The sequence below is a fragment of the Falco cherrug genome, chromosome 2 (assembly GCF_023634085.1).
Source record: "Falco cherrug isolate bFalChe1 chromosome 2, bFalChe1.pri, whole genome shotgun sequence".
Classification (NCBI taxonomy): Eukaryota; Metazoa; Chordata; class Aves; order Falconiformes; family Falconidae; genus Falco; species Falco cherrug.
In genome coordinates, this window is record NC_073698.1 from 16,272,932 (window position 1) to 16,561,289 (window position 288,358).

A 288,358-nucleotide genomic window follows, 5' to 3' on the forward strand; every position below is an offset into this window, starting at 1 on the left:
TAATTAGAAAAAAGAATTGTAAACTCTCCCAAGTATTAAAAGATACCACAAGAAACAGTATTTGATTCCCCTGTTCGGTTTCCCTCTTCAGTTCTGATCATATTCATGTTTATTTACACAGAAGCAGGGATAAGGTCAAGATAGCTCAGATCACAGACCATTTATGTAAGCAGAATCTGGGCATTTAATGGCAGTGAAGAAGAAAATGGCTGGGGAGGAACAATAATACACAAAGACTGTGATTTTCCCAAAGTAGAGCTAGACTTCACCTGTGAAGAGCTGTGCTCTTGACATAGTGTGGTCACCTGCTATCATCTGGGGAATAATTTAACTAGAGGTCAGGTGACAGAGATGAGGATTTGGAATGCTAATAGTTAAATAAATTAATTTTCTCCCTCATCATTTTGGAATGAACTGGAACACCTTCAAAAACCTAACCAGAGTGGGCAAGATCCTGCCTGGATCAAATGCAGTAAGCAAGCTTCAGCTTGCGTGGTTGTGGGGCAATGAACCAAACATGGTACAGGAACCAAGTGCCCCTCCTGTTGTTCAGAAATATTTGAAGTTTTGAGGGTTTGCTCTGGAAAAGAAAAATAAGCTGGGAAATGTAAGGAGCTTTCTCAGCCTAGATCTGGTAACAAGCAAAGAACTGGGCAGGTATGAACAGACTGTTGGCAGTCAGCTAGGTGGGTGGAATTCAGATCCTTTAACTCCAGGTGTCCAAAGCATCTTGTTTCAGGTTATCTTAGTTTCTTTTGGAGTCACTGTAGAGATAGAGATGGAAGACCATTCCAAAGACTACAAATTGCTCCATGGATGTACTTGCATTCTTCCACTGACTATAAAGGAGCTCAGACAACCAGCTTTGACTAGACATCCAATTCAAGATTCATTAAATTAGCCAAGTCCTGTCTTTAGTAACACAAAGCACGCCAGAAGCTTGCCAGTCAAAGAGGTACCAAAATTTGTCATCAAAATACAAATATGGGCAGAATGGGCTTTTTTGGTTGTATGTTGTTTGTAGAAATGATTCCACCCATAGTTACACAGAGACATACCCCAGGGTGAGCCAGGCAGGTAAACAGAAATGTAGTTTGCAAAGTACTGGGAGTGTCCTGTACTTAACCCTGACTAGTCTAAATTGATTCTGTAGGAGATATAACAGGGAAAAAAAAGCAACCCTGAATGTGAGGTAGATCTTGGACTCAACACAGAGAACAATATTAGGCCAGGATGTGCAGTATGCCTGAAGATGAAATGTGGTGTATTCATTCACAGAAAGGTTCCATTTAAAAACCGTACTTTAAGACATGCATTAGCCTCGCCCAGGCAGAACTGTTCAAGCTTGCAAGCCACACACCACTCAAACTCTTCTCAATTGCCTTCATGCTTGCACTCTTCTCACAATGCCAGTTGCTAGGACTTCTGTGCTGGGGCATGCTGCAGAGTCCTCAGGTGTGCCCTTCAGTGAATTGTCCTGCTTTGAATCACAAAAGCTTTCACAAGCCCTAAGCAGGAGAGGTCTCAAAGCACTCAAAGACACAAATGTTTTTTTCACCACTGTTTCCATCACAACCGACAGCACATCCAGGTAGCAGCAGCAAGTCAAAGCACATACCAGTAGCAGAATTTAATTCGGAGTTTATAATGAAGTGAGCAGAGTGTTGACAGCAACTCACCATCCTCAAATTTTGCAGTGTATCCAGCTACATGTAACCTGCCATTTTCATGTATGAGGTGCCTGGCTGAAGTTATGATGATTGTGGATTCCCCTGTGCTCACCAGAAGGTCGGGGTCACAGAGCAGTGGGGCTACACCAGGCTTGCAGCTATCATCGGGACCTCCAGGATTCCTGTGTGATAGTGGATGCGGAACAGGCTTTTGCTTTGAACGTCAGCTTGTAGTGAGACAGGTCTAACAGCTCAGAAGCAGGTTTCCACAGCCACCTGGAAGCTGATAAGTCCGGACTCCTACAAGCTGGCTGATGCTCAAAATTAGTGAGTCAATGCTGTCTTGAGTGGGAATGGTAAAGCCATTTTGCTCATAGTTTACTAGAGCTGGTGGAAATTGCTGATTTCTAGAAAAGGAGATCTGAAAAACAGATCCTAAATATAAAACCTGTTTTCACATGAGCAACTTTTCCACAAGGGCCCACAGTATACCTTTTTCACATCACATCACAGAAGAGTCTATACATTTGTTTCTCCATTTTAAATTGTGAGCTTCTGATACCTCCTTTATAAAACTCTAAGCTCTATGGATGAAATATGCTAGCTAAGATCCAGGCATGATTATTCTCACTGTTATTCTTTAATCACCCAAGAGGTTTGCTGAAATTACTCTGTAGATTACTTTTGAATGTTTTTGACTTAATTTTCCTGTGTGCACATGTGAATAGGCAGGTGCTAGATGTTGACTACAATATTTGTATGATCACAATTAGCAATTATTGTGCATTATTTGATTCATCCCCCCCTTGAATGTAGAAATCAAAAGCTGAGTGATGAGCACTGGCTGCCATGATCCCAGATGTGGGAAGAGTAAGTGTAGCAAAGATTTACTTAGAAGTCCAACATCTAATTAAATGAGGGTCTGGAGAGAGGAAGAATAAAACAGCTATTGGGGATGAAAATAAAGACAGGGTTTTACAAGTTTGCCCATACTTCAAGGAATAGCTCTAGTTAAAAACATAAAAGGGGTGCTTTGGCTTACAAGTATATGGAATGCTTGTTCAACATAGAGGCATTAAATCTGCAAAAATTAAGCAAATATTCTGGCAGCTTTATCAAGTGTTTTGCTTCCTTTAAAAATGCGTGCTCAGGATTGTACTCAGTTCAGAGACAGGTTTTCAGGCTTTACCAAACGCACAAAATGCAGTAGCTATATTACTTGATTGATGGAGCTGCCATCACTGCCATCACTTCCCCTGGGAGGCTTTTCACAGTCCGGTAGACCTCACTACAAAGAAAATCACACTAAAGCATCAAGTTGAGATTCAGTCTGTTTTCCCCCTTTTTTTCTCTTCGTACCCCTCCAAATTAATGCAAAGTATTCTTACAATTATCAGCACTGTTGCTCTTGCACTTCTGAGACTTAGTTGTCTTTTTCTTGACTTTTGAGCCTTTTGGGTTAAATTAATTTCTAGTGTATTTCCTTTGACAGAATCAATTGGGACCTTAGCTGCTGCAGTGACCACTTATTACTGACAGCCATGAAAACCCTCTACCTTCAGTACAACTTGCTGACTCCTCTGTGTAATGCAAGGAGGTATACAGGCATATAAGGTGGGAATTTTCAGAGACAACGAGTTAAACATGATATGTGTAATAGGAGAGGACTCCTCAGGAATCCCTGCCATTTAAAAGTAGTAGATACCCAGCTGCACTTGACATTCCTAGTCAATGCATCCTCTTTGGCTGCAGGAGTTTGATGCAGTCAACATTTTACCATAAAGGACCTCAAAGGCTATTGCCAATGTGGCTGATAGATGAGGTCTGTACTCTCTCTCCTTTCCCATCCTCTCTGCTGGGGCATACTTGAATAATCTACACCTTGCTTTTTGCCTGTGCTCCCATATTTCCTTCCAGAGAGAAGGAAAGCAGAGGTACATTCCTACTATGATATTGCCTCAAGTTGCTGAGATCTTGGATTGAACCTGCTCCAAGGGATTTACTTGGCTGCATTTTGTGAGGGCAGGAAGGGCACTGGCAATGTTTAGCCTCAAATAGGGTCAGCAACAGGCAATTGAGCCTGTGATGTGAACTCTGAGCAGCTCAGCAGGGACACATCACTGGTGGGTTGGAACAACTGCACAGGCATGTCCATAAGCACCTGATGGGTGTTGCTGTCTGTTTAGGCTCTAGGCTACTGTAAATTAGGCTTTTAAAGTTAGTTAGTAGCTGGGAGGAGGACTTGAGGACTGAAATAGTGCTTAGGCAGTCCAATATGTCTCCAGAGAGACCTGAAACCTGTCTGCCATGGTACGAGTGTGTGGTTTCCCAGAACTGAGCCAAAATTTTCTAGAGCAAAAAGAAATCTGTATCATTTGAGGAAGAAGGAAGATTTACATTGATGCAAGAAGTTGAAATGACCTCTTTTTTTTTTTTTCTTTTCTTTTTTTAAAGCACTGGAAGACAGTAGCTAAGTAGGTCTTACAAAGAACTTTGTTGGTGGTGTGAAGGTTGCACGAATCTACATGTTACAGGTTTATTCTTGGACCTGAGGGGGGTTTTGTAGCAAAGCAGCACTGTCTGTGGTCTGTGGTGATTCCTGGCTGCTGTAGAACCAGTGGGAAAATGCCAGTGACCCCAGTGGGCGAGCAGCCTCAAATATGGGAACCAGTGAGTGGGATCAGGTCTACTGGTTGTCCTCTCTGCTGATGAATCTCTGGCAGTGCTGAGTTACAGGTACTTTGGAAGAATATGCAAAGTGTAAAATACTCAATTCCTAGGGCAGTGTCTAGTACCCAAGATATTGTCATTGCTTTTTGTCCTTTACCATGGTTTTAGATTCTTTATATATATATATATATATATATGTGCTTATTTCATTACATGGATTTTTACATGGATTCTTCAGATATAGAAAAGCCATGTCCTCAGCCTTGGAGACAAAACAATTTTACATTTCAGTCTCTTTTTCACTGGGATTCAGGTGATACATTGTGCTCTCTTTGTAGGGGAATACATTTTTTCATGATTGAAACTACCATATGCCTTCTGAGCTAAAGTTTTTTGCCTTCCAAACCCCAATGACTCGTCACCAAAACTCACAGGATACGCAGAGTGCTATGAAGTTTGCTTCTTTCCATTTAGCATTTAGCATGTGAGTTGGAATGGGAAATACAAAGGATGTGGAGACCCAAGCCAGCCTGGCATGGGTGCTGAAATACATGTCAAGTGCATCAGTGCATGCTGACCTGCATCAGGTTTTGCACAGGTCCTGGGAAGTAACGCAGCCTTGGTCCCAGTCACTACCTCCCTCCTAGGGGAATTCAGTGCATGCTTGTGAAACGCCACCAAAGGGATGTCGCTGCCTGGGAGGGTGTGAGAACACAGCGATGGACACAGCTGTTTTCCTCATTCCATGCACAGAATGTTTGCCTTTCTTGTTTACAGCCCAATAAATTGTTTTGTAGTTGGGCCTTTGTTCTGGGCACAGTTCAGCCTTGAGCTGGGTTTGCTTGTTTGTTTCTGTTCCTGCTTCATTTCCTCTGCCTGCCTCCCAGCATGACTAACACTGTCTGTGCTGCTTCCCTTGTCTCCACAGCTTCCCCTCCGTGCTCTGCCATTGACGTGGGCCACTGTCCTGCTGCAGAGCCACCTGCTCAGCATGGAGCAGCATGAGAAAGTGTACCAGCAGCAACTGAAGGGTGAGCGCTTCCTAAGATCACAGAAAGGTGGATTGGAAAAGGGTTGGAAAAGACCCTTAAGACCATCAAGTCCAATATTAACCTACCACTGCCAAATCCACCACTAAGTCACATCCCTGAGCACCACATCTACTTGTCTTTTAAATACCCCCAGGGACGGTGACTCAACCACTCCCCTGGTTAACAGACCTTTATTTTTAGTTAAGCAAATGAAAACTTTACTAGGCTTTCCTTTTTTCTCTTTCACACTTCTATGAGCAAAGCAAGATGCATGTGTGATGAAGAGAAAGAGATCTTGTTAACTGTGTTGCCTGATGTTATGGTTTAACCCCAGCTAGCAACCAAGCCCCACACAGCTGCTCTCTCTCTGTCACACACACCCACAGACACAGACACACACACACACCAGTGGGATGGGGAAGAGAATCAGAAGGGTAAAAGTGTTTCAACTTGTGGGCTGAAATAAAGATGGTTTAATAAGTAAAACAAAAGCCGAACACACAAGCAAAAGAAAACAAGGCATTAATTCACCACCTCCCACGGGCAGGCAGGTGCTCAGCCATCCCCAGGGCAGCAGGGCTCCATCACGGGTAACGGTGACTTGGGAAGATAAAATGCCATCACTCCAAACATCCCCCCTTCCTCCTTCTTCCCCCAGCTTTTGTTGTTGGGCGTGACATCATATAGTATGGAATATTCCCTCCATCAGTCAGCATCAGCTGTCCCAGACATGTCACCTCCCAGCTCCTTGTGCCCCCCCAGCCCACTCGCTGGCGGGATGATGTGAGAGGCAGAAAAGGCCTTGGCTCTGTGCAAGCACTGCTCAGCAATAATGAATATATCCCTGTGTTATCAACACTGTTTCCAGCACAAATCCAAAACATAACCCCATACTGTAAAGAAAATTAACTATCCCAGTCAAAACCAGAACACCTGAGTTAATTTCTGATGGATTAGTATGAGTCTGGGAGATGTAAAGTGGCAGCTGTCTTTATTGGGTCATTCATATTTCTTTGAACCAGATATGTGTTTTTCTTCCTTCACTTCTGGGCCAAGCTTTTTGCTCTACTATAATTGATATGATACATCTTCTTAAATGACAGGTCACTTTGTCATTCCAAGCCCCTTAAGCCTCCTGGTAGCCTGGCTGAGCTCACAGACCTCTGCCACAGCGCTCCAGACTCTGCAGCACCTTTGCTGCCTCTGCAGCTGCTGGCAGTCCCTGAACTTAACTTCTGGTCCATGAGTTTTCACGACTTCTCAGAGAGCGGGGACTCCCCCCTTAGCACAGGAGTGGCTCCATGGAGTAATGGATATCCAATCCACTGCAAGTATGGACCTTCTGAGCTGACTGGCTTGAGCAAAAAAGGTTGAACTATTTCCCTTGTTTACTACTGCTTGTATTTCATGTCTTTTGCAAGTTAAAGTGAAAATGAACTTGAAGCAAATTCCACTGCAGTCAGTGAATGGATTCTTGCCAATTTCAGTGGATGCTGGAGGGTGATCCTGAAACCTACAACTCCTCAAGGTATTCACCTTGACCAGCTTTGCACCTCAAGTTATCCCACTGACTTCAGGCAAGTATTTAAAAGCTTTGCTGAATCCATTCTGGGTTCACAGAGGCCATGCTTCAAAGCTTGTGTGGCAGCGGAGTGATGACAGCTCAAAACGCAGGCAAGCAATGAAAAAAGCAAGATTTGTTCCTTAAAAAGAACGAGTCAACAGAATCAAAATAAATCAATATAAATTTGAGAGTGGATTTAAGGCAAATTTTGCCAAGCCTAGTGCATGTTCTGACATGTACAGTTTTTGCCAAAAGAGAACACTTTACCTCTGTTTTGCTTATTGCTCTGATACAAATTAAAATGCTGATAGCAGTATTTTTCACTCTGGGCTGTTCCCTGTATCCTCACAAGGGTGGACAACGTAGGGCTGGTGGAGTGAGCGTTTTCAGGGCCTGGGATGCAAGCTGGGACTCAGAGGACCTGCATCATTTTACAGCTTCATTATGGACATCCTAAGTGGCCTGTGTCAGCTACTGCATCACATTTCCTCATTTATAAAATATGGATAACAGTGCCTCACTGTTTTAAAGAATGCCGTCAAGTTACAGTCTTTTAATGATTATGAGACACCATAGGCATGATAGTTATTGAAAGTACATACATAGATGCATGTAACCTGTTGGAAGACTCAGATTGAGAATTGGTCTTGACAAAAATATATGGGGATAACCTAAATACAGAGAATGGTTTTCTACTGAATTAGACTGTAACAAATCTGATATCACATACATTACCTCGGCACACAGATGCATCTGTGGTGTACAACCTTTGTAGGAAATCACTCTGAATGTACACATCTTCATGACAAACAAGGGAAAGTAGTGCAGGATACTCTCCCTGAACCATCTCAGTCACTACTCATTGGTGCAAAGTGAGCAAGTCAGCATTTCCCCAGACCGACGGCTTTCTGGGAGGCTGAAGCTAGGCCAGGTCGTGGGCAGGGCTGGCAGGTGCAGGCTGCTGCCCGGGACGGCTTTCGGATGGCACCCGTCACAGCATGCTCCTGCTGCGCCCCAGCTCTGGGAACCCCTGTGCAGCTATGTCTTGCGTGCAGGATGGTGGGAGGAGGACAGAAGTAATGTTGGCATGCTGGGGATGGGGGAGACACAGAAGGGGGGCATGAAAAGGCCGGCATGTGTGTGGGTCTGGACTGACTGTATCTACTAGCAATACATATTATGTGGAACAGAATCATGAAATAATGTTTTCAACTATGTTAAGTGGTTAAAGTCTACTATTTATTTAAATAAAAGAGGGATCAAACTCTCTGGCTGTCTTTATGCTACTGAATGAAATGGGCCAGGGACTGCTCTTTGACCACAGGACATAGGACATGGCGTGGTTCATCTCCGCATAGCTAAACTCTCTCCCCTGTCAGAACAGGGTGGCCTCATCCATCCATCCATCCATCCATCCATCCATCCATCCATCCATCCATCCATCCATCCATCCACCCATTGAGAAACACTTCCTGGCACTTACCACCTCCAAAATGTGCCTGAACATTGCCAGGCAGGGGACTAGCAGGTCTGAGCCAAAACTGTTCCAGGGAACATGCTTGTGATCAAATCCTGGCTGGCTGCAGAGCAGGGCTTAGGCCTGTGCCTCTTTTTTTTTTTTCACCAGAAGAGATATATTGGGTAGGTAATTGGTAGGAGTGGTTGCTCCATTCTGTGTTTGTAGCATGCTTCATATAGAAAGGTTGTGGTCACCACATAACTAGTGACAAATCTTCATATCAGTGTAAAATAATAAGCAAGGAGAAAGATGGCAGGTGCTTGCCCCCTCCATGGTGTTGTTATCTTTACAAACATATTAACTGTCTGAGATGCAAGATGGATGAAATTCAGTCCTATGGTAACAACCAGAGTATAAAAAAATTGTGATGTAAAGGTCCTGCAGTTCCCATTTTTATGCAGCTAAACCCAGAAATTTCATGAAATGGTAGGAGTGATTCCCACTTTTCTATGAGATATACACGTGCTTTATTTCTAGCCTAAGTATCAGGGCACTAAAAGATGACATTTTGTGGAACCAAAGGTATTTCATATCATTTACAGCAAGTTTTATAGCTCCCTCTGAGTCTGGCTTTATTGTACTTGTGATGAGGACACATGACATTAATACCAGAAGGATGTGAAGGCCAGTCGAAATAAATTTTAAACATCCTTAAACTTTCATAACATAAATATCTGCAGCTTCGTTGGCATGTGCAAAATTCATGAAATGACACTGTACTAGATGACGTGGTGTATTTTGCAGCCATGTTAGTTAGCCAGGAATCATGTTTCCACTGCATAGACATGATGTAAAACAAACTCTGACCCAGACACCTTCCAGTTAAGCCAAGATTGTGTAGCCTGCTGACCATATACAATGGATGTCTGATTACCTATTTTACTCCTGTACAGGCCTGTTAAAATGTTCTAGCATGGAGGCACAGGTGCTTAAATAGATACTAGAATGCAAATGAAAAGGCTGGGTAACAATTACTTTTGTTTTAAACAATGAGGGCACTGTACTGTAGAGCTCTTTATGTATCCTTCAACAACACAGAAAAGGAACATTTATCCTTATTGATTTAAAATCAACTGCAACTTTAAATTTAAAAATAATATTAAAATTTAAGTATACTTAAAAGCAATGGCTGTTACCCTTCCTGCCCCAACCCTCATATCTTGCTTCTATGAAGTGTGGTTGCCAATTGCAAATTGTATAGTGCATTGCGAGTTCCTAGTACTGGAACATTGCATTGCCCAAGTGTTTTATTCAGTGTCAAACAACATGATAATAATTTACTTAAATTCATGTACATCCAGTAGTTTAATGAGACTATGGTTTAATTTATTCTCTGATTAAATTAAGAAAACTGAGGCGGGAAAAGGAAAAGGGCAGAGGACGTGAGATCTGAACGTAAATGTAACAGCTCCAGTGATGATTTGGGGCTGGAAAGAAAGCACACATCCCCCATTCCATACTCTTTCACAAAGGTAAGTGTAAAGGTTTACCTAAGTGTAAATGTATGTGGTTTATCTAAAAAAGGTAACATCTGGACAATTTATCCTATGGACAACACAAAGTGAGGAAAAATTCTGGCTTGCTCTAACGGTCTTGTTCAGGAAAAGGTAGTTTTTGAGGTCACAAAGAGAACATAAAAAACCTAAATACTTGGAATTAATTAAGAGAAAAGGATAAGAAAATATATAAAAATAACCCCATGTGGATCCCAAGACAATCAAGATAACTGTTCAGCCTTTCCTGGAGAAGAGGAGGAAGAGACATCTCTGCTCCCAGCCCTCCTCCATGCAAAGCTCCCAGGATGCTGACACCCCCAGATAGTGGCTGTCAGTGTTCACACCCAGAACAGCACTGGCAGGGAGAGCATAACACCAAGGAAAAGGAAGACACACTAAGAAGGTTTTTCTGTATAAAATCTTGAACAGATATTGAGGGTTTTCTGTGTTAATTTGGGTTGTTAGCGTACAGTGGTGTTATTAAGCTAATACATGGGATTATTAGCCTGTTAAAACATTAACTCTACTAACTATGTAATTCTTGTCTTCACATGTAAGGTGTTCTCTCCTTTCTGCCCATAGTGAAGTTCTGAACATAGCAGAAGGTAAGAGGATCATCTTCCCATAAGCTGTGTGGAGTAATTTCAGAAATGTTAAGAAAGGTGAAAGAAAAATATGATAGTGACAGGAAAAATTCAAGGCACAGGGCAGAACAGAGGAGATAGCGCTTAATAACTGAGGGTCTTCTTGGAGCTTGTAATAGTTCTTTGCCTAAATATTACAACAGTCTAACTTTGTGTAATTATAGAAACTGCCAGGATCAAAGCATAGGGTAAAAGAACTTCCAATGAAAAAAAAAAAAAAAAAAAAAAAAAAAAGAAACAACCCCCCAAAAAAGAAAAAGAACAAGTGAAGTATGTGAAAGTAATGTTCCTTTTTTATGCCTGAGCTATGGACATTTCATTAGCTAAACAAACTCCGAAGACCAAGTGTTTTTTACAGTCATACTGCCTTACCAAATTGTGATTTCTCGTCTCTGACTTAGATCTAAGTCTTGGACCCGTAACTGTTCAGAATTATTCTTTACATTATAAATAATGTATCTTAGTTTCTAAAAATAGCCTAGCTGTACTGCAAAGCAACTGAAGTTCCTCAGACCATAGGGAGCCTATCACTTTTTATATGACCAATTCACACATTGTAATCATTCTTCTTTGCAAAGCTAAGATGCGTTTAATTTCTCTCTGGTAGCATTATGTACTATGATATGAGCTCTGGAGCACAGCATTTAAGTTTAAATAAAAAGCTTTCCTTACTGGATCATTGCAGTAAAGCTTTTTCTGTAACTAAATTATGATTCTGCTAGCAGCTCCCTGTTGTATTTTATTATTACAAAAAGAATAGCTTCCTATTAAAATGAGCTTAATATAAAGATATGGTGTACTTAGGAGTTCAGTTACATCAGAATGGATTCACTTTTGCCAACTTGTTCTCAGTTAGTTTGGCTTTTTAGAGGGCTCATGCACAGGTGAAGTTTACAGTCAACTAGGTACTTTGTATCAGTCCTGTAGGTAGAAATGCCATATCACAGGAAACGTACTTCCTCTGGAGTAGCATTTTTCCAAAGAAACCCACTTAAACTCGAGAATACATTTTAGGAAATTACTTTCTTCAGATAAGTATTTTCAAATATAGAATTTTTTTTTCTTTCAATCAAGATTTCAGTAAGTAAAAATGGGGTAAGTCTTCAAAAACGCCTAAACCTCATAAAACTTCCAGTGAAGTAATTGATCCACTGTAAATGTGTGGCCTTAGGCAAATCATGTAATGCTTTTTGTGTTAGGTTATGTGGTAAGAAGCTTGTCCCCATGCACTGAGGAACAACTAGGATCAGTGTGGGGGACTTGACTTACACCCCCATTGGATGCTCTCGGGCTATTGAAGGATAGCAACCAGCCCCCCAGAGTCTCATACCCCACCATGAAGGACGCTGAGGCACAAGGATGGGGAGACCCCCAATGACCCCATCACAGACACAACCCCCAGCTCACCCCCATGGGCCAGAGGACAGCCATCATGAGCCAGCAGGGGAGGGTCCCCATCACCCCACAGACTGACAGGTGGTCACTGCCAGCAGTATGGGGACCACTGTGGGAGGGCAGGGGAAGGGTGTTTCAAGATTGCACAGGACTTATCATGGGATGTTCCAGGGAGGATGTGGAAAGGGAGGATGAAGGTGTTTTGGGGAGGGGAGAGATGGAACACAACAGGAGAAAGGGGCAAAAAGGGTCGGTGATGTGCAAGCGGGGGCTGGTCAGTGCACCTGCCTGGCCATGCCCTGGGTGTGACCAGCGCAGTCTGTCCTGGCCTCTCACTAAACCCCATTTGTAGCCATTTTCCCGGGTGAGGGGCTCTGTCCTGTGTGCAGGGTTATGTGAGGGGGGGACCAGGGCCTGGAGACCCGTGTGTCCATGGTGCCAGAGACTGGAGAGACTGGAGGAACCAGAGGCTCCAGACTAACTGCCTGAGAGACTGTGGGATCGGGGGGTCCTCTGAGACCCACCTGCACATGCGTGTGTGTGTGTATGGTTCCTCACCAAAGAGACATTGTACCAACAACTGAAGCAGGGTTGCAGCCCTGGGGGCTAGGATGTCCAGGTGCCAGCAGATGGGGAGACTGGGATCCAGGGGAAGCTACTGGGCAGATTGATTGTCTGAGCCCAGCTGCTGGAGGGATCCAGCTTGCATGATTGTGTTGTGTCTTTTGGAGTGCTGTGTTTTTTAACTGTGCTGATCTGTGTGGCGAGGTAGGTATATGTGTGCTTTGTGCATGTGTGCCTTCTACAAATACTGGTTTAGCCTCACTGCTGGCTGGACCTGGGGATATGGAGATGTGGTAGATGTGTCTCTGTTGGGCTGCAGGATTTAGCAACCCCCCTAACATCACGTGTGGCTTCACCTGCCTGTAAATGCTAATAACAAGGCAGCACTCTGCTCCCCTCACATAAAATCAAAGTTTAAATTGAAGAAGTTGTCCTTAAACATTTTTTTACTGAGACAAGAAATCTGGTATTCAGTGGACTCAAACTGGTGTATGGTCTGAGTTGAGATGTGAGGCCCAGCAGCTTAGGTGAATAAGGAAATGCCTGGTTTCCATGCGTGGGAGCACAGAGCCATTCCCAGTGAAGTCACTGGGAACCCCACATAGATAAGGTGCATCTGCAGGAGGTTGTGCTAGCAGTCCTCACCCTGATTTGACTCTAGTCTTTAGTATACAAATCAAAAACCCAAGTCATGGTAATTTCCTTATCTGTGTTTTCTGCTTTTGTTTCCTGAGTCAGTGCAAATAATTGTCTTGAGAATGACAGTAATTGCTAGAAAACAAAGCTGAAATCCTAGAGGGTGACACTCGGGTCAAACCCTTTATGCAGCTTTGACATTTATCAAAGGTTTTTTTCTATCCTGTACCTTAGATGTACAGATGTGACAATTTCCTCTGCACCAGACAATAGTGAATGATTCCTGGAACTGAGAACAACAGACTTGCACAATGACCAATTTTCAGTTTCCTTTTTCCTCGAGAGAAGAGGGTCATTTTATATTTCATATTTCTACTTATGTCATGCTGCCTGAATGGCAACAGCATTAATGACATGCAAGATGGATAGCTGTGACAGATTGCTTCAGTGACAGAGAATATGAACAATCTACACAGAGAGAAATAACAAGCAGAGCAGGAACCAGCAGACAGCTGGGTTGCACCTCTGTAGGAAACCTTTGTCCAGCACCAAACAGAAGCTCAAGAAGGTCATTTTATAGACATAGTTTATGCGTTGTTTGGTGCTTGTTCAAAGACCCACCATATCTTTTCCAGTGAGGCCGGATTGCAGGAAAAGCTAGCAAGCAGTTACATGTGAGATCTGGTCCATGGATACTGGTTTAATTTAGTAACTGGTGTCTAATGGGCAGTGGAAATTCAGTGATGTGAGAATAAATATTAAAAATAAAGGTCAAATGGTTTCCTGTTTCTCTGGGTCTCACGGTGCTGTGGGTATAATGCCCTATATTCACATTCCTCAGATTTCCAGTAGAACACAATGATAATTTCTGCCCCCTACAGTAAGAAAATCCTGATCATACAACATCTCTTTGACATTCCATATTCACAATTATTGCTCTGTATCTCTCCTGAGCACTATTTTTCAAATTTGTAACAATATCCTTAGACATGATGTCTGATTATTCTGTTGTGGTTTACCTCGTTTAATTACAAAGCCTGGAGGAAACCCATGTCTTGAAACCTTTGTTCTTCAGTCTAAACTATGAACTAAAGCAGGCTGAAGGGGCTGACTGATATATTCTCCTGAAGACAAATGCAGCAAGGGCCAAGCAGTAATACGTTCAGCTTATTGGTAAGTAGAATATTGCACCTGGGAGAGGCACTTCAGCTTTCTGTGCAGCACAGGAAAAATGGGACTGTCTTTCCTGCCTCAGGAAGAAGCCACATGTTGCTTAGACAAAAAAAGAAATACAAAAGGTGTGGGGGGTGCAGGTCTTTTATGCATTTGGTGACTTTATCGTATCATATAGTGATGCAATACTGCAGTACTCAGACAGTTATGTGCATAGAGGCAAGGAAATGCTCGGGAGCCAAGTATCCTCATGTAGTCATTACACCTTATAAGATAGACCTTAACATTTACAAGTTAGAGTAATTTATTACCGCCCTGCCGATTTTTGCTGCAATGTCCTTAAGAATGAATGCTTTGTTGCAAAGTACAGTCCAGCTGCAACCCTTGCCCTGACTTCCCAAGATATGCACATCCCATAGGACTGGCTCACCAAAGCTTTCTCTGCTCTGGCAGCATGATGTCTGTTTTCTCTCCTTGCATCAGCTACTCATCAAGTTTCAGAACAATATACAGATTACAGCATCTAAAGTATGGGCCTTGGGCATTTGCACTCACACAGAATTGTGTTACGTGATAAAGGTTTGGGTTCAAAATGTCACTCAAAAAATGTGATAGGATATGTCACTCTCAGGGTCTTTGGGCACTTTTTTTTCCCCTCTTCTTTTTCAAAGGGGAATGTGAACTGAATTTCAGCAGTTTCTTTCGTCATGATGAATGCTCATATCTACCAGATGTTTGAGAGTTTAGAAGGTTAGAATGTGTTAGCAAAAGTGACCCAAGGTTAATCTCCTGATCCTCATCCTGCAGCAGAGTAATGGGCACTAACTGCGCTGAGCACTGCTGACTGCTGCAACTTGCGCGGGTCTGTGTGCGTGTCTGCAGTTTTTTATGCCCGCGTGTGCAGTTTGGCCAGGGCATGGTGATTTGTTAATTCTGCAGCTTTGTTAATTTGGGGAGTTTCCATGATGATCTCAGTATTTCAGACTAGGAGGGCTCTCCTTTGTGGCCCCCAGCCAGCCCATCCAGCCACTGCCGCGCTGCCCCCAGCCCCATGGCTTGGCCACCTGCTCCCAGCAGCCAGGGCAGTGCGCACTGCTGGCACAGATGAGGCCTCTGCTGATGAGCTTGCACTGGCACAACCAAACTCACGGCTGGTTAAAAGAAGGGCAAGCTGAGCAAATGCAAATTGTGACATTCTTGGGTTTTGCTCAACTTTTATGGAGAGGCAGGGGCTGCTTCACACAAGTGGCTGACAGGGACGAAGCTTATGTAGTCAGAAAATCTTAGCCCATGGTACTGACATTATCGTGATGGGCACGATCAGATTCATTACTAGATGATGGTATATGACCCTTACAGACAGACAATTAAACAGTGACAGTGATTTAGTGTCTTGGTGTCCAGATGCACAGTGCTCATTGAAATCGATACTTGTTAATACCTGAGCACCTCTGAAGATCTGGGCCAATGTACTCTAATGCTTCATCAGCTCAGCAAGTGGAGCTTTCCCCCTGAAAAACAAGGACAGAGTCACCCACTGAGTGTCTAATAACGCCTCATTATGCCTGCTGATTTTACATAAAAGGTGCTCAGACCATCTGCAGGTGGACAGCAGCACAAATCTTGCAGGAGCTGCATAGAAAATGTAGTATTGGTTTTCAGCGTGTTGGATGCTGCTGTTTTACATAGACACTGCTTTTGTTTCTCCTTATTACAGCGGTGATAAACGGTCAGGGTTATCAGCAAGTCCTCCTCGAAGGTGTGACTTGCATCTGTATTTAAAAATCTCTGTTTTCAGTCCTACCCTGAAGTTATCTATCAGCATAAATTTTAATCATTGTTATCTCGAGAGGAAAAGCTATACTCCAATTAATGGCTCAAATAATTGTGCTCAGTATGCAATTTGGCTGACAGTCACAGCTTTTGTTAACTATATGATCGCAGTTGTGGCTTGTACTGGAAAATCATGTTATTACCATTCCAAGATAATCAACATTTCCTCTGCAAATTCATAGTCTGAGCAGGGCAGACTCACATACACCAGTGTAACTCTGTGTAACATACTGCATTGCAGCAAGACAGCTAATAACTGCAGCAAAGCACATTAGCTGTCAAGCAATACACTATGCTGTGGAGAATAGACTGATACTGTGTCATATTTTGTAATCTTGCATACCTTGGGGGATTTTTTAAGAGCTGAGGCATATTTCTAACAAGGATGCTGATATAATGAGCAGTCAAACACATTTCTTCCATTCTGGTTATTTGTAAAATATTATCACTCTGCTGTTTGTAGATGTTGGTGAGACAAATCTCTATCTGTTAGAGTGCAGTGTTTGTCTGATGGCACATCCCATAGGGGACAGAGAATAATGTCACAAGCCTGTTGTAGTAACTATAGCTTGGTTTAAAACAAACACCAGCAGCAAGAGTTACAATACAGCCACAATATTTTGGGACCATAATACCTTTTCTGTGAGGATATTTTCAGTCACACAAACCAGAATCAGGCATTTTTTCCAAGTGAATTTCAGAAGAAGCTTGGCATTTAAGTATCAGTTGTACCTTTGGAATAAACAGCAATTTCACTGGATAGTTGTCATCGTTGCAATGGTTGTCACTGTTTTGCCTCATAATGGAGGATGCAAGCAGGATAGAAAGTATCAGAGCTAGATCTAGTCCTATGAATAAAAAACCTGAAGGCTGCTCTACACTTTCCTGTGTCTTTGCAGGTGATTCAGGAACTCCCTGTTAACTTGGCTTCACTTGAGCTGTCCTGGACTTTCCTAGGGGCCAGTGCATAATGAGGGGGCGGCAGGAAGAAAAGTGAAGTCTGATGGATGCTCAAGCACCTGTGCAGACCTATGCACAGTAATCACAGTGCGCAGCACTCTCCAGACTCTGAGTTGATCTGCACCTGCGCCTTTTGCTTTACACCATTTCCTTACCCAGCAATGTGTGCCAGTCCCAAGAAGTGGAGGTTTTCCCTCCCTAGGACTAATATGTTGGTGTCGGCCAAAAAAGTCCTTAGCCTGTCCTTAAAAACCTGTCCTGAACAACTGTCCTTCCACTTTCTATACACAAGCATCCAAATCATCTAGGAATGCGCTGCCAGATAAAATGAAAGGCTGAACATTGCTTGACTATATAGCTGTACATGTGCTTGGTATTACTTGGGAGAAAAGTCAGCTAGTTTTCTATATAACTGCATGGAGGAAAATGTTCAAAATACCTTCAGAAATATTAATAGAAGATGCCATTTTTTTAATGGGAAGTGAATCAGGTTGCAGATTTTTGCAGATTTGATTTTATTATGATGGATAGATAAAATAGCTTTTAGAATTCACACTGAAACTTAGAAACTGCTTTTAAAGAGCTCACATAAACTACGCAGTGATACAAGGGAAGAGAATGAGAAAATTTTAGCAGGAACAGTGAGGCCAAGGATTAGTGGATTCACAAGGACATAGATAATAAAACCTCCCTCATTTATTGTACACAAGAATAACTAACTAAGAAAACCAAGAAAGGAGAGCATCTTGTTGTATTATATATACCAATATATTGTTACATTATATATACCAATTATGTGTGTGTATATATATTCAGTGGAAGTGTAGGAAAGAGACAATATCTGCCTGGTGGGCTTCTGAATTTACTGCTGACTCAAGAGGTTATTATCACGGCTGTAAATTTAACCTGACTATAGCTTTTAAACTTTTACCATGAAACAAATGAAACATCATGCATAGAAAGTTTTATCTCTTTAAAAGTGGTCTATATGAATGGAAAATGTTAATATTTAACAAAACAAAGAACAACCACAAACCACAAAGGCTTTATTTTACCATTTAATGACCTTGAAGGGGTTTAGCTCAAATTCTCCCCAAGTTTACCTCTTGTCAGAAATAAACATGGTAAACTCCAGGTTCAAAGACAACTTTTTGAGAAAAATTAGGAGTATATGATAATCATTTGCCCAAGTTCATAACCTTAAATACAGCATGTTTTTTTTCCAAGAAAGGATTATTTTTGTTTCAGGAATTCAGATTTGACTTTGCATTCATAACTTCTATGAACATAATAATATTTTTTATTAAGGTGTTTCCTTAAATTTATTATTTTTTTCAAGCAGATTTTAGGTTATGGGTCATTTGCATGTGGTTCTTTTCTTCAGCTGTGTGACACTTACAAGCCAACATGATACTTGCTGCATAATGCATGACACAAGCCTTATGAGGAACAGCTGAAGGAACTGGGGTTGTTTAATCTGGGTAGGAGGAGACTCCGGGGGGGATCTTACTGGTCTCTACAACTACCTGAAAGGGGGCTGTAGGGAGGTGGGGTCTATCTCTGTTCCCAGATAACAAGTGACAGGACAAGAAGAAAAGGCCTCAAGTTGCTCCAGGGAAAGTTTAGATTGGATATTATCACTGAAAGGGTGATGAAGCATCGGAACGGGCTGCCTAGGAAGGTGGTGGAATCACCATTCCTGGCGGTGTTTAAAAAAAGGCATAGATGTGGTGCTTAGGGACATGGTTTATTGGTGGCCTTAGCAGCGCTGGGTTAAGACTTGGACTCAATGATCCCAGAGGTCTTTTCCACCCAAAATGTTTCTATGATTGGTTTGCTACTGAAGAAGACAGAAGTTGAAATTAATTCTATGCAAAAAAGACGTGCAAATTATTTATACCTGCCATGAATAAATTGAGCATGATTTCCCCAGTGGTATATCTCAAAGCATGATCAAGGAAAAGTTTAAACTTGCTTTTTATTCTACTGCTGCTATTTGCTTTTTTCCCATGGGCTTCTGTATCATCTACGAATATCTTGTCTCTAATTCTTTCATTTTGTTAACATGTCAACATGTTAGTCTAAATATATTCTGCTCCATGTTCAGGAAGTTAATCTTCAGGATCCTAATTGCTGACCAGTTCAAAACCTACTGTAAAGTATATTTGTGAGGAAATACTAACATAGCTAAAAAATCTGGAGGTGAACAAACTACTCTTTGTTTAATATTACTGATTTCCTGCAGGGTTGAGCTGTAGAGATCTGTACTCCTTATTTTAGCCTCATAGTGAGCTGTTTGGGTCTTGGTTTTGTTTTTTGCGTTGTTGGTTTTTTTTTGTTTTGCGTTTGTTTGGGTTTTTTTTTCTTTTAATTAATTTTAGGATTTTGGTTTGGAGAGTAAACAATATAGCTTACTTAGGAAACACCACTTTCCCACCAGTAGCCTTGAACATTTTTTCACCAAGCAAACTAACAAATGAAAAATACTGAGATGTTACCTCCCTTCAAAGCAATTTGGACAAAGAAATGTCATTAAAGAAACATTTTCTGCAGAGGATGACAGGTTTCTGGTCTGGCTAGTTGCTATCAGAGCTTTTTTTACTGTTTGGGGGTCAGTTTGGGCTCAGGCTCAACCAGCTAATGTCTATGTGCAGCATGAAATATCATCCAGGTCTGAGAATAGCCTGGCTCCACCTTCCCTATACCTCACATCAGGTAACTGTAGAGAGCAATAAGGTCCCCTGCTCTCCAATCTCCTCTCCAGGCTGAAGTCACGCTCACTCTTCCTCTCCTTATATAACAGATACTCCAAGCTGTAAAACAGCTTTGTGGCCATTTGCTGGACTCACTCTGTTATGTCCATGTCTCTTTTACTAAGGAAAACCCTTGTAACAGTAATCCTTAATATCACAGCAGTATTCCCTTCCCTTCCCTTCCCTTCCCTTCCCTTCCCTTCCCTTCCCTTCCCTTCCCTTCCCTTCCCTTCCCTTCCCTTCCCTTCCCTTCCCTTCCCTTCCCTTCCCTTCCCTTCCCTTCCCTTCCCTTCCCTTCCCTTCCCTTCCCTTCCCTTCCCTTCCCTTCCCTTCCCTTCCCCATAGACTGAGGCCACTTGTGATCTTTGGGAACTGAAATCAGCTGAGAACTTTTATTTTTTGTATTTCCCCTCACTTTCAAGAGTTGCACTCTGCAAAGCTTAGTCGAAAAAATTACACCAATGGGTCACACCTAAACACTGGCTGAAGAAGTGAAGGATTTGTGTGTTCAGCATCAATTGATCTCTGCTGTCATTGGCCTGAACAGTAAGATTTTCAGCAAATTCCAAATAATTAGCATCACTGTTTTAAAAAAAAAAAAAAAAAAAAAAAAAAAAGCTCGTAAATATTTTTGGAAATGTTTCTGGCTTTTACTCTTTTGGCCATAGAGAAAGTAAGTATGGTTTTGATTCACTTGGCCATTCTTGTGAATTATTAATTTATTGTATTCTTGTTTACACAGGGCCTTGACAAAGTTCACTTTCTACCTGCTCTGGTTTGAAACTGATGCTGAATAGTCATCCCACAACAGAAACAATGTATGTGCCCTAACTGCTTCTCTAAGTTGCTTTTCTGGGTGCAGGTATAACAAAGCGTCCACAGATTAATTTGTTCCATGCTCAGTAAAAGAGTGTTAATCATGATGAACTAATGTGATTTTAATGGGAATGTCATAAGTACCCCTATGCAAATTTTATTTTAATGTAGCAATTAATTATACAGCGATTTCACAAAATGGAATAGCTTGCAGTACAACATTACAGCTGGTGCACCAAAATATTGCAGACCTGTGCTATTGACGGGATCTGCCTACGTAAACCTTGGAAGTAGAGTGGGGGCCCGGCAGCTGGGAGGAGGAATGTACAGACCAAACTTGATTCTTTACTCCTGTTGTCTACATGGACATTTATCCAACTGAAGGAATCAAAAGCAAGTAATTAGAGTATGACTGGTCAATATTTGTGGTGGGGAAACCTAGTTTATAAATCATTCAAGACAAAAATTCCTATTTCACACAAGGAAAAGGACCTCTGCCTCTGCTGACCAGCATGATTTCTTCACACTCACTTATCTCTACTTGCACCTTTTCCCCATTACTTGTAGTATTTCCAAAAGGCACAGATAGAAGAATACATTTACCAAAAAATTTAGAAATCCCCCCTGTAGTACTAATGAACAATTGGCTGTCTTTCCAGACAGCTAGGACAGGAACGAGGGTACCCCTTAGTACCTGCATGAACAGCAGAGAAATATGTGTTTGGAGAGGTGTTTGAGGCTGATAGGCTCATCTGCACACTGCTACTGACACACCTCTGCTGAGGTGGTCTGCTCGCACCTCCCAAACACGTGGGACATCAGCTGTAGCACTGCACTGGCCTTCAAAGAGAAGAGAGAGAGGGCAGAGGGGTCTTAACTCTTTACAACTACTGTTAAACACAGGCGATTGTCCTACACTTGTGCCAAAGTCTCCTTTGTCAAGGTGGAAGGGAAAGGCTGGTGTTCAAGTCACTGGACACGAGCACAAGCAGCAGTCGGGCTCCCGCCTGGACAACTTCTGTCCTGTCAGTAGGAATCTGAGTTGCCTTCTTGCAGGATCCCCACAGTTCTGCTAGTGCTGTGGCTCTTGTTGTGAACTTGGAGAACGTTCTGGGAAGGGAAGGGAAGGGAAGGGAAGGGAAGGGAAGGGAAGGGAAGGGAAGGGAAGGGAAGGGAAGGGAAGGGAAGGGAAGGGAAGGGAAGGGAAGGGAAGGGAAGGGAAGGGAAGGGAAGGGAAGGGAAGGGAAGGGAAGGGAAGGGAAGGGAAGGGAAGGGAAGGGAAGGGAAGGGAAGGGAAGGGAAAGGAGGAGAGACTCAAGAACTCAGGATTAAACCCCCAAAGCCTAAGGAGAAGGAAAGGAAAAAAGCTCCCCTTTTTTCTGGTCAGCAATATGATTGATAAGTACTCTTCCAAAGCAGACCTCTTCTGACAAGATTTTGAAGGGCCAAAGGTGCTGCTGTGCTGCCCAGGATCAGTTGCCGGCTTAAACATATCTTTTCTGGATAGAAGACTCTTCAGCCATCGAGATTGTCCTCGTGAACTTTTAATAGTTCTGCAGCATCCTTTTGGGGCTGTAGGAACCTTAGCTGCATCCGGCAGTCTAGATATGGTTGAAACAGTTTTATTCAAAGGTATAATGTGTTTTGTGTTGCTTTTCAAGTAATTCTGAACATTTTCTTTTTATCTGCTTTTCTGAAGTGCAGGTTCCCACTTACTTACGTATGTTAGGACAAACTCAACAGAATTTGAGGTCTCAGGACAGACACACTACCTTGGTCTCTACTAGCTAGAATTTCCTACACGCTGAAAGTTCATGCTCACATTTTGCTGTTGTTTAGCAAGGAAGTAACATGGGAATAAATAATGAAAACAAACTCACTGCTCATCTGAGTGAGACAGAGTCTTCTAATGAGTTCAAGATGGGTAACACTGTAGATGCAGTGATGCGCAAACCTACCAGTAATAAGTCAAAGATCAGTTCTCAGCCTGGCTAGCTGGAAGCTTCACTTCTGCTCCATTGGTATGAAGGGCTTTTTGGTGCAGATGTATTCATTCAGAAGTTGGCGTTCTCCATTATCCAAGCAAGGGTTGTAATGGTTTGATTGTACTTAATGAAGGATAGGTAGTGTGAGTGATCTGCATATTTCTAGCATCTAATATGTTTGATCAGTCTAGTACATAATTTCATCACTAGTTCACAAAATGTTTATTTCTAGTTTCTGAAAAGGACAAGCTCTTATGACTTTGGATATCCATAAGTAACAGGCTTACCTTAAGGGCAGGCCTTTTTCTCTCACTGTAACTTGTCTCAGCCATGCAGAGCACTGTGGAGAGGGAGAGGAAGGGTATAACAAATATGTCTTCTCTACCACTGATGTCTGATAGAGCCACTGACTTTTTTGCATATTCCCATCCTTCCTGAATACAGATCATCATACCTAAAGTATTAGATTCAGTAACACAAACTGACAGCTGTCTTACTTGGAAATGAGATTGACAGCAGAAATATATTCAGAAGATACCCAGAAGAGACTCCTTTGTAAAGGGTTGGGACTTTGAAGAAGGATATAAAAAATCCTCTCCAATTACTTCACCGGTGTGTGCAGTGTATAGAAAAGGAAATCTGTGCTTGTGATAAACTTCAATAAGTCAGAATGATGGTTTATAGGTAGGTTGCAAACAAACAGGACTGATGTGGGCTTGTGTAAAAACATGGGGTGATATTTCTCCAAGGTGGGTAAGAGTCCTTTGAACTCTAAGACTTTTCTGGCAGGAAAACAAATTGGTATAAGTCAGTCATAACTAAAAATAGGCCAGAATTTAGAAGACATTTTTCTGAACATCTGAAGACTGAAGCTTTGGTAGAGCTTTCCAAAGTTCCTCCACCTAGGGAGAGAGAGCCAACTCTGTTTAAGGTAGTTTGTCAAAGATAATAAGAAGACACTTATAACTTGGCTGAATGTAACAGCAAGAAACTGCACTGAGTGATTTAGGAAGGCTTTTTTTGGTTTATATCCTTACAGACATAATCTTAGTAAGTGCCTTTGGGGCAAGATTTGGCAGCCTATGTGGAAAGATTATGAGGGAATCACTCTTTCATCCAGTCTATTTTACCTTGTTTCTGCCATTTCATTTCCCCTTCTCATCCAAAGTGATACCTGTGATCAGGTTTTGTTGTTCTTGTTTTCAATCAGGATGAACATAGGCATTAAACACCTGAGATAATCCCACAGCTGTTAGCATTTGGATTTTTTTTTTCTTCAGGAAAGCCTTACAGCTATTGAATTGGAATCAAAAATGCATTTGGAAGTCAAACAGGTTCCTGACTGATGCACTAAACGAGACTCCCTTCCCCCAGAGCAACAAGAACTGCATGCCACCCATATAAAACTTGAGCCTTCACTTGTGGCTGTTCCCTGCATAATGTTTTCAGAGCAAATTCACTCTGCAGCATAGATCTCGACTACACATTTATTCCAATTGTTAGATGCATTGTCAGAAGGATAATAGGAATAGTGGGGATGGGGAAGATTTATCTGGCTCGGAAAATCACATTGTGTTCAGACTCCCTGTAGAACTTTTATTGACTGCTGCCAGCAGAGATTAGCACAATGCAAAACTGTTAAATACGCAACCCAGCATTTCCCACTATTTAAATGGTTCAAATAATTAGCAGTTCTCAGCCTCTCCATTTACATCTTTTTTTTCCAGCTGGCAGACTAATTTTTAAAAATACATCTACATGGATTTGTGTGCTACTTTAACACTTTTGAATTCAAAGGCTTCTACTGGGCTATTGATCACTTTGGATAAGCATCTTACCCAGTGCAACATCTTCAGGAGACTACTAAAGGTATTAAGTTAGAGCCTCTTCAGAAAATTACAAAAGCCATGTTTCACATGTAAATTAATTTATTAATTTATATTAATTCACATAACTGCTGCATCTACAGCAGTTTACATTGTGTGGTAGAATGAATACAATACATCACTTTCCAGTCCTCTTCCAATATAATTTCTTTCCACTGACAACAGAGAGACCCTGAAGATATTTAGTCTTACCTTGACTTCAGCCCAGAAAAAGTATATAGAAAGGTCTCAATGTTTGCTATCAGGTATGAGAGACAATGTACCCCCTCAGATCGTCTGGTTTGCAGCACAGGATGGAAAGCAGGTGAAGGAAAGATGGGGCTAAATTTCCAAACTCTATTACAGTAGTCACATTATCAGCTTTATATCAGGCTCAAAGGGTTATGCTTCAGGACAGGGATGTTACTGGACTAAACTGCTTCTGTGTGTTCTTGTGTGTTTCATTATGTTGTGTATAAGTAGTCCTTCCTCTGCTTTGGTTTGTACAGTGCAACGTAAGATTTTTCTTCTGCTATCTTCTTCCTGTCTGGCTGAATGATACTCTAGTTTCACAGTAGAATAGCTCAGAATTTTAAAGATATGTGGGAAACGTGGTGGTGGAGAGGAAGGATGTGGTATGTTTACACTGTCTACCTAAGGGCAAGAATTGCTTCAGTGTGGGACCATGAGTTAAAAAAAAAAAAAAAAAAAAAAAAAGAGAGAGAGAGTGAAAGAAAGAGGGAGAGAAAGAAATGAGACTAAATAATTCTTAAAAAAAGGAAATACAACTGGGCCTCCTCTGAAAGCCCATCCATCAGCCAATTCAACTTATTTTCCTCCTTTGCATAAGCCCACTTTCCCCAAAAGCATCAGTGTTAGGAGCAAAGAGAACAGCACATACTTTGGCTGCACCATGCAAAGACTTCAAATCCAGCACTAAGTGCACTGGTAATTCATTATTAGCTTTGATTTATGTATTGCACCCTGCCAGACTCTTTTGACTCAGATACTTCAGTTGAGAGAATTGCCCCCATGAGCTTGAGGGGACCACTTTGCTTAATCTGTTTTGAAACTGCAGGTGACTCCAGGGCGTAAAACAGCAGACATTAATTGGTAGCTGTAAACACCACACAGCTGAAGTCTAACCCTGTAAAAGTTGCTGCCTTCAAATCCTCTGACCTTGGTATCATTGTATGCTCCCAGGCAAAAGGTCTTTACACTGGTAGCTGTGGAAAATCAATCTCAATTCCCTAAAGATGGGAGTGCTGTCACTAAAGGTCACTGAAAGTTAGCAGCTGTTTTTTACTGCTGCAGTTTCAAAGAGAAGTTTTAAAAAGCAAACACTGGTTTGGTGATTGTACGCAGCCACAAGTGTTTGTGTTGCTGTTTAAAATGTGATGTTTAATTTTTGGTATCCCCATCTGAGGAGATCTCTTCTCTTTGTACACTGCTGTCTTTACCTTTCCTAACTTTTTAATGTATTTTGGCTGTCATTCATAGTAGTGCATTCTGTGGTTTCTCATTCCAGAGTCCAGGCAATGAAACTGAGCAGGCCCGATGCTCACATTATTTTGGTCCAATAAAATACTCTGTAAAGATTTAGTCAAACCAAAGATACGAGTTCATGAAAATATCTTCTTTTATTGAATTGAACCAAATCAGACTCAGAAACAGAACAGCCTGGGAAGAAAAAAAAAGGATAAATAAGCACAACTGACAACTAGGTAGTGCATATGTGTACCAGCGTATCTGCATTTGTGCTTCCTGCTGGGTATAATAAGCAGTGATTGAGTTACATCTTCATGTCTTTCTTGATCTCTGGATGACTCATATTTTAGAAAAATAAATAAAAAAACTCACCACCCACAACCAAAGGAAGAAAAAAGGGCACAGGTGTTTAAACACGGAATTAATTATGAAAAATTCCAGCAGTGCCTACATTTTAGCTAAATCCCTATATTTCCTCTGTTTCTTTGGCAACTCTCAAATCTTTTTTCCCTCTGGAATGTGGGCATACTACCAGCTATTTCTTTAATTCATTATGAATTTGAGGTTTTCATAATAAATATTTTCTTTATGTCTTAACTGTTGCAACTCCAGTCTTAACAGTCAAAACTGCTGAAGCATACTGTCAACACAATATCCTGAAAATAAAGATCTATGCTTGTCTTCTGGTTTTCTTTGGCTGTTTAATTTCTCTTTCAAATTCTGAGTTGTACACCAGCAAATTATAGCCCTGCTCAGATAATACTCTCTTCCTTTTCCTCCCAAATCTGTAGTATTACAATTATTAATTTGGGTGACTGATATTTATAATCACTGATTTCAGTCTTCAATGCACAGATTACAGGGTTAAAGGAAAATAGTGGTTAAAATGTAGTAGTGCTCTCCAGGATATTCATAAATCCTTTTTAGTCTGTGTTCGATGACAAACACCTCAAGGAAATGTCATAAGACCCTGCAAATAGTTTTAAATGAGATATTACAGTTTTATGCTGTAATAAGCATTAGCAAATTATTGGTAGCATTAAATGTTTGTCACAACTGAAACACTTAAACAAAAATGTTTGACCAAAATTTTATTCTAGCCATTCTGGCACTGTGCTTTCTCAGATCTACAATAAATTATTTGACTAACAGGGTGGGATGCAGTCTTCTAAATATAGGTTTCAAGCTGTCCCCCCTGTAGGGCCTGGGACTCTGCAGGCCCCATTTCACATCTGCTGGTCCCAGCTGGGTGTCTCGGATACCACAGAGCATGTGAGAAATGTGGGCCTGAACACCAGTGTTCAGGCAACTGAACTCTACTCATTATGTTTTACGGATCAGTTGATCTGTCCTAGGGGAGGGAAGGTAGAAAAAGAGGGAAAGGGTACAAATCATTTACCATTTTTATAACTGATCAGTTTTTAAAAGGTTTTGAAATTACTTAACGATCTCCTGAAAATTAAGTCCTCAGTCATTCCTATTTTTCCTATGTACCAGGACTACATGGAAGTCTTAGAGACTCACTTAAATGGTTGGGAGGAATTTCTGGAGTCTTCTGGTCTAACCTTTTGCTCAAAGTAGGACTGTTGCTGACACTATATGATGGCTGCATGGCTTTACTGAGCTGAGTCTAGAAAGCCTCCAAGGATGGAGATCTGACCGCATTTGTGGGCAGCCTGTGCCAGGGCCACACTGCCGTAATAGTGAAACAGATTTTCCTCATCTCCAGGCAGAATGTCTCAAGCCAGGAACTGTGACTGTTGCTCCTTGTTATACCATCTGTGTTACCAAGAAGAGTTTTGCTCTGCTGCTTCTATAAGTCTCCTTCAAGCAGCAGCTGACAACCATTAGATTCTCCCTCAGTCTCCTCTTCACCAGACTAAACAAGGCCATTTTCCTCAGTCTCTCCCTACAGGCCATGAGCTCTAGGTCTCTCACCATCTTGGTAGTCCTCCACTGGACTTTCTCCAGTTTCTCAACGTTTTTCTTGAGCTGGGGGTGCTAAAACTGGACACAGGATTCCTGGTGTTGCCTCATCAGTGGTAAATATGGGGGGACACCACCTTCTCTTCTGCTGATGACAGTCACCCTAAGGTATCTCAGGATGCAGTTTGTGCTATTTGCTCTGAGAGCACATAGTTGGGTGACGTTCACCCTGGTGCCAATAGTAACTCTCTGTCCTTTTAGGTACAGCTGCTATCCAGCCAGTCATTTCTCAGCTTGTACTGGTGGATGGGGTTAGAGATTTGCATTTCCCATTTCTGAACTCCACGTGATTTCTGCTGACCCAGTTCTCAGCTTGTCAGGGTCCTTCTGGACTGAGATTAATGCACTTACACAGTCCCTTACTTTTTTCCACCTCCTATTCAGTATCATTCACAGATTTGCTAAGGTTTTACTTTTTCTCTGCATACAGGTCAATGATGAAGACACTAAACAAGACTGCCTTAGTACTGACCTCTGGGTTAGGTGCCATGTTTACAGTCTTACAGAGAATTCACTGCCATATCTGGTTTACATTATTTCCTTTTCAATAATTTGTTCACTTGTATCAGATTACATAAGCACTGCGTACTTTTAACCTCAACAGGCCTCTTAAAAACAAAATAAAGGCAGTTTAGGCATAAGTTCTGGGAATATATGCTTTCCACAGAAAAATGTTCACAGATGGGTAAACTCAGTAACTTTGAAAGAATAGAAAAAAGAATAATTTAAATATAGACTTGTGCTAATTTTTTGCGATTAAATGTTATATTATTTATTAAATTTATGGCTTGTACAGTCTCCAGATAATGCACTAATTTCTAAAGTCACATACTTGGTGTAGGTGTTTAAGGCAAAAGCGGTATTTTACTAGTAAATTCAGCAAAGGAAGACACGAACAGAGAAATATACTTCCAGTCACACACCCCTTTCTCCAGCAGGTATTTCATCCCACCTTAGTGGCACCTTTGACTCTTACAGTAGGATTCATCTCATCTGTTGTTAGAGGTCTACAGTGCATATACTAAGAATCCTGCTAAAACTGATGTAGGGAAATAGGCGTTTTTGAGGCATAAATCTTCTGAGTAAATGTAGAAATCCACTTCTGTTTGCTTGTTTCTCTCCTTTGGTTATGTATGGGACATTCTTATAATTGATATGATTATGGATGCTTATGTCACAGACATCTACACCTGATCAACTGAATCTCACCCTTGTTGACTACAGAGGGATCCTGTGGTTTACACAGATTCTGAACTTCCATGCCTAAATTTAATTTGAATAAATATGTTCCTTCTTTGTGCTCTGCAATGGAATGCAGAAATGGAAACTGTCCTTTACTGATTTCCTTGACTGCAGATCAAGGTGCATCCGTTGCTATCAAACTTCTCATCTAATGCTCTGTAGCGATTTAGAAGATCCATCTTTGCTGTACTCATCTCTGTTTTTCATTTTGGCCATTGTAAGAATGAGAGTGCCTGCAAACATCAGAGCTATCCCTCCTCCTGTACAGCCCTGATGAGAGGACACCTCAGGAGATTATCAAAATGCAACCTAGAAATACATGCAGTGCTGTTATACAAAATATAAAATAGAGAGCTAATAGCAGCTGAAACTGCAGGTGACAAAAAGAACTCTTTGATAGACTCAGAAAGGAAAGGAGTCAGGAGGAATCTTTAGAGGGATGGCAAAACTCAATAAAATGCAGCATCCATATAGAAAATTAAATGAACTTGGCTTCTACTCATCTGGGCAAGGCTGACTCCATCACAGTAAATAAGTCACATAGCTGTCATTTTAGTATTAGAACATAAGCACAGTATTTTAATTTCTTATAATGCTACAGAACTGAATAGAGAGCCTAAATCACTGATATTAACAGGATTTACCTAGATACCTACTGATATTGCATCAAATACACCATATGGGAAGAATAATGGGGTGCATATAAAAACAATACAGTGCAATACCATTAACAGCATTATCTAACTACAGCTTCTTACTTTTTTCACAGGGAGTATGAGCAGAAAAGATATTTCCTATTACTTGGGATCTCCTAACCTGAAAACTTCCCTTCCGCTTGACATAGAATTTCTTTTGCAATCCCCAGCATTGTTCTTGAGTGGAAGAGCCCTGAGACACTCCTGAGAGCACTCAGAGGCCTTTCTGGGCTATGGAACTGTCACTTTGAACTTCAGTGGGAAAACAGGATCCTTCCCAAGGCAATGCCAGACGCTAGCTAGAAATCAAAATTTGCTTGAAATACAACTATTTTCTGCTATTTCATATTCTGTTTGTTACAGAGAATCCCAAGTCTGGGAGTTGGACACTTGCCCGATTGATCTCAATGGGGATTTGTGCAGTGAGAAAAAGATCATTTATGTAATGTTGTATACGATAAAGTTTCTTAATGAAATCACATCAATAAAACGCACCCCCTCCTGTGTGCAGTAAATTCCTGTAGGTTCTATGGAGGGCTCTGGCACGAGTTGTTCAGATAGTATTTCTTCTTTGGCAAGCTTTTCAGAGTCCTGCCTCAAAATCCAAAGTGGTAATGTATGCTTTTGGCAACTAATAAGGTGGTTAAGGTTTCTACCTCTTTTAAAGACTGTGGGAAACTCACAGCATATTTCTTCTGACTGCAGAGCTTTAAGAATCATTTGCTGACTGCAGCACAGCATTAGTCAAAGAAAATTTATTGAGATATTGGCACTATTTACAGAGCAGCCAGCAGGGGTGGCAGGTAACATTTAATTACATATTCAAATGCCTATGTGTTTTGCTATGAACACTCAAACAATAAAAATTATCACATCTTATTAATAACACTAATGCCCAGTCTGGCAATTGTTCCTCATGGTAGGTGGTATTGCTCGGATCACAAAGCTGTAATCAAAAGGGTATTAAGGCCAGACTGATCATTTTCTGAACACTTACTTTTTTCAGCTTGCTGGATTTTTACAGTTGTTCAAAATCGTCTCACTTTGTGCCATTTCACTTCCATGAATTTGAATAATTTCATGCAGTTGCAGCTCTTTTCTGAGGCATTGATTTTTTTTTTGTGTCCCTCTAATTTTCTTCCCTCCTTCCCTCCCTCCTTCCTTCTGTAAACAGTAAACAATAACCTTCAGCTTAGTTAGCTAAAACAATTGATTATTAAAATAAAAAAAAAAGTGATAAAGATTTTACTTCCAAATGCAAGAATATAAAACTGAACACGCATAGCACTCTGCTGTCAGGGAACAGAGTGGTACTGTATTCCCTCAGCCAGCTTTTCCTACCAGTTCAAAGAGCTGATTGTGATTTGTTTTCTTTTTGGTTAATTTTCATCCAGATACTTCCAGAATCTAGCTCACAGCATGACTGTGGAAGTGTTAACAACAGTGGAGGTGAAGCAGAAGAAACTAATGTCCACTAGAGTGATATCAAAGATACCGGAACTTAGCATTTTGGATGGAGCACAGACTGTCTTGAGTCAAAGTGACAACATTACCAAACCTCATTACCTTCAAGAAATTAAATTATACACAAGCTTTGCTGAATTTCAGTTATAAACAAGTCTATTTGAGATTCAGAGACTGAAGCTGTAGCCTCTAGATATGCTCAGCTCTGTGAAACCAAACCAGAATGAACAGCACCCAAATTAACCTCTTTTCTATTTTATGATGAATTTTCTTCTCATCTTCCAGCTTTTGGACTCTTCTAACCCTGCAGCACTTCTCTTTTACTTTAAAGCTATATCTTAAATCCAAAATCTTTTTAACTGCAGAACCCTGATGCTTTACATATTCTGTATATTAAAAGCATGTTGCTATTTTTATCTAATTGTGGAACAGTTCTTGCAAGTGGGCTTTCTGGCTAATGTTGTTTACCATCTCAAAATTTGCACAGGTAATATTTTTAAGCTCACCTATGATACTTACGTATAATTAAAAAAAAAGTTTAAAGAAATAAACCATAGCACAAACTGTTTTTAGGGTTTAGAAATTGTCTCTGTTTACTGGATCAAAACAAAATTAATCCAGTTTCTCTACAGTTTGAAAGCAGCACTAAATTCAATGCTATCTTCTCTATCACGCTGCCAGTGCTGCTAAGAAATACAGCACTAGAAATAAGTTGCCACAGTAACTCTTTAATTCCCGCAAGGCTTCTAGCATTTGTTTCTCTGCAATCTAGAATTTCTTTAGCACAGTAAGAAGCACAGAGGAGATTTTTGAGAAGGCAAAACAATAATTTATAACATGCTACTTGACTCATTCCTCAACTAATAAGATCAGTTCTACCCTCTGTGATACCTGAATGTCATGGGGAGTCATTTATCACAGCTTTGGTCTTTCAGGCTTACTGCACCGTGGATTCCCTCAACCTAAAATATCTTCTCAAATTCAAATCACCTATCCTCTCCATGCTATCCCACTGAATTATTTTTTGGGGGGTTGTAGTGATGCATCACACACTCCAGTGGGCCCAACATTAAGTAAATAAAGATATTAGGAGTCTACAGGAATTTAGATTTTCAAAGGTGATTTTCAATATCCACTTTATCTTTTAATGTGACTGGGAATTTGTAATCAGCTAGACTAGATAGCTTCCAGATAAACAAATACATAAATAAATATATGCTTAAAATTTTCTGAAACCAGCATCAGAACTTCTATGTCACATAAAAAAACCAAAAAACAACAAACTTTGTGAGTGCTAGCTTTCTGTCGTTACACTGCAATACCTACAGCTTCCCTGAGTGCTCTGAAGTTTAGCCTTTTTCAGCAGTTTTTATTGGTCTTATTGGCACCCATTGCTCATGAGTGAGCATTGGCCAAGGCCAATGAGTTTTGACCGAGCAAGGTCACTGCAGGGACAGTAGGTGTGATCAGGGCTTGAAGTCCCTTGCTGTACACAGGTTGGAAATGAATCCGTTTAAAATTCAGCTGGTTTTCTTAGACAAATGATTTGGGGTAAGATCTTATCTTCAACCTCTTAGGAAAACCTCTACAGAATATAAATATTTGTGGGGAGGGTATCACAACGGTTTCTAAGTTTCATTATTTTTCCAACTAATATCACACATCAGGAAAGCTGGGAAAACTGAAACACTGATTTGTATTCATTTTTGGATACAGGTACTTAGAATGCTTTTCTAGCTCGTGATGATATCACATTGATGTATATAAATAAATACTCAGCACAAGCTAAAAACTTCGGTTTAGGTGAAGCATGGCTGTTCTGAATTGCACAGAGAGGTTTGCCCTGTCATTTAATCAAAATATCTTTCTTGTATTCAAGTTCTAATGTAAAATAATCAGCAGGACTACAACAGAAAGAATAACTGTTTCTTTGTGGACCAGAATCAGTTAACTTTTGAATCCAATGGGGTAAAAAAAATTATGGAGATGGGAGTGAAATGAAATCATGCTTCTGAACGCTGCCTGATATGGAAGGACCTGAAAAAGTGGAGCAAAACAGTTGTGCTGGATTAGAAATAACAGTTAGAAATATCAAGCTGTGAGTTGAGTGTGTACCCAAACTAAGCTTGGGAGTTGAGATTTTGCTATAGAATGATCTCTAGAAACAATTGTGATGATCCATGCTACAAATGACATGATATATGACATTGCATGCCTGAAAATAATTAATACTCTACAAGCATGATAAATCCATCTGCCGTCCATTCCGAAGGAAAGATGAGCTGGTATAGTTTTCTCTGCATCACTCCATCCATTTCAGCTAAATTCCAAACAATGTTGGGTAGGTTTCCCAGCCACTTGTATATTCTCTTGTAATAATTTTTTTACGGGAGCTTAGTCTTCCTGTTATTAGTTGGAATGTACTTTGTAACTACCCATTGCTTCAGCTTGTCCTAACAGTTTGGAATTCATAGACAGGAAGTTTACATTTTCTGCATTTTTCATTACTTTTTGTTATATTGCATCCTCCCATTCAGTCATCACTGGGAAGTGAACAAAGTATTGTTTGCCAATAGACAGGGGAGAGGGCTTTGCAGTGATCTATCATTTATTTTTGGTTTCACCAGATTTTAGCATGAGGCCACGGGTGATGTAATCATCGTAGTCAATATAGGTGAAAAATGCAGTCTTGGAATAGGCAGTGTGAATAAATAGCATTGTATCTCTCATTTTCTTCAATGAGGAAAATTATTTATGTGCAATGCAATAGTGTGCTTGTGCTTAAATTTACCTTACCATTTACAAAGCATTGTAGTATATCTGCATTCTGGTCTTATAAATGCTATATCCACAACATATTTAACATATATATCTGTATTTAACATCAGATTTCAGTTCAAACCTGTGTAACTATAGCATGTTAAACCACTGTGTTAGAAGGAAGAGGTGGTTAAACTTTACATAATCAAGTAGGAACAGTAAATCTAGATGACCTTTCTCCAAACCCCAGGGAGTGGTGTGTTTTGTTACTGGTGACTCCTCAGTCTAATTATTCAACTTTCCGACTACAAATATATCTACTGGCACCAGCCTTCAATCTTCAACAAAAGCAATATTTAAACTATCCCTTCTGTATTACCTTGTATGAGCTGCTCTTTCTGTGTACCACCAGTCCCTACTCCTTGTGGTACTACTTGCTAATTAGCTGTATGTATTAGGAACTGAACCTGGAATGGCTCAGCCATGGCACTTGCACTGAACTGGGCTGTTGGATGATCTTGCCAAAGGATCGCTTGTTCATCTCTGTTATCCTTTCTTGACCTAGTTTAGATGCTTATGTGTCAGGGAAGATGCCCTGCATGGCCTTGTGTCCCTCCTGTATCTCTTGGGGGATATAAGCTGGGCCAGAGATGTGCACGTAGTCAAAGGAATCCCCTGTTTTATCAGGCATCTCAACATCGTAGGTTTCCAGGCCAAAAACACCACTTAATTTTCCAATGTTAATAACCGATAAGTAAGGCACAATTACAATATCGAACTGAAGTTAAGATTTTTGAGGCCTGAGTAACCTTCTTGCTGCTTTTAGAGGAAAAAAGGTTCATATTAGTAATTCATCCTTTGTGTGTCTTTTCCCATTCTATGAAGTGAAGGCTGATGTTGTATATATCAGATAACTGTTCTGCATAGGTTGTGGCCCTATGAACCCAACACTAGTTATCACATGAGGTGAAAATGATAGTACTAGAAAGTTTTCAAGGAGTTACAGCTCAAGGTATTGCTCCCTGCAAGTGAAATGAGGTAAGGAGGATGTTCAGGCTTTCTTGCAGTTTACCATTTCCCTAAGATCTTCAGGCTTTGCTAGTATCTTGAGACAGTAAGACTTCTGGGTTCTCCTAACAGATGTCTGAGATCAACAGCAATGCCTAATTCAAAGACCTTGGCAGAGGTATGTGTAACATTTCCTCTTGCCTTATGCACTGAATTTCTCTATCAAAGGCACATTTCTTTGATGTCTTGTAGATTTAAATACCCCAAAGACAAAGTGTGGCTATTAGCAATCTTTCAAGACTTGTGCAGGAGAAGCAAAACTGCAGAATTCATAAAAAAGAAATTCAGCTGAAGAGTTTCAGTGAACTGTAACTAACAACCTTCATTAACCACTCAGCGCTAGTGCACTGAGCAGGCTTCTCAGAATTTCCTGTGTGAGCAATGGAAGCCTGGAGGAGGAAGACTGGAGAAAAATGAGAGGGTCTTTGCCTAGTACTTACATTAAAAGCCTTCAGTGATTTTCAAAGAAAGACAGAAAATTTAGCTGTAATGTAAGGATAATATTTCTCCTTGCCTGCTGATGAATTTTATCTCTATGGCGTAGGATTTAAACTTTTTTCCTTTGCTTTTTAACTTGGAGTTAAGTAAAAGTTTATATACATGTATATGAAAAAATATATATGTATAATTTTATTTTTATATATGCACACATGACTGTATTTATACACACACATATATCAGCAAGATGCATTTGATCAGAGGATTGTTCCATTTTGGATTAAATGGAGGAGAAGCAACTGCTTGGTACTAAATGCAGGTAAAGAAATTAGCCAGAAAACTTTTAGAGACTAGAAAAAAATCCCACAACTTCGATGTGATATATTATACACTATTGTATGGCAAATTTCTCAGTTATTCAGTACTGTAACAGGTGCTCTGCACTGAGGAATGTTCATAAAGTCCTTGGCAGTTTTCAAGGACTACCCAGATAATTTGGTTTTCCTGGAGTGTTCGGTCTCCATGAGTTTTCTCCAAGCAAAAGGCCTTAGCATGGCCTTTTTAAATTCCTAGCATTTATTTATAGACAACTTTTTGCCTTTTATGCTGCACCCACATAATCATATAGCTTACACAGGTTTTACAGAGAGCAAATAACAATATTGTGTGTCAAGTCCTCGCTTTGATAAGCTAATGAAATGCCAGGATGCTGCTTTGGTCAAACCAGTTGCAGAATGTCTACTTGTATGTCACTGAGGGCCAGTGTCACTGGATATCAGACACTGTAATTTAGAGTGTCATAATGCAGTGGAAAAACCAGGAGGTGTCAATGAGTGTTACAATTCACTTAGCAGATGCCTCGCAAACATAATAGGTGGGTTACCAATTTGCCAACTTTTAGCCACTGTTGATTATTCAGTAGGGTCCCACATAAATATACAACATTGTATTTTGGAGTCTGACAACAAATTGTTGTCTTTAAACACATGCCAGGAGCAAGAGAATTCCCTCAGCACATATACAAATAATTATAAACATTTTATTCTTTTTTTAAATGCAAACATTTGCATGTCCATCTGCGCTCTGCTTTATGCAAGGAGTACTCTTTGGTCTCTGTTTTTCAGTAAGCACTGTTATGGAGGGCAAAGAACAGCAGTTAAGTATTTGATGAACGTTGCACAGCTTGTTAAAATGCTTGTCAGACAAAAGAACTTACAAACTCAGATAAAAAGCACTTGATGCTGGCCAGAGCTCAGTGCAATCAGCTAGTGATACTAAAATGCAAGGACTACTTTTCATTTGCTTCTTGAATTACCTTTATGTAAAAGGACTTTTTAAGGGATATTTCCATTTTGATGATTAAAATTTCTGACCTAGCCTGCATTGTTCAATCCTGAAGATTTCAGGTATGCAGTAGCTGCATTTCTCAGTAAAACTAATTTGCTTACCTTTCTTGTGAGGATCTTAATTTGGACCCAAGTGTCTTCATTTTAATTGAAAAAAACAATTAGTCTTCTTCATGGAAGCCTACATGGGTTATCTTCATATAATAATCAGTTGTGTAATTGGTGTTCAGATACAATTTAACTGGGAAAACTGCAGCATTTTGCCTATGAGGGGTTATTTGAACACTGAACCTGCAGCTTCCTATAAAGCAATCGATTCCTTGAGGGCACACAAATCCTTGCCTGACCTTTTGGAATAAATTAGCAATGGAATCCAAGGGTTGGTATTTTGATATAAAGGTTGCAATGAATGCCATCTGTCAGGTATCAGAACAGTTTAATGAAGGCCTCTTTTACATCAGGTGCTCTCTGAGTTCAGGAGGATGCTCTGGGGGCTGTACTGCAGCCCAGTCTGTATATGCCAGTAAAACTGGACAATTTTCCTTCCTGTGACTTAATGATAAAATCTATCTGGAAGCTGCAAAATACTGCAGTCTCCAATCTTTTCACCATGTATGAAAGATTTCCCTCTGATGGCTTGCCGAATGGTATTAGAAGCAGCTGCATCTGGTGGCCTGATGGAGGTGCAGCTGCGGCAGCTCCATGTGCCCACATCCAGCCAGCAGCAGGGCCAAGCATGTGTTCCATAGAAGACACTCATGTGCAGGTGGGACACACACGCATGTGCAGGTGGGTCTCAGAGGACCCCCTGATCCCACAGTCTCTCAGGCAGTTAGTCTGGAGCCTCTGGTTCCTCCAGTCTCTTCAGTCTCTGGCACCATGGACACACGGGTCTCCAGGCCCTGGTCCCCCCCTCACATAACCCTGCACACAGGACAGAGCCCCTCACCCGGGAAAATGGCTACAAATGGGGTTTAGTGAGAGGCCAGGACAGACTGCGTTGGTCACACCCAGGGCATGGCCAGGCAGGTGCACTGACCAGCCCCCGCTTGCACATCACCGACCCTTTTTGCCCCTTTCTCCTGTTGTGTTCCATCTCTCCCCTCCCCAAAACACCTTCATCCTCCCTTTCCACATCCTCCCTGGAACATCCCATGATAAGTCCTGTGCAATCTTGAAACACCCTGCCCCTGCCCTCCCACAGTGGCCCCCATACTGCTGGCAGTGACCACCTGTCAGTCTGTGGGGTGATGGGGACCCTCCCCTGCTGGCTCATGATGGCTGTCCTCTGGCCCATGGGCTGAGGCTCCCCAGGGCAGCCCAGGGTTGAGTGGGCTGGGGGCTCCACTGGTCTGATGAGGTGACTGGGGGTCCCTCCTGTGCCGGTGTTCCCCTCTGCTCCTTCTTGTTGGAGCACGATTTTAGTCATGTAAACCAACAATTTGTGTCTGTGTTATCAATGAACAAGACATTTACTATGCTTTGGGGGGGGGAATCCTCTTGTAGGGACATTAGGTCCTTCTCCCCACACCACCTAAGATACATGGCTCTGTATGGTCCTTTAAGTATCATACCTCTGATACTGTTGGGTAAGCATGGGGCTAGAAGCTCAAAATCCTGCCTGCCTTGGCAGGCAGAAGGGCATGGTCACCAAGGACTGGAGAGTCTTCCTTGAGCCACAGCACTCAGTGGATGTCTAAGACTTTGTAAGGCTTTTCTCTGTCTCTTTTTTCCACACAGATTGTCAAAACAAACTAATGCCTCCCCCTTGGTCTACACAAAGTCTAGTAATACGATGGAGTCTCAGCACTTGGAGAAATTAAAAATCTGGAAATTAAAAAACTGGACCTGGCTGAGCAACCTGCTATATCAGACCCTGATTTGAGTAGAGGGCTGGACAAGACCATCTCCAGAGGTCCCTTCTCACCTCAGCCAGTCTGTGACTCTTCAATGCATGATAGTTTGTAGTTGTTTGGGTTTTTTTGGGGGGGTGGGGCGGGAATCCTCTTTCTTTGTGTGCTAGGTGTAAGTGGAAATACCGTATTACCAAACCAAAAGGATTTGTTTATTCTTTGCTTGGTAACAGGCTATGGTTATGGCAGTGGGTAGAAAGATCCGAAAGAATTTTATTGATACAAAATGTGGTTGTCTGGACCACCTTCACCTTGGAGAGGGTAAACAGATTTCAGAGCGCGATTATCTCAGTGCACCTGCTACTTGAGATGATACTCTCCAAACTCAAACACAGAACAAAAAGGGTAAGATGTCTGCTCTTATTACTTATCTAATAAAATGCAATTAATAAAGGTTACGGGTTTTTTCTTATGTCATCACCCTTTATATCAAAATATTTGAAAGGTATGCAGTTCTTTTTATCCTGTTCTCTTCATACTAGTTCTGAAACTGATATTCTTCCAACTGAAGCAAAATCCTTTGTCAGCTTGAAATTGGAGCATCTAATACAGTAACTGTTATTACATAACTAGGTCCATTTTTATTAAGGCATGTCTGTGCTACAGCAACTTTCTTTTCTAAAACAATTCAGTTTTGAAATATCATTTTCTCTACCGATAAAAGAATTTCAGTCCAAATCTTACGTCAAATCAGTTTTAGAAGATAGTCTAAAACCTAGAATACTTCCTTCCTACTATTCATGGCAGAATATTTGCTAGTTTGGAAATCCCATTTCTTGAAGAAGTCTTTGAAAAGAAATGAAAAATTGAATTTGCACTTTAAACACAAGGCAGTTTTTCAAGGCCTATCAATGAATGGCCAAATAAATTATGAATGTTATGTATTTCAGCATATTTGACCAAGACTACCAATAAACAAAGTTAAAGTTCCTTGAATGAGGAACCAGAATACTAATTGCTGCATTTTCATTAGCTGCTGCATTGGAGTCCCTAGGAGAATAAGTAAAAATTGGACATCTGTTGAATTTGCATTACAGCAGTGTGACTGGGCAATGCACTCCAGAGAAGACAAAGGGAAATTTAAAATGAATTTGCAAGGAAGTATTTTTAGAGTTGTTGCAGATCTTAAAATCAGCTAGAAAAAGGTTCTGCGATCTTCAAAAATGGGAAGAAGAATGTTTAAAAATACATTATTTATAGAAAAAGGTGAGTTCCTGAACGACCTCAGGAGTCATATACTTTTTCAGCTGAAGAGACACAGAGCTACTTTTCATGTTACAGATTTAAAAAAGCTTTCAGTCATGTTAGCACAAAGACAAACTGATAATGTTAGCTAGCCAGCTGTTATATAGGTACATAGCAGTGCCAGATGGGAGGGGCTTTATGCTATCCTTGAACACTTAACAATTGCTAAGCTGCTCTCTACAGTGTATTCAATGCGTTTCCGAAAGGCAAAAGATGTCTCCTCCACCCATTAAATACGTCCTTGCTCACTGTAAAGAAGAGAACTGCTTCCTTTGTTAGGAGGTGTCTCTTCTGCCTCTGTATTTTTTTAGGGGAAAAAAAAAAGAAAAAGAAAAAAGAAATATGAATTCTTTCTCTGAGTAACAAGGACCAAACCCAAGGGGACAAATATGCTCATTTGAACAGCTGACTGTTAGGCACCGTACAGAACAAGGTGCTCATGCATGAGGACAGGCTGCAAAGCCGGGTCCCTGGACTGCACACTATCTATTTTTCCCTTATCAGACAGGGATGTCTAGTGAGTGAAGAATTAATTTGGCATAAATTTCATGTCCTTATTCAGTCCAAGATCCAGTGAAGGCCTAAGGCAGCTTTAGCTTAACACAAAAACCTTAAATTGAAAGTTAGTTATCACAGCTATGAAACTTATGTTCCAGATGGAACACAGTAAAATTTGCTTCTGCCAAAGCTGGGGGAAATGCCTGAACTCACAAAGGTAGATTAAATTTCCCCATCCTGAGAGGTGCTTTAGGTTCCTCCAGCTGCCCTGTGCACAGTAATAGGATGCTTAACTCTGCCCTGGTTCAGGTGAGATGCAGAGCTTCAGCAGGAGCTTGCCTTACCAGTAAGGAGCAGCTTCAGTGAGGACGTCTCTGCTGGAGTCAAGCCAAGACCGTGGGGGCTGAGACCAGCCCAAAGTCTGGGGGAGTGCCCTAATCTGGCTACCAGAAATGCTGGGCTGCTGCCACACTGCTGCTACTTCACAAGGAAGCCGTCAGCTCTTCCAGGTCGGGGGTTCAAACCGAATATCCCAAAACTGCACTTTGGTACTTCCCTGATGCTCGTGGGAATGACTGCTGAAACTCACAAGGACACCTAGCATGGATGGTGCCGGGCTATGGAAGTGTCTTCCAGCAAATCACAGGTTTTAGTTCATCTGAATTCTGAATAATCACTCAGAGTATCTTCTTTCAAAAGCAGTATTTATTTTTTCATCAAGATAAGACACATTACATACTGCATAAAGTAAACAATACTGCTAGGAAAGCTGCATTTAACTGAAATAACAAAAACAAATATATATATATATATATATATATATATAGATTGCACTTGAGAAAGTAGGCTCTATCCCAGAAGAATACAGTAAATAAAAAGTTAGAGAGTGGTTTGAAATTAGGAATCTTTCTGAATTTCCTTTGAAAATATATTTATTTTGAGGGGTTCCAATTCCACCAATAACAATGAACCAGATTAGTTCTTTTAACAGCTTTGCTTTTTAAGTTAAAACAGTATGTAAACAACATAACAATTATTACATAGACAAAAGAAAAAATAAAGGTATGGGAAAACATCTCTGCAATTTCTGCTAATAAATGAAAAGTTTTGCTTGTATTTGTTTTCACCAAGGTCATTGTGGGTTGGGGCTCAAGGTTTTGGGAGTTCTTCTTGGTTCACATGTACATTGTCATCCCCACACCACAAATAAAGCCCATCCTTGACTATCCTGCACTGGTCAGCAGCATGCTGTCCGTATGGCAGACAGCAGCATGAAGCTGTGAATGGTTCCATTCATTACTAGGTGTCCCAGGAGTAATACTTTAAATTTTCTGATAAGTTTAGCCTATATTTACAAAAGTAAACCCAATATTAAGCAAGAGGATAATCCCTATTATACCAATGTCTTTTTACTTTACAGCTGATTTTTTCTGCTGGACCCTGACATCCACTGCTGCCTGTATCTAATTCAGTTAGCTAAAGCATTAACAGTTCAGTCTTTAAAATGAGTATTCGTACCACCTACCTTTATGTATCTCGCTTAGATGTCCAAATTAATTTCTGATCTTTCTACACAGTCAGAAGAAAGAAAAGCTCCCACACTGGGTGATTTCAACCTGGGGGCTAAGGTACACTTTGGAAGAGCCTCTTTCTCTCAATTGCCTGCAGCAATAACTCAGGCTCCCTGAAAAGGCTGGATCCCCCAAATTAGGAGGCGTAAATACCCCTCCCAACACATGGCTGTTGGGATGGAGAGTAGGCAAGCAGGCAGAGGTGCGTGGGAGACGACAGGTGCTGTGGGTGCCTGGTGCATATTTTCACTTTAGGGGTGGGAATTAAAAGGACCACTCAAAGCACAAAGCCGTATGAAACTGGTGTTTCCTACAACCAATGCTAACTATGAGGCCAAAGGGCTTAGGCATGATTCAGATATAATTCAGTTAGGAGTATACATTCAAGTGCACTGTCTCAAAACTAATCAGTACTGCCAAGGTTTCACATGCAAATTTCTTCCAAAATTAGCTAAAAATTATAGAAGGGCTGGGTCAATCTTGTTATTAAGACAGAGAAAGAATGAAATCTTCTTTAAACAGTCCTGAACTACAAAATTAATCCGGCAATCTTTGGTTCCAGTGCTGTTCTTTTAATGTGAATCGCTTTGAAAAATGATGAATCACTTCCCAGGTCAGCATTCAGGAGCTTTTTTAAACAGACATCTGGGAGTCAGAGAGGAAAAATTAATATAAATAATAAAACCCCCACACTTCTTGAATCTTAAAGGTTATAATACAGGAAAGAAAGTAACACAACATTTCTAAAGGAAGTTTCAGTAAAGTTTTGCTAAAATTACAAAGGAGCACTTATAAAATACTTGAGCTGATAAAAAGGGTAAGTCAGAACATTAGGGCGCTTTTGTAACAAAATCATAGATTGCTAAAGCATACTGGCTTGAAGTGTCTCAATTTTATATTGTAGCACATGCCTGTTTCCACTAATTGTAACACTGCTGTCAAACTACTTCACTCTTCCAGAGACAGAAACACAAGAGGCAACATAAGATGATGAAGCCTATGCCTGCTATTAAATATAAAACCTCAGCCATTAAATGTGCTGCCCCATTCCCTCTGTTACATTCATGATCAAAAATCCAATTCTTTGCCAGATTTAAATCTGCCTGTATTTTACGCTTTTGGAGCAGCATTTAAAAACCTTTAAAGCTAGTTTGGAGGTTTTTTTTTTCCCTTTTCCAGATAGAGCACTTTCATAATATTTTAAAAGGCATATGAAGCTATGCTGTAGCTTTTAAAGTGCTTATTTTATTATGAGGTGTTGTTTAATAATATTCTTCTGGAAGTTAATAAATGATGCACATTTTCCATGACAAACAGACATTGCTTAATGAGTTAATATGCCTCAGCAAAATGCAATGAAAAAGAAATTCACTGTCAACAGTTTAACCATCGCAATACACAGAGCTGAAATGAGACAACTAACCTCAGATAACTAAGATTAATGCATACATGACAAAGTTATAATAATCCATATTTAAAACAAACAAACAAACAAACCCCAAACCAAACAACGATAATTAAATCTCAAGCACAGTTTTGTTTCCCAGTAACAAAACTGCAAAACAAATCAATATTTTCAACAAACAAGTGCCCTATCTCCATTGCCTGTGTGGGGAAACATGGAATTCCTCGAACTGCAGCAAGAAGGATACAGGGGAGGGTTGTCTCTCCCTTTTAGTGTAGAGGGGGCTCCTCCCAGGCAATTGTGGGCAGCTCTGGGTAAGGGGCCAAGTATCCAGTCCAGGTAGGTAGAGACCAGAATCAGCTCCAGCCCACAGGAATTTACGAGGGGACCTGGCAGGAGCCCCTCTTGCAGAAACGCCTGGGTGATGGCTCCTGTGGAGTCACCATGGCAAAAGTACCAGCCTCAGCACTCCACTACTGCCAGCAGTGTTCCGGCTTAGGCAAAGCATCTATTAATTTCAGCACATGATTTGTTCCAGTACAAACAGTGAGATTTGGATTTACTGATGTCTTATTTCATGTTGCGATGGATTTTCCTCATCATATCTCACTCTGTTGGGCCAGAATGCTGGAAAGTTCCCTCTCAAAGCGGGGCAAACCATTTTACACTCATATGAGCTCAAATTCTCTCTTCATTTATACCCACAAACCCTTACTGACCATCAGGAGAGCTAAGCAGGTAGAAATGGCAGCAGAATTTGAGAGTTGAGACTGGTGAGTAAGAAACAGAAACACAACACTATTTCACTGCCAGCTACCGCAACTGGTGTTTAATTTCAGTGGCATTGTGTGTCTAAGGACTGTAAGTGAGCTTTGAAAATCGCAGCCCTCAGAATCTAGCTACAGATAACCATAATCCTATATTCTTGGATGCTGATATATAAATCTATGATATACTTGTTTAGCTGCCATGGCACTAATCAGCATAGCTATGTTGAAACACAGCAATCATTTTTGCTAATTGCAAAGGCAGGCTAGTAGCAAAGTTCAAATGATTAGCGAGTAAAGGTCCTCAGAGCAATCCTGCTTAAAAGTAGAAGTCCAGTAAGCTGCAATTAGTGTGTCTTGTTTTTTTTCATTTTTAAATCTATTTTTTATCGGGGTGGTCTTGAACTGCAGATACAATCACAACGCTCATGGTGATCCAGCTGTATATCTACTAAAGCCATGTTGTTCCTGGTTCTGCCTTTTCTTCTGGGATGCCCAGCCTCGGGGACAAATTTCAGCACCTGGGAGGATCAAGAGAAACGTTTCTGATTAGAAAACACTGTTTGAGTTTTGAGGATGAGAGTGTTGGGGCCCTGAAGGCACAAACCAGCTCTTAATGGCCCTGACCAGCATTAATTTGGACACATTTTTGGTTTACTTCCAGCTTTTTCTTACCACTCTGTGACATCCTGCTGTACTGTTTATCCTGGAGCTTTGACAGATTGGATTATTTCCTACATCAGGTATCTTTATATCGTGCAGTTCCCTAACCATGTCCAGAGTTGCTCCTTCGCATATGAATTATCAAGCATGTTTCCTTTGGCTCGTCTTTGCAGTCTCATACATATCTGAATTGCTCTGCGCCTTCTCTCATCTGTATAGTATTTCTGCTCTAAAGAACAAGGAACATTTTTTTATGCAATTTGAAATTTCTGAAGCACATATCATTAGCATTGGTCCAAAAATGAAATGCCTGTGGGAAGCTGAAGATGAATGAAGCTTGTGCAAAATATGTGCCAGATTGCATCGAATTGCTCTGTAATCTGACTTCTGTTGGCTTATCTTAAAAATCTCTGCCTCAATTTAAATAATTTCTTAAGAATTTGCTGTGAATAATGTGAAACAACCAACCAACCAAAATACTTCCTAGGGAAGTACACATCATGTAAGAGCATTCTAAAAAACATTTATCTAGGCAAGATAGCCCTGATAACTTAAAAAAGAGGGTTGTAGGTTATAAAGAAGATGGAAAAGAGACAACGAACACAAGCTGCAACTAAATAAATCCTGTATGGTTATATAGAAGAGAATACTGAGAGTGTTTAAATGCTGGAGCAGGTTGCCCAGACAGGTTTCAAAAGCCTTGAAGACAGGACACAGCTCTAAGCAACCTCATCTAACTTCAAAATTCCTCCTGCTTTGAATGGGAAATTGGGCTAGATGCCCCCCAGAGCTGCCTTCCAACCCGTATTCTTATATGAATCTCATTCCCTGAAAATGGTCTTGTGGATATGTGGAAAACAGCTATAATGTTGCATCGTATCTAATCTGCGATAGTGTAAATATGTAAATCATGGACTGGAAAAAGCTGAGGAGCCTGGTGGTTTGCAGGGGCATGCTTTGCCAGCCCAGTGGTGTAGACTGAGTTGCTGTGTAAGAGCTCATAACCCCACTCCACATAGTGGTGCAGGTTAAGGGGAGGAACTCCTCTTTTCTTTCATTAATTTGCTGTTGATGGGCCTGCAGTAGTTTAACAAAAGAGCTATTACTTTCCAGCTTCTGCCCTGAAGCTCAAATACTAGTTTGGGTTAGGTTCAACAAATGAGTTAAGACTAAGAACACTTTAATTCTTCTACAGCATTTTTCTTCCCAAATCTCACAGCACATTGCACAGGAAGATATGCCTCATTGTCAGACTTGTATAGATGGAGAATCTGAAACTGATTTGCTCAAGGCTTTGCAGCACATTAGTAGAAAAAATGCCAGTGGCTTTATATGGTCCTTTCCCTTTTGAAATCACTTATTGACTGATGGGGAGCAGGACACGGAGAAAGCAAGGCTGCGGCTCCACAGCTGGTGGCAGACAGGTGGGGTGGCTCTGCTCTGTGTGGTCTCAAGCACTTGAGTCCAGAAAACAGGTACTGCTAAGGTACTAGAGCTAACATATTCCACCTCTTGGCCAGTTGTTGGGACTCACTCTAGCTTGCCAAGTAACTGCTAATCAGCTAGATTTGTCTTGCTTGTTCAAAAGATGGAGAGAAATCTGTCCTGTCTAAGACCAGCCAAAACCACTCAAGTGGGATGTAAACATCTTCAGCCTCTCAACCACAGAAACACCCACACTTCTGCCCTGAATAGCAGGCTCCCTAACTAAAAGATCATACTGTTGTTCAATTAATAATCCTCTTTTTTTTTTTTTTTACAAAGTACTTCCTGTACTTCCATGTTGTAACACCATACAAGAATTGAGATGGTCTCAGGAAGGAGAGGGAATAAGGGGCTGCATACCAGATCAACAAAATATTAGCAATTTTAACAGAATTAGAAAGTCCCCAAAAGTAAGTGTGAATGACTCACCAAAGGTTAACCATGGATGCTGTACAAGGCAGGTGGGGAAGGGCAGGCAGCTGAGCAGCCTTCAGGATGAGACCATTTATTCTCTCCCATTAATGCCTGGACATTATGAAGGCCATGGGATGTAACAAAAGTGATAAACACTGAACACAGTCTCTTATTTTGTCCTCCCTTTTGTGTTAAAATTTGTTTAACCTATGTAATACTGAGAGGAAGGACTGTGCCTAAGAAAGGTACAGACATGCTGCTTTAATGTGTTGGGAAGATATAATTACTTTTCCCTGTCAGAAATGCAGAGACATGCAATTTATTTTTTTTTTAGAGCAAGAAAATGATAATGGATTTCAATTGATTTCAAACATTGACCGCCTCAATATTGATGAACCCTAGGACAATTCATTGTACTACACTGTCATCCAAAACACAGAGGAACTGAACCCAGTCAGGTTGCTGCAGTTATTATAGAGCTGAAAATAGACCACATCTTCAAAGGAAACATACTTTTAAAATCAAGTACAGCTGCTGACACTTGAAGCCATAACAAAATTCTTTATTTAATGAAGCCTTTCATCAAAATATGACAAATTCAGATGATTGGCACTTTGCAAGATCATGGGTAGGTACCTTTGCTTTCTTCATTAGAAAGCAAATGAAGGTATGCAATGGGATGACAGCAAAGATGTGGGCTGGATACAAGCTGGTAGACCTCCCAAGAGCTTGGGGATTTTCCGTGTGTTTTACACTAAGAAACATGAGCACAGTATATGGCTTTGCTGATAAGACTGGAAAAATGAATTGGCAGACACTTCCCCAGACAGGACAGGAAAGAAAGCAGTGTTTGAACACAGCTGAAATTATAGAATCATAGAATCGGTTGGAAAAGACCTTTAAGATCACCGAGTCTAACTCTCAACCCAGCACCGACAAGCCCACCAATAAACCCTGTCTCTACACACCACATCTACACATCTTTTAAATACCTCCAGGGACGGTGACTCCACCACCTCCCTGGGCAGCCTGTTCCAGTGCTTGACAACCCTTTTGGTGAAGAAATTTTTCCTAATATCCAGTCTAAACCCCTGGTGCAACTTGAGTCCATTTCCTCTTGTCCTATTGCTTGTTATCTGAGAAAAGGGCCTGACCCCCACCTGCCTACAACCTCTTTTCAGGTAGTTGTAGAGAGCAATAAGGCCCCCCTGAGCCGCCTCCTCTCCAGGCTAAACAACCCCAGTTCCCTCAGCTGCTCCTCACAGGACTTGTGCCCCAGCCCCTTCCCCAGCCCCGCTGCCCTTCCCTGGACACGCTCCAGCCCCTCGACGTCCCTCCTGCAGCGAGGGGCCCAACACTGAACCCAGGGTTCGAGGTGCGGCCTCACCAGTGCCCGGTACAGGGGGCGGTCACTGCCCTGGCCCTGCTGGCCACACTGTTTCTGACACCAGCCAGGACGCTGCTGGCCCCTTGGCCACCTGGGCACACTGGGGGCTCATGCCCAGCCGGCTGTCAGCCAGCACCCCCAGGCCCTTTCCCACCGGGCAGTTCCCAGCCCCCTGCCCCAGCCTGTAGTGCTGCCTGGGGCTGGTGTGACCCACGGGCAGGGCCCGGCACTGAGCCTGGTTGAACCTCACACCACTGGCCTCGGCCCATCGGCCCAGCCCGCCCAGATCCCTCTGCAGGGCTGCTTTAATAGCCGATCACAGAACTGATATTTAAAGCTTTCTATATTCATCTAATATTTTTAGTTTCAGCTAAATACAAGGGAATTGAAAAGAATGAAGAAGTAAGGCCATTTCTAGTGATCAAGTAGTTGAAAGAAAACCCTTTATTCTCAAAATAGCTGCTCTTTATTCATTTACATGATCTGGTCCTTAAAGGTGAGAAAGTACTGAACTAACAAAAAGCGTTCGAAAAATTATGTTCAGGACACTTTACTGCTTTTTTTTTGATGGGATCAGTAGCTGTAAGAAAATATGGATGAGTCAGGTCTGAAATACTCAATAGGTTTGTTTTGTGTGGGCAAAAAAGAATAACCTTGCCATTTCAAATTAAAGAACCAATGTCTGTCATTACTAATAAAAATGTGGGCCTTATCTGTTCAGATCATTGGCTCACAAAGAGTATATAACTACATCCGTATCTCCTTCATCAAACATTGAGTGAATTATGGTCATAGAAATATTAAAGCAATTAAAAAAAATCAAGACAGAGGACTTGGTTTCTGAGCTGGAATTGGTGTTTATAGGTAACACAAAAAGGGGTATCAGGACTTTGCAGCATTTCTTGTGCAGACAGCTCCATAGGAGCACACCAATACACTAGATGGCATTTTACTTTGTAGATATGCCTGGGCATCTGAGAGGTTTCAAGCTGAGGTGACTGTGGCCACTGCATAGTTTTCCTTGGGGGCAGAGGTGAAAGAAACATAAAGAAAATGCTTACACGCATTTCCCTGCCAGGAATCTTGCTTATTGACCGTGCACTGAATTTGGATGACTGTTTCTAAAGGACTCTTTAAATGAGAGAGCAAAGCCACCACAAAAACTGGTATCTGGAAGCTGAAGCCAGAAAAATTCAAACTGGAATTAGGGCACATTTGTTTTAAGCCAGGCTGACTCATGGGCTGGACAGCCTTCCAAGGAACTGTGGAGTTTCCAGCCTGTTTGAGGACATCAGAAAATGGCTGTCTTTCCAGAAGCTATGTGGTACAAGTTTGGGTTTGCTTTGGAAGCAGCTGGGTGCTCTCCAGTGGCCTATGGCACACAGGTCAGAGCTAACAGCCCAATGGCCCCTCTAATCCCAGCAGATCTGTAAGAGCACTTCATGATCAGGGGCTGAGGAAAGCAGAGTGGTGATGACTGCTGGGGAAAGGACCCAGCCGGAGATAACGTGTCCACCCTGACCCATACTTGGCATTTCTACAGTAGAAGCAGCAACAAAGAGGTGACTCCAGAGAACGATTCACCCCAAACACCCACCTCTGGTGGGACTAACTCTGATAAATAGGTAAGGAGCCCAAAGGATGGACTCACAGCTTTAGATGTGTAGAGCAAGTGAACCACTCCCTCCAGCATTTGCTGATGGTCCTAGCCATGTATCATTTACCTTTGAAGCCAGGCAACATTTAGTCATGTCAGTTCACGATGGCTGATTCCTGTTTTAATACCAAGCAGAGCAGTAGGAAATGCACTCAACACTTCTTAATAGTAATAGTAATAATAGTAATAGTATTAGTAATAGTAATAGTAATAATAATAATAATAATCTTAAAAGGCATATCTAGTTGCTCATGGCTATTTTTTACTTATTATATTTTATTTTATTTATTAGGAAGAACAGTAATGTTCTTTGTTAAATTCTTGACCAACAGTTTAAACACCAATAGAAGTCTGAAGCCTCACTCAAAAACTGGCTCTTTTTTGTTCTGATTAGCTTAAGAAGACCACAGATAATGACATGACTATGGCTTATCAAGTATCTGGTTAGCTTCATATTCCAGTGGCAGAGGATGGAGAGCAACTCTGGATGCTATTTTATATAGTGAAATTTGTACTTTGCAGAATTTATTTTAAAATCCTGCTATGCAGCATTATCTAATCTCCTTCTGCTCATCTAAAAATACCATCATTCTAGCATGCAAACCAAATTATATTTGTCTGAGATTCATGAAAGAGGAAGCATAAAAAGTGCAAAACATTCAACACAGATCCAAGCTGTGATACAGATGAAAAATCTTACTCTGCAATTTTTGAAAGTTATTTAATCCAAAGGTCACACACAGTTTAGCTGGGCCCTGAGTATAAGAAACCAAGCATTATGGGAATTTGGTACGTAATTTAGCACAAGGACCTTTATTCTAGTAGGAACATAGCCTAAAATAACAACACAGATCCAAAGCTCTATTCTTTCTTACCAAAGATAATTATAGGATACCAGGAACAAGTAAAAGGAGTTCATTTGCTGATCAGTGGTAGCATTTAAACTAAGGGATTATTAAATGTAGATGGGATTATTGATTCTATTTTTTTTTTCATTTGTATGAATAAGAAACACCTAGTTTTAACACAGCAAACATGGGAAAAAATTTAACTGGCTTAAATTCAGGTATCTGAAACAGTTGCTAAAGCTATGATGTTTTTGACATATGTGACATCAACAAGACCCTCACTTGGTGATCTTGTCATGCATTATTGGCTCCAGCTATTGCTTTTTCACTGACCAGATACAAGTGTTCCCCTTCCCAAATTGCTTCTCTGCTCAGACATGTATCACAGGATGTCTCACTTTCTTAACTTCCAGATGTCATTCCAAGAACTTTCATTTTCATCTAGTAAAAAATTAACCTTTTTCTCTCACTGCAGTTCTGTGCCCTCTCTGCACATCCTGTGACCTAGCAGTCATTTCTGACTCATTCTGTTTCCTTGTATTTGTATCCCAAATAAATCCCATTGCTGCTTCTTGTATAATATTTCTATGCATTAACTCTTTTGTCAGGTTAATTCTGTGCCTTTATTACCGTAACAACCTTTTACCTCCTTTATGCATGTACTATCAACTCCAGGACAATCAACCGTCAGACCATATTCCTTGCACACTGGTCTGATGATGACAGCTCTTTTTAATCCCTTAGCAAATTTCCTTTGTTATATCAGCAGCATTTGTACAATTTTTGTCCAGTTGTCTTATGTTTCCCTGTGTAAAGACATGGTGACAATTACCTACTCTTTCAAGTGCCTCCTTAAGTTTTGCTTCTAATTTCTCTGAAAAAATAAGCAAGAAAAAATAATAAAAAAGCCCTCACAACAACAAATTGTATTAGTTACATTTCTCAACTCCATTTCAACACCTCTGTTTTGTAAAGTGCCATGTCACCTCTTTATTTTCTCCCCTGTTCTTTTCTCCCTAATAATATTCCCTACTGTCTTGTTTTCCCTTTACAATGTTGGGTCCAGTTAAAGCTGTTTCTGTGCCCCAGTAATTTGTATGAAGACTTAGTATTGTGTAGGTGGTTTGAGGTGCCTGCTGCCTCTCTCAGGGCAGCAAGAGATTATGAAGTAGCCACATTAGCACTAATCTAAACCTTGTTGTTGAAAATTAATTGCATGTATGTCCTGTGAAGGCACCAGACAATCTCCAGTCTATATGAAACTTGAATGGAGGTATAATGCTTCAAAAAGGGGGTGGGAGTTGGCGAAAAGAATCATCATATACACAGTGAAAAATGCATCAGACTTTACAGGAGAGACAAGTAAGTGGGTAAAAGATACAATCAGCTTTCACCACTTGGCTTTTTTTCTTTACATGCCTTTTAGCTGTGTTGCTCAGCACTGTGTAGAGGTTTATACACTCTGACAAATTCTGGTTGCTACCTTAAGAGCATTTATTCCTCATGGAAACTCATTTCACATCTCATCAGTTACAGCAATGAGACGGGGAAACCGATTTCTTGTTTCTCTGAGGCATGTGCATGCTGGGCAGATCACACAGCCACAGCCCAAGCTGAACTGGGTCCTGGCCTGAGATCCCCCACAACTCCTCTGGGCTGGGTGATCTCCAGATTTAAAGCCCCCACTCCTTAAAGTGCAGCTCCAGACATTTCCAAAGAAATGCACTGCAATGGAAAACATGCTTTCATTTCAGCTGCCCTATAGCAAGTCAGCAGCAGATGTGAGCATTTGATTAAGGTGTGCTGCACCCATTTCCACATACTGCTTTTTCTTTCCCTTGCACAGAGCCTTGTGACATAACTCAGTATCACTTATGGTAGACTGTGCCTGAGAGATGTTTTGAGACACTGCCAGCTCTTAGACTAGTTTGCAGGGTTTGTGACACTATGTGTGGTAAGTCATGAGTATTTGTCCATGAGCTCTGGTTTCCAGCAAACCCAGAAGCCATGGAAAACCACAGAGCATCACAAGACTCCTGCAAAAAAAAAAAACAAAAAAACCACAAAACAACCCACCCATAAAACTATCTGTTTACTCAAGTCATGAACCCGTTTACTTCTGGAAACTGCTGAGTATTTTGGTAAAGTTATGGCAGATTTCCAGGTTATAAAAAAGACCCGAGATCTCATTATTAGCATTTCCCAGAAATGCTAATAAAGAAAAATATACCCCTTACTGTGGCATTCTTATTTTCTCATTTTCCCTGCTGTTATATTACTTCTTAAAATTGGACATGATAGGAAAGAGCTGTACAGTGTGCCCAGGGAACTGGAGCAGCACTCATAGCTTGGGGAAATTAAAGGCTACACGTGATATCTATTAGCCCTGCGATACTCGGAGGGAGCACTCAGTGATGGGTACAGTGTGAGGCTTTGAATAGGAACTAAAGGGGAACTAAAAAATGTTAAGAGCATAAGGAGACGATAACCTTGAAGCTTCTCTGGACTAGAAGACTCTCTCTCAACAAACACTGGGCATTAGTGTCCCCACAGCTGCCGTCACAGAGCTACTCCGGCACTGCAAGGCACTGACTACAAAGCAAAAAGGGAACCTGTCGCTCCTGGAAAATTTGCCCACCTTTCTCACCCAGAAATACTGGGTAGCTCAGAAATGCCAGACAACTTTTAAGTGATTTCAAATCGCATTTTTACTGTTGAAAACAACCATATCTACGTGCAGGACAAATTGTTCTGGCGGGTCCGGGAGCTCAGCAGATGAACCTCCATGACAGCGGTCAGCAAAATCAGCCCAGCAAGAGAAGCAGTCTGGGGTCTGCAGGATTCAGTTTCAGCTGCTACAAATACCTTCTTTGCTCCACTACCTTATACTTCCATCTGGTGCCTTTTGCAAGTAAATCAAAGTAATTGAGACTTGTGTTTGAATCTGGCCTACATTCTTCTGCAGCAGAAGGCAGAGTTTTTTAACTATACTGACAGCACTGCAGATTTCATAAAGTGTGAAGCCCTCTCCTTAGTTATGCAAATAAAGCTTTTTTGTTTAAGGTTAGTGGGTTTCAAATTGGCTTCAAAAAAAGTAAACCAGCTCCACGGTTGTAAAACTGTCATGTTGAGAGGTGTGTCCTCAGTGCCTTTACTGCCAGGCATTTAAATAATATTAGAGATAAGTGTCGAAGGGGAATAAAGAATAAAACTGATTAGCTGTGCGTGGCTAATAATAATAAGAATGTGGAAAATATTTTGGAGTAAAATTAATGGACATATCTTTATTATGTCATACATAAATTTATCTGCATGACTTCCACTCATGTTAATGGGAGCCACTTGGTTAAATTTCTGCTCCGTGAGCTGCTAATTCGTCCCTAAGGGATTAAGTTTAAATTTAGACTTACAAAAGCCATTTAATGTTAAAGCTGAAACACTGTCTTGAATTCATATGGTTTTCAGAGAACAAAGGAGTAGTGAAATAAATTAGCAGTGATGTATTAGTGTGAATATTGAATTTCCTAAATTTCGTGATTAAATCGGGGCAGTCATAAGTCGTGAGTGACATCCTGGTTCTGGCCATTACCTGCTTAGCGTAGTATTCTGGTGTCCCAGCACCAGATGCTCCCAAACATCTCATAAAAGTAAGTGCTTGATAACATGTTTATATTCAGCAATTTTTTTTCTAGCTACTGTCAGTATTTGGCTTAAGCTCTGAAGCAGATGTGACCCAGCATTCTTCAGTTTATATGTTACTTTGTGGTCTCCCAGAATCCTTCTGAATTATGCACCACTCATATTTAAGGGTTTAAATTCTATACAGATTTGCTGTGCAAAAAAAAAAAAAAAATCCTTTTTGTAATTTTAAATTAGTTCACTTTCAATCTCTCTCTTGTTCTTTTCTTAAATAAAAGGTTATTTAGGAAGACCAAATTTTCCTGTAGGTACTATTCACTATTTTCTGTCTTTCACTGTGTCCTCTCTTATTCCCAGTTTTTTTTCCTAAATGAAATTATCCAAAACTTTTGAGCAACTTTCCTTAGAAATGCTTTTTGTATCTTCTCCTGTATCACTCTTGATGTATGTTTTCTGCTTCTATATATATTTTCTATCCCTGCCTGTATCCTTCTAAGCACCAACAGTCAAAACCAGTATAAGTACCCTGCCAATTTATTCAGGCCATAATATTTGCTGTTATTACCTGTTCACCTCTATTCCTGCAGAAGACTGTCACTTACCTTTTTCCTATCACCACTGCATTAAACAACTGTTTTCCTGTAGCTCTTCACAGTGATTCAATATGCAACCTTTAGTCCAACTTCCACCACTCATTTCTCCCTCCTCTCCTCACACACCCAGTGCTTTATGAATAAATAGTTGAGACTACTCATCCCAATTGACTGCTGCTTTTCTAAAATGCATTTGTAAGTAGTTACGTAGGCCTCCCGAAATCCCTCACAGCCCTCTCTGCTGTTAAAAGTATGTTATCTCCTGTGCTAGCTGTCATTTTTGCGACTTCTCTGTTCACCTCCCTTCAGATTGATCATACATGAAATAACACTTAATCCGTGTGCTGGGGGCACCCACAGATAGCCACTTCCTATGCAGAAAATTGCTCATCTCTTCCACCTCTTTGCTTTTTATCTCTTAACCAGCTTCTAATCCATGCCTGATCTTGTCTGGTTGACTGTTTGCTCTCTGAAGGAGGTGTCAGGTCTTTTAGCATTCTTGTACGATGCTGTGGTGCTGTATAAATATTTATTCATACATGAGGCATTCTGAGTTCATTTTATCAGCTCATAGTCATCTAAGTGTTTTATACCTATTAATTTTTTTCCAATTAACTTTTCTACCACTGAGATAAAGCTTTCCGCTCTGTAATTACCAGGGTCATCCCCTGCATCTTGTTTAAAATTAGATAAAATATTAACTATTATCTAGTCCTAGCTGATGTGGAGTATGCTGTACTTGGTGAGAAAAAATCTCTTACCTTGGATAAGAGTAACCACACTGTTCACAGCCAGGCAAAGGTCTGACCTTCAACGGCCTTCTGCTATTGCAGCCCTAGCCAAGTTAATGCCTTTATGGCATGAGTCCACATCACATCCACATTTAAAGTCCATAAAGTTAATTTTCACTTGAGACTTAAGCCAAGTGGTAAACCAGGCTCTTATGATCCTGATATGTGTCAGGTACTAAGTCAGCACGGCACACAGCTACCTACTTTCAGACAATTGAAAGCAAGTAATGCCAAGTAACCTTCCTAGATATGTTCACTTTAGTGAACGATTTCCATGTGTGGTTCTGAAAATACTGATTTGGAGGAAAGAATATAAAATGCTCTTTCCTTGGTTTTTTCCTTCTTTAAATGTGTTCTGAATGGATTAAAAATAAATATAATGGATTTTGTTCTTATGCAAAAATTTTGCCTTCCTAAACAAGTGCCGAGTGGGAAAAAAGCTAAGGCCAAAAGACTCAGCTGCTTCCTACAGGTAATAAATCTAGAAGGGGAGAGACTTTACAAGTGACTTAATTGTCATTTTCAAGAATGGTCATAAGTTTAAAAGATATAGCACAAAAGAAGAGGAAGTACAGTCAGATATCTCAAGGAACACATGTCTCTGTGTTACTAAAAAAACGTATTTCCAGTGGTGTATACTTTCATGTTATATCAGTCCTTCACTGGGCAAAATTCAGTTCAATCTAAGCCTCATTCTTGCAACAATGTTCTCTAGGATGCTGTGGTAGCATCCACATAGACAGAAAATAACAAGCAAAACTTATCTCCAAGTTCTTCTAAATTAATTTACCCACAAATACCTGTTAACACCCCTTTCTAACACACATATAACCTCCTTCCACTCTGCTCATTCACCACTTCTAAATGCAAATAATTGGGCAATGCTGTGGCATTAAAGTGTTAATATTAAATTTATTTAAAATCAGGTCTTCCTGCAGGATGACTGCATGGGTGTGTGTCTCTCCATGGCTTACTGCAGTGCAAGCTATGAAGGCTTCTCCTTGAACCAAGCTGGTACCTAGCATAGACAGCAAAAGCAATGCCATTATCTAAGTCTAGGCTCCACTCTAAGGCTACCCGAACCTGTCTGGAAGCCTAAGCAGATCCTTCACCTCAAGAAGAGTCGTGGCAACAGCAGGCATTCACTTAAAACACTCTGGTCTCTCTCAAATGATAGTATCTTTGCCTATGACATTTCACTGCGGTCAATGATTTTTGCCCATTGATTTTTGCCCTGCAGATGGAACATGATAATATAACATGATATTGATAATATCACATGATAAAGCATAATGATAATGATATAGCATGATCCATATAACATGATAATCAACATAAGCAGCACACATGGCTGTGAGAAAAGCCGTCAGAATCCACGTAAGGAATAAATACCCAAAACAGTACCAAAGAAAAGAAAGAGTGAAAATACCTCATGATATTTTTTCACTGTTTTTCCTGACATGCATGTGCAGGATTTCCAGTTTGAAGTCCCACAGCCACAGTTTCCTCCACAGCGCTGGACAAGGAGGCAGCGGGGGAAGAAAACTACATTTGTCAGCTTCAGTTCCTCCCTTAAATTGACAGAGTAGTTTCTTGGAGTGCAGCTGTAACGTTTCACATCATCATTCAACCTGTCCAGGTCAACTGCAATGCAAAAGAAGTTTCATTAGTAAGGTCTGAGTGGGGCATTTCTCTGGTTTATACTACTCCCCAGGCAGTCAATAACACGAAGTGATGTGATACTGGTTGGAAAATATGTGAAGCATAGAAGTGATTTCTGAACAGATAAACGTAAACCTGCCAATTTTCAATCATTACCGGTGGCCATCCTGGCTCTCATCCTGCTCCCACTGACTCCCACTGTAGAGCTCACACTGACTATAAACATGAAAGGAAAGCTTGCCGTAAAATATTGGCCTGAAAGCTGAAGACTGGTTACTTTATTTGCTTTGTCACTGATATGTTGGACCCTTGGGTAAGAGATTCCACCTCTGCTGCTCTCTTTCTTCCTCTGCTTATACCTGGCTTAGATGATGAGCTCTTTTTTGTTATTATGGGCATAACTCCTTTTGCCTAACTGCAGGCATACAAAAGGCAAACCCTTTAAACAAGGCTCTTCCTGCGGGTCAGTCGAGAAACATCTTTGGAGAGTGAATCATCCCTTCCTCACAAGGGCATTTCAAGGCAGGTGGCATGACTTGCTTTCTCAAGCTGCCTGTCTGTATTGCTTATGGATAGAGTCTAGAAAACTCTATTTTAGATAGATAAATCAATCTAAGCAATATTAATTTCAGCTGGTAAATGCTACTATAATAGGCATACAAATAAATACAATTTAAACTAAGAAGATCGATTGAATGCCAGTAGTTGGTTGATGTTTAAATGCCTGGTATCTCTGTGAGGTATAACATGTAAGCATGTAGTAAAGCCAACCATAAAAATAACTTACAGACTATCAACTGTGAGTTTAAGTGCTGTTTCTAGATTTATCTTGTTAAAAGCTAAAAAAACCCCAAAACAACCCTTCCATAAATGCATTTTCCACAATTGTAATACAGATAAAAGTAGCAAATTTGATGAGTTTTATTTTGATAGAAGTTTTCTGATTTCTTTTCCCCTCCTTTTCTGCTTTCTTCTTTTCCTTAGGATTCTGTCCACCAGCTATGTGTTTAAAAGCTCAATAATTCATTCAGGACTGGAGGACATGTGAACTTGTGTTGAGTTCCCACCCCAACAGTATTTGCTAACAGAAACATCAATAGGAAAACAGAAACGGCTCAGATGAGAACTGAGATAACAGCGTAGTGTTTATGAACATAATCAGATTTTCATGGGCGTGTTGGATAGCTCAAACATCTCTGGTCCTGAGTGTTCCTATGCTTGTACTTTATTATAAACATGTGAAAATCTCCAACAGAGACACTTCATACCTTCTGTGACTCAGTCCTTGTCAACATGACAAAGTAGATTGTGGAAAAAGCTGTGATTTGTAAATATCATGCACCTTCACATTCTGGCCTGGAGATATTCACAAAGCAGATATGCAAGAGGCAAGGGTACATAAATGTCACCAGTGCTATTATAGAAAATCATAGCAGCTTCACTTTTCTGGCAAGGTGTTATCTCAGTCAATGGGAATTTAGCAGATAAATTGTGATTTTATAGCAATTGTGATACATCTCACCATGAAGACTCAGTGGTTCTCTCCAGAGAGCTAGCATGTCTCCACAAGAGGTATAGATCATCCTCCTGATAGAAGCACAAAATCAATGGGACTGCTGGTATATATATTCATGCACTGGGAGGAAAATACACTCTGGATGTCCACAGACAGGACTTAGAAGTCCAGAGAGTATCGATTTCTTTGTTTTAACAGATGATATTTTCTTCCCTGCTGTCATCCTCCAAAGCCACCCCTTCTCATTGCAGGCTCTCAGACTAATTCTTCTCACAGGGAAGTGTTTCCCACTCCTCTGAATGTTCTCATCAGGACCTTTTCCATCAGCTATCCTTACCATAGAGCAAAGAACTTTCTGGCTACTATTTATTTCAGCTGGTTGATGCAAAGTAAAAATTAACCAAAAGAAGAAGGCAGAAAATATTCTGTCTTCATGATTAATGAGATTTCTTGAGGGGAAAGCCTGGATCATCCACACTCTGGCACTGCGACAAACCAGGGGAATGTATACTGATATAAGCAGGCTCCTATCAGGACAGGCTGGATGCGGAATAGGATGGCATTTGCTGATGGTGCATCTCTAGACAGAGTTAGAAGAAAATGCTCAAAAGCTTAATTCAGCCTTAATTCCGCTGAGGCAGCACAGGAAATGAGGCTTCCAGTAACAAACTGGTCATTAAAGAGGGCCTGGATCCAGGTCACATGAACTGACATCTGCGTCCAGGAGAAGATGTCTGGGGGACTGAACAAAATTTGCTCTATCACAGATGAAATTTCCCCTCAGGCTCAACAGTCCTCCTTCCTGCATTGAGCTGATACCTATTATCACTGCTTCCTTATCAACACAGGAATGAGTCTTTGTAACAAGACTGGCAGAGAGGGAAAGCACCAGTATTTAAAGGACCAGAGTGGGGGGGCTTTCCTGCAGAGAGCGTATTATATCCATCAGAGTTACACATATTAGCTTCAGTACTTAAGCTGCTCAATTTAAATGGCAAGGGGTGACCTGGATGAGGGCTTTCACTGGAGGGAAGGCTTTGCTCACTAGCCTTCAAAAGCCTAGTTTTAATGACTTTCAGAAGTATTTGCAGGGTCTTTTAGGCTGTAGCTGAGTCAGTACTGTCAAGAGCTGTTGACTTGCTTGAAGCATAGGAAGGAATAACCAGATTTTAGAATATATTTTTTTTTCTGTGCACTACGAAGGAATCAGCTGTTTTCAGGGAGGGCTCAAAACTTTCTTTGGATGCATTCTTCAAGAATTCTAAAATTAACCAGTAGCAAAATACATTTTATTTAGTGTATTTTCCTATGATGAACTACATTTGAAAAACCTATGGGAAACTTCCCAATAGAAAATTGCATGAATAGTCCTTTGTGTCATACTCAAGGCATTCTGATCCTCACATTAGCAGTTTTTGGGACCCCAAATCCCAGACTTAACAACAAAGATGTGAATTCTTTTCACTTCTCCACATCTCAAGTATCAGAGTCCAGGTTGAAATGGACAAATACAGTAGCAGAAAAGCCTTACTTTAGTGATGTTGAAATCATGAAAATAACTATCTTCAAGCAGATAAGGAAAGACTAAATAAAGGGTTTAAGAGATACACAAGTCATCCCCCATGAAAGTTCATTTGGAGGTAAACACCAACACTCTTCCTGCTCTACAGAAGTCCCGTGCTTGGTGGGATAAGGTGAGTATGCAATGTCTTCTGTGAACAGCATATACTGTACTCTGGTAGCATCACACGAACACCCAAGGACAGTTCCCATTGCCTAATTAGCTTTTGACCATGGTTTGCAGCCCCCTAACAAAAGAACACATTTTGCTCTGAACAGCTCGCTCTGCTGAAACCTTCGATATGTATTTTTCCCTGTCTTGGGATTGTTTTACTGTCTGGAGCCAGTCCATTTCCTCATCCATATAACAATGAGATTTTACAGTACAGTCAGTTTCATGCATCACTTCACTGCTGTGACTAAAATGAGACCGAGCCTTGGTGTGATTGGTGTGAAATCCTGCTGCTTTACTTATCAAGGACTGAAACCACTGGAGTCCTTAATTTAAAACGAGAACTAAAAGGTTCTGTGGGCTGGATGCAAATAACTTCGAAGTATTATTACAGAATGTCTGCATCAGAGATTCAATTTAAAGGCAAGGCAGACATAAAAAGATGCACTTGAGCTGTTAGCTGGATACTTGGGGTACAGTGTTTGCCCCTCCTCCCTCTCAAATCCTATGCTTAAATCCATCCTCATTTTACATAGCACTATGGCATGTGCTTACCTTGAAACATTGATCTTAATCTGAGGTAAGCACTGAAATCAGGGACTGCAGCTAATACTGTGTTTTATTCAGAAGGGACCGCCTTAAAGATTGGAGAGAAAACCTTTTGCTGCTGGTCACTGATGAATTTTAAAAAGACAGGTGGTCTGTTAGGGTTTCTTTAACACTTTTATCTGTTCCAAATTCATACATGTGCCTAACATTGTCATATCTGAATATTTTACAACTTTTTTCATGCTTCTGTTACAGACAGGTGGCAGCCACCTTGCCATGGAATTCCTATACCGCATGTCAAGACCTACAAGGGAGGCAAGATGGATTCAGGCAGGTGCAGGTCAGTCAGCCTAACCTCAGCCCATGGTAAAATTAAGAGGTAAATCCTCCTGGAAGCAAAGTCCAGGCACATGAGAGACAAGAGGGTGACTGGGAACAGCCAGAATAGATTCACCAAGGACAAATCACGATGGACCAACCTGAGAGTCTGCTGTGATGAGACAACTTGTCTTGTTAAATGAGATGAAAGCAGCAGACACATCTGCTGATGTTTGAGAGTGATCCATAGCATCCTTGCAGCCAAGCTGCTGATATATAATGGGATAGGACTTCAAATTTGATAGGTAACTGGGAGGTCGAAGAGGCTTGAGCAAAACGGTTGGCAACTCCAAGTACAACTGGTGGCTGGTTACTAGCTGTGTTCCCCAGGGAGTAACACTGGAGTCAGTACTGCTAAAAGGTCTTCACTAGTGATCTGAACAATGGAATAATGTGAACACTCAGCAAGTTTGCCAGTGACATCACATTGGGGAAATCTGTCCACATGCTGCAGGGCTGCGTTTCAGAATGACTTCAGCAGGTTGGGGAAATGTGCTGGCAAGAACCTCATAAGGTTCACTCATGATAAATGAAAATTCCTGTGTCTGACATGGAATAACTCTATGCATCAGTCCAGACTAGGGACAAACTGTGGCACACATCTGGCATACTGTGTCCAGTTTTGAGCCCCCTCCAGCAGAAGAGAAGGATGAACAACATAGGAGTTCAGTGAAGCGTGACCATGATGCTTAAGGTGCTGGTCCAAAACAGCCACAAGCAAGGCTGAGGGAACCAGGCTTCTTTAGTCTGGCAAAAAAGACTAAAGAGGGTTTTAATAATAATCTCCAGCTTTCTAAAAGAGGCTACAGGAAGGATGGAGCCAGTCTCTTCCTGGATGTGCACAACAAGAACAGAAGGGGCAAAATCACAAGTTGCAGCAAGGGACATTTTATTGAGCTCTAAAAAAATTAATCACCATGAGGGTGGTCAAACACTGTGAGAAGTGATCCAAAAGCTTGTGGAATCGCTCCAGTTGGAAATATTCAAAATTTAACTACAGAAGGCCCTAAGTAACCTGATTTGACTTTGAGGTTAGTTCTGCACTGTGCAGAGGTTTGGATGAGATGATCCACAGAGCACTTTTGTAAACAAAATTATGCTATTAATCTATGATTAATACTAAACTGCCACAATGCCTATATGTCTGCTCTCCTTCCTGAAAGGTTGTTCACAGCACTATCCATATGGCCAGAAAAGGTTTAAAATACTGATTGTGGTCTACGAAGGCAACATGGATGTGTGGAACCAGATTTCAGCGTGACACTCAGCACCAGACTATGTTGACAACACGTCATACAGGTCATGTTAAGAATCATCTTGTGTGTACACAGACTATAAGGCTTAGATCTGTAAAGATGTTAAAATGCTCCACTAACATAAAGCCAGGGCTGTGTCAGGCAGAAGTACTGTACAAGAAGTCAAAGACATTCTGAGTAGTGCTGTAGCTGACTGAAGCTATGGTATGGTTGAAATTGAGCTGGAAAATGCAGTCCCATACATATGATGAAGTCACATCTTCCACTGGTTAAATCATCTAAATGCACTGACAGTGATGAAATTATTCTTTTCCATACTGAATGTTGACCAAACCCTGTGGCTTTCAGTCTGCAACACATATGGCTGACAGTTTTCACTGTTCCACTGCACACGTTTAGGGATACCACAATAAACATTTTATTACATATACCTTGAAAACTTTGGGATCTGTCCAAGTGTTTCTCGTGGGAGCTGGGGGGAAGATGCTGCACTACAGAATCACAATGACAAAATGAACCTCCTCAACAGAGCAACTATTATTTTAGAGGAATGGAGATCAGAATTTCAATGGGATTGTAACTGTCCGCCTGAAACAAAGTTCACAATATATAGACCTATTATACACTGGCAAAGCAATTATCAGCTGTAGTATGGGTCAAGTACCAAAAGCAGGCCAAACTATCAGTGTCGTAAATAGACATAGCTTCATTGAAATCAATGACATTGAACAGCTTATTCCAGTGATAAACAATATGCTGCAAGTTTCGCAAGCATTCTAAAAACTGGTTTAATAAGAAAAGCTTTCACTGCAGTGACTGACAGTCACGTCATGTAAAGCATGAGAGAAAATCTCATTTGTCAAGAAGGGGAAGAGTAGGGATGAAGATCTGAATTAGACTGAAATGAATGAATGTTTGTAGTTTGCATGCAACAGACAATGTGGCTCTCAACTTTAGAAGGATGGAAGAAATCTCCTGGTTTTTAGGTAGGGAATACTTTAAATTAGCAGCTAATTGAGAAGGTTTTCCATCTACTTGGAATATTCACATCTGCCGTGAATGAGCGGGCATTCAGCATTTGTGATGACTGCACTCCCTGGCTGATGCACTGAAACTTGCTGGCAGCCATCCCAGAATCTTTCAAGGAAGAGTACATGGATGTTTGCAGTAATTTATTGGCCACTGTTTGCAACCCCCTGAGAAATTACATTCCTGAGTTAAAATTTTAACTTCTCGCTAGACCATTGTAAGTAGTGACAATTAAAAACTATTGTTAAGGACTTGGAGAAACCTGCCTGATATTGGGAACCTGTTTGGCAATGGACAGCAGAAACAGCCCATGAAGACTTGTGGTCTCATCTTGCTACTCCCCTTCTAGAGAGCAGTGCGGCTATGCCAGCAATGTTTATTTATTTAACTTGTAAAGCTGTCATTGCAGACAGATGTTACTGCAAGAATGTTCCACCTGATTAATTTCCTCTGATAGCCAAAGGCTTCTTGCATACTATTTCCAAAAATGAAAATGAGCTCAGAGGCATATGTAGTCTTGTTAGTTACCAGAGTGTGTCTATCTACATGTGTTCCTGCTTCCTAGGTTTATTTGGGGGGGAGGGGGGCGACCCCAAACCAAATCAAACCCCAACCGCCCCCCCCCAAACAAACATTCTTCTAAAAATGACCCCTTTCTCTATGTACTATCCCATAAACATCTGGATCTACTTCTATGATGAGAAACTGAACTTTCTCTTTCTCCTTTCTTTCTCCATTTGTACACAAGCCATTTCACAAGCAGAGGTCTTTCTGAAATTATAAAGCCTTCTTCAATGGCATGTAAAACTTCAGAGTGAACAACAACAGATAAATGCAAACAATCATGTGGGAAAAGTTAAATAATGCTTAATTGATGGTTGGAACTGTTTACAACAGTATCTCTGAGCACTTCTAATATTATCAAACAGGTACACTGATGCTTTCAAAAATTTAAACTATAGGATGAAAAGATTTCCTTCAAACACATCTGAATGCTTCTTACGACGCTCTAACAGAATCGAAACCTATTTGTTTGGAAGTTTAACACAATTGTAGTGTATGGCTGTTTTCTTTTTTGTATCTACTTGTATTCTTGCTTTAATTCAGTATTAAATACTTTAATTCAGTATTAAATAAACCAATAGCTAGTGATATCCTTTTAGAGATGCTTTATATTCGTAATAGCCAAATTACTGTGACACTGAGGTCAGGTACAACATATTACAGTAATGCAAAAGGAATTATTTTAAAGGGTACACTTTATTTGGCATGACCTGCTTTTTTCCTAAGTCTAGGATGAGCTTAAGGCTGAATATTCATACTTTCAGAGTTTCTAAAATGTAGCAATGGCTAGTAAACCTTTCTGAGTATGTTTAAAACTGCTGCAAAGGTTATTTGAAACATCTACTTGTCATAATTTCACACAGGAGGTGTATACTGTAGTTTATAGCTTATACAAGGCCTCTCATTTAAGAATTTTGAAACTGTGAATGTGTGTCTTCCCCTTTCTTTTCTGTCCATTTCTGCCAGTCTGGGTTTCACTGTGATTCCATAGTTAACTTTGACTACAGTGGTTAGCAGCAAACCTCACTGAACATATGCAGAATTAAATTTCAAACTTCATGTGGTTATTGCTGAGACATACTTGATACCAATATCTCAGTTCAATAGTGGAAATAGAATGAAATGCATTTAACTCAACAGAGTTGCATCAGTGTTGCACAGGTGTGAGATCAGATTTTGTAGATGGAATGGAGTTATCATACATATAGATTTAATCAGCACACTCTTCATCTTTAAGGTTCTTGCAGGAGGTATGTAGGGAGGAACTGATCTGTGTATGTGTATATCAATGTGTACAAACACATGATGGGAGGGAGTAAAGAAAAGAGTAAGCCTTTGAAAAGACAGGAAGTACTGGATTCAAATTGTAACATAGGATAACTTATTTAAATGTAACACCCCCGCCCCCCCCCCCCAACAAAACCAAACACATCAACTTTATTTTGGGTTGTTTTTTTTTGTTTTTTTTGTTTTTTTTTTTTCCAGAAAGTGGTCAGACACAGGTTGTCCAGAGAGACTATGTAGTCCCCATCCTTGGAGATACTTGAAACCTGACTAGACATGGTCCTGAGCAATCTGCTACTGGTGACCTTGCCTTGAGCAGGGGGGCTGGACTAGATAAACTGCTGATGTGCCTTCCCATTTCATCTATTCTGTGATTCTGTGAATTTCAGTTATGCTAAAATACTGTACTTCCTGTTTTCTTGACCCTGATTCTTTGTAGATTATTGATTGAAAAATCAAGAAAACATACCATTTAAATATAATTTATCACAGATCAGTGTTGTCAGAATTGGTATTCAGCAATGCCGCCTCTTAAGCTCGATTTTGTGGCAAAATTTGGTATGAGCAGAGAGTTGGATATGAGTGAAATCATTACTGATTCATTTATACCATTTATATGTCATGTTCTGAAAATGCTGTGAAAGATAGGCAGAGATTACATCAAATTGTTCTTATCTGCCTCAGGGCTGTTCTAACTAAGGAGAAAAAATAAAACCCAAGCTGGAAGCAGAAACAGATAGATATCTGTAATAAATGATGATATAATCTACTGCTCTTTTTGCTGCAAGGTTATCCCAGTGCCTATAAACATTCCTCAGAGATCTACAGTGTCTCTGTTTAAAAGCTTCCAAGCATTTCTAATTTAAGGACTTGTTAAAGCTATTCCCTACTCCTGACATCATGCAAGAACAAGCCTTTAATCTTGTCTGAAGTTTATAACTAAATAAAAATTCTTAACTGAATTTTTTTAAGGATTTGATTGTGGTAAGGTACTTCTGTCCAGAGTGTTGCTAACAGTCAGGGAATTTGCCTTTTAGTTTGAAGACAAAAGACATAACTGCTATAAAACTTTTCTTATCCCTGTAATCAAAACACCACCGACAAAAAAAACTATTAAAATAAATCAAGTGTTAAAATAATAACTGGAGAACTCTATGGTTTTTACAGTGTTTTGTTATGCAAGAAGCTGAATTACTTTTATACTAAATGGAGAAACCTTTGCACATTGGAATTTTCTGAGCACTGGTAGACCAGACTGATACCTACAGCCTACATGATCAGCATGAACAGAGCAGCAAATTTTATATATACGTGGTCATTTAAATATATAGGGTACTAGGCCAAATACAAACTGAGAATCTGGAGAGCAGAACCAGTATAGGATCCCAGTTTCTAATCAGCTTCTCTTAAAATCAAAACAGACCCTTTCTTTCTTTTGTATACATGTCTATTGATGCCAAACCCAGCCTGGGAATAAGGGACACACAGATCATGTTTCACAGACCCCTAAATGAGATCAAACTGATCTCAGATGTGAAGTAGTGGCAATTAGGTGATGTTTTTCACAAAACATGGGCTGTTCTAAAATTTCTAACATGCCAAAAGGGAACAACATAAAGGGGTTCAGTTTTCAGTGAATGGGTGCTGAGGCTTTACCGCAGATTCCTTTGAAATGCTGAGCCCAAAACCAGAGACAGCCAACATCTCTTGGAAAGTATATGCCAAAATGGCTGTGCATCTACTAATACATTGCACAAAGGTCAACAGCCATGAGACAGCCCACATCCCTACCATTTATCTCTCACCCTACAAGACAAGGTGCCCACATGCAGACTACCCACCCGCAACGGCAGCTGGCCTCTGCAACTCCTGGTTCACGCCCAGCAATGACCTGGGAGAATGACACTTGGCCTAGGCGAAAACTAAGCAGAGACCAGACGGACAATTTAGCAATATGGTGACTGAATTTCAGGGCCTGGGAACACCCTTTGACACTGTTTTCCCTCATACAGGTGCAGCCTATATATCCCTGTTAAGGTCAAAGCCTCATCATTTAATAGCAAGTAGGTTACGGACATAGAATTACAATCTTCTCTCCCTGCTTAGCACATGCTTAACGTAGGGGGGGTGAGATTTGAGATGCAAATAAGTGCTAGACTGCACAGAATCAGAACTGTGATTTGGGCATTATAATTTTAAAGTTATAAAGAAGAATGCATATGAATACATATAATTGGAAAAGGAAGACTGTTAACAAGAGAACTCAAAATATTTCACTCCAGATCTTCTGTGAAAACTACAGCAACTATCATCCTGGAGAACCCTAACAGACAGAACCCCCTAAATCCGCACTTACACATAAAGGCAATTTCAACAGGCCCTTCAGTGCATGGTTACCCCAGAGCATGACTGTCTCTTCTAAATAGTGTTTCTTTATCATTTATCATTATGAGTTTATACTGCTAGCTTAACATCTCTTTGCTTTACCATTTGGTGGATGATTTGAACTAACAGAAGGAAACAAAAAACACAACCCAGAAATGTGTGCTTTGCTCAATTACAGACAAAGATGTTAAACCATAATAATGTTTCCCGCCAACATAATGAAAAACTGTGAGTTGTTCACATCCTAAAAAAAATCAGCTGCACATACAGGTGTCTGCACCAGATGCTTCCCTAAGCACAATGTGATAAAAGTGATTATTCCTCACTCAACAGAGAACAATCCCTAAGCAGGGTATTTAAAGGAGGATGATATTGCAGGTAATTAGGAGCCCCATGCTTTACACATAAAGCAATGTTTAAGAGGGTGAAGCTGAGAACCATCTGTCCTTTACACATGGGCCTATGTTTTATTTGTGAATTCATCTTAATGATGGGCAGTTTTCAGTCTGATTTTGCAGGCAAGATCCTACTCAGTCAGAAAATGATTAAGCATTAAATGACTTAGCCCTGGTTTTAATAGGTGGTACTTTGCCCACTGACTCCAGCAGGAATATGGGCACCAGAATCTAATAGCTGACCACTGGACATTCCTATGAGGAGTGAAGAAATATCCTACTCTTGCCCCAAAGTATGTACACAGTGTTTTTTCCTACCTTTGGACTTCCTGTCATGGTAGCTCCTGCCCCGATAATGGTGGCCACTGTCTGTGTACAAATTCTCAAGATCTTCTTGCCAGGAGTCGGGGTTAAAGTGTTTGAGCAGATCTTCCACCGTGTCAAATGCAGCAATGGTCTGATCCAGTGCTTCTGCCGTGAGCGTAGGGTCAGTCACTGATGGAGAGGGATAGGATACCCCCTAAGAGTGACATACATCTCAGTGTACTTGGAACAAATTACAGCACCACTTAAAACAATTGAAAGCAGTTACTGAGAAACTTGGCTCATTATTGACTGAAACAGTTGCCTTGGGCCATCTTTTGAAGTCCTTAGCTGGTCCAGGCTTTGTTATACCTGTGTTTTCTTTTTGCAAGAAGAAGACACCAAGGAATTCCTAAGGAAATCCCAGAGGAGACACAGGGAGTGGAAGCACTGCCACTGCTGGACTGTCAACATGCACACCCACCCCTAAAAGGGGATGATGGTTTGCACATCTACAAATACGTAACGGAAATGTCTTTTGAAACCACTGTGATGGCCATGACCACAGAATGGAGGTGCCCTGTAGTGCTGGGGTGGTGCCTGTGGTGCCTTCACTGCTCTGCCAGCTCTGTTGGCAAATCCGTAATAGGCAGTTCAGAAACCACAGCAGAGAAAGACAAAGGCAACAAGTCCATCAGACTGTCTTTCTTTCCCTGGTCAAGCTGGACAACAAATTTGGCTTGCTTAAAGACTTGAAAAGATGGCTCTTTATTCCCAAGAATACCAACACCAGTGAATGCCAATTCTCCCACCCTTTTATCAAAAATAACAAGTTACTAAGCAAATGACGTAACATGGGATATTTGAAACTCAGCAATGTAACAATGAATATTTGGATTACCAACACAGTGATATCCTCACAATTATATCATAATAGCAAATGGAATACTATTTTGCACCAAAATAGCCAAGTACCATTCTCTGAGCATATTTGGTTCCCACTGAACTTGCAGCACAACTTTCTTTTGACAGATTGCAGCAATTTAATTTTTACTGGAAAGGATGTTAAACATTTTTAATAATAATTATTTAAAATCACAATATTCACTACCCTGTATCACTTTTTCTCTCGTCTGAGGACAAAGCCAAACAGTATGTATAAAGTATGTGCAAGAAAACCAGGTTTGTTACTTTCTGAAGGACTACAATCAAAATACCTGATTTTGTCCAACAAGAAGCTTAATACAGCACAAGAGTTGTTTGGATTTTGGTCTTGTAAATTAAAACACTGTGGAAAAACCCCTAGAAACCCTATTCTCTCATGAAAACCCAGCTCTGAAGTAATGTAGCAGAAATATGCCATTTAAAATTAATGGCTCCCCTAATAATTTTTTTTGCCTCATCTCCCATGTAAGTGCATATATTAAACTATTAATTTTTGTGATTAACTTCACTCAGTTGGGTAGCAATGAAAAGGTCAACTAATTTGAGTAAAGTTACTCACTTGTTTGCAGGATTGTGTCCTTCAGTGCTTACTAAATAGTTTTGAAGTATACATGTCTTTTAAATAAAACATTTGTCTTTACCAGTAAGTTATATCACAAAAGTTACAGTCCTTGATATTTTACTGCATATATTTACTGAAAGTATGGAGAATCCAAATCATTTAAAACAAGAAAAAGAAATAGAAAACATTCCAATAGCGAGGTCAAGAAAGCCTAGCTGTGCTTTACTACTTATCACCAACAGCACAAGAAGTTTCAGAGGGCCCACTTGTGACTGCAATGCCTCTACAATGCAGTGCGAAATAAGACACAGTGCAGATGGCTGTAAAAATTCATGACCCACTAAAAGGAAAGGCACACATCAAACCGCCTCTTCTGACTTCTAAGTGGCTTGGAATAGAGACCATCAGAGAAACAGGAGCCCTAGGAATTGAAAAGCTCACACCAGCAAAGTGAACACAGTGTTGTTATCTACAACAATGCTGCAGGAGAGACTGCACTGTGGGCGGGCATCACGCAGTGTGCTAATGCAGTCTTTGAGGTTACAAAAGAAAAATGCACCCATATGCTATTTGCCTACTGAGGAGAGCTCAGTGCAGCTCATGGCTCATCTGTGACTGCAGCCCAACAGGGAAACGTCAGTCCCTGACTGCCTCTCAAAAGTAAGGGAGATGGTCCAAGGATGCTGAAGAAACAGCAGCATAAAAATCAGGCCATACGTGTGTGGCTTAGAGGATGCAAGAGGTTTTTTTCACGTGCTCAACTGTGCATTTCATTACAGATCTGCAGGTCAGGCTGTGAATTTGCAGGGCAGCAGGGATTCCCCATTTCTTTTCATATAAAAGCTCCTACTCAAGAGATTTGTGCAACCTCATTCGCACACAGAATAAAGCTTAACTTTTTCTCAGTGACAGCCAATTCAAGAGGAATTATTTCAACAGCTCAGATAACCTACTGGCAGCGACATCATGTGACAGGCCCAAAAGCAACTTCAAAGCTGCCAACCCAACAGCCTCCCCTTTGTCCTGCCAAGAACGAGGCGCTAGCTTTAGAAGAGCTTGTGCTGTCATAATCTGGCTTCTGAGATCACATCCAAAGAGAGGGCAAGAGGAAGAGTGAAAAGCAAGAAGTAATGAAGACCAAAGATTTTCCACATTAAGTACCTCTTCTACATTTCTTAGAAGCACTCGATGCGTTTTTAATTTCATGGGACACAAAGCTATCGGGTTTTGTCAGTGCTCTTACCCTTAATTTCTGTTCCCTCATTCTTTTCTATTTTAAACCTGTATTGTGAAGTTGACGGGCAGTTCAATGTACATCACAGTTGTTTGTCATAACATTACTTTACAAATAATGGAAGCTAACCCAATAAGGAGTCAGTTTGTTTCCTTTTTTTCTGGGTTTGCTGTGTTGGTTTAAAGGCAGAGGTACTAATTTTAGCTTTCTGAGAAAAAAAAAAAAACCAAAACAAACCCCAACAAAATATAACTCTGTGATATGACCTCAGACAAGGAAGAAAGAATTTGCGCACTCTCAAATTTTCATTCTGAGAGCTGTAATGTATCCAGATCCTAAAATGAGTCTTTGTGTTGCCTGTGTGTTTGAGAGGCAAAACTTAGTTCTGCCATGCTGAGTATCAGCAGAATACTGTGTCATGTCAGCAATGGACAGGTCTGAGTTTGTTCTTCTGTCCCTCAGGATCACAGCAGAGTTCCTGAACCTTTCTCTCCTGAAGAACTTGGATGTCTTCCAGCGTTTTCCTTGGTGTCTTTGGGAAAAATTAATCAACCTCTCTACTTACTTTCCTTAAGGATAAGAAAGGGCTAGTGGGTGCAACGCGTGCCCAGTGGAAGAAGGTATATTTTATTACATTGGGCATGGCATGGGAAAACTAGTGAAACCAGGGTTCTGCTTCTGGTTTAGCTGTAAGTTTCCATGTGACCTTGGGCATCAGCTTGCTACCTATGATATTTGCACTGAACTTCCCTACCCATAACATATTAACAACAACTTTTCTGAAACAAAGAGATGTGAAAGATAAATACACTTTTTTTTTTTTTTTCCCAATATGGAAAGAATACTGGATTATTGTTTGGCATATCGTGTGTTTTATGATGTTAAGGAGAATAACTAACATGGCATTTACCATATACTTCATCTTATTTTCATAGTTTCCTGATGAGGGAGCCCCAGGCTTACATTTTCAAACGTCCGCCTACCATGTTGTTATAACAAAATATTCTATCACATAGGTGTTTTTTTCCAACCCCATATTAGAATGAAAAATGAGTTTATGTCTTTCAGTAAAACAGTGTTTTAGCATCTCCTGCTTGGCACATCCAGCAGATCTGAGCCCTGCTGACATTACTACTCAGAAATTTCAGCACAATTAGTTCATGGCTATCAATGCATCATATCATGAAGGGCAAGTGTCATTTGCAAACTCAAGGGTAAACATGAGTGAAATTGGCTTAACCTCTTCTAATTTTGGCAATACAGAATTTTCTCTCTACTCACTGCCTGGCTTGGACAATAGTCAGGAGAATTTACCCATATTTTATTTACTCTTCCTCCACTGGCACGTCCTGGAAGCTACTGTAACAAAGGCGCTACCACTAAGCCCCCTTTGATGAATGCTCCAAACACTGGTCTCAAGTCTGCTTTAAGCACTTATCCTCATCTCATGTATTTTAAAAGGAGATTACAAGAGCTGTGACATGGTGCTGACCAGCCAACAGAGCACACAGAAGAGGAATGCCCATGATACAAAGTCTGATACTACATTGCTGTTACACAGAATTTAACTTTACTTGGGAAATTAAAGAGGGGGCATATTTTTGGCTGTGACACAAACATAATGAAGAGATAAATAAAATTTTATACTGGATTACTTGTTTTCTTCCCCCCCCTCCCCCCGCCCCCAAGTTGCATTTCAGTGCTGAATATGGAGACTTCAGATACAATATTTTACTAAAAACACTTAAGAACCCTCAGTATTGACAATGAAAAGTTAGATCCATTTTCCTGCCAGCCTGTTTTAAGTGTAGTCTTCTATTTAGGCCAAGACATTTTACAATTGAATATTTTAAGGAGTTTATATCTTGTTTTTTCATTTTGGCACGATGAGTTTGAAAGCAAGAAATGCTTCCCAATGGCTGTCTCATATGGTTACAACAGCTGATGGCCTATTCTGAATCTTTTCTTAAAAACATACTGGTTGACTCCAGTATGAGTTGGATAAACATTTATTGCATCCTCTGCCAAAGATGAATACATGGCTCCTCTGTGTGGGTGCCATCTTAGTGAGTTGGATTCAAGCCATCCTATCAATCCATCCATGGGCAAAATAGTAACAAATTACTTACTGAGACAGAGCTTGTGACTGACTCCCAGTTGGTTTCTGAGGCTGCATGCTGGAAATCATCCTAAGGGGAAAAACCCACAGGGAAAATCACCATTAAGGCAATGTCCTAAATTAACTGCAGAACCTAAAAAGTGTCTCAGCCCTCAACATCTGTCACCTTTTCCAGCCCTCTTTAATGCAAAAGGCCCTTGCCATGTGTCATTCCTAAGTAATGCTGCTTCCATTCAGTCTCCTCACTTTTCATTGTCTATAAAGTAGTTCCTTGTGAGCTTGTTACAGCAAGAATAGGTATTATTATTATCAGTAGGAGTACTACTAGTAGTAATATGATAAATATATGCTGCTTTGCATAGCAGGACCTAATCTGGTCAAGGCTGTTACATTTATCTTCCAACATATATATTAAACACCACCTTTGTATGTCTACCATCAGAGCATTAATGCTGTTCCCCAAACTGATACATTCTGGAATGAATATGGACATGCTAATACCCTGGTAATACTTAGCTAAGGTGACAAGTAGGGTAATCTAATATATTTGAAATGTAGTCCTAACACAACTATACTGCTTTTGGTGCTTGGGCTGAACAGAACTTGCTCATCTGTGCTGAGCGCTGACAGGCACTATGCCCTTTTCAACAAAAAAACAGGCACAGTATATTCAGATTAGAAGTGTAATCACACAAAACCTCTGGGCATTTATGATCACTTTGAGCACAGGGATGGGTTTCATCTCATCTACCTTTGGACACCTCAAAAGCAAACATCTAAGGTAGTCACCCTTGTTTCCATTTACAGTCAACTAAAACTAGCATTTTTAGGGTGCAAATCATCGGATCTATTTTAGAAGCTTAGTTTGGGATGACACTGCATGTTAAAAATGTTGGGGTTTTTTTCTCTGCATTGTCTATAAAGGGAGCCTGGCAGGACTAGCTTAGATACAAATACCAAAATTGTAGATATTGACATGTGGTCATCCGAGTCCCAATCCACTTGTCTGACCAGTGATGAGCAATCATTACTTAAATAATGAAGAAGCCACTTCTTTAGACTTTTGGCAGTTTTACTCATTTCCAGCTGGAATAATTAAACCATGAAAAATGGAAAAAGGGAAGCATTACAGAACGGTTATTAAACACACACATGCAGTGAATAGCTAATGATCAGCACAAATAGGTAGGTAAGGAAAGTGGACTGAAGTGAAAGCATACCAAGATGTTCATTTCTAATAACAGAATTTATAATGAAAGGATTTAAAGAAGACGGATCAATGCCTGGGATCACCATTTTACACTGACTCAGTATCTGCTATGCATCTTTTAAGTTGGAAACTGAAAAGGAAAATGGAAGGGTAGGTGCTCAGCTGCTGTGTTCTTGACTCAGTGCTGCATTGGACTACGCACATGTGCCTATATTCAATTATTTCTTAGGAACAGAAAAGAGAAAAATTGGACATAAAATCTGCTAATTCATCAATAAAATTCTCTTTCAGACAAGAAGGAACACAGCTGTTTTCAGATCCACACTCAACATACATAGTATTTTAATGTTTTTCATTTGCTATAGAAAAATACTGAAATGTCTCAGAAGTCAAAAGATTTTTGATTCAATATTGTTACTGTTTCTTGTCCCTTAAAATGTTCCCTTCTCTCAAATCTGAGGCAGCAAAACTAGTACTTCAGTACTTTAGTAAAAGGTAAGAAACCCCATCATGCTATAGGGTCACTAAGTGACTACTGAAGCTGCAGGGCTATTAATATGTTACTAATTAAAGTGGTCATTTGGTCATTTTCTTCTAGGAATGCAGAAGCAAAACATTATTGGTGGTGAAATTTTTAATGCTTTTTTTTTTTTTTTTTGCAAACAGTAAAGAGATCTGCAAATGCTATGATCAGGTCATAAATAATTCAGGAGCAATGGGCTACCTTGGCCACATTCTCTACATATTTGGTTGCCTAGTTCTTGACAAGCCATGGTTTAAAGTACATAAAAATGGATTTTAAAGGCTCATGGATCCTCTGGTAATGGTTGCCAGTTGCAAAACTTGGAAATCATTTCCTCTCTGTCATTAGCTTCCATTTAGCACTTCCAGAAAAAAAGTGCCATTGAGTTTTGAGGCATTATTTTAAAACAGGAACAATCTGCCTCATTGAATGTCTGGATAAGACCACAGACAAGGAATAATTTTTTTGTTTGAAGTGACGGTCCCCTTGTGTTATCTAATTGTAGATACCAAAACTGTTTCTTTAGTCGATGATTCTTTGAGATGGTTGATGCCAGGAAACCCCTCCAAAACCCTGAGATAGACATGCATACCACCTGCTTCTTGGATCTCAAACCTGATGACTACACATTTTGACTCTGTGATTATATTTCATCTGCATAAACTATTCACAACTATATGGCTTTGTTCCACCATCACTCAAGACAGCTGTAGTCATTCTTGGCTTCTTGGAGCTTTCAACCTCTACAGTTTGGAGATTATTATTATCTATGGCTTCTGCTTGCAGCTATTTCAAGTAATAATATCGAAGTGGTTCTCATCACTACAAAATCCTCTACTCCTTCCTCACCATTGTCCCTAGGAGAACATGAAGGACAAATCTATTTTAAATGCTATCTATCCAATTCATACTACCTTGTTTATGTGAATTTGCATACGATCACTTGCCTATTGTTTTCTTCATTACTTAAAATGACATTAGAACCTTTAGTTAAAACATTTGAAAAATTTCATCTTTTTTAACTGAATACTGGAAAAACAGGGTGGTAATAACTTGGCTACGTCACCCTGACAACAGTGCTTTTATTTTCGTATATGTGTCATGGTAACATAACAACATTACATGAGACTTCAGCAAAGCAGTGCATTAACTGTTCCACAAGCTGCAAAAATACAGGCAAAACAACAGGGTAACCAATCACCTTCTGATAGCAGTTACTTTTATTGAAGAAAAAATGACTTCCATACCTCAACTTCGAAAATTACACCTCAGCAAGACAAATCCTGAGTCAGTCCTTTGAGTTAAATACGTATGGACATTGACATATTGTTCCTGGCTCTGTTACAGACAAAGATAAGCTACTATTTCCTTCACAGACTGACTCTGTCTACAGCCTGTGTCCCGCCACTGATCTCCAGCAAGTGAAAAGGAGTCACAGGGAATACTCTTTGTTTCACCTAGGGCTTTCACAAGTGGAGATCTGGAGGCAAATCACTGCTGTCAAGGGTACATGAGACTGCAGAGCCCGATAGCACTGGTTGCTGAGGAAGATGGCTTGCAGCTTGAGGGACAATGACCTGCAGCAGCACAGGCTCTGCTGGGCTCAAGCCACAGGGTTTGGCAGAGTCAGTAGGAACAGGGAGGCATCAGGAAGCCACCAGGGATGAGGCTGGGAAGCTCACTAGTTTGAGAAGCATGTTGTCCGTGACTCACTTTGCTGTACCACAAATATGGCAAAACACGAGTCCTCTTGGCCATGCTGAATTACTGCCTGGTCTTCAAATTAAAAGCAAGAAGCAGTTTCTAACATTTCTCTGACTCTTTAATTTTTTACATACTTTGCCACTGTAGGCCAGCCTTTTGTCACCTCGGTGCTTGACATTGATGAGGCATGATGCCTGGGATAGGCAACGACTGCCACAGGATGGGCGCAACCCACTGCCAGCTCTCTCCAGTGAAAAGAAACAGCTCCATACCTCTATAAACTCCTCTCTAAACTGTCTCCTAATCCACAGGTCTCTGGGTTGATTGGATTAGGTAAAAGATTGTTTGCTGCCAGAACAACTATAAACTATGGCTAATAAAAGCTGAGGTGATGCTTTCAGCTTCAGGGAGGAAGTGGGAAAAGTTCACAGGTTCAGAAGAGCCCAGACAGCATCCTAGACTGATATTTAGGACCTACCGGTTTAATAAAGTCTCCTGAAGGAGAAACCTTCTCTACTGGGAATTTGTCATGCCAGTAGAAACTAAGTGAGTGGGGAAAGGTAAAAATGCAGGCATGTTCCTCCGGCAAGTAACATGAGAAAGAAAGAAACAAAAGGAAAAATTAACACAGAACAGCTGAATGTGTGGGGCTTTGTCTGCAGTCACCTCATCTGTGGTATTTAGAGACCACAGTGTAAACTATGAAGCCGTTTCTAGAAACTTGCAGAACAGGGCTAAGGGATTTACTGAGGCACAAAGCAGATTCTGCAAAACCAAATCAGAGGTTAAATGAGGCATGTCCAAAGAGGTGCAGCACAGAAACAAAAAGAAGTCAGGATCTCTCGTTGGAACGTAAGAATTAGGGACTAGGACAGTGGAAGATCTCTAAGGGAAACCTAGGATAAATCACAACTTGAAGAAAAAGAGATGACATCATCCTAATATTTACATTAATAAAGGGTAATTCAATGGTAGTTATTTTTGAAGAACAGTCAACATGCATCTATTGCATGCTTATCTGTTTGCAGACAGGTAGCTGATAAGCAGATAAACTTCTACCTAGTAATAAAACTAAAATAATCTCAAAATAAGGTCTTTCCTTTTTTCCCTGTCAACAAGCAATAGCACCAATATTGTCTCTGATCATTGAATTTATAGCTATTGCCTTTTATATACAAAATGACAGGTATTTCAAGCAAATAAACCCCAAATTCAGAACACACTGTGTAACAGCAACAGCATTAGGTAAGAGGCAAAAGAAAAGTCACAGCTCCATTAAAAAAAATACTGTGATAAATGAGTACTCAGGTTTGTATACTTCCACTGATTAACTGTAATTTCTCATGTAGCATTTTAGTTACACTCCAATTTATATTCCTAAAGATGAAAAAAAGCACAGTGATCTTTTTCATTTTAACATACTTTTAATATATCAGATTGCTAGGTTTCATTCTCATAAGAGAATGATAATTATTACTACTTCTAAGGATGCTGTAAGATACCTATTTTTGTACAGCAGGCTACTCACCAGGGAGTCAGTGGCTACATTCTTCTTACCTACAGTAATGGCCGAACCACTGATCTCTTCAGTTCTGGTGACCAGGCTTTAAAATAAAAGACGATGAATTTGGAAAGCATGCAACAATGATTATTTGTAATCTGGAATTCATGCCTTGCAATGAAACACTAAATGGAGGCCAGTGTTTCAAGAAGGTTAGAGGTCATTTAACCTTGACTCTCCAGATAATAACCTGTAGTCAGCTGCAGAAGGCCATTACCAATGTCAACGAGCTCTTTTATCTAGCATTTAATAAAACCAGGTGGCTGTAAACTGAAGGTAGTAATATTCAAACTGGAAGTACAAGCAAATTTTACCACTGATGGCAACTATTTCTGGAACAGATAGGAAATGGAAAAATAACTTTAATCATATTGAATTTTCTTTTCTCTATTTTTGGTGTAGTCCCATAAAGGCAGGACATCCATGACACCACTATTTTAAAGTCAGTAACAAAAGGCCAGACAGCCACCAAAGCGTCTGATCCCAAATGTGACAGTATGATGCTTGCCCTTTAAAAAAAGATTTTAATTGAATTTCTGAAGCCCAGTTGCCACTACATATCAGTAGCTACAACCTTATCAGTTATGACTAAGTTAACAGTAGTGCAAAATGACATATAAAATCACTCTTGATTTGTTCTGACACATTTACTACCTATAACTGAGTGGGAAGCACAAAATACTTAAAATTTCAAAAGTTTAAGGCTATAATAATGATTTAGGTTAACTGCAGTTTGATATGTCGACTTAGGAAAAGCTGAAGTAAAACTGAAGCAGAAAAATATATTTAATATGAGCTGTGTTTGGTCAATATTTCTCTTCATCCTTCACCTACTTCTGGAATTAGGCATTGCTGGGTGCATATTATAAGATTGCCCAAGACTGACATTTAAAGGATCTCTCTACAAGGTCAGAGAACACTTGCTCAAAAGAGACAACAGCTATGCCTCTGAAAAATCAGATGTCACCTAACAGTACACTGCCCATGAGCACCCCATCTAATGCATATACCCACAAGATGGTGCACAACTTCACGCCGTGCTGTGCAAATTGTTCATTACCTTTAATTTTTCTATTTATCACAGAGGCCTGAACTTATATCTCCACGTACAAAGGATTTCAGTTGCTAATAGCTACTCTGGTGCATATCACAGTTAAGCAAAGGTAAATAAAATACAAGTAAACTAGCATTCATTGCAAATACTCTGCAATCCCTCCTTTGCCATTTTCACCTGAATGGCAAATTTTACTTCTCTGATTAAACACTGGGACACAAAACTTGGAAGGCTCTTCCAAGTCGTTACTTCCAAAACCCTCAGACTGGTTGGCTGTTTCCAAGCTAAATTTATCTTTATTGCACTTATGTAATTGCCAGCTTTGTCCTTTTCTTCCTCTCCTGAGTTTGCTTCCTGCAGTACTTCTGAGGAGATGTTATATCTCCTCTCAGCATCCGTTTTATTATGCTAAGCAAGCCAAGCTGTCTTGGCCTTCAGTAAGAAGTGTCCTCTTTTCCCCCCGACTGTCCTGTAGCGGTTCCCTGAACACAGTCCAAAAAAGATGCGATTGTTCTGTACTGTGCGGAACAAAACTGTACAAAGTATTCCAGAAAAGATGCAACTACAGCCTTGTTGGTCCTATGCCTAGGTACACCCAGAAATTTTCTTCTCCCCTCTTTCCTAACCAGTGAGATGCCATTCAACAGCAAATGTTTTTGTTACTAATCTCTACGTAAGTGACCTCTTTGCTCTTTTTGGGCTGTTGGATTTCACTGCAAATCAATTCTGGTGCTCAAGGTCACCCACTTCTCATCTCCGATAATCCAATTTTACCATTCATGCCCAATGCACTTCAGCTCTGTGTGTGCTGGAAAAGCCATTAAAATGCCACCCTGAAACGTTCTGCTCTGGTCCCTAAAAAATCCTGAAAATAAAACTGATCATAAGACTGACCCTTTAGAAACTCCCATTAACAAGCTCTCCCTGGCTGAATACTCCTTCTTGCATTAGAGCACACTGTCACCCCTTCGACTGCCTTGTGGTTCTTTTATTAATTGCCATATTCTCCAGTGTAAGTGATTGTTTCCTGCATGGCACTGGGTGAGATGCTCCTCTGAAATCCAATTAGATTTGCTATACAGCATTTCCTACCTCTCCAGACTATCCTCCAGTCTCACATAAGCTCCTTGGATAAAGAGCCATGGAGTTTTTTTCTAGTTTCCTCTATCTCTATCTTTAACCACCTTCTCTGCTGACAAATGCCCCGTGAGCTTTCCAGGTCAGACTAATGAGCGTGCAGTTGCCCCAGCCGATCTCCTGCCATTGGGGTTACAGACTGTCACTGCATTCGCCATTTCCATGTGAGCGCTGGCTCATCTTATTGCTATCCAGGGACGTAAGCCAGGGGCATTAAGCTATGACCGCAGCTGCCCCCTGCTCCCTTTTTATTATTATTGTATAGAAATGGAGATTTGCTTTCAGCTGTGACTCTTCATGTCTCATGGGCTGCAGTGCCCATCTCTTGGCAGTGACAGTGGAGGGTGCTGAAGGCAATTGGGCTCCTTGTCCCCCTTGTTTCAGTGTCTAAGCACACCTGGGCCATGGTACCAGCCCATTTCACAGAGCTTGCTGGTCCCCCTGTGATGCCCCATGCTGGCTCTGCCAGGGCAATGGGGAGGGGACATCAAGAAGGATCCTGGTCAGTGCAGTGCTGCATATCAGAATGGTGATGGGGAACTGCCAGGTAGAAAGGAGCTTGGGAGGAATTACCCCAGCAGCAAAAATCTCGCTCCCAGGCCACAGTCCAGTGCCTTTGAGAGGACTTTGGTGAACTTCTGCCATGGTGACTGACAGGTTTTTGGAAGCAGCATCTCTGGTAATAGGTGAATCTGCCCTGAGCAAAACAGAGAAAGCTGACATGACACTTGCCCAGCAGTGTCCAGGTGGGCCAAAAAGTCCTTCAGAGTTAACAGAAGGCAGTGACAGCTGGTTATTTCAGGTCCTCCTTCTTGGTGTGACTTATACCAAATGGGAATGTACTGAGAGGCCCCAGTACTAGGGGTAGAAGGAAAAATATTAATGAAGTAAAACTTCCCAGGAGCTCGCTGTTAATTTTCTGTCTTCTTTCCACTTGGGTTTCTACCTGTGTTTTATAGATTTAACCACACTCTATAAGTGGAAAATAATCATTAACAAATACAGCCTAATTTCATTTATTATTCCAAGTTTTCCATTGTTCTACTAGGAGGTTCTGCTAAGTGCTCTGACAGGAATGCTCACATTTTCAGATATGATTTGGGAGAAACCTGGGAGGAATAATAATAGTAATAATTATGAAAAACTCTAATGGAGCTAAGCAAATTTAATTTCAAAGCTGAGGACACAATGTAGAAAGGTACTGGTAAGCGACATTAGCTGTCCTAGCAGCAATCCTAGCCTATTGATTTTTTGTGAAGGATCCATTTGTTTTTGAGCTCTCTCCCAGAGGATGCCATTTAATTCTGCAGTAAGCATGCAGCAGGAGCATGTGTTACGTTTCACAGATAATGCAAAGCAAAACAATTTGTTCACCCTCCTGCTCTGACTCGAAGGCATTGCATTTTCTAGGACAACAAAAAAGGAGTGCTATAGAAACTTTCTAAGATGATGACAATATTAACAAAAATAGCAAGAATACATAATCTCCGAAGAATAGAAGAATCACTTTCTTCTAGCTTTTCCAGATTTTTCATGGGATCAAAAGCAGCTGATTTATTGCATACAGCATGGGATACTGCTTATTGGGAATTTTTTTTGAGTTTCATCAAACAGCTTGAGTAAAAAAAAACACAACCCATTCAGACTGGACTTTCAGCTCTGATCTATTCCTAAAAAATGCCACTGCTGTTAAAGCTAAATACAAGTACCTTAGAAACAGTCACCCTTCTCATTTCTTTTACGTATTCAATGACCTTAAAGGTCTTTTCCAGCCTAAATGACTCTATGAGTCTATGATTATTCTGAAAAATACCAATTATAAGGAACACTATGAATGAAGTCTAGAGAAAAAGAAAACATCTTACATTTGCCACATTTTTGCAAACAATCTGACTAAACCATGTTATCAGTTTTGGGATCGGCTTACCAAAAGCCAGCCTGGTAAATCATTCTAAACACCAAACTGAGACCATGATCTCAGGACCATGAACGTGTGTACTGGGTCAGAACAGTGTGTGAACATATTTTATTTAAATTCGGACTAAATACAAGAATGATGGTTGTAGAATTATAATAGGCTAAATATTTTTCAAGTAATGAAAATCAAGAGGAACAGTTTATTTCACTTTTATACTAATGACCTGGAAAATGTCACAGCAGTTGAAGCTGAAAAAAAATAATTTAAAGTTGGGAAAAAAAAAAAAAAAAGAAGTTGTAAACACCATTTAATACAAAGAAATATGCTGGAACTACCAGCGGTCAGAAGCAGAGGCAGGAAAGAAAAATAAGTTTTCATTCAGAAGAATGTAAATGGAGAAAAAGGTACAAGCTATAAAGTCTTTGATGGCACACATGGACTTAGAAAGGAACTTGTGCCGAGAGCCCGGGCTGAGCAAAGAAGAAAAACATGCAACTAAACTGCAATGTGACATTGTGGCACAGCATGCAGGGTACTTATGCCTGCAGAGATCTCCCAGGGTGGGGGAAGTTTCTCTCCCCATGCCAAGGAGATACCACACCACAAATCACCACCTCCAAGGGGGCCACAAGCAGAGGTGGGGCTTCTCCTCACTGGTGCAGGTGTGTGAACATTTTCATGTCTTCACCACCTTCCCACAGATGCAGGCCAGTGTTGGGCTCAGAAAAGAGCATGTGTGTCTGTGGGTGCAAGTGGCTTCCCTGAAAACTGAAGAGAGGTGTTCTCCAGACAAAAGGCACAGTCACTTAGTTTCAACCTACTTGGGTGTGATGCCAGTATCAATAAAAATTGATCCAGCATCTATGAAGACACCAAGGTGGCACCAAATCCATGCCATGCTGGCCTTGCAGTACCTGTCTGAGCAGGCAGGTTTTTATGCTGTCCACCTCCGTCAACAACACAGGCTTATGGGGAGAAAACACCAGGAGAGCGCTCTTGCACCCTCTGACAGAAAGCCTTTGCTCTGTGGTTCAAAAACTCTGAGTCTTTCCTGAACACCAGACAGCATTTTTCACGTTCCAAATGTAGTCTGTTGAGTTTTTCCTGCCGGTTTTAATACAGTGCTCCTGGACACCCTGTCCGCCTTTGTTCAGGATTCCAAACCCTCCTGGACAGCCACTGCACCACCAGAAGACCAGCAGCCATGCAACCCCCAAGATTTCAGCTGCTGGTATTCCACGTGTTTTCTCTGCTTTTAATCTGTTTCTTAATACACCTGGAAAATTTACCTGAACCAGCACTGAGCAAGCAATGCCAGCACACAAAGTTGCTGCTAAGGTGGGGGAGCAAAGTGTTTACTTTCACATATTTCTGATGGAGACAAATTACATATATAGGAAGCACAGTGTCCTATTTTCTGCTGCCTTATATTATCTGCCCTGACTGCTCTTTTTTTTTATTTTTCCCTTCAGAGCTTAGTAATACCATTTTTTCTGTACAAACTCATGCATATGCAGAAACGGGGTGGAAAGCCTGAATAAAAATATGACTGATATATCCAGGCTCTTCACTAACCATGAGCATAAGGTAAGTACGTAAGACCTTGCGTTCATCATGCCTGCCTAGAGGACAGGCAGCTCAGAGCTAATATGGACATGTAGTACAATGCACATTTTGAAATAAGGATCTCGTTTCCAGTCAGGTGCAAAAGTTTCACCTCATCTGTAAGAACAGAAATTGCTTTCTGTTTAGTTTAGGTGGCCATACCTACACATAATTCCCAATTTCTGTCCACTTCTAGTGAAAGTAAAGTTTTCAGCAGCCCATTTCCATCACCAGTAGCCCCTTCAGCACGCAACAAAACCCATAAAAAGCAGTCAGACTACCTGTCCTCATAGTGTCCAGGTTCTTCCAAGACTTTTTTTGTTTCAAATTTATAGGCCAGACCTTGTTGTGAGATTATTTTTTGTGGCCTAAAGGTAGTTGTTTAACCCTGCCTTACAGCAGTTGAAAAACTAACCTCATTCTTTCTAGGCCATTTTCCAAAGTTTAAGGGTTTGTCTGTTCTTTTCATATTTTTTTTTTCTAAAATGTAAGATTCTCTTTTAAAATTACCCATCATTCTGCAAACATTGAATGCCAGGGCTCACAGATGCCCTTAACTCTGTCACTCATGGCGCTGTCAAGCTGTGACGAGAAAATGAAAGACAAGACCAGCCTCCACTTAAGAACTTTTGGGCTACATCTATAGTAGTAAATAAAAAAAGGTAGCTATTGATTAGAAATTACTTATGTCCTCAGACATACCTACTACCCTGCAAAACAGAGTGGCCACAACAAACTGCATATTGGAAACAGCCTGAGGCCTGTGCTGGCCCCAAACGAGCCAGGCTAAAAATGTGGGAGTGCAAACAACCTTGTGCCTATGCTTTGGGTCACATCTAGCTTGTTTAATAGTCTAATAGTCTGAAAACTGAGATACACAGACTTCTTTATTAGAGAGTCTGATTCTGTGAAGGCTTGTGTTTATGCTTCGTTATATGACTGATGGTTGGACAACAAGAGTGCCTAGAATCAAGAATGTGTAATGAGACAACATGGTGCCTGATGTTCCCAGTCTGAGGGAAATTTTCATTACAGAGTATTTTTTACCACAAATATTGTTTAAAATAAAGCATTTTTAGATGTGCCAGGATTAGAAGTATTATTAAATAAAAAGGCTTCTACAGCTTATGAAAAGAAGGGGACCTGGAAAATAAGTTTTGTCTGCCACAAAACACAAATCTGTACAATTAAAACATTTCTCCAAACAAAAACTATTAAAGTGAAAAAAAAAAACCCACCTTGTTATCAAGGGTCACAGAAAAACTGGATGTTATTTGATTCTGCTGAAAATCATCTGACAGCAAGATACACAAATTCCACAATCTAAAAATTATTTTTAGCTTCCAGTGCTGCAGATGAGTTGCAAAATCTGACCCTATGTAGTTAAAAGCTCAGACCTTCTCTAATTAAGCACTGACTGGTCATCAAACTGACAACTGAGGAAAACAGAACTGCATTTTTCTTGGTAATGCAAGAGATCGGAAATGTGATAGAACTTTTTTTTGGCATGGCATGTACGTTCAAAAGCAGTTCAGCATGGCGAGAAATGTGTGGGTTGAAAACCAGAAAGGGGGTTGTAGGCAAAGGATTGTGTTAACAATGCAGGCACTGGGTTTGAGGAGGTGTTCAGTTCAGTAGCACAAAGCTCAGCACCAGGCAGGGGCTTATTTTATGTAACAGTATCGTTTAGCCAAATATTTTCTGGTAAGATTTATCCTATCAAGTCTAAAGTGACAAGAACCCTGCAACTAATACAAGATGTGTGTGTGAATATGCATGTGTAAGGGAAAAAGAGAAACACTCTGCGATGTATCTGCCATCTGTGTTGTTATGAAGGCATGCATGGCCTTTATCGAGTGCTCAAAGAAAAACAGATATAGATATATGTATAGAAAATATAGATCAGATTTATACAGCATTGTGACTTTCTTTAGAGATGTGATATATAGCATGACGGTTATTAAAGCTAGAAGCGATGTGCTGAGTGCCAACCTGTAAGCACACCAGCTTCTCCAGCGCGGGGGAAGGACTTTCTCTGATGATCTGTGCCTGGAACTGCAGAGTCAGAATAAGCCTAAGAATTGTTAAAAGTAAGTGCAGAGACACTAAGAGCTTCAGTTATGATGTTCCTCCTAAGGAGAAGGAGATGGATGAGGATAGCTACCAGCCTTTTCCCACGCACCAAACCAAGTGACTTCGCATGGTCTGAAGATGATTTTTCCTGTTTCACCTTCCAGGCTTGGAATCTGGGATTGCTGTTCTCCATTTTGTAATCATACAACTTCTTAAACTAGAGAGGACCTCAGGTAAGTCTGGCAGGCCCAGAAAAAACAAGCATCCAAATAAATGAGCATAGCAGACAACCCTCTTGTTCATCAGTCTCAGCAAGGCCATGCATCTCGCCCTGCTGGCACCATGTCCCAGACTGCAGGAAGAAACAACACAGCGTGCCTCTGTAGTGTGTTTTAGAAGTCAATCCTGTGACATCTTACAAAGGCTTATGGTGCCTGTCTTTGAGGTGGGAAGACCTGAGACTGCGAGAAATTGTCAGGGCAAGTAGTGGTGAAGCCTGCCTCATTGCCGCAGCTGTGAGGCCAGCACCCTCCCTGAGGCTATGATGCCGGATCCAAACCTGCAGGCAACGCAATCGGGCACAGCTGTCTTCGCTGAGGACATGGAAAAAATCACAAACACTATGGCAACCCAGCAAGGGGAAAGTTCACCCTGGAAAAATGCAACCTAATATGTTCCTAAATGACATGCGGAGCAGAAGGAGGAACCTAGGAAACCTGGGAGCTCAAAGACGGACTGAGCTGACAGAGGAAAACACATCAAAAGACACATTTCCAGTGTTAGGGCAGCCAAGCTGGCCACTGCCATATAGACCTGCCTAAGCAGGGTACTGTGGCAGGTGACATGCCACCCATAACACAGCCTTAGTGATGCTTGAACCCCCAGATTCAGCTCCCATCACTACCACAGTGTCACTGTAAAAAGCTGGAAAAATCTGGGGGACTTTTCAAAAGAACATTAAAAACTCTGAGGGGATTGGATAGCCTGAATTTTTGTGAAAGATTAAAAGCCAAGTACAGGCATCCTTGCTTGACTAAGCAATGACTAAGCAATAAGCAAAGAAGTGTGAAAACTCTGCAAATATCTGTAGGAGATAGACACCCATGACACAAAGAACAGACTTCATCATAAATTAGGAAGGAATATAATTGCAGGCAATGGTATGGCATTAAAAAAAGGAAAATTTAAACTGATTATCAAAGAAAAAATGTCTTTGCAACAGTGATTTATTAGTCTATGGTTTAATCTCCCATGAGGTATGTTCCTATGTTTGTTATATATAAAAATTATGCTAGATGAACAACCGATGAATTTTAAATACAGAAAAATCTTGCCCTTAGAGAAAAATGGGCTGAATGACCTCACGTCTTTAAATTATGAGATTCTAGGTATCGCTGCATTACACGTTACTGCACACACACACCCCCTAACCCTACAACCCCTCCAAATTTAGACTCAGAAATCTTAAAACAATCAGTATCATTTGACCCAGGGCTCTAAGTATTTTCCAGCAGTTACAGCTGTTGCAACAAATAAGGCAAAGATTTGTTCTGTAAGCAAGTAAACACACATTATACACAACACATTGTTTCCCCTGGCTTGCCAGGAACGACAAAACCACACTGAAGAGTGCTAAGGCTGAAAGAGACCCTGCAACCCAAACTTAGGCTAGGACAGTGCAAGATCAGGACTGTGCTGCCAGGCTGTGTAAGATACTGTTGACACATTGTCGAAAAAATAGTATTGGTGGAATACAAAACACGAAGTTGAGCCTAGGAGCCCAGCGCTCCACAAAAATGTGAAGACATGCAATTCTTGTTTTGATTCAGAGGACAACTTGCAACCAACACTTGCTGTGATGGGTTTTCACAAGTTCCTCAGTGCAGGCTGGAGGTCTAGCATGCTTCAATTCACCAGCCACTTCCTCTGGAAAGCTGTCAGAAGAAAATCCTGAAAGCAGACTGGTTTCCTACTCTTCTCCAACACAGTTGGCACACACTAAAGTTAAGCTGCACCTTCAGCTTTTGCAGAAAATCTAGAGCAGAGGCTGCTCAACAGGCACAGAACCTGGGAAGAACCAGCCGTTTCCTCTTCCCTTGTGGACAGGGTGGTGGGAGGGACCAGCCTTGCCACAGTGCAGCACCAGGTGTTAACACCTCTTTGCAGCAATGTAGTACAGCCTTAGTGCCTAATTAACTGTTTTATGGATACATGTTATCTCTGTTGTCCTTACAAACTGTCATCCTTAACTACATTTCCATAAAACACCCTCCAGAGTTACCAAGCCAAAATAGAAGGTAGGTTCTTCATACATTATCATCATTTCACATGCTAACATTCTTCAGCTGTTGCTGAAGTGGAATTAAAGGACAGAGTATGGATTTACAAAGACAGCATTATGTCCTCAAGTCAACAATCTAAACTAGTCCCACTTTTCAACCAAACAGCTAATGTGATGGACAAGTTAATGAGTGCTGTTCAAAAAGTTTGACAGTGTAAATTCACCTTATGTTCATACACACTGATGTGTGGTTTAGGGTAAACTAAGGCGAGAATGGTTGGATTTAACCTTCCTTTTTAGTGTAAACACAGAGAGGTCCACACATCTACCAGCAGTACTGACGGGGTGTTTGTGGCATGTCCACTTCACTACTGTATTTCCCATTTGTCTTTCTGCTGCCCTCTTAACGGTCAACTCTAAGCAGACAAATGAGCTACAAGGTCTCCATGTCTTCTAACAGGAGCTGTACTAAGGCTGCCACTGGTCTGTCCCTACTGCAGTGTCGAGATACCATGTCTGGGCTATTGATATTTTCTATTGGTTACACATGGGAAGCAATGTCAGGGAACAGGATGGCCATTGCTCTCTCCCAGGTTAGGCTCATTATGGCACAGAAAATGTACCCTTTCCTTTCATGCATTACAATTTTCAGTGCTGGAACCACCCTAACTTTCTCCTACCTTTATATATTTGATGTTAACTAAGAATATTGCTTTATGGGTAACCTGAAAAAGCTGTCCAACATACATGGTAAGTAGCATTAGTGATTTTAAGACTGGCAAACTCTAAAAAAGCTGGAAATAATGAATCCTTTTTAAAACAAACTGATTTGCCTAGGGTAGTTTTAATACAAAAATATCTTTAATATTCTCCATCAATTTTTTAACTACCACTCATTCACAAGACTTCCAGACTGTTAGGAATCATTGATTTATTTCTCTAATTATCAATGGTTACTTAAGATTTTTACAGCAAGTTTGGGGATGGCTTTCATTTCCTACTTGTCTAATAGCACAGTTTTGCCAGTGGCCAATAATTCATGAACTCTGGCTCACTGGAAGTCTACTTGTAGTGTACTCTGTATTTTATTTAACGAAAAACAGAGAAAAGATTAGCTTTCATATAGAATTCTTTTATGTATCCAGCTATGTTAGCACTAGAAACTGGTTATGAACTGGGAAGCAGCATGGGCATTCAAGATAAAGGGACAAACAACTCACCATGAGTCCTCACACATGCCCTTACTTAGCCAAGTACAGTGGCAAGATCGTGGCCAGTTGCTATCAGAATGGGGTCCTCTTCATTCATTTAACTAGAAAACCAAGTCAGTATTCTGTCAGTATTACATGCTTCCCAAACCCAGCAATATTTCTGTGGCCCTTATCCACTATTCTTACTCGCAAGGTAGCTGTTTGATCTCATTACTAATACAGTTGCACGCTTCTTGGAATCTGCATCTTCCAGTTTGTTTCTGATGTGTTTTGCAAGAAATCATGTTGATGCTGAATAAGGCTTTTGAGCTTCTACAAGGAGAAAATTACGATTTTCTTTTCTTTTTTTTTTTTTTGTCTAACATGGGTAACCCTCTTGTACTGCACACAATGGTCTTTTTTATTATTATTATTTTTTTCTTTGTATTTCTAACTTACCTTGGAAAAGTAGGAATTTCCTGTGGGTCATTGACATCCTCAGGAACTCTTAAAACAGGTAAGTACAGGAAATGCAGTCCTTCAAAATCTAAAACTGTCCTACATGAACAATGCCTCTAAGTTTTTGTTAGAGTCAACTATTTGGGACAGGATACTAGATTTGAAAATAACAAATGAAAATGACACTTGTGTTTGTATAATCCTTTGAAGACATAAAGTGCTACATTTTCTTGTCCTTGGCCACCACCAGGAGTCTGGTGAATTCTCAGAGACTGCGTAACACACTACTGGATTAAAGATGTAGCATTTTCAAAAGGAACTGGACATCAACAGGATTGCTGTTACGTTAAGACAGATTGATGACAATGTCCTGTGAAGGAGCCACACTTTAACTAAGCTGTCAACAAATCAGGGACAGAGGAGAGCAAATAGCCACTTCTCCACCATGCTGTTCAAACAGCAAACCTGCCAGGCACACATGCTTGCAGCTGGGAAAACATAGACACTAAAGTCTATTTTCCTTTTTGATTAAAACAATTGTTCTATCAGTTGAAGTCTGACAGCTTCCAGCAGCTTCTGTGTGCTTACTGGGTCCCACTGCTTCTGGTTTTGGTAGCTCCCTTGCCAGAAGGTCTGTATTTCCCTGGCCATAACTCAATTTCTTACCCACGTCCCTCGCTGAATCTTTTCACTTTTTTGAAACATCCCCAAACCCAGTCCTATTCTCCTCAAGCTCACAGTCAGAGATTTTACCAAAAGAGGCTCATGTAGTGAAATGGCCCTACTTTTGCTCCGCTTTCTACCCGATCCACACCTGCCTTCCCTCCTCTCCTAAATGCAGTCTTTCCTATGTCAAGTCCACTGCCTGTTTAAAACCTCCAATTCATATGCCTCCTTTCCTTCCTAACCATGCCGCCACAACTCCACTTGTTTCCACAAATCCCTTCTTCTCTTCATTGCCTTGTTAAAAATGTTTCCTTAATTGGCATTCAACCTTCTTCAGTCCAACTGAAACTGTTTTCATGTTACTATGAACATGAAATGTTGACACATGGACATCTGATATATAGAGAGGGAAGGCTTCTTCCTCACCTTTCGTGATGTGTTTGCTAAATTTGATATTGTCAGTCACAACCTCTCTGTCCTTCGGCTTTTTTATTTTTCCTTTCAGCTTTCAAGAATCTTTGCTTGTTGGGGACTTCTGCCTCTCTGACCATTTTGTTTTGGCATTTCTGCTGCCTTCTGCCTTCTCTCTCTCTGCGGACTTGCCTCTTCCCCTGTGTGTGCTTGCCTCACCCACAATTACTTTTATTACTGAACTTGGACTAAACTATCCCCTCTGGTCTTCGCTGCTGCCATGTTTCATTGCCATAGCTGGGTGATCCTATAACAGTCCTTCCCTCTAGTACTTGTAGCATCCTCTGATGCCAAGCTGGTAGGTGATTCCTCTTCTCCCTGAAACCTACTTTTTTTTACCATTCTCTTATCAGTGTCACCTCTGACTTACAAACGGCTTTAGAAATTAGGTCACAAGACAGGGAGAATCCTAATGAAACTTAAAATTCAGTCACATAGGAGAAGGATTTGGACTAATCTTTGTGCCTAAGACAACAAGAGTAAACGTGGAAGGGGCATCAGACCTTCAGAAGAGACCTTCAGAAGAGAAGGATCACAGTCTAGTGAAAACTGGGAGGAGATGTAGTCTGGGACAACTGACTGCAGAGTGTTGGGCCAGGTCAGGTCATAGCTTTCGCTGCAGCCCCCAGGCTCCCTCTCACTCATACGTGGCATTCAGCTGGTGGGTCTCAGACCTGAAAACCTGCAAGCTTTTCCACCTGAGGAGATGAGATGGGCAAGACTTAGGAGTTAGGTGGTATATGTTTGGGATTTTGTAAGGTGTGATAGGACACTGGAAGGAGAAATAGCTCTTGGTTAGATGCAAATGTTGGAAAGAATCTTTTGGTTAGGAACTTCGGCTACCCCTGAGGCAGCCAATGCTGCCTGTGAAACTGCTTGTTCCAGACGTGCCTTCTCAACCCAAGTATGCCATTTCCTTATCACCAACCTATCTGACACCCAGTTTTGCTTCTTTTGTATCCTTCACCATCTTTTCCTCTGCTCTGAGTTCTGGGACAACTGCGATGTCCCTGCCTACCGTACTGCTTGGCTTGTCTACCACGCCACCTTCCTTTCTTCATCAAACCCTACTGAAGGACAGGTTAGATCCTGCGAGATGAATCAAGCAGCAGACTGAGGCTTGCTGGATTCTCAGGAACCTTCATTAAATGGAAAGCATTCCTCCTCCCCATATAAAATTACTCTGAGATGCTCCATGTCTCAAGATACAATGAGGCACAATCTCTCTTTCTAACATGCTGTCATTTTATGTTGCTTTTTAGAACATTCCAAACACCTTCCAAAGTAAAAAAAAAAAAAAAAAAATTAAAAAAATTGTGCACAGATAATCTCTTAAATCCTCTGTTTATGTAAAGTTGGGAAGGAATGTTAAAGATCTTGAGCAATTTTTATCTAATTAGAAAGGACTTAATAACTTCTCTCCTGAAAGATGAGCCTCTGGCTGATAATTTTATGAGGATTGTATGCCTTGAGCAAACCCACAGAAAATAGTTTTCTGCCGGAATTTAAGAAAATAGAAGTTTCATTGTTATGAGTTTTGCACATGGGTTGTATTTATAAAAAATCTTTGCTGTCTAGCATAGACAGGCAATCAAAACTGAAATCAGAGGAAAAGTGAAAGAAGAACAACTGATAAAGCTTCCATGTCTAAATTCTTGCTTCTTCATTGTGAGATCTATTTCATGTACAACAACTTTACTAACCAAGACATCCCCCCACCCCACCCCGATTCCTCTCCTTTTGTACCCCCAGCAACTTACTGGGATTCCATCTGTGGATTATCTAAAACCAGAGAAGGTATTCATGCATCATTATCATGCCTGTTGTCACATGTGATATATTATATGGGTTTTCAGGCAGAATATTTTGTCTTGAAGACAGAAATGAAATGTCTATTCTGTAAAAGAAGTGACAAGCTAAAAGAGAAGCACAGCAGCAAAGACTCATCCAGCTTCCAGGCTGGATTCAGGTCTGTGGCTAATGATAAAGAATTAATCATTTTCTGTGGTATTTATGAATTTGTATTCATGCTGATGGCTGTATCAATTTCCGATCATGTTCACTCTTACAAGGGAGTTTATTTCTTGACTTATTTAAAAATCCTGCAGCCTGGTGCTGCAGTACTTGTGCAAACAAAACTGGCAAAATACAGGGAGCCTGTCGCGTAATTCAGAGTGACTGTGAGTACAAGGATCGGGATCAGGCTCTTATTCTGCCCATTTTCATTTTCCAATTGTGCTTTGAATTTCTTGTGTTTTCTTGTGAGCTTAATAGGCAAATATCAAGGAGTTTAAGTTATTTCAGTATTTGAACCAACTTTGACTGGTCAATACTTTTTGCATGGGAAAGTAATTTAATTTTATTAGACTGACTGTGATGTCTTACCCCACTTTGTGACCAATGTTCTGTTTTTGATCATAAGAGTGGTAGCGTATAGCCTGGTTGTTTAGCAGAAAGCTAATTCTCTATAGAATTTCCACATGATTGATCAAAACCCAAAGTTCCTCCCACTCCATTCCATTAATTTCTTTATGGCTCCTTCACTCAAAAAAATGTCATTTCAAACAAGCAAAAATTACTCATGATCTAACACACTGATACGCATAGTGGCACATAAGTTTATCCTGGGACAAATGCACTTATGTTGTCCTTTTTAGCACCGCATGTCCACCATTGTTGGTTTGCAACTCCCAAATAAGCTAAGATTGCTCTTAATGCCATGTGATGTTTCCTAGTCACGCACTGTATTAGAAAGAAATGAAAGGTAAAAGCACATATATATGTGTATACATGTAAAAAGATTTATATTTTTTAAAGCTTACATCCTTGTATAAATGCATGTTTGCACATATACATACATGTATGTTCCTAGCTTTTTTGTAGCCCTTTTTTCCACTAATGACTTTAGTCAAAGTTCCAAAATAAGGATTTCATTTAGGATTAACGGAACAATTAGTAAGGCAATAACAATTTACTGTTCTAATTGTATAACAGGTATGTGCCTTTTCTAATAAACTTAAAATAATGTTTTTAATGAGTAAATGGAATCCAACACTTTCTAGTTGTCTCATTAAAATGAAACTAGATGCAGGGTTGGGAATTTTAATTCAAAACATTCACCTTTATTGCTGGAACATGTTCCTGAATGAGTTCCTAGATTATTTTAGTAAATGTCCATGCTAATGTACTTGTAAAACATGGGGTCCAATCTTGTTAACATTCCCTTCCAGAATTAGGACATTGGAAGAATTTCACTTCAGAAGAAAAAAGATTGTATAAAATGACATCAGTCAAGCGAAGATTATTTCCATATGTAACAGTGTAACTTCATTTGCACTCCTACATCTCAAAATAATGGATGCAGTATTTTCAGTAATTATAAATACTTACTTGCTACACGCAAGATCCCTCGGTTGTGGTAATTGCACTGCAAGCGGTGGTGGAATAAAATTTTACATTTGTGGCAATGTGGAATATTCACATCACCTACTTTCAAGTGTGCAACCCAGGGGGCCTTTCTCATGACAGTGCCTACCTCCCTTCCAGCAACGGTGTAAGTAACCTAAGATTACTCATCTTCCTCTGTGTCACATTTCTATAGTGTTTGTTGTGAAACGCTGTGTCCTTAGAGTAAGAAATTATGTAACATGTGAGAAAAAAAGACTGGAACACCTCAGTGCTTTCTATACTGCAAATTAATGTTTCTAAGGCAACTCAATCAAGAAAAAAAAAATGTTTGAGAAATAAGCACTTTAAGTGATAATGGCAGGGAGGAATTTCAAACAAATTTGCAGTTAAGTGAGGCTCATGCCTAATAGTTGTCCAGGGCTTGCTCCAGACCATTTTTGTTCCAGGTCTGTGAAGCTTGAAGGAAAAGACAATTTTTAAAGAGGTTCAAGGGAGATATTTCTCTGTGTGGATACCCAGGCTAAGCCAACAAACTGCACAGCTACAACTGGGGGCTTTGAATGTGAAGTGTCTGTAGACACGAGCCACCGGCTGCACGTACTAACGTACTTCTGCACTGTTACAGACAGCACAGTGTAGGAATGAGTTTTTCCAGCCATGTTAGGACACTTTTGACTCTTACTCAACTTGGGATAAGCAGTGGGGTACACTCAACACATAAGCTCCTCGAGTCTGGTCCACCCTGGAGCTCCCAACCCAGGGAGTCCTACGGCTTCATGGGCAAAGAGTGGATCAGGGACAGGCAACAGGCAGCACATTGGATCTACCCCTTTCTCCAAACCACCCTCATGGCTCTGCCTCCAGTGTTACTAGTCCTTCAGACCCACAGAGGGGAGGGCAGAGGCCAAGGGGCCAAGAGGCAGAAGACACGGAGAGAAGGAAGAAGAAGGTGGAGGAAAGCCAGCCTTGGCAAGCAAAAGATAAATGCTGTATTTAGATGGTCTGACTTTATTTTATAGATTTGCTCCCTGGCCCATTGTCCCTTATCTTATATTGGGACAGTTAATTACTCCCATCCATCCATATGGCTTTCAACCTCATCCTGCTAAAGATCACCCTTGTGGCTTTTTCAGTCTAATTTTCCAGAGCCACTTTGAATTCTAATCCCACCGTCCTGAGTGACTGAGTCCCTTCATTTGACATGGGTTGCTTACTTTGCCTTGTTTTACAAGGGCAAATGTGACTTTCGTGGATACAAGTCTAATTTATATCTTCTCTAGCAAAATAAACCCTTTTTGTTTCTCTAAATGGTACTGAAATGTGAAGTTAATGCAAAAACACAAGTACATGAAAATAATGAAGTATGTTTCTGATAAGCTTTGCGAAGTCTCATTTGTGCCTCATGCAGAGTGCTGAACTAAGTAAAAACTTGATCTGCATCAAATGAAGTGATCTTAACTGACTTCCTTGAAGATTCATAAATAAGAAGGCCAGAGAGCAAGGCTGTTTGGCTGCATGTGTAACGGGGAGAAATTCATGCAGCCATCCTGGCACCACGCTCAGGAGATGCAGCTGATCAATAAACTTAAGCAAACTCTCCAAACTGCTTGTTTCAATTTTCTCTGCAAAATTATCAGTCTTATATACAAAAAAAACCCCACTGCCATGCAGATTTGAACTCCACATATAAGAAAAAACAAGGGACTTAAAAGATTTGCACATATCTTGTGCACCACTTTCCAATAAAGTCCCCAAAATAGCCTTGTACTGGACAAGGTTACAAAGCAAAGAAAAAAATCAATGTAAAGGTCTTTCTTTTCATCTGATACAAAATACCATATGTTTTTGCATGCTTCATTAATGCTCCCTGGTTTGCCACCTAGAAACGCACAATGAGTTCAACCTTCAGGGGTCAGCAGTGCTCAGCATATCTATGAACTGAGCTCTAAGTGACTGTGGGGACTGTCGAATAAGGGCAGACTGCTGAATATTAATCCTGCAGTTTTAGGTTGGATGGTTTAGAATCTGAAGACCGGCTAACTACGTATCATCCTCCATCTCACAAATGCCACTAATCACCTGTACAGTTCTCTTCTCTCAGAAATAAAACAGCACTCCATTCAGAGGCTGTACCGGGAGAGTATTCTTTTGAATAGATTTGTTAGACACTAAAATTCTCTGTTTACTCGTAGTTTTGAAGTTAGATAAATACAGTAGTCCTTTTTGAGCTTCTAGTGCAGAGTCTCCTGTGTCTTATGAGTGATAACATTCATTTTTGGAAAGTCTAATACTATCAGACTAGCTGTATGTGGTCTGGAATAAAGCTTGCTAAATGCAGCAGAGTTTTTGTGGCTGCACTGAAACACAAGCAGTGTAAAGAGAGACTGCTTCACTGTCTCATTTTTATGCCCAGTGGTCTCATAGACTGTTCTGCCTACATTTTAGTTTTAGTAGATTACCTTCAAATCAGAGTAAATTATAACTCAGGATTTACTCACAGTGCAATGCCTTACTCCACTAGAAGCCTAGCAATTTAAATGCAAGGGAGCACAGTCTTTATAGCTTTAGAGTTGCCTTGACAATGTGCTGTTTATGGACTCTTTTTAGCATACATAGGCATATAAGCATGCAAAGCCGAGAGGTTGAAGTGTAATGACTCAAACAGTGGATGTCTCCTGTTATAGCATTAACGTTATTCGTATTCCAGGCTTTCTTATTCTTGTTAAATAACAGTGGATTGAATAAAAAGGGAATAAGAATTGTGACGGATATAAAAACATAATTATGACAGTATAATAAATTAATGCTTACCATTTCCTGAGTGTTTGCAAAGTCTGCCTCTTTCGAGCTACACTGCACCAAAAGCATTATAATATTAATCAGGACAATACAAAGGAATAGATATTTTTATCAAAATCTACTTAGAGCAATGAGCATCCCTGCTCCCTAAAGACAAAACCAAAATAAAAAAAGAGGAGGTTTTCATCTCATTGAAACAGTACATGATACACTGCTAATGCCACTGCATATACAAAGATGCATGTTTATACGCGGTTGAAAATACAGCCTGAGCCTTAGCATACTGTCTTGCACGTAGAATTTTATTGCATGTAGAACAAACTACTCTGCATCTAACTCAGAATCACAGCCATAAACCCCTAAGGTATTTTTATTTGACCTCAAATGAACATAAAAAAGGAGTTCACAGAGCAGCCATTTTTTTGCTCTTTGTGCTGCATCTGTCAAGGCACTGGCAGTGCAGCCTCAGTGTAGAAAGTGATAGTGCTTCTGAAACATGTTATTAGTGTAAATCTTGGCCAGGACTTGACTTTATTTTATATTTAATGACAGGATGCCAAAAATACTTTGTTTTAATGTAGTTGTTGGAATGAAAATACTTCCAGTCAATTAGTGTTTTGATCCAATGCAGTTAGCTACGCCATTCAGCTTCAAGTACTGATGCTCTTTTACACTACAGTCTGTCTCTCACCCATGATACAGATAAGTGACTTACCACCAGGGAGTAACAAATCTTGAATCCAGGTTTAGCCACAAAGTAGTCATCAGATTTGAAGGTAATTTTTATCTGATTTGTTCTTGATGTTATCCTTGGAGGTACTTCCTTGTGTCCACACCACCGTCCTCGTATAACTGTACTGGTCTCTGATACATCTTCCACTTCCACAAAGTCATACCTGAGAACCAGTTTGAAGGATTAGTTTTGATAACTCTGGTTTCAGAAGATGCTTGCAAACAGACAGGAGCACAGCTGGAAACACAAAGACAACTGTCCCCTGTTTTCTACTGCAAAACATCAGACTAAATATTGCAAATGGTGGACATGCTCACGTAGCACAAAATACGCTAAGCTGCAAGTTACTGCCTGAGTGCTCAAATGGCTGATTTTTGGGCTTCTGGAACATGACAGACAGTATTTGCCACCGCGTTAAAATATTAATGAGAGGCACTTGCATGTGTTTAGTACACAGTAAGCACAGGCATTACATTTCATGTGGTGGATAAATAATTTAGAGATCTGATATAATATTATTTAAGGCAGGCTGCCCAAGCTGAGCAGCTGCAAGCACTTGTGCACTTTCTGGTGGGCCCCCAACTCCCTGCAGCAGCAGCCCCCGGCTCCTGCCTGCCATGCCTGTTGGAGGGCTGGATACAGGCTGCTGCCATGACAGGAGCAAAGGAAGGTGCTGGAAGGACACAGGGCAGTGCATGCTGCTGAAAGGTGCTTTTTAGGACCTTCTTTGTAGGTGTCACGGTGCCTCTGCTAGCTGGTTTGGAAAGACTCATTTCAAGCTTTCAAGCAGAAAAGGGCAGGCTGGCACTCTGTGTGCTGCAGCAGGGAGTCCTCTGCTGTTTGTGTGGGTGCCGTCACCAGGGGAAAAACAACAGCACATCTTCCCCTCTGCAAGGTCACACCTTGGCCAGGCACCCGTGCCACAGTCGTGGTACCCTGAGCCTAAAGAGGGCTCTGCCAGGAGCAGCAGGCACTGAACCCCAGGCATGAGGGGACACAATGAGAGCACTCACTGCCGCAGCCTGTGTATTTGCTTGCTTGGGTCATATATCGAGTTCAGTTATTGAGCTGAAGAATAAGGAGGGCAGAGAATGAAGTCATGGTCTCACAATGTCTATGAGAAAACCAGTTCTTCGATATCTGTGGAGCCAGAATTAGGCCCCACACATTGTGGCCAGTGAGGGAGAGGTGAAGACAAGAGGGGCAGGTTAAGTGCAGGCAGCGAGAGATGAGGAGAGCTGCCATCTTTATGGTAAAGTTAAGCCTTAAAACTTTGGAGGTCTTTACCAGGAAAGTTTTTTATTATCAAAGCGCATGCTCCCTCCAAAAATGGAGTTTAAGACTGTTAACCAGTTCTTACCAGCAATGTGTTTGTTGCTCCCTACCCCTGGGTCTGTGAGCCAAGCACCCATCTCCCTGCCCAGTTGTGGGAGCTGAATAGCTCTGTAAATAACAGTCCTGCTTTTCTTTTTCTGCTGAGATCCCATGTAAAAAAAATACCCGCAAGTACTATGCGGCTTGAGAACATCAGCACTGCTGCTTTTATAGTCACCCACCTCAAATTGCAGAGAACAGAAAATAACAGACTCGCCATAACAAAATCACTTAAATCTGCCCAAGCTCTGCTGAAACATATGTTTTTTGTAGCATGACAAAGTTTAGTTTCAGACAGAGGTAAACTTTGTGTCAAGCTCCCTCCACTGTCCTCTGCTCCCCCTCCCTCATGGTGATGGACATGGTACCCGGGCAGCGCTCTGCATTGCCGGCCTGAGCATCCACCACTACCCACGGCCAGCACAGCAGCCAGAGAATGCTTATTCTAACTTGAGGGGTTACAGAGTTTTCAGCACAGGATCATAGACTCATTTAGGTTGGGAAAGACCTTTAAGGTCACTGAGTCCATAAGATAACTTTGTAGGCTTTGGTGAAAATTGTCCTGACTGACCTCCCCACTCTTTGAGGCCAGGAGCCAGACTAGCTGCTAGCAAAAATGGGGAAAATCCATGGGCTTTCAGGGTTTATTTATATTTTCAATAGCAAAGGATTTGCTGCAATAGTCACAGAAGTAGGTGCAATCTCAGTTGTTTCGCTGCATCTAAGAAGCCTCAGAGGCTGGGTAATTTAATTGCTTTTCAGAATCATCTCTTATCAAGTGCCTGTGGAAATGCTAAGAGCACTTCTAGAAAATTCCGTAAAACCTTGAATATTTCTCCTCCTCCTAAAACAGCTCTGCTAAAGTGTAACTTTTCATTCCTCAGCCTGAATGCATTTCAATCAGTTCAGTCTTAATAGTATGCAAATTACAATAATTAGCATTAATGAAAAACTGAAAGCAAACACTAGGAAGTTTCTGTAAAAAAATAGTTTAAGGTGAAAAGCAAGTACAAAAGGAAGGTAAGGTGCAGAGGTCCTGAATTACTTGTCCAATATGCACAGCATTCAAGCACATGTTCAGCTCTCAGCATTAATTTAAATTAAAACGTGCCTGTCTGTCTCTCTAAAGGAGCACTGCAGGGATTGTCAGGGACTGGAGTTGTAGAAAGGACCTAGTTTTGAAAAACATAGTGAGCATTAGCAAAAAATCTAACCATGAACATAGTACTTAACAGGCTTAAAGCCATCACAAGCTGTCTGCCTGAGAAACTCCTCACTCTGGAAGTAGTACTATGCAAATACAGGTCTTCCAGGAACACCAGGGAAAGCTTTATTGCAATAAACGATGTGATATTTTTCCAGCTTCTATAGACACTTCTCTCCGCATCCTAAATTAGCTGCTCTGGGAGAAGCAGGCAGACTGTCTTCCAAGAGGGTCCCCAAACCCATAGCGCCACTAACAGCTTGACTTCCCCTCACCATGCCACAGTCTTTAATGGCCCTTGACAGAGAATACTTCATCTTTTTTTCCACAGTAAATTAGACTTCTGTTTCAAAGTTGCAATGCTTTAAGGTCAGCCACAGTTTATCCACTATGTAAATATTAACAGGCCGCTTCTGTATGCATTAGGCTCTCAATCTGGGAAAGCGTTTGCGGTGCTAGGAGGTAACTGTCCTTACCGACTGCTGCTGCTGCTGATCTTGGACCAACAGTACCAGAGCAGAGCAGCAGCTGCCAAGACCATCAAGGCACGGGGAAGGAGAGCCAGTTTCTGCCTGCACTCTTTTATTACTAAATGGAAAACAAACCTGCAGAAATGGTTCTCCCTATTGGTAACTTAGAAAATTAACAAAGCAAAACAAGAAAAAAAGAAAAAATCCACCCTGTGAAACGGCACAGAGCTGCCAAACCCTATAAATGCAAATTGATTGACAAAGAAGATAAGATAAGCAGAGGCTGGGTGTGCAGAAATCCTAACAACCCAGTTCTCTGCATAGATAAAGTGTAAGTAATAACATGATCAGGCAGACAGCTGGTAGCTGAGACTTGCGCGTTTTATGTAAGTAGTATCACAGAGGAATCCTGAGCCTGCTCTCTCCCACAGAACAGATAGCTGAATCAAAGAAATATAAACCAAAAACTCCATGGATTTGCACCGTTTTAGTGAGTGCTGGCAAGATTCACCCCTTTGCTCTGCTAATGCAAAGCAGTTTATCCATCTGGGTTAATCAACCAGATCAACTGAGATTATGGTCACTTTTGCTTAAAAAGGGAAATCAAAGCAACCGGGATATAGTAGAGTATACTTTATTAGATATATCAGTATGCAGTGTACACTGATGTTTGTGGACCTATATTTGAAGGTTTTAAAAGAAACTGTACCAGTGAGGAGTAACAATAAAGAGAAACAAATAAATTGAAGAACATAGTTCTACTTTTCAATGTATTTTTATCTGTCCCTCACACTCCAATATAAACACATACCTACTCACTCACACCTCCCAGAGCCTTCTACCTACTGTAAAAGAGGGCTTTTGCCTGGCTGAAACATGACAGAGGGAGCAGAGGACAGAATTCTTTTAAAGCAGTACCTGCCTTGTTAGGTAGCTGGATTTGAGCATACAAGTGCCTTATGCTTAAAATGTTATAGAAATACTAAAACCTGCCAAAAATGCTCCAAGTCCAGGACAGCTCAGCTTATTTATAAGTTCAAAGACAAGTTTGGGTTGGAAGGGACCCCTGGAGGTCTGTTTTCCAAGCAGAGCTATCCTAGACCCAGTCAGAGACACCCAAGCTTCGGTTCGCAGTCTCAGGCCAGCGGCCACATCCTTGAGCTCAAAGGTGGCACTACGGAGCCCTTTGCAAGCTTTCACTAACCACTCACCTGCAGATATCATTTTCAGGCTCCTCCAGGCCAAACTGATTATCAAAAGCCAGCTGGATCCTGGTGTTCTCCGGCGAGTGGAGCCGCCACGTCAGCAGGAGGTTCCTGGGGTAACTGCTGGGGAAGCGAGGACTGTGGATGCAGCCGTTCCCTGCCACGCTGATGGTCTCTTCTTTTCGGTACAAGTCTGTGAGGTGATTGCTCTCTGTTAGTAGTCACAACTTGTAGAAATTAGTATGTTGTTCCAGTTACAGGAAGGCAAAAAACACAACAGTTTATAACACAGAACAAATAATTTGCATTTAAAGTCTAAAAAAAGTTGGGTCTAGGAAAAGTTAATATTGAATAGGAAGTACAGTGTATTTCCTCTTAATTCAACCCCCCATAAACACTAAGAACAACAGTTCGCAACCACATAGACTCTTTATTTTATGATAAATATATTATTACTTTTACATTGATATCAATTATATAATTTAATTCTCGCCATTTTGGTTTTAAAACAGATTTTAAACTTCAACAAAAGCTGCAAGCTTGAGAACAATGAAGTGAGACGGAGCAATGTAAAAAGGTAAACAGCCCTGCTTCCCAAATCTGGTGCTCTGGGGAGAAATGACCTCGGGACAAAAGCAGCACTAAGAGGCTGCAGGAAAGTGCATACAAGTGAGTCTGTTTATTGTGCTTAAGTGTTTCCTCCCAGAAGCATGTGTTAGGCCACATTTTGATTTTATTTATATGGTGTGAATCATTTGCTGTCAATGGATCATTAACACAAATAGCTGCTCCATGCTTACACCAATGTAACTGAAGTCAGAAACTGTCCCACCAACCCCCTTATTGAGTAACTTCCAGACAAACAGCCAAGCCTCTACTTAATTAAAATTCCACAACTTCTGCCTGAGCAAATAACTCAATTGTTCCTGAAGTTTACTTATACTGAGGTAAAGCCTCAGCTGCTGTAAATCCCTGACTCCAAGGACAACAGGAACTGTGGCAAGACCCAGCTCTTTAAAAGTCAAAACATCTTCCCAGTTGCACCATGCACTGGCATTGTCCAGCTGTAACTGACACTGGAATTTGGCTCCCAGCATCAAAGAATTGCAAACAACTAATTTGTTTGTGCATTGACAACTTCAGTGTGGTGAAATATGGAGGATTAGAAGGCTCTAATTCAATACGTAGATCACGGCAGGATTCAGTTCCCAGTTAGGACTCAGATCTGAACCTCCACCTGTAAGACAACTATCTGTGTTCCCCAAATAGTGCATGGGGATCTAGGACTCTGTTCAGTTACTCACAGAGAGATTTCTAACGCCATTTAAGACATAGCATGGTTTCCTGCCTGGCCTCCATGAGGACAGGGAGGTCCAGCAGCATACCCAGGAGCTCCCAGCAGAAGTCCCCGTGGAAGCTGTGCTGTCTCATGGAGCCATCTCTGTGCATAGGCGAGCTGAGCACCTTCTCAGCACAGCCGGTGGGAGCTACACGTGAACAGGTCCTGAGGCAGTCACCCAACTGCACTGGCCGAATTTCTGCTTACTGCAGGAACTTGGACACTTGCTTTCAGGCCAACACCTAAACACCAGCATCTAAATCTTAAACTGAACAACACCCCCGGTACTCTGCTGAATGTCAGGCCAACCTCCAGTTCCACTATAAGCAACAGAAATATAAAACTGCCTTCTGAATTTGGCTGCTGAGGAAGAGCAAATGGGGGGAGGAAATTTCTCTCACCAAGCGACTCTATGAATGTTGGAAATACAAAACCAAAGTAAGCAACCAGCCACAGCCATCTGTCACACGCAGTAATAAAATTTTTCTCTCTTAAAATAAAATCTAATGTTTGACTGAAGCTTTCCAAGCTCCTTATAAAAAGAAATATATTTGTTTCATAAATGCTTATGGAAAACGGGAACCAAGAGAAATGGTACAAACTTCATGGTAAGTACATCTATTTTTCAGGTTGCTTTTCACTGGTTCCTGGCTTCTTGCGTACAGCTGTAAGGAAAGCGTAGTTGTGTGTCAACAGCTCATTGTACCCTTCTGGCAGGGTAATAATTCTAGCTTCCAAACAACCTGAAACTTGGAAGATAAAGATAGCTCCAAAGATCTAATTGTGACATCTTTCTAAAATGCTTTCATTCAAAATGAAATGTTCTCACACCCTGAGCCACCCTTTCTAAGCAAACATAGCCCTGACTCCATAGCTCACCAAGGGCAGAACTAGCCAGTTTTGTTTTGTTATATTTTGTTTTGCTATGTTTTGACAAAACAATTTGCATTAGGAAGTGACAATTCAGTGAAAATACAAGCCACCCACCTATCAGTTTTGCTGCAATTTTCATCAGGAACATCTACACTCAGGTCTCTTTTCTATTTTATTTTATTTTCCCCATAAATAAATAAATAAATAAATAATAAGTAAGTAAATAAATAAATAAACCTCGGGTTTTTTCCCTTAATCTGGAACAAAACAAAATGTCCTGCCAGCACTCCTGAGTTTGTACTGAAATGCTGAGGACTTTTGGACCCTGAGAACACCCAGCAAACCCACGAGGACACGATATTTCACAGCACTTTGTCCAAAATGCCCAAGAAAAGGGATAAAAATAAACCAGTTTCTGATGAAAGCAAATTCTGAATTTTTGAATGAAAGAACCATTCCCTAAGTCAGAACAAAATTTCCCACAGTAAAACATGGCAGAACTCATCCCATATCTAAGAGTACTTTGCTCTTTCTTGGACAGCAAACTGTCACCCATCATTTCCCCACCATCAGCACGCATTTCACTGTGTGGTTCAGTGTGGTTCGTGCCTCTAAGTGAAAGGTTCCCTTTTCCCAGCCAGTCCCAGTACAAGCTTTATTCTGGAGTTGTCAGCTGCTGAGATTAGAGCGCTAGGGACAGTACCTTTTAAATGTACTCATATGTATACCCCCAAACAAAAATTCTGTGCACTTAACTCAGCACACCAGATAAGAAAGTATGTTACCAGCATTCTTGTACCCCAAGAAGACAGGCTCTGTCACAGCTTTCCATTCAATTTAGATTTGGAATCCCACAGACCGAGATGCTCTGCCAGCAAGTCACTCACAGCTGACCAAGATCAGTGCTGAAATGTAATGGCTAGTGCAGCTCTGCAGCACCCAAGTTGAACAGGTAAGTGGAGAAATAAAGCTACACATGTTAAAAAGCTTAAAAAGCGAAGCACAGTGTCTTGTGATGTATATCATGGTAAATGCAGTAATTATAAAGTCCTTATGGAGGAAAGACTGGAGAGAGAATGCTCAGTATAGTAAAACAGAGGATATAAAAATATTAAAACATGAAGATATGCCTTTTCCACACATGAAAAAAGTATGTTTGTCACAAACGGCCATAAATACTGTTCCTGTAACTCACATGGGATGAAATGAAAAGCCACTCAGAGCCTTCACCTGATGCTGGAGTAGGCTCTTCAGGAGCTCTAAAACAGCTTGATTCCCTCTTACCTCTCTCCCAGCGCACTGAATTACAACCTGAAGCGGTGTAGTCAGGACTGGAACCAAAAGCATTGGAGTTTTCTAAAGGGATTTTCAGTGGGATTTTTCAGAGTTAACTGGTTTAGACAGACACAGGAACACAGTCAACACAAACCCAGTCTGAGAAACAGCTTGAGGAGATGTGAGCAACTCCTGTGCTTCTTGTAGCAACTGAGATGTGAGACTAAAATGACGAACCCTTTCCAAGCAAACAAACATTGTGTCCATCAGATACACTGGGGGAACTCGTGGAAACCAGATGCTGGCCATGGGGAAAATCAGCAAAAAAAGACACTTGAGAAAAGATGGAGGCAAAGGAAAAGGCAGTGCCTCTTTCAAGGCACCGAACTGTTCCATGTTGCGATGCAATACAAGGCAGTATTACACAGTGTCCTGAATGTCACATACTAACTGTATTCCATAATGTTTTATGGGAGCAAATAAAAGACGACAGTGGGTAATACACTGCCTGTCACATTTACTAAAAAGCATATAAAATCATTTCACAATGAATAAAAGTAGGTGTTAAGTCATAAGGCAAAAAGGCCATTTAAGCAATACATAGAAGGAGGATATTCTAGATGGCAGGAGCTACAAAGACATCCTTGCACTGGGGGAGGGAAACGATCTCATAAGGAAGATGAGTGGGAAGGAGGCTGGGAGACATCCTTTGCAGTAAGGCAATTCCCTGCAGAGAGTCTGAACTGACTGGGAAGCAGCTTGCTCTATATTTTATTCATCTGAACTAATCTCTCTTTTCTTTTCCGCTTAATTCTTTCCCAACCACTAATTTTAAACACAATCGTACACATGATAGTCCAGCTGTCCAAGTTAGAGGAGCTCCCATCTAAGTGGTCAAAGCAGCTGCATTTTCAGAAGTGCTTGCCTCCCTGCACGGAGGGCAGCTGGGTGTCAAACTGGGAACTGGAAACTTCAGCTCAATATTCAGAAAACTGTGCTTGTCTCCTGACTTTCTCCACCATGGATGCCCAGCAAAACCAATGTTTCTCCTTCCCAGTTAGAGCCTGTTCTCCCAATTCATGCTGCATGAGCAGCAACATTCAGAAACACGGATTTCATCCTGCATTTGCTCTGGATGCCTGCATTTACTTGCAAACTTGAGCAGTGTATCAACACACTCTTGTTAAAGCTACTCCCACTCATGACCTACTAAGAAAGAAGTTTGCCTTTATTATCAGCATTCAACAGACAATGAATTCCTTCACTAAAATAAAATTTTAAAACAAAACAAAAGGTAATTACTGCTTGCTAATAGCTAATCTGACACCTGTTCTTGGCTATCGATTGAGCAAAGACAGTCTCAAAGTGAAAATTCCTGCAGAAAGAAGAATTCAGAGAATGACCCTGTCTAAGGATCTAACCAATAATATGGAAAATTTAGTTTCACTTATTCTAAGTTTTCTGGAATTTTATCCTCGCTTCCTAAGGTGTTGTCCAGTGTGCAAGTTTGCTTTCGTCTTTCTTCCACTTGTACAAGTGGTTGGCCAACCTCAACAACTTTGATACAGTGGTGGACACTGAAAAGCTACCATACGTTGACATATTTTATGACAAGAAATATACCCTCTTAAATCCCATGGACCATAACCTGATGAGGTCATCCTCTGCTACAGCTGAAGAGAGAGCTGTTGAAAACCATGTCAAGTTCATTTTACCACTCATGAAACTATTTGTTACTTCAGGGAAGGTCCTCATGAGTTTGCATGTGGGAGTTTTCCAGATATAACCCTCCTCCCCCACTGCTGCTCTTTGAAACAAATACAGTGGTCAATGGTTTGCCACCAGTTTTTAAACAAATGAGATAACCTTCAGGGAGAATAATAGCTCTTCATTTCCCTCAGTTGAAAATTAGCCTGATCTAACTAGCTGAATCCACAGAGTGAGGAGCAAAGAACAGTAAAACATCTTTGAATCCAGGCCACAAATCAGTTCATCTCAGGGACAGGCATGCCAAGCAAGCTGTATTTATGGCTGCCTGCTCAGATATTTATCAGCTTTTTTTTATTTCTCCACCCTCCTGCAGTAAGGGGAAACTTTTATTTGTTATCCATAAGGTTCTGTGTAAATCAGAGGAAAAGATGACAGAGTTCACGGTTGAAATAGCATATTCCATACCTGGTCACAACTTGTTGGGAAGATGTAAAACTGTGAGGTCATTTACCTTGTCAAAAATGAGGTGGTTTTTTTTTTTTTAGTGAACATAAACAGTAAAATGAATCCTAGTCAGTGAACACATTATCATATTTCTGCTCTCTAATGAAGAAAATAATACTATGTGGTAGTACATGTCTTAGACATCTCTGTTCTTTTAAGGATAGGAACCTAACACACCTAGGTCAGCTCTGCTCCCACCACGATTCACCAGGTGTTCTCCAAGAAGGCAGACCAAGGGACGGAAAGGGTTGGGATCACCAGCAATGAAACAGGAATAGCACAGCCCTGGTCAGGCTAAAAATTGTAAATTGTCTCTTGTGAAGGCACTAAGCCGAGAAAACAGTCATTCTGCTACAAGGATGCATATGTAAGAGTGTATCGGGCCAGTGGATCCAGTCCAAAGCATTACTTCAGGTTGATTTCAGCTTTATACAACTTCAGCAGTCCCGCTTCTTTCAAGGAGACTACAAACTAAATTATAGTTAAGCTCATACTTAAGGACTTTGCTGGATCAAGACCCAAATAAGAGAGCAGCATTTTAAACGCCACCCTATGTGTTACTTGTCACCCAGCCACCAAGCAATTAAGAAGTGGACATAAATCCCACTGGAATTGACAAACAACTCTCTGTTTAGTTGGCTTGCCACTGAACTTCAAAGGAGTATCTCTAGGTGCTTGCTCACCTTCTCCTTCTCTGATCTACAGGCCTTTTCTTTTTATATAGGAGCAGGAAAGATACTTCAGGCATCATCAGAGTTCAAATCCAAAGCATGACCCATTCTGTCAGTGAGACAATATCAAAAGATGTGTGTATGTTTAGTCAAACTGAGACCTCACATGCACTCACTCAGCTCCTCCTGAGTCTCTGAGCCATGTGGAGATCTTTGCTAGAAGAATATTTTTTATATCTGTATCGGATATACGAAAGCAAAGCAAAACTGAATACCAGTACAGAAAGTATTATAGTATGAAAAAAACCCAGCCATCTAAAATTCAGTTGAGAGCCACCATCCATTTTATAACAGAACGGTTAATAGTCTGCCTGTGCTTCTGTGAAGAGCAACTCCACAAGTCTTGCATTACATAGTCAATATATGGTGGAACAGGACCTCAACAAAGACCACTCATTAAGTGGGCAATTGATAAGGAAGTCCAGGCTTATAATTCATAGAGACAGGCTGTTACAATGCTTCTCACTATAATAACCATTATTTTATTTGTATTTACTATTATTTGAGCTGTGGAACAGTTACCATCATAACTGCATTTTGAATGTGGTACTAAAGAACAAGTCCCAAAATGAAGAACAGGATGGACTGCATTTTGGTGGGATGAAAGCTATCACCTTTGTCCCCTTTGGTGGATACTTGCTCAGACTTCCACAGATGAATATTGAGAAAAAAAAAATCCTTTATTTTTAAGGTAGTATCAAACTCTATGATGATTGTTTTGTTATTTGCCTTCTTGACAGACATTTTGTTCTATATGAAAGAACATGCTGAATGTCTTATATTAAAGCAGAAGTGTCTATAGATAAGCAACATATGTTAGGCCAACATATAAAACACTTTGTTAACTGCTAGTTGTTTCATGGGTGGTAGTGTTGCAATGCATCTCTCTGTTGGACTCTTAAACTAACACCAAACTGAGTGTATTTTTCTCTTGGGATTCCATAATTAAGTATGAAAAAGGGAAGTCTGCATATCAACAATGTGTAGCTGTAATGCTGTGGAGTAAGACTAACGCAAATAACCCCGTGATCAGAATGAAAAGACATAAAACCTTGAGAAACCCTGAGAAAATAATAAAGAGGGAAATGACTCTCCTGGTGCTGCAAAGAGCTTAAGGAAAACCTGGTAATTGAAGCAGACATTTGCAGTGAGCACCAGCACCTCAAGAAGAGGGTGGGTACATATCAAACTTGTGTAGTGCCTCGGACAAGATGGTGCCAATGATAAACACAATCGGTACTAAACATGAATATCAACACCAGACTTTGGCTCATATTGTTTTGCAAAGAATTAGTGCATCGTGGACTTAGGCACTCCCAATTTTCCTGTTTGGGCAGTGGCTTCAAGTAAGCAGACCTTTGTGGGAAGTTGCCTTCAAACCCTCCTGGTACAATGAAAATATATTCATTTTTATTTTCCCCTTCATTATTTTTCATGTTTTTATGACCAAGCATGGACTTCTTGCCTCAGAAGTCTGGCATGGCTCAAGTCTTAAAAGATAATTTCTTTTAAGATACTGTTTTAGAAACTGTTTCAGTCAAGCACTCCTAAGACTAACAAGATGTGGAATTTCCTTAAAGAAAGAAAACTGTTGATAAAAGGAGAAAGAAAATCCAGTCAAAGGGGGAAAGGCTTCTCATGTTAAATATACTGTAGCAAATAGACAAGCAATTACTGAGTGGAAGATCGTACATTAGGCAGTAAAAAGAGAAGCTGTTTCAAAAGACAAATCAAGACAATTTTCTTTTGTAGCGTGGGTTTCCTTACCCTCTATGTCAGTACTGAATATCTGAAATCTCTGGAAAGGAGTGAAAGGTCGCTTCTTATAATGGAGAGTCTGGCAATAGTATTCAAGCAGACATCATTTCCTTGGACTGAGTTTGCCATGGGCATGCTTTTAGTCTCCTAGGGTCTGTATATCAACTGACTGCGCAAAGATAAAAGCTTGTGGGGATACTTCAGTGCCTTTAAGGAAGGTGTGTTAAAGATCCAAGTACCTTAACGTTACCTAAGTCTTTTTTTTTTTTTTTTTTTTTAAAGTCAGATGTCACTGTATTAAAATTTGATCGATCATAGCAACTTTCCTTTTTCTGTAGTAGCCTAACAGCTAAATCCCTTCCAAGGAAATAGGAGCCTGTGCTGTGATTCTTCTATTTGCTTGAAAGAATTCAGACCACTTCTGTCTCCCCTCAAGGGATGGATGGGTTCTGGATGCTGCTTCAAAGATGGGTTGTCCATTTTCCAAGAAATGGTTATAGGCAAAATGCAGAAGCAGTTCCTGGAGCAGAGACCAGAACCCAAGACTTAGCCACAAAGTAAAGATCCCGAGGCTTTTCTGCTTTCTACTCCAAGGCACACTGCCCTGGGTTTCTGACAGTTTAGACCAGATCACACAACAGCTCCCTTTTTGTCCTCATGCCTCAGTTTTCTTCTGCTCAAAACCACAGCACTGGGGCAAAGAGGGTAATAGACACGGAGGTCTTTTCCCAGCGTGGAGACAGAGCACAAACAGGGACACAGGGATGGCTTTCCATCATTTAGATAAAACCCCCCAGTCTGGAAAGCGATTTAAGTCATACATACTGGAATTACTGAGTACTTTAAGTGCAGAGGACCTTTCCTGTAAATGCTTAGGATTTTCTCTGGAGGTTTGGCATCAGAACACTGCAGAACTGTCATGTGAATAGATACTGCAATTTAACAAAGTTTCCAGGCACATTCATAAAATTCTTGGCTGTGGTCTTCTTTTATTGTTATGATCTTGCACCAAAGGATCATCTAGAGATTTCCTTAGTCCTGCTCGTTCACTGCCAATATATAGGGACCAGTGGCTGGGATGATGATGATGGTGTACATCCAGCACAGCCCACAAGCTCAGGAGCTGCTGTGCCTCATGCAGTAACAATCTCTCACACCAGCACAGCCGCATCCTGATCACTGTAAGCTGAAACCAAAATTGGAAATGGAGTTGGCTCCAAAGGCTTGATTTACACATCCCAGCTTCCCAAGTCCTTTCTGGAAGAACAGCTGTTTGGCTAATTACCAAGAGGAAGTGATTGGAAACATTCTTTCTAGGCTGTGTGGGGGTGTTTGACAAAAAAAGAACAGCCTAAGAAGTTGTGGAGCTAAGCCAACATTCAGGCTCAACTTGTACTGCTGTCCCATGCTGTCCCTGCTGCAGCTGTCCCACCTGCACTCAGACCCAGCAGCACGGGGCTTCATGTGCGACTGGCTGGTTGCAGCTCTGCAGGGAGGGTAAGGATGTCAAGTAATGAGAATCACATAATTTTTAGTTCTGATTGAGGAATTTGCCAGCCATTTAGGGATACTTACTGCATGAGTCGAGCCATCTAGTGCAAAATGTTGTCCTCTTACTGTTTTCTCATTGTAGTGCCCGACACTAGAGGAGCAATGTAAAGTGTAATGTAATGCAATTAAAAAAAAAAAAAAGTAAAAAAACCCTAACAGTGTAAAGACATACACAGGTAAAGGTAATTCTGAGGTCAGAAGACAACTGTGGTCCAGTTCTCTGTTTAACAGTGGATGTTTCCTTGGTTTTGCTCCCTGTCTACGTGAACCTGACATGTTCATCACCAGTTTTGTGGTGGTTGGAGATGTGTGTTGTGCACTATGGCAAAGTGAGAGATAACTTCTTCTCTGAAAAGTTTACAGTTTACAAGATAAAGGATAGAAGAACTAGAAATTCCAGAGGAACATTATTTATATTGTTCAGCAAAGCAGTGATGGGAAAAAGAACTAAATATCTTTCCAGATTTCTATTCCAGAGCCCTCATTGGGCAAAGCCCCTAGAAAACCAGGTTTTATTCTTTACCCAGAAGCTCCCTAAATGGGACAGGGAAAATACAAAGAAGAATTTAAAAATCAAAATCAAAATCAGTAGGTTACTTTCTCCTTTTTTGGCAAATAGGTCACAATACAATGAAGATGTGCATGGAAGTTTTCTTCCTGAGAGAAAGGTTTTCTGTTCATTTGAAAAACATAATCAGAGGAGGACTGGGGCTTTCTACTGCACATGTTCCCAGACGTTTTGTAATATGTTTCCCTACTCTTAGGTTTGTTAAGTTAGAGCCACGACGGATGCTGCATGAGCAGATGAAAACACGCTGAAAACTGTCTGGAGGAAACTATATTCAGGACTCTGCTAAGACTCCATGGGGATCAGACATAATGTATCTTTATGTTCTGAACAGAGCTGAGTATACTGTTGGCAAATCAAGAAGTAATTAAATAATCCTTCACTTTCATGGGCCTTCGATGAAGTCTCACTTTTAAACAGAAAACTGCAATCCCCTGCGTAATCACACTGGAAGCAAAGCCAAACTTCAATGTTGTCCTTTGACTGTGGATTCAGTAAAACATTTGACAGAAGAATCGAGCAGTTGCAATGATAAATTCAGCCAGCTTTGGCTGCAGATCTCACCAGCAAGAACACGAAGCAGCACATTTCACTCCACCAGCTTTGAGAAGACATGTGAGATGATGTAACACTAACCAGCACACACCATCAGCAACCCCTCACCTTAAAGCTTGCAGAGAAACATGGTGAACCAGCCAAACTCAGTTTGCCCCTACCTTGCTGGAAGTCTAATGCTGTGGAGGAATGCCTGTAGATGTCAGGGCAGAGGATTTAAGAGAGAAATCTCAGGCTGTGCCTTGCTCCTCTTAACCTAGACAGTTCAACAAATCAGCAGAAAAAGCACACAACAGCAGTATGCACGTAGCTGGACACCAGATGGGACTTGGATGCTTGGCTTGGGCGTGACCAGAGCAGGTCCCTGGGAGCATGCAGGACCCAGCATGTAGAGACCACCACCAGGCCACCAGGCTTCGCAGCCTGTGGGTAGCCCTAGGGTGAGAAGGTCTACCCACCATCTGCGTTGGCTGGCAAGTCAAAGGGGACTATTTCACCGCTGTCTCACCCCAGCTCTGTGCTGGTATTGATGTTGCGCATCTCGATGAACGTCGCATGCTGAGGTCCTGTCCAGTAGAAAGGTACAGCTGCTTGTTGACTGTTTAACACAGCTCTAGCAGCTGTTTGGCTGGAGAGGAGCCCAATAAGAGGATTATGTGACTGAGATAAAAAGGGTGAGAAAGTCCAATAAACACAGTACTCTCACATCATTTCATTCTGTGAACACCCTGTTTCAGAAATATTGAACAGAGATAGGGACATACTGCACCATTTCCTAGGAAAACTTTTTTCCATACTAATGCTTGAAATGCAGAAGGCTGCCTTGGCACTCCTTGGACTACCCAGACGAGTGACTTTTCCTCAGTTAGCTTTGCATATTTTTTCATAGCATCTAGGATGCCAGTCGAGTAAGGCAAAAGGATTAGCATCAGTCTATTTCTAGTCATAAAAAACCCAGAATATATGGTATCAGAGTTTTTTTATTAGCTTCAGCAACCTGAAGCTAGATGTTACCAGGTATGGCACCAAGAAAAGAAAAATTCACGACAGTACTGCCTAATACAATGCTTTGGTCTGTTTCTAGGAAAAAAAATGAGGAATAATAAATGTTCCTTCATTGCATTTAGAGCTCAGAAAGTAAGTTACGAGTCATTTCACTCTTGCCAGTTTGAACCCTTGTCCAAAAGCAGAAAAATGTTAAAGTTCACGTGTCTGACATAAGAAAAAAAAGCAAAAACATTAGCTTGGCAGAACAGATATGAAAACAGGATTAAGGAGAAATTTGGGGTTGAAAACTGCATTTTTCTGGTTTCTATTTCCTGGAAAGAATTCCAGGGACCGTTACACACTTACACAGACACACACACACAGACACACACACAGACACACACAGACACACACCCCCCCCCCACACACCCCCCCCCCCCGTTTGCACTTCCAACATGCTTCAGTCATTCCTGCTGAGTTTATCTCAGTGTTTTCCATGGAAAGCATGGTAGAATAGTCCATCAAAGGAAACCATTTTAAACCTTTTTTGATTTAGAGACTTCAGAAGTCCTACTTTACAGCAGGTGCCCCAGAGTATTCAGTAAGATGGAATGGCAACAACCATTTTTGGGTTCCCTAGACTGAAATGTTCTGGTTTTTTTTATAGCTTAGGTTGTAATTGAGAAAATACCACAACTACGACCTTAAATATCTGCTAGTATAAACTATAATTGAATAACTGACATCTTTGTGAAAGAACAGCTGCACTGTATGTTACTAAAATCAGTTGTGAGTAGTTTAAGTAGCGTAAGTAGCACTGCTCACCTACCAGTTGCTGGCCTCTGTATTGATTTATTTGATTTAAAATGGTTTTTGGGGTTTTTTTCCTTGGGGTTTTTTTTTTTTTTTTCATTCTCAGGGTGCTCCTTGTCTCACAACACCTCCATCTTTCTCAGACCTTCACTTCTGATTTGTTACTAAAACAAACTTCCTACACAGTAAACCTCATGAGCTGCAATGAACACTGATTTGCTCCATACTCAGCCACTTGTTCTCTCTGCTCACAGTTGAAGCTGGGCAGCTGCAAGGATGGGTGAGATGCTGGACTTGGCTAGGGTGGTAGGGCAGGGGAGCCGACACCAGCTCAGGAAAGCTGCAGGAGCACTGGGGAAATCACACAAGGCATTTCACCCCACCTCCTTCCCACACACCAGATTTGCCAACCCAGTCCTTGCCCGTACAGCGCACAAGACATGGGGCAGCATTTGGGAGCCATTGCCCTCACTGCGCTCCCCAAGGGCATCAAGGGCTACGGGTAGGATGGTCATGCTATGGCACAGGCTGACTGCATCCACACTCCCTCTCTGAATTACAGGTCTGTACGTACTTTTCCAATCCACACTAACATGAGCAAACACTAAGATTTGTGCAGCAAATATTTGGGAAGAACGTGGCAGTCCTCCCTCCTTCCATCCCTGCCCAGGTGCAGCAGGGTCAGTGCTGTCATGTACTGGCAGAAGGTGTTTGCATTCCCAAAAAGCAAGAGGAAAACCTGAAATCCCAGCAGACCTGCATGTCACAGCCCGCCAAGGGTTTGTCTGATACACAGCTGCAAGTTAAAGGCCGTGAGTCTTCCTGATTCATTCACTTTAATTAAGGGACTGGTAATCCCCCATCTGCCAATTCAAGTCTACCCATATACACATTTACTTGGTTATTTCATACATAAAGCTTTAAATAAATTGCCTTTCTGTTTTGTTCCTACTTTTTAATGGATGCAGAGAACCATCCTTTCAAGAAAGAAACAAATGCTCCACTAAACCCATCTCAATGGACAATTTGTTTCTTCAGTGCAGCATTGAAGTAATAAAGAAAGAATAAACATAAAATTCTCCTAAGAAATAAAATGAAAACACCTTTAAAAACACTTGTCTGAGGCATATTAGGATGCTAATAAACTCAGATCAGACATTTACAGATGAAGCTCACTCACCAAAGCCATTTCCTTAAAGCAGTAAGACAACCTGCAATCAGATCACTCCCTTGTGTAAATCAGCAGCATCCTTACAGTGATCACAGCTACTTACACCAGCTGAGATCTGAACAGGGCAACACACGAAAAGGGGAAAAGAAAACTCTAAGAGCAGGATGCAGAATCTGAGAAGGAGCAGGACCAGTATTCAAAGTACTCCTTGAATTTCCCCTGAAATCACTATGAGCTGATTTAGTTCAATTTCACCTGAGCCCAGTATATGCACTGCATTAGGTATTTTTACTGGTCCTGGACTCTCTCACTTATCAATTAGAGCTGAAGAAATAATGGATGATTTTCATTCACAGGTTGAGTTGGGGGGAAGAATATTCTTATTTGTATCAATAAGAGATGAGCTGTTTGACCCAAAGGAAAACATTATTAAATGATTGGGTTTTTTTGGTCATTTCTGAGTTATCTTCTGGACGTAAAAATAACGGCTGAATTCAGCCAAATTTGTGAATTTCATTCATTGTTTTTCATATTTTTAGTAGAGTTATAATATCCTGGTGTCAGTAAGGCACCCTTCAAAGTCTTACCCACGTGCACTGGGGACTCTCATATGACTTGAGAACATCAACCGGTACAAATCTGTATTGTTCAGATGACTGAAATGGAGCTGGTCTGATTTATGGTCCTGGAGCTGGGGCTGAGCAGCAAGTGAAGCCAGCTGCTATTCAGCTTGCAGGAGCAAGACCTCTGGAGCTCCCTGCCATTACCAGAGAGCAAAGAAAAACACTGAGCCCTTTACCAGAATGCAACGATCAATGCCTTCACCCAGACAACGTAATTTCTGTTGTGTTTTTTCCTCTCCTGGTCATGCCTTTGAACAAAAGTTCCACTACTGCACACAGAGGTAGAACGCAGATGTTAAAGTAAGAGTCTGATATTAAAATGCATAGTTTACCCTTTGTAAAATTACTCAGATGTTGTATCATTTTTGAATTCTTAAAAATAATGTAATCCCTTTAACATTGTGTAACTTACATAAACACATAGATAGTTGCATGCCCTTGATTCAAAATTCACCTAAAATATTGTCAATAGTGGATTCCTGGGCATGGTATTTGACATTGTTGTGTTGGGGTTTATTTCTCTCCTCCTTGAATCATCTGAAATATTTCTATATGGCCATAAAAAGACTAATTTTGAGAAGCAAGTCCTGAAAGAAATGCCAGCTAGTCATTAAAAGCCTATGAATCAATTAGATATGTGCTGGGTTCTTCACATTCTGCAAATACAGGTTGCTGTTTATGTCAAGATGGAGAATTATCAGTCTTTTTGTAATATAACAATTAGTCAAGAAATCCAAGGGCAGAAGGAGTCAACTCAAAAAAAAAAAAAAAAAAAAAGAATTTTTGGATAAGCTAGTTCCAAAAAAGAACACTGGCAACAGCACTTTGTTAAAAGGAATATTAACGAACAAGAAGTCAAGCAAACTGCAGGCTTGAAACAAGATAAACAATGAAAAGAGAAATGTAAAAATTGGGGATTTATTTTCTTAGTTGAGAATGTACAGCACAGATGTAGGGTTTCATTTTCTTCAACCCCCAAAAGACAAGAACTCACAAGCTGGACCAACTATTAAAGAGGAAAAAAATTTACAGATAATTACTTTCTATTAGAACATAATGCACAGCTGATTATGAGGAAGCCTGTAGACTGTATCTTCTCTCAGAAACTGAAGGAGCAAGAGGCAAAGACTTTCAAAGTGTTTGACGTCACCGTAAGTATCTACAGTTAGTGGAAGGACATTAAAGGTAGTATTACTCCCCAAATTCAACAGTGGCAGGTAAGAGAAGGGAGTTTTCCTGGCTGCTGGAAAAGACAAGAGACATGTTAGAGCTATAAATTATTAGCATCATTGTAGTAGCAGCAATATTGGTAATACACAGTAACTTCCAGCAGACTAAGACCAAGGCTCTGTTATGGCAGGTGTTGACAAATACGGGAAACAGACCGCAGTCCTAGGAGGCTACATACTGAATAGATATCACCAAGGGAACCTAAATTATCTTGGGATTCAGGAAAATTTTACAGTTTACAGACACTGGATTGCTTTATCAGGAGAATCAATACATTTGTTATTACTCATTCTTTGTATGCCAAATTGTGGATAAATCCAAAAATACCACTTGGGCATCCTATCTGTACTGCAATTCTGGCAGAACTGTACTTCTGAAGTCTACCAGCACACTCCGTAAGACCTCTGCCTCTCTTCTTAGGTGTCTGGGAGCACCAGATACCTCCGCAGGGCTTTACCTTCCATGTTCTGCCACAGCCCACATCCAGGAGGTCCCAAAACCAGACTGACTGGGCACAAATTACTCCTGTATCTCTGGCTGTGAGAGTTAGTAGGTATTTTCTGGCAGATTTACAACAGCTTTTCATCAGGCATGCCATGGAACACTGCATACTTTGATAGAAGTCAAAATGTTGATAGTCTGAATTTCTGTGCACAAGGGATTACATATTCACAGCCATTTTTTGAAAATCTGCATACACAGTTAAGACACTTCTGCATGCATGTCTCTGGTGATTTTTTTTTCCTCCTAAATGAGTATGTCTATGATTAAATTATAGTAGTTTTCTACATAGCTTTCTTAATGTTTAGACCGACTGATAGAAGAATATGTTTTACTCCCATTACTTGAAAAAGCTCTCTTCCTGAAAGTAAATAGTGATTAAAGAAACCATAAACATTGCTTCATTCAGAATTAAAGCTACTTCAGCTACCTCTTTCGTAAAAACTACAGAAAGAAGTGAGGCAGACAGGGTGCTGTTACTGCAGAGAATCTGCTCACAACAAGTATTTTTAAAGTGCCTTTGTATTTTCAGGAAATAATACAATTATCAGAATAGGCCTGGATCTCAATATGTTTTATTATCCCCCTCACTGCCATTGCCAGCATGAATAAAAGAAAGGAAGCACACAGAAACTGAAAAAACTCAAACCACAATCAAGTTGCAATTAGTTATCATGAAAGGCACCCTTGTTTTAATATCCTTTATTCTAGATCCTACTTGTCATTATAAAGGGAATGGATTATTACAGAAGACACCCAGAGGCTAAAGCACATTCCAAATGAAAAATAGAAATCTGGAGAGAAAAGCCCCCACTGTTCTTGCCAAGCAGAATTAGGGGAGGATGGCATTTGTGGATGTTCATGTAGCCTCTAATTTAGGATGTGATCTTATTCTCCTTGAAGCTGCATTAATTCCATCAGTAACAGGACTGGGCTCCAAGTTTTCATTCATGCTGGATTTTATGTCTGTGCTTCTTTTCTCCCCATCCCTTTTTCATGGTTGAGAAAGATGTAAACCATATAAACAGATGGGTTTTTGCTACACTAGTTAACATGTTGATCAATCACATCATCTGCTGTGCGAGCCATCCTTTCCTTCCCTCCCCTCCTTCTACAGACACACAAAGAAAACCACCAGACTGTTTGTATATCATTGGTCACAAACACATAAAGGTCTACACAAGGTTTTTATATGTAACTTAACCATAGACGCACAATGCTCAGAAAAAAACAACCCTGGTGCTATTTTCTGCTATGCCTTGTACAATCTAGGGCATATGTGCCCACAGCTTCTTGGAAGTCTTCCTCCAGGGTTGGCAAAGGAGCATGCCACAACTGCCTGGGGACACCTTCAGTGACGAGATGTCTCTTCATAACGTCTGTTGCTCTTAAAATGTATTATGGCAGCAACTTGTAGTCCTCGGGATTCAAGGCGTTTCCTGAGCTAGGCACCATATGGTTATGCAAAACCCTTCTGCAAAAGCTGCTGTGATGACAACAGGCAGGATAGGAAAAGAAGTGGAGAAGGAACACAAAACCCAGACAACTGCAACAAGGATAAGTGATAGCAGAATACGTAAAAAGCAACAATCACTGCACGTTCACGTTCATTACTGATTATATGTCTAGTGTTTGCCAGTAGAAAAATGCTATGTGGTCTGCGGGTAGAAAAGGAAGTTTGGAAAAGGTAATTTTTTTTCATTAGAGTAGCTGAATTGGCTTAAAAAATCAAAATGCCTTTGGGCACAAAGTATTTTCATCGGTCTTCTCTTCTGTCCCATCCGTGAGGTTTAGAAGTGGATGTTTTGAGGCTTCACTGCTTCTTATGAGGGACTTGGCAGTGCAGGAAGGACAGATGAAATACACTTTCCAGACTACTGGGACCAGAACTGGTCTCCTTCAAATGAACACCTTGAGGAAAACCAAGAAGTGTCAAAACAGTCTGGGTTTAAACAATGGGCTTCCTTCCTGCATGTAAATGAGATGTCAGGGCTGGACCCCATTTTTAAAGGAAATTCATAAATAGAATCATACCTACTTTACTCTGAGCACTTCTTAGCCGTAATTAGCACACATAGATTGCAAAGCTCTTCTAGCAGCTGTGATGCTGCTGTTCTGTAAAGATGCTTAGGAAAGACACGACACTGTTCCCTGCCTTAAAAGCTGCTGTCTAATAAAAGCAGACATTAATTCCAAATTGCATTCAGAGTGCATGAGGGAGCAAAATCAATGTTTGGCCACACAGATCAAGGAAAGCAACTTCCTGGCAAAGTAACTGTTTTTAAGAGTCTTAGGTGCCCAGTTCAAATGCTACTGAAGTCAATGCAAAACATCCCTTCGGGTTTTGATAGAATCAAAAAACAATGTACAAAACCCCAACCAAACAGAAAAAAAAAAAACCAAACAAAAAAACCCAAAAAAACAAACCAAACCCAAAACCTTGTCCATGAAGCACATTTAAAATGCAAGCAATATAGACCTCATATTCTTTGGACCCAGTGTTTTAGTGCGAGAATCAGGCAAAGGTGCACAAAATCCCTTCAGCTGGCATACATATTAGTGAGAGAATTTTGCCAACCATCAAGATTTGAAATGAAATATCAGTTCTGTTTAATGTTGTCTGAAGGAGCTGTAGCATCTAATATTTAAACATCAAAGGAGAACATATCCCAACAAAACTATTAATCTTTAATGGCAGAAGAAAGCTAGTATTTTCAATACACAGACAGACTGAAGATTTCTCTGCATTATCTTACTATTGTTCCATAATCGGTGTCCATTTAGAGGTAGCAGCACATGCTTAAAATGAATAAAATAAAATAAAATAAAATAAAATAAAATAAAATTCCAGCAGTGGCAACAGTACGGATGCAACAGACTTTTGACTTTGATTCCTTCGAAAGAAAAAGACTAAAAGTGGGGCTGTGTTTATGGCAAAATCAGTGCAAAAGTAGTGGAGAAAGGGAGGGAGAAAAAATGCTAAAGCTTTTCTTATAAAGTTACATCTAAACTTGAACATAAAGATTCAATTGTTATTTATAACTCTGTGTTTTCAATAGACATTTTGATCTAACCCATAAAGGAGCAAACAACTCCAGCATCAATTATCGATCAGTTGTATTTCAATTTATTTTCCATTTTTATGGAGGGTTTACCACTAGAAAGTGGTTGCTAAAAACCTATATTAATCTCTGAAATGCCTCTTTAAAAACTTCTGACATTTTCTTTTTAAAAAAAACCCATACATAAAATATAGGCAAAGAAACAAAAGAAAAGGGAACCAGAGGACAGAACTCATTATCAAAAATTACTCATGCTGTGTAAGCATTATGCACAATCTAAGAGCAAGGACTCACTACTCCTCAGGATGCAATGTTTTATACAATACTTCATTCCTGCTAGGAAAAAAACATAGGCAATGCTATTTTGGTCTTCCTAACTCCATGACCAAAATATGAAAAATGTATGTGTAGCATTGTCTTAACATGTATTTGCATTCTGTGACCGGATTCAAATGATTCAGAGCATTTTTCTGATAACAGTCATGCTCTTCTGCAACATTTTTTATGAACTTTCTATGCCTGGATATTGCAATTATATTAGAGTAAGAGACTGGGGATCCAGGATCTCAAGATCCAAACCCAATGCACTCTCTCACATGGTTTGCTTCAGCAAAGCCTTTGCACAACACCAAATTTCCAGAAATAAAAGTTAACAATTGTGATTAAAAATTATTTTTGTGACAATTAACCAACTGTACGGAGTACTAAGATAAACAATTTCCCAAAACTAAATGGTTTCTGTGGAGAACAATCTGGCAGCAAACAAAACTTAGAGCAGTATTAAGTTGTTTACCTGTGTTTTATATGCATCACTGATGTGAAAGATGCTGAAGAATACTGTGAAAAGGAAACTGTAAAATGGATGGAGAGAAAATAAGTTACTGTTTATGTCTCCTAGTTGTTCTTAAAGGTGCTAACGCACACTACGGTAATAACTAGACAGGTCTCGAGGCGATGCAGGACTACCCTCATTCGGAAAGTTACTGAAGAGTTGTTTTCTGAGCAGTTTCGAGATAACAGGCAGCAGTTAGCTACCTAATACAGAAATTAACCAATAACTGAATCACACCAAACCCAAATCATTGCCTAAATCCATGATCAGTATCCAGGTCATACTCACAATATCATTAATAAAAAAAAAAAAAGGTATAAAAAGGAAAAATGTGGACAAGGGATAGATCTTGATATGTATCCAGGAATCAACAAATAAATTTTTGTCAGACAAACAGTTCACAGATGATAAAGCCAGAAGGGAGCATCATGAACATCCATTATAACTTGCAGCAGGATACAGGCTATAGCCCAAAGCCAAAATGTATTAGGTTAGAAACAACGGTTCTGTGAACAGCAGAACAAATGAAGATTGGTTTCCTACTGTCTCTCTCTTGCTTGCTCAACTTCTGAGCTGAATTATACTGAGAAACTCTGTTACCTCTGCCTTTCTCCTTACAAACTTTACCCCACACTATTCTGCAGCGTCCCATAGATTACTTCAGCAAACAGGTCCCAAAGATGTTATGGCTGCAGAATTTAACTAACCTGTTCAAGATCATGCAGTAATACAGTGGCAGAATGGGTACAATAACCTAACATGAACAGCAAGCACCTGACCTTCAGCCAGGGCAAAAGCTCAGGGTGAGCATTTCCCCAGGACATTCCCACTCTCAGTTTCAGACTGAGTCCTTAAGGAGGGGTCAAGATCCGTGGGAATCAGATGACATGAAAATTGCTTTTTCTAAACCTTAAATGTGAGGATCAGAAATCAGGAGATAAATGATAACATGTTTGTAAGTATATATACATGTGTATATACAGATATATTTGTGGTAACCAATACCTATGTATGGGAAAGAGGTATGGCACTTTGGCTACTTACAGGGAAATATTAATAACTAAACACAGAGGTATCCCCCAGCTTGACTTGGGCAGCAATATAGAGTATCTGTTAATGAATCAGATTTCTTTTAGATGCCTCTAGGGATAACGAGCAAAACTAATTAAAATGCCATCAAAAAAGTAATGGCATTCTTTCTCTACTAAATTCAGACATTAATTTAATTCTTCAAATGCTCTGTCAAATCTGCACTCTGAGAAGGACTAGTAGCTCTTGTTGGCCGAATAGGATGTCACCAGACCTCAGGGACTGTACATGATGTTTAAACTAGCAATCTTTCAAATCAGCAAAATTATGAATGGAAAGGACTGCAGAGAATAGAGTTCTCAGCTGCATTAATTTCTAACCCTGCCTTTTCCCAGAAATTAGTTAATCTAGCAAAGTGGTCAGCGTCTTTCCTTCAGCTTAATCCAGGGTGACAGCACATTTATGTGTTTGACAGATACAATGATCATTACTTGTTACGATTCATTACGGATCCCACCCCCATTTCCCACACCCTGCTTTGAAAGTACACACATACTGAAAAAGCAGAAAAACAGATAAACAATTATATCAATTTATTCAACTCTGAATCCTAAGGTTTGGAAGGAGCATGTTTGTCAAAGCTCATTCAGTTGATGGAAAAGGTTGACAAGTATGAAAGAAAGAGTAGCTAACACAATGTTGTATAATCTTTCTGTCACAGGCAGTTTTAATGGAAAAAAAATGGAACATACATTTTGAAAAATGGAAGGGTCAAATTAACATAAAAAGGCAATTGCAGTACTAGGTAAAGAAAGGAGGGTTAGAATGAATAATCTAGGTACCAGTTTTGGTGGCAATACTGTAAAGGTTTATGCAATCTAGAAAACATCTTAAAACAGCAGTAGTAGGAGCAGATATGCAATAAAAGAGGCCCATTACTATAAGGGGAGCAAGCTTTCTGGTTTTTTTTGTTTGTTTAGTTGTTTTTTTCCAAACCCTCCATTTAAAATAAATAAAGAAAAAATTGCTGATTGCCAATTCAGAAGATGGATATGTACAGTTCAAAAATAGGGGAGGTAGTTTTCTGTCACCCTATAAAAGAAGAATTCCAGGAACCTTGCAGGATATTTCAGTTGCAGCAGCACTTTGGCTTCATAATGTGAGTTGGAGAAAACTGCTATGGGATGCAGCAGCTACTCTTTGAGATTCTGAGACATTCAGATCACACGTACTCATGAATATAGCACAGAAAATATTTTTATTTTAAATCGATATTTTCCTAAATTTCTATTCAATAAGCAGCATTTTTGACCTTGAGAGGCATCTATGCATAGGGCTTCATCTACCCTCAGGCAGAGACTGAAGTGAAGGGAGTTCCTGTCATTTGCAAAAGGGATTTGAAGTTCCTCAGCAGCACTTGGTGCAAACCCTCACATCTCTGAAGTTACATATGGACCTAAATGCCTGGAAGAAGACAAGCATCACTGCATTATCTCTGTTTTCTAACAAGCATGTTGTGTGCATTTGGTTGTTAAAAATAATGGGCTACATTGTAATTGAAATTTGTGCCCTGGGCAAGGGCTGTGTGTAGCTCTGCCAGCCCTGTAATGGACCAAGGGACAAAGGCACCGTGCCACTCACAACTCATCTCGTTTGCTCTGGGTCCCGAGGTCCAGAGCCCAGGTCAGGATGCTAATCTGACAAAGCTGTCTTGGTGGAAGTATGCTGTCCTGCACACCCATGTCCACACACACACAAAGCAAACAAGACTGAAGTGGAACTGAATGGTATGTTGGCTGCAGGTCAGGCAGCTCTGATATACTGTAGTCAGAAAGAAAAGAGTAGCTTTGAAAAAGTTATTCAGAGTTACAGCACAAGAAAAAGATTTTCCATGGTAAGAAATATGCCAGAGAAGGGGATTCAGTTTTTGATTTCAGGAACAAATATGACCTTTACAGAAGCCTTGCTCTGTTCCAAAGGTAGAACTCTAATAAAATTGACTTCAAGTTTTATTACTCATGTAAGTTCTTTAGAGGTGCCTTAAAACCAAACATATGACAATCGTTTATTTTAAAAGGCCATGCTCATGGCTTTCAGGGGTGAGAGTCTGAAATTCCTTGTTTGCCTGCTTTCCCTTGTTCAAGAATAAGTTGCAGGGCCAACAGTGTGCCAAGCTCCTTACCAATGTGACCGCCACAAACCTTGTACAAGTGCCACATTTCTGAGGACTGAAAAGATTGATATTCTGCAATACTAAACAGGAAGAAAATGGAGTAAATCACCAAACCTGACCTTGTCACAATGCCCACATACTTCTCTGCATACTTCCTCATGCAACCCAACAGCAGCCATTAAGAAACTGTCACTACCTTGCAGTGAGGCATCAAAGCTTTGCTGAATACTCCAGACCTGAGATAATTTCGATTAATAGCTGACAAATGCTGGGCTTCACTGTATCCAGTGAGCTCAGGTATCTATGACAAAAGATGTATTGATATGGAGAAAATGAAATGGGATTTACTAGGGTCCTGTTACCATATTTCTGGCCTATAGTATTGGCAGCGTTCTCTCACTCCAGTTGCTGTATTTGTTACACCATGCATAAGCTGTAACAATTCTCTCCGGATAATAGAATACAGAGTTTCACAGCCATCTGTACAGCTGAAATGCAGCCTAAGCTGTCATCTCTACCTGTTACGTGGACTTCTGTACCATTCATATCCATCCTGAAGCCTCCTGCAGACATCATTTTCCAGGCCCATGCCTTTGACCTATGTGTCACTTACTGACCCGCTCTGCTCTGTCATATCAAATGTAAGGACTTTCAAAACCTGTATGATTTATTACGGTTCACTCATAACTTCTTACGTGCTATCAAACTGTCGATGACTACAGTGGTAAATTATGACCTATGATCTGCAGTCCATGACCACCATAGTTAGCCTGCTACCTAACTTTCAAAGATGCATCTTCCTATCAGCCCCTGAGGAACTCATTCATGCTTCTTCACTCCCTCCTGCATATAATACCTCTGGAAATTTACAATGGCCAAGTCAGTTCAGCGGCTGGTTATTATGCTAACTTGTTTTAGAATCACAGAATCACACAGTGGTTTGGATTGGAAGAGACCTTTAAAGATCATCCAGTCCAACCCCCCTGCCATTGGCAGCGATGTATCTCATTAGATCAGGTTGCTCAAAGCACCATCCAACCTGACTTTCAACATTTCCAATGATGGGGCATCCACAACTTCTCTGGGCAATCTGTCCCAGTGTCTCACCACCCTCATTGTAGGAAATTTCTTCCTTACATCTAATCTGAACCTCCCCTCTTTCCATTTAAAACCATTACACCTTGATCTGTTACTACCAACCCCGGTAAAAAGTCTCTCTCCATCTTTTTTATAAGCCTCCTTTATATATTGAAAGGTCACAATGAGGTTTCCCCAGAGTCTTCTCTTCTCCAGGCTGAACAACGCCAACTCTCAGCCTTTTCTCATAGGAGAGGTGCTCCAGCCCCATGACCATTTTTGTGGCCCTCCTCTGGACCTTCTCCAACAGGTCCATGCCTTTCTTCTACTGGGGACCCCAGAGCTGAGCGCAGTACTCCAGGTGGGGTCTCACAAGTGGGCAGAATCACCTCCCTCAACCTGCTGGTCACACTTCTTTTGATGCAGTCCGGGATACAGTTGACTTTCTGGCCTGTGAGCACACACTGTTGGCTCATGTCCAATTTTTCATCCATCACTACCCCCATGTTCTTCTCCACAGGGCTGTTCTCAACAGTCTGTAAATTTAGCTTGCCATTGCATGTGTTGGATGTCATCTTGTCAGGATAACCTCCTCTTCTTTTTCATGCACATAGGACCCAGGACAAAGAAGACACCCAACTGTATTGATCGCAGAAGATAAGACTGTTTTTTCTTCGGGGAATGTGATGTAAACAAATTCAGGACTAGGATGTGAACATGCTGAAGAGGGTCACGTCTTTGGTTTTTAGCTGCCTGAAAATAAGGCATCTTACTAAACCTGTCACACAGGCTCCATCTACATTCAGCGGATTCAGAATTAATTAAGATGTTTATCTGCTGTCAGGAGCTACTGAATTATCTCATTTTTGGATGCCCATCATTTGGTATGGTAATACCCACCTTGGAGTAGGAGGCAGCAAGTGAGGGCTTGGGACTGTTCATTTCTCCAGCTCCTGTCTGAGAACTTTGGGGATCACACACCCTGGTCCACTGAGGACCTGCTCACACCCGGCCAAGGTCCAACAACCTGCAGTAATTTCCTAATTTCATTCCCCCTTGCCATAGCTGGCAACCAAGACTTGACCAAGACTTTGACAGCATCTGATCTCATCAAGAGGGCTGAGGATCTTGGGGACAACTGCCACAAGTTTTAACCAGCTACTGGCATTTAACATCACCTCTGTAACTATAGCAAGTTGGATTTAAGGAAAAATGGATCAGCCTCCTGGTCTGCCTGCCTTGCTGTCAATACGCTGCCCTCACTGGAGTAATGGGGGCTTCTCATACATGGCTTGAAGCGGTTTGTACTACATTTTAGTGAGAGGCAGAGAGCTAAATTGGCTCGGGAGTACTTTGGTTCCTCCTAACTGAGGCGTGGGCGTGGGGTGGGATTTAAAAAAAATATTCACTATTCTTTTTCTTCTGGACAAGACTGCATGTTTCATCTTTTTTCTTCCTGTCAGCTCACTCAAAATCAGAGACACAGCGCTCATGTGCCTCCCACAAGCTGGACATCAGCTGTTACAGGCTGCAACTTGACAACACTGGCAACTCTTCCAATTTTGTAGGAATGCATTGTTTCTGCCTCCTTTTCAAAAACCTGAAGGTACGACTGCTTGCTCTCACCTTTTAGAACAAGCTTGAATTTTGCAGGTATTTCTTTCTCCTTGTTCCTCACCCAAACCCTTCCCAAGCTAGTACAGCTTAAGAGGAACAAAGAGGTAAAACACAGTAGGATTTGATTGATGTTTTTTTCCCCTCTATAACCATTTGGTGCTGCTGTGGGGCCACAACCAAGCTTGCCCCTTTGTCCCTTTTTTAATAAGGATAAATGCGACTGCCAGGGCACCGTCACGTGATCATCCTTTATGTAAGAAAAAACGCCATCTGCATACATTTCAATTTCATGAGACAAAGTGCCTAGTTCATTTAAAATCTCTCCAGAGGTGTGTATCAGTTACCTCGCCCTCAAACATCCAGTAGATAAAATCGCTAGGCACTTCACAGCTCAGAAACAAACCTAAATGGGGGGCACACAAAAAAGAGGACCCCCGCTGTTAATGGCCACTGCTGGCTGCGTTTAACCACAGGAGTGTGATTTCCAACTTCATGCCACCAGTTCCGGGTATTCTGAGTACTATGACCCATGAGTCAGGAATCTGAGAGGAGTGAACCAGAGACCCCAAAAGCCGTAGCAGCCAGTGATGCATGGGTGCACGCTCCAGTTCACATTCCTAAGGCAGCAAGGCTCCACATCACCCACTACTTTGAGATGGAGGGGTAGAGCGTACGGCTCCCTTCTAAGCAGTCCATTCCTATTAGGTCTGCTGGTCAATTTGGTGTCTCTCTTACACAGATCGGTGATCCCCTACACCACTGAGTCAGCAGCGATATTATGGAAAGCACATGCAGGCCTGTGTTCCCCATGGAAGCCATGGTGCCACTCCAGGGAAAGTCTTCTTCAGCCTCAACCAGGAGGTGCTCTGCACGGCAGCACTTGCAGGAGATCCAGGGAGCATCCACTGAACATGGACAAACACACAGCTTTTCTCTCAGACAAGCGTTAAGAGGGGCACATAAAAAAGCACTTTCTTATCAGAATTTCAGCCCCTCAACCCCAGCACCAAACATCCCCTGACAAATTTCAAGTCCCCATCAAAATACAGAGGAATAATAGCTACTGGAAAAAAAAAAAGTCACCACATTTATCAAGATCAGAAAACAAACATTTTCTTCCCCTGTTTTATTCCCAGAAATGCCTGAAATTTTCTGGTCACCATTTTCCCAAAGAAAATAATTAAAAGAACATGGCTTAGGGAAGATATCCATCTTGGAAAAACTCATCCCAAGCTGTCAGTGTAGTCATTAATCTAAAAAAAAAAGGAAAAGGAAAAAAAGAAAGAAAAAAAGGAAAAAAAAAGGAAGAAATTAATGAAGTCTTTGGAAGAGATATTATTCCTATGGATGCTTGATAGGACTGTGAATGGGACTGAGCAGATCTGATCCTTCCTCCCAAAACACGTTTCACCACAAGCTCGGTGGTGTGCCAGCCCAGCCCCAGAGCCCTGGAGTGCGCTGAGCAGCAGCTGCCACTGCTCCTCCCCAGAGGCATGGTGGTCAGCCCATGAGCTCTCACTCCAGGCACGGGATTAAAAGGATAAATTCCAGGCCATGGTAGTTAATCAAGTCTAGCTTTAAAGGCAGATGGATATGATTAATAATCCTATAGATTATTTTTTTTTTAAGAGCACTATAAATGTTTCTCAAGGAGCTTCCCTAATCCATCTCTATCGTGGACCCCTCTGCTTTGGTGTGACAAGGTTTTATCAGCACTCCTCCAGAAAAAGTGCAGAACTATGTCATGGCTCATCTCCAGTAATACAGTCAGACCCTGAAGATGCACAATAAAGCCCTTAACTCATATCTCACAGTAGACTGTTTTTTCCCCTCAACCCTCCTTGCTCCCTTTCACCCTTCTCTCTATCCATAAACACATACGACTTTGAGAGCATTTCCACAGACTTATGAGTGTAATCTTATACAAAACATATACATTATTTTTTCAGGTGTAATGAATACAATCTCACAAAATACATTGCCTGATCTTTGTTTTTAAAAAATAAGACCCACACGAAATGCTCATCACATTACGACACTCAGTTTTCTCTGATAGAAATTGATTAAAATGTGCACACATCCACACAAAGAGGTGAACACAGATATTCTCAGAGAAGATATCTTTAACTAAAAACTGCCTTCATATTTTGCTTCCTGCAAAGATATACTTCTAAAGGCTATAGGCAGAACAATCTGCATTACTAATACACTTCCGTCTCAACTTACTCTATGTTTTTGAAACTCCTGAGTCACTGATGCCTTTGCCCTAGGTGGTCAATCATTTAAGAAGACAATATTTTGCCTTTTTAGAGCATGATATATCACAAGAAGTGTTGAAGAAAGAACTTCACTTGAAAGCCCTTGATGAAACATTCTTCTGAAAAAACCAAAAATCAATAAAATCTTTGAAGTGTTGTTCTGAAGTACAACTGGTCTCATTTTCTGATGTGCCAGCATAAAACTGACTTCTGAGCAATTTTTACAGAAATAAATAAGTAGGAATTGTCTGATTTGAAATGGAGGCCATGATAAAATCAATAGAAAACTTATACCATCTTTTAGATAAATGCTTCGAGAGGCTAAAAAAAATTAAAACATGCAGTAAACATTTAAAAAAGATAATGATGAAACAAACTGATTAAATTCAGTGAGGTATGTGTTCAACATCTACCTGGAATTTTGGATGGGAGAAAGGAGGCTTTGAGCTCCTAGTTCCCAGGGTTCTGCCAGTTTTCTTGGAGAGCTGAAGGGGTCTGCTGGTAGTGCCTCCAGCCTTCTCAGCAGTCCCACCGATGCTAGTGTGGCTCAGGAAGATCATACGCATCCCGCAGGAGAGGGCACACCCAAGCCCACAGCAGTCTGCTGCAGCAGACACAGAAGTCTGTGCTTAATTAATTTCAGTTTTTAATAGCATGCATCATTATCCTTTATTGTACTCACACGCAGCAGGGTCCACGCTCATGCTGCATTCATCAATTTGTACAAAAGGCAAAAAGCTTTAGCTTCCAGCCTTGCAAATGCACTCTGTGTACCTGCCACAAACTGGAGTGCTATGGTATCTACAGAATTGTATAGTCCCAATTAATCCTAATCAATGATTAATAATCACAAAGCCCATGCAGACTACTAGAGTAATTTGGAACCTCCAAGTGATAATACTGCCTAATAGGGCTGCAAAAGACTTTTGTTACCCTTTCTTAAATAAAAACTGCAAAGTTACAACATGCAATGAAAGCTCACCATTTCTCCTCACGTGTTCAGCAACATCTTCCCCTGTTTCCAGAGCTATCACGGCACTTACGAGGTACTCATAAGGATAAAATTAATGTTTTAGCTGCTTCAAATATCACCACATTTTCATGCTGCATTAGTAAGAAGTGTTTGTGACATATTTTTTGATGCGTGTCACTGTCTTAATATGTTTTCACACAGTTCTTTTTTTTTTTTTTAATACCCTAATTTTTTATGTGTTAAAGTGTCTTTTTGACATTGCCACTCAAAAGGCATTCCTTGGAGGAAAAGTTAGAAGCAATTAGAAGAAAAGACTGTTGTGCCCTTTTTTCCTGGCATCCATCAAGAGGAGAACAAAATACTCAGACCACTTCCAAGGGGGCATGGCTAATGTTCACAACACTCCTGAGAAGTACAGAGCGCTGCCCTGTCCTTGTTGCACAGCTCCCGCCCCTGAAGCTGCCTGCTGAAGAGTTGCTTCCACTCCCCCTTTTATGTTCCACATCTTGTTCCATTTTGAAACATAATTCAGCATCACTCCCACACTGCAATGCTCAGTACAACCTCAGAATTAAATTATTTGCAGTACACACACATGCTGGCAGCACTGATGTGCCCATGCCACACCAGGCATCTGACAAAACACAAAACGTCCCTCATTCAAACCAGACTCATGGCACTCTGACCTTCAGGCAGACATTAATGTCAGGAACTATTAACTTCGGTAAGTTCATTATGAATGTTCTTCTTGGAAATACTCTCATTTGTAAACTTGTGTTGTATAATGTTATGCTCGGTATTATATGATTTTCATAATGGTGTGGAATCAGACTTTGAACAACATTACAAAACCAGAACAGGCATCTTTGTATTTCCTTAATTTTGAGACAAGTAATTGCAAACGATAGAGAAGAAATGGCTAGGCAATCACTGCAAACAGAAGCAGATACAGCCTCTCTTCAACTGTTGCTGACTCATGTCAACAGATCACTGCTTGAGAAAAAATGAGACCACATCCCACTTTTCCATGAGCTACAGGATTTCATGTAGCCAGACAAAAGGATAGGAATTATGCCAGTATTAACATGAAGTCTCAATGTTTTAAATTACAAACATCATAATTTCATGACTACTGAAATAGGACAAGGCTAATTTGTAAAACGGAAGTATCCAAGCAGGCAGCCACGGACTAGCAAGATCTGCAGGGTCACGCAGGTGACTTTCAACGCCTTCTAAATGATCTTTAAATGCCTTTTAAAATCTTCTGCAATATTAGAGGGTCCTGGCATGGTTAATGGGCAACAGCTGTTCTGAAGTAATGTGAAAGACCTCTCAACATCCCTGTTACAGCTTGTTCATAATAACAGGCTCCAGACTACAGTAACAGTTTTTTGCCTCAGAGCAGTTCCTAAAATATTCAAAATAATCAGTGTGATTACTCTCCAGCTATATATATATCTGTGGGTGATATATGGGATCTCAGTGTCTTTCACCCTTTTTATACTCCTGCAGGGAAAAAACCTGCTTGATGTCTTCATCAATATTTTGCAGGCCACTAATACATGCTATGAAATGCAGCCTCGAGTGAGAGAGGAATAAATGAACTTTCTGAGCCACTGGCAATTAGTTTTGAAAGATCATGTGGATTTACTGAGCTCCTGAAGAAATAGATAAAGGAAAATGTGGCCTCTGTCTTTCAAAAAATATGTAATAGTTACCCGAAAAGCAAAGTGTGACTCTGGCCCTTCCAAAGGCAGGCCGGCCGAGCCCCTGGTCCTCTACTTTACCCACAGGGTGAACATACCACTTTGATGCTGAAGGAGCATCAAAGAAGAGAAAATTGCTAAACTATCCATAGGACAGTGACCAAACCGTCACATGGAAGAACAGCAGCTTTCTGTATCACACCTGCTTTCAGGAAAAAGAACCTGAAAGTTCATTTGAAATGTCGAAAACCACATCCAAGGGGGCAATACTATCTCCCCAGGCAAAGTGCTCCATATGAAATGCCTGAATTTGTTTTTAACCCATTTAATCATTTACAAAGAAAGACTCTCCACAGCATACCTAACCAGAGTTTTACCTTATCAAGTGACAGAAACCAGCAAAACTGTCACTGTGAACCATATGTTAGACATAGCCGGCAGTTCCTCTGCTTATAAATCTAATGCTGGCTTTTATGAGCCCTTGCTGAAGTCACAGTGATGAGGTTGTTACTTCATAACTGAATAACACAGTTTTATGGCTTGTAAATTCCATGCTGAATGGTTTGACGTGGATTTGTGGAGAACAGAGGGAGGCAGAATGTCTGTAGAGGAAGACTGCTGCAGAAATTTGCCATCCCCACTGCCCAGAGGCAGCTCTACATTCTCTCTTACTAGAGGCTGAGTCTGCAGCTTCAGAAGGCACTAGAGATTTGGAAAATATTTCACGATGCTTGACAAAAACGGTGAAACGCATTTTACCTGTTTTCCACACTGGTTTAAGAGTAGGAAGAGAGCATTCAGAGGCTGCACTGATGATGTTTAGTTCATCAAATAACATTTTGCTCTCCAAAGTTATTTCAGTAGACCTGAAGTTGCTGCAGGTCAGATCTGAGCCTCTGGAATTTCCTGGGTTGTAAAAGCACTCTGTTCCACAGAGTTTATGTTCAAAATAGGAAACAAGGATCCTGGAAAAAATACTAGCAGAGAAACTCAAATTATTTTAAAAAAACTTAAAGCGCTTTATTGTAAAAGATAAAGGAGAGAAGGAGAAACTGCAATAGAGCATTGCAGCATAGCAGTGCATGAACTTGAATGAAGTGTTACAGCAGAAGAGAGAGAAAAATTCATAGAGAAATACAGCAAAGACAACTACAAAAGTATAAAAGATTAAACTGTATTTCTATGCTACAAGCTAACCCCCAGGGTATTGCAGGGCATACATATTCTCAGATAGTGTGCCTAAACAAGAGTCTGGAGAAAGCTATTTCTGTCAATTAAAGGCAGATTTTTCTGTCACCAGTGCTGAAGTGGCCATTTCATTCCCTGCCAAAACTACAGAATGCTTTGAAATAAAAAGGTTTCTTTTTTATGATGATGACTCTAAACCAGTTACAGCTGTCTAACAAAACAGATGTGGGATAGCAGAAGTGGAGGAAAGTTCACTGGATCAACTCTAAAGGAAATAATTGTGAGACAATACACTATTCTGGAACCCTAAGTCAATGCAGAAATGCTAAGAGCTTTAATGTGGACTCCCCCTTCCTTCCCAACAGCATGATCCACTGTTGAATTGTATTTGCTTGCTCCTGGAAGGCACCGATGCCACGCGTGCTGCTGTGATGATCAGAATTTTAATGCTGCCCAATCACAAGAGGAAACAAACACTGTGATCCTTATCATGAGAGTGTCCTGACCTTCTCTCCCGTAATTTTCCTTACCTTTTTCATTTCTTGCAGCCAAACTGAATACCTGCAAACAAAGAAAAGCAGTCTTCCTTTTCCATTTTCCATTATCTTGTTGGGTATACCTCACATAGACTATAGAATGCTTAATCACCATGTAATCAGAGTACTTATTCACAGTCAACACTCCAGTCACTAGAGCTCAAGGGAACATATTTGAGCTATTGTTAAATTCGCTATCTCACTACTGATATCTGGGTAGCTATCATAACACATAGCACAGTATAGCACGCTGAATACTGCAGCTGCTTGGAAGTTACTACAGGTAGTAGTAATCTCAGCAGCATTTGCACTGCGGGGCCCTCTTTTTTCACGTTAGTTGTAAGCATCACAAGTTCAGAAATGAAGAAGTGAGGAAAATGAAATAAAAGGAAGAGAAGAGGGATGAAAACCAACATGAATCAGCTGAAGGAAGAAAACAAAAACAGGCTCACCACCTTCATCCCCTAAGTTATTCAGTGATTATTAAGTAGTGTTAATTACCAAATTACCATGTAAAACAAACTTTTTGGCCTAGATCTGCTGAAATTGAGGTCAAGGAGTAAAAAAAAATAATGAATGGGATGAGGCTATCAGCTATGAGACACTTCCTGTGGCTTAAAACTGCACAAAAATGTATGACAAACGCCAGCAATTTGGGAAAGTCAGTCAGCAATTTTGACTAAAGCTTAGGACTCTGAAAGAAGCTAAATTTGCAGTTGTGTAATGGACTCTTACACATCTGCTGAAGTTCCCTCACAGGAAAGCAAGAGAGCATATGCTTGGTTTTGGGTGAGAGAAGGATATAGTCCTGATTAGTAGGATGGATGCACAGGGGTGCTCAGGTATGATGCACAAGCACCACCTAACATTCCTATTTATTTCTTCAAGATAAGGACATTTCCAAGTAATTAGTGCTGGGAAATTGCCCACATTTGAAAAGTCATATCAGGCATCATGTACACAACAGCAACAGAAAGATCAGCAAAAGGACAACACGACTTACAAAAGAAACTTTGAACTCTCTTACTGGTCAGCCTTGGTTAACTTAAACTATTATTAGAGCAACCCAAAATTCTGGATCAGAGATCTTCATGCAAGGGAATGTACATAGACAGGTCGAGCCATCAATCAGTTCCCTCTCCTCCTATATACACAGCTTACAGAAACACTCCTACCAATGCATTTTCAATATTTCACGCACTTAATCTTCATTTTCACCCAGATGGTTTGCTCGGCCAGATAACTCATATGATAAATATATTATGAATATATTTATATGAATATGAATTACTAGAATATATTATAAAATATCTGGAAGACTTGAACAATAATGATAGTGAAAAAGTTGTTTAAGTTATACCCCAAAACTTGCATAAAGCCCGAAAATTGTGTAAACCTATAGTAAACTGACCCCTCTTCTCTCATTCCAGTGGATTACTGCATGTCAGAGGTCTCATACAACCTAAGTAGAGATATGAAATAAAAACAAGCCCAAAAGCCAAAGTCTATCAAAAAAGACTGAGTTTACAAAAGAAATACTGCTATAAATACCCATGAAAAGCATTCCTGGCAAGTACTCACCAGAGGGAGTGCCACAGATCTAGAAAGAGATAATAAAGATGAATGCTGAAACTTAATTTTCTAAGAGATATCAGATTTTTAGTCTCTGTAGCCTCTAGAGATAGAAAATTAATTCGAACATGTAAAAGGACTGTGATCAACAGCTTGGATAGTCATAAAAATGCTCTGGGGGAAAGGGATGATATTGAAGAACATGAACATTTAGCATTGTACTACGGTCTGCACAGCTTCTTATCAATAAAAAAATTACTTACCTGAACATATCCTGGGGCAAATATTGTCCCCAGTTTCACCAAGGCCACTCAACTGAGGTCTCTGAGTTCAGACAGATGCAGAGAAAGGCAGAATTGTATTATTTATTGTAACCCATCATTTATGAACCATGATAACAGCATCCACTTGCAATAAAAGACACATATGGAAATATCTAAATAGGCTGTTACTGGTTAACTTTTTATATAAAATTATCTTTCCCTTTTGGAGAAATTAGTCTTTTTCAAACTAATGCAGCATATTCGTGGGTGACGATCTATGTCCTCAGAGAACAGTAACATTAGATATAATTATGAGCCATCTTAATTAATTAAAGCTGTTTTTCTACCCACTTAAGTTTTTAATCTATTGCTGCACTAGCCAACTGAGATTTGACACACTGGCAGTAAGGAACTGATTATATCACCACCATCACTTTCTGAAAAAGCTAAGAGCCAAACACTGGCTCATCCTCGGGAAAGAATGCAGCTCTAGGAAACAAAGTGGAATTAAACCTGGTAAAAGCAGTATTACATGTGAGACCTGAGGCAGTTCTGAACTGATGTCTCTTCCCAATACCAAGTTTCAGGAAGACATATGCCCATACTGGTACAGGTAACAGGCCAGAGTAAGATCAATGTCACAAGCATGCAGCAAAGTCAAAAAAAGCAACCTAACCTCCCTGCAAAGTGAGGGAACAAGATTATTATTTTCATTATGTCCTTAATTTTGGTGTACCTTTAAAAAGGCTTTTCAGAAGGAATGGTGCTTGCATACTCCACATTCAAAGCCATATTTTCTCCAAATGATGTTTAAAATTTTGGCTACGAGTAACTATACTGTGGCTTTGCTACTGTAGGTGCCCCTGCACAGAATTATAGCATACTATTTAGTGGATCAGAGGAGTGTTCATGCAATGGCATCCCCAAAAGCAGAGCAGGTCACACTTCAAACCGCCTGGACCAAGACTTACAGGGAATGGTGATGTGAACTTTCATTCAAGAAAGAAAAAAAAAAAAAGAATAAATAAAAGCTACCACCAGCACTATTCACAGGTAAGCTTTAAAACTCCTTTGTTTGAGAGTTTTCCAGTTATGACCAGCTTTGCTGGATCTGATATTCATCAACAAGAAAGGACTGATCAGGGATGTGAAAGCTGGGGGCAGCCTTGGCTGCAGGACCATGAAATGGTGGAGGTCAGGTTCCTGAGAGGACAGAACAAGGCACACAGGAGGATCGCAGCCCTGGTCATCAGGAGAACAGACTTTGGCCTGTTTGAGGATCTGCTTGGAAGAACTGCATGGGAGCATCCTGGAGTTAAGAGGAGTCCAAGAGCTGGATGGTTTTCAAGGATCACCTCCTCCAAGCTCAAGATTAGCCCATCCCTAAAAGCAGGAAGTCAAGCACAAGTGGCATGCAGCCTTCATGGATGAGTAAGGACCTGCTGACCGAATTCAAACACAAAAGGAAGTGTCCAAGAGATGGAAGCAGGGACACGGGAAATGTAGAAACAGTCTGAGCATGCAGGGAAGGGGTTGGGAAAACCAAAGACCATCTGGAGTTTAATCTGGTAAGGGATGTGACAGACAACAATGAGAGGTTCCATGAATAGATCCTCAGCGCAAGGAAGACTGGGGAAAATGCAAGCCTGCTGCTGAATGGGAATGGGGACCAGCTGACAAATGACATGGAAACAACTGAGGTATTCACTGCATTTTGTACTGACAAACTCATGAAGTACAGACAAGATAACTGGACAGTGAATTGGACTGAAAACTGTCAGGCTCACAGGGTTGTGGGTCAGTGGCATGAAAACCAGCCGGAAGTCCGGTTACTAGTGGTGCACCCCTTAAGTTGGTTCTGGGGCCTACGAAATACTGTTTACCATCCTCATTAATTACCTGGATGATGGGACAGAGTGCACCCTCAGCAAGTTCATAGATGATACAAAATTGGCAGGACTGGCTGATACACCAGATGGATATGCTGCCATTCAGAGGGAACTCAAGAAGATGGAGAAGCAGGCTGACAAGGACCTCATGAAGTTCAGCTAAAGGAAATGACAAGTCCTGCACCTGGGAAGGAATAAAACCAAGTCCCAAGCCCTAGCACAGGCTGGGATCAAACAGCTGGAAAACAGCTCTGCAGACAAGGACCTTGGGGTCCTGGTGAACACCAAGTTGAACATAAGCCAGCAATATGCCCCTGTGGCAAAGGCAGCCAACAGCCTCCTGGGTTGCATTAGGCAGAGCATTGCTAACAGGTGGAGGGAGGTGATCCTTACCCTCTGCTCAGCTCTGATGAGGCCACAACTGGAGTGCTGCACAGTTCTGGGCTCATTAGTACAAGGGAGGCATGGACATACTAGAGTAAGTCTAGCAAAGGGGCCACAAAGATGGTTAAGGTTTTGAAGCATATATCATATGAGGAAAGGCTGAGAGCTGGGACTGTTCAGCCTGGAGAAGAGAAGGCTCTGGGGGATTTTATCAATGTATACAAATACCTGATGGGGGTAAAAAGAACATAGAGCCAGTCTTCTCAACAGTGTACAGTTAAAAAAAAAGAAGTAATGGGCACAAAATGAAATGCGTGGATTTTCATTTAAACATCATAAAAAACATTTTTTACTCTTAGGGATGGTCAAATGCTGCAAAGCATTGCCCACAAGATTCAGGAATTTTATCCTTAGAGATACTCAAAATGCAACTGGATATGGACCTGGGCAACCCGCTGTAGTTGACCCTGATTTAAACAGGGAGTTTGGAGCAGATGGTCTTCGGAGGTGCCTTCTAATCTCAACTATTCCGTGATTCTGTGACTCTCTTTTTCCTAGTATCCTGATACTTGGCTTTCTACAGCATGAATATACATGGCATTTTAAGAGCACAACAGCTAAAAATGCATATATGCTTGCATATACACAGCAGTCTATGCAAGCAGTGCAGCAGATACCTTTACAGGCATGCAACACTTCGCATTTCTGACTGCGTGGAAGCTGTACCACAACTTCTGTTCTTTGGCTGAGAGAGAGAATCGACCCAACTCCCTACATAGCAGAAAAGCATTTATCCCTTATTCATCATTCTCAATCAAAGGAAAAAAAAAAAAAAGAATGATGTGCATGTTGCATGGATCAGGAATGTTGGGAAGCTAAGTGCCAGCAAGCAAACCACATCTGTACTCCTGGTATATCATTTTACGCTGTTCATGGCTGGAATGTGCTAAAGCAGCATGGCCTAACTGGCAGATGTTGAGTCAAACCCAGTGCCTCCATTCAGCCTGCTGCCTTTTCCCCAGGCAGCACAAAGAATGGCTGGCCGAGCAGCCAAACGCCTCCTCCTGCACCACCTCACAGGCCTCTGGGCTCTGCTGTCTGGCTCTGAGGGAGCGGATGGGAAGAGGCTGCTATTTCTGAGGGAGAAAGGGAAGGAATAATCTTTGGTTGCCAATGGTGTGAGAAGCCTACCTGGGGAGGGAAAAGGTGGGAGTGCGGTGCTGCTGCCCCGGAGTGGAAAGGAAGGCAGGTGCTTGTGTAGGGAGGGTGAAGATAGAGAGATCGTGGTAGAAGAGCAGATGGTGTTTAAGGTGGAGGGATGGGAGAAGCCCTCTCTGAGGTAACACAGAATGGATCCAGCTGTCAAAATCACTTTGCACAGCTGCATCTCCACAAATCCCTCTTAACGGCATTAGCAATGAAATGCCTCGTTTCTAATATCGCAGTCCTACACTGCCTAAACCCCACCTTCCCCCTCCAGGTGCGAGTACGCTGCCTCCCTGCCCAGGTGTGATGCCCAGCTCCTCTGGTATGTGCACAGCTGCAGCCACCCTGCAGTGTAATCACGCATGCAGGGAGACTGCACAGACAGGGCTACCAATCTGGCCAGCCTCTTCCAAACCTGCATGTTCCCTCCTTACATACTCTTTGACATATGATAGCATTTAAGCACCACCAGTGCTTTAACTGAATCCTGTAAATAGGAAGAATCCTATAAACAGGGAGGCAGGGCATTACCTTTTTGTCTACTAACACACACGCTAGTAACTTTTACTTGCTGTCTCCTGTCCTCTCAAGTCAATTTTCCAGGTGAATTTTACTTTACTATGTTCTTTATCCATGCAAAATTCTAATGTAATTTTCCCAGATACATGCAGATATGCCTATATGCATAGACATATGCAATATTAGACAGAAGAGACAAGCATCAGAATTTATATTAAAATGTAGTTAGTAACTTGACTGACCCAAAAGAGAATGTGTTGGACACTGACAATCACAGGAAAATGTACTTGATGCACAGATTCTATGCACTGCATATATGTACATAAACTACTGTGCTAGCCTTACTACTCACTGACAGGGTAGTACTCTGGCTGAATGCATAATATTGCTTCCAAAACAAAGGCAAACTCCAGGTCCTAAATCCAGTTTGCTTATAAGACAGACTCACAAAGCTAATTCCCCACCGAGTCTGGAGTGAGGTGCCCATCTGCTCTTCTCAGCTGAAGATATATTTCCACAATGATAAACAGCTGCTTGAAAAACTTTAAGAGACAGTAACTTAACAATATAAATGAAGAGAAGCTATATCAGAAAATACATTTCAAAACCTGTGCATTTCTGATAACAAACAAAAAGTCCTGCCTAAGATGCAAACAGCCTCTCCAGCTAGTGGCCCCATATTTAGCACCCCTAATCCCCTAGGATCCACAGTCCAGGGAATATTTTCTATCCCGCAGGGAAATTGTTCATCTCTAAAAGCTGCAAGATGCTAGACAGATGGGGTATTAAGGCCACACAGTAAAGACATTGAGGTTTTTTGTGGCTATCTGTCTTGTTTGGCAGGACAACTGGTATGGCAGCCAGGGTGATGTGGCCTCAGCTGTCAGGAAGGGGAGAGTCCATGCAGGAGGTGTCTGGAAACAGCTGGGAAACCTCCCCACACTTTCTACCCCATGATAAGCCAGCAATAAAACAATACTTTGTAAACCAAGTAAGTACCCGGACTTACTGTGGACTTTACTTCCAGTGACCCCTGCAGCGCTGTGCAGTGATGGGAAAGTGTCACTATTCATCTTACATGGGGAACGGGCCGCACATCTAATGGATGGAAATGAAATTAAAAGCTGCAACCCTGGCTCCATAGTAATCCAAGAAGTTTTACCGCTAATGTCACTGAAGCCAAATTTCACTCGTATCTTCTGATTCCCGTACATTGCTTTCAGCCTCCTTTTTGATATGAATTTGCTTTAGGTATTTTTAGGGCATGGGAAGAGCTGTTCCACAGGATTCCTCTTAGCAGTGCCCATCTCTTTGTTACAAACACGCTCACTACATACCAGGGAAACAAAGACCAATTCTGCTCTTTTGGATTCAGGAGTCCTAAGGTGGATGTACAGAAAGGTAAGACAGAAAAATAACATGAAATTTAAAATAATAACTTGCAAAAATTGGTTAACTGCTTTTGCTTGTATTTAAACTGGCAATGTGTATGGGTAGCAATGCAACTTTCTCCATGATATCCTCCAAACACACTATCTCCTGGATCCACTGCAATCAATTCTAGGAGCACAAAGACAATTCAATGCCTCTAAGCATTCAGGTTGAGGCCTCTGAGGTAAGACACATGGTAATGTCACCATCACTATGCCTTGAGCGTGATGCAGCACCATGCCCGCTAACTTCAGTCTTACAACATTTTCATTACTTTTTTTCTGTCCTACCACTAACTTCTGCTAGAAGTCCTCTCGCATGGCTGACCCTTTGACCTCATCTTTGGCCCCTCTCAAAATCTGCTCACAGCTTTCTGTTCCCTGACCTCGATCCCATCATGTTAACAATTCTGCTTTCATGTTTCCATATAGCGCAGTCCCAGTCACAGCGCAACCCCAAGCCCTCCTTTAGCCCCACGGACCCCCATGCCAGCCCACTGGCACTTTGATCCTTCCTGGAGCTGTTAGCTGGTTTAGCACAACTTCACTTGAGCAAACATCCACAGAAAGGCTGTGGGACTATTGCTTGAATAAAGGCTTGGCAAAAAGCCCCACATTTGGCTCACTGAAGTCATACACCTCTGGAGGAAAGCAGTTCATGATTCAGGCAAGGTGCCAAGACATGAAACCTCATAAGTGGATAAAAACTATTTCTTGAATTAGTTCCACAGAGGGACACTGACTTCTCTCACCATAAACATCAGCACACACTCTCTCTTTATTCCAAATGCAAAACACAAACAAACAAACTCATCAACCAAACCCAACTGGACCCAACCCAAGCAAACACATGGTAAGTCAGAAACTGTTCTCAAAGACACCTCTGCCCCTAAAGGTACCATCGTGCCTTTGAGCACAACAAGCCACATCATATCATCATCAGCTGATTAATTTCAGGTCATCACAGTGTTTTAATTTAAGAGGGTGGTAAGGAACAATCCTTACAGAAGGCAGCCCCATTCCGTCCCTGGCCAGTGCTCAGGGTAGGACCATCACTCATCCCCCCCTGGGAAAAGCAGCAGCGCTCACCACCACCTTTTGTTGTGGGTAGAGGAGTAAAGCAACTCAGTCTGGATGATGCAAGGATGCACATGGCAGTGATGGCTTGATCTGGTCAGCCTGGATTCAGCATCATACACCATCAAATACAGTGGGCATGCTACAGGCTATTTAAAAGCCACAATGAGGAGACAACATGTTCTTCATTGATAGATGGCTCTAAACAAGCTCATGCATAAAATTAGAAGCAATCTGTAGAATTGTAATTTCCATTCTCCCATGTAATTGAAAGGTGGATGATTATTACAGCAGCAATTGCTAGGGCTGCTATATCAAAAGGTCAATGTGCAATTTCATTACCTCCACCCCTCAATACATACACACATAAGAAAGACCAAACAATTCACATTTCAAGAGCTTGTAACTCCTCCAGACATGTCATGTAATATACCAATCAGAGCCCAGAAGCACTCACTTGCCACAGTAAAACCAGAAGGTCTGTTTGTAAGTGTATTTGAAGTTGAGGAGGTCTAATAAAACCTGGGTACATTTTCATGTCAACTTGTTTCAAACACTTCAGCAAAACAGCTTTCATTTTTTCTTATTAAGAAATTTTGCACCCTATTAACCTTCTCTCTATTGTATCAGGAACACGAGCACAGCAGTATTATTTTCCTGCACAGGAACCACAGACCAGTCCTGTGACTAGGGACTGATCCTCCTCTTCGATCCTTTCAGTCTCAGCACATTTGCAGAATGTAGCCAACTTACAAACTTAATTCCTACAGGATTAAAGTGTGCATTGCTACCAGCAGTAAAAGGTGAACCACCTTACTGCAGCATGAACTTCAAGCTGGCATTGTCTCTTTAACATTGCAAAAGCTTCTGAAATAAAAGCTGCAGTATCTATTGGTTTGAGAACACTTTTAAAATTGCTAAATGTTGTGTGATTATTGTTGGAGAAAACGGAATTATTTTCTTTCACATAACACCTTCATCTTCTAAAAAATATCAATGAGGAATGATATACTAGTTCAATATGATGCTAAGCTACAATGTCCCACAAGGATATCAGTGAAATTTTGGGTGATGAAAACTGTAATATTGAACATTATATGAGTATGAAGAAAAAAATGAGGGAGTCTTCAGTGCATTAAAAGCAATTACCAACTAAACTAAGATCAATGACGTGAGAAACTACAACACAGGAATGCTTTTGCTTGCTTGAACTGCTTCATCTGCTCTCAAGCTTCAAACAGAAACCTAACCTAGAGCTTCTGAATGTCATGACCCCCTACTGTAATTTGCTTAGTTCACACCAAAACCTTGCAGATAAATGCATCAGTTAAGTTACTTTGATGGCATAAAACCAGTCTGGACCTATTGCAAGGCATTATGTTACACAGTAACAATACACCATAGGTCAGGCACTGAGATTATCTCAACTTTAAATGTACATTTGCTCTTGACACCAAACACTTAATTTTTAAGGATTGTTTTAGTTAGATCATTATACAAAACTACAGGAAAATAATTTTCACTTTTTATTTGGAAGATCTGACATCAGACAAAGCATGGAAACCTGGTAAAGAGCCTAATTTAGTGGATTCAGAAGATATTTTGGCAGGAAAAAGTAGGAACAGGCCAGAAAATACTTGCTTCAACTGAAGCTTCCCACCAGCCAAGCTGGATAACATTTGCTATTAATTTAATCCTAAGAAACTTACCCCTAATGAGGTTTTCTAAAGCACTGGGTGAGGGGGTCTGAGGGTCTCAGAATTTTGGCTCACCCTGCCTTCATACCAGCAGTGCCCCATATTACCAATGGAGAAGACAAAAATCATCCTGCTCCAGAGGAAAGAAAACATGCTAGTGGGTGGATAAGACTGGCCTCTTAAAAAATGACCTGTGGATATTGAGAAAAAAATCACAACTTTCAGAGTATGTTGATCTATACAAAATCTCTTTTAGTAAATTAAGAATGAGAAAAAAAAAAAGAGAAAATCCCAACCCAGGGATATGACTGCCTCCAAGCTTATTGCTGTACACCCCTGATAGACTCAACTTCTTCAACTGACAAAATCCCACCATCTCCAAATCCACCAAAAGCTGAATATCAATTTATTTATTTAATGCATTTTATATTCCTATATGTTCAGGAACACACTCCATATAGAGCAATAACTGAACAAGAACACTCTGACTTTAAATGTCAGTCCCCATAGATTTTTGTAAGGACATATCCATGGTACTCCTGTGCCCAGCACCACCATAGTACTGCAAAATCTTTTAACAAATGTATCTTCACAAAACTCCTGTACGGGAGTATTATTGCAACAGAAGATTCAGGTCTGTGCTACAAAAGGGATGTTACCACATCAGATAGCATTCTTTCGTACTAATGAGAGAAGACAACCCTCCAACAGTCCCCAAAATACCCGTCATTATTAATATTGTAAAGAGAATTGGTCAATAAGGATTGTAATGGAAATTGTAGGGGAAGCAGGGGTTTAAAATGTTCATTTAGAATGACAGAATCACAGAATGGTTTGGGTTGGAAGGGACCTTAAAGATCATCTAGTTCCAACCCCCCTGCCACGGGCAGGGACACCTCCCACTAGACCAGGCTGCTCACAGCCCCATCCAGCCTGGCCTTGAGCACTGCCAGGGATGGGGCAGCCACAGCTGCTCTGGGCAGCCTGTGCCAGTGCCTCACCGCCCTCACAGTAAAGAATTTCTCCCTCATATCTAATCTAAACCTATCCTCTTTCAGTTTAAAGCCATTCCCCCTTGTCCTATCACTATGTGCCTTGGTAAAAAGTCCCTCTCCAGCTTTCCTGTAGGCTCCTTTACGTACTGTCAAGCTGATCTAAGGTCTCCCTGGAGCCTTCTCTTCTCCAGGCTGAACATCCCCAACTCTCTCAGTCTGGCTTTATAGGAGAGGTGCTCCAGCCTCTGATCATCTTTGTGGCCCTCCTCTGGACTCACTCCAACAAGTCCATGTCCTTCTTTTGTTGGGGACCCCAGAGCTGAACGCAGTACTCCAGGTGGGGTCTCACGAGAGCAGAGCAGAGGAACAGAATCACCTCCCTTGACCTGCTGGCCACACTTCTTTTGATGCAGCCCAGGATTCGGTTGTCTTTCTGGGCTGCAAGCACACATTGTCTGGTCATGTTGAGCTTCACATCCACCAGCACCCCAAGTCCTTCTCCTCAGGGCCACTCTCACCCATTCTCCGCCCAGCCTGTATTTGTGCTTGGGATTGCCCTGACTCAAGTGCAGGACCTTGCACTTCGCTTTGTTGAATTTCAGGAGGTTTGCACAGGCCCACCTCAAGCCTGTCAAGGTTCCTCTGGATGGCATCCCTTCCCTCCAGCATGATGACCACGGCACACAGTTTGATGTTGTTGGCAAACTTGCTGAGGGTGCCTTCAATCACAGCATCCACATTGCCAAAAAAGATGTTAAACAGAGCCAGTCCCAACACTGACCCCTGAGGAATGCCACTCATCACTGGTCTCCGCTTGGACATCAAGTCATTGACTGCAACTCTTCGAGTTCAACCATCCAGCCCATGTGTTTTCCAAGCAGCCATCAGACTCTTCCACTCTTCTTATTCAGACCAAATATTTACCACCTTCAAACCTCCTGTAGGTTTTATTTGCCATCCGCATAGGCCTTAACAGCAAACTATTATTACAGAACTAGTGCTGGCCTGATGCCCCCATTATTATCAGTTTAAGACAAGAAAGAAGAACTCATGTCAGGAATTCAAGCCTCCTGAAGTTCTGATGAGGAAGGAGAAAGAACTCAGGAAATTAATACAGAACCATATTTTGATTTCCAGTCTATGCCTGGCATCTTTTGCCTTATGACTGAACCTACACTATGACAGAACAAAAAGGGCTCACTTCAGTTACAGTCTACTGCCTAAATGCTGAATGAGTCAGGAACTTTGCCTGAAGTGTCAAAAACTATGGCAAAAGCTAGCTCGCTAGAAAACAAAAAAAGAAAAAAAAAAGTACACATTTGAATAGCATGGTTATATGTTAAGGATCAAATAACAACATATTGTGGTTGAAGTCTGGCATGTGTTTGGGAATGTAAAACAGAACACTCTTGCAGAGGAGACATTGGCAGTCTCAGTTACAACACACAAGTTATTTCCACTATAATATAATGCAGATATTTCAAACATTTAGAATTTTTGTACAATCACAATGCTTTTGCAAATCCACTGCATTAGTGCACGAAACCTACAGGGGTAAGGGACAAGTTGGGGCAAGCAGAGAGGAGATTCATCCACCATGGCACAGGGGGATGCCTCTGCCTGGGGCTGTGACACAGTTCTAGCACACATTTTTACATGCAGCTGTAGAATTTCAGACTCCAATAAAAGAGTTCATTTTTACTATCCTATGTCTAATACAGTTTTGCCTTCAAATGAAGATCAATGTATATTTACAATATTTACCTCCTCTTTTTTTTCATGATAAAAACAAGTTAAGGTTATTTTTCCTAGTAAGTGGGAAATGTTTCTTTTTATAAAATGTCATGTAAATAAACCGCCTTCTAAATGTGTAAATTCCATAAATTAGATACTAAGTACCCAGGGCTTTTGCTTCAGAATAACAATTTTGCACAGTAGGTGCAGTTTCTTCTTGAGCACAGGTAACCATTAAACTTTTACTACAGAAATAGTAAGGCAGTTACTTATTAATATTTCCTATGTAAAAATTGGAGAAAAATTCTTGAAGCAAACAAAACTTAATGATAACATCTCTCCCTATCCCTATTAACAGACTAAATTACAAATAAAACCATTTAAGCATTTAATTCCTTAAACAATTAAAATCTTACCAGGGTTCAAAAAAAGGAAAGAAAACTGAATATATTTAACATTAGGTCAGTTATCACTTGATGGAATGCAAAGGAAACCTGTTTATCTATCTCTGGAACCAGCAGCTCTTAAGTATGACTATGCTTTGTTTTCTCTCTGTGCAAGGAAGTATCTAAATCATTGCTCTGCACCACCCACACAGCCACACTCTCATGCCCTTGCCAGAGAACCAGTGCTCAACCTTAGTCCTGTGAAATCAAGCTGAAGCTTCTCTTGCTGTCACCGGTGAGCACCATAAATACCCAATGGATGTTTCACACCACCTAATGGAGATACCACCTCTAAGACTCGATTAACCACCTTACAAAGTTGAGTAGCTCTTTCCATCAGCTGTGGAGAAAGATGACCAAAGCTTTTGCTAGATTAAATGCTTAATTGTAAAATCTCCAGGGCCAAATGGATCCCAGTCTGACCAGGAGAGAGATCTGGCACCCATCCCAAGAGAACCCCAAAGCACAAGCAGCCCTGGCCAGCAGAAGTCCCAGGACAGGCACTGGGCCACCCTTTCATGGGGAACGGACCAGCTCTACCGAAGCATTTACAGCTCTGATTTCTTAGAAACACAGATGGTTCAGCAACAACTCGATAATTACTTAAGGGAAGTCATGGAGGGAGGTGGGATACAACAAAAAATAAAAAGGGTGTGCATGGTCATCAAAAGTGACCCTTACACCTCAAGTGAATTTCACCCTTCCCTGCTTATCCAAAATCATTTTACTGTGTCTCCTCTCTGCAATCTCTTCCCTCTCCAAACTGCCAATGTGAAAGATGTCTGAAGAACAGACTGTGACTCACCTGATCTGCTCTGCCACCGACACCAGTATTTTGGTACTGTATGTAATGGACATCAGTGGCACCAATACAATCCTGCAGTATCTCTGTTGTTTCCTCCAAATAAACTTAATTCACACGATGTCAGTGAGGCCACTCCCTTACAGTAGGAGTTGTTCATATGAATACAGGTCACTTAATTGACCCCAGATGCAAAAGACTAGCCCATAAGACTAGTACAGCTATTCTAGCTGTCTCAGGCTGTGAGAGCCCTATGATCAGGTTATTAGATGACTGGAAAGTGCCTTACATCAGTACCAACTTTCTTATATCTGAATATATACACGTTTAGCTCAATATATTTAAGCAAAAAGAAAAACCAAAGACACACTATTTGCTCCAACTATTCACCGAGATGTGAAGAGTCTCTCACTTCATGAATGTAATGAAAAATAAATATGAGTCGTAACATATACTCGTCTGAGAACAAGCCATGGTTGTTCATATAGCTTTTGAATGGTCTGGCAGTCCCTTCTGCCTATGGACAGGGTGTAATTGCTGCCTCTCAGCTGGAGCGAACCTCCAGCCTCGTGCCTGACCTTGTGGTCACCCTCACTTTCATCTTTTATATTGCCTTAGCAGACAAGGCAGCTTTATAAAATCTGTGCCTAACGCATTTTGGAAAAGTATTACAACTCGATACTGTTTTGCTCTCAACAGGCTTCTCACAACGCTGGCCACTTCTATAGGTTCACTCACTGCAGCTATCTGGTATCATCCAGGGACTGAAATGTGCAAGAGGTATGCTGCTCATAAAAAAATCCCCAAAAGCCTTCTTCAGGCCAAAGGAAATTCACCCTCTGCCGTTGAGCTGAGCTCTCCTCATTCTTGGACTCACTGGGCTTGAGTCTGGAGGCAGAGATTGGCTCCATGTGTCAGAGGAGAAGCTGCCAGCCCCAGTGAGGTTCAGGTCTGGCACACACCCCTGGAGAGACCTCAGCAGCAGGCATGACAGCTAGGACGTATGATAGGGGTGGAAGGGTTGGACCTTCCAGAGAAACTGGGATGAGAAAGCTGGCATTTCTGCAGGTGAACAAGATCTGACACAGATATTTTGGCTGCTGTTTGCTCATAGGTTTGGAAACAGAAAGATCATCAATAAAGTTTCTCAACAAGAAAAGCCACAATGAAATCAACAGAGCAATAGAGATGAATGCAAGCTCTTGAAAAGATCTAGGATTTCTAAGTAACAAATTCCACAACAAGGCAAAGCTAACACTTAGTTGGTTGCTGATGCTTGCTGATCAGAAAGATTGAACTGACTTGTTTGTGTCATGCAAGTACTCCTGACCCAAAACTCCCCCTGAGGGGAAGGGACCACTCCTGCCCTCTCTTCCCGCTTTGAGTCCAAGATCGGTAGCAGCTTGAACCCACACAGGGAATTCTCTCTTCTCTATCCTCCAAAGAAGCAGAAAATAAATACATGTTACTTCACCCAAGGTGGGGTTCATCCAAGTATAGTGATCCAAAACAGAGGTATCTCTGTCACCTCAAGGATCTTCTGTAGCCAGCAAAGACAGGCTGCCCTGGAAAGTTCATCCCCTATGTATCTTAGACAGGGATGCACTTGCTTTTAAATAAACAAAGTTGGATGACATAAATTCCCACTATTGTACCATTTTCCATGTATCCTCCTCCCTACAGAAGTTCAAGACAATTGCAAAATGCAAAACAGCTGCCAAAACGAAGGTAAAATAAAAATGGTCTGCATCAGTTCAGGGCAATCCCTGCCTTCAACTGAGGTCAGGAATTCCTGTAGCAGCGAATGGGGGCTCACACGCTGAATTTCATGGTGGGGCCTGTGGTGGGGATGTGACAAGGCTACTGAAGAACGACAGGCCTGTGTTGTTCCTGTGTCAGGGGCTTGCTCTCCTTGCCCTCTCCAGCGTGTTTGTGGCACTCCTATGCTGACAGGAGAGCATACGCAGACTGTGTCAGGGATGAGAATCAGCTGCTGTAACTTGCTGCATTCAGGGCTAGAAGGCAGCTGGCTTCAGCTCTTTTGTATCAAGCAAAGTGATGGAGATGAGAGCCAGAGGGCAAATGCAGTACTTCAGGAGCTCCTTATAGCCTCACTTGCCTGCTCCCTTGATCCTCATTAAATGTTTGCTCAATCCATCACATTTATTCAACTATTGTTTCCCCAGCTCAGCTGTTTTGCAGGGACTCTGACAACACAACCATTCCTGACCAACATCTGGGATCCCCAGCAATGTATTGCTGAAGAAAGAATGCCACAGAGTTCAAAACAAAGGAGAAAGAAATGGCAGATGACATGGGGACATCCAGACTGTAGACCACAAGACAGAGAAACTCTTTTCCCTGCCCACAAGCAAAGAAGAAAGGCTAAAAAGCTACCTTGAATGAGCACTACCCTGCAGACTGCTTTGTAGAATACATACAGTTTCAGATTAGTTTTCATGCGCCATATGAAAATGTGAGCTGGAGTTGCTACAGAATCCCTGAAACAGAACAATTTTAAATCCTCATAAAGGTTGGCTGAAGTTATTTGTGGATATTGCAAATACTGCAGGACATGGTAGTGTGGACATACATAGGGCAGACAGCCAAGAACACACAGTTTCTATCTGTTGCCCTCATAATCACATCCTAGGAAAGTCTCAAATGAAGACTAAATCTAAATAAAAAATACTTGACTAAAAAAACCATATAAATCACCGTCAGCTATATGGATACTTAGGGATATTGTGCCTCTGCACAAGCTTCAGCTGTCTGTGGCCTAAGAACTAGAAAACAGTAGACCTTGGCTCTCAGGATGCCTCTCGGCCAACTACAGGGGAGTAAGGATCAATTAAGAAAAGACCAAATAGAATCTAAGCACTGTTTGTTTAAATTATGCTATTGCATTTGAATGCATCTGTCTCTAATAAACCTATTTAAAGGCAAATTGAAAACAATTATATCTATTAAAACATAAAATATTAATACAGTTTTACTTACACTGAATAATTGAAAGGTACATGCTTGTTGTCAAAGTTTTAAAATGAGTCAGACACCTGAAGTGGTTTATTAGTAACAAGTTAAATGGAAGACAGTGGTTAAGCACCTAGAATAAGTAGTGCTAAAACAGATTTTGACAGCATTAGTCTCTTCTGCAAATACAGATAATGTATCTTTCCTGACAGTTTATTTAAATATTTTTGGTTCACTGAATAATTTATTCCAAGTTGAAACCAACTAAGAGTTGGGGGTAAAAAAAACAACAAACCAAAAAGCTTCAGAGACAGCTTGCTTTCTAATTTCATCTTGTGAATGGGTGAGCACAGGGTGACAGGATGAGCACTGAAGTTCTAAAACCCTGAATGCAGTTATCAGAAATAAACAGAACAAGTCATTAATTACAAAGCTCTTTTGCTTAATTAATTACTTGGGTTTAAATGACAAAACTTGCAGGAAAAAATATCAAATGGCAAAATGTATTCCACATGTATAAGTTAGTTATGACTCTAACAACATTTTAGGAATGCTGCTTTTTAACATTTTTCAGTAAATCCGATGTTTTGTCCTTATGCAAATTGTGACTTCAACAAGTAGGGAAAGATGAATTACTCTTTTTTGCTTGTCTGTTTCATTAAAACATATAGATGAAGGATTTGAGTGAACTTGGTGTTTCTGGGTTGCAAAAGAGATGCTAACTGTAAGTTGCCACGACAGCTTGTAAAAGTGGAGGGCTTTGCTCACAAAGCAAAACTGCTGCTGGGGAAGGTGCCTTCTATGAAGAGAAGGGAACGGCAGCACAACCCTGCAGCCTCTCTCTAGTCCTCGAGCAGGGATTGCTAGATGCAGAGACCACAGACCAAGCTGCATTTGACCAACAGAGTCCTGGCAAGGGACAGAGGCCACAGCTCTGCACTGCAAATACACAAGGAGCAGGTTTAGCTATTGTGAAGTGTAAGCCAAGAGTCAGCTGTGTAGACCTTGTGCTCAATGCATGAGTGTAGTACTCCTGACATCAAAGCCCTACCTTTGCCACCAACTTGAACTGCAGCAAAGTCACAGGCTTTCTATGACCTGCACACTGGCCAGGAGACTTTCTACCTTCATTTTTCTTTCTGAATTGATGGGAGCTATGTTTCCCTACCTTCCTTGCAGCCATGCAAGAAAAGCAATTGAGTTGAGGCTGGGGGGGCACATCTTGACTACAGAAAATGTCATACACTTAAATGAAGTTGACTGAAAAGCTAGTACTAAAATCAACAGGGAAAGGCGGTGGGAGGAGGCATTCAAGACTGCTTCATGCTCTCAGAATCACAGAATCAAATCTGTAAATACTCACTACGACTAAGAAAAAAATCACCCTGCCTAGGTAAAAAAAAAGAAAATAAGGAAAGTCAGTGTGAAGAAGAGATCTGTGTACTGTAATATTTGCTTTCTGTTAAATTTCTTCAAGCTGTATATTTAAAATATCACAGGGCCTTTATTACTCTGAGAAGACAAATTTATGCTGCTTAATTTGTATCCAGCAGAAAAAAAAAAAAAAGAAAAAAAAATCACCTGACACTCGGTTAAGCAGTCATTTTTTTAGTTCTGCTGTATTACTGCACAAGAGAGATAAAATACCATCACTGGGGAAGCTTTACATGCTGTGATGTAGCTAACAGCCTCCTGGGTGCATCTCCTTGAACAGAGCCACATTTGACTCACTGCACCAGCTTTCTCTGAATGTTGCGCTGGAAATGAAGGGCTGGCAGACTCCCTGTCTGGAGTGCCTGGCCACCAGCTGCAGCAATTCAATGTCTGGAGATACTCTAAACAGTTTTCTTCAAAAATGCCACCTCATAAAAACTTCAGTATATAAATGAAGTTTGGTCATATCAATCATTGCTTGGACAGAAGAAAAAGACTGCTGTTATGACAGACAGAAAGTCTGCCTGCATTGCATGGTTTGGCACTAGAAAATCACGACCCCTTTCCATACCGTAGGGAAAGAAACAGCAGCAAGAGTTACTGCTGTCAGTGGTGAGGCACGAATGCTGAAACAATGCTGGTGTGCTTTATTTCCATTAGCATAAAAAGGAAATTATTCAGGGCCTTACCTGTATAAACAACCTTCTGTACTTCAATGTTTCATGCCAAAAAAAGTAAAATGATGTTTTACGCCACAGCACGTGACTACAGCGAGACTGCTGTTCCTGAGATACTGGAGTGGTGCCCATGCACCCCATGCACTCAGGTGCCCACCTTGGTTTCAGTGGTCAGGAGTAGGATGAGTGGCTCACCACATCCCCCCAGCTCCCGGTGCAGAGAGCTGGTCACAACCCCCAAACTGGGCACCCTGGGCGGTCACAGCCCCTCCCCGCCTCCCTACACTGCCTCCACAGGGGACCGGCACTCAGCAGCGCGGGGTACCCAGTACAGTCTCACTCACTGCTCCTGTGAGCTTGAACATCACAGTGGCTGTAGCACTAGCCACATGTTGCCGGAGGTCTGAACTCATGTAACCTTAAATAATTCCCAGGTCCTCAGTGAGGAAACAGAAGCTGCTGAAGCATCTTGGCTTCCCAAGGCAAAGCAGGAGTTAGCTGTTTGTTTATCATGTTTGCTTCTTCCAGGGTGGCCCTGGGTGTCTTGAGCACATTATAGACGCAAACAACATTCCTGGGCCTTTGCTGCTATTTCTGGTGGGTGTGGAGCTATCCCTTGCCAACACCCGAGCTGCTCCTCCCAGCTGGAAGCTTGACAAAGCAATTATGTCCCGAGGCCAAGCGCTATCCCACAGCAAGATCATCAATTACCTCATTAAGAATCATCATCTTAAGGCAGAATTTAGTCTTTAGGGTAGGGAAAAAGTTACTGGGGGAGATGCCATGAGATAGCACCATGGATAATCAGTGCACCGTAAAAAAAAACAGTACAAAGCAAGACAAGCTGTAGCAAAGCAGTCCTACAGAACAGGTATTCCACATCTAGGATTTATAGAAATGTTAGGAGTTCAACAGGAATTACTCTAAAAAGCCACAGGATTTATTAGACCGTACTAAACCTATTAGCATTTTGACCTATCACATATAAAATACAACAGGTATGCAGCTTTTTAGTGTAGAGCATGTTCCAAACACAACACATATTTCCCCCTTATTTTCTATTAAAAGTTACGCGAGTTTTCAGCAGGCGTTTTATGCCTAGAGAATTTTTTTTCAGATTCTCATCTGTTAGCCCAGTGGTGGTCCAAAAACACTCGAAAGGTCTCACAATGACATTTTTCCCTCCACTGTTAGATCCTTTCAAAAGGTGAAAAATTCTCCACAAATAGCTGGCTAGCTGCCCAGCCCAGTAAAGAGATGAAGCACCTGCCACTTCCCCTCCTATTTCTGTAAGGAAAAGAGAAAAAGGAAATCTATCCTGAAAAGCACCAGCTGAGCTGCATAGCCATGCTATTGTCTATAGCTGCTGTGGGAAGGCATGGGGGAAGGTCTCCAATGAAAAATCCAGAGGAATCAGGAAAAATGCCATCCTAAGACAAACAGGAACTCTGCCTAAAAAATGAACAAGGGAAGACCTTGAAAATTTGTGTTTAACTGCTCTTGCGTGATTTGGAGCAATGCTGGCAAACCTAGGAAGACACTGTCCTGCAGAGATGGTGCTGTTGCCCTTGCAAGGTCCCTCTCTTGCTGGAGGGACCCTCTTACCACACAAGGACCTGCACCAGCTCTATGGGATGCACCAAAGTCACAGTGGGTTTAACAAAGAATGCAGCCTCTTCCCCGCTTCTTTCTCCTGTGGAGGTTAAGGGAAAGAAACCGATCCAGCATTAAAACACAGTACCACACAGACCCACACACACCCACACACCCATCCCATAATCTGGTACTAAAGAGAAACCACAGAAACCATTCAGATCTCAATGGATACTAATCCTCACCTTGTATACTACCATTACCCAACATAAAAAGTACACGTGGTTGTGTATTAAAGATAGTTTATATGTGACTTTAGTTTTCTCTTTTTTAATTTGCAGAAGTAGGTTTAGAGGGGTTGATTGAAACTAACTGAAATAACTGTCTGATGGTTTTAAGAATTCAGTGCTTTTCAGATCCTAGGCTGAAAAAGGTACGGCATGTTTCAACACACAGGTTGTGGGGAAGGTCAGACACTTCACTAAACACAATCTCTTTCCAGAAAGTCATCAAAAGTGCCACTGAGAGCTTTTCTGCCAAAAGAAAGCAGGCCGGGAAACGGTTGGGTGGAGTTAAAATGAAAGGGATATTCCTTTATTTTCCTATAGGCAGGGACTCTCAAATAGAGAGCCCAGTCACTCCAATCATGTGCTGTTTGGCTCTCGAGAAGCGGAAAGGATGGTCACCACGTGCACAAGCACAACGAGGCACCCTGAGCCCTGGTCTCTGACATCTCATACCTCTGCACAGGGATAGGACAGAAATCACATCACAGTAAAGAAAATTGATATTGTGGAATACAGCAACACATTTACAGACAGCAAAATCAAACAGTTTCTATATAGCATGTAACGAATTACCTCATGATGCTCATTGTAACAGGATACGGAAAAGTCTAACAGTTTACATGAGTTCAAAACAGGATTAGACATTTGTAAAGGATGGGTTCATCACAAGCTGGCTAATACTTTTTGGACACAAAATACGGCTCAGCAAGTCTCTGTAGTATTGATTACTGAAAGTTGGAAGAGTGTAGCAGAGAACATCTCTCCATTTCCTCTAATTTTTATATTTTTTGGTTCTACACTTGTGTTACTGCAGTTTTTGCACAACTCCAAGTAACCTCTCTGCACGCAAGAGACTACAGCAGGAAAGCCAGGAACTACTTTGTATTAGGCACTGACTCCCTTTATGGCCCTGGGAAAGGCATTTGGCTTCTGTTCTCTTTCTGCAGTCACCAACTCGCAAGCAGTTTGAGGTCAACTAATTAGCAAATGTTATATATGTTTCAAACATGAAATAAAATCATAGAATCATAAAATAGTTTAGGTCAGAAAAGACCTTTAAGATAATCATATCCAGCGGTTAACCTAGTGCTGCCAAGTCCACCACTAAACCATGTCCCTAAATGCCACATTTACACATCTCTTAAATACCTCCAGGGAGGGTGACTCAACCACTTCCCTGGGCAGCCTGTTGCTCAACAACCCCTTTGGTGAAGAAATTTTCCCTAATTTCTAATCTAAACTTCCTTGGTGCAACCTGGGACTGTTTTCTCTTGTCCTATCACTTGCTACCTGGGAAAGGAGACCTACCACCACCTCCCTACAGCCTCTTTTCAGGTAGTTGTAGAGAGCAATAAGGTCTCCCCTCAGCCTCCTTTCCGCCAGGCTGAACACCCCCAGTTCCCTCAGCCGCTCCTCATCAGACTTGTGCTCCAGACCCTTCACCAGCTCCGTTGCCCTTCCCTGGACATGCTGCAGCACCTCTACATCCATCTTGCAGTGAGGGGCCCAAAACTGAACACAGTATTTGAGGTGCAACCCCACCAGTGCTGAATACGGAAGAAGACCACTCCCCTTGCTATTGGCTTGTATTGGCCTTCTTGGCCACCTGGGCACACTGCTGGCTCATGTTCAGCCAGCTGTCAACCAATATCCCCAGGTCATTTTCTGCCTGGCAGCTTTCCAGCCACTTTTCCCCAAGCCTGTTGTGTTTTCTGGGGCTGTTGTGACCCAAGTGCAGTGCAGGACCCGGGCCTGTTGAACTTCACACAGCTGGCCTCGGCCCATCAGTCCAGCCTGTCCAGATCCCTCTGCAGAGCCTTCCTGCCCTCCAGCAGATCAACACTGCCACCCAGCCTGGTGTCATCTGCAAACTTACTGAGGTGAGGGTACACTTTGACCCCCTCACCCAGATCACTGGCAAAGATATTAAAGAGGACTGGCCCCAGTACTGAGCCCTGGGGAACACTTGGGACCAGCCACCAGCTGGATGTAGCTCCCTTCACCACCACTCTTTGGGCACAGCCTTCCAGCCAGTATTTCACTCAGTAGAGTAGGCCCATCCAAGTCATGAGCAGCCAGTTTCTCCAGGAGAATGCTGTGGGAAACGGTGTCAAAGGATTTACTAAGTCTAGGTAGACAACGTCCACAGCCTTTCCCTCATCCATTAAGCGGGCCATCTTGTCATGGGAGGAGGTCAAGTTCATCAAGCAGGACCTGCCTTTCATAAACCCATGCTGGCTGGGCCTGATCACCTGGTTGTCCTATATGTGCCATCTGGTGGCACTCAAGATGATCTGCTCCATAACCTTCTGTGGCACTGAGGTCAGACTGACAGGCCTGTAGGTCCCTGTAGATCCTCCTTCCAGCCCTGCTTGTAAATGGGCATCCCATTTGCAAAGTGCCTGTCAACTGGGACCTCCCCAGTTAGCCAGGACTGATGATAGATGACGGAAAGTGTTTTGGTGAGCAAATCTGCCAGCTCCGCCAGTACCCTTGCGTGGATCCCATCCGGCCCCATAGCCTTGTGTGTGTCTGAGTGGCGCAGCAGGTGGCTGACCCTTTCCCCTTGGATTATGGGGGCTTCATTCTGCTCCCTGCCCCTGTCTTCCAGCTCAGGGGATGGGTACTGTCTCACTATTAGAAGTCTGAGGCAAAGACATTAAGTACCTCAGCCTTTTCCTCATCCTTTGTCACTATGTTTCCTCCCACATCCAATAAAGGATGGAGATCCTCCTTAGCCCTCCTTTGTTTGCTAATGTATTTATAGAAACATTTTTTATTCTCTTCCATGGCAGTAGCCAGATTAAATTCTAGCTGGGCCTTGGCCATTCTCATTTTCTCCCTGTGTAACCTCACAATATCCTTGCAGTCCTCCTGAATTGCCAAGGCGGTCCCAAGGTCAGAAAGTCTCTTTTTTCCCCTGAGTTCCAGCCAAAGCTCTCTCTTCAGCCAGGCCAGTCTTCTTCCCTGCATGATTGTCTGTCAGCACATGGGGATGGCCTGCTCCTGAGCTTTTAAGATTTCCTTCTTGAAGAATGTCCATCCCTCCTGGACCCCTTTGCCCTTCAGGACAGCCTCCCAAGGGACTCTGTCAACCAGTCTCCTAATTAGGCCGAAGTCTGCCCTCTGGAAGTCCAAGGTGGCACTTCTACTGACCCCCCTTCCTTACTGCTCTAAGAATAAAAAATTCAACCAAGTTGTGATTACTATGGCCAAGACAGCCTACAACCATCATATCATGCACCAGTCCTTCTCTGTTTGCAAACAACAGTTCCAGCAGGGCCCCTTCCCTAGCTAGCTCACTCAGCAGCTATGCCAGGAAGTTCTCTCACACACACTTGAGTAACCTCCTACAGTGTTTGCTCTCTTCTGTATTTTAATTCCAGTGGACACCGGCTAAATTTAAGTCCCCCATGAGAACAAGGGCTAGCAACTGTGAGACTTCTTCTAGTTCCTTTCAGGATATTTTATCTGCCTCTTCATCCTGGTTGGGCGGTCTGTAACAGACTCCCACTGTGATACCTGCCTTGTTGGCCCTCTCCCTGATACCTACCCATAAACACTCAACTCTGTCATCACCATAATTAAGCCTCTAGACTATCAAAACATTCCCTAACATACAGGGCTATCTCAGCACCTCTCCTTCCTTGTCTGTCCCTTCTAAAGAGTTTGTAGCCATCAACTGCAGCAGTCCAGTTGGGTGAGGCATCCCATCATGTTTCTGTTATGGCAACTATAGCCTGGTTTTCCTGCTGCACGATGGCTTCCAGCTCCTCCTGTTTGTTGCCCACACTGTGTGCACTGATGTGGATGCACTTCAGTTGGGCTATCAGTCCCACCACCTTTTTGAGGGGGAGAAGCCTCAGTTCCTTCATGGCCATTCTCAGTTGCTACCATGGTTTCTAACGCATCAGTAATCTTGGATGCGTTTGGATCTCCATCCCCTACCTCTTCCTCCAATGCACCTCGCTAACACACCATCTCTCAAACATCTGCATGCTGCCCCCGTGCTTATCTCTAGCGAGTTTTATTCCTTTCCCCTTTCAAATCTTCAAATCTAGTTTAAAGCTCTTTCAATGAACCTTGCTAACTCCTGCACAAAGATGCTGTATGTCATATGCTACATATCATCAATCTCATTTAACAAACCTAAAAGATAAACATTATTAAAAAAGCTATTTCTTTAAGAACCTGTAAAAAGAAGTAGCTGTTACAGTTTCTAGCACAGCAAGCTGTCATTAAAAAAAAATATCTCTGTATTAAAATACCATATTAACACAGTATAGCCTTGAGGGTGAGATGGAATAACTGATGACATAGCCAATCCTACTCAGCTTCAGAGTCACAATATTAAGTTTACATAGATAAAAGCTAGGTGTCACAAACTTCTAGAGATGAAGTATTACATATGCAGTATCTTCCAGACAGATCTCATCTCACAGACTGAAAAATGTGGTCATGACTATAACATGGGCTGCAGCAATGGCAGCTTGTGGAAACTACTGTATTATCTTTAAAGTACCTAAACTGGATAGCTGTAACAGTAGAAGTGCAGCAGCATAAAGGTAAGGTTGAACTACCAAAGCATTTACACAGGTCCTTGGGGAAGTTTACAGTCCTATTCTGAGCTCTATACTTATGCTGGTGGTAATGCATAATCAAGGCAGTCCAAAATTACATCAGGTATATGCAAATGCAACCCTTGCAGTCAAGGAGAAATGGGTGTACTAGCTGGCATAAACAACCTGAAGCTACCTACCCAGTCTAAATTAAATTTCTGGGTTTTCTCTATAGTCACAAAGGTGGGAATGACCAAGCACAGACCAAAAGCTAATGCTGTGTGTGTAAGAATCAATATTCAGTTCTGGACACCAGATTTTCTGGGCATCAGATGTGAACTACATTTGTACCTCCATCCTTCATTCAGGTTGTCTGCTGTTTTAATTGAATAAAGTAATAAAACTATCACTGTGCTATGCGAAAAGCCTTAATGTGGCCGCCAACAGGGCAAATTAAGAGACAAAAGGAGCAGTCATTTATCACATGGTTTATTGCTGAGAAAAACAGTGTGCTCAAGCTATTATCACTATTATGCTACAAGTTATAACAGGAAATCAATAAGTAGAAGACAGAGAAATGTTCACATTCATCCCCTCGGCACTAAAATCTCCCCTCCTTTATGCAAAAGGAAAGAAGAGAATTGAACGGCTGCAGTGTCACTGAATGATGTCAAAAGGCACGTCTATTACTCACAGCACAAGTGTTGCCACAGCAGCCATTTAGTGAACTTCGAGTATTTCAAACCAAACCTACCTTCAGTGAATTTCCTAGCACACAATATCAGACTGTAGGAAATACACTGTAAAAGCAAATCCTCTGTCCAGCAGAGATCCCCCCAGCCCTGATGCTGACCGGACCTGGCATCTCAAGCTGCTGACAAACAGGTCTAACATATATCTCCCATGCAACTGCATGTAAAGGAGATCCCCTCTGCTCCTGCTCTGTTCCTGACACTACTTTTCTCTCACAAAGCCCACCTGCGGCACAAGCTGTTTCTCCCTCTGCAGCTCATTGCCTCCTGACCTCTGGGACCTTCTGCTGAATGTTGTCACTTGTTATTATCATTAGTACTCGCAAAGAAATATACCTGTACTACAGAATGGTAGTAGACCAGCAACTAAGATAGGCACCTCTAAATGAAAGGTCAGTACATTTTCCTAGGGGAAAAAAAAGATATTAAGAACAAATTTTATGCAACTGTGTTGCATCCATTGACATTGCAGCATAGCTCTTGTGAGGATGTGAAGGGAAGAGAAATAAAAGCGGTGAGGTCACTCATGATCGCATGTACTTGAGTCCCTTCATTCCACTGTGCAACCTCTGCTAGCACTCACATTAAACCACTTTTACTGCCATGATCTTCTCTGGCCTGGGCTGTGCAAGAGTTAAGGCATCAGAGTTACTTCTGCTGAATTACAAGGAAAGACAAATCTAATGCGAGCTATTAAAATCATTTGTGGGGAGAAGTGGATTCTCAGTAAATATTTTGGATCTCTATTTCTTTTTTATTTCTCATGCATCCTCTTCTCTCTGTCCTTTCACAGACTTTTCTATCATATACTAAATATATTATCATCCCTAATAATATCTCTATAATAATATTATCTAATAATAGTAATAAATCTTTATCTAATAATAAATATATTAGCAAGGCACAAACAGAAATTGGCAGCTTACGGTAGCTTTCAGCTTTTCCATGTGTCCTCCATCTTGGACGTTTTTGGTCTCAGTTGTGCAACATTTAGCAAGTGCTACAGGCTCTTCAGAGAAACATATGACGTTGCATATTAGTTTACACAGAGCCAGAAATTAAGTCAAAAAAGTAATGTAAACTAATATATTCTCCCTAGAGACTAGGGAAAATTACATAGAAAAGGAAAAGAAGGAAGAAGACAGGTCACAGATCAAGGAAATGCCCTAACCAAAGCTTTTCATTGAATGGAAATTAAGAAACAGCTAGTGTACTCTGAAACGCTAATAGTTAGGGGGATGCAGACTTATTTTGTGCAAAAACAGTCCCACGGGACAGTCAGAAGGTTAGCCAAAAAATCAGGAAAGCAGAGGGGATTAGTATCACCTTGCTTTATCATCACTCTGATGTGAGGTAAAGCCTTCTCAGGATGAGCCTGTCACTGTTCGTTGCCTACGGACAGAACCCAGATAACCAGCTTCACATACACACTGCTTAAATCATTGAGTGAGATGAATCCAAAGGTGTTACCAACTCTACTCCATTTCAGCAGGACATTCTTCAACAAGGACAAAAAACCCCAACCAAAACAGCTGTAAGGCAGCTTCAAGGAACATCTGTGTGTGTATGTGCCTTTGAACCCTCTGTAAGTCTGTTATACCGAATCTCCCTGTAAACAAGATGATATCACTTTCTATTTTTCTTTCTTTTTGGCACACTATTTCATCAGCATTTCTCCTGTAAACACTGACAACACATCCTAGCATTTTCTAGCATAATATTTAACATTGCACACAGAGGTATCTCTGCCAAGGTTTCACTGTGTCACTGGCATGTTAGGCAATACTGGAAATACTATCCTGCCAGAAAGCCTGCGATCACCAGAGTCTACTCTTCTTTCCCTGCCCCCCCCCCCCCCCAAACAAACTATTTGATATTCATTCTTTCCAGAATCTGCAGAAGTCTCAAGCTTTCTGGATTATTATCTTGATCTTTGAAAACTTCATTAAAACAAGTAATAGATTAATATTCAATTAATATTACATAGATTAATTTCTAGTTAAGTTCACAATGTCCTTTTTCCATAATGACATCCTATACTCTATCATAACCCCAAGCTTCTGTTAAGCAAGAGCTAACGGCTCACAAAGTGGTTAGATGTGGGAATATCCATGACTCATGAAGCCACACCAAATCTAGATGACCATGCTGGAGCGAGAGGTCCTATGCGGGTACTCCCCAAGCTTAGAGAGCTCTGTGCATGACAAGAGACAAAACCCCCACAACAAAATAAAACCCAAGACTTTACACATAAAGTCATGTCCTCCCGAGCCCATGGCTTAAACAACTGTCGATCCGCTGCTGTCCCCCAGCAATCCAGGTTTCTGGGGCCTGATAGGCATGAATTATAAGGGTCCACATTTTCAAAGTTTTATGTGGGACTTTTTTCAGCATTAAGGGGGACAGAGGTGCAGGAATCGGAAGAAACACAACACACCCTAGCAGATGAAAGATAGGAAATACATACCCTCTTTTACCAGCTTGAAAATAGCTAATTCCACAGTTCTCCCAAATGGAAAGGAACAGACCCAGCAAAGTGGTGGGACAAGAAATTTTGTTCATAACAACTACCTCCACTGAGGGGTCCAAAATACAAACTGAAGTATGTACTTTTGGCAAAGGAGCTGTGTTAGGACAATGCTTCTTACCAGTAGATCATATGCTGCTCTGAGTCTGGAAGTCATCCTGGGATACACCTCACATGGTACAGCAGGGCTAACTGACTTCATGTCATACCTTATTTTAAAGTTTAGTAATAAAGTGCAAAGTTATCTTGAAAAATCTGAATTCTAGTAAGTCTCATAGATGACAAAACTGTATAAAACTGACATAAAGAACAAGTTTGTCTTATTGCCTTAAGAAGCTGGGAGTAATTTTTCACACTAGAGCAAATTCACATTGAAAATTTTCTTAGCCAGTACACATCTTCTGTTCCCATTGCCACTACTGCAAATATTTATATCTGAGGCACAGCAAGCTGCTACTGTTCAGACAAGTCTAGACAAATTGACTGAAAATGAGATCAAATTAAACTATAAACCAGTGGCATAACTTAACAATGGATTCTAGCAAGTCTAAGTGTTTAAAAATAGGATTTTTAAGTCATGAAACAAAAATCTGCTCTAAACTTAATCAGAAACGTGGCACTGCAATGAAGTAATCATTTAGTGAAATATCATAGTCTGCTTAATGAAGAATGGCAGAATAAATCTAGTGGTTTCTTCTGATTTAAAACTTGCTTACAAGTTCTGCAGGAACTCCTCTTGCAGAGTAATAAGCCTGAGATAAATAAACCTGCATTTATAACAATATTATAAGTCCACCACAATGCCATTATTTGAAAGGCCACTGTCAGCATTACAGCTCTTAACACATCAGGCCATTCCTTTGTAGCATCCTACTTCTGCTGAAATCATTCAAGCTACAGTGGCATGAAACAAGAGAAAGGTCTTGGAGACCTCAGAGATGAAAGAGATGGTGAGAGCAGTCTTCCAACAAAACATCTACATGGTGATCAGCAACCACAATGGGAATAATGATAACACACAGATGTAGTATAAATAGCCTTCAGTGTAAGAGAAAGATTCCTCAAAGTCTTTACACCCTAAAAAGTATTCATGCTTCTTTTATTGTACTGTTTATGATAGCTTTATTCGATCTTAAATCATAATGAACCTCTCAATAAAAAAAAAAAAAAGCAAACAAAAAACCAACAACCAAAACCAAAAACACAGCCAAAGATTAATCACACTGAATATACTAGGTTATTCTGAAGAAATGCAAATATTGGTCATGTTTCACCTTGCAGTGACAGGAAACTTTTGCCGAGAGTCTCCTTAGTTCTAGTTGGTGGCACGTAGCAGCACACTCTGTGATCTCCCAAGTATGAAAATTTGACAGTGCATCTTGGAAGCAGATTTTCACCTTTAGGCAACTGCTTCACATAACCTTTATTTCATCAAAGGTTCACCATCTTCATGACCTTAACATCAGACCTCTGTTTACAATGTACATGCATGGACACGAAGAAGCTTAATACTATTGAAGTCAATAGGATGGAAGTACATGCTTGAGTGTTGTCTTAGTTCAAGGCCAAAAAGTAAGGCTCTTAAAAAGAAGAGATGGGGGTCACTCTGATGGAGAATTCTGCTAAGTATTTAATATCCAGTAAATCATGAGAGTCAAATGCTCTTGCCCATTTTCTTCCACAAGCCAACACAACACCCAAGAGATGCAAAGCTTTAGAGCTCTGACACTTAGCCATCTCAATGGGGTTTATATGCCTGATACTTCATTAGCACCTCAATGGGTTGTATATGCCTGATATTTCAAGAGTATCAACATTAGGTCTGCTTTCTGCAAAGAAGCATGGCAAACAAGACAGAGCTAGTCCTATATATAGATGTGATACTGGCCTTTAAACAGTTTCCACATTAATTCTTTACTCATATATTTTTCGTCAAACAGTATGTTTAAGCATGTGAAACTTGCACATCATGAGCTATAATTTAGTATTTACACTATGCTCAATGCATGCACAGTAATATTCAATATACAAAGGGATCTTATACGGAGTCAGCATATTTAGAGGCAAACAGAGCTTTAGAGCTGGTTTACGGTGTGAACATACCAAGTCTACATGTCTGCTTGTCAATTCCCACTACTGGATTTTTAACCTTTGAGCTAACTGGAACCAATATGAGATAGGAAGAGAGGTTGCCAGATATAGTATTTCTACAAGTTAAGAAAGAACAGGAGGCCAGCTAGAAAAAAGGACTTTGTTAACAATCACACCACTCAGAAAAAGGCTGCAGAATGGGAGCACCCTTATCAGGCATCTGGGAATCCATACTGGCTGTCACCATAAAGACTGAAAACCCTTAAGAAACCAATCTTTGTTGGTTCGCTGCTCACAAAACAACTTGTTACTCAGAAAAACATTTTAATAACTTAGCACCTAAAACCTAATTTATCTGTCCTCTCTATTAATTTTCCACCACTCCCAATATGCTGCACTGCTTATACAGCAGTATAGTGTTCATGTACTACAACTGGAGACCAGCATGCTAGTCCTGCATTGCAGAAGGGAACAGGAAACAAAACAACTTGGAACATCTTCCTATTAGCAAGGGTCAGTTTATCAATATGTAATGTGATAACTTTCTATAAATACACCAAGGAGTTAATTCCAAAGAAAGAGAACCACCCTAGCTAGAGGACAGACTTCATCTGGGAGCAGACATAAACCTGGCCCAGCCAAATTATGGCCAGAATTATAGGAAGGTTGCTAAGCAGCTTTGGTACAGCCCCCCTGTAGTAGTAGCAGTAGAACAGGATATACTATTTTGAAGATGGAGACCACTTGACCACTATACAGGGACTTGGACCGAGGCAGCCTTTCCAGCTGCAGTGTGAGCTAAAAAAGGACAGAGGGGAAGCACCAGCATGTATTTTACATTGAATAAAATATATGAATAATAGCAAAGTATTTCATAGGAAGCATGAAGAGCAGTATATTATGTGAGGAATACTGCTTAGCAGGAAGACAGATACAGGTCGTCTGTCAACGGGCAAAAATTCAGGCCTCAGAAAAATGCTGAATCAGCAGAATACAGCATACCAAAAAAAAAAAAAAAGAAAGGCATGAGAAGTGAAAGACAAACTGTGGGCAGTGTGAAGCACTACTTACCCATACTGAAGGCTAGAAAGGGGAATGAGCTGCACAGCAAAATGAAGGACAAAAATAGTTTTGTGAAAAAATGGGAGAGGACAATCAAGCTGAGAAGACTCCAGTCATAAGGCAAAAAAAGCCCCTGACAGTGCACTATAACTTTGAGTAGAGAGACCACAGGCTTGCAAAATGTAAAGGACTCTGAACAGTCCTCTCCCAGGATTAAAGATGTTTACGTTTGTAGCTCTATCTGAGCCATAATTCTCAGCATTTTTTAAGATCAAGCCAGTAAGGAGGGGAAGAAAGCAAACTAACAGTTGGGAACTTCTCGAAGACATCAAATGAAAAGATGGAGAGATGCAGGAACAGGAATGAGGACCTTAGCTTAATTTTTAATGCCTGTTAAAAGCCTTCAGGTGCACACTAAGATTAAGGTACGAAATGCTATTTCATATACCTTCAGCTCCTTCCTTCTAAACCAGCCTTTCCCCCAAATGGACTGCTATTCAGACGAAGAGAGGACTGATGCTGAGATCCTTTGGTTCAGATCACATCCAAGCAAGATTTTTCAGTGTGCCAACAGATAACCGTCTGAGGAAAGGACAAAGAGCCACTGCTTGTCCAAATCATTATCCCCAAAATATGCTGCACATCTGCCTTTGCTTCTCTGTCTAATCTAAGCTCAATAACAAGAGCCAAGAAGGAACTCTTGTTATTGTTGATTTGTATGTCTTGGTAGGAACTACTGGAACAGGCCAAATCAGTCAGTCAGTCTGATATTTTTCTTCTGATAGTACTTGTGCTAAGTTTCTCAGATGGCAACTTAAAACTACAATAGGCATAAGTGACTTTGTAATATTAGATAACAAAAGAAAACATCTTTTTGATTATAGATTTTTAAAACTCTTTGGGTTCATAGACCTATAAATATTCAGTCAATTTAGTGGTGGTTTCTATTTCATTTCATTCAGGGCCAAGTTCTGCACATTGGAAGCAATGGTAGCAATGTCATTATCTTCCAGGGCATATGGTCAAATCCAGAAGTGTCTTAGCATTGCTCAAAACTTATTAAACCATTCATCTCACATTAGATGCAATCAAATACTCTTTAGAAATATTCTGAATCCAGCCTTCTACCACTTGAACTTTCACAAGTGAATTTATTGTGTAAATAAATCCTTACAAGACCTCTACAGAAACACAATTTTTCAGTTAAATTGGGTTCCATCTTCTATTCCAAAGAGGGTCAAAGAAAGAATCCCATCTTAGCTCTTCTGTACTGTAATTTATACACCCTCTCACTTCTGCTTTTCTATTCAATAGCTCTTACGTCTCTTTTTTTGTGCAGTTTGTTTACCCAAATAAAAGATGCCTCACAGCTGTAAGAGAAAGAATCAAGACTTAAAGTCCCCTCTGGACATCTCTGTATTTCTTTGGCTTTTTGGTGTTTCAGAATCTAAAGCTTTTCAGGTTTAACTTTGAAAAGACAACCGATTAATAATTATACCACATAAGTTGCAAGTCATTTGTGAAGACAAAAGTCCAAGCCTGCAAATACTTTTTTTTAACACCAGTAGTTGGAAGGGAATAATATAAAGGACTGGGCTGGGATCTTTTCTTGGAAAGGATGAAATGGGGGATCCTAAGCTACAGTGTTTTATTTGTGCTCTAAATGCAGTACATGTGAACCAGAAACAGTATTTGGATGTCCAGAAAATACTCGGTTTCTAGTTGCAGTCGTTTTGGATACAGAGCCATTGCAAAATGCTAAACAAACCTTACAGACTCATGGTGTTTCTACCCAAAATGTGATTTAACTCTCTACTTCTCCTATGCAGTCTGTCATCTATGATATGTGTTATGCATATATTCTACTTTCAGATGGGAATTACACATTAACTACCTTTACTGGCAAGTTTAGATGTACACACCTTATGTCCATTCTTAATGGCACAGAATCTCTCCAGACCCTTGCTTTCATTAACTTCTTTTGGCTATTATAATTTTCAAGAAGAGACATTCCTTTTCTTTTTCAAGAAAAGAAGTTCCCTACTTCCTATGACTGACTTTCTCCTTTCATGTGTTTAAATTCTACTCTCTGAAATACTCATAACTCTCTGAGAAATAAAAAATATGACTGGATGGGGATTTCTGAAAGCTCTCAATACTCCATTCCCATTGAAGTCACTGATAGCTTTATTCCACACTCCACTGGGATGAGAGCTCAGGCAATGCTGAGGCCTGATTTCATGTTGCAGTGCTTCCACAAAAGGACTTCTAGGTATACACAAAATCTATTTTTTATACTTAAGCACTCAATAACATCACCACTGTGAATTTGCTCTATGCCTATATCCCCATTTGTGAGCTTCCCTAATAACTACTGAACCTGTTGGCTAAATTGAGGATAAAAGCCTCAAAGGTATTTGATTTCTGTTATTTTTCTGAAGACAGGCAGGAAAACGGAGAGTATTAATGCCTCCCTGGGAGCAGGGAAGCAGCATGAGCCTCCTCCTCATTGTTCAGCAGGCAATCCAGAGGGAGAACGTTACTGTATGCCTTAACACTGGGGAAAGTTTCCAATGCAGCTCACATTTCACGGCACAGCCTACCAATGAGGTATAAAGCCTTAAGAGATCAGGTTGCATTACTTCTGCTGTCCAAAGAATTACATTTTATTTGAATTCAAGATATTAAATGAAGTTTAGGCCTTAACACAGAAAGATTATAGACAGTTTATATCTGCATTTAGGTAAGTTTAAGCAAGAAAATACATTTTTAAATACATTCTAAACACATGTTATTTATTTTTTCTTTGATTTTATATCTGCTGATCACCTAGGGAAAACAGTGTTTTACAACGTAGATAGCCACCAAGTATCTCCTGTTATACAGTCTGAGGTGCAGGAACACATGTAAGTCAATGACTACATGCGCTACAGCTGCAGGTCCAGGGAGATCTGCAGGCGCAGGTGTCTCAGCCAGCATTATGCCTGAGTGGGTTTGGTCAGGATGAGGGAAGAGAGGGAAAGGGGAAAGAGGCTTCAGATGAGCAGGGAGACAAACACAACTGCAAAGATTCAGAAGGTAGACAGCTAATGGGCTCAAAAAGTGTAGATTCATTTTTGCAGTTACATGTTCATACAACCAGCCCCCACCCAAAGGTTTCCTCCTAGGAACAGCACCACAACAGAATTACTGATGTTCTTTGCAGTTTGGGAGTCGGCATTCAACCAACCAACCCATTTTCCCTCCAGTACTTACACTTTGCAGCAACCTCTGGCTCAACTTTGATGACTGTGTACCTTCAACCAGGCGTCGCTGAGAGCTGCTTCCTTACAAACAGTGATTTCAGACCCTGCCAGAAACCTCTGACCAATTCATTCTCCATGAGTCAGAACCTAGTGCCATTATGAGGTCTACAACAGCTGGCAGGGTGACACATATGAATCTCAGTTGACCTCTGCACATATAAAAAACTGCTAACACAAGATATTGCGCAAATATATGCCGGTCAATCGAAGTCTATTTAATAACTGCCTGTGATCCTGAAAAAAAGGGGAAGCCAAATGCAATCCTAAACCTGCTCTTATTCTAATAGTAGTGTCAACCCTTCACATTTTATCCCCAAAGCAGTGGTAGTGAACATTGTTCTTGAAACTCACATTCCCAGTGACAGGCTGATATCACTTACTAGTCAGAAGTAACTTGTATAATGCCATTGTTCATGGCTCTATAAAAAACTTTAATCTTTTCCTAAAGATGCAGCACTTTAAAGAAATCAAGAAGACCCAACTTACATTTCTGAGAGAGTGATGAAAACTGGAGTATTTTTAGGCACTTCTCTGAGCTTGCTGTGCTAGTGACCTACTTGCCCTAGATTTGCTCTGTATTGAGTGCAAAAATAAGGCACATGCAGAAGGTAATTCATCTCACCTGAAGACAGGTATATAAGACAAATGGGATGAACAGTTCTCTGCAGGTGCCTTTCTTTCCTCCTCAATTATAAAAGAAGATTTAACAAGATGCCCCATTTTTCAAACCACTATATTTGGTAAAATAAACTTTTTTTTCTCTACCAGTTATGTTTCTGCCTCATTTAAACACACAGTAAGTCAGACTGAATCTAAATGTAAATGTATAAGAATCCCTTAAGCACAAGGCAAACGTACATATCTACGTACTTACATATATACACACACACTTTTCAAAGGCCTGCAGCCAGGACCTGAGATAAAGTGACTTTATGATATATTTTATAACCTAATGTGGAATTGGGAAGATTAATTGATTGACATCCAAGATTTCAAGCTACTAGCAAGAAACCTAGCTTTTTATCTTTAATTTTAATCTCAGTTTTCATTTTTACTTTTCAGGTTTGTTTGTTTTAAAAGAATATTTAAAGACACAACCATTCAGAACATACTTGTCTGCAATTAAATATAACAGCACAAGGGCAAATAATTCTTTCTGCTCCCTAGGAAGACGAGCTATGTCTAGTAACATTTAAAGCTCCTTTGTCTCACCATACATTTACTGCACATCCTGAATGTCATGATTTTTTAAGATGTCTGAGAACATATTCATAATAATGAAAATTATTGTTTTGACTGTGATGTGCATCAAGCTGTATTTGGACAGAAATTAGAATTCAATTAAAATTTGCATATCCCAGCATTTAAAATAGCTCTTATTTATATAACATTACCTTAATTGTGTTGAAAGCATCAGAAAAAGAAGTACCATAACATGTTTTGCATTCAAGTTTGACATAGCAAGTAAAGGAAATGTTGCCTTTTAATGAACACCCATTGCTCCTGTGCACACACACAACAGCAGCCATATTTCTGAAATTATTCATGGTCCCTAAAATAAAATGAAATGAAAATGTAAACCTTTTTGAAAGCAGCAGTGCAGGTATGTTCCTATTTGTATTTCAAATGTTTTTCTCTGCAATGCTGACTTCATACACTTGTAGTTAATTTTTACTTACGGACTGAAAGAGAAAATAATTCTGTTTGTGTTCTGTTCAGTTTTTGGTTTTTTTATAAGCCCAGATTGATTTCTCAATTTTGAGTGAACTGAAAAAAACGAAAAAAGAGTATTTCCTCTGCACTTGCCAGGTAAATTGAAACCAGGAATAACAAAAGCAAAATTTCTGTACAGCAAGTCTCAGAAGTTGAAAAAAATGCCAACATCAGCATTCAGTCTACTGTAAATATAGAATATACAGGTATTTAATGAACTACATCCCACTGTGGTATGGTTGCAAAACTTGAGCTGACCTCAAAACATAAAAATAGTTCTTGAATTCCACGCATAATTAAGAAAGCAGTATTTCAAGTAGTAGAATTTGACAGATCTCAATGAAACAGCATTTTTCAGTTATCCAATACCATGTGTTATATCTTGCAAGGTATTACATTTTGCTCACTTCAAATCTTCAAATAAGGTGTCATGATTTCAAATGGGTTTCTTTTTCAAATGAGAAAGTTGTTTGATTAATAATGTTTTTACTACACAATCAAGTCCTATATTTAAGAAAAAATATATTTATATTTAATCATAAAAGAAAACTTTGCAGATTTTATGAGGATTTGTGCAGAATAGTCTCTAGGGCACAGCAGTCCCAGCAGCATGCAGTAGTTTGCAATGCAATAGATGTAAGCAATATAAAAAGTAAGAAGACCTTCACAATACTATTAATTTCATCAAGATCATATTCTTCAAAACAACATATATTAGAAAGATTTTCATCGAAATATAAAACATTATTATAGCTAGGAACAACACATTTATTAGCATAGTATAAAAGTTTTATGTCCAGACAGCTCCAAAACTGTAGAAGCAAAAAAGCGTGACCTGCTTTTCTATGCCTATCAGAACAATAAAAAGTCCTGTATAGAGCTTATACGGAAAGTTGCAGAGCCTGTTAACAAAACTGTAGCATTTGGACACCTGAATTTGGAGTTAAGTCCTAGATACTCAGAGATGAGCATCAGCTTAGATGCCATGCATAATACCAGGGAGAGTGGAACTAAACAGATTTACTACACTTTGCACTTATGGGTAAGAAATCCTAACTATAAGTGACATATGTTGGAACATTCTCACTGGCTGATAGTCATTTGTTCCATATCAGGGGTTCTTCCCAAAACAGAGTTATAGAAATATAGAAGAGGGTTATTCTGAAATTATTCTGGCAGGAAGAGCCAAAGGAACATAACACAAATGTTACAGCACAGAGGCTGCATATTATCTTTAGAATGCTCTAAGGAAGCAGATATTTACAGTAGAATCAAGTAGTACGGCATAGCGTTTGATTACCTTTCCATAGATAGGCTAGCTGCTACACACACAGGTACATGCACACACAGAATCACACAGACCAGGAACCACCATTTCTTTCTTAGAAAAACAGGCTGTGGCAAGAAGGTTACAGAACATGGTTAAGGTCTCAAACCTAAATTCTTAAGAGTGCTGGAAACCAGAAGTCTCTTCAAAGATGCCCAAAGACCTCCACTTACACCCCCATCAGTGGCAGCATGAATGCAAGTCTGAACCACCTTTGCAGCAGAGGATTTCTCCACAGACAGAGCAATTGAAGGTGTCTGAGGTGCATGAGTTACATTTCAGTTTAGAAGTTGCCAGTATAGTCACACGGAGAGACAGTAACCACTAGAGGATAATACAGCCTATAAAAGAATAACTCATAATTTTCATACTCAAAATAGATGGTATCAGCTGCTGCACCGGTGTTGACTGAGTGATCCTGATGGATTTATGAGACACAATGCTAGAACTGTTTCCTCTCAAGATTCCTCAAACATATGTTTTTTGCATACAGGACGGTCTCTAGCCACCAGATCTGGAGGAAAGCGCACATGAGGATGCTGCCTCTCATGTTTTCTGTAATATTCCTTCCTCCTCTGCCAACCACAACGGAGAAAAACCGTAACTGTTTTATAAATAGTTTAACCGGTTCTATTCCATCTCTTCTCTACTTAAAGTCAAATATGAATCTGTAGAGTATTACTGTAAGAATACCAGTTAACAACAGACATGGACCTCAATCAAACCTCAGCAGCGCTAACAGCTTCAGTACAGTTTGATTCTCAGCAGGTATCTAAAAACTCTCAGATTAACTATTAAGTGTATGTGGAAATTAGGTGCTAATTAAGTTATCTGAATACCTGAACTTTTGCAACACAAAAGCTGTAAAATATATTAGCATTTTATTTACCAGTCATTAGTAAGAGGTGAACAGCAGCTGAAACCACACTACGTTAATAAAATGACAATTACGGTAAATCGCTCTTACACAAATTGAGCACAATCACATAATATTTAAAACTGCATTATTCTCTCTCTTGGGAGCAAGGTGAAGACAGGACCTATACCCAGTGTCCATCCTCCGTGGGAAGACAAAATGGCACACACTGACACAAAATGACACAAAAAATACATATGCCTCACATGAAGTGCATGTGGACTGTCTCTCCCATGCGGCTCAGTAAGGAATACAGAGACTGAGCACATCATCTGTTTCTCTTAGCAAAAGCTGCAGTACCATGTGGAGGAACAGAAAAAAGTCAAATCTGGCAATATATCAGATTGTTTACTGGTGCAAGGCTAAGCTGTGACTTCAGTTCTTCAGGCAGGAGGGAGCCCCCGTCCAGCACACCCTGAAACAAGGGGATGCCCTTCCATTTCATCAGCCAGACATGGAGTAGGTACTTCAGCACAGAGTAAGGACTATTAACACACTATCCAACTTGCTCCAGCTTCTCTGCCTTAGTCATTATTTACGACAACACCCCTTCTATTGCCCTGTGTTTGTACACCCACCGGGAAGATTAACTGGGAAACCCGAGACAGAGTGCAGCTCCTTTCCCCACCTTCCTTCTGACACTCAGTACATGCCTGCTAATGCACATGCTCAACTTGCATAATTTTACCCTTTAGCCCTGTTATGTCTGGCCCTACAATGAATCTAACAAAAAGAAAGATAAAATTTTTAGTTCTGTTTTTATTTTGTACATTTAACAATGTTGTGTAGTCAATTTCACTTTGTACCTCATGTGAATTTGGATTTCATTTTAAAAATATGCTTCAGGTTAATCCCACGTTTAGTCTTTTTTTTTATATTTTATTTTTTTTATTTGTCCTGGCAAGAATGGAAATGAATGGAAATGAAAATGTCTCTGTTGCTAAAATCGTTTTTATCTTCCTTTCTTTCTGGTTGCTTTCCTTTGCCTTATTCTAAGAGCAAACATTTAGCAAAAGTTTTTGAGGGCAGTGCATTTTTTTTCAATATAGAAATGTGGGGATTTGACAGATACCAGAATTCTTCAGTTTCCAGTATTGTCAGTCTATTCTCAACTTTGTTTTTCTAGGCCTCAGATGTCAGCATCGAGAAGTCACATTTTACTAACTTTTTAACAGAAATGGTGCATATGTGGGGGAAGAAAACAGACATTCCATGTGAAACCATTCAGCAACCATTATGGGTATGAACTCTATTAGTATCCACCATAAGCAAACACAGTGGATTTTGGATGTGGCATGTAGATTTCTTATAGAATATCAGCTAAATTCCTAGTAGGAGCTCCCTGGGTTTCTTCTGGTCACCTCTTTCAGCAGGCCCACTCCTGCTCTCTGAAAAACTGTGCCAGCTGCTGCAGCATGGGTAGGAACCTCTGCCAAAAAAATTTACAGAACTGCCTGGATTCACGTGCTGGCATCAGATACTGTATTTTATCCGGTAATTTGAAGAAATTTTAAACGGGCAAAAACATCAAGCCAACAAAATAACAATACAGTGAAGTTCATGCTGATTTGTCTCTTTAAGAATAGGCTTTGCTTTAGCCACCTTAAATATAAAATAAAAATTAAAAAATGACAATACTGATTTATAATAAAAAAGCAAAGGAAATACTTGTCTTCTACCCATAAAAACTGCAGAGAAGCAGAAGCCACATTAGGTGACCAGGCTGGCTATCCTCTCTAGAAAGAAACAAGGCAGCTTTGGGTATTTCTGTTCTGGTTTGGCCAATCACCTTTGAAAGTCTTTTTGAAAATGAAATGATAGAAATTCATTGTCAAAACTATGATAATATGTACTTCAGTTTGCAATCACTTTTCAAAAGCATACATGGAAATATATCCTGTCTGTCTTCTGATAAGAAAAACAGGTGACACTTTTTTCCTCAGTCAGTATTTTGACTAATGGCTTGCCTAAGGTAAGCTGAAAAGCAATCTGCCTGACAAGGCTTGATTTTAGATCCTGCAAGAGTTGGTGATGGCACAAAACACAGCAGTAGCATCAGGCATTGTTATAAGGCTGCAGACAGAAATCCTCAGACAACATCCTTGTACAAAAATAAAAGGCAGCACCTGCAAGCCTTGAAAAATATCCTGCATGTATTGCTAAAAAAGACTTTAAACCCATTCTTCAAAAAAATAAACTGGCCTGACATATCAAGTCATTATGATTTCTTCTTCATGGCCTTCCTCTGTTTCCTTATGCACTAGATGAAATCAAACCCAAGGAATGTGCAAAGAAACAAAACAAGTATAATAGTTTTCCCTGTTTTGTTCTGGTGTTTCTTTGGAGGGAAGACTGCTATTTAACTCCCATGCCGCAAGTTATCAGACAATATGTGAGAGCCAAGATATTTGACTTTTATGCAGGACATCGCACTTGCTTTTTATGATGCTCTTGTTCCCCAAAAGTGGTTATTCACATGCCCTGTTATTTTACCTCAGTATGTCACCCAGCTCTGAGCCTGCAAAAACAGTGGCAATTCTGAGCAGGAAAGTAGACAGGAGGTGGGACAGCACAGGCAACAAGGCCACAGAATTTTTAAGGATGGCTGCACCCTGGTAAGGATCTCCAGTCTTTGCCCACATGTAACGACTGCTCTGGATAGCACTTCTGCCTCTTCTGCCAGGGCTCGACCTCTACCGTGAAACAAAAGGTATTGCCATATAGTGTTACTGCCCACAGAAGAATGTCATCAAATGCATGAGCACTGCCCAGCAGAAGCCTAGTACATGTGCTGTGACCAGTTAGGGAACTGGGGAAAGAGCAGGCTGAACAGCCATGTTGATCCACTTCTCATCCTTTTCCACTTGCCACTGTGGGAATGATGGAGGTCCAGAATGAGTCCTCAGATGTGCACCAGAGTATGGCATGAGGTTCCTCTGTGGTGCAAACAAGTTTATTTTCTGGAGATGCTTGTTTCTGTGTTGTCATGTGGCCAAGGGAATTACTTGGTTCTTTAAGTCTGTTGGGAGGCAGGTTGTAAGTACGGAGATGGGGATGTAACATGAAAACCTGGCTCTGCCATGCAGGTCCAAGGACAGTCCTAAGACAACCTGCTGCAATGGTGGGATTGTCACTGTGTCCATTTCTCAGACAGCACTCAAGACACCCTGAGTGTACTGCACAGTAAACATGGTGTGCACCGTCAGAGAACTGACTTCGGAGGTAGACACATCTGCACATGCTAATTACGTAAAAGCAGATCATATATACTAGGACCAGACAGATGACTACTATACGATGCAAGAATTTTATCTCTTGCTCAAAATAAGAGGTTAACTTTGGCTCCCGCTTTCTAAGATCTAATGAGTGATGGGAATTGGTGAGAAATGCGTATCATGTCATTAAGGTCTCTTGGGTGACAAGTGTTAAAAATGAAACCAAGCCTACCTAGGCAAAGAATTGTTCTCTGCCATTATGAGGATGGAAGGAGCAAAGAATATATTTCCTCTTGTCACAACTACATAGCCATCCTACCAGAACAACAATGATACACACAGGCATAGGGGTTTGGTAGCCCCAGGTCACACCATAAGGTCAGCAATAAAGCAAACCAGCACCCCCTGTGCTGACTTCCAAATATTCAGCAACCTAACAGTAACATGAAGGGTGGCTTACAACAGCAAGGGAACAGACATACAACCTGGTCCAGGAAAAGAAACAGTACCATAACTTTGGGGCTTTCTATCGATTTCAAAGCAGCACATTCTCTGCAGGCTTCTTGATGAGGTCTTAAACACTTTCACTGACATGTGGATGTGTTAGCAAAATCACTCCTATCAGTGTTTATCCCTGCTGAGACATTGTGATTAAGAAGCTGTGTTGGTCCATTTCCACAAAGAATCTCAAGGCATTATTACCACCTACTTGCTGTTTTCATGCAACACTACTGTCACTGTTTGCTAAAGAAAAGGATTTATCTTTCAGGCAAATTCCTGGTTCAAAAATTAAGGGCAAAAGGGTACATAAAGGGTTTCCAAATTCCACAGTACTTCTGGTAATCAACATTCTGTGTACCTATTTTTATTCCTTCTCTCTCACCAGTCTGGGTCTCTGTTTTATTCTCAATACACTTTTACTGTGAGTCACATCAGATTAGAAATACATTCAACTATGAGAAAAATCTTCTACAATTGCTCCAAGAAGAAACAATAACAAAAGCCCACGCATATTAGACTTGGAGCCTCTTTAAAACTAAAAACCAAACAGAAAAACAATGTAAGACAGAAATACTGACAGGTTTCCTTAAGGTCTTGTTTAGAAATGTACTGCAGCTGAAGTTTCTTGCAGGATATCCTGTGGATGACACACGAGATTGTCAGTATAGGAGAAAAAGCAGCCAGATACATGAACTCACAAGGCTTTGTTCTGTACTTCAGCTACACAATATGTAACTACATCAGTTACCCCTTCATCTCTCTCAGTGCAAAGGATTTGGGTTTTCTTCCAGTGTATGGACACTAATTGAATATCTTAACTGAGTATTGTAAAGCTTACCTACATGAGCCCCTTTCTGCAAGAAAGACATCAAGGTGCTGGAGTACTTCCAAAGAGTAATGAAGCTGGTGAAAAATCCAGAGAACAAGTCTTAGGAGGAGCAGCTGAAGGAACTGGGTTTGTTTAGCTTGGAGGCAAGGAGGCTCATGGAAGACCTTACTGCTCTCTAGAACCTCCTGAAAGGAGGTTGTAGCGAGGTGGAGGTCAGTCTCTTTTCCCAAGTAACAAGCAATAGGAAAAGAGGAAACAGCCTCAGCTTGCACCAGGGGAAGTTTAGATTGGGTATTAGAGAAAAATTTATTCACTGAAGTTTGTCAAGCATTGGAACAGGCTGCCCCGGGGAAGCAGCTGAGTCACCCACCATCCCAGGAGGTATTTAAAAGATGTGTAGATGTGGTGCTCAGGGACATGGTTTAGTGGTGGACTTGGCAATGTTAGGTTTACAGTTGGACTTGATGATCTTGAAGGTCTTTTCCAACCTGTGATTCCGTGATCCTAATAACAAACTCATCACTGAACTCCTAAGGATCTACTTTTATCCTAGATTAATTCACCTAAACTGTGAGCCAGACCCTGCTGCAGGAAGACCTGATGAAAGTTTTGTCATCGATTTCAGTTCAATGAAGGTCAAGACAGCTATTTTTCATGTTTTTCATGGACCTAGTGTTTAATAAATACTTTGACAGAGTCTAACATCATCAAGTCCCAATGCACAGCAGGGCTAAAATACATTGGCAGGAAGTTTGTACAGAAGGTAAAAAGTACATTCTCCTGCACCATCTCCAAATGTGCAGAGCTCTCACTGCCAAAGCAGAAATATGGGATGTTGGCCTTCACGGCACGGGACACAGATCAAAAGGGAAGCATGAAACTGAAGATTAATCAAGTACAATGGGAAGCTCAAGATCATGTAGGATTTATTCACTACCAAAAACATTAGAGTCAAACCCAAACTCCCTAAAGAAAATCTAGCCAATTTGACACTATAAACAGGACATTGCCTTAGCTCTGTAAACAGGATTGGGTTGAAACAAACTGCCAAGTGATCTAACACAATCCAGTATTTTAGCCAAGAGATCTTCACCAGAAGCAGTGATTATGTGGTCTCTTTTATCCAAAATGTGATATAATGTAATCAGCCTCATAAATATAATAGCAGCATTTTTAGAGGCAATTCTTGAATACAACTTGACTCAACTAATTAAAAGAAGCACTACTAATTTTTCCTGCATTAGTGGGCAAATTCTTACTAATGAGAATGCCAACACAGAGCCTTCATGGTATTTCTTAGGACTCATTTAATATCCTAGTGTCAAACCCCTGCAGGTCCAGAAAAGCCAGAGCAGGCAGGGGCAGAAACCCCTTCTGTAGGGTTGGGAACATACTATGAACATTGAGAGCTAGCTCAAAACTTCTCAGCTGCTTAGGCAAAATTGAATGCTCCTACACAAGGAATGGAGGAGGAAGGCAAGGAGAAGGGACACAGCGGGGCTAAGATACATCAGAGAACGAGAATACATGTAATTGCTACTGCTGTACATGGAAAAGGGTTAGAGTGGGAAAGAGGGAGAGCAGGACAGAAGAGACAAGGAAGGTGACCACTGCTGCTGAGGCAGGGTAGGTACCATGGCCACCCCTCTGTCAGCTGCAGTAGGTGCCATTACAGAATGGCTGAGGTTGGAAGGGACCTCTGGAGGTCATAATTATTGCTCTGGAGCCAAAAAGGAACTGGACATTTTGAAGCCTTTTGGACTCTGGTATCGCAGGCCGCTGCCTACTTTTCTTGTGTTCAGAGCCAGTCCTATGAGGTATTTTATTTGCTGTTAAAAGAGCTCACTCTGTAATTTGCTGCAGATATATTTTAATGTAAGCAAGACTATCCATGTAAAAAAGACTGGAGCATAAAACATAAAAAATTCTGCTGCATCTTTTGTATATATAGTATTATTAGAGGTATGAAACGAAAGCCATTCCCTGCCCTTCTAATTTACTGTTCTCCAAAGGAGTTTCTTGGTGTATAAATAATACACATTTTGCAGATCTGTTCCTTTTATGTAATATTTACACCCAGCCTAAGAAGGAGTGCCAGAAATATAATGTTGTGAATTTGTATATTATTTTTTGAAAGAATCTGTGCCTTCAATAATTCTTTGTCCTATACGTTCCTTTTTACTTAATATAAATTATAACAGCATGTAAATTACTTCCAGAACTTCCACTCACAACCAGGAATACTGACAAACATTTTTAAACATAACTGTTCCTTTCAACCCAAAACACTATAAAGCTAATGACATCATGTAACCAGTATCTTAACTACCTCAAATGGTTAGGCTCAAATATTTGCCTAACACTTCATTCTTCAACTAGGAATTTGAAAAGTTAAATTAAAACTTGGGGCTTTTTTTTTAGTATTCTAAAAAAACAATGCTTGGGGTACAATATTTTTATGATTTTAATGCTGATTTGGTACCAATTATATGAAGTACACATTTTCTCATTTCCCTGTGCCTCTGTCCTCTGATTCATGTTTTAAATATGTACACATATATATCCTAGATAATATGTAAAAGATATATATTTATTCTGCATATGAGTATACATAATATTAATGCCTATGATAAATATGCATCATATTTTTCATTAATTTAACAAAATATTTGACAAATACATTTCACAAAAACACAGTGACAAAGGATGAGGAAAAGGCTGAGGTACTCAATGCCTTCTTTGTCTCAGACTGTAATAGTAAGACCAGTTGCTCTCTGGGTGCCCTGTCCCCCGAGCTGGAAGACAGGGGCAGGGAGCAGAAAGAAGCCCCCATAATCCAAGGGGAAAGGGTCAGCCACCTGCTGCGCCACTCAGACACACACAAGGCTATGGGGCCGGATGGGATCCACGCAAGGGTACTGGCGGAGCTGGCAGATTTGCTCACCAAAACACTTTCCGTCATCTATCATCAGTCCTGGCTAACTGGGGAGGTCCCAGTTGACAGGAACTTTGCAAATGGGATGCCCGTTTACAAGCAGGGCTGGAAGGAGGATCTACAGGGACCTACAGGCCTGTCAGTCTGACCTCAGTGCCACAGAAGGTTATGGAGCAGATCATCTCCATATCCAGACGATATCCAGCAGATCCACCAGATGGCACATATAGGACAACCAGGTGATCAGGCCCAGCCAGCATGGGTTTATGAAAGGCAGGTCCTGCTTGATGAACTTGACCTCCTCCCATGACAAGATGGCCCGCCTAATGGATGAGGGAAAGGCTGTGGACGTTGTCTACCTAGACTTTAGTAAATCCTTTGACACCGTTTCCCACAGCATTCTCCTGGAGAAACTGGCTGCTCATGACTTGGATGGGCCTACTCTACTGAGTGAAATACTGGCTGGAAGGCTGTGCCCAAAGAGTGGTGGTGAAGGGAGCTACATCCAGCTGGTGGCTGGTCCCAAGTGGTGTTCCCCAGGGCTCAGTACTGGGGCCAGTCCTCTTTAATATCTTTGCCAGTGATCTGGGTGAGGGGGTCAAAGTGTACCCTCACCTCAGTAAGTTTGCAGATGACACCAGGCTGGGTGGCAGTGTTGATCTGCTGGAGGGCAGGAAGGCTCTGCAGAGGGATCTGGACAGGCTGGACTGATGGGCCGAGGCCAGCTGTGTGAAGTTCAACAGGCCCGGGTCCTGCACTGCACTTGGGTCACAACAGCCCCAGAAAACACAACAGGCTTGGGGAAAAGTGGCTGGAAAGCTGCCAGGCAGAAAATGACCTGGGGATATTGGTTGACAGCTGGCTGAACATGAGCCAGCAGTGTGCCCAGGTGGCCAAGAAGGCCAATACAAGCCAATAGCTTGTATCAGAAACAGTGTGGCCAGCAGGACAAGGGGAGTGGTCTTCTTCCGTATTCAGCACTGGTGGGGTTGCACCTCAAATACTGTGTTCAGTTTTGGGCCCCTCACTGCAAGATGGATGTAGAGGTGCTGCAGCATGTCCAGGGAAGGGCAACGGAGCTGGTGAAGGGTCTGGAGCACAAGTCTGATGGGGAGCAGCTGAGGGAACTGGGGGTGTTCAGCCTGGCGGAAAGGAGGCTGAGGGGAGACCTTATTGCTCTCTACAACTACCTGAAAAGAGGCTGTAGGGAGGTGGTGGTAGGTCTCCTTTCCCAGGTAGCAAGTAATAGGACAAGAGAAAACAGTCCCAGGTTGCACCAAGGAAGTTTAGATTAGAAATTAGGGAAAATTTCTTCACCAAAGGGGTTGTTGAGCAACAGGCTGCCCAGGGAAGTGGTTGAGTCACCCTCCCTGGCGGTACTTAAGACATGTAGATGTGTTGCTTAGGGACATGGTTTAGTGGTGGACTTGGCAGTGCTGGGTTAGCAGTTGGACACAATGATCTTAAAGGTCTTTTCCAACTGAAACAATTCTAAATTTTGCAAATACTTGTACTCTTGCTTCATTGTAAGGTATAATTAGTTTTACTTTACATCATCTCACTTACATCTAAGCTATTTGAGGTTTGCTACCACAGAATCCTGTAGAACTTGGCCCATGACTTTAATGGTATTATGAAGATCCTCAAAGTTAAAGATATGAAGAATATTATTGCATTAATGATCCTCTGTGAGTTTTGTATTTATGCCTGTTCCTGAGTGCTTTATAAAATGCAACATCTCTGTGGGATCACAGTGAAAAAAAAAAAATATCAGAATTTTCAGCAGTGCTCCATTTCTAAGAGTCAGAGCAATACAATTATCAAGTTTTCTCTGCAAGCCTTTTAAGATTTAGCTGGCTTAATTAAGTTTCATATAAATATATTTTAAAAAACCCAAACCAACATGTATTGAAAGACTGGCTGGAGAGTTTGTACTGACTTCCCCTATATGATATACATCTACCCAATAAAACATGTTTCAAAGCTCCTTTGGAGAATTCCTCCATGCTGCCTGCTGCTGAGTCAGGTTTGGAATTCTCACGCAATACCCTTTAATACTTCAGTCCAAACAGTTAATTATACTGATAAGAGACATCATCAAAGTTAAACAACAGTAGAGCAAAGTGCATTACCACAGGTAAATTACTAAGTTGTTTTTTTAATCTGATAAAGCCTGAAATACACATATTTTTTTACAAAACCTACAAAAAAATCAGGAAAATAAAGCTTACAAAAGCAAATTTATTTTAGCTGTTTTCCAGTTGACATAATTTTGTTACCAAAGTCCTTTAAGAACGCATGTATATAAGCCTATTATAAAAGAATTCAATTAATAATCCAAAAACTGAGGTTCCTATACCACTAGTAAATACAGGAGTCATTTCAAAGTGGTATGACAAAAACTCAAAATAATTATGCCTTCTCCCAAGAGCAGACATTTAACATCTATTTGGTGAGAGGATGCTACCCAAATTATCAAATGCTTTTCACTGTGCTTAAGTACAGTGAAGCACAAGGAAGGGGAGGGTAGAGTTAATGGCATACATCTCTTTGGACACACCATCAAAAGCCAAATTCTGTTGCCATTTCCCTAGAATGCCAACATGCAATTTTTCTTTGTATTTTCATGTGCACAAGCAAACCAAGATTTGGAAATCCTGATTTTTTTGATTCATAATGAAAACTGCAAGAGCCCAGAATCTTATCTTAAGTCATCTGATATTATGTTTTCAAATTCACATCAGCAGATACTGATTCCATGGCTTTCGGTTGTTTACATACTGAAATTATCTGACACTATGCTGTTCTCTGTCTTTTCTTTAAACTTTGGGGTTTAAACTTTAAAATATGCATAGTGATGCTTAATCTGAGTATACAGACTAGACATATTTTCCTAGGTGGAGCATTCATACAAATATTTATTCAATAACAGATAAGAACGAGCAATTGATGTTTCAGTTAGACACCATACAGTAAAAAATATTACTTATCATTTTCCATATCCACTTTTAATCTCCAAGTACACATAAACAACCAAAATAGCAGAAACAAAGTATCAGACTTCTTGTAATTAGGCAGTATTATCTGCATACTGCAAATTTGGAAAGTGAGGCAAAGAGAACAATGGAAGCATCTGGAAGTCCTCTCCATTATTCTGAAGAACTTCAGAGGACTTAACAGGTAACGGCATTAATAAACACTTTAAGTAAGTACCACTACACGTGCTATAAATGTGGCTGGCATCTCCAGGACACTTCAAAAAATTGATTAGTGCTACACTGGACAGCTGAGTCATCAATGCCTGTCCTTCCACCAGGACAAGAGGATGCCTTGTAAGCAGGTTATTTATATTCTTAATATCTTCAGCAGGAAGTACAGTCTGGTTAGGTTTGGTAGTCATTGAATGGCACTTTTTTTTAATGTGCTACTCTTTATCTATAGATTTCTTCTCAGAGCAACCTCGGTCTTAAGTAAGAGTGATCACAAATAGTCCAACCTCTTTTTGCCAAAAAGAAGAAAGACAATCTTGAATCACGCACAGTGCAAAGGTTTGTTTTGGCCAGAAGCAAGACCAAGCCTCTGTATTAAAGCTATGTGTATGCAGTATCACTAGTTCACCCTGCTTGCAGGTAACAGAAAACTGGAATCCAAAGGATTATTTTCTTTTTTTAATAAAATGTGCAGGTGGTCTTGGATTTGCCAAGATATAACATTTTCTTGAAGAGCTGAACAGACCTTGCTTCGTCTTCAGTATCTCTCTTAACTCCACAACATAATAATCATGATCAACAACCCAGGGCATTAAATTGTTTTTTGTCCCTGCTGTGCATTTTGAGAGAGACTGTTGGAACATACTATCCTCAGTGCATTGTGTCTTCTTAGATCCTGTTCCATACTGTCATGTCTGCAAACATTTACAAAGCAAAAAATACTGTCTCACTCAGCAATGCTATTCCATATCAGCCCTTCACACCAAAACAAGAAACAAACACCACTGAAAATTATAAAAGACAGAAATACTTCTACTGGCCTACAGCCAACTATGGTCTAACACTTTGCTTGTAAGCTAATCACATGCTTACAACATTTGGAATCTAGCTCATAACCTCTGGCTGCACAAATACAGACCATTAGCCAACAAACTCAAGCAACAGTTTGATTCATTTAAGTAAAATCAGAGTGATCAGCAGCTGATCTATTGTGGATGCTGTGACCTGATGCCCAGCTCCACTGGCCATATGAGAACACACCTTCCTTTGCAGAGAAAAAAGCAAGAAAATTCCCAAGCACAAGGACAGCAAGGCTGCAGCACGCTACGTATCTGCATGTGGTCTTCCTCAAACTGTGCTACCTCCTCAGTGCATGGGTAACATCCACTGAAGGACTGCAGAGGTGTCTGGCTTCAGCATGGGTGTGTTTTACTATGTTTGTAGGCTGTAGGTCTAACTAGCATATGGCCCAAGGAGGGCCAAAGGTAGCATTTAATTTCACATAGATCTGCTTCTTTCAAACAGCCCCAGTACCAGTCCCCCCGACACCTAGAACGTCCAGCCACTACAAGCTGTGGAAGATATTTAAAGATACAAAGCTTAATCACAACATCAAATGATCACAACTAGGAAAAGAGCAATTAACTAATCATTTCACATAGGCTTATTCTCTTCATCACCTCAAGAAGCAATTTCACTACAGGAAGTCTTCTGTGGAGTAAAACACCCGTCACACTGCCAGTAAGCGGAAAACGTTATAAATATTAGGGGTTACTGATTTTTTTCATTGACTCTACAGAGAAGATCAGCATAGAACACATTTTGAAGTTCTAAGTAAATCACTGCAGTTTTCCATGAAAAAGCTTGTTTGGAGTTTGACTTGGAAGGAAGCTTGCTTAGCTTAGTTCAGAGATGGTCTCAGTTTTTCTATGAAGTTTAAGATGGCAGGCTAACAAGTCATGAAGCTTGATAAAATACACAATAGTTTTAAAGAATGAAACAGAAATAATGGATGTATGCTTTTATTACAACCACATACATATTTTTTTATTAGACTAAATTTGACTTCTGAGGCAGAAGAAACTGCAGCTCTGTCTTGTTTCCAAAGTCACTATCTCAGTTCTAGGAAAAAGCATCTTTACCTTCTCTATGCCTTCTTTCAGTGTCTAGGAAAGGCATACAAAAGATTATTAAGTTCAATATGGCTCCAAATTGAAACAAAAACGTCTTCCTAAATGAAATGTATACCCATTACACACACTGTATACATGCTGAAAAATAAACACTGGCAAATACAGAGTACAATCTTGGAAAAGGATCAAGTGACTGGGTTTTTGAAAAGAGTTTATAAAATGTATAAATTCTGGCAACTGGAAGACGTTAACTTGCAAGACTGAACTTAAGTAACTCTTCATTTTCAGGGAGAGGATCTTGCATTTTGCTCTGCACGAAGGTATCCTGCCATGTGCAAAAGTGGGTCCTCCCTCATGGGAAGTCGCAACACGACAGGCTGCTCCCCAACCAGAGGCTCATAGCCCCTCCCAAACCAAAAAGACCTGGTTTTCTTTATCTTTAATCACAAACAAATGGATTCCAAATGTGAATTTCAGTGGTGCTGTTTTTATAAAGCCTCCACATTCATTCATCGAGAGGCCACAGCACATGCCCACGCTGACCGCACACTTGAGACGCTTGTGTCCCTTGACAGCACCTCGGCTGTCGGGTTGTCTGTCAGCGGCTCACAGCAGGAAACGCACGGGTCAGGGAGACCGAACCCCCCTTCCTAACAGGCAGGCAGTGTCCAAACGGCTGCGGCCACCCTCCTTGGCGCTCACCATCACCGCACTGCCTACTCCTGCCAACCATGCGGCGGGCACAAGGGACGAAGCTAGTCCTCACGGGGCACAGCCCAGCAGACCCAGGCGAACACTCAGCTCCAGGCCCAAACCCTCCCGCCAAGGCAAGCCCTCCACCAGGAGGCTGGCACTCCGAGAGCCATCGCAGGAGCCGAAAGCGGCGACAGACCGCATGGAGGCCGGGAGAGGAGCCGCGCTCCCGCCAAGCACCCCTGAGGTGACGGCGGCGCCGCCCCTGCCGCGCCCTGAGGCCGCCGCGCACCTTCCCTCGCCCAGCACACACCGCCCCAGCGGGGACAGCGCACCGGCGCCGCGCAGGCCGGGGCCGCCACGAACTCGCGTCAAAGGCTCAGAGAGGAGACGGGGCCCACGGGTGCCGACGGTCGCCGGGCGGGGCGACCCCTCCACGGCAGCAGGGACCGGGCACACCGCGCCGGCCGGGTCGAGGTGCCGCCCGCAGCCCGGAGGGCGCCCCCGGCTGCCCGGAAACCTCCTCGAAGTTGCCCGGAGAAGTTTGGGACCGCCTGGAGGAGCAGCCGCCAGGCAGAGCCGCCCCCTCAGCCCACACCCTCCACCTGGCCACACGCTCCCGGGCCGACCCCCGCCGGCCTCCCAGGGACGGGACCCCCGCCCGGACAGACACCCCCACCGGCTCCGGGGACGCGGCCGCCGCTCCCGGGGAAGGGGCCACGGCAGCTCCTGGGCCGCGCTCGGGGCTTCCTCTGCAAACGCAGCCCTTGGGAATAAAGAGGACTGAGGGACACTTACCATCTCGCCTGATATTCGAGGACCGCAAGGCTTTTATAGATCCGCTCTGGGCAGGGGCAGTGGTGCCCTGACGGCTGCAAAAGTTCGCACAGACGACAGCGTAGAGGAGGAGGAGGATGAGCAGTTGCATTGGGATCCGCTGTGAATGGGACCGTGTCTCTGCAAAGAAACCCGGCTCTCCCCACCGAGGGTGCTTCCCTCTGTCGTGTTCTCTCCCCCTTCCCGGACTTTTTGGTTGTTGTTGCGGATTGCTTCTGTGTTTGGGGGAGTTGTGGGGGGGGGGGGGGGGGGGGCTAAGGGGGGTTGTGGGTGGTAAAGAAAAAAAGGCACAAAAAACCCCCACCAAACCCAAAACAAAACCCCCACACAGCACCCCAACAGCAAGCACAGCTGCCGAGTTACTCCCCGAGTTGCCCCCAAACTTCCTGCATGCTGAACTTTCTGCTGCACTTCTGGCGCCGGCCCCACTCGGTAAAGGTGAGAAACCCCCGGGACGGGACGGCCGCCCCCTCCCCTCGGCCGGCAGCGCCGTGACCCACGTCGCAGGCGGGGGTGCTGCCGCCGCCGCGCTCCCCTGCGGCCGCTGCGGAGCAGCTCCGCGCCCCGCTGCTGGGCTGCGCCGCGCCGCTCCCCTCCGCTCCGCACGAGCCGCCGCTGGGGTCTGGAGCGGCGGGAGCGCCCCGCGCTCCGCGGCGGGGGCCGGGGGAGAGGCGGCCCGGGGGAAGGGGGCGGCCCGGGGCAGGGAGGCGGGCGGGCGCGGTGCCCGGGCCCTCCCTGGGCTGTACCGGCCGCGCCGGCTCCAGCCCCGGCAGAGAGTGGCAGGAGGGGTGGTGCGGGGGAGGCTGGCCCCGGTGTGGAGTGAACCTGCCCTGCCGGGACCAGCGGGGGGGTCCGGTGGGAGCCGTGTGCCAGGGGCTGTCCGCCAGCAGAGGCCACGCACCCAAGTGTCCCGTCACCCTCGGGCCCGCGGTGGCCACGTAAAGCTCATCCCTTGGGCTGGAGTGACTCAAATCACTGAGTTGCACTAGGGCGGGTGCAGAGATTTAGTGGAGTAACTGGTGAAAACAAAGTGGAGAAAACCCACAGCTGTCCATGGGAGAAATGCATGGGCTCTTCTGTCATGCCAAGCACTGTCCAAAGCTTTTCAGAAAAAGTTAATTCCTACTAATTTAGACCCTCATTAAATCGGGTCTGGTATTAAAAGATTGTATTACTGCCTGGAAGAGTTTAGGTCTCAACCAAAGGTACGTGAGGATTGTGATCGGATTGCTGTTTTAATACTCCTTCCTTCCATTAGCTGCAATGAAAATAATCCAGTGAAGACACAGAAAAAACAATCCGGTTCTAACAGTTCTCTAATAAATCCTAACCTACTCAGTTTATTTCTTAAGACATTTAATGTACTCTTAGCCAGTCTAACAAATTGTAATACGCTGCCAGACCTTTAACAACATGAAACACCCCAGTAGTAGAAGAAGAATGTTGATACAGTGCTGTATCAGGAATATTGGATGAGTCCTGCTACACTCAGAAGACTGCCTCTGGCTGTATGAAACATTTTCTCCAAGAGCATGTTAGGATGACAATGGGACTGAAACATCTTGTATGTCTTAAGGAACCGGTAGGGTGCAATTCTGTTATGCATAATTCATGGTTCTTTATCCCTTTCATGTTCCCCAAAACTGACAGTGAACCTAATCCTGCTCCCATGTGGTAGATAATGGAAAGGCTCCAACAGTGCTTCATTTGCGAGCAGATGTGCCTATATTCTAGGTGCCCATTTCAGAGGGGAAACGGGGAAGGTGGCCAATCCAATTGTCCTAATGGAAGAGGAAAGTCAAGTAGAGGACATAGAGCAAATGAAGGTAGGGGGAGCCGTGGAGATGTCTTCTGTTCATCCAGTCAATGTGTCTTCCTCATTCCAATTACATTTCAAAGAATTGGCAGAAAACATCAATAAGATCTCAGCTATCTAGCTCTCTCCTGAGTACCTTTTAAGATAAAAGGAGGTGGTCAATACCCTGACCTTTACCACAACCCCTTGGTGAAGTCTTTCCTTCCTCAGTGTCCTCAGGCTGTTGTTCTCTTTTAGATTCAGAGTGCTAGAACCCATAATTGTTCCCCTTGGGGGTGTGCAGTGGCCTGTTTAAGATGGTGGAGAAGGAAGGACAGATTATCTTCCAACCAGAAGGAAGACAAAAGGTATTTTGACAGTATCTGAGCAATTACATAATCCAGCCAAGAAAGGGCACTGTTTCCAAGGATGCTTCTCTTTCTGTACATGGCTTCACTGGTAGAAGTTTTCTCATATAAAATTCATACAACTTCCCTAGTGCTGTGTCTGGAGCTAGAGTCATGTGGTGTCTTTCTGGCCCCATGCCTCCCTGGCTGCACAGGTTCAGCTTTGACACAAGGGTGGAACAAGCTTTTGCCTAAAACACTCCACAGTTCTTTGGCTGATGTGCTCCCTGGCTTGATACAGAGTGTAAGTTTAAACTTCTTCAAGCTGACCAGGGCACGGAACTGAGGTTTTCTCAGAACTTTTTGTTTTTCTTTTCAAAAGAGTACATGACGCATAGGATGTAATTCCTGTTTCTGCAACAGAGGTACTCGTTGCTTAGAGAACTCAAGCAAAACAGCATGAGGCCTCATAAATTAGACAGTAATGAAAACAAGCAGGTGGATTCCACCATCAATGGCTCTGATATATATCAAGAGGAACTGTGTATAATTCCTATCATACTTTCACGGTACATTTCTGTTTCTCCTTGTACAAGGCATGAGATGCTGCCATCTTTGTTCTAAAACCCAAAATATTTTTGTAGCAGAAGGGATGAGTCTTTTTTCTGAGGTCAGAAAAAAGCCAGAGAATATTACTGTGGGGTTCCAAACAGAGGCTTAGCTCTATCAATTATCAGATAGTTATTTTAGCCCCAGTATCAAAAAAATCCCAGATTTTCCCTTTTGATATAAAGTTATACAGAAAGATTTTTGGATAGAGCAGCAAGACAGGCATGCATTGGTAGACCTTTGCAGAAAAGGCCTGCATTTCAATGACAGTTGCTACAGATTATCAATTCACTTTAAAAAGCACTAAAGCCACTATAAAGCAAAATAGTATCTTTATAATAAGGTGTCATAGAACCATATGTCATAAGGTGAGAAGTTTGGATTGTGCTCAGTTTTATGAGCAGATCACTGGATCTTCACTTTGTGGAGAACGTTCCAGTACAATGGCTAATCTGTATTCTAAGGATTTGAGATAATTTAAAGCATCAGTTGATTTCTATATGAAGACCTATAGCAAATCATGATTACTGCATAAAAGGACATACTGATATATAAATGTGATGACCTAGGTAATTACAAATCTGTCAGGCTGACTGAGATCCTGATAAAATAACAGTTGATATGAGACTCAATTAATACAACTTAAAAAAACAACAATATAATTAATGCTAATCAGCCTGGAAAACCTTATCATGCTAACTTGGAAATCTGGTTGACAAACAAAATAGCATCCAATTACAGCTTTCAGAAGGCACTGAACTTGGTACCACACAATTTAAATCATATGAAATGAAAGTCATGCATACTAAATGTTTTCAAAACTTGTTAAATGACAGGTTTAAAAAGGTTTACTAAAAACAGAAACATTATTAAATGGATTCTGTGTGAGAGAATGCCGCTTAGGCTAATTTTTGTTTCTGCACTGATTTGCATTTCCGACAATGACCTGGGAAAAATGCAGTCATTACTCATGACATCTTCAGATGACAAAAACCTTGGAGGAGTAATAGGCTGATCTAGAGTAATGGTGTTATATGAAGATAGACATGTAGGTACTGGACAGAACTGTGAAGCTGCGCCCTGGCATAGCTTACGCTTTAAAATAGCCAATGGCAGCACTACCCAGTGTCTGTAGCATCCACCTCACCTAATTTTAGTCTTCTGAAAGTGCATGGTGTAAGACAGTCACATAGGTTCTCATTGTTCATGGAGAGAATTGGATACCCATCAGAGGGCACTCTAGCCCAGCGGTTTTAGGTGGTTGTGCTGCGTTGGGATAAATTGTTTTCTGGAAGGTCCAGTTTCTCTCTGTGGACAATGGAGAGATCATAGGCAACAAATACATTTATAGTTACTGCATAAGGTAGTTAGGCCTAGAAAGCACTGATGCAGGAGAATTTATGGGGGTGGATTATCAAGGAAATCAATGGGCTGGAGTCCCCTTTATTACCATTTGTTGACTGGGAGATGCTCCTGCGTCATACAGCTTGTCCATGGAACACAGATGTGCAGTGTGTCCACCCCTTAGAACATTGGAAATATGGTGATTAAGTAGCAAAACCCAAGATTTTTGTGTGCTATCACTGGGATACTTGGGATATTTATTTAAAGAGGGGAACATCAATTACAGCAGGGGCATTATGCTTTCTTCTGTTATTATTAGACTGCTGCATCAATTTCCTGTGAATGTAGTTTTAAAAAGGACCATAATAAAGTGAAAAACACTGAGAGGAAAACCACAGGATCAGTTAGAGGTTGAGAAACATGCCATTCGGGGAAAAGCTTAAAAATCATGGACCATTTAGCTTGTCAAGGAGAAAATCAGAGGGGTCACAGCTACCTCCCAGCAGTAGGATATTGATTCCAGAAGGCTATTCTGCCTAGCAGACAATGACATATCAAGGTGAAAATTGGAGTTAGACAAATCATGATTAGAAGTAAAAGGCATACTTTCCAGTCTGGAAAGCTATAGAAGTATCCAAGTTGTATATTCTTCATCACTGAAAATTTGAAAGGCAAGATTTGATGTTTTCCTAAAACCACTCAAGTGGTTTCAAGCTGTACTTAGGACTTGTGGGGTCTATTGATCACTTCTAAAAGGTCTGTAAAGGTGACAGAGAAAAGCATGTTCATATGTACCGTACTACAAGCCACAGTGTACCTTTAGGGATTAATTTCAGGGTAGCACCATGATTTCTGTTATACAGAAGGGAAAGCAGGTGGTGGCAATGACTCCATCCCCCAGTTCATAATCTGTGTATGATTTGAGAATGAGCAGAGATGCTTAGAGTAGGATGGAGAAACATCTCACAACTGCTAAAATGGGTGTCTTAAGTAAATTAATATAACCATGATGGCAGATGAAAAGAATGAAAGTTAAAGGTATACCAAAGCCATTATATGTCTGGAATTAGAATATAGGGGCAGACTCCTGTGTTGTAACAAAAATCACTATATCCCACAGGCACCAAGACACCAAGAAGAGAAGTGCAGCACAGTGATCCATGGCCCAGATTTACTCTCTGAGCTACAGGCAGCAGTTCAATAACATAAAAAGAAAATCACTGGTGAAACTGATACTTTAGGTATTGAGATTATCAAACACAAGCCCAAGCACTGCTGCCTGAAATCGCTACAAGCTTGGCATTGATTCATGGGAACTCATGTTAAAACACTCTGAACATTAGATCTGGGGTACAGACCTGCAACTGGTGCTGCTGTTTGTCCTCCTCAAGCAGCCAGCTGTGTGTGCTCACTCGTCTGGCCCGTTCTTGAGAACAGCTGTAGGCAGCTTTGTTTTATCCAGTCTTTTGGTTTTCCCTCTTGTGTCTGCACTGTTACAGGGTGCTGTGCCCTTCTCCCTTTCAATGTACACCTCCTTCTCTTCCCAACACTTAAATGTCTTTTCCCAGGTCTATGTAACTTTTGGCTAGATCTCCCCTGCAAGTGTTAGATACCAGTATTGCACCAGTGAGGCACGCATGAGGAGGGAAAGAAAATGATGTATCAAGCTGAGCACACAAATTTATTACAGTTTCTCAAACTGCTATATCACTCAGACTTTCCCACTGGTACCTAGTGATGGGTAAACCACATCGAAAAAGTATGTTGCCCTCCTGAGGTTAAGTAGGATTTTTTTCCCTCATTGATTTTAGTAGAACCAGCATTTAGATTTAAATTCAGGTTTAAAAATAATGGGCTATGCTTTCTCGTAAGTTTTTCTTAATAAGAAAATAATACCTTCAAAAAGACTGCATTTCTTCTGTATCCTAGTTCCCAGGTTCATAGATTTAAAAGATAGAAGAGTCCTTTCTGACCTGATATAGTTTGACTCCTTGCATAAATAAGCCAAAATGTCTTGCCGTCTGACCTCCTGCTTTGATTTCTCAAGAGTTAGCATGGTATCTTTTAGGAAAAAGATCAAAATGTTATTTTAAAATAGGAGGAAACTAGATTTTACAATATCTTGAGACAGAGAATACACCACCACCACCACCACACACACACACACCCCTATCCATCAATGTTAAGTAATTACAGTGATTAACGACAGTTTTTAAAGATTTGGGTGGGGGTGGGTGGGGTGTCCCTCTGGATCTTGTACTGTGTATGAACGGTAACCGTTTATCAGGATCTTCTGCTTGGTCTTTCAAAATATTTGGATACAAGTAATCTGAACCTCCTTCTCTGGATTTTGCAAAACAGCTGCTCACAAGCCACAGTAACTTCTACCTAAACACTCTTGTTATTTCTGTGATCAGTTCCTTTGTACCTGTCAAAATGAGGTCAGATTTTGTTTGCCTTGGATACAACATACTTGAGTTAGAAAACTGTCACCTAGAATTTTAGAGCAATTCTAGGAATATTTTATTACTGGTAGCCTGAGATCTCTAGGATCAGAGATTTCAGACTGAAATTTATGATGATAATTCATGCTTTCTGTCTGCACGTTGTAGATATTACCTAAGAAATAAAGCATCCCATTTTATTAAGACAGAGAACTGTATGGTGTAGGTTCCTCTGTGTGTAATCCTGCTCAGACATTCCCTCTGGACTACTCTGTGTTCTCTCCTCTGGGACAGGAAGAATTTACCTTCTCTTGACTTCACCATTTTCCTCCTCCAGCACATTTTCAGCATGGGAACACTCTCAAATTCTGTAAATTATTATATTGTGAACGAATTAGAATATACCATCTGAGCAATGTTGTAAAGACCGGAATGCACCTTGATGCTGAACCCTCACAGCAGTAACTTGTGTCCTGGCACCACAAAGATGGCACATGAACTTCTTGTCATCTTTTGCAGTTTGTGCTCAGTTGAGAAAATATGTAAGAGATTAAATGTCTTCCTTTGTTGATTAAAGATTCCCCCTCAGTTTCCTGAGAGTTAAAGTTCTGAGCAGCCATCATAGATGTGTGTTCTATATAAAGCCCTCTATTCAGCCATCTAGATCATTAAAAGTTTATTGTAATATTGTCAGGATTTTACAAAGGGCTGAACCTTCTAACTATGTAAAATTTGTCATTGTCCTCTTAAGTTACATCTTTCTTTTCACCCTTTGTCTTCAGTTTTACAGAATACCACTTTAACTCATCTGGTCGACAGTGTTTCAAAACTGCTGAGCCATTACTCCAGACTTTTGTTTTCCTTTTTTTTTTTCTTTCCTTTTCTTCATGGGTAATTTTATACCTCTCTGAGGTCTGGGTGCACATGTGCAATTGAGATACTTACTAAATCCAATTGTCCAAAAACCTCAGCCTTGTTTTTTTCTTTTCTTCTTTCCCACTGAAGAATTTTCCAACACCATTTTATGAATAGGGAGTTTTCTGGCTTGCAGTATGAAATGTACAACACACAATGGAGAATCCTTTTTCCATTGCTGATTATCTTAGTACTGTGTGTGGTTTTGCGCTTGGAAAGCAAACTTGTCATACTTCCTCTTTGACATGCCTATATTTCACAGATACACTAAAATGAAGCCTCTTCAGTCATTTCAAAAAACATAAGTGGGCACCATAAAATAGACAAATCCAGGACAAAAGGGTCAGAAATGCAAAACTTTGAGGCTCAAAACTCTTCCTCCTGGAGCTTGTGTCATAGAATCACACAGTGGTTTGGTTTGGAGGTCACCTGCAAGGATCACCTAGTACAACCCCCCTGCCATAGTCAGGGACATCTTTCACTAGATCAGGTTGCTCAACATCCCATCCAACATGACCTTGAACATTTCCAGTGACAAGGCATCCACAGCTTCTCTGGACAACCTGTTCTAGTGTCTCACCTTACATCCTTACATCAGTTTTTTTTTTTCCTTACATTAGTCCAAGCCTCCCCTCTTTCATTTAAAACCATTGCCCCCTTGTCCTGTCACTACAGGCCCTGGTACAAAGTCCTTCTCCGTCTTTGTTATAAACTGCCTTTATATATTGAAAGGCTGCAGTAAGGTCTCCCCAATACCTTCACTTCTCCAGGCTGAACAATCCCAACTCTCTCATTCTGTCTTCACAGGAGAGGTGTTCCAGCCCTCTGACCACTTTTGTGGCCCTCCTCTGGACGCACACCAACAGGTCCATGTCTTTCTTCTACTGGTGACCCCAGAGCTGGATGTAGTACTCCAGGTGGAGTCTCATGAGAGTGGAGTAGAGGGGCAGAATCCCCTCCCTCAGCATGCTGGCCACACTTCTTTTGATACAACACAGGATACGGTTGGTTTTCTGGGCTGTGAGTGTACGTGTACGTTGCTGACTCGCTTCCATTTTCTCATCCACTGGTATCCCTAAGTCCTTCTTGGCAGGGCTGCTTTCAATCCATTCATCCTTCCAGTCTGTACTGATACTGGGAGTTGCCCTGACCCAGCTGCAGGACCTTGCACTTGACCTTGTGTACTTAAAATGTACTCTGTGCTTACAGTTCATTTTTTTAAGGGAAGGTAATTTTATGTCATACCAAAAATAGAACCTGTATACAATAGACTACAATATATAAGCAACCAGATTTTCAAAGGGAGTTGATTTGTAGGTATTGGAGAAAGCACATTAAGCATATTGATTTTTTTTTTGGTTTAAATATGTGTGGTTTTTAAATCATCTCATTAAGATAAAATTATTCAATCTGCTTTAGATGGCAATGTGTGAGAGTCTTCAGCTTGTCTTAGGGGCAGTAGTGAGAATTATTTATCTCTGGTTTCAAATTAGTGGGAATACGTTCAGGCTGCCCAACTCTTTCTTCAGATCACGTTGTCATACAGAGGAGTTAAGTTCACAGTTTTATGCACACAACATGTTAACATAAACTAGTTAACCACCTGGCATTGGTTAAGCAGAATTTATGCTGATACTGTGCTAATGACCTTGCACTATCATTAGACCAAATCAGTCTCCTGGGGAAGAACCCAACAAAGCATACTAATTCAATGCATTCCTAGGAGGTAGCGTGCACAGTAAAATACATTTTGTCATTTATCTAGCTCCATTTTCATTCAGAAGTACTTTCTAAATTAAATACCGAAGCCTCCCCAGAGGCCTCTGGAATGGCAGAATGAGATGAAAACATGCACGGAAAAAAGACAAACAAAAGACAGATTTGTGCAAATCTACAATCATTGTGGGCTTTTTAAAGTACTGATGTGCTGTATTAACAAGTGTAGGAGTAATCTGCTTTGAATGTAGACTTAGAAAATAAAACTTAGAAGGGTAAACACAACTTAGAAGGCTAAATCTGATAAGACCCCATAGGCTCCCTTTACAGTCTGAGACAAACAGGTGCCACCAGAGGGTACTTAATCCAGCATGCCATTTTCATAATTATTTTAGGAAGCATTGAGCTCCCCTTGCCCTTTCCCCCCTTTCCAGTGGCTTTCTCTTTCCCTAGTAACTGCAAGACAGCTCTGGGTGATTAGCGCAGACATAGATGTCTAACTTAAGGAAACATAAGTTAGGGCAGATGAATTTCAGCTTGAACAATCACAGCAATCAAGAGTTAGAAAATTTCAGAAATAAAATGCTTTGTGAATCTTACATCAGCCTCCCTTTACATATATAGGACATATGCTTTAATTATTAGGTGTGCAAACTACTTTTTTCAGATAATTCAGTACACATAATGGAAGAGATGAATCATGATTTTGCAGTACAAAGGGAGATAGTCTGTAGAACCTTTACTTCTTTTGTCACAGAGTTGAAAGTTATGAAGTGTGTGGGGCAGGATGCGGATGGAAAAGAAAGCAGAATCCCTAAGGCAGTTGAGTGCTCTGAAAGGGTTTCTACACCCGCCTGTTTGTGTTGCCACATGGATGACGTAATCCAGATTTCTCACAGCTGGTCTCTCGTGCTATGTTTCTCATTTTCTGCATGCCCAGCGGGAGACAGTAGGGTCTGACAAATAAGTGCAGAGCACGCATAATTATATTTCAAGTTAACAGAAGTTATTTCTTGAATATGTGTAGTGCTATATAATGCCAAGCATTATAAATCTTAGTATCTAAAACTAGTGGAAACTATTTACCTTAATCTTTCTGCACCCCAGTCCCATTTGAGAAAGAGGATGTTGATGTACTTCACTATATACTGTAGCACCCAAATCAAATACCTGGTACTGCCAAATATCTGCCAAACTAAATCCTGCGTCTAACCAAAGATATGTCTGTAACATAGACAAAATTTGGCAACTTTTTAATATAATTCATGTGTTTTAGATGTCTGTCTAAGAATAAGCTGATTTGCATCCTGGAAGTACCTGTTTCTTTTTCAGTGACACTAAGGGAAGCCCAAAGGGACTAATTCAGGTGTAGACATCAGGGCTGCAGGTATCTGAAGGCAGGGCAGTTGAATAATCCTGCCTTCTGTGATGACCTCCATTTTGGGCACTGAATGATGCAGAGACTGTAATAAAAAGTACACTTTGATAATTTTATTTGTTAGTTGGCTTCGTAATAGATATGCATGAGGGATCAAATTAAGGTTGCACAGAATGCCTTTTGAAAGCTTGGCATGGCAATCTTAATAGCAGTATAATAGTTATTCTCTGGGAATGAAAAGATATCAGCCTGAGGCAGACACTTGGAATGCTGCATTTCAGTTCAAACAAAGTTTGAAAAAAGAGTCTTATAGTAGGAAAGGAGGGCAAATTAATAATAGGTGGTTTTACTAACTACCCCTGAGAAACTCCATCCTTTCTTGGTTCTGTGGCAGGCAACAGAGCTTGCATGGCAGCCCTGTAAGCCTGTGCATGTCTCAGCTCTAGTCCTTTGTTCAGCATTCTTCTGGAGTTAGTAATGACATGGCATTTATAAAAGTTTTTACAAAAAAGGCCCAATCATCAGGACTTTCTCTGGAAGCTAGCTAGGTGTTTGTTAACATTCACACTGTACAGATAGGGAAAACATTGGTTCAAATTATTTGTCCAATGTCACATCACACAGAATTATCAGGTAACAAATGGCAGTCCAAGTCAGTGTTTAACTCATTAGGCTAAAATGTCTAGCATTTTTTTTTTCTCAGGTTCTTCCTGGAAAAGCTGCACTATACCATTGCATGTAGGGCAATGACTTTGCATGTTCATGTTACAGACTTGCATAAACGGAAAAGGACCTTGACTAAGCACTTTAAACTGTTTGTGCGATGTTGTCACTTAAAATATCTCAGGGATTGCAATGTATGGCAGAAGGTGATTGTACCTCTCGATTCACGGTTCTTCAGACGCAGTTTACATTAAACATACAAGGCATGTTTCATGTGTCCTCCTGGTGTCTTAGGGTTATTGTATGAACAACAAGAGGTCTTTCAGTCTCCGAAACAGATTTAGCTACCATTGCCTTTCCTTCCTAACTTCCTTTCATCTGCACTTTGCTTGCTTAGAAGCTTCCCTGGATGGTGGAAGTCATCAGCATCAGGCATTAGAGGTTCTGCTGTAGGCTCACTTTGGCTGTATCACAATGAAAACTTTCATTAAGCAAGGGTAGATCATATGAACTTCTTATTAGCTGTTACAAACCCACTGAACACCATATGAGAATTCGGTGACTTTCCTGGATAGGGCTTTAACATCTAACATATTTGGAATGGGCTTTAAAGACATGATTTCTAAGCCTGACTTGATATAGTTTACTGCAGGACACCAGAAAACTGATTTAGACCTGTATTTCCAAAACTGCCTACTAATTTTGGAAACCTAATTTTCAGAAGAGTGCATCAGCAGCAGCCACAGTAGATATCCAGACATTACAATTGTATGTCTATTGCAGTTGCAAATTTACTTGAGAAGAGAGAGAAGAAATGGGCCATGAACTTTTTTAGTAATTCCATTAACACTGACCAATTCAGCACATAATTAGGCATATTTACATTACTAATGCTCCCCAGCCTCAGTTTAAATAAGGGCTGTGGGACTACTTATTGTCTTAGAAAGATATTTTGGAGAGATCTGCTGTTTGTATGGCTGTAATGGCAACTGCCCTATATCAGAAGTCAGTGGAGATGGCAACGAATTGTATTTAGCAGTCTGACATCTGAATTTACTCTATGGGAATCTGCATGGCTGAAAAGTGATATGCCACACAGTGCCTGCTATACAGACAGCTGTTTTAGACTGAGCACATTGTGGTGTTGGTACAAATCTAAGACATCAGACAAAACCTCCAATAAACAAACCTACAAATATTTGCCTATAAAGGAAATATCCTTGCTTAAAACTTCAGGACAACAGAATCTGCTGCTCTGGTCTTCAGTCAGTTGTCGGAGTAAACTAATCTGGAACAAAATCAGCTGAGTCACTGAGATCCAAAAAGAACAATCTGTAGAGGGCGAAATGGTCAGGCTCTTTCTTGGATAAAACAGGATAAAAGAGGTTTACTGCAGATCTTACAAAAGCTTTCAAACAATGTTTTCTGATCATACCCCACAGTTTTAAAAGAGAAGGAATTTATTAAGTAATTGAAAACAGTTGTGTTTGTGTAGGATTCCATATTGGAAGTTGTGCACTTATCTTGACTGTATTCTTACAGCTGACACTTTTACCTATCCACATACTACTGGTTATTTACTGCTTGTTAGAGTAACTTGCTGTGCGCATCTACCTGCATGCGCGCACGCACACACACACACACCGTCTTCTAGCATATTTGCAGAAGAGAGAGACCTATTTTATGTTCATCATCTGATCTAGTCAGTGATTAAAAGGAATTCAGCTCCAGTAGCCTAGTTCTGTGACTGTGAGGTAGGTAGCCAGTCTATGATTTACAGTATGATCCTTTTTGTATTATATTTTCTTAGTGTTTTCATAAACAAAATAAGAATAACTCTACAGAAGGAGTAGTAATACATTCTTCTAAAATATGTTGTGTAAGGTGCAAAAGAAAAAGCAAATGAAGCGTAAGGGACGATTTTTGTTTGCCTGACAATTCTATTCTAAGTCTGTTACACTTTAAATAGTGTAAACAGAAATTTAGATGAAAAATGAGAAGCATTGCTTTTATATTAGATATTTGAGAAGCGCAAAGAAAAAATTGAATACAAGGAAGATGCACTTTCTTAACTTGGAATTCAGTCAATATTTGCAGTGGAAGGAGCTATGGTTTAAAAGACTGAATCAGCAATGTTAAGTTTGTTATTCATAAAAGTTGAACAGTAGATGATTTTAATAGCTTTACTTCCTGTCAGTTGATGTGTATTTTCAGATACAGTCTCAATGTGATTGCCAGCCATCAGCTGTAGTCCAAGTAAGTAATTATTGGCTGTAGCCCAAGTAACCAATTATTAACGTATCTTGAACTACCGTGTGCAGCATTTATGGGTTACTTTACCTTCACCCTGAGTTTTAAGATATCCAAGGTGATAATTTTTCCCTTCCAGAGGGAGTGATCTAAACGGCCTTGGGCTTTTTTACAACCAGAACTGATTTATGAACAGGAATTTACTTGTAGTTTTTTGTTAGTCTTCATTAAACATTATTAATTTAAAAAATGAAAATCCATCATGTTAGACATGCCTGGTTTGGTAAGAATATCTCACAGTTTGAGCAGATTAAACACTTGGTAGCTTACACCAATATGTATCTTTTCAGGAGTATTGAACCTCAAGTGACAACCTGTTGCAGGATGATATGCCTCAATAAGTTCCACACCCACTGAATTATGGTCATAGGTACAGTCTGTAACCAATAATTTGAGACCCTCTGTTAGTCATACAGAGCAGTCAAACATAGTCAAATCACAGCACATTTCTGCCATCCTTTGATTTATAATTAACATTGCCTTCATTTTCCTCCTACCTCCCCAAATTCACATTTTCTTCCTTTTTTTTGTAACTATTCTCAAACTTTTTTATCCACATCTTAGGCTTTTTGAAGGCAAGTGTATTGGCCTATGCTGTAGTAATCTTCTGTAATTGATTTGGGATGGCTGCCAGTCTCTTCTATTATTCTGTGCTGACATCTTTATATGACTGGCTTTTATCCAAATGCTGTCATCTTTTGCATTCTTTTTATTAATTTCCTCTTTTTGTGCTGAGAGACCGTATTCCTAGCCTTTGTGTTGCCCCTTCATCCCTCACGTTTGCAGTATAAAAGGTACAAAGGACAAAATTTCCAAATATTGAGATCTCCATGCTTGGCCTTTCTGATATTTTCTCTGCTCTTTTTGGTTAAGGCAGTTGCTGTATCCCATTCATCTACTTAACAAGATAACATTTAGAGGTTTGATTCATTATATTCCCATTTAGTACTTTGGTGAACTTTTTTTTTAGTGCTTTAATTTTTTATTGCTATTTTACTTTGTATTTTCCGCTATTTGATTCATTAAAAAAAAAGTATGAGATTCAGAATCAGAAAACTGTGTCATCATCATGCTCCCATAAAACTTGCTCATGAAGCATCTCCTCTGTGAGCACCCCACCTTCCCAGATGCCCTTGCATAATAGGTAGGAAGCTGTGCAAGTGGAATTGAACAATAATGAAGACAATGGTGGTTCATCTACCTCAGAAGTGTTGCCAAGGGTAGGTAGGACTGCAGTCTGCGTCAAAACTGCTTCCATAAAGAAAAAAACCCTGGGTCATTGTCATGGGAGACTCCCTTCTGAAGGAAACAGGAGGTCCAATGTGCACACCAGACCCACATCTTAGGGAAGATCCTGAGGCCTGGATTAAAGATGTGAAGAGAAAGCTTCCTACCCTGGTACAGCTCTCAGCTTATTATCCATTATTAATTTTTCAGGTAGACAGCAATGATGTTGCAGCAAGAAGTCTAAAGGAAATCATGAGAGACTTCAGCGCCTTGGGATGCCTGGTTAAGGGATCAGGAGCACAAGTAGTGTTCTACTCCGTCCTTCCAGTTACAGGAAATGATGAGGTAAGAAAGAGGAAGAGCCAGCAGAATTTTGGGGTTTTTTGATCATGGGTCAGTCTACATAACACCAGGCTTGGTGCTGGCAACAGATGAGGTACCCCTGTCCCAAAGGTGGAAAAGGATCTTTGCACAGAAGTTAGCAGGACTCATTGAAAGAGCCTTAAACAGAAGTGTCTGTGAGATAACTTCCTGACACAGCTTCTGAGTGAGCCAGCTACGGAAGGCATCTTGCTGGAACTATTGTATGTCAACAGATAAGGACTGGTGGGTTATGTGATGGTTGGAGGTGGTCTTGGACATAGCAACCACAAAATGGTAGAAATTTTGATTCTCAGAGAAGGAAGGGGGGTCAGCAGAGCAGCCACCTTGGACTTCCAGAGGGCAGACTTCGGCCTAATTAGGAGACTGGTTGACAGAGTCCTTTGGGAGGCTGTCCTGAAGGGCAAAGGGGTCCAGGAGGGATGGACATTCTTCAAGAAGGAAATCTTAAAAGCTCAGGAGCAGGCCATCCCCATGTGCTGACAGACAATCATGCAGGGAAGAAGACTGGCCTGGCTGAAGAGAGAGCTTTGGCTGGAACTCAGGGGAAAAAAGAGACTTTCTGACCTTGGGACCGCCTTGGCAATTCAGGAGGACTGCAAGGATATTGTGAGGTTACACAGGGAGAAAATGAGAATGGCCAAGGCCCAGCTAGAATTTAATCTGGCTACTGCCATGGAAGAGAATAAAAAATGTTTCTATAAATACATTAGCAAACAAAGGAGGGCTAAGGAGGATCTCCATCCTTTATTGGATGTGGGAGGAAACATAGTGACAAAGGATGAGGAAAAGGCTGAGGTACTTAATGTCTTTGCCTCAGACTTCTAATAGTGAGACAGTACCCATCCCCTGAGCTGGAAGACAGGGGCAGGGAGCAGAAAGAAGCCCCCATAATCCAAGGGGAAAGGGTCAGCCACCTGCTGCGCCACTCAGACACACACAAGGCTATGGGGCCGGATGGGATCCACGCAAGGGTACTGGCGGAGCTGGCAGATTTGCTCACCAAAACACTTTCCGTCATCTATCATCAGTCCTGGCTAACTGGGGAGGTCCCAGTTGACAGGCACTTTGCAAATGGGATGCCCGTTTACAAGCAGGGCTGGAAGGAGGATCTACAGGGACCTACAGGCCTGTCAGTCTGACCTCAGTGCCACAGAAGGTTATGGAGCAGATCATCTTGAGTGCCACCAGACGGCACATATAGGACAACCAGGTGATCAGGCCCAGCCAGCATGGGTTTATGAAAGGCAGGTCCTGCTTGATGAACTTGATCTCCTCCCATGACAAGATGGCCCGCTTAATGGATGAGGGAAAGGCTGTGGACGTTGTCTACCTAGACTTTAGTAAATCCTTTGACACCGTTTCCCACAGCATTCTCCTGGAGAAACTGGCTGCTCATGACTTGGATGGGCCTACTCTACTGAGTGAAATACTGGCTGGAAGGCTGTGCCCAAAGAGTGGTGGTGAAGGGAGCTACATCCAGCTGGTGGCTGGTCCCAAGTGGTGTTCCCCAGGGCTCAGTACTGGGGCCAGTCCTCTTTAATATCTTTGCCAGTGATCTGGGTGAGGGGGTCAAAGTGTACCCTCACCTCAGTAAGTTTGCAGATGACACCAGGCTGGGTGGCAGTGTTGATCTGCTGGAGGGCAGGAAGGCTCTGCAGAGGGATCTGGACAGGCTGGACTGATGGGCCGAGGCCAGCTGTGTGAAGTTCAACAGGCCCGGGTCCTGCACTGCACTTGGGTCACAACAGCCCCAGAAAACACAACAGGCTTGGGGAAGAGTGGCTGGAAAGCTGCCAGGCAGAAAATGACCTTGGGGTGCTCATTGATGGCCAGCAGTGTGCCCGGGTGGCCAAGAAGGCCAACAGCATCCTGGCTTGTATCCAAAACAGTGTGACCAGCAGTACTAGGGAAAAGATTGTCCACCTGTACTTGGCAGTGATGGGGTCATACCTCAAATACTGTGTTCAGTTTTGGGCCCCTCACTGCAAGATGGATGTAGAGGTGCTGGAGCATGTCCAGAGAAGGGCAACAAAGCTGTTAAGTGATATAGAGAAGAAGTCTTACAAAGGGCAGCTGAAGGAACTGGGGTGTAGCCTGGTGAGGAGACTCAGGGGAGATCTTATCACTCTCTACAACTACCTGAAAGGAGGTTGTATTGAGGTGGGTGTTGGTCTCTTCTGCCAAGTAACCAGTGATAGGACAAGAGGAAAGGGACTCAAGCTGCACCAGGGGAGATTTAGATTTAGACATTAGGAAACATTCCTTCACCAAAAGGGTTGTCACTCATTGGAACTGGCTGCCCAGGGAAGTGGTTGAGTCACCATCCCTGGAGGTATTTAAAAGTCATGTAGACGTGGTTTATTGGTGGACTTGACAGTGCTAGGTTAACTGTTGGAGTTGATAATCTTGAAGGTCTTTTCCACCTTAAATGATTCTATAGTGCTATGATTGTATGATTCTATGATTTCTGTAAAACATGCTGTGAAAGAGATGAATTCATAATAAACTTTAATGTAATTGAAAAGCAACTTGTTTTTTTATTGAGGATCGTTGTTTTCATTTGCATTATAAGGCTCTGAATATATATAAATTCTTTTAGATTAAAAGAGAAAAGCTATCCATAGATAACTGAACAATACTTTTTTGTGGTTATATACATTGTCTTCATGTGGTCCAGCTCTATTTTTTATGTGCCATCTGATGCAAAATGAGTTTTGGTCTGTAAAACATAGGCAAGAGCTAGTTCTTTGGTATCTTGCTATAAATCACTAGTAGTGATCTACAGATGAAGAAATATAAAATTCCATTTAATTGTGGACCAAGACAAAATCATATATAACTGAAATCCGCAATACATATTGTGTTAGTATTTAATCTGCCTCCCAACCAAACCACAATTATTTTTTTCTCATTTCAGTGGTCTGTCTATCAGGCCATTAATTTTTGGATAGTAGAGCAGCCATATTCAGCACAGTTTATTACCATTCCCTTAGCCAAAAGTGTGTGGCTATTTCACAGTCAGTTGAACTAACATGATTAGTAATAGTCTTCTATGTCTGGTTAACATTGATCAATTATTTGCTAAAGAACAGGGCCTTGCAAACTTCATTTTTATGGATCTATTATCTGATCAGCCAGATGCCAATCACCAACTTAATGAAGACCTCCTGTATCCAGTTCAGGAGATCATAAGTGATTCATCTTTTATTACTCTAAGAGCTAATCCTTTTGCCCTAATGCCCTAATGTTTTTTTAAATTAGAAGTACTGGAGAACATACATACAGAAGTTGGAGATCTGATTTACCAACTATAAGCATTATTATCTGGATGCTTTAAAGATGACAACATCTGGATGTATTTCAGAAGCATTAGATTTCTTCTTGGATCATCATGCAAATATTTATATTTACAGATAATATATTGTAACTGTCTTTTTTATTAGGACTAAAATAATAATGAATTATCATGCCTTTAGTGTATTTTATGTAACTTACCATGTGAAACTGGCGCAATTACAATCAGTACTTATAGTCCTCATCTAAAATAGCATCTGAGCCACTTCAGAATATGTTCATCTCCATAATACCTTTTTTAGGCATTATTAATTATAACCTGCCATTGTTTTACAGAAGGAGAACTAGAAAACATCAGCTCTGTATACAGTTTGTTGGAAGCAGATTCACCAATTGACCATGATATTCACAAGGAGTGATGCAAGGGCCAGGTAAGCCAGCTGCTGCACACAGCAGGAAAATCTCTAGTACCTTCTGCATTGTAAAGTGCATACAAATGCACTGTTATGTGCAGTGACAGCAGATCCACCCCAGCAGCATGTGTCTGGCCATTTTCATATTTCTCCCCTGCCTTTGCAGTGACATCACAGGACTAATATCATGCATGCAAGAGTGAACAACATTCTTCTTAGAAGGGACTGATTTACCATTTAAAAGGGAAAGTGGGGGTTTTAGTCAGTACTCATTGTGGTTGCTTACGAGGACAACGTAGATACCTGGAACCAGGTCTCCAGACTGTATGAGCATATGTCATTGCTGTGACCAGGCAGGCAACTCAGGTTCATTATAGACACATCACTAAGACTAGGTAACTTGACTTGTATCAAAAAGGGAGTATGTGGTAAAGTAAGAATTAAATTCTCTATTTCCATATCCCACAGTAATACTGTAGCTGTTAGGCCTTCTGTCCCATAACCAGCAAATTATACTTGCCCGTTATGCTATGCCAGTTAGTGTTCACAAAATTCTTAGGAGACAGGAGATGATTATCCTGTATATGCAAGTATTAGCCTTGAACCCAAAGGCTGCAGTGTTTTAACTAATGCCAATCATAGATCTGAATTTTCTGTTCAACTTGAAATTCAAGACATAGCATTGCAGCTGATCAAATCTTTGCAAGGTCTATCCAAATGACTCAGTAGGCTATTTTGCCATCTTGTCCTATAATTAACTATAGCAAGTTGTAATTAACAAGGGTGCTTTAAATCCTTGATTTAATGTTCTTTTAAAATAGATGCAAGGTAAATGGAACTCTGGACAATCTGTCTGGCTTTCTCTTCTCTAGCATTTCAAAGGCACCTAGAAACTTGGCTTCTAAGTACTACTAAGCAGATTTAGACCCAAAGGGCATGAGATACATAAAAATTAGACTGGCTGTAAGAGAAAATGGAAAGGGCAGATTGGCAGCATTACATCAAAGAAGACAGTCTGTTCAGCATAAAAGAGGAATAGAATATGATACCAGGTTGGACTATCTCTTAGAACTCTTAGAGTTCAGATGACATTAATAAGCTACTTTCTCTCTCATGCTTGTAGTATCATTATGTACAGGAGACGAATATAATGCTCTTGTGTATAATTTATTCTGTCCTCAACCTGTAGATGCCTAATCTCATGCTCTGGGGAGAATTTTCAGAGTTTGACTCCAAATTTACAGGACTATCAGAGATGCCAGAGCAAGCACAGCTGCAGACATGTGAACAATAAAGCTGATATTAAAAAAAAATAGATGGGAAAGTGAACTACCAGTATAACTTATTGCCACAAAATATGCTGAATGTAAGAATTCAGGAGCAAACAGAAAGCACTGGTTGTTTCGTAAGTAATGAGAATATCTGGGTTTAAAACATAATTTAAACCAAACCCAATCCAAAACAAAAATTAATTTGAATTACTCAGAGTATATCCCCACAGAATTATGTGAATGAGAGAATAGCACTATGCTAAATTATTTCATGGCTGTAGTAGAAAAGTGAGGCAGTATCATCAGGAGGTGGTGCTCATTGTGTAAGTGAGAGGTAAGGACTATTGTGGCATGAAATAAATCTTTCATACTTCATAGCAGCAAGTATTAAAAATACAGCCTTTTATGCCTGGAGCTTTAGACAAAACCTAATCCCAATCATACTGTGATTCTTTCCTGTGGTAATTTCTAGTATGTGTAATTGTGAAATATTCTGTGTCAAAAATATTATTACTCTTCTTTTACTGGTTGGGAAATACAAAGCAAGCTCAAATTAATTACATAATGGAAAATGGTGCCTAGCAGTCTAGTAATCAGACTGGCAGTTACGAGATCTGCAGTGTGTTCCAGTTTTAGTTACAGTGAATTGATACCTGGGCTTGGGACTTCGGGATTACTTTTACTTCTGCCCTTATTTATGTTTGAATTGAGCAAATAGTGAAACAGTTTGAACTGGAGCAAAAAATATTAAATGTATTAGCATGCTTCCATATCCAGAAAAAAAGCCATTAATAAATACCAAAGTGGAAAGTTCTCCTATCATGACAATTTCTTAAAAATTATGACCTATAGCGTGGCCAGTACAATTAGGGAAGTGATTGTGCCCCCTGTACTTGGCACTGGTGAGGCTGTACCTTGAATACTGGGTTTAGTTTTGGGCCCCTCACTAGAGAAAGACGTTGAGGTGCTGGAGCGTGTCCAAAGAAGGGCAACAGAGCTGATGAAGAGAGTCACAGGGAACTGGGGTTGTTTAGCCTGGAGGGAAGGAGGCTCAGGGAGGGACCTTATTGCTCTCTGTAACTACCTGAAAGGAGGTTGTAGCAAGGTGGGGGCTGTTCTCCCAAGTAACAAGCGATAGGACAAGAGGAAATGCCTTAAGTTGTGCCAGAGCAGGTTTAGATTGGCTGTTAAGGAAAATCTCTTCACTGAAAGGGTTGTCAAGCATTGGAACAGGCTGCCCAGGGAAGTGGTTGAGTCACCATCCCTGGAGGTATTTAAAAGTCCTATAGGTGTGGTGCTTAGGGACGTGGTTTAGTAGTGGACTTGTCAGTGCTGGGCTAATGGTTGGACTCAATGGTCTTAAAGGTCTTTCCAACCTAAATGATTCTATAATTCTATGATTCTATAATTCTATGATTCTTGACTAACAAATCACAGAGGTAGTGTTATCTACCAGGAAGTAGTCAAAGTATTATCATCAGGCTAGCACAGAAAGAGTCTGTCATTGCAAGCTCTGTAAGACCCACTGAGCATGAATGTTATTTCTTTCTCACAGCATAGCTTCTATAGCATTTTCCATCAAGAAATTTGCTGTGCAGTTAGTTTTCTATGTAAGATTTAAAAGGTTGATGAATTTGGCCCTTTTTTTGAGTCAAAGATGGTTGATTTAGTTCATTAATCAATTTATTGGTATTAGTATGCAAAACTGAAGTGAGAATTCTTTGCAGATAGGGTTGGTGCCTGCAAAAATACGGCAAAAGGACTGCAGAAGGTCAGTTAAACAGAACTCCTGCCCTGAAACAGGATAAAAAACTTAGAGGTTGGAACGAGTCTTTTAGAAAATGTTTCTGAAGTAGCTCAGATTTAGTATCAAATGAGATACATAATGAAATGTAGAACAGTGAAAGAAACTAAAAATGAATTGCTGTTCATGCAGTAGAGGTTCCTTAGTCCCTCCTTTTATACAGTTTGCCATGACTGGTTTGTTTTGGGTTGGGTTTTTTTGTTTTGTTTTGTTTTGTTTTGTTTTTTAAATAACATTGCCACATTTAGCAAAACCATCACTGTCCCAGTCTCAGGTAGTATATAAGCAAGTATCAAAATTTAAGTACACATATAGTGTGGGGGGCAGATTTTCAAAGGTATTTGGGCACTGAATTCTTAGCCTTGTGTGCTCTAGTACTGTTCCTAATAAAGTCACATTCATCTATCAAGCACTTGCTATCTTAAGATAGGAATCTACTTTGCAACGTTGTTTATTAAATTCTCAGGGCCCTGTGAGAATTCTCAGGGCAGGCTTCAGAACAGCCACTTTAAAGGCTGGTACATGCAAGTTCAAATGTGCTAGGTGGATGATAAGGCACATCAGTAGAAAGGCTGTGTCAAGTATCTAGCAAACTCAAGTTCTAGTCCTCTACATTCAACATTTCATTACAAAGGTGCCTGTATATGATATAAAGCCCCAACAATGTGCAATTTAACAATATTTCTTGTGCTTACCCTGAGATTCAGTAAATGGATGGACTCCTAGAAGTCAAGACAAATGGTGTATAAATAGTTGCAATCCCAGTTTTTAAGGCATAAGTGGGATTTATCCAAAGCTCGTCTTTCTTCTAGAGTTTATTGCAACTTGTTAGCTGTGGGGTTATTTTTCAGTCTTTTGCCCAATGATTTGGTAGTCTTTATTGTTAGAGAATATGGAGCTTTCTTTGCTTTACGGATGACAGCAGGAAGACACTGCCGAAGGTTAGAGGTGGCAAAATTCATTTTATCTGCATCAAAATAGAAATAGGAAAGATACTAAAATCTGTTTCTATTTGTAGCATTATAACAGATAGTACAAATTACCTCAGTTACAAAGTGTCTTATCACTGAATGCTAAATGGCATTCATACTAGTATAAATTCAACAATAAGCATGAAACAATTTTATAGTACAAATTCTGAAACTTTCTGCATAGGCAAAGAAAAGTCAAATGTAGTTTGTAGAAGGAATCCATACATATTCCTCAGCTCACATATAGCTCCTAGACTGTAGTAGCTTGCACCCCATTAAGTGATATCCAGGTCACCTTGGTTTTCTCACTATGTATCCACTGAAGTGAGGCAGAAATTCTGCAACACTGGCAAGCCATACAGTCGTGAAGGATTATATGTAAAGGTCCTTCTTCATCTTTCCTACTTCTCCAGATATACTCTTTGGACTAATAAAAAGCATTTTCATTATTTACAGGCTTTTCCATGCCCATATTCTCAGGTGGCTGTGGTTATGCTACTGCTGGGTGCTTTTCTGTGGCACTTTGCTACAACATACCTCAAATATGGTGAAACTAATGAGGCCCTGAATCTGAAAAGTGTCTTCAGCCTTATTTTAAATCCTGAGGCATCCATCTTCAAACTTAATCTCCTTACAAGCCTATGTTTAGGTACACACTTAATTATTTTGCTGAATGGGAATGTTGATAAACCACAGTGGCATAACAGAGGGAAACCTTACTAAAAGATTTTAATAGTGCTTTGTCTGCATTTCAACTTCTCAGGATATTGTAACACCAGTGGTGTAAACCAACATTAAAAAAACAAAACAAAACATAAAACTATTGAGGGAAAAAAATATAATTTTGAGTAATCTCTACTAAGACATGTTAAAAAAATATGTATTTCCTCTTCTTCAGATATACATGGCGATGTTATGTGAAATGAGAGTATGAATTTTAACATTCACCAAGACAACCTATAATGCCACAGTGAATTTTTTCATCGTAGTTTGTAAAGCTATTGGTATTTCATGTTACCATAAGTATGCAAAGCCATTTACACAGCAGCATGTAAAATTGCATGTTTCAGTGAACTTTCAAACTATTTTTCAAACTTTACCATTGTTTGTTTGTAGAGATTGGACCAAGTGATTTGTCAGTTCATTTTAGTTGTTTTTGTCAGTTTCTCATTCACTGGATTATAAGATGCTGAGTATTAAATGAGGATCATCAGAATTCATGAATGATGCTGAATGTTTTTCTACCTGTCTTGTTTAAGCATCAACAAATAGCACTAACCTAAACCAAAGTGGCAGACAATAGATTTGCTAGAGGTTGCTGCAATTGGATGTAAATTATAAAAGGTTGAACTAATATAACTGTGTTAAAGAATATGAAGGTTTTAAAAATGTGGGTTTAGTGCTATAACAAACAACAACAAAAAAGCTGCAGTGACTAAAAACTGATTATTTACAAACAGCTAAGCAAACTCCAAATTCCTCTAAAAATCTACCAGCTTCTCTTTTAGATGTGCCAAGTGTATCTCTCTGCTCTTTTTCTTTTTAGTCTTTCTATATATTTTTTATAAAATTTTCTATGTGGTAAAAAACAATAACTTTCATTTTTTTCATGGTTGATTGATGCTACTCTTAAGATCCAAGCTTTTGGGCTGCCTCACTGCTGTTAGAAATCCATCCCGGTTGTCATTTTTTATGAATTGCATCAGGTTAGTATTGTACTTCATGCACAGGTTTTGGCCTCTGCTTTCAAGGAGTTCTGATGGAAAATGGGAGTTCTAAGAGAATAACCCAATTATTTTTCAGGTGGAACTGATAAATGGGAATATTAATGCTCAATCTTTGAAAGACTGAGATGCCTCCCCATGGCTGGGTGGAATTTAGACATTCAAGTACAGAAATGCTGACCCTAATCCCATCCCTATTAACAGTAAGTTTTGGAAGATGCTTTGTGTTCTTGTCCTGGGCAAGACCAGACATGTCTTTGTTGGCAACATGGAGAGTAGTAACGAGAGCACCCTCAGAAAATTTGCTGGCGCTACCAAGCTGTGTAGTGCGGTCGATACACTGGAGGGATGGGATGCCATCCAGAGGCACCTTAACAGGCTTGAGAGGCGAGGCTGAACAAACCTCCTGAAGTTCAACAAGGCCAAGTGCAAGGTCCTGCACTTGAGTCAGGGCAATCCCAAACACAAATACAGGCTGGGCAGAGAATGGGCGAGAGTGGTCCTGAGGAGAAGGACTTGGGGTGCTGGTGGATGTGAAGCTCAACATGACCAGACAATGTGTGCTTGCAGCCCAGAAAGACAACCAAATCCTGGGCTGCATCAAAAGAAGTGTGGCCAGCAAGTCAAGGGAGGTGATTCTGTTCCTCTGCTCTGCTCTCGTGAGACCCCACCTGGAGTACTGCGTTCAGCTCTGGGGTCCCCAACAAAAGAAGGACATGGACCTGTTGGAGTGAGTCCAGAGGAGGGCCACAAAGATGATCAGAGGCTGGAGCACCTCTCCTATGAAGCCAGGCTGAGAGTTGTTGTTGTTCAACCTGGAGAAGAGAAGGCTCCAGGGAGACCTTACAGCAGCCTTCCAGTACCTAAAGGTGGGTTGAAAAGAAAAGAAAGCTGGAGAGGGAGTTATTACCAGGGCCTGTAGTGACAGGACAAGGGGGTAATACTTTTAAGTTGAAAGAGGGTAGATTTAGATCAGATATGAGGAAGAAATTCTTTACTGTGAGAGTGGTGAGGCAGTGGAACTAGTTGCCCAGAGCAGCTGTGGCTGCCCCATCCCTGGCAGTGCTCAAGGCCAGGCTGGATGGGGCTTTGAGCAACCTGGTGTAGTGGAAGGTGTCCCTGCCCATGGCAGAGGGGTTGGAACTGTACTCTTTAAGGTCCCTTCCAACCCAAACTATTCTATGATTCTCTGGGGAGGAACATTCTATTTGATTCTTTAGCTCCCAAAGCTGCAATTTGCCCCACTGACAGATTAATCATTGGAGCATATCTTCTATACGCCTGAAGAGTTGTGATGCTCACCTTTGCTCTCAGCTGACCTGCTCTTCACAGCTAAGCAGCAAAGAAATGGCAGTGACACAGAAGGTGCTCTGGATGTTACACTGATTTTTTTAATTATTTGGAGCATATGTGGTATGATTCAGTTATCTAAATATATGCAATATTAGAGATGTTCTAGAGTATCCATTGGTGATGAATGATACCACTCAGAACCTGCAGAAGAGCTGTGCCCTTCTGTAGTACCATCTGAAGGCCTAGCAGGATACCAAGGGCATTTCAAATGGCACCAGATACATACCTCTAGGAAATGGAATACATGCCTAGTGCTTCACTAAGACACCACAGCACAGATTCTGAGGCAAAACATCCAGTCATTTTTAAACACTTTCAAATCACCAAGTTACTTTCTTTAATCAGGTTTACCCTCATAATAAAAATTACCTCCCACCCCCCCCCGAAAATTCTTGTCACAATAACCACTTAAATTACTTCCTAGCAAATCACTGGGACTTACATTGTGTTTATTGATACACACTGAGCTTTAAGTTTTTTGTTTTTTAAATAGCAATATTTTCATATGGAATCACATAGTTATATTTATTTTGGATTTTATTTTTGTTATTACTAGCTGCATAACTTGTTGGAAATACCTGTCAGATGATCTTAGTATTTAAAAGGCACTGGTTTGGGGTACTTTGGGTACACATTCCTGAAAATCCAAAGGATAAATAAACCAATCCTCCTATATCCAGTGAACTAATTGCTCCTTTTGATCACTGTGATCTATGTTTCATAGCAAACATCCTCTTTAAATCAAAATTTACATTGATTTAAGAGGAGCAAGACATGGTTTATCTGCTCTTAAGAATGTCTAAACAGTTGTATTTACTGGAAAACACACATAAATTTCAGGAGAAGAATTCACATCCAAAAAAGAAAGAAAAAAGCCTTCCTTTGGCTGTAACACCACCCATTACTGGATCATACCCTGGCTAGACTGGATTCCACAGAGCAGGTGGAAAAAAGAATATTTGAAAGGTAAACATTTAATCATTGCCTCTGAGAGCTGACAGCCTTTTGAAAAGCATAATTAACAATGCAATGGTTGTCTTTGTACCATTAGCTTTGTGATCCAGTGTACAAAAGAAGCAGAGAAAAGATATGCAGGGTGGAACAAAAGGCACAAAGTTCACCATGTAGCAGTTTGAAGTTAAAAAATGGAAAAGTCAGACATCAGAAAAATATCCTTAAACTATAGGGAATTGTACAGTTTCCTCAGGAAAGCAACATTATTTCAAATGCAGTGTGGAATCTGGTTGAGTGGACTTTCTGTTGGATTATTTGATATTAAGAAGAAATGTTAGGCTCATAAATGAAACCTGGGAATAACACATAACCAAATGGTAACAAAAGGTTTTCTGAACAGCTGGAGCCTACCAGTGTTCTTTTACATGGTTGTTTTTTGTTTGTTTGTTTTTCCATAGTTTTTGATAACTGTATTAGAGAATTGACTCCTTATATGGGATCTTTTTTACTATATGATCTTTCTAAGCCTTAATGGTAAGAAAGAGTGGGTCAGGTAATAAAAATCAGTTACATATAAAAATAAGTTTTGCACTGAAATAGGTGGAGCTATGTTAGTTTATGTCAACTGGTTCTAGATCTAGGAAGCCAGTATTGCATATAGGAAAAAAGGCTGTGATTTGGCAAAACTTAAGCCTGCAAGTAAATGGAATCACTGAAACATAATACTGCAATGCATGTAACAGTGAAAGCCCTTGGATGTCCTGAAGCATTAAGCACACAGATTTAATCATGTGCGTGATTGCTTTGTGAAATCAGAAAGAGAGCCATGGTGATGGTCTAGCACTGTAGATGTTACGTACCCTAAATCTCATAAGCAAAAGAGCTGAAGTGTTGTTACAGGTACTAATAGCAGCAGGGAAAAATGTAGTCATTTGTCTTTGTGTAGTAAATACATTACCATTGGTGTCCTGATTTATTTTTTAGTGCCAAATTGTTCATTATTCATGACCTGCATAGAATAGTCAAGGGGTAAAATAAATGTTTATGCTAGATACATGTTATGTAGTGATATAGCTCTGTGATTAAAACTAATCAATGCTTTTCCAAATGGCAATTCCAGTGAAATTCTAAAGGGCAAAGAAAAACTTAGGCATAATACATCTGTTAAATTAGCCCAACTATCAAAATCCCACAGGATAAACATTTTCTCAGGAGAAATACATCATACAACACAAGAGTTAATGGACTAATTATGGAATTATGAAATTGTACCAAAATATTTAAAGCTACAGAGATAAAGTAAATAGGTGGAACAACTCTTAAATCAGATCAGCTGGGGGAGATGCTGCAGTGTTAGTTCTGGGACTGTTGTGTTCAAACTGAGCTATCAGGAAGACGATTATTTATGTCTATGATACTCTGAAAAAATCAGGAATAATGGGAGATTAAGCTCTCAGTTACTGTTTAGATAAGTCATTACACTAAGACCAATGACAATCCTTCAAATGTAGTTCTTCAGAAAAAACTGTATCTTGCCATCTGATGAGAAGGTGAAAATACAGATGCTTGAGTTGAGAGCAGAAGCAACCAAACCCCACTAATGATAGCTTCTCTGTTATGCCCAAGGTATTTCTGACTTGGAGTATACCTAGACAGTTAACATTGTGTAAAGAAATATTCTTAGATATTAAAATTCTGGCACAAAGACTCATACCAATGTGAAAGCATTTCTCAAACAGGTGATGGAAATGGGTAGAGAGCTTCATGCTGTTGTGAGAAGACTTTGCACTTTGACCACAGGGATGTAGAAGTAAAGGACTGTGAATACCTTGCCACTTTGTAGAACCTGTGTATGCAGTAAAATTATATTTTTGTTGCTAAAATTAATTTTAATCAATATATATTCTAAACTCCTCTCCATAAACATTAGTTCAGACAGTTGTTCCCATGTCTGAAGCTGAGTTTATATATATATTTTAAAGCTCTAATCATGACAAAGGCAATATCAACTACAAAACAGCTTGCGTAACAGGAATGTAACTTCTGTTTCAGTTAGACCATCCTTGTACAGAAATACCTACTCACAACTGAAATATATGAAGCAAGAGTCCATTACATCCATTTGACCCAACAGCGAGTTATTTCCCTTCAAGCATCAATTCAAGTTTAGATTTAATTTTGTCTTGCTTGAGCTTCCAGTCATTTGGTTTCTCTACATTTTTTTCAGATTCTGAATATTGTCATTTTCAAATTAGTTCATTCTTTTTATTTATTTATTTATTTATTTACATCAATAGACTGAGTTTCTTCTTTTACTACAATGCAGGTTTTCATAACCATTCTTGTGACCTCTGATACCTTTCAATTTTCCAGCATATGTTTTTAAATGAAGACCTTAGTGGCCTTTCACAAGTAGTCCTGTCATATCCAGATAGAGGGAAAATCATCTTCTTATTTACTACTGTCTTGCTTAAAGAGACAAAGTTTACATTTGCCCAGTTAGCTGCTGCAGCTCTGTTCTGGGATTACACATTCAGTTGATAACTGATTTTTTTCCAAAGACATTTCATCTACCTGATGATAAGGAAGATACCTTTTTATAATAATTCCACTGAATAATAACTATTCCAATATGATAAATACTCTTTGCTTCCAGATTTTTATTATTTGTTTTAAAGCAACAGGATACCAGGTTAACAACGCCCAAACCAAAGTAATCCCCAATGAAAACAGTTCAAGGAAGGGAGAAATATACTTTTAAAGAAACATCTGGAATGAGATGACAATGTATATGTCTCTGACTTTACACTAGTGGCCAGAGCATCTTCCTCACTCTTACAAATTACAGGCACAGCATTTAAAGCAAGCTGTATGCAGTCATAATACTGATCAATCCTTCCCATGTTATCCAGGAATGACTAATTTCTTATCTCCTCTAATGTATCTATGTGGAAACCCTTTCAACTGCTTGGATCATTGCAGCCCAATGTGTGTCTCCATAGGGAACATCCAAATGAAGGCTTGCAAAGTCCTCCTTCCATTAGCATTTGACAGCCACTTCTGCCACAAAATTCTCAGGTGGATGCTTTTGTACTGAAGTCAAAGTATTGAAGGATTCACTGTGCCTTCCACTAAGAGCTCTTCTTTTTACAGCATGCATTTGTTCTCCAGACAGTATATTCATAAATGACGTGGGAGAGAGAGTGAGGTCTGAGGTGATAAAATCTGCTGATGATATGAAGTTATTAAAAATGAAAAAGACAGGAGTTCACTATGAAGAAATACATAGGGAACTTATAAGACTGAGTGACTGCGCAATGAAATGTAAGATGAAATTCATTGTAGATAAATGTCAAGCGATGCATCTGAGGAGAAAGACGTTCAGCTTCCTGTATAAAATGATGGGATCTGAGGTGACCGTTAATGCTGCATGAGTGATACTTGAGGTTGCGAGAGACAGATCAATGGGAAAATGTGCTCAGTACCTTCCAGATGGCAAAATTAACAACAACCAAACGAAAATTCCCAACAGATCAAATCCTGGGACTTATTAGGAAATTATTTGAGAACAAAACAGAAAATGAAACTGTCAGTGTATAAATTCATGGGTCACCCACATTACTGAATCCACAGAGCATCCAAAGCATCCTGTCTGCACCATAAAATTTCCCTTTGTGCAGAAAACAGAACTCCAAGGAAACCAAAATACATCCTTATAGAGGGTTGGCTTGAAAATGAATCATGCTAAGAACCTTGATCTGGAAACACCACTGTGTAAAGTAATAGAGCTTTTGTTACAGTTCTCTAGCAAAAAGATTCTGAAGCACATACCTTTTTGCACAGGAATACTTAGCAAAATCCTAGATTAGATATGTGGATTCCCATACAAAAGAGAAACAAAGTTTATGGGAATGAGTGATATTTTTATTTACCTAGCTTGTGTGTATATACATATGTCTATATATATCTAAAAGCAGGCAAGCTTTCAGAGGAACAAGCATTTCTAGGAGAAACACAGTAAGTACCAAGCTAAATTTCAGCTAGGAACAATTTGTAGAGATATAATTTATATACCAGAGAAAAAAACAGAGTGTTTGAAAGGAAAGGTTGGTTGGCATCCGTGGGGCAGAGGGAAGAAGAAACAGGAAAATATTTAAGGTCTGTGAACCAAAGTCTCTATTCAGTCTGTGGTTCCCATTGTTATGAATTTTAGTTGCCAGGTTCATATCTTCCATGTATGTTGTAGATCTCCATTGAAGATCCATAGTCAGATAGAGTGATTGGTCAAAAAGAAAGGGAACTGCAAAAGCCTATATCTGATCAGGAACCTACCTATGGAAAGCCAGAATAAGGTTTTCCCCCTTCTAAAGAGAGGAGTTTGTTTTATAGTATACTGCTCTGCAAGGACTTAGGAAACTTTCCCCACACTGAAGAAAGGGACTTAAAATCTTTAAACATCTCCTGAAGTGCCTCACTGAAATTTGTCTCACAAAACACGTCTGAAGAATGGCTCAACATACTTTTACTCAATGATTATGAGATTATTGTACCCATCCAGCATATGTAAAACACTTCCAGCTTCAGTTTATTCCTCTATGTGAGGGAATTGTAGCAGTGGCTTACCTATGTAGATTGGAAGTATTCCTGAATGGAGCACCTGATCAGCTACTTTAGTGAAGCTGCTTCACTTTGAGATAGGTAAGTTCAGGGCAGGACCTGGAATGTCCATAGGTTTTGCCTAGTGGTTACAAAGCTCAGATATCACAAGAAGGACCAGAGCTTTGTTTTGTTACTGAAGGAGTTATTACAGCATGAACAGTCACCCAGGTCTTTGTGGTAGGTACAGCTCTAACCTTTCCCTTACAGATTCTGAAGCTTTTTTTTAACCTTGTGTGAAACACTATTGCTTAGGATATTCGAGATTAAATCCCTTCCAGCCATGGCAGTAGTAAAATTTCCGTCTTCTGAGAGGAGGCTCAGAATGGTGTACAATTTGTGTACAGCATTATGTACAATTTTGTACTAGAATTTCTAAATGGGTCTCCAGATAGGGATCTGGTCATATCCCATATGCTCAAAGACAGAGCATGCAGTAAACATACTGAATAACAGTTTGCTCTGGAGAAACAGAAATGAGAGTCACAGGAAAGTCGGCTTTCCTCTTCCAGACTTCATAACCATAAAGCTGATTTCTACAAAACGTGAATAAAATATTGTTGAAATTAGTGAACATACAAAAAAGAGGACACATTTTTTATAGTTTTACTTACTTAACCAAAGTTGTTGAGTGGAGAATTCCAATTAGTCAGAACGTTGCAGTCACTTCATGGAAGCATAGTTATTCATGGTGCCAGGTAACAAAGAAGCAGAAGCAACAACAGGATTAATTCCTTAGTGGAAACTGGGACACTGGAATACACCACTGGGTGTTGATCAGATATTTATTTTAGTATATAGTAGTGCCCTTTCAGGACACTACTTACATTAAAACCAGGAGAAAAACTTTTAGAATAATTATTCCAGTGGCACTGATAAATTGCTAGAGAAGAAGAAATGATATTTGGATGATACTTATTAATGCAATGAACTAGCATTGTGCTGTATTGTTTTTCCCCTTACTGAGTTAGAACCTTCTGGCATGAAAGAGTAAGAAACTGAATGGAAGAGAATTTAAGTATCCCGAAAGGGTTTATTAATAGACAGAAAATACAGTCTATCTGATTGCCTACGTACTTCTGGTTTACAGTGATGTGCCAGCTCACTAGGGAATAGGGTGGAATAGTGGATAACAGGGACCTAGATACTAGGAGAGTAGAAATAATTATTTCAGTTGCTAGAAGCTTTTCATGGACTGTCTGACATTGTCCTACAAAGAACGAAATGCATCTGAGGGGCAAGAGTATGAAAAAGGAATAACCCTAACTTCTTCCTTTGTTTATATATTACCTGTCTTCACACTTTTCTTTCTCACTTGATGTTTATCTCTGTTTCCCTTTTCTCTGTCCCCTCCTATCATTTTTGGTGTCTTCAGTCTCCATAATGGTCTACTATCAAATATATCTGTCAACATCCTCTCATAAGCCTGCATGAAATGAGTTGCAAGTGAATGGCCACAAAGTGTTTGTAATGATGATGAAGACGACTATTTGGTACTACTGATGTTGTATATTAATTAAATAGTAAGATCTTAATTGGAAATGTTGGGAATTGGCTTACCCTAAGACAGAAAGCTTTAGCATCTGATGGGTTTCACATACCTTTTCTACTTCCTACCACATGGTGGTTTTCCTGAAGGGAAGGAAAAACTATGAGGAGTGAGAGGACAAGAAATTTTTGTGATCCGTGTCAAGCTGCACCCAAGAAGGTGCAGTAAAAAAGTGGACTTCTCTAAAGTGGGAGTGATATTATTTCCCACTCACCATCTCTTAATGTCTCTTGTCTTTAGCTTAAAAGCTGTTTGGGATAAGATTTCCTTTTGCTAGAGGCTACAGATCATGGCTACTAGCCTGGTGTTCCTGTGCAAGGGACAGATGCCAGGCAGCAGGGAAGCAGGCTCTGCAGGGACCACTCTGCCAGGATACATGGGAAAGGTAGAAACAGTTAAGACCCGCACCATGCACAGTAACATACTTTGTGCCATGTAAAGGGAAGAAAGGATCCTGAAGATGCTTTGTGCCTGAGGAATAACATGTTATACATACAGGGGAAAAAAACTCTGTGTTTGTTTGACATGCGTAAGACAATCTAAGAAACTTGGATTTGGGTAATCTGAATGGTGGTTTGAATTGAGATCATAGAAAAAAAAAGTGAATTTTTCTGGGATCAAAGGTACTAGTTAAAAAACACTGATGCACACCTTACATTTTCTGGTGAATCTCTGTGTGTGGAATCTGGCTTCAAAAACATGGAATAGGTTCCTGGAAAGTTCTTTTAAGGCAAGGGCATGATAAAGGGAGAACAGGTTTGGGGTTTTATTTGGTTTTTTTTTATTATTATTTTATTTGGCAAGTCTGAGAAGCAATCCATTGCTTATTTTTGTTGACCTTTGCATTCACCTTGCTGCTGTGTGAAAGCACATTTTTTCAGAATAAAGCAGAGAGGAAATCTGTTCATATTAAAATTCTGACATATTCCCTTCCTGCCCAAATTTTATCCTAACAAAGGTTTTGCATCATTGTACAAGAACCCATGGGAGCTATAAAGATGGTGTTGATGTATTTTTACTGTTTAGGACTCAGAGTCGTGTTCAGGCAGAAGACAAAATTATAAATTATAAAAAGAAAAAAGAAAAAAGAAAAGGGTTTTGGGGCTAATGTTTATATGTATTATCCAATAAATGTCTCATGCAGACTTCATAAATAGCCCTGGTGACACCCAGAACTTCCCCTACTTGTGTGTTTTAAACATTAGTCTACAGGATCAAGGCTTTGGGAAGTGGAAAAGTTCATGCAGTAAGGGAACAAGTCTTGCTCCATAACCACCAGGCTACGATGCTAAAGATGCATCCTTTCTCCCTAGGACGGGTTACATTAGACCTATGTTACAGTCAATGGAGAGAAACAGGAACATTTAATGTTGTTATTCATCTTAATTGAAGGGGTCATCTGCTGTAGAAGTACTGATCACTCTCCACTGACTTAACTGTCTACATATCTATAGAGACAGATGTCTATAAATGTATAAATGTAATTGCCTGTGTGGTGAAAGGAGAAAAATACCAGTCCCTAAAGATTTTGTTGGTACACAAATGTTACAGAAATACAGTACAAGATCAGTGATAAATACTGCGTCAGGAGACCTGCAAACCCAGGCCTTAAGATTCTCAGGCTGGGCACCCCAAATTTGCAGATACTTTTAACTTTCTTTGCCTAAAGATGCCATCTAACCCTGAGACTAAAAATAGTAATGGCTGTTATTATATTACTATAGCTATTATGCAACTGTGAAGTTGTATAATTTTGAAAAACATCACAGAAAGACCAGTGAAGAAAATAAGTACATTAGATTTGGATCAGGACAAAAGTGCTATGTGAAATAACATAAATAACTTGTAGGGCTGTGTAATAAATAACGTTTTGTCATTGTTCTTTAACTGACTACAGTCCATCTTGTGCAGTTTTCAGGATTTACTAAAAGACAGGAATTCTGTAGAAAGTGATTCAACACCCATTCATATAATTATAACTCGTGGGATGAAATGCTCTACTGAGCAGAATACAGGGTCATCGCTAGTGCTAAAGTACAAAAGAAAACCAGCATTTCTAAGAGAGAGTTCATCCCACCCTGACACATTTCCAAACCACTTCAGATGACTGCAACCACCCAAGCACAGAGTCTCTCATGATACCTGTCAGCAGCATACTTAAAACCAAATTTAGAAGTCTAAATGCAGGAAAGCACTTCAAAAGTCTAAACGTTTATGTAGAACCGTATCACAGACTCCCTGAGACATCCACATAGAGCTGCCATGTATGACACAGGACCTATGGGAGGTCTCTGAAGTGGCCTTTGGGGATCAGGACAGATACCTTAAGACAACTGCAGTGCACTGCAGACCTCACTTCCAGCACATGAATTAATCTGCACAGAGAGTGTTCAGTTCCTAACCAACACCAGTGCCATTTGGGAGGCCTCCATAGTGCCCGAGACCCCCGGGCAGAGCTGAGCCGAGCTGAGCCGCACGGTGCCGTTTACACCAGCCCTGCCTGGCCCCAGCGCAGCGGGTACAGGCCAGGGGAGGCTCCTGGCAGCGCCTGAGGTGACATTGCGGGGCCTGTTCCCAGGCACCTGGGCCCTGCTCTGTGCGGCCGGCTGTGAGCTGACTGTCCGTGCATGGGGACAGCCGCCTTCTAGGTGCTTATTGAAGTAAGCATTTAGTGTATTTTCCCCAGGTCCCTTGTCCTATCTGCCAGTTTCACGTGTATCCATACGACACCAGGCTGTAAGACAGCCCAAGTGGCCCTAGGCCAGTCTGTTAAACACTGAATTGCTCCCGGGTGTTGAGACATCCCCTTTGTCTGTGTGCACCCTCATGCTGAGCTCCACCTCGCCCTGCCCCGGCCCTGGCAGCAAGGCTGAGGCCCAGGGCACGTGGGGTGGGACAGGACGGTGAGGGGCTCTGAGGTGGCCACAGCCCCGGGTCAGGAGGCTGTCCCCGCGCAGACAGGAGTGACAGCCAGCTCTGCGTGTCGGCCATTTTCCCCATGGGCCTGAGTTGTGGGGTTTGTCCATCCCACTGCATTTAACATGGCTGAAGAGCTACAGCCCGTTTTTCCCCGAGCAGCCCAGGGCTGGGCCTTCCATCAGCCCTGGCTCACGCGGTGATGTGGTGGCCATGTCACAGGGGGCTGGTGTCAGGGCATCCCAGGACAGGCACGGAAAGGGCTGTGCGGTGAGGCAGCTGGAGGCGAGCAGGCGGGTGAGCCAGGGCTGAGGTGGGAGGGCAGCGAGGTGGGCAGGGAGCGGAGCGCAGGGCTGCTGGGCCTGGGCCAGGATGCAGGGATTGCCCGTGGAACAAGAGATAGCAGCTGCCTCTCCTTTGTCTTCCAGAGCAGGAAGCTCACACAAGGACAGAACCTTATTACTATGGTGCACTCCACTTCTCAGCCACACAGCCAGAGAGATTTGACACTGTACAAGGATACAGACCCCAATTTAAAGCATCAAGATTCTGGCAGAGCCCTGAGCAGAGTTTGCCTGTGGGGAGTGAGGGTGACTGCTCCTTTGTTTGCAATCTTGCCTTTTACAGCCACAGTCCCAGACAGGGACAGGAGCAGACTGTGGCCCCATACTGTCTTTCCACAACCACTCAGCCAGAGATTTCTACAGCTTTCGACAGAGGCACTGACGTAAAGAGAAGAAAGCGCACACACACACAGACTGCACTACGCCATTGTCCCGCATTGTTCCCACAGCACGGACGAGGGGAGGTCTGTGCCACCCGCCCTCTCTGAAACTGACCTTGAAACAACAGCTTTTGGATTCATGACCCGGCTGGTTCTTCTGCTTTTTGTGGCCTTTTGATTTCTGGGCCTTTTTCTTATTGCCCTTACTACGCTGAATGTCTAGATCTTTACATATGTGTATAGATAAAATATTGATGTCTTTATATGCAGGTGTATAGAAAGTGTCCCTGTATCTTCCTTACGGGAAGGAAGCGGGCAGCCAACCAGAGGCTGCTCTGAGATCATGTGGGTATGACACTTTCAAAACATGGAATCCACCCAAACACAGAGCAGCATGAAAACACGTGGGGTGTGAGCCTGGAGCCATGTCCTTGGGTCAGTGGGGTGAGGCAGGAGGCAGAGGTCAGCCTGTGGTACGTGGGCTTCATGCCACCATCACCACGAGGTCCTTCATTGTCAAGTGCACAGTTGGGGTACGCGGTGCTCTGTCTCTGAGAATTATCACCTAAGACCATCAAAGGAAAGCATTTCACTCTCTTAACTGTTTTCTCCTAGAAAGCATCCACTAGCCATGGAATTCCCTATAAATTCATGTAAAGATGCATATTTTTCCTGTTTGGAATTTAGTAATTGAAATGTTTTCATTTATTGCATCAAACCCAGGGCAGAAATTGCTATGCAACCAGATAATACAATGCAACCAATATACAGGAATAGAATATTGTCTAGATGAGACTCAGAACCTTTCATTCCTTGGCAATTTAATACGTATGGTGTTTTCTTTCCTTGCTCTCTGCTCTGATTTTTCAAGCCACACCTCTTCTCCCAGAAGTGTCAATGCATATCAAAGAAATGCATGAAAGTCATATTTTGCAAAGCCATGTGTGACATCCTCGTGTTACTCAGAAAGTGTTGAGAAAAGGTACGGGTTTAACATAGAAAGGGTATTATAAAAGGATCTGTCATGATAAATGTTAGTCATGTTGCAACACATACCGCTTAGAGTTGTTGAAGTAATGCTAGGACGGGTGCAGTGTAGGGCTCAGTGGATGAGGCTGGACTATGCTAAATGAAAAGCTGCCTTGCCCCAGCGTGTCACCCAAGGACAAGGAGAGTGCAAAGGAGAGAGTTTTGAATTCAATTGAAACCGAGTTCTTCCTCAGAGTTAAAACCCAATTCAAATCCCATACAGTTCAGGGTTAGGGTACCTCTCATGAGTGAAGATTGACTGACCTGTGATGCATAAAGTACCAAAACCAGTCAAATCATATTTTGGCTCAACTCAGTTACTTTTTAAAAACCATGAAATCGGGTCACCTAATCACATCAGGAATGCCTGATCACTCAGTTTCAATTATCTGGTATGGTCTGTAAAGTTAGTATCTTGTATTTCTGTGGTACCAAGCTGGGATTTGAGTCCCGTGTGACATCTGAACATATTTCCCCTTAATGCCAATCAGTATTTTCATATTTTAGTATGCTACTTGTACTAAATGCCTCAACAGCTTTGCAGGTATTCCTCACAGGCCATGGAGTGTTTGTGAGTGAAATGATAAACTCTGAAGTTGGGTGAGTTTTTTGCAAAACCGCATTTTTTATGACCTAGCGTGGTGCAAATGCTCATTTTCTTTGGCTGTGCTAGAGACCTTGAATGTGTGTTGCATTATGCATCTGTTAGAAGTAGTGGTAAACCAGCACAGAATGGACCAAGCAGTCGTTAGAGGTGAGACTTGCCTCATCTCTTTTCAATACATACAATGGAAATTTCTCATCTTCTGAAGTAGGCTTCCTTTCTAGCCAGTGAGAGAAACAGATTCTTTCAGAGATCATTCATTTCACCTGCTTCAGACATTGATTTAGGATGAAATCAATCTCTTAGAAGGGCTTTTCTTTCTTTACTGACTATGAAGTGAATCTTGAGCATCACTTGGCTACAAGCATGGAAGGGAGAAGTTCAGTGAAATTAATCCCATCCTAGCAGAATGTGAGTGATATAAGGGGCCCTATGTCACACATGCTTATGCCATCTTCAGTTATTCTGTGTTTCTGTCACAGTTCAGACTAGCATTTTGCCTGTTTTATGTTGAACCAGAGCTGATCTTAATGAAAGCCATTGGCCAATGCAAACCATTTTAACTCCATTAAAAGAAATGGCTGCTCAGAATTTGCTATGATCACTCTGTGTATGCGGTGTTGAAAAAGTGATGCAGAGTATCTGCTGCAGCGTGATCTTTCTGCAGGCTGCTATGTGGATATCTACTCCACCATGGTCCTCTATAGCCTGCAAGCAAATCTCTCAGCTCCAGCAGCTGGAACACTTCCTATGCCTCCTTCTTCTCTGACCCTGCTCTTCATGCAGTTGTTCCTCACACTTTTTCTACTCACACCACCATGCAGTGTTTTGCCCTTTCTGGGACTCGTTTTCCCAGAGGTGCCACCATCCTGTCTGAGGTCTCAACTGTGCCCTGCAGTAGGTCTGTTGGGATGGGCTGGCACCAGCTCTCTGTGGCACTGGGCAGCCTGGGCCTCTCCTCACAGAAGCCCCTGCACCCCCCACCCCCCACCCCTGCTGCCCACACCTTGTTATGTAAAACACACACAGTATTGGCAGTCTCTTTTCGGGTGCAGGGGGAGATGTAATTAGGGAAAGAGAGGAAATATCATCATTTACCTGCTCCTGACTGCTGCTCTTCAAATCAGATGAAGTCTCAGGTGGGAGAGTTTCTTCCCTAAGAGCAACTGAGCATGGTCAGGGGGTTGTGCTCGGTTGGCACAAGCTGAGGGAGCTCTGGGAAGGTGTTTTTCCTCTTCAGGCAATATAGCAGTGACGGAGAGCTTGCAGAAGGGACAAGCATTAAGCATGGAGCTAGACCTCAGACATGATGGGAAGGAAGACATAATCTCTGTGCGTTTGGAAAATGACCAACTGTGTCGGTTGTTGCAAGTGAGGAAACTGCTGAGCTGAGAGAAGCCTGGAGGAGAGGATGTTATTGATGAGAGGTAAGGGTTGTTTATATCCCCTCTATTTTTGTAGTGTTTTATCAAGTCACTGAGTTTTGCTGTTCTAAAAGATGTGTTGTAGTAAGGCCTGGCTTTTAAGGTCTGAAGCCCTTTAGACTTCGTGCTTACAGAAAGATGAGGGACTTCTTTCTCTCAAAGCTTTGGTGATGATGACGATGTAGTTCCCCTTTGCAATATTTCTTTGTTTGCCAGTATTAGTTAATAGGGATCTTCACAGGGGTTTTACCCCAGAGCAGGAGGCACTCCAATAGAGAGCAGTTCAGGGACATGAGGTCCAGATGGAGCAAACCCCTTGCTTTCTGGTGTTCACAGCTGTGTAACGTGCCTGTGATAACTCTGAAAGTTAGTGACATGACAAAATAAATTTAGGGAACTCCTTGGTATGTTTTAAGTGTCACTCCTGAACTAATTTAGCTTTTGAAGAGAAGGCAAAGAGTCAGTACTGTGGTGTCTCAGTGGAAATTAGGTACCAGTCATTTTGTGTGCCTGGAAGCATGTGATTGATTTTATGATTTGCTGTGCTAGACAAGTACTGGTGTTGTCAAATGTCCCATACCTTAATGTGACATAGCTGAAGTTCCTGCCCTGAGGAGGACATTCTCTATGTGTTGCTGGGCATTCAGCAAGTGATCTGCAGCCAGGTGAGACCAGACTTCCCTGTGGGCTTTCTCCTAGGCTGAGGAAGCAGGATGCTTCCAACTAAGGATGAGCCTGTGATTTCCTTTACTTTCCACACCTGTGGCACAAAGGTATTGCCTGAACTACCATTTGCTGAGGAAATGAATGAGGTTTAGTCAGCTTTAGCAGGCATCTGCTTCTCAAAAACATGACCTAGTCTCAAATACTTTTGTCTCTCTGGCCACAGGGTTTAAAATAACTTCATCTTAGGATGTAGTAAATCTTAACAAAGGAATTATTTGGAAAGTCTTCCTATAAAAATGTTCAAATCTAGGCATACTCAGTGTTTAGGTCGAGAACACAGCACAAATGAGAGCACTTGGTGTCCACCACAGGAAGAACTTTTTGCTATTTGAAGCAAGCAAGTATTCTTTAGTCACATCATGGTACTGCTCTTTAGCGAGCCTTTTTCTTTACTCCTAGCCAGAAAAAGAAGCTTGAGGAGTGCAGAGAGGGTGTGTTGTTTCCAGGAAACCCTGTCTTGTATCTCATGAACACAAAGAAGCTGTTGCAGACAAAGGGTGTTCAAGGCACGTATCCAGTCTGCAGTTGGTATAGGCTGGCAGCAGCTTGTAAGAAATCCCTCAGGCTTTAGTCTAAGGGCCTTTGCTTTTGGGGCTAGGTGAGACAGAACCACAGATTATAAAAATAAGCTATTTTTCTTGGTTTTTTGTAGCCACCTGTCTGGTTAACAAAAACTTCTGCATACCTACACACAGTGGTTATTGGGACAGTGTATAGGCCTAATGAAACCAGAGGTAATGTCACCTAGAGAAAGTAGTGAAGATGTGGCTTAAGGGACATCTTCAACCAGAACGTGTTTGCTGTGTCAGTTGGACTTCATTATAAAAGTGAGATAATTAATAGGAAAGTTGGTTACATGACTTTAAGAGCATTATCTCCCTTCACTATGCTAAAAATACTTTATGTTTGAGGCACAAGTTAAGGACCAGTTCAGATGTTTCCTTGCTGTACAGCTTTTGGTACACTGATAATGGGTAAGATTTTTCAAAAGATAACAGGAAGATAGTTTCAATTGAAAATATGTGAAATTTAGGCATCTTTGTTTCTTTTGAAAAATCAACTTATGCAGCTTTTTGCTTCTTCAAAACCTTTACTGTCATGGGATTATTTTATTACTGTCATTTGAGAAAAAGAATAGAGAAGAATGCAAGTTCTTGGGAGATGTACAGGAAAATTTTCTGCTTTGGATGTTTTTACCATTAGGTGGCACCTTTAAAAATTAGGCTAGAGAGCCACAATGCTTTGTGGTCTAGTTATGAATGTATACTATTATTAACATCCTTCACCACGGTCAATGTGCCCTTGTGTGCTTCATCTGTGTGCACACCTACTATGTTGATTTCAGTCTTAGCAGTGACTCGGCATGTAAAGAATCCCTAGGAAAGTTAGCTGGCAAAATCAAAACTGGAAGTGTGGCTGTGCTTGGGTTGACATAATGGCAACTTCATCACAGATTAATTTTAAAATTAGACACTCATTTTGTGGAGAAGGTAGGTTCCCAATTTTTTTATTTTATTATCTCTCTGAATGACTGTGTGGTGCTCAAGGGCAGTGTCTTTTTCATTTTTTTTCCTTTTTTTTGTAACTGTAGAGTACCATATACTACTGGTATATTCTTTACAAAAGTGAAGCACAGGTTCAAGCAACTGAGAAGGAGATTGACTAGCAAATCTAAACTGATCACAGAATAAGCTGTGAATAAGAAAAAATTATGGCAGCAGTCATTGAGGGAAGTACTTTAGCAAGACAGCAAAATTCTTAAGTTACTATACCACCATATCTTCTAACACAGTCAAACAAGAGCTTAGAGGATCTGGGAGTGCTGTTTATAAATATATTGGGGAGGAGAAGGAATCAAACTGCTTTTGGTTCAAAGATGGTCCTCAAATACAAAAAGGGTTTTCTGATGTTTGTAATAGGAGGGACACATCTGGTGACCTCAGTTTCTCTTCAGGCTTTGGGAAGACCTGGGAAGTAATTAATCTGGTTCTATCTTTAGAGTCTGAAACTTTCATAGGGCAAGGGCCTGTCTTTATATTCAAGTGGGACACAGCTCTGATTTTGATTCTTCATTGGATTGAACATCAACACCATATGCATTTCAATTGCCAGGAGTAGTTCTGAATATAGTCAAACTAGGTAGTAATTACAGCAATTGCAAGTCCTGGGTGGGATAACAGCCATGGCACAACTGTTAACTTGTGCCAGAGCTATGAAAATCAGGTTAACCACCTTCCTTTTCCCACTGTTGGAAAGGCCTTGGAGTTGTAATGCTTCCTGGAAGGAGAAGTTTCTGGCATCACCATATCCATCTGCTTCTCCACATCCAAAGCAGTGAGTCTGGCTCTCCAGGTTTCTGTCCTTGACTGTCTCCACTTCATTCCTTCTCTTTCATTCTCCTTTCCTTGCTACTCTGACCTTTGTTTGGCTCTGATCTTTCATCTTTGGGGAAAATACGAAAATGAATTTAGTTGCTGCCAAGAAGCTTTGAGCCAATAGTGGCAAAGAGGAAAAGCTTCAGGCTGTACAGTGTGGCACATGCCTGAAGCTGCCTGCTGTTTGATTTCAGTAGAAACACAATTTCAAGTATTTGTCAAGTGATGAGTTCCACAGAACGGTTCTGATTCAGGCAACTGGCTGGTAGTGCAGCAGTTGCCCAGTCTTAGGGGGCCACACAAACAAACCTCCAGGCTTTCAAGATGCAGGGCAGCAATTTAGGACAATTTCTCCTTTCTCCAAATATGTTCCTGTAAAGAGAGAGCACAATTTCTCCTTTGGTGTGATGTAGTGGTGCAAGAGAACCTTCACTGAGGCCGGGAGTGAGCTGCAGAGCTTGTGTTTACTTATAGCTAATCTGTTCTTATCGATGCACAGTTAACACATCTCATACACAAGCATGTCATGTACATGCACACATGTGTATAGCATTCATACACAGTTAGACTAGATTTACTTACAAATTATCTTCTTTCAGATGGATTAGGCCATTTGTCTAATAAACTTGGAACAATGCAACACAGTAGAAAAACTTGTTTTTAATAAATAAAACACAGCATTGTTATACTTGGAAATTTTTTATAATGAAAGTGGAAACAGACTCAAGTATGAAGTATTCAGATATGTTTACAATATAGTAATCTGAATCCACCTCTTAAAAGGCTGCAGTAAGTCAAGTTCAAGCTGTCTAATTGACATTTAATGTGTCTTACTGATATCTCATTGCTTGAGCTTTACAGTAAAACTGAATTGAATTATAGGCTCAGACTTTCTCTGTGACCTATTTGATGCTTTAGCACTCCAAATATGTGTGTCTTGGGTTGTGTTGTTCCCCTGCCCTGCCTTTCCCCCCAAATTTGTTATGACTTCATTTGATGCAGAGCTAATGTAGTGGTAAACTGGTAATGTGCCTGTAGTGATATGGCATTCTTGTCTCTCTCCTGCTCTAAAACAATGACTTATAATTCCTCATCTGAACAACCTTGTAAAGAATTTTAAAATGGGTGTTTAATTCCATTAACATAAACAAACTATGTTTCTTTTTCTTTGTTGCTGGCAGCAGGGGTTTAAATTGTTGTTTATTAACTCATTAAAAAAAAAACCAAACACTCCAAAAAAACAAGAAACAGCCTTCAGTTGCATCCGTTTAGTCCAGAGAAGTTAAAATAGAGGGGAGATGTGATACTTTTAAATATGGAAAACATTGCAGAAAAAAGGTTGGGAATAAATGGTTCACAGTGGACTTGGGCAGAAGAAAATGAATGAGCAGAAACAGCAATATGAGAGATTTAATTCAGGAAACAGAAAATATTTTTAAGGGGGTTGGGGGGGGAAGTTGAACACTGAAATAGATTGCTTGAGGAAACTGAAATCTCCATCGCTGGGATTTTTAAACACAGGGTAAAGAAATATTGGTCAGGAGTGATTTAGGCAGAAGTGATTGTACCCAGGGACAGAAGGATGGATTACATGACCTCCCTTTGGGAGTTATGTCATTATATGTCCATATATTGAGGGCCCTGGAGGAGTCCAGGAATCCTGTAAGTACGGAGAGTGAGTGTTCCTAGTGATAGCCTTATCAGTATAGTTGCAGTTTGTATTAATGGTGCATTTACTTTGAAAGGTATCTACAGAAGTCTCAGAGAATTTCTGGTATTATATAAACATTTTGGAAAGGGAGTACTATGATTTGCACAAGAGACTAATTAGAACATTTTGGCCAAAAAGTTGGAAGATCTTATGCTCTTTTGTATATGTTTATAAAAGCTATGCTCATTCTCTGTCTTTCTGTAAGAATTTAAGTGATGAGGCTCTTCAAGCATTTCAAAAGCACTTTAGGTGTGATATGAAGCTTGTTGATAACAGCAGAAAATTTTCTATTACTTCTTAATAGCCTTCATGTCAGGCTTTTGGTATGCTGTACATAGAGTGACTCTTATTTTCATGCTAGGAATAAATACCCAGCATGACAAAAACTGCTTTTTCCTTGGTCAAAGGAAGGTTTTTTCCAATTCCACGGTCAGCTGCATGTGTCCAACACCATGTTCCTGGGCTGCGATTAGAAAAGCTGTGATATATCTGTTGAGTCAGATCTGTCTGCTTTAGTGACTGCAAGAGTCTTTGATTATTTATGCCCGTTAAAAGAGATCTTATGAAAAGACAAGCTGTGTTGTCAAAAGTCTGTTAACCCCACAGAAAAGCATCAAACCCCCTTGTTTATTTACATGCATTAATTTGATGTTGCATTTTGGTAATGATTTTACCCAGACATATTTCAGAGAACATCTGCGTCTGCCTAACATAGTTAAGTCTCTTAAAAAGCACAAAAAGGATTTTAGAAATTGGACTGCCATTGAATCTATTAACACTTGTTATATTGAGACCCTAAGATGTCAAGATGAGGAGTTTGCAAACATATAAGTGATTTTTGAAAACTTTGTTTTTTAAGATTGCTACATAAAGGAACATTCCTTATCTCTCTCTTTCCTACTCGTCCTTCCCCATCCTTTCCCCCAGTTATATGGGTCTTTCTCTTTCCCCTCTTCTTTTCTTTCCTACCCCACCCCTTCTCCCCAGAAAACACAGCTATTTGCTGAATTTTATAAACTTGAAACACCTGCTCTATCTTCATTATTAGAAAAAAGCACAAGAAGTAGAAATTACAGTAAGATGGAATACCAGTGTGCAGCTATAACATCAATGTAACCCAATGGTTCTTGGGCAGGATATTGGAGAACTATGAGAATAATTATTATTGAAGGAGGTATAAACATCAAGAATTTGAAGGCGGATGGCTGCAGACTTGGTCTAGCACTTGTAATGCTCCTCTGCAGTCCAGTGCAATTGCTGTTATCTCTTTAGGTTCCTTGTTGGTATCTTCTCCATGAAAAGCAGAAAAATTTGACAAAATTACATACTTCCAATTAGCAGTCTTTCCCAAAGCCACATTTGTCTCATACGTCTTGGCTCTGATAGTGAGCAGGTAAGTGATGATGCTTTGAACTTGGCTGGCTGTTCTTCAGCAAAATCCAGGGCTGTCTGCAGGAAGGAAACCCCAGGGTGAAAACTGCCTGTTGGTTGCTGGGGGCATGGCCCTTAGTGCTGGTGGTTGCAAATTGAGGGTTTCAGAGCTCCTTCCCTGAGGGAGCCCTGTGTGGCAAGAGCTCTGAATATCTGTCTCCCTGTGCTTGCTCTTGAGTGAAGCTGAACACCCTATGCTCACTGTTAAATTCCAATTACTAACAGGTTGCAGGAGTTAAGCAGGAGATGACAGGATGTTACTCATGGTTTCAAAACAGTGACAAGGAGACACCTTCAGTGTGTATCAGTGATGCAGGGAAAAGGCAAGAACCAGAGGCTGCAAGTGAAAGCCAGCTTCATTTAAAGGTTTGTGTTTCTGACCACAAAAGCGATGAGTGGCTGGGACAGATTGTCATGTCGAGTGGTGGCTTCTTAATCTTTCTGGATATTAGAAGTCTGAACATTTTCTTGGTGAATGTGTTTCTTTTGGTAAAATAATTTGAGGAAGAATTATAGGAAGCATTCTAGAGGAGATTGGATTAGGTGATCATATAATTTGTTCCAGCTTTAACTCCATTCACATGTAATGAGTGCTCATTTACTGCATGCCTCTCCAGTCTGCTTGTCACATGCTTCTGATAAACATCTAATGACTTTTTGTAAATTAGAGTATTTTATGTGTTGTGCCCATACATCAAATGTGGACCCAGCTGCTTCTGCAGAAGTCCCAATAGGTGAGGTGGGTGAGTAAATGGAGGTGTCTGGGCTTGAAGCAGCTGTGTGTCTCCTTTAGTCAGTTTGCTGGAATCACCAAAAATAAATGCTTTAGGCATTCTAAACCATCTCAAACACAGTATAAGGGTCAGGATTTCTTTCTTCATTGGGGGTGGGGTGGATTGGGGTGGGTGGAAGAGGGTACTAATGCTTATATTTCAGTAAAAGCTACTCTTGCAGTTACAAGTGTACTTTTAATAGTTAACTTTAAATTTCCTGAACATACTGTACATAGAGTAATGCTTGACAAACAAGTGATACTATTCTTTATGCCATCGGTTTATGGAGTTGCACTGTAAACTGTTACCAGCTCACCACATTGGTCTTTATTCTAGACAGATTATACCTAGATTGTGGGATTTTCCCCCCCTTTTTATATCCCATTTTGCAAGAGTTTTTTTGGCATTCTTTTCCTAAAATTTTTGGTAGCATTTGAAATCTAGGAGCAAGAATAGCATTTGAATCATTTTTAATGGGGAACAGATAGTCAAATGATTTATCATTGTTGCAGTCACACTGAAGGTAAAGTCTTCCAACAGTTATACCAGCTAGAGTGAAATAAACTTAAATAATCCTTTGATACATATCAGAACTATATTCAGCTTCTAAATACTGGGAATACTGTACTTCAATATCTAACAGAGCATGTGTTAAAGGGGCCAGTTGGATTGACAAAACTAGCAACAATATTAAACCACAGCCAGTTGTCTTCCCTCATAGATTTCTTCTTAGCCTTATAATATCTTAGACATCCAGATGTAACTGAATGTTTTAAATGTGGGTTTTTTTCACTGAAGTCTACCATATGATGTAGGATGCTTTTAAAACAGATATTCTTTGAATGATTCAGTCAGCTCCAGTTACTGATAAGAAATGGCTGAAATTTCTGCTTGCTTTGTGGAAAATATTTCTGCACATACCAAGAAACAGAAGATGTTTCTGCCTACAAAGTAGTCTTATTTGTCTCTTACAAAAGATAAAAACAATACTTTGGCACCTGCTCAGTGTTGAGGTTTTATTTTATTTTATTGGTGGGGTTTTTTTCAAATTCTTTTCATTGTTTCGGGCACCTGGCAAAGATTCACTAGAACTGTTTAGCAGCAATATAATGTAGCCACAACAACTGGGCAGCTACTGCAAAGGACCAGTTCCCAATATTCATGTGTATTCTTTTAATGTCCCTTTTCTAGGACATTTGCAGAAACAATGACTTGTGGTTTTACTTGGAAGGGGAGGCAAAGAGCAGTGTGCCGTTGTCGTGTCCTGCACACAGACCAAAAGGGGTCTCTGAAGGCCTGGTCTGTTTTCTCAGGTGTCCTTACTGCATGGTGAGGAAAGATGTGCTCTCCACAGATTAGCTGAACCAGAAAGTGTAATCTACCCTCTTTTATCTCACTTTTATTTTACAGGCTTGTGGTGGTTTGGTGTTGGTTGAAAGCCAGGTGCCCACCAAAGCTGCTCTATCACTCACCTCCTCAACTGGATAGGGAAACAAAAATATAACAAAAAATTCATTTGTTATAGGGTCAAGATAAGGACAGGGGGATTACTCACCAATTGCTGTCACAGGCAAAACAGACTTAGCTTGGGAAAAGAAGTTTAATGTATTACCAATCAAATTGGAGTACAATAATGAGAAATAACACGAAAACTTAAATGCACCTTCCCCTTTCCTTCTTCCTGGGCTTAACTTCACTGCCAATTTCTCTACCTCCTCCCCTCACAAGCAGTGCAGGGGGGTGGGGAATGAGGGTTGAGGTCAGTTCATCACAAGTTTCTGCTGCTCCTTCCTCCTCACAGGGAGGACTCCTTGTACTCTGCCCCTGCTCCAGCATGGGGGTCCCTCCCATGGGAGACAGTTTTGTGTGAACTTCTTCAAAGTGAGTCCTTCCTGGGAGCTACAGTCTTCATAAACTGCTCCAGCATGGGTCCCTTCCATGCGGTCACAAGTCCTTCCAGCAAACCTTCTCCAGCCTGGGCTCCTATCTCCATGGGGCCACAGGTTCTTCCAGGAGCTTGCTTGCAGAATGGACTTCCTATGGGGTCACAGCCTTCTTCAGGCTTCCACCTGTTCCAGCATGGGGTCCTCCATGGGCTGCAGATAGATATCTGCTCTACCGTTACTGCCATGGGCTGCAGGAGGACAGTCTGCCTCATCATGGTTTTCACCGTGGGCTGCAGGAGAAACTGTGCTCCAGTACCTGGAGTACCTCCTTCTCTTTCTTCACTGACCTTAGTGTCTGCAGAGTGTTTCTCTCACATATTCTCACTTCTCTCTCCAGCTGCAATTTGTTGCACAGTTGTGCCCATCTGTCTTTTCCCCTCCTTCCCTTTCTTAAATGTTATCTCAGAGGCACTACCACCATTGCTGATGGGCTCAGCCAGTGGCAGGTCCATCTTGGAGCTGGCTGGCATTGGCTTCCTCGGACACAGGGGAAGCTTCTGGCAGCTTCTGAAACAAGCCACCCCTGTAGCCCCCACTATGAAAACCCTGCCACATGAACCCAATACAAGGCGTTATTATAACCCCATCTTGTATCTCTCTTTCTCTGAGATAACCTTCTCATCCTTTCTTCTTCATGAGTTTCTGGGACTTTTGATCTATTTACTATTCTTGTATTTTGCCTTTCCTTACTCATAGGAACTGAGAGGTGGCAGCAGGGACAGATGCTTCTTTCTACCTTGCTGTTCGCTGCCATGTCAATATGGAAAGTGCTTGCAGGGGCTTTTGAACTGATGTTTCTTGTATCTGTTCTGAAACATAAAGAGGTTTATTATGCTTCTGCATAAATCAGGCCATCTCATAAAATTACAGAGAATTTTGAGAAGTTAAATACCGAGTTACCTCTCAACATGCTACTCAGTAAAAACAGGACGTGTTTTCACAAAGAACTTTGGGTAATGACTGGACCACTGTGAAAACCATGATCTGCTAAGGGATAAACCATGACCTGAAAGTTTTTGGAAGAATATTGTGTATAAGATATTAATCTCCATAACAATCAATTACCTATTCGCTATCTGTTTTGTTACTTTGCTACAGTGATACAGCTAAGCTCAAATAGCAGTAGCAGGAAACATACAGGTGCTTCTGTTCTGTGTAGGTCTGCAAAGTTCAACAAATTGAATGTCAGATACAGGCTGCAGGAGATCACTGAATTATTTTTCAGTATTTTTCCAAATGTCTCAGAAAGAGGCTGCTAATGTTTTGCAGGCCCTTTAGAGAATTCACCTGTGTGGTCTAGGTAGCTTCTGTGGTGCCATGAAAGAAGTCCGGTTTTATGGGGTCCCAGTGGTGCACGGGACAGATGACATCCCCTTATTTCCTGTTGCTGTCACTTGCTGCAGAGTAGCAGTGCTGACAGGTTACTGTAAATATAAGCAGAGAGTCGTTAGTAAGTCTATTTGATTTTTCTTTTTCTTATACTGCATACAGCATGGCTGGGTATCCTGAACTCTTTTGCACGTTGTGGATGATTCCAGTCAGTCTTGCAGATGGGCTAGAATGTAAAGGCCCATTTCAAAGGATGAGGTGTAGCTGAAGCAGGAATGATTGCAATTGAGAAAGGGGGTTTCAGTGCCTATGACTTGATGTGGGATGCTGTGACCTGGAGGCTGTTTTTTCACTGCCTGTTGGTAAATATGCCTGCTGAGGTCACCAAGGACACAAACAGGTATTAACACAAAGAGAGGGCAGGAGACCAGAACTGTTTCCTCTGTTGAAAGCAAGGGCGCATTTACCTTTATCTCTGCAGAGGATTACATTTTCTAATATTCTTGCTGTATACTGCTGTAATTGCTGAGGGCACATGCATTCCCCTTGCTGCACTGTTAGACGGTAGAACCTCCCTGAGCGTCATGTTTGCACTAGAGAGATTTTCCCCCTGGTGGCTAACACTCAGGTTACAGAGTCTGAACATCGGGCTTCACCATCTAAGTCTACCAGGCTCCACTTCATGATCTGGGCTTTTCTTATTCTGCTAAAGTGGGCCTCCCTTTGTCCACGTCTATTGCCTGGCAGATACACAGCAGATGCCTCTTACAAGGTGCCGTTGTGATGGGTCACTGCTATTAACATTTGCTTCTCTGCCCCATCTTTGACCTTATGATACTGTGCATTTTTAAATCTGTAATCGTGTCAAAAGACTGATGTCATTGCAGGGCAAAACAGTGGAAAGAATGGTGTCACAGTGAAAGCTTTTATTCCAGTATAAATATCTAAAATAACACAGGCACTCCCAAGCCTTGACAACACATTTCTCTTTACATGTGTGTTTCCTTTTTTTTTTTAATGTGCTCTGTTCCCAAATTCCCACTTCTGTCATGGAAGTGTTAGAATTGGGTGAGCTATGTGTTAGCCTCTTGAAAATCTCACACAGATTTTAATGGCTCATTAGTGTAAAAGTGTTTCTGGACTGATGGGACATAAACATGATTCATATTAAAAAATAATATATTGCTCTGAGTTCACTTGCTAACTCCCTCTGGCTAAAAGGGCAAAGTGCAGCCATTAAAACGTAGAAATCAAGAAAATACAGACAAGTGCATCTGACCTGAGTGATATGCAGGCAAACTTTCATCACTGAAGGAGGTCAAATTGTTTTGCAGGTGTAAGTGAGTGCACCTCTATGGGATTAAATAGAGCTGCTCAGATTTACAGCAGACAAGAATCTATACCCAAATGTTTTAACAGCTTGGTATACAGTTGGGGGAATATAAATCTACTGTCCATCATTCAGTTTTATCGAACATTTGAACCATCCACATGTTTTCTGATGTCTCCAGCTCACACTGCAAACCCAAGGGAAAAGACTTGGAAGTAATAAGGACATTGAAATCTAGTCTAAAAATGAAATGCTGGAGATGGGGTTTGCTTTGAACTGTTTGCTCTGGCTGTTTCTTCTGTGACCAGATAATCCCCTGTGTATATCTGACTCAAAAGTCCTTTTGGCAGAGGTATGGCTATAAGTGCTTTGAAGACTAGGCTGTGTTTAACCACTGATAACTGTCACTGACTATCCACCAAAAGTTGGTGTAAAACAGTGTGCTTGGCATTGCTGTCTGCTGAGAGCTGGCTGAGTAACCTGATTACTTGTCTAATGCATTTTTCTGTCTCTTCTATTAATTCTGTCAGTGTTTGACTCCAGAACCCGCATAGTAACATTTGCTCTGGCACTTTGGAGGAGGTATTCATACTTTTGGCACCTCTTTTGACATTTTGAGGCAACTGGGGAAAAGAGGCCTGCAGGGCCGAACTGTAAGTGCCTCTGAAGTGGGAACAGGCTCATGTTATCACTGTGCTAGGAAGATATACTTAAGAATATTACTGTCTTGCAGGTACTGGTAGCATTAATTTAATTTCAGTAGTAATTCATTCAGAAGTAATTAATTTAATTTTTGGCTAATCAATATGCTTCAGTTTCAAAATTATTCGTTTGGGATTCTACCTGCATTTGGGCCAATGGACTTGATTAAATAGTTCTTCCCTGATTTCTAGTGCAGTGATTCATTCAGGAAGTGTTTTGCCCAAATTGATAAGTATCTTAAAATGAAATCATTCTGTCCAGTCATGTTGAAGGCTCAACAGTTCTCTTGTTCTACCACTTTCAGTGAAGCTACATGTATGTACATACCCTCTTTAATAGCTGAGGCAGTATGCCTTTGTTGTGACTATTTTATTTACATTGAATAATTGTCCATTAAAAAATTATTTCTAATTGACAGTACTGCCCTTTTATGTACTTAAATTGTCGGTTTTGTTTTTTCTTTTCCACTAGTCTTGCACTGCACATTTCAAGTATCTTATCTGTAGCTTTGTTTCACGTTTCTTCCACAAGGTGGATCATAGATGTAAACATTAACTTAGTGGTGGGCTAAGAACTTCTCATTTATTTCTAAATAGTGATCTTACTGATGTGTTGGAAGCAGGTTTGAAACATGAAATGCATTTAACTGATGCAAAAAGTCTTCCTGAATTCCTAGCCACTCTGAAATAATTTTTTTTTCCATCTTGTACATTTCAAGAGCTTTTAGGGATCAGTAATGACAAAGGTGGCAATTAAATAACTTTTCCTTTAATAAAAATAAGAGGACATTATCGGGAAAAACTTTTCTTGAAGTTGCAGTAGGATGCAGGATGACACATGGAGGGAGTGAAAGGAGGAGGCAGTGCATTTATCTGACCAAATACATATTTCTTATACAGATGTTTACACTTAAGCTGGCTGTTGAACCTCCTTTTGTAGTCAGTGGAGAGAAACAGAAACCTCTGAGATTTAGCTTGTCTCATCCTAAAGTAGACTGCTAAAATAGATCAGATGAACTGCACCCTAAAAAATGCCCGTTTTTGTGTGTTTACAGGGAGAGCCTTTAGAGCTTCACAGCAGACATCTTCTGAGGTGTTCCACCTCATGAGTCTTGATTTACCTGGCTTAGGTTTAGAGCAGTGGCTGTGATGCAGTGAAGCTGTTTTGTTCCAAATACATCCAAGTGGATGTGGCATTAGAGAGGGTCTCCCTTGCACTGAGCTGATGCCATGAGGCTGATTTATGGCTGTATGGGGGGGTGATGCTGCATCCTATAGTGTTAATGCAACCTTAGTGACAGCTCTTGATCAGGTAGCTCAGGTAGGTACCTGAAATTAAGTGGCATAAACCCCAGTTCTAGGTGGTCAGTGTGTCTGTTGGTCTCTCCCATTTTCATGAAGAATACTGAGAAGTCTTGATTTTGTGCTCTGACATGGAAAAAAACCCAACCAAACAAACGTTTGGACTAGTTACGTGAGCAAGTCATGGGAAAAACCGCAAAGGATCAGGAGACAACTGGCTAGGTCTGAGTTCTGTTAAATGAATTTTCAGTTTTAATTACTTGAGGGGATACCCAAAAGTAAGAATAATGTTAGTCTGTTGGAATGTTCCTTTAATTTCAAACAGGTATTCTCTTAGTACCATGGCATAGTGATTTTTTTAATAGCTGCCATTATCAATTTAATACGCATGCTGTGCCCATATCTGTTTGTGACAAAGTAGCCTGTTCTTGGAACAGCTTAATTATCTGTTTCCTTTTTTTTCCTTCTTTTTGCTATCTTCCCCTTTGCTATCAGTCCCTGCACATGTTTTTGTTTTTTGGGTTTTGTTTTGGTGTTTTTTTTTAATACTGAATGCATATATGTTCTAAAGTCTACTGATTGTTTTCTGGAAACATGACAAATAAAGATGGTTTCCAAATGGAATTTCCAAATACATTAATGTAATTATGGTATTGTGCCTACATTTACTTCCTGAACACTTGTGTTCCCTCCAAAATGTGAGTTGTGTAGATAAAGAGAGCTTATAGTAGATAGCTGAAATTAAATTTTTCTCTCAGAAGTTCAGACTCAACTAAGAAAATGTAGTTCTAAACAGAATGGTGGATGCATGCTGCAATTGACTCCTATGGTGTTAGCCTAGGAGATCAAGCTGACTGCACTGTGTAATTAACACTTTGCAAGGAATGCACTGGATGGTATCACTTAATAGGAGGAACTTGTGCTAACCATCATTATCAACTCTACATGCTTTTTCAATTTCAGACTGTGGTTAACTGATCTGACATTAAATCCTTCTTTATTTTTGCCCCATACTGCAGAGATGAATTGTTTTGTGGCCAGAGATCAAGAGAATGTTGATCTACAAGTCAAATCTGTCTACCCACCTTTTAAGTGCCTTTTTGCTTACTACATTATATAGGAATGAAGCTGGGTTAATTGTCATTGATAATATACAACTGTGGGCTGGCTTCAGGGGTGGTGGGTTGGCCGATGTAGATAAGGTGCAGCTGTGGCTGGTTCTGTTAAGGGGCTGAGAGCCAATGAAGGGAGAGCAGCCCAGGAAGAAGCAAGAGAAGAGAAAGTGTGCCTTGGGTGAGGTGAGGAGAAGGCAGCAGAGGGACGGGTACGAAGACTGTGTTGGTATGAGATGGTAAAGCACCTTGTTGCAGCTTGATTGAAGAGTACTGCAGCACTACATGGCAGAGTAAATTAAACTGACCTGCTACTGTAAGCTTCTTTTTCAGTATAAATCCCTCCTTTTATCTTTTTATTGTCTTTATCACAGTTTTAACAGTGAATTCTGCTCACTCAGTTATTCCTGTCTGCTCAGATTCACCAGTTCTAGGATCCTTCATGCCAGACAATATCTGCTTTGCTAGGATCAGAATAATTTAGCAGCTTTAAAAATGCTACTGTCATTTATTCTAGGAGTCAGCTGTCTTAGAAAGACCAGGAAAGGCCAAAGTAGTTTGCATTTATTGGCAAACTATCGCTTGTGTTAGTACTGACTTTTAATTTCACTGCCAACATGAGAAAGTAAAAGTTATTTTGGAAACTTCAGTCAATAGAGATTGTTGAAGAAGTTTTCCTTATTTAGAAAAGAATAAACAAAATGTTAATAGTGGAATTCCATATTAATAAAAAAACCCAAGGCTAATGCTTTAAAAGGCTGGAATTCATAAGCTGGAACAATAACAGGCTGTAAATAATATCCTCAAAACACTTTGGGGACAAAGTTGCTCACTACATGCATATATTTGCCTAATTGAAATATACTGCTTCAAGAACAAAGGAACAAGATGCTGGCGTAAAAAGTGAATCAAGAGTAGCTACCCCAGGAAAAATAGAAGGTCTGTCTCTAATTCAGAAAGGTGATAGATCCAAACATATATACAGAAAGATCCAGTCTGCATGTCTTGTGCTTTGCCAAGGAGGTTTGGGAAAATAACCCTGCCTCTGCTTGGGAAGGAGAACTTATGATTAGATCTACTGCAGAGTTTTCCAATGACAAATGTCACCAGGCCAAATCAATATGATTCTCAGATTTGTGCACCCATATTCCTTTGCAAATATTGCAAGAAAGGCAAGGAAATAAAAACTAGTATTATGTTGAGAAGTCTGGAGTCTTTTTAAAGAAATGATGGGAAAGTCAAAATTTGGTGACTAAATGAATACACCATGCATCTAGAAAGAGAAGCAGCAGGAAGATAAAGATGGTTTCTGCTGTACAGTGGAAATAGTGTAGAGCGGAAGGGAATGAAATACTGATGCCTGTTGATTTTAATAGGATTATATCTGACTTGCACTTCAAGAAATAATGAGTTTCAACCCTGCCCCACCTGTTCATATCATTCATTTTACTGTATTTCACGAAGAGGACTGGGTTATTTGGAAGTATATCAGTTAAAACTGTCAGAAAGTATAAAAGTTTCGAAGTTCTGAAACATGATGTCTAGTTTGAGTTTAAACAATCTCAACATATCAAAATAAGCTGTGATGTGGCAGATAAGCCTCGCTATTTTTGCAGCTTTTGCCAGACATTCTTTTAGACCATATACTGGTGCATGACAATTTTTTACATAAGTGTGATGGAGGGACATTAGTTCTGCTTGTAAGTGCTCAGGATGGGTATAAATGACCTTAAGTTTTTTGCAGATGTAATACAAATCAATTGAAGTAAGAGTTCTAAAGAGTTTTTGACTTATTTTTTACTTTATTTTTTTTTCCTTTTGACTGCAGAGGTGATTAATAAAACTTTTTAAAAAGTATTTGTAGCAGCACAGATTACAGGTGAAGATGCTGGATTTTATAATGGCTTTGGTGATCTACATTTCCATAACTGCATTATCTTTGAAAAACCATTTGTTTTGGATGATCAAAAGTTCCGCTGGTGTTGAAGTAGTCTGGAATTAATACAAGAAAAACAATCTAGTAAGCAAAAAAGATTTGACCAATATTTGAATATAGTAACATGCTGAAGTTTGTTTAAGGTTTTAGAAATCCTGACCTATCATAATTTTGATTTCCTTTGTAGTAGTGATTGTGCTTTTAGGAGGAGGGACATCGAATAATTGCTCTGCCATATTTAAATATCTCAGACGTCAGTAGCTGTCTTTCACCTCACCCTGCATCAAGGTTGCGTTGTAGGTAGGAGAGAGATATTTTATTCCCTGCTAAAAGAACAAAAGGTTTTAAGCTCTTTGGTAAACCCCTGTAATGAACAACAATTTAAAAATTTTCAGTATTGTCAAGTCTTATGATTTTTACATATTATTGGGAGTTTTAGTCATCACAAGATTTAGTATTCGCTTTGGCATCTGACCTCTAGGAATCAGGGACTTGTATGAAAATCTCGGCTTGTACTGAGGGAAGATTTTTGCAGGGGTGTGTGTGTGGTGTATGGAATTGTGTGTTTAAAGTGTGATCCCTTCCAGCTCCATGGAGATCAAGAGGTAATTTAAAGCAACTTCTTCACTGCTATTTTATGACATTCTGTCACAAGAGAAGGAATAGAAAGCAAAGTAAAGCTTGATAATTTAAGAATAAATGCTGACTTTCAACATACTCAGTCAGAAAATAACTGTTCTTTTCACTCTCTCTGCCTTCACTGTGGGATCTGCCTGCTGGATGGCAAAGATATCTTCTAGAGGAGATAAAAATAACGCCATAGGAAAAGTGTAGTCTTGATGTCTGAGATCCTCACTTACATCAAGGAAGCTCACCCTGGATGGAAATGAGTAACATGAGATCCTCCGACACCAGAAAGGCAGTCTTCCACTTTCTGGAGGATAAGGAAAAGGCACTGACTGGAACAGACAGATCTATGCTGACTGTGACTAGTAGTACTGTAGGATAGTTTCTTACATAAAAAGTCAATTTATGCATGTGATATTGTTTCAGTAATGTTGTACTTCACCAGGATGAACAAGTGTTACTTCCAGCAACTTTGTTTTCCTGCAGAACTGTTGGCAGCAGAAAGGAGCACTATGTCATCTCAGTGACATTTTTATAATCATTAATGTTTCAACTTGAAATTCTCAATAGCTGCAGAGAGGCTCAGTTGCTGAAATAAATGTGTCCGCAATACTGATTAGAAACTGAAAGGATTAGCTTGATGTCTCTGATGTTATTGCTTGCTGAAATGAAAAGGAAAAAGTGTTCAAAGGCCCAGTCGTAATGTACCTGAGTTCCCCAGACCTATCAAAGGGTTAGCATCAATAACCAAGTAATGGCTGCTTTATAGTTTGAATTTTCTGACCCGATGTTTTCAGAAGGCTAATAAAAAGCCACACTGCTGAGAGGAAATCTTAGGTTGGGATTGTAAAAATAAAATAGTAATGATAAAGCAATTTGTGTTGGTCTAAGTGTGGAAGTTAAACCTGTAACTATGCCTCTTTTGAAGAACAAGTTGGAAAAAAAAAAGCTCCGTGTTTGCATGTGCATAGCTAAGCATGCTACAAAGAGAGGTTTGTATAGGAATGAAATTTTTTAAAAATGCTTTTTGGTAAACATCTGCTTTACATGGAAAATGTCCCCTTTCACTCTACAGAAGGGCATGAATCACTATCAAAGTCTAGGCTGTTCAAAACAGGCATTTTAAAGATGCTGCCCACAATGTCATTTTGGGTGCAAATTAGAGCTCTCATAACAGTGTTATGTTAAAATTCATGTAGGCTACATCTTAAGCTTTAGTCCTGAAGATACTTGTTCAACTACTTAATTTTTATGTGGGCATCAAACTTTGTGAAATTGGAAACTGAATTTAGAAAATACTCCATTTATGAAGAGGAGAGTTTGGACCTGTAAGAATGTGTTAACTTACCCGCTGGAGTCACTGGAATCAGTGGAATTATAACCTTTAAAATCAGCTTCTTTGTGGTGATATACTGGTATGTTACCCATGGCTATAGCTGCTTCACTTTAAATACAACATTGTTAAAATTAACTTGATTTTTGTACCTGCTTCAAGTTTCCGCAATATTGACAATAAATCTTAGGGAAGGGAAACAAATTATATTGGTAATACAGCATCTTTAATAATTTTTATTTTCTCACTTTAATTTTTGGGCAATAATTGCATAGAAGTATAAAGAACATCTGATAGAAAGGGGATTTTCTCTCTCGAACATATAAACACTTTCCTTCCCTTTTTGTCTGAAGCTTGAAAAATCTTTCCATCTAGAAAATAGAGCACAGGAAACCAGTTGGTTACATTATGCACTTTTCCCTGAAATCAAGTTTCTGCAGCTCTGTCAGATAATACCATCAGAACCTCTGGAGCTTGTACTTAGCTTTTCAGATTATAAAAGATCATATTGGGACTGCTTTGGATCTCACTGGTCTCAGAGAAGCTATACCAGAAGCTGAATGATCAGAAATCATTTCTTCGGCTATAAAAATGTGAGTTGTAAAGACTGTGGTGTCTCCGAGTTATTATCCCCCCTTCTACACTCAGAAAACAGGTCACATACTGCCTGCTGTACCCTTTTCCCCCTGTATTTGTGGTGACATCTGACAGACTTATTTTCCCTTCATAAATGTAGTCCATGGGATACTCAAATGCACTTATTCAGGTAATAGTCTGACAGGACGAATAATGTGAAAAGAGTAATGGGAAGAGAAATGCTTTAACCCTTCCCTTCACAAAGTGGATTGTTTCCTCTCTTGTTGAATAATTTTCCTGTATGTACTGGTCACATTTATCCAGTTGTGTACTCTTGTGCCTATTACGGTGGAACTGAGAAATATTATGTGTCTTTGCAGCACTGGCATTGGTGGTGCAGTGCAATGTCTTCTGCTAGTCCAAGTTCTATGCCATCTTTCTAGGTGACTTCTCTCAAATACTGCAGAGTTAACACTCTCCATAGTCCTTGCAGATCTCGGGATTACTTTTCCAGGTTTTACTTTTCCATTATGTGAGTTGCCAAGTTTTCTTCTTTTTTTTTTTTTTTTGTTCTCCTGGCTTGTAATCTCAGTACATCAGGGAAACTTCAGTTAGATTTATACACTTCATAGAGACAGAGGCTTGTATTCCATTTTTTCTGACCCCATGAAAGAAATAAACCCCCTTAGTCGTAATGAAAGATTACAGAACACAAGTGTTCTTTCTTAAAGTTGTTCCGTGTATGATTTAGTCACAGTTAATGTGTTAGATATATTCCAGTGTATTTATGTGCCTTTTGTCAGCTCTGTTAAGTAAACAAGGTGCCCTGTTATCTGGTAGCCAAGGTCATCCTGTATTGAGTGACAAAATAAACTCAGACATTAAATCTGCTGGAAACATTGGATAGTTCACTATGAGAATCACAAGATCTGTCACAACGGGCTAAATTTCTGGTTTGATTTGAATTCAACAGTTAGATCTAATCATAGTGGCAGAGCATATAAAATGAAAACTCTGTAAGATGGTCACTGTAAAGTACTTGAAAATACTTTCTCCTCAACATTTATTGTTCAGACTACAACTCTCTGAATAAAACCTTCCCTTATTTTTTTTTCCCTCTAATGATTAATTCATAAATCAATGCCCCTACTCTACCCCATGCAGAGGATTTGAAAATAGCTGTTGGGTGAACTTCTGGCATGAAAAAAATGGGTCTGCTATGTTAGTTTGCATAGGCAGAAAGGCATGCTGAGAAGCTATATCTAAGCTATATGACCAGTGGTATTTTTCAGCTGTGCTGTGACACCCACAAAGGGATTGTTTCTCCACAAGTCCAGCTGAATTCAGCTATCTCTCACCTCCACTACCTTGGCCATCTTCAGCCACATCTTTTTTTAGAAATATGTGCCCCTCTCCATCCAAGATGAAAAACATGGCAGAACAGTGACAAGCGGTTTAAAACTGAAAGTTCAAAGGCTATGTATTCAACTGTCAGAAAAGTGTGTTTTATCAGTAAGGTCATTGCTCACATGACTTGCTTCACTGTGAAATTCTAATAGAGAAAAGACACAGTTGATTTTTACACAGGTTGATGTTTTTACCAACTTTGAACTTGTCTAGCTGTGGCATTGGAAAGACTGTCTTGGTTTTCCTTTGCTTTGTTTTCCTAAAAATTTGGACAAAGCACTTTCCAAATGCTTTGTTTTCCAGATGTTTTGTCAAAAAAAAAAATAGTTCTGCTCCCCTCCAGTTTTTTGACAACAAAGGCCAAAATTTATTTCCCTCCTTTCTCTATGTGATCACCTAGGATCTGGATGCTTCACAATGCCTGTTCTTTCTGTTGCCCTTCTGAGTTACAGTCATACTGCTATTCCTGTGTTATTTTAGATGGAGAGCTGAGATAAGATGACCTCGGTGTTGTACAGCAGATCTTGAAAAGGAACTGGGATTCCCCAGCAACACCGAGGTGAGGGCTCTTGGGGAAGGGAGCTGCTTCTCTCCTGAGGGAGCCAGAGCTTCCCTTGCCAGAGCTTTACCTTGGGACCCCAAAATCAAGGCATAAATGCAGTGGGGTTCAAACTTTCCACTTCAAACTCATGAGCCTGAAATCCTGCCTGCGCATCTTTTGCATCATTTGTGTTTATTGAGTTTAGCTTTGGAACAATTTATGGGTGAGGGATGCCTGATATAGAAAACAGGCAGTTTTTTATTCTGCAGCAGTGAGTGTAAATTGATAAAACAGATGTGGAAAACAGGTTTTTCTCCATTCTTCCCACCCTTTCAGTAGGTCACTTGGTTATCAAAGGCTAGTAGACCTGCTGTCTTTCCTTACAGCCAATATGGTAGGCATAACTCCCTTGGAAAGGAGGTTTGGAAGAAATAAAATAAAAATATTTGTTTTCAGTAGTAACACAGCATTAAGGTATAGTACCTAGTCATGCATCTGCTCTTGCTGTTTTGCCTGCAGACCACAGGTTGTTCTCAGTGTGCGTGTTGAAAAAGGTGTGACTTTTGCCTAAGGCAATTGTTTCTAGCCTCTGCTTATAAGCAATACGCTGCATGTAAGAGCTCCCAATTCTGCTGTAGCTGTAGGAGGTTACAGCTGAAGCTGATAGGGAGAGCAAAACATGATGGTAGTGTGTCTGGTGTTGTTACATCAGGGTCAAAGTAACGCAAGGACTACTCATCTAAGTCATTCATATGGACCCATACGCCATTATGTCTAACAGCTGATGGCTTCATTGTCCCTTTCATTTTTAATGCCACTATTCTACTATAGGAATGTATAGGTGTTGTACCTACAGCGATGGAAGTACAAAGACATGTACTGGTAATACTAAATAAGCAAGCCAGAAAATTATTTGAAGCACTGGGACCCTGATTAGCTGTACTGCTTCATTGTTTGCTCTTTCCATGGCCCAGTTTTGTACTATTTCTACTGCTTTGCTCCTACATAAATATAGAAGGCTGGCCGTAAACAATGTTCATATGAGTTGGTTAGAGGCACTGTCTTCAAGATCTGAACCAGTGCCTGGATCTTTTCAGCTGGGCACTAGATATGGACAGAGAGATTAAGTGTTTTACTGTATCTCAGTCTGGGGCAGAGCAGAGCTGGATGCTGGTCTCTGACCTCTGAGAGCAGCACACCAACTAGCAGCCTGCTCTTTTGTTTCCACCCTCTGCTTAAGCATCGTGAATGGTCATCACATTATGCACTGTCTGTTTACTCATTCATAGTAACAGCAATAATAATACCAGTGCAATGTAATTAGTATCAGAGGAACCTAGTTTTGTTTATTTTTCTAAATTTCTTATAGGCACAACCATGCTTTCCTCTGTCTTTGGAAGAAAATGTGGTACTGCATGTCCTGCTGTAATTTAAACAATAATAAAAAGAGTTGTATTTTGAACATTTGGAAGCATTTGCAAAGATGCATCTTTAAAGAAAGCATTGCAGGCAAGTGTTACTCTACATGGACAGTACCTCAGTCAGTTGAGTAATTCCTTGATTTTTTTATACTGCTCTGTTTACATGAAAAATCAGCCTGTGCTACTGGTGTCTTTCCAGAAAATTCAGTGTAGTGGCAAGGACAATGGCTGAAAGGAGACATTTAAAGACCTGGTTTCCTATCTTTACAGGGATACGGTGATGAGTTCCTACATAGTACCAGCTAGTGCATAAAGGTGAAAAACTCCCAAGTACTGAGTACAAACATATTTCTTTTCAATACATATTTATTGTCATAGTTGAGAAAACCAAACAAAGATATTTCATGTGAATCTGAGGTAGGGTACATAATTCCTACACATGTTCATGTGCAAAGCAAGAAAATGGATCACCTTCTCTATCAAAATTGTGCTTTCCATTGGTCAAGGCTGAAAATAAATTTTCAGTCTATTTGTAAATCAGTTTGTTAGGGTTTACATTAAGTATATCTTGCTTAAGTCTTTCCTTTCATTAGTTTATCTATCTGGCCAACCTAGTCAAGCCTTTGGACTTCCAGGGATAGCTGCACGACTCCTTGGTTCCTCAGTGTTATCTTTGTTCATCTTCTACCACATGTCTGGCCTCAAATCTATAAATCAAAAGACTCCTGCAACAAACTTATATGTTCCGTCTTTGTTTCTCCAGTATTTCTTACCCTGGCTCCTTATGACATAATTTTATTTTTTTCTCTTTTTTTTTCTTTCTTTCTTTCTTTCTTTCTTTTCTTTTCTTTTTTCTTCTCCTGTGGGAACTAGGTAACATTCTTTCACTTTGCTGTCAAAAATCTCATTCTGTTCTTATCCTTGAGTTCATAAATAAGTCTAATTTTTCTTCCAGAGAGAAAACAGAAGTTGTTACTACATATGCTACAACTTTTCTCAACATTTGTTGCTTTCTGATCATGCTGATAATCTCTGGGATTATAAAGCTGCATACATCTTTTTATAACACCTGTTTTTAAGGGACCAGAACACAAAGGTACAAGTGTTGGCCATCATCCTCCCATCTCTATGTGAGAACATCCTGTCACAGTAGCTCTAAGGTAGAAAAAGAGAAAATATTCAGTGAGACATTTTCAGATCACTCATTACAACCTTGGGAACTTTTTTTACCCACTGTAAAAACATGTTGTATCAGGAATGATTCTGTTCTATCCCAACAAGCCACTACAGTTAACTGGGTTAACAGATACAACCCTTTAATTTCTTAAAGTGTGAATGTGTGTGTCCTGTACACACTTTTAAAGAGTGAAAAATACCTGGTGAATAACCTGGTTAGTAGGAATCTGGCTGTGGGTTGACAGTGTGTGAGCAGAGAGAATACAAATCTTTCCCATAAACTATCTGTGGATTATTATTCCTTCTACTTATGTGATGGCCACTTCAGATGTCCTGATGTAGAGGTATTATTAAGAATAGAGTGTTACAAGTAATATTCTGAGTATAGGAAACTAAAAAAATCTTGGCTTCCTGCAGATGTGTATCCCATGACCAATTGATTTTGGTGTCTAAGAAAATGTGAGATCCAAGTGAAGCTTTCCCACAGTTAGTATGCTGGGGGAAAGGAGAGAGAGAAGGAGGAAGTTTGCCCCCCTTACATTCTCCAGCATCTATCACATCTTCAGCTCGTGCAGCACCATAGTGTTTACTTGGGATGTTTATAGGCTCTCTCTCCTCTGCTTATTCTTCTGCTTGATCACTCCTACAAGTATTGTATGTACAGATATTTTTAAGATGTCCATCTTTCCATGAAATATGGTTGAAACTAGTCAGTGGAATGGAAAAAGTGTTGGGGTGAAAAGGGAGAAACACAAATGCAGACAATGCAGTTGCATAAGCATGGTCCCCCCAGAGGGACTTACCTGCCATGGCAGTCAGGGTTACAGCACCGAAGATGCAGGGGCCTGGATTCAAGAATGCAATTCATACGAAGCTGAAATACAGTGAATGGGGACAGGTGGATGCCAAAGAATGGGGCTTGCAAAAGCAGGGAATGGCTAAACCATCAAATAGGGAGTGCCAAAGGAAAGGCTATCCAATAAACCACCTTTCTCCTGGATTTCCATGCCACTACAGCTGGAAGCATGAGTGTGAAAAGTCATCTTGTTTTGCGTGCAGTAGGGGAGAGCAAGTTGCTGCCTGTTTTTTGCAGAAGAGCATTGCAGTTGGAGCATTCTCTGGCAATCAATATGTAGCTTGATTCCTGCATTTCCTCCTACTTCACAGCAGAGAATCAAGCTAAAGCATTGTGCTGAGGTGGAAAGAATCCTAGGCTAACTTTGGAACCATGTACCTACATCATTCAGCTGGGAAGCTGTCTCTTACACTCTAAGCAAAGGATCTGTCAGTTTGGTTGATGTCAGCTGTTGCCTGTCTTTGGTAGCAGAATTTCAAGCACCTTCAGAAAGCCTGGTTTCCTGATAAGCCATATACAAATAAGCAGTATTGTAGGAGACATGGGAAAAGTTGTCAAGCTCTCTTGCACATAAGCCCTTAATACCTGCACTTTGGACAACTTGGTGCTTCTTTCGGTTTTGTGCTAGTTTTCTGCAAAACATTTGATCTAGTGAATGAGACTGAAGGAAGAAAAAAGGTGACTATTCTTAGTCTCTCTAAAGAACAAAAATTATATCAAGCAAGTTTTCAATTATAAGAAAAAAAAAGATATCTAAGTTTTCATCTGTGAAACTGAACAGATTCCAAACCAAACATATTGGCAAAAGAGTTAAAAACCCCTAAATATTAGAAATCGCACTGAAATTATTAAATTAGCTGAAATCGTGCATCTTTTAAGAGTGCAATTGCTGATAAAAATCTAACCTTTGTAAGTGTCCTGCCTTTTCTTACACTATTTCTCCTCAATGCTCCATTTTATTTTTCTTACTGACTACTGTAGCTCTAATGGGATATAGTGAGATAGTTTCTGGAGTTACACAATTCTGCTGCAAAGAGCACCTACTATAAGAAGAACTTGCAGCCAGCTGAAGCCACTGCCCCTTAAAGTTAAAGCCTACATATGCAGTTAGATTTCTGTAATTATTTCACTCATGAAGACTATACATCAAGAAATATTGTCCAAAACCACAGATTCAAAAGCAGAGTCAGGAGTACAACCCATGTCTCCGAGATCTAAATGCCATTTACTAATTGGAGTGTGAGCCAAAATTCAATCTGCTACCTATCAGGTTTAGTTAACCTAGTTGGTAGTTACAGTTAAACATAAGACAGTTAAAATATTTTTGGTATAACTCTGTGAAGGACTGTACAAGCATTGAGTACTGCACAACAAAGGTTTAGCCACCCCTAAGAGTACATGCAATACTGTAGATGTTAAGCACAGATAGTACATACTAGCATATTACATATTACGTTAGTCAAGGAAATAATATCTGGCTATTGTCAAGACCATGGAACTCTTCATAATTCTGCTTTCAGGCAGAAGAATAATATCAGTGTTAAAAACATTAAGACAGCATTTACTTTAGTTTTGACAAGTATTGCTCCTGAAAAAGCTCGGTGTTTATAAGATGGCATCTTCATATGACTTCCATGAAACCTGAACCATTTATTCTGTCAGATCTATAGAACTAGTGTAGAATCTCTTTGATGTGGGATCTTAAGGCTATTTAAAGGGGAATGGTTTTGCTATCCCAGTCTAATCTTTGAATTATTAGTGTCTATTGTAATGGGGTTTGCTGAGAACAGCACAATTCTTAGTAGACCACTGAAACCATCGACGCATTTTTGAAGTTTCATATCCAGCTTTCAAGTGGTCATAGCTTAACCATGTTCCTATCTTGGCTGAGTTTGAACTGGCCATTGAAAACAAAAAGTTCTTAGTCACCCAGCTATAAATTCCTAGGAAAGACACGATGCTTCACACTCTATTGCATGATAAATTGATCTTGAAAAAATCCCTACCTTCAACTTTATAAAAAGGTATACACGGATTCACAGACACAACTGAAGAACTGGAAGACTTAACAGGTAGGATGAGGGTGGATCAACAGGGCAACAAAATGTGCATTTTATCATGTTGTCTTTCCACTCCCAGCAGTCTTTCAACAGTTTGCTAGAGTATTCAAGTGAGTTCAAATCTGTTTAGCACATTATACATACAATTCAGATTGTTTCCATGTGGCTGTTATCATTTTGCATTTTAGAGTTATTGCTGTCATCTTTGAACTTCATCAAACAAATAATGAAAACAAAAAGCTGCTGGCACTGTCTCACGTGTGCTGGTACTGCATCCAGGCCTATTTGCAAACCTGGTGTTGAGGTATCTAAAACCAATCAGTAGTGAATCTTCTCTACAAGGCTGTTTTGTGCCATATCATATTGATATAGCGCATAAAATTGTTAGTGATGGTGTCTGTTGTATTTTTAGAGCCTTACGCATTTTCAATGAGAGGTTCATTCCTTGAATAATTCTACACCTAAGTAATTGTGTGATTTCTGCAAACATGATCGTGAGTCACTTTGATTCAGAGTCCATCTGAAGAAGTGGAAACTAGGCTTATAGCAGTGTCAGGAAGGGGAACAACAGAATGGATATAATCAGATTATCAGTTTCCCCTTAATATTTTTATTGGCTGCCTGATCATTCAGAAAGCTAGAAGATTAATTTGCCAGTGTGACCATCTTTGCAGCAAAAAACTCTGCCCTAACATGCATGCTATTTCCTAATAGAACCTCATACAAACAGATTTTTGATTTCTTATTGATAACAATTCCAGGGCATATGGGAACAGCACATGCTAACTGTAGGCAATAAATAAGTAAATACAATTGTATTTTATTTCTCTGGGATTCTTCAGAAGCCAAGTTAATTGAGATTCAGAGATGATTCTTGCTGTATATTACATTCATTTTTCATACTAAAGTAGTTCTCCTTTGTACATACCCATGGGTAATGCAGTCTGGAAGGATAACATGATGAAGTTTAATATCATCTGCATGTGAGTGTTGACTAAAGGAGAGGCGTACAAAGAAAAGATAGATTTAAAATAATTTCTTTCCCATTTTGAAAACAAAGTAATAGCGGGTGATTCTTTGTGGGTTATTAGTAACTGGGTGATGAAATGTTATGTTCAGCAGTATGTAAAATAAGATTGGATTGGAAAGTGTGAGGTTTGCAGTACTGAACCTGTACTATGAAGTGCTCAGAAATGGCACTTCATCTCTCAAGTGCTGAAGTGAATCAGGTATAACTCCACTGAAATCAACTGAGCAAAGTCAGAGTATTTTAGGGGAAAACTGGAAGTATGTTATTAATGTACGGGTTTCACACTGATTCAGAAGAACAGGTTGCATTTCTGTTCTTCATATTCCTTTGAGTCCATAATAAATCTGCCAGGGATGTCAGATGGGGGTTGTACAGAGACAATGGGGAGAACAAGGCCTTAGTGTATTGAATAAACTTACTATTTATTTTGTTCCTTAAAATTGGACAGATTTAACCTGAAATAGAGATTTAAAAGCTGCGTGGTCTGAAGTTTTGTAGTCTCATTCTGTCGTTATTGCAAACAGAGAAGTACATCCAGGGGATGGGTGTTTCAGTTTCTCAGCTATCTTCTGCTCAAATGGGATGGACCACCTCCATCCAGTGAGTTCCTGTGGCTATGTCTGCATACTGGAAGTGTTCCCATTTTCTCAGGCCTAGTGCTTTCTCTGGCTGTCCCCTAGCACCATATGAGGTGATAAACATGTGCAAGCCATGCTCTGTGTCCCAGATCCATGATGAAGGATCCAGGAACTGCAGCTCACCTCAAGTCCTTGATGTGGCTTGTCAGGCTACTAGGGTCACTCAGCAGTTCAGTCCATGTGTAACTTATATTCCCGCCACTGACTGTCAGCAGCATGTTGATGACTAGCTTTGCCAGGGTGCTTGACTTTATACAGATGGGGAACATTAATCTCACTTTGCTTTGACCATCTAAAAGTTAAAAGATTTTATGTAGGTGCATGTATGCATCATAAGTCTGGATGTGTGATATCAGAGCAGTGAAATGTGATCTGTATTTGAAGAAGTATCCCTGTTTAGGAAGTGTTTAAGCACATTTTAGGTTAGCTTTATCTGCCGAAGTGTTAAGCCTGTACTCATTGAAATGAGGAAGGACTGCATGATTTGGCATACAAGTAACAGTTTGGTAATGTTTCACTATAATATTTCAGCTGCAGTAAACAACAATGCCATGGCTTCATGACTCTAGAGAGTAATCCTGAAAGCAAAATTTCCCCTGCTGCTTCAGAGCTGTTAAATAACTATTCTTACATAATTTGCTAAGGCAAGACCTAAAGTGTTTTCTCAAGCACCTCCAACTCGGGCATTGCATAGTAAGACAATATAGAGGATCAATAATACAATCTTAACCTTCCTTTGTAGTCAGTGCTGAACATTTGAGGGTTTCAGAGGAGATCCTGTGTGTTTGGAGGCTTTCTTCGGGTGAGTAAAAGGAAATGGTAGTAGTACAGTAGTCTCTGGACTCTCATGTTCTGGAGTGTATATTAGCACATACAACTGTACCTAAGGCACCTCTGTTCATTTTCTGTGTTTCAGTGAATACCTAGTTTAAGCTAGATTCAATCCAGAGATCAGAGGCCAGGTCCTGACTTGTGCCATGGAAGACGGGGTAAGGACTACTAGGCATTGGTTCAAGCACTATCCCAAGGCTATCAGTCTGTGCAATTTAGCATGGACTCCTTGTAGTCCAGGCCTGTGATTAGTAGGAATCTTCCAGACAGAGGCCGGGAATAGTCTTGGAGTCAGCAGGGGCCAGGGATCACCTGATGTGGCCACGCCATTTTAGGGAGTGAAGAGTAATGCCACACGTGCACAATCGTCCCATCTTAAGGGAGCCTTCAAAAGGAAGTTTAATGTTGTGTGTGATAAGTGATGCAGCCACCAACAGGTAGGCTTTTGGGTCACATTTTCTTTAAGCAAGATATCTAAAGGCCACTCATGCCTGTGTCCTACATGCTGGACTACGTAATCTGCAGCTTTCCCTAGAGACCAATATGTAGCCCTTTATAAAGTCATTACAGCAATGTGTTTATAGGCATAGGTAACTGATGGCATCATTGCCTTTCTGCATTGATGTGTGATTGTACCAATAAAACAGACAACAGATATTGAAAGGAGTGATCTGTGCAAGAAGCAAAACTGAGTCTGCAATTATTCTAAATCAGAAACATTTGCAGAAATGGGAGATCTGGTTTTAAAATTCTTGTTTAAAGTAGGTATTTTTCCAGCATGGTATTTCTATTGCACAATATGAACTACATTTAGTAGTTTATTGTTTACTTATAAATGGTTATAAGATACTGAAAACTTGTTAGAGTTACTCCCTATAAATTTTAAGGCAATATATTCTGTAAATTATTAGTAAACTTGGAACTGATATTAATAACTTACCCTATTTACATCAAGAATGTGGTTTGCTAGAAAGTATTAGTTCATCCATGCAGCAGTATAAGGTGTTGATATTTTAACTCATGCCCATAGTATTATTCCAGTTAAATGAGTAACATTGAGATGCTGAAAGAATAAATCACCCTCTATCAAATAAAAACTATCAAATCCTAAAGATACAACAGTAAATAGCTCACTAGTGCTCAAAAATAGGGTAGTTAACTGCAAAGCTGAAATGACATCTCTGAAAGAAAATGGGCGGGTTTTTTAACTTTGCAGAAGCTGATGCTGATATTGATAACCCATTCTAAGGGATGATTTAATGGGATTTAGCTAATATCATAAAACATTTCTGTATCACATGAAAAAATAGTCTAATCCATATACACACAAAAGAAAGGATGGGAAGGAGGAAAACACTAAAACAAAGCAATGTTTTGTATTTCTTTTGTCAGCCTTCTTTTTAGATGGTTTCTTCCCCTGTAATGCCAAGGAACAGAAGTATCTGTGTTCCTTTTATTTCATAGTTTTTTTCATTCTGAGATGATTCTTAATGGTATGAATCCAGGGGTCATAAGACTTGTTTTCTTCACAGACCTTTGGCACAAAGGCCGGAGATTTAAATCTGCTCTTGACTTGCTTTTTCAGATAAAGTTCAAGTTTGCCATCTTTATTTTCAAAACCCTGGTCAGCTCTACCAAATCAACACTTCTTAACTTACATCCTTTCTCTTACCTTCAGGTACCTGAAAACTGTTTTTTTCAATCTAACCTAGTTCTGTAGGCCCCCGCTCTGAGCTGTGGACAGGTATCTCCAGAATACGATTTACTCCACCGTCAATGTTTCTAATAATAAATGACTCTCAGAAGGTGTTTTCCCCCTCCCATCCCCTCCGTCCACCACAGATTCTACCAGAAGCCTCTTGGTTCATATACAAGAACCTCATAGTTTTTAGGGTGGCCTAGTACACCAGGCAGCCTTGGCTGCCAGCTAGGGGTGCAGGTCTACTGTAACTTTGTTGGCACACCTGCAAGCCCTGTGCAAAGAGCTCCATCACCTTAAGGTGTCTTAGATGACTGTAGCTGCCTCCTGTGGTCACTGACTTGCGCCATAGATCTCAGCTGGTTATAATGGGAGCTGTTTAGCTCACACTGCCTCAGTCGCTATATCTTTATCTGGCACTGACTGTCACCCAAACAGCTCTTGTTGGCCTAGGTAATATATGAAAATAAATATATCCTTTCAGAAACAAATTGTATATCATCAAGGTGTCATTCCTTTGGTTATAGTCATAGTTAATATCTCTGGATGACAGAGGGTGTTTGGTCTTGCAACTGATCTTGGTTAACCTTTATAAATAATTTTGCTGTTAACAAAATTGGTACAGAAACACTGAGATCATTTTTGGTGATCACATAAAGGTAATAATCACGGTGAATATAAAATACGTGTGGATAGAATTGTTGGAAGACTGGAGCAATTAAAATTGGAAGAAATGTAATAAAACAAGGGGAAAGTACAACAGAAATGTAGGACTAGAAGGTATTCTTGGGGGGGGAATGTAGTTCATTCTCTCCTCTAAGAAAGATGGACCTTGACACATGCTTATTTAGCTCGTTCTTAAACAACTTCTCCCTTTCCTCCTTACAGTTTATTCCAGTATTTCACTATCTTTGCCAAGGGAAAAATGCCTTTTAAATCCTCCTTGAGGTTTTCTTGATATATTTTCAACTCTGTGTCTGTTGTGCTACCTGTCATTAACATGAAAGACAGATTATTCCCTTCTCTGTTTTGCAGCAATCCTTTGTGACCAGGTACCTCCTTGATCTTCTCTTTAGGCCAAACAATTTAATTTTTTTCAGTCTTCCTGGTTTAGTAGAGTTTTCCTGTCCTTTCATCATTATTGTCATTCTCCCTTGAACTTTATTAATTTAAAATGTTTTGCTCAAAACTTGTCCCAGCGTTGCAGCTGCCTCAGCATGAAAGGAATGCTTCGTGTCATGTGGAGTGTTGTCCTTTCTGCGTGTCCCGGGGGGATGTTACTTTTTTCATAAGTGTGGCACTGTTGACTCGTGTCCAGCTGTCATCTGTTGTAACCTCAGACCCTTCTCTGAAGATGCATTTCCTAACCAGTTGTTCTTTATTCTGTATTTAGGTGGATTATTCCTGCACAAGTGTAGATCTTGGCCCTTAGCCCCCTTTGAATTTCGTTTAATGTTTCTACTCCATGTGTCCACTTTGTCAAAACTACTTCAAATTCTTATCCTGTCCTCTGTTATACTTGCAGTCACTCCCACTTTCACATTTCTTGCAAATTTTATAAGCATAAATTCTATTCCATAATTTATACCTTGAAGGAAAACATAAACCCAGAATCAGGTAAAACTTCATGCTAGACACTCTTCTATTTGATCACTGTTAACTATTTTCAAGAAATTGTTAAAAACCCCAGACTATGATATTTTAATGTAGATCATATGTGTATAACTTGATTGTGAAAGGATTGTTTGAGCTACCTGGAGTCAAAATGTGTAAACAACAGATAGCTCATGCCTAGACATGAACATACTATCTCTGTATTCTTGCCTGTAGAAGACAATTAGACTGATTTAAAACAAGGTGTTCTTATGTGATGGCCATTTTTTCATCTCTTTTTCTAGCCATTTACCAATATCTAGATTAATTATTTATTACGTAATTTGTTCGAATTTAAAGTCATCAGTGTATAGTTCACCATCTTTATTTTGTTCCTTATTTTAAAATCAGCACTATATTCAGTCTGTCTTTCACATTCCTAGTACTTTCCTGCGTTTTCCCTTTGTCAGTTCTTAGAGGTAATGATGAAGAGCTCTGAGATTGCTTCAGCCATTTTGTTAGGTGTTCTAGAATTAATTTTATCAGATGCAATGAATTTGGGTTTAATTCAAAATTTTAGTAGAAGCTGGGTGCTGGCTGGGGTTAGTGGATCTCAGAAAATGATACCAGGATGAGTCTGTATTCCTAATTGAAGGCACTATAAAAATGCAATTGTGCATCTAGAACATAGCAATTCAGGTTTGATTCTGGTTTTGCAGCAGCAAGGAAGTGTTAAAGCTGTGGCTACCCTCAAATCTTACGATGCAATTCTCTTCATTCATAGGACCATGCCCAGGAAAGAGTTACTGGTGTGATCAGGGGAATGGAACATCTGTCTAACAGGAGTGCATGGGTTACCGTGATTATAGCTAATACTTATATTGTTAGGACTAATAATGCTAGGACAGATGCTTTTGATTATCCAGAGGTGGAAATTTATGAATTTTGCCATTGTGATTGCTTGAGCCTACAGTTCATAAGACTGACAACCCTGGCTGAGCCAACAAGTTGTAGAAAGTCCATCTCCATGCCACTAGGGGGGAAAAAAAAAAAAAGAAGAAAGAGAATGAGGGAGAGAGTGGAATACTCTTTGAAGTCTGTTCGCCTTATAAGCAGCCAAGATAATTAATGTAAGTGATGTGCAGCACATTTATCTACATTATAAGACATGGGTGGTCAAGGAGAAGAGATTGTGTATTGCTCTGTATTACATAAACTGCCAAGCAGATTAATGATTCTTGGAAAAATAATGATCAGAAAAATGATAAAGATTTTTCTTTCCTATAAAGACAGATACAGACAGCTTAACCTGCTACAACAGCACTGCCAAACAGACAGGAACATCTGTTTGTGCTGATTTGACAGGCAATGGTTTTAAAGACACCAGGTGCCAGGATTATGTACCACTAAAAGATGTGCTTTTTTAGCCCTAAGTTCCATGCTGGCAAACGTCCAGAAGAATCAAATTGAAAGACAAATTTCCTATGACATAAGTGGCGTGCATTTGTTTAAACTGAAGATGTGAGATGTTCCAGGGCTGCTATGACAGCATTCTGTTTCCCTAATTATGGACTAAAGTTTTCTCTCCTGAGTAGCTCAACATTGTTGTTAAAAGGAACTTACCCTCACAGTGATGAGAGTTATCATGTTACATTAATAAATCTCTGAATAAAGAATAGCCTGTCAAAATTTAGAAAAGATGGGTAAATAGTCTAAATAGTAATTTAATTTTGTGTAGTATATCTTGACAAAATATTTTCCAAGAATAAGATTATATTCTTGCTAATGTGTAGAACACGTAGGTACAGTATTAGTTTAACTGGTTTTGGATCAGGAATTAAAATTCACAGTGCTCATGGCTAGTGAGGTACAGTTGGGATATACTGTATATTCATGACTAGCATTGGAAGACGACAGTTCCTAGTTTGTCTGTGTTGTTCCAGTTCCCCTCACTTTCTTTTGCTGTGATGTAGCTGTGAGCTATTCAACCAGATTCTCTAGAAAGTAATACAGAGAAGCATTCCTGCTTGGGGTCAGCCCTTGTTTTCAACCTGCCTCTGCTAAAGAGATATCTGGAGGACACTTTGAAGCACCAATTGTCTCTGTATCAGCAAGTTTTTCTCAAATTAGCAGGTCTTTAGTGGAGTTCTACCTAATTGATTAACTGGTTAGGATAAATTATTTATAAGAAAAGATTAAAATAACTTTATACATATTGCTTGGTTAAATTACAATTACTCTGCCTTTAATAACGATCTACAAGTATTATTTGAGGAGCATATGTTCCTAGGAAGGAGATGAATTGTTCACTGTTATCCAGGGACCTATAACTAGAAATCCAGCTGCAAGAATGATACAAAGCCAATCATCAAGATGATATTTGCAATCCCTTTAGTCACTTAAAATTAAGATTCATGCAAAACCAATTTCCTTGACAAGCAAGTTCATAGAATATTCACATCAGAGCATTCCCATACATAGACCGTATCATTTGTGTGCCTGGATACTCTCCTTGTATTGGCAACAGCTAAAAATCAGTTTAAAAAAATCTTTTTTTTGTTCAGAATTCAAAAGCATCCATTGCGCAGACAGAAGCAATAGCAAGCGGCTAGGTATTACAGAGCAAGTAGCCAGCTGTGAGTAGATGATACTGAAAGCAGTAATCGATGAACACATAGGGAAGGGTCACCAGAAAACGCTAGAATTAGCCTAAGGAAGCTCCATCTTCAGCCAAGGGTGGGGGGAAAACACAGCCAGCCAGACTAGTCCAGGAGGCAGAAACTAAAATGCTCAGAATTGCTCTCAATTGGGTAACCTGTTTTGTTTCTCCCTAGATTCTGTTGGCCAGTGGCATTGTCCCCAGCTACAGTTAGACTTTATGAACACCCCACCCTACCGTCCGAAACAGGCACAGTAAAACCATTCATTGTGCAACTGTACAAAGACAGAATGCTCTCAAACACTGCAGTCATGGACTAACTTATCCACTGGGAACATTTGTCAAGATTCATTCAAATATGACTGCTGTTTAAGTTTACCTTTTGTTTTGTGGTTCTGTTGTGCAGGAATTTTTTTTGTTTGTTGTTGTTAACTGAATGGATTGATTCTATGTTTTTGATAAGTGATGCTAGGATATTCAAGCCATTTTGAATAGGTGGGATTTGCTATATGGCATCCTGGTAAAGTCTTAGGCCAGTGCATTGCAGACTTTTTCCAAGCCTGCTTTACTGCTGAAGTACAGGAGAAATAATTTTTTTTCCCCACCTTTTCATTCTTTTCTTCTTTTAGTGGTGTCTCAGCTGTGAATGAGTAGAGGTGGAGTGCTTCAGTCCAACTAGCAAAGGTTCCTCTGGGTGGTGATGGACATTCAGAAGCAGCACTGAGCATTGTGTCCTACGGACTTTCCAGGGTGATTAGAGGTGAACATAGGCCAAGGAGATGATATAATGAAAATGGAGGAGAGAAGAGTCAGAGCACAGTCAGCCCTGTGATTCTTGCAAGAGCATTTATTTGCCCTTGTACATTCAGATTATTTCTAGTGACAAACAGCTTCTATTCACCTGTATGCCCTACCTCATCTGAAAGAGTTTTGATATATGTAGGTGTGTGCCTCGATATCTGTAGATGCAGATACATACATGCTCCTCACCGACAACTTACGTCATAGACCAAGAAGCCCTTTAGTAATATTTCTGATTCACAACTGCTTCAGAAAGATTTAATCACATGTTCCTCTTTGAGACATATAAGTTCTCTGAAAAGGGCCAGAAGGATTAAAATGAGGGTGAATTGCTAGACCCCTTTCCTATTAAAGAGCCTGACATTGTACTGTGGAGTGATCATTGCTGCCAGACCCAAGGATAACAGCTTGGAACCCCATCCAAATCTAATAGAATTAATAAGATGCAAGATTTTGTATCCTTACGTGAAAACTAGATTTTCACTGTTAATAGATTTTCACTGTTTGTCATAGGCAGATACTTCAGTGTAAAATGCCAGAGGATGCAAGACAGTTACTTTGATGCAGTTTCTTGAATTGTAAGTACCCTGAATTTTACACTGTGATAAATAGCTAATATGAGTTTGAGTGTGTTTTACAGTGAGGTGGGAGGTTTGTGGAGACATAACCATTGTCTTTTTTTAGACATTTCTGACAGATGAAAGGAGCCTTAATAAGAATGCAGAAAAAGAATTTATACGCACTTCAAAGCTCCTTTATACTGCCAAAGTGGCGACTAGTGGCTTTTGTGCAAATGGCAATCAGACCCATGTGGTTTTGAACAGTTTTTTGATGTGTGGAGAACATCTTAGTAGAATTATACTGTGTGGAATGGTTTCTCATAGCTACAACTTCATTAGTTTTTGTATGGTTAAATATGGAAAATGGGGGTGGTGGTGTTAATTGTACTTTTATCTACTTTTCCCATTGGTGGTCAAGTGAAAAAAAATTTGGGGAGGAAGGGAAATTATTTCCTTTGGTTAATGTGCTGGTTTTGGCTGGGATAAAGTTAATTTTCTTCATAGTAGCTAGTATGGATTATGTTTTGCATTTGTGCTGATAACAATGTTGATAACACAGGGATATATCTGTTATTGCTGAGCAGTGCTTACACAGAGCCAAAGGCCTTTTCTGACTCTCACACAACCCCACCAGCAAGCAGGCTAGGGGTGCACAAGGAGTTGGGAGGGGGCACAGCTGGGACAGCTGACCCCAACTGACCAAAGGGATATCCCATACCATATGATGTCATATTCAGCAATAAAAGCTGGGGGAAGGAGAAGGAATGGGGGATGTTTGGAGTTATGGTGCTGTTTTTTCCAAGTAAGTGTTATGCATGATGGAGCTATGCTTTCCTAGGGGTGGCTGAACACCTGCTTGACGATAGAAAGTGGTGAATGAATTCCCTGTTTTGCTTTGCTTGTGAGTGTGGCTTTTGCTTTACCTATTAAACTGTCTTTATTTCAACCCATGAGTTTTCTTACCTTTACTCTTCCAGTTCTCTCCCACATCCCACCAGGGGAAGTGAATGGCTGTGTGGGGTTTAGTTGTTGGCTGGGGTTAAACCATGACAATTTTTTTTAAAAAAACAAAACTTTGGAGGTAAAATATCAAACAGTACATTATTTGGCTTCCAGCCTGATCAGTCTCTGTACAGCTCTGTCAACTTTACAAAACATGTTGTCCAAAAGAGTGGGTAAGTGAGCTGCTCCTAAAGTTTGCTTGTTTGCTTTGTCCTGCTGTGGCTGGTGTCTGCTTTCTGACACTTGCCTTGAAAGTTCTTTAGGGCAGTGAAGTGATCTCATTATTTTTTGAATTAGGGAGAACTCAGTATTTCAGTGAGATTTTTGAGGTGATATAGTAAGAAAATACTGATGACTACAGTATTATGATTACTGAAACAATAACCATTTTTGGTGATGTTCCAGGTATAATTCAAAACTAAGGTTCAAGTTAAAAATTATACTGGAAACAAAAGTCACGGTTTGGCTCAGAAGGAGTCAACTTGAAGGCTTGTTAGGCTACATGAGACCGAGTAGTCATTTGTTATTCTAGGGTAAATGAGATAGGAGGTTGTAATTACTGATGATTTAACTGTTGCTTTTCAGCCTTCTATAGTTTCATCTGGCTAAACCAGGCTTCTCCTAATGCATTAAATACACAGAATAGGTCATATATTTGGGCCAACTTAACTGTGAGATACAGGGAGCAAAGTGCATGTTTGCTCTGACTAGGATTGGCAGTTAAGGTAAATTTTCGGTGACATTTCTCTGCCTGTGAAGGATTAGAGGACCTCACGCTATTTGCTAGAAGCCTTAGAAACTCCACCACAATGCTTCAGCACTGAAAAAGATGTTTTTGCTCATGCTGTTACTTAAACACCTGGTCATGGCTCCAGATCCCAACTGCTGTGTCACCACAGAAGAGTGCTCTGGCTCCAAAGAGCTCTATGTCATAGCATTGTAATAGACAGTCAAAGTGTAAGAGTGCAAGGAAGCTGTAAAATTTCCCAATGATTGTCAGCAGATGCCTAGGCATTGTCAAGTATTTTCATGCAAGACTATGAAGAATAAGTAAGTAGCTTTGATGATCACAGGAAACTTTCTAAAATGGATGGCAGACATGGAGAAGGCATGAAAATGCTTATCTGAAAATGTAGTGAGAAAGAGTCTTGGAGCATCTGGAAAATGAACACTTTGATGCAAGAGAGAGAGTGTTACAAAGACCAGCCACATGGAGGAAAAAGAACATGCAAGATTTGCGCAAAGGTATAGGTATCTTGCCTTCCTTGAGGACTAAGATTTTCATAGGCTTTGGGCAAAGCCAAGAATGCCATAGGTGGAAAGGGAAAGGCTGTCCCAGCAATGATACAGAGTTCATGGCTAGCCCTACTAAGGCTAGCCATATGCTATCCCAGCTGTTGTGTGTAAGCACCAGCATAATTTTGAAAATCAGTCCTGCCAAGATAGAACCACAATCTAAGACTCAATTCCTTATTTTCTGTGCTGTGCTGCTGTTGTCTTTCCACTGTCTCCTCTTTCTCTCCTGCCACCATCCTCCAAAAAAGGGGCTTTGTATGCGTTTAGGAAGCAGTTTTCTTTACAGTGGCAAATTCCAAGGGACTGAGCTGAAAACCCTGAGGTACACAAAGACTTCTTTTCCTCATTTCCCTTCCTTCCAGGTTTGCACTGTTTTTCCCATCATGAAGTTGTGGCCTATGTCTGAGACTCCAGCAGGGACATGCACTGCAATGCAAATAGTACAAGACTAATTACTTTAGTCATTACCAATAGGGACTTGGGAGTCCTAGATGGGATTAGGTGTGTACAAGATTCAGCCTGAAAGTTATTTTAACTGTTCTTTCTTCCACCATGCTGCACTTGCAGTATTGTCAGAAACCCTATGTCAAACCAGCCTGGAGGGAATTTTTATATCTGAGTTCTCATCCCTTTAAGACTATGATTTAAAATAGGAGCTTAGATGCAGACTGAACAATTGCAAACCTACTGAGCACTGCTGTAAACTAAAATTACTATGTAGATATAGATAGATAGGTAGATGGATAGATAAAAAGGCTTCTGAATAGCTGCTAGACTTCTACTTTTTCCCATGACAGACTATTGCAAGTGATTGTGTTGATTTACATTGCATACAAATTGCCCAGGACTTTGGCAGTACATACTTGAATTATTTACTATCAGTTGTAGAATCGTTGCTTTAAGTGGACAGCCTGCATGCAGAACCATATTTTAAAACATTTAGTAGCAATAACAAAATTATATTAAAAGCAAGAGGAGGGAAAAAAATAGAAAATACTGATTAATACAAAGGCAAATCTTAAATAGAAGGCTTTTTTAGCTGTGAGACTGTTATGAAGGTAATTTTCCAGAGCATTAAAATTAAATTGTTTTACTTTTGCAAATAAAAACTTTAGGTGGATCAGACTTTAAGGAAAGTTACCTTGACAGAATAATTATATAAAAAGGCAGGGGAGGGGAGAGAAAATGTATAGATTTTACCTTGGAGTCACCTAAATGACAAAATAATCATTGCAGGGTGTAGTCTGTTTAGTAATGATCTTTTCCTTTTTTTAATAATAGCTGCATAATTTCAACACAGAAATTATTTCAGATATCTCTGAATATAAATAACATTTTTCCTTGAAAGTGTAAAAAAAATAAAACCACAGTTGCATAGCTGCATTTCAAATATATGAAATAATTCATACAATAATTTAATTATGGCGAGCTTTTAAAAATCACCTAACTAGGTTAATCCCGTGGCTCCTTTTAGTTTTCAATCTGTCTGGTTCTTCTAAAGGTGGACTGCACCACACATTGCTGCCCAGGCTAGAGGTGCCTGAGCATCAGACTGAGCTAGTCTGGCTAACTGAAAGCAGTCTAGCCAAGGAAGCATATGGCTGCATCCAGACTGATTAATGCAAGGGAAAAGCATTGCACAGAGAACTGTGCTGCAATGAGCTGTTTGCGTACAGTCCTTCATTCAGAATTGTTTTGGTATCTCTGCACACTCTCTGTCCTAAAAGACAATGGCTTGGCATCACTTACCAGACTCTCCCCATGCCTTTGAAATATTTAATAATACATTTGCCATGAAGCTCTCTTGCTGCTTTCTCATCTGAAGAAGCAGTTTGGTTATGTTGCACTAGTTTTGTTTCTAAGTGTGGGAGTCTGCGTGTTTGCCTGAAGGTGCTGCAAGGAAGATAGGTAACAGTTTGTCTAATGCTGTTTTGACTGTAGCAAATTTAGAAAAAGAGAACCCAAAAAGGAAGATGCAAATTGACACAAAGTTAACAATGTCAGCTAAGTGCTGGGAATGCAAAACGCTGAGCCAAGTTTCACACAGAATTATGAATCCAGTTCTGTGATCCATATTTAACTCATTTAAGTTCAATAGGAAACTGTATCTTTGGAGTCATTAATTTCTACCCTTACACACGCTGTTGCGTGTATATGTGTACACACAAAAATTCTAAATTATTGTTATATTATTTACATTTTTAAAAATACAGTAGAAAATTCACAGAATGCTTATCGAAAGTGAGGGGCAAGAAGATGTCAAATCCAAATTTCTTGTTTACTGACATCCTTGGAAGTATAACGGAAATTATCTTTCTATAATAGTTTACAATTACTGAGCAACCTGGGGAGTTCAAGTAGAAAATCAATTTCCAGCTCTTCTGGATGGATGCAGAAAATTCTACTGGCCACCCCAAATAGCTCTGCATACTAAAATATATCTTAACTTTAAAGGTTATAAATTAAATTTATTAAAAAAAATAAATATAGTTACCCCATAATTTAAACATTGACCTTATTATTTGGAAGCAGGCCATATTCTGAGCACTTGTTAAAGAACAATATAAAAGGTAAGTGCACTCTAACACATCACCAGATGTCATACATATCTGTACAGCCCTGCATGCAGGAAATCAAGCAGCCAGAAAATTACCAAAGTTTTTAAGAAATAAATGAAAGTCTCATGTTTATTTGAAATTTCTGCTTAAAAGCTTGATTCCTTAAAGTCCTTTATTCATTTGAGGGATGGAGACCTGTTCCTGGGACCAGATTGACCTTCTAAGGTTTTATCTTCTGGTGCAGCAGTTCTTGAGAGAATATGAAGGCAGAAGCTATAGTTCTCTTTCCAAATGGCATGTGGAAAACAATCCTTTTATGTTACTGTGCTGACAGAATTGAGCTATGTGCAATCCCATTTGCTCACAGCTATGCTTACGTGACTTTGTCTTGAATCAGGGAAGATACTTCCTACAGTAACTTTTAAAGAGACTGCTCTTTATTTTTTCAGGGTTTAATGTGCATTTCTAGTACTGGTACAATTTTGGGGTTTTTCCCTCTGCTGTCATTTATGCTTAGCAATCAAAATACAACCCCTGACTGAAAATTTTCTCAGGCTCTTGAAATGAATGTACAAAGTAGCCCTACGGGTGGTGGTATTCCTAAGTTGCAGGCAATGATGGTATAGCAAGAAACTGCTACAGACAGTTGCATCGTATGAACACAGTCCGGTATTATTGTATTACCTTAGCAGAATATTCAAGACATCTCTAAGTTATGCACTGTTTGATACTGTTGAAGTGGCCAGCTCTCATACTGTATGTGTTTCAGCTCTACTTTCATTCCACAAATGAGGAAAAGGAAGTAAAACCCAAGCCCTTGTTGGACGGACCGTCTCCTAAATAAAAGGCAGTGATCTTTCTATGTGATGGATATTCTTGGAAGGGCATTCTGTGATTTTAAACTATTCTTTCACAGCTGCAGCTTCTGTAGAAAAAAATCACTTGAGACATGGAAGTTCCAGACAATATGAAGTCAAAGTGAATTTAAAATGTTATTAAAAAAATGCAAAAGCTGTGTAAGTGTTGGAGGAAAATGCCAGATCAGTGCTACTGTAGGCTGTACACCTCAGCTTTGTCCCCTGTATAGCCCCAGACCAGGACTGCAAGTGCGCTCAGTAAATAGATGCTAGAAAATGAAAGTTTAATATTAGTAAGACTGTACCTGACAGTTCAAAGAAGTTTCTAAGAACAGAAGACCCTAACCTCTAGGAGGCTGAGATGGTGGAGATTGTCTATTGTGATTACTCAGAACTGAGACGTGCAGAACCTGAAGCGATCATCCTTGAAAGAAAAAGTAAAATGGCGAAGTGGTCAAGATATAGAACAACTTGTGAAACCGACTGTCAAGATAATGACTAATAAAAGACTTGTTTGAAACCAGTAGATTAGGTAATGCTTTGTAGAGACTATAAATGTAGAGCTAAAAATCCTGTAACCTTGTCACTCTCTGCGGAGGTGACCCAACGCTGCTGTACCGATTAAAACTGCAAACCCAGAGTAACCCACCAGAGTTTGAGTCTCTTCTTTTACAGTAAGAAAAGGAAGACCTCTAGCTTCATGTTTGCCTCTTTTAAGTCTATATTTAGCATCCATAGCAAGATACTAGTTTAGCATGAGAGGGTTCAACTGCAATGTATTGAAGGAAGTATCAGGTGCTATATGCACTTGTTCTGTCTTTTCATTTCCTTTTCACTTCATTTTGTATATCTAACATGCACCTCAGGATTTTTCTCCATAGCCTTTTCATATCTGGTGTGATTATTTTTTTTTTCCTTTTCAATTCCTGCTAAGTAAAGAATCTCTATCACAAACAGTGATGATTAGAATAATTATTTCTTTTTTTACCTTCTCTTCTTCATATTTTCACACTTTTATTACCTGAAACTCCTTTCTAACATATGTGGAATCATATATAATACTATGTTAGAAATGTTTTTGCTTAGTTCATTGCTCAGTTTTCATAGCCTTACTATAGGTCACTGGTCCATTGATATGTAAGGTGCTGTGTTAAATATAGTTAGTTAATTACTAATTGGATATCCACAGGTGTTATTCAGCCAACAGACATCTGATAGACGTGTCTATGCTGCATGCTACCAAGTTACAACTATTGCTTCTATAAAAGCCCATTGTGCAGTTATCAAAGCAAATAATTGCACTGATTTCCTGGGGAATACAATGAAATTTAGCATGAAATCTTAGGTATGCGGGTAAGTTCATTTTTTTCTCAAGTGGCAGTGGTCCAGCATACAGCTGGATGATATGGTGAATCCTGTAATGTACTTTGCAATACCAGTGCTGTTACTTCCAGCCACTGCTCCTACTTAAATAGGTACATTATGTGAGTTAAGGCGGATTTACTCAATGCCTGGACAGATTAAAGGTTAAAAATTCCATCTGTTTGTGCAAGAAATCTGTTCTTATGTGTCTTTTATCCATTTCGTAGCTCTTAGTAAAAGAAAAAGTCAGGATCGAGGTTTCAGCTGATTTAAATTTAGGGCAGCTGCTTTGGCTTTATCAGAGTTGCTTGGGCTTAACAGGAGCTGAGAACCCCCCTTGATTAACATGTAATTTTACTCACTATCTAGGAAATGTGATTCAAATTAAGTTGGAATTGTAAAGCTTCCAGGAGCCTTATGTGATGTGAATTGAAATTTTTCTAGTGCCTATAGTCCTTTTAGCTTCTGTAAATGACAGTTGAGGTGATTTCCTTGCCAAAATAAAGTAACGTTGAAAAGTGGGATGTAGGGATGAGCACATGGCAAAAGGCAAAACAGAGCACTACGGGGGAAAAAAGAAAGTCAGCATCAAGACTGACAAACTGTTCCCTCATTTTCACATGGAATGTAAATAGAAAGTTATATTGATATTGCACACAGATGCCTGAAAACTCTCTGGCTCTTATGCAGCAGAATTAGACACACATGAATACTTAAATCAACAGAATTTTAATGCATGGCTAAAACAAACTCATAATGACCATACTATATCAGCTGTGTTGCAGCTGTCTCTGGCTATCAAAGATTCCTTTTCCTGACCTAAGGGAATGGTAGCTCACTTTTAAAATGTAAAATTCACGGGAAAGGAGAATTCTTTAAAGCGTTGGGAATAAAAAAAACCCCAAAACCTAAACAGTTGTGTTTTGATCACAAAGTAGAAGATAATGTCAGGTAATACACAGATGTTCTGTTCATAGACAGCCATCTAATTGCCTCCGCTTACATTGTGTGGGAGGGAACAGAAGGACCTAAATCTTGTAAAGTACCTTTTGTCTAGCTGCTGCTTCTTCCTAAGAGCAGTTTTGGTTGAAGCAGTTAAGGCAGACAAAAAATGCAAGGGTAGGATGATTAAAAGTGTAACTATTTCAGGATAATGCAGTTTCTGATGTCCGCACCATGCATTCTTGCTTAGGAACGGTGTTGGACTGTGGGAGGGGTCTGGGTACAAAGTGCTGTGGCTTTGCATAGGCAAGTAATGCTTTCCTATCTGAGAACAGAAGAAAGCAGGGTGAAGATGCGTGGGATCTTCCTTTTCTTATTATGCAAACTTACAGGTAATGCTCCTCCCCCTTCTTCACAGCTGCTAAACTAGGCAGGGATTTGCAGTGAAACTTCGGGGGTTTCCGCCTTCTTCCAGACTGCGTCCTGATGCAGTAGCTGCCAGAGCTGGGTAAGGTAGTTCTAGCTTATTGCTGCCTATCCAGGTTGCATCCTGAACTTGTAACCTGCTGGTTTAGAGACACGATGCCTCAGGTATGTAGGGCTATCAGTTACCTTGTGTCTTTTCCAATGATATTTCTGTGAAAAAGGATGCCATGCCACAGTGTTTCAATGGCTCTTTCTGCCGATATGTAACATTCATTCCCTTCTATGCAAAACAGAAGTCAATAAAATGGTATGTAAATGCTCCCAGGCTTAGAAGTCAATGAAATTTTTTCAGAACAATTGTCTGGTCCATGGATAATCATATGTATTCTGTTTGACCTGATAACACCATTTAGTTACATTGCCTTTGTCTTATTAAGCTCATGGAGGCATAAGGGGAAAAACAGAAGCTTCTGAACAAGAAAATCAAGGCCAGATGACTCTCACCAATTTTTATACAAGTATGAACACTTCTTATTTTGTCTGTCTTAAACCAGTGTAAATTATGCAGAATGCTAGTAGGGATCAGGTATTATCGGCATCCAGTATTTATAATCCAGAGTGTGAATCTTTTGGCACAGCCAAAACACACCAGTCAGGAACAAAGTTAAGTGTATTAAAAAAACTCAAAGGAATAATACTCAATAAATTTTGAGATTGCTTTGAGGTAGGAGTTGCCTTTGAATGTGGAAGAGTATATGCTACTAAATTCATAGAAATTTGTCTGCTTCATAATTCTTTTGAGTAGAGACTTTGTCTCCCTACTTCATAGCAGAGTTTCTTAGAGTTTTGACACAGACTAGAGCTGTGGACTCGATGATTTTAAAGGTCTTTTCCAACCTAAATGATTCTGTGATTCTATGCATATACAAGATTTCTCTGTCTTCTTCAGATCTCATTCCCTGACATTTAAACGTGCTCTTACTTTGTGCTGATATTTTGCTATAGTAACTAGAATTGCTTACCTGACCCATACTGTTAGAATCATTTACTTGACAGACACCCTCTTATTTCAGTAACTTTTATTGTTGAATTGCATTGAGGGGGAAGGACTCCTTATAGGTATGTTTGGGACTGGAAGATCTTATGCTATGAGATGATGATGATAGTGATGATGGTAATAATACGTTATGGAGGTGGATGTTTACAAAATAGTGGCATTCCGATAGTGAGCAAGCCAGTAAGAAAATAAAAATATAAGATCTTTACAGATAAGGAAACTAAAACCAAATCTCTTGCACAGCTGTTAAAAAAATAGTTTTAACAGTTTGTGTGCTTTTTCCAGGAGAAAATGAATTAGCGTACTAATTGTAAAGCTGATTCTTGGGTTGTCTTTATTAGTTAATAAGGATGTAACCAGACATCTCATTGGAGACTTATTTATTTATTTATTTATTACATTTCCAGTATGATTACACTAGGAAAGAGATGGAGAAAAGTATTTTTGATGTCCAATCCCAAATTCAAAAATTATTACCTAGTTTCCAGATCACACTCTATAACTAAATCTATCACATCCAATATGAGTAGCGTCCAAGATCAAAATATTTTAATTCCTCTTCTTTACGGCTGCAGACACTGTCGGTCAGTCTAGAAAAGCTTGCTTTGCTACTGCATTTGGAAAACACACTTGTACAGAAGAGAACCTTGTTTTCCTGTATTTGAACACTCCTTTCAATAGTATAGAAGACTTTTTATCAGCAGCTTTTTATGCCATATTAATTATGGCCATTAGGCCATAATAACCTCTTGCCTTGCTGTTATTTGTTGAGGCTCCCTTTCCCTCAGATGTTCTACCTGATTGACATACCTTCTTTGATTCAGAGCAGTTGGTCTTAGCCACTCTGCAGCTGTGAAGTTTCACGTTGGGGTTTTGGTGGGGTTTTTTTTAGATATGAAGAACATGTTAGGTGCCCAAAATCAAATATCTTCGCTTTTTTGTGACTACGTGAGGTAGTCTAATGAAAGATATACCTCTCCAGACCTTGCTTGTCTTCAGATAGCAAATAACATTAGATTCTTTCTCTGACACTTTTGTCAGATTTTTCCAGATATTTCACACTGCTAACACTGTCTAGTTTTCCTTCATGCTTATATAAACTCCAAGCTTACTTGGAAGTTAGGAAAGAGTTAGGAAAGAACTAATGACAGCTGTGTTTTCCTCATGAGGAAGTTTTCTTAACAACCTACACTAGCTGTTTTTGTGGTTCTCAGGTACAGGCTTAAATATCTGGCACTTTACAATGTTGTTTTTCTCTGAAGGCAGCGATCACCATTCCTTTTGTTGGCAGAAGAGTGTGACAGAGGATGGTGATATGCCAAAATCAATCAAAGTCTAAGGCTACCTTCTGATTCCCTGACCATGACACCAGGTCGTGGACTATCTTTCTTTGCTAATACAGTCAGGTCAAGATTTGCTGTAAGTACCAAATTCCAGTTGGTTCCAGTTGAACAGTCTCATTCCAAGAGTTTTAACCGTTTCAGATTAGTCATTTGTCATACCATTACACTGGAAATGTTTGAAATGTAGAAGCCGAGGAACAACTGCTACAGATAATAATGCTATATAATAACTGCCATATCAAGTAAACCCGCAAGTGTTGACCAAAATACAGATAAGGCTGGAAACAGCCTTTACACATCTTTGAAATTGATGAGAGAAAGGCTGAACTTCACACATTTCAAGGCCACTGGGAACCATGACGGCTATCCAGCCTTAACCACTCACAAAGACACGCTGCAGAATTTGAACAGTTGAAGAAAATTATTCTGGAAAAGAATAACAGTCCAAACTCCAATAGTCCAAAAAATAGTTTAAATCTCTTAGGAAAGCTAAGTTCTTTCTTGAGTACAGCTGAAATAGATGCTAGACTGGATCACAATTCCTTGGAAGTTCTTGTAACCCTTTCTTTATTAAGCAAATTGTCTTATAGACCTGGAAATGTGCAAAAACATTCAGAATTTTGTGTTTCCCTTGCATCAGTTCCAGCTTTATATTTTTAGCATTGTTATCAGGGTAGATGTAATTTCTGCCTTGGTGGAAAAAGCTTACATTACATTTGAAGTCCCTCAGTGCACCTCCTTTCCTGCCGCTCCCTTTGTTTTCCCCTAGAATCTGACACTGCACTGAGTGACCTTCCAAGTCTCCTTGAAGGCAGAAGGATGGTTGAAGCTCCTGGCTACAGACAAGGGGCTGATGCATTTGTTTGGCTGATGGGGTTAAAGCTTCGCATCCTGAAGTAGTGTGGGGGTAAAGAGAGTTCCTTTCTGAAAGAAAGTGGTGTCATCCTTACAAACTAACAAAATCAGACTCCTTGGGTTTTGGCCTCGATCCCCACTTCCGAATAGACAATAGACCAGTTGTTTTTGCCTACAGGCCTTCTACAAGAGTGTTGATGTGAAGCACAGGAGCTATGAGCTTAAGCTGTGGCAGTAAATTGCTTGTTCCTGTGGCTAGCTGTTAGAGAAAGGTAAGCTAGTGCGAAGGGATGTGTAAATTCAGGAAGGATTTTCAGGCTGTAATTCTCTCTCATAGGGTCTGAAAGAAAGAAAAAAAGAAAATCTCTCATTTCTTACTAGATCACAGAAAGCTGACATTGGCAATCCCTTTGGTGTCTGGCTTTCCCCACTTTCTGTATATGAAATTATGGTGTTTCCCTTGGATTTCTGTGTCCTGTGTGTTGTAACACTCAGCATACCTTATGCATTTGGATCCATAGATACTCGTGAAATCTCTAATGGTGCAGAAGAATCTATATGGGCTTTTATAAAATCCAAAGCATTGAATAAATCTTCCAAGAATAAGAAAGTTAAAAGAATGCTTGGTCTTTTAATGTGCAAAAATAGCTAGGAAAAAAAGTCAAATTACTTCCATGAAAATTCTTAATCATTGCTGGTAACATCACAACGAAACTACTGCTTTCCAGACTAGTGACTAGCTACTATTCCTTTTTTAGTGTCTAAGAAACTGATGATGATTCAACATGCTTTACCGCATCTCTCTTCAATCTGTGTATGCTCTGTTTTCAATTTAAATTAGGAGAAGGTTGTGTTTTTCATTGCGGAACTAAACATTATATAGACTCCATCATTCCATCTCTAAGCCACATTTTTAATACATTGTCAAAAAGATAAAGCAAAAAGGCATGACATTATTCTAATCCCTTAGAGTAGATTCTCATGTTGACATGAGTCTCTTGTGCATTTTTTTAGTCACCAAACAGCTGATACTGAAAGGGCTTTTTTGCAGGACATCTGTACTGTCCTTTGTATTGACTGAAACATGAGGGATTGCTAAGTAGTTAATCCTCACCTCTATGGTATCACAGTGATTCTGTTCTGTCTGTGAATAGCTGAACTGCAGTTTTTATTAAAAAGGACTGAGTTATTTGCACACAATTTGTATGATGTTAGCCAACATTCATTTTTTTTTCCTCACAGCATCTCTGGACATCTTATTTTATTGTATTCATTTTTCACTTTAATATACCTAACTCAAAATATATCAGGACTACGGATCTGAAACTAGTTCATCTTGGTTATTTAGGCCACATGATTTAATTTCATAGACCGAAAGGAAATGATATAAGGCTGTATTTGTTCTCTGATTGGATAAGTATGTGTGCGCTTATCAAATAAACAGTTACAGAAGCAAATTTACATGCATGAAATCGAAATTTGTTTTGCCATGAACATAAACTGTGTACAGAAATTAACTCCAGGTGGGTGAAGAAAAGTGTAGCTGGAGGAGATTCAGCTACTGACATGAATCTGCATCATACTGGTGTTTTATACCATATCCTCTTAGATTGTCTGTCTGTTCTGTTGGTTTCATTTACCCCCACATCCGAGGTCATCCATGCTGCATCATAAGCTCATTAACTTGTATGCTTCACTCATTAACTAATGGCTAGAGTTGTGCAAACTGCCCACTTTTTCTGGTTTACCTGCCAAAGATCTAAGCAAAGTAGCATAAATTAATTGGGGATGGGGGGGTGGGGGCCGGGGGGGTAAGCAGTTTGCACTGAACCAAACACTGGTTTTCTTCCTTGTTGCAAAGAAGAAACTGTAAAAATGGGGTTTTCTTCAATCATTCTAAGTTAAATGAAACAAGTTGATCAATGAGGATTAATTGAGAGACCTGCAGGGGCGGGGGACGGGGACAGGACAGGACACCAACCACCACAACTAAAAAAACCAAAACCAAACAGATATGGAAGTGAAATATTTAGAAGACTGAGATGCTGGTGGTGATGTCTTCTGTTTGCCTAACAGCTGTTGGGAGTGCAGAGTGGCTAGTGTATCCATGTGGTGAGGCCCCTCCACCCATCTCTACATGAAGAGTCTGATCAGGACCCTGTTCCCTATTCAGAGGCTGCAGAGCCTTTGTAGCTAACAGAAATACTTCTTGATAAATAATTACATTTCAGTAAACTGGAAAGTGAAAGCCTCATATGACAATGAGCAATATGATAAGAACAGGCACCGTATCATGATTCTGAATGTATCTAATGTCAGATTGTATCAGAGTTATTATTACGGTGATAGCCAGTGTATTATGTTTTGCATCATGCCCTTATAACGTGTACAGAAAGAAATGCTGAAGTAGAGGAGCCCTGCCAAGAGCTCCAGTCTTTGGTGACTTCAGCTATGGCCTTCTGACCCCACTGATCTGGCAGCCAGGCAGGACCAAACAGTGCTGCAAAAAGCAAGAATAAAAAGGGTGGAAGGAAACCATGGGATGCTTGGATTAATATAACTCAGGCTCACACAGCTTGTTTTAAACAATGGAACTCATATTGAAGGTAGCTACCTGAGGCATCACAAGAGAAGGGTAAGTGGATAGATTTTCTTCTTTTTTTAATAAAAAAAATATCCCAGTATTCCTGATACTTTATTCCTTGGTCACCTTTTTAATATCATTGTTCCACATGTGATGTCTAAATCTACTCTACAGAAAACCCAAAAGAGGATTATTTAACAACAAAGTTATTTAAAAATTATCAATCAGGTGACCTATTGGCATGCATTATGCAACACAAGACATCTTGTGTGTGTATTCTGTTGTGACAAACAAAATTGTCTTTGTTAGATATCCACTGAAAAGCATAAAAAAAACAACAATTGAGAAGTCTTTGAAAATGGCAATAAAGATTAAGAAAGAGTGCACTGAGGTAATGGGAAGCATTTAAAAATTGGGTACAGTGTACTTTGGAAGAGAACAATCCCTACGTTTTTTAAATCTTGGGTTCTAATGAAGGGCTTTAGTGTCACTGTGACATAGTAGATAGCCTTCTGCCTCTGGGACTGAAAATTTTTGGCTCAGATCCATTTAGTGCATTACTGGGGAAGTTGTGCACATCCAGAGGTCATGTTTCGGGTGAGATGTGAAATGAAGGTGGCCACAAAATATTTCAACATCTTCGTCTCTCATTCCTGTTCTGCTTTCATGTACAGTTCTGTGTTGTCCTCTGTTGCTCCTTGCACTACCAAAGTGCACTCAGAAACAGAGGTGATTTCTAAAGACAAGTAGGATAGTCCCTCTTTCTCTTGGATACTCTGTGCCTTTACAGAGGCACAGTTCATAAGTAGTTCTCTGTTCTATTTATTTTTGTTCTTCTTTATACTGTGATTGTTAGTATCTCCAGTGCTTCAGCTTCACTTCTGGGATGGGAAGTTCTCCAGAGTAACTCTTCCCTAACATTCATTCCCCCCTATTTTCCATGAACCTCTGAACATCACAGTGGCTGTATCGATTAGGGGGCACGGGCTAATCTGTGAATATAAAACCAATTAATGCCACTTTGTATCAGTCCAATGATTTTACCGTGTGCTACCACCATAATTCTGAGGATGCTCTCATCTGTGTGCATTGCTGCAGCAAGGAGATCAGCTGTGACAGTGAGAGACATCAAAATTTGGAGTGGGGGAGGTGTGTAGTTCCCATGTAGGTGCTCCCAGGGATTTCCAATAAATGTTTTCCAATGCTTGGGTGGATTTCTCAATTTCATTCAAGAAAGAAGGTTTCTTTTCATGTAGAGAGGGAGCAGAGCGTGTCTGAGGGTGCTCTTATCAAGTGTGCCAGGGGATGACCTAGAGCAGCAGGAGCCAGCCCAACATGCAGCTGTAGGAGCCTGGTTGCAGAAGGGCAGGGACTGGAAAAGATCCCAGTGTTTGGTCTGTGGGATCCTAGCTGGAAGTCCAGCTCAAGCTGCAGCACCCCAGGAAAAACAGGATCTTTACAGACAGGCAATTTTAGCTGTGTGGAGTCCTCCCATGTAATTATCCAATAGAGAAAATGTGAAAATCTGTGCCAGCAGTTAGCCTGCTGGGACTCGCAGCAGGGAAGTGTGCGCTTTATAGGCAAACACAGCAGCAGGCAGCCAGGAAGGGCTTAGTGCTGAGGGAGAGCTGGGTGACTTCACAAAAAAAAACGTGTCCCAGCCTGAAAACAAGAAGTGGGTGTATACGCACAGCTAGTGCCAGGAAAGAAAGTTAGGAAAATTAGAAGAATGGGCCTAAGTCGTTGTTGCTGTTTCACTGGCGGGGTGGGCAGGAAAAGGGTAAGGATAGGAAATTGGTGGAAAAGAGGTAGGAACAGAAGCCATGTGTTTGAGCCAAGAGTACAAAAGACTCTCTGAAATGGCTGTAAGAGGGTCAAGGGGATATACCACAGCACCTAAAATGACACTAGACATCTATACTTAGGCAACTGCACTGGGGATCTGTATCCGAAGTAATCATCCTTCTCTCCTTTAATAATGAAGGTCTAATCAAAGAAACTTTACTGACTACCTCAGCAAGCAATGAATCACATGTAAACGCCACTGCCTGAATTAACTGGATGGCTATTGACAGTAAAAGATCTGTGGTGACTAGTTCAGATGTGCATGTCTGCACTGTGAACATCCAGAATGAGTCAGGCAAATCACAGCTAATATCAATGCATTTGCTGAAGGATGGGGAGCCAGCTGTGTAACTGTTGTTCAGGTGAGGAATAAAAATGTGTAGCACCAACAAAGTCATGTCAAACTGATGAAAAACAATGAGGTATACCAGCAGTTCCTCCTCTCATTTGATTTGCTTATTTGCTCTGGCAGCCTGTATTGTAAGCTCAAACTATTCAACAGCTGGCTTTTTAAGGGTTTCAGTTCATAGTGCATGTAGGATGAAGCAGAAGTAAAGGGAAAAGGGAAACCAGTTTTTATGAGATCACATTTCATTATTTTTACAAACACCAAAGAACAGAAAATTAGTCCAGAATTCTTGTTTCGTGATATGACAGAAGTCACATGGAAACAAGAAAGACTTCTAATCTCACCATGTGGAAAGAAGCAAGGCAAACTTCAAATTTTCAAAAGATATGTTCAAACTATTCCCTCCCTTTGAAATATGCATATATTTATTCATCGTACCTACCACCACTCATTTTTTGAGTGAGAAAGTTCCCTTGAAAGTCTATATGCTTGTTCTCAAATGTGGAGTTTGGCAAGTTGTTTGATCAATGATTACAGCATATCTGTGGATCAAAGCATTAGAAATGCAAAGGAAGTAACACTGAAAATGGTTTGGGCCTGCTTCTGTACTCCACCTGGTTTGCACAAGATACTGAACTTTGATTTTGATGGTCAACAAACTGAAAGGTGGTAGTCATCCATGACATAAGGTTAGTTCAAGTATAATTGTTGACCTAAATCTTCCATACAGCTTGGCAATGTTAGGGAAAAAATATGCAAGAATAGAGTAATATATATTTTTCTTTGCTAGAAGACCAAGAGCAAATCACCACACCTACTTTTTAGTCTCTTATTTGCTAAATGGTATTGTGCACGTCGTTTGCATTTCTCTTTCACAATCAAGCACATTAAGAAGCACAAGTTATGCCTGTAAGAGCTTTCCATTACAATTCTGCCCTCTCTTCTCATTCATGTGTATCTAAAGTGATAAATAAAATCTGAAATTATAATATGCAAAAGCTGTGAAATGTATGTCAGCCCACTGAGTCCTTTCCTCACCAGTACAGAACAGAAGGCAGCTTCCTGGTATTCAGGAGCATTACGTTACCAACATGATTCCCAGTCCTTACAGCAAAGACTGTCATCTGTTCTTACCAAATACAGAATTAAAGTATATATTTCAGGGTAAAGAGTGGGATGTTTATGCTTGTGGCCCGAGGGAAAATGTCTATTGGTGTTTAATTCCTATACCTTTTGTCTGGTTAAACAGATACGTTGGTTTGTTGCAGATTTTTCTGGACGCATACCTCATTGAGAAGAGTGAGAGATCTCATTGAGAAAGGGCAGGGTCACTGGTTACCATTAATTTAATGTGCATTTTCACATATGCTACTGGTATCTTCAGTCACTCCAGGTTCACTGCCAATGCCACTTAATTTTACTTACCCATCAGAGCAACACAAGGCTCCCCCAACTAGCAGGATTCTGGATGAGATGTGCAAAGGTCAATTGGCTAAAATGCCACTGTGGATTGAACTTTGAATCCAGATATTCTTCAACATTAAAGCCTCCAGGGGAGGGATTCTGTGAAGGAATGGAATTTCTTTTCCTATATTATTCCCCAAAATAATTTGTGCATCTTTCTCCACTCCTGTTTTGCCAAGCTGGCTGGATTACTCCTGTTTGCCCTTTTCTGAGCAACCCAGAAAGCCTTCCCTCAAGCCTACATGTCTGCAGGAGGCCTAAAATGCTATAACCTTGCTATCCTTTCATCCATCAGTACCACTTCTCCAGTACTGCACTAATAGAGACAGCCTGCTGGGGGACAGGGACAGTGGCACTGGATCTGGGGCTGCCTAGGGTCATGGGAAGGGTTGGGGGCATGGAGCTTCTGGTTGCCTTGTACTAGGTTTGGTGGGAGGAGAGCAATACTAGGATGTGTCTGGAAAGGAAACCTTGTATCTGCATAGTGACAGAAAATAGTGAGGCAGAGGAAGATCAGACTCCAACATTCATGATGGTATGTGAAGACCAGTCGGTCCTAACTGGGAACTGATCTATGGGAGCAGGATAGTTGATATAGAAAGTTTCTTTTCAAGAAAACATTTTTCAACCCACACTTGTTTGCATTTAGGTTTGAACCAGACTGCACTTGCAGAGCAGGGTATGGGTTTGAACTCTGCTGAAAGCCTGCAGCCAGTAAGGGAGATAAGGGCGTTCTGTTCCTCACGCCACGCAATAGTAGGGAAGGCATTAATAATGCTGCACTGAAAAATAAACACTCTATTCACATAGCTTTATGCAACAATAACAGAACCCTGCTCATGAGCTCAGAGTGCTCTCTCTTTACTAGGTACACTATGTACAAATTACACAAACTTGCTCAAGCCCCTGGAATTACAAAATTCACAAGCTAATTAATCAGAGCTTGACAACACAGCAGAGGCCACTTCACCTCACATCCCATGTCAGAGAGGGAAGATAATTTTGTCATGCAGGCACAAACCTGTGCTAGAAGATAGCTGGTTTTGGCTCCTAGCTTTGTTCAGCCATGCTGCTTCAGTTCTCATGAGAATGATCTTTCTGATTGACCAATCTGTCTGTGTTAATAATTGAAATTTGAAATTGGGGGTGGGGAGGAAAGCAGGGGAGCAGGAGTACCTTTTCAAATAGATGAATACTTCACCAAATCTGGAATTTATTTTTGGACTATCTGTATGTTTCTGTAACATAAATAATTACAGATCACGTACAACACAAGAAAATGGATGACTGAGAGCTAGGGCAGAGGCAACACCATCTGTGAAATAAAATGTGTCAGCTTGTCTGCAGAGTTTCTTTTAGGACATTTAGACATTTGGGTTGTTTTTTGTTTGGGTTTTTTTTTGGGGGGGGGTTGGTTTTTTTTTCATTTTTGAAGTTCAAGTCATTTGTAAGACCTTTGAGATACACTCCCTGTTTATGGTATTGTGAACTTTTCAGTTGTCCATGGACCTGTGTAAGTTGCTCTTTATATACCGAATGAGACAGCAAGAGTATTTTCAGAAGAGGTCCTTAGCCAGTAACTATACCAAAACCAAGTAGCTGGTTAATATTTTATATGTTGATAATAGACTGTCAGGCTGGAAAGTGAACCTGTGCATAAAACTAAATCAAAGCTGTTAATCACACAAGCTCCACAAAGCATATTTATGAAGTTGTGGAATTTCTGAAACAAACTGAAATCCTCTTGGAGAGCAACAGTTTGGGGTATTCTGCCTTTCATAAAATTTTGCCACGTTGGCCTCCCCAGAGATTTCAGTCTCACATGAAAAAGGTTTTGTCATTACCCTTAGCTTTAGTTTTAGACTGTTTTGTTCAGTCACTGTGCTCCAGCATTAACCACAGCAATGTGAAGCATGAATATTGCTACATATTGTGAATGCTGTAGCAACAACAGACAACATTTGCCTGTATCAGTTTGGGTTTTTTTTAAGTTGTGGTTGTTTTCAGTTTAATGAAACACCTCAAAAAACTTCCCAATGCTACAATTATCTCATAAAAGTCTGTAATAAAGTTAAATGCATATGTTACTTGGAAAACCCAGGCTTTTGATAGATGTTCACAATTTTAAAAACATGCTAATTGTAATTTTGTTTTCTCTCTCCCTCTCTCAGAGGTGTACCTAGGCAAACCTAGGGTACCAGGTATGTCTGGATATGAAGCAGTATATGAAAAGACTTGATAAATGTTTTAAGAACAGACACATTTCCAAATTTTTTTTTCCTTTGTAAGATATATGACCTATATAGAATAAGTGAGGAGCAAGGTAGAAAGAAAGCTTTACTGGCACAAACTTTATATAAATCTGAAGTGTCATTTGTTTCTATATATTTTAAATGAAATATGGGAAATGAGCTGGATTTTATTACCTTTTTGAAATAACAGCATGTGGAATTTTGTTCACCCTTATATTCTCTGAAATGCATGATCAAACTCTCTTCAAGATTTCTTTTCTAAATATCCTTTCAAAAAGTCTTAGTGGTGGAGAACATCTTTCATAAAAATGTTTTTGTAAAAGGAAGATTCTAAAGGTGTTGGAGTCTTTGTGCATGTTAACATATCCTGTTATCATAGCATTTTAATGTAAAATAATGATAAGGAAAACATTTTTCATTTCTCAGCACCTTTTTCTCTTTTCTGTAAGAACAGATTGCTATTCTCCTGTCTGCACTGAACATACACCAGCTGTATCAGAAATTCAGCACAGGAAGAGAAAAAAGGTCATTTACCTTGCAGATCCAACAGCAGAAAGCACTCCTCAAGTCCTTGGCTAGAGACGATCAATATCAAGGAGGGCTAGTTTCAGGTTATGTAATATTAGATGGTGGGGTCACACATTAGGAGCTATTCTAAAAATAAAAAGGTTTATAAAGAAGGAAAAAAAGAATGAGGTGTACTTTTCTAGCCCTAAGGTTGTCAGACTGAAGGTACTGCTTCTTTTCTAAGTCCAGCCTGCTAGGATTTTCTAAAATATCACATTTTGGGGCTTCAGTTTAAAGCTCAATGCTTCATAAATCAGATTTTCTGGAGGATGTCCTTTTTGACAATGGATGTTTTGCAAATTTCTCTGCAAGAGTGTAAAATATTGAGTTTACATGTGGACATATAGCTTGTTTGAGGCCTAACAAATTCTAAAAGACTCTCAGCTGAAAGGAGTAGCAGCTGCTGAAGAAAATGGAAAAGAGTATCAAGATCTATTGCACAAAATAAGAGAATATGATCAGGGTACTATCAATGACATACAGCTGCTAGGAGTCTTGCTAATCTTCTCCTTCTCAAGGCTACTCCCCCCTGAGAAACTTGAGTAGAGGAAGAAGGAGCAACGCAGGGAGGCAAAAATATGGTGAAACTGTTTAAACAGCAGAATAGGTTTTGGCATGGATAATGTTGCTGTTTCCCACTGGGGGGGGGGGGGGGGGGGGGGAAGTAATCCCTTGATAGAGATGCATAGATGAATTGAAATCATTTGTGGCCACAGAACCTCAGGGTGGAGGTTTTGTTACCCCTATCTGCATTCCCTGGCAGCCTCACCAGTTCAGTGCCTCTGAGGCACAATATGATGGCTGCAAGCAACCGTCTTCCCTCATGGTGCCTCAAGGGAAGTGTGGTCCTATTTGGAGGTTCAGACTGTAGGAGAGAATGGGACTGTGACTCATTTCCCTGTAATGGCCTTGAATAGCCATAAGAACCTTCATAACTTAATATCTGTAGTCTGGTTTTTTTAGCCAGCATAATTGTTTTTGAGTTTTGGCTAAAAGAAAGCTTCCATGGGGAAAGTTCTAATTTTTCATTCGTAATCATGTCTCAGGTTCTTGGTTGTTTTTTTGTTTGGGTTTTTTTGTGTTTTTGTTTGTTTGTTTGTTTTTTATTTGGATGCATCTGTGCTGCTTCTGCAGTTCAGATGTCCAGGTTCTTTATAACTTTATCTTCCTGGTGACCACTGACATAGATCCTGCCCACCTCACCCAGCAGCTTTCATCTGCATTAGGTATTTGTCCTTCCACTAGTATCGATGAAGAAAAGAAAAATAAGTCTGGCAATGATTTACACAGACTGGCAAAACACTGAAGCAATATTTCACACATCCCTCAGATCACAAAAGACAACTGAATTTCTGGAGGTAACAGTAGCCATCTAACTAATTGCTTTAAGCAAAATACTGTCAAGGTCAGTCTAAAAACGCAGTGAGGCAAGGGTATATTTTATTACACGGAATTTCTCAGTGTTTTAATTTGATTATGTCATTAGTTCCATGTAAGTGTATTAACTGAAAAGGCACAATTAGCTGAATAAATTTCAGAAGTGATGTGAAGACTGGTGTCAACAGTTAGAATCCAGACACCAGTTTTTGCCTATGAAGGCAAGGAATGAAAATTTAGGGTGGAACTTCCCAGAAAAAACACCTGAAAAATCTATTGTGGGAAAGGAATACTATGGAATTTCTGCTTGTCCAGACAGAGGGAAAGCCTCTTTGATCAAATGGCAAGGACAGTTAACAGAGTCTTTTAAAGGTCAATTCAACTTTGGAAAATTAATCTGGAGAACATAGCTCTAAACAAAATTTCCAGTAGCAGAGAGCAGCATGTCGTGAGGCCCTGTCTCAGAACTCTTTGTACACTGACAGTTGATGTTCATATTAAAAAAAACCCAAAACACAACAAAAACCCCAAACACAACAAAAAACCAAGCCACACGACATTTATTTTGATACTTCATATATAAAGAAAGTTGGCTCTGCTTCAGAGTATATTTGAGGACTTCAAAGGTAAGACTGAAATTCCATTAGACCACTATTAAATGCTTTTGAACACTTTAAAGAGAAACACTTCTTCAACAAATAAAAGCGTGCTGCTGATGCTGCTGCGGACCCAGATATTCCTCCTTTTTGTTTTTCCCTCTGCCTCCTTTTGCACCTTTGGGAATTCATCTGCTCTTTATGTTGCTTTTAGAATTCAGGCTAATCTTCTCATCTTAAATGTTGTCACTGTAGAAATAAAAAAGCAAGAACATTAGGAATTGGAGACCACATCTGCCTGGACACCAAAAAGCAAGCACTGACTGGGCGTGATGGAGAAAGTAAAACTTTTTTGAGTGATACAGAAGAAGAAAAGCTGAACTTAGCAGGAATTGCATATATGTATAACTAATCATATCTATGTTTGTGCT

General features: G+C 40.6%; 1 protein-coding gene across 3 annotated transcripts; it reads right to left on the reverse strand.

The window, feature by feature from the left end:
* Positions 1-41,456: 41,456 nt before the first annotated feature.
* On the reverse strand, positions 41,457-189,652 carry PDGFD (platelet derived growth factor D). 3 transcript variants are annotated; one of them, XM_055703196.1, is made up of 7 exons: positions 188,859-189,652; positions 102,902-103,088; positions 98,625-98,805; positions 73,861-73,920; positions 69,006-69,207; positions 57,367-57,581; positions 41,457-44,981 (listed from the first exon to the last, which is right to left on the reverse strand). In XM_055703196.1, exons 1-7 carry the CDS (start codon positions 188,986-188,988, stop codon positions 44,847-44,849), a joined length of 1,110 nt encoding a protein of 369 aa, XP_055559171.1. In that variant the 5' UTR covers positions 188,989-189,652; the 3' UTR covers positions 41,457-44,846. The 3 variants fall into 3 exon arrangements, with proteins under 3 accessions (XP_055559171.1, XP_055559172.1, XP_055559170.1); XM_055703195.1 differs by having other exon boundaries at positions 41,458-44,981; positions 102,902-103,106; positions 188,859-189,651; XM_055703197.1 differs by lacking the exon at positions 73,861-73,920 and having other exon boundaries at positions 102,902-103,106; positions 188,859-189,651.
* Positions 189,653-288,358: the final 98,706 nt, after the last annotated feature.

Bases quoted from the DNA above. Each gene is read 5' to 3' on its own strand.
- PDGFD (XM_055703195.1), bottom strand. From the start codon at position 188,988: ATGCAACTGCTCATCCTCCTCCTCCTCTACGCTGTCGTCTGTGCGAAC. The intron at 73,921-98,624 runs GTAAGTCACTTA...TTTTCCCCTTAG, and splicing joins AGATTTGTTACTCCCTGGTG to GATGATTTCCAGCATGCAGC. The intron at 57,582-69,005 runs GTAGGAAAAAAC...TTTGCATTGCAG, and splicing joins CCATGACAGGAAGTCCAAAG to TTGACCTGGACAGGTTGAAT.